The 288,358-nt window shown below is 45.4% G+C and overlaps 1 protein-coding gene across 1 annotated transcript; it reads left to right on the plus strand.

Moving 5' to 3' along the window:
- Nucleotides 1-16,749: 16,749 nt before the first annotated feature.
- CRY2 (cryptochrome circadian regulator 2) lies at nucleotides 16,750-228,336 on the plus strand. The gene is made up of 12 exons (XM_086959640.1): nucleotides 16,750-17,214; nucleotides 50,114-50,222; nucleotides 79,180-79,322; nucleotides 99,645-99,829; nucleotides 108,764-108,852; nucleotides 122,213-122,353; nucleotides 134,836-135,147; nucleotides 159,055-159,206; nucleotides 178,552-178,754; nucleotides 190,742-190,825; nucleotides 205,111-205,253; nucleotides 226,502-228,336. Exons 1-11 carry the CDS (start codon nucleotides 17,039-17,041, stop codon nucleotides 205,248-205,250), a joined length of 1,734 nt encoding a protein of 577 aa, XP_086815766.1. The 5' UTR covers nucleotides 16,750-17,038; the 3' UTR covers nucleotides 205,251-205,253; nucleotides 226,502-228,336.
- The last annotated feature ends 60,022 nt before the right edge of the window (nucleotides 228,337-288,358 follow it).

The following is a 288,358-nucleotide window of genomic DNA, read 5'->3' on the forward strand; positions in this document are numbered from 1 at the left end:
ACACTCAAAAAGTACCACAATTGCATGCCATCCATGCCCTCAATGATGTTTAAATTCAAGACACCCTAGAGAAAGACTAGGCCCATGCACCACTGAGTACCCCTGGGCATAATGGTTGAAAGCAAGGCAAAGTGGTTTAAGCCTGAGCACACTGCCTGGCTTCAAAATGGCCCCTTGACCCCCACCACATGGCCAGGCCCTGCCTGTACCAGGCCTCAAAATGGCCCCCACCCACATGGCCAGGCCCCAACACCACCCCAAAAAGTCGAAAAACACTCAAAAATAATCACAATCCCATGCCATCCATGCCCTCAATGATGTTTAAATTCAAGACACCCCACAGAAAGACTAGGCCCATGCACCACTGAGTACCCCTGGGCATATTAGTTGAAAGCAAGGCAAACTGGGTGCAGGCCTGAGCACCATGCCTGGCTTAAAAATGGCCCCTTGACCCCCACCACAAGGCCAGGCCCTGCCTATCCGAGGCCTCAAAATGGCCCCCACCCACATGGCCAGGCCCCAACAACACCCCGAAAAGTCAAAAAACACTCACACATCACCACAATCCCATGCCATCCATGCCCTCAATGATGTTTAAATTCAAGACACCCCACAGAAAGACTAGGCCCATGCACCACTGAGTACCCCTGGGCATAATGGTTGAAAGCAAGGCAAAGTGGTTTAAGCCTGAGCACACTGCCTGGCTTCAAAATGGCCCCTTGACTCCCACCACATGGCCAGGCCCTGCCTGTACCAGGCCTCCAGATGGCCCCCACTGACACATGGCCAGGCCCCAACAACACCCCAAAAAGTCGAAAAACACTCAAGAATTACCACAATCCCATGCCATCCATGCCCTCAATGATGTTTAAATTCAAGACACCCTAGAGAAAGACTAGGCCCATGCACCACTGAGTACCCCTGGGCATAATGGTTGAAAGCAAGGCAAACTGGGTGCAGGCCTGAGCACACTGCCTGGCTTCAAAATGGCCCCTTGACCCCCACCACATGGCCAGGCCCTGCCTGTACCAGGCCTCCAGATGGCCCCCACCCACATGGCCAGGCCCCAACAACACCCCAAAAAGTCGAAAAACACTCAAAAATAATCACAATCCCATGCCATCCATGCTCTCAATGATGTTTAAATTCAAGACACCCCACAGAAAGACTAGGCCCATGCACCCCTGAGTACCCCTGGGCATAATGGTTGAAAGCAAGGCAAACTGGGTGCAGGCCTGAGCACACTGCCTGGCTTAAAAATGGCCCCTTGACCCCCACCACATGGCCAGGCCCTGCCTATCCGAGGCCTCAAAATGGCCCCCACCCACATGGCCAGGCCCCAACAACAACCCAAAAAGTCGAAAAACACTCAAAAATCGCCACAATCCCATGCCATCCATGCCCTCAATGGTGTTTAAATTCAAGACACCCCACAGAAAGACTAGGCCCATGCACCACTGAGTACCCCTGGGCATAGTGGTTGCAAGCAAGGCAAACTGGGTGCAGGCCTGAGCACACTGCCTGGCTTCAAAATGGCCCCTTGACCCCCACCACATGGCCAGGCCCTGCCTGTACCAGGCCTCCAGATGGCCCCACCCACATGGCCAGGCCCCAACAACACCCCAAAAAGTCGAAAAACACTCACAAATCATCACAAACCCATGCCATCCATGTCCTCAATGATGTTTAAATTCAAGACACCCCACAGAAAGACTAGGCCCATGCACCACTGAGTACCCCTGGGCATAATGGTTGAAAGCAAGGCAAACTGGGTGCAGGCCTGAGCACACTGCCTGGCTTAAAAATGGCCCCTTGACCCTCACCACATGGCCAGGCCCTGCCTGTACCAGACCTCAAAATGGCCCCCACCCACATGGCCAGGCCCCAACAACAACCCAAAAAGTCGAAAAACACTCAAAAATCACCACAATCCCATGCCATCCATGCCCTCAATGGTGTTTAAATTCAAGACACCCCACAGAAAGACTAGGCCCATGCACCACTGAGTACCCCTGGGCATAGTGGTTGAAAGCAAGGCAAACTGGGTGCAGGCCTGAGCACACTGCCTGGCTTCAAAATGGCCCCTTGACCCCCACCACATGGCCAGGCCCTGCCTGTACCAGGCCTCCAGATGGCCCCACCCACATGGCCAGGCCCCAACAACACCCCCAAAAGTCGAAAAACACTCACAAATCATCACAAACCCATGCCATCCATGCCCTCAATGATGTTTAAATTCAAGACACCCCACAGAAAGACTAGGCCCATGCACCACTGAGTACCCCTGGGCATAATGGTTGAAAGCAAGGCAAACTGGGTGCAGGCCTGAGCACACTGCCTGGCTTAAAAATGGCCCCTTGACCCTCACCACATGGCCAGCCCCTGCCTGTACCAGGCCTCAAGATGGCCCCCACCCACATGGCTGGGCCCCAACAACACCCCAAAAAGTCGAAAAACACTCAAAAATCACCACAATCCGATGCCATCCATGCCCTCAATGATATTTAAATTCAAGACACCCCAGAGAAAGACCAGGCCCATGCACCACTGAGTACCCCTGGGCATAGTGGTTGAAAGCAAGGCAAACTGGGTGCAGGCCTGAGCACACTTCATGGCTTAAAAATGGGCCCTTGACCCCCACCACATGGCCAGTCCCTGCCTGGACCAGGCCTCACAATGGCCCCCACCCACATGGCCAGGCCCCAACACCACCCCAAAAAGTCGAAAATCACTCAAAAATCACCACAATCCCATGCCATCCATGCCCTCAATGATGTTTAAATTCAAGAAACCCTAAATGAAGACTAGGCCCAAGCACCACTCACTACACCGGGGCCTACTGGCTAGTGAGGCTTCACAGGCACCCCAAAATTAAAAAAAAAAAATCAACATATAACAGTGAGCTAAAATTCCATGACATAAATGTGAATTAAATTAAAAAACAAATCACAGAAACAGTTGTATCATGCACCCATGACTAACCCTGGGCCTACTGGATACTGTGGCTACCCACCACAATATATATATTTTGTTAAAATTGTGAAAAAAGTTTTAGAACTGTAGTTGCCTCAACTGCAATGCCCCAAACAAACAACACCAACTTACTTGTAAAATCTCAAGTCCAAAAGTGATCCAAACTCCAAAGTCCAAAAAGTCCTCAAATACAAATCCAGCAGCAGTCACAGAAAGTAATCCTTCCAGCTCAACAGCCAAATGGAAAGTGACCAATACATGCACAAAGCACTGGGAGGAGCCTGCTGGACAGGAACACGAAGTTGGAGACTTTGAGGCACTTCCTTCCTCCCACCCCACCCCAAAAAATGGACTCCTGCACCAAAAAGTGCAGTCAAATGTCAATCTGAGGAGTTATTCTGATCAAAATCATCATTTTCACAAGGTTCACGCTTCCTGCGTTGGATTTCTTGTGCAGAATTGCAATTTTTGCAATTTCGCGAACGCGAGCTGTTCGAATTTCCCGCCGGAAGTCAGCTGCGCGCCGTCGCGGGCTTTTATGAAGTACTTGCGTTGACAAACTCTCGTTGTGCAAGATCGCGAGCCGCGATAACGTAATTGCGTTCGAAAAACTCTCGCGCGATCACGCAGCTAGATCGAAAATGGCGCCGCACACGCAAAACCTGAAAAATACAACTTGGCGGACTCAGAATCACGTAAGACAACGCCGCGCGCCCAATATTGTATTTTTCAAGCGCGACCAAGCAAAATAATTCGCAGATTAGGAATTTGCGGATTATTGGGTAAATTCGCGCGATTCGCGGATTGCGAAATCATAAAAAATCCACAAATTTGCCCCGAAACTGATTTTATGCCCACGCTTACTATATAGGATAACAAGATAGAAGCTCATTTGAAATGCATTCAAGTGTGCAATAATCCTATGACTTTGGTGGGCATCAAGGTATGCAAAAAAGAAATTGCAATTAATTAAGTATAATTAGCACACGTTTCGGCACCTAGGTGGATTTGCTTTCTCATGGAATATAAGCAATCATTAAGGCATACATGTATATGAATTTATGTTCTCATTCTTCAATAGTTTGTCAGGGATAGTAAGCGTTATATAAATCCAATTACAAAACAAAAGTGCACTAGTTAAGAAAAAGAGCAGATAATGTGCATTACAGTAAGATGCTAAATACAGATGGCAACGCCGAGGGTGTTTCACTCGCTTTCATAACTGTCTGGAAATCTTTTCTGGGGGCTTCATAATTAAGGGGAAACGATTTACAGGCACTCTGACACCCTAAACACCTGTGTTCTTCTTTCAATTCCGCCCTACCGCCCCTTAGCTGATACTCGGTGGCGGTGGGCGCCATCTTGAGTGAGGCAGTCGGGGAGAGCGCTCTAGTCGCGCACTACTCCCGCCCTCCCTGTGTATTTTAATCGACTTGCTGCAGAGCTCTGCGCCCTTCAGAAGCTCTCCCTAGCGAGGGTACTGGGGCTGCGAGCGACTGTTGTATTTGCAAAACGTGTTCCTTGATTTTACATTTTTAAAACAGCATTTTTAATCTACTTTGTCAGCGTTTTCACTCGCTTTCATAACTGTCTGGAAATCTTTTCTGGGGGCTTCATAATTAAGGGGAAACGATTTACAGGCACTCTGACACCCTAAACACCTGTGTTCTTCTTTCAATTCCGCCCTACCGCCCCTTAGCTGATACTCGGTGGCGGTGGGCGCCATCTTGAGTGAGGCAGTCGGGGAGAGCGCTCTAGTCGCGCACTACTCCCGCCCTCCCTGTGTATTTTAATCGACTTGCTGCAGAGCTCTGCGCCCTTCAGAAGCTCTCCCTAGCGAGGGTACTGGGGCTGCGAGCGACTGTTGTATTTGCAAAACGTGTTCCTTGATTTTACATTTTTAAAACAGCATTTTTAATCTACTTTGTCAGCGTTTTCACTCGCTTTCATAACTGTCTGGAAATCTTTTCTGGGGGCTTCATAATTAAGGGGAAACGATTTACAGGCACTCTGACACCCTAAACACCTGTGTTCTTCTTTCAATTCCGCCCTACCGCCCCTTAGCTGATACTCGGTGGCGGTGGGCGCCATCTTGAGTGAGGCAGTCGGGGAGAGCGCTCTAGTCGCGCACTACTCCCGCCCTCCCTGTGTATTTTAATCGACTTGCTGCAGAGCTCTGCGCCCTTCAGAAGCTCTCCCTAGCGAGGGTACTGGGGCTGCGAGCGACTGTTGTATTTGCAAAACGTGTTCCTTGATTTTACATTTTTAAAACAGCATTTTTAATCTACTTTGTCAGCGTTTTCACTCGCTTTCATAACTGTCTGGAAATCTTTTCTGGGGGCTTCATAATTAAGGGGAAACGATTTACAGGCACTCTGACACCCTAAACACCTGTGTTCTTCTTTCAATTCCGCCCTACCGCCCCTTAGCTGATACTCGGTGGCGGTGGGCGCCATCTTGAGTGAGGCAGTCGGGGAGAGCGCTCTAGTCGCGCACTACTCCCGCCCTCCTACCTTCCTACATAATGTGCATAGCAACCAGACGGCGCAGCGGGCTGGCGCAGCGGGCGCGCCGGATACGCGCCAAAGCCAAGCCCGTCCGCGCCAAGACCGCGCCAGGCGCAGGACACGCTGCCTCTACTTCCCCTGTTCTCAGGTACAACTTTATTGAGCTGCTGTCCATGCGCACTTCCTTACACAGTCCTTCCTGCTGTGTCCATTCCTTTTCCGACCACCTGTGTGGCCCTTACACATGTCCATCGTGTGGGTGGTCATCTTCCAGTCTTGCCAGCCCTATTACCCCCCCTCCCCCCCTTCCCGGGCATAAGACTACCTCCTTCAATGGCGGCCTTATCAATGCCAGATCCTTAGCCCGACATGGACAAGACATCCACGATCTCATTATAACAGCTAATTTTGACGCCTTGTTCATTACTGAATCTTGGTTGCACGATGCTTCAAATCCTGACCTTGCCACCGCTCTCCCCCCTGATTATTCCATCTTCAGGCGAGACAGACCCATCGGTCGGGGAGGTGGATTGGCCATCATCGTAAAAAATGCTCTCAAGTGCCACACATTTGATCTGGCTTACCTTAAGGACTGTGAATCCTTGGGATTTGTTATCCAAACTAGTTCCTCCTCCGCCTTTTCTGGAGCACTTGTCTACCGCCCCCCCGGAAATGCTATTACTTTCCTGGACTCTCTTGATGAAACCCTGGCAGCCTTCCTCACCCATTACCCTTCCTTCACTCTCCTTGGAGATTTTAACCTTCATCTGGAATCTGTTACTGATCCCCACACTCTTAATTTTCGCCACTCTCTTGAGATCTTTGGTCTCTCCCAATTAGTTTCCCTTCCTACTCATTGTGCCGGACACACCTTGGACGGCATTTGCACAAACTTGACCTCTCTAGTTGCTTCCACCCCCGTGCCACAAATTTGGACAGACCACTGTCTCATTCCTTTCTCCATCAACAACAAAGTCCCGCCCCCCCCCCCTACTAAACTTCCCCATACCCCATTTCCTATTAATTGGAAAAAGGTAGCTGAGTCCATCAAACTCAATCCCATACCAGAGGTACCTCCCCCGTTCATCACGGGTGACGTATCTCTAGACTCCACAAACTTCCATCTGTGGATTGAGAAAGTAATCTCTGCCAATTCAAAACCCGCCAACCAAAAACCCGCCCGAGGGAAAAAGAAACCTAATGCCCCCTGGTATACTCCGGCCCTCGCTGACTGCCACCGTATGTGTAGGCGTTTGGAAAGAGAATGGAGAAAAACTTACGATCCAACGTCTAGATCCATCTACATTCTCCAGAGAAAGCTATATCTCTCAAATATAAAAAAAGCAAAAAAGGTATTCTTCACTCAAGCTATAGACTCTGCCAAACAAAAACAACAAACAATCTTCAATATCGTTAAATCTTTTACCCACCCCAAAGCACTGGCACTTGAAATCCCCCCCTCACAAGCCCTCTGTGATCAAATTGCTGATTTCTTTGAGGAGAAAATTAATAATATCCACAAGGACTTCCCCCCGGCACCCATTCCTGCCCAAGAGCCTGATACAACTACTCCTTCATTAAACAAATTTAAAGTAGTTTCCCTAATGCAAACGCATAAAGCCATATTAGCCTGCAAATCAGGTTCACCCACTGATTCCTGCCCCCCAGTTATTCTGCACCACCTTGTTGAGGCCGTTAACCCCCTAATCAATGCAATTGTGAACGAGTCCCTTGACTCTGGTATAGTTCCCCCTGAGTGGAAGAAGGCCACAGTCAAGCCCCTCATGAAAAAGCAAAATAAATCCCCCACTGACTTGTCTAATATGCGCCCAATCTCACTCCTTCCTGCGCTAGGCAAAATCACTGAGCAGCTAGTTCATGAGGAACTAAAGAATTTTGTGGAAAATCACTGTATCTTACACCCACAGCAATCTGGCTTCCGCTCTGGCCACTCCACAGAGACCGCTTTGATTGAGTTGTCAGACACCATCAAGTTCTTGCAGGATGAGGGCAGGCAGGCCGTCCTCATCCTGCTCGACCTAACCGCGGCCTTCGACACCATCTCACACGTGGTTCTAATTAATAGGATGCGTGAGATTGGTGTCTCGGGCTCTGCACTTGCCTGGATAACCTCATTCCTGTCCAATCGCTCTCAAACGGTCTCCCTGGGCCCCTTTCTTTCCGATGAACGTTCCATCATCTCGGGGGTTCCCCAGGGTTCCATCCTGAGCCCCCTCTTTTTCAATGTATATATGGCCCCCCTTCTCACGTTGATCGAGTCACATGGGATCCTCGTGACATCCTACGCTGACGACACCCAGCTTGTCGTCACCATCGATAAAAAACTTCCGGATGTTGCCATCAGATTCCAAAACTGTCTGTCAGAAGTCTTTTCTTGGCTTAATCTGCATCATTTAAAATGCAACAGTGCCAAAACAGAAATAATTCCCCTAGGCAAAGGCACATTCTTCTCCCCCAAAGACTGGTGGCCTCATAACTCTGAAGCTCCTCCTAGCGCGGTAGCTTCAGCCCGCAACTTGGGAGTTCAATTTGACGCCTCCCTCAGTTTCGATGAACATGTACGCATTACCGCTGGGCGTTGTTTCAGCCTGATCAGGCAATTAAAGAAATTTTTCAATTTTCTGCCCATTACAGCCAGGAAATCAGTTGCGGTGGCGCTTATCCTTTCCCGGCTGGACTATTGTAACGGCCTCCTAGCAGGCATTAAGAAGTCCTCTCTGAAAAAGCTGCAGAGTGTCCAACATGCAGCAGCCAGGCTTGTTTTGAAACTCCCCCGCAGGTCCTCAGCCTCTGCAGCCCTCAACACCCTTCATTGGCTGCCCCTCCATAAGAGAATCTTATTCAAGCTCCTAGTCACTGTATTTAAAGCTAATAGGGGCTTGGGTCCATCTTACCTGACCAAGCGCTTCCAGCACTACATCCCTATCCGCTGCTTGAGGTCATCTGGCGCCAACTTCATTGTGGAACCCCGCATAAAACTAAAATCCAAGGGTGGAAAGACCTTCTCCCTTCTGGCGGCTAAGGCATGGAACCGTCTCCCCCCCAACCTTAGGCACGCTCCCTCAGAAGGCCTATTCAGGAAATTCCTGAAAACCTGGATTTATTCTCAGTCTGACTCCTCAGTCCTCGCAGCTATTTAATCCATGCGCCCCTAGACGACCTTCTGTGTGCTCAGCGCCAAGATGCTCCCTCCGGAGCGATAGTTAGCGCTCTACAAATGCTAATAAATATCAAATAAATATCAAATATCAAATATCGGAACTCTGTGCTACCAGGCAGGATATAATGTATGATGTTTTGTATAGCATGGGCGGTGCTGCAACAACTTTTAGAGTGGGGGTGCTGCCATTAATGTACATCACTGAAATCATATGGATATTGAAAATTCCAAGCCTCACATAATAAACAAGTGCAGCAAACGTGCCACACCCATTTAACAGGAGAGTTGAAAGGGTGTTGTATGTAGATGTTGATGCATTTTGCAGCACTCTTTCACAAATACATTACTAACGCATAGTGAGATAGCACATAATCATTTACAGACAGCACATATTCCATTGAAATGGCCACTAAATTTACACAGACACGCTGTGTTATTGGTAAAACCATATATCGCTGAAATGATAATGTGTGGATCTCAGGTTTCAGTGAATATTTATTATTTGCGCATCTTTTAGTGCCTTGATTTGTTTTGATTCTATTAAAATCTTTGTTCTCATCACACTTCAGAATTACAAATGTGCTTCATCTGCGCAGATATATTTTGAAATAGGAGCAATCACCTTGGCCGAATTGTTGTTTTCTCCAGCCATGAGGGTAACGGCTTTCTTCTTGCCTGCTTGAACCGGAGCAGAGGGGGCAGACCACAGAGCGGGATGTGAGGCATCCCGACGCCGTGAGGGGAACGGCTTTTCAAAACTACAGCCCCCAGAGTCCCCTGCTCGGTGCAGGTCTGCCGACGCCATAGCAGCGACGCCCTTACAGCACTAAAGCGCACCCGCCCCATGCAACACGGGATGCACTCACCTTGGCCGAATTGTTGTCTTCTCCAGCCGTGAGGGGAACGGCTTTCTTCTTGTCTGCTTGAACCGGAGCGGAAGGGGGCAGACCGCAGAGCGGGGTGTGAGTCCCCTGCTCCGCGCAGGTCTGCCGACGCCATAGCAGCGACGCCCTTACAGCACTAAAGCGCTCCTGCCCCACACAGCGTGGGACGCGCGCGGCGGCGCCCGAGCGAAGCCCGGGCCAAGGGCGGGCCTGTTGTAGCCCGGAGGAGACTGGATCGGGCCACCCCTCTAACGCCTTGCAGCTAGTACATTGAAGGACTCTACATCATCCCGTAAGTACCTGCTGTGTCAACCTAATTTTTCTTGGGAAAATGGCTGGGCGTGATTGCCGGAGTAAGAAATTGACGACGGGGAGCTATGTAGCTGGGACACTAGACAAATGTATTACTAGGGCTACCTCAGTCTTGGAACAAGAAATAATTTTGACTGAGAGTAAGCTCTCCCAAGACCTAGCTTTCGCAAAAAGATCGTCGTTTGGGTAACTGGCGAATGCCCGTACACCGGAGCACATACTTCAAATGACCTTCACTGCAGGGTCTGAGAGCGGATTGAGCAATGAGATAGCCCAGGAAATGGGTAAATTACCTCCAATTGGTGAGCTGCCACAACTGTCAGCTTTGACTGATAACTCACCGATAACTCCCAAAATTAATTCAGTGGTATGTGGTTCTGAAGGCCCTAATATTCGGCAGCTACGCGGGCGTCATGAAGGGGCCATACCCAAAAGGAAGCGAGGTGGCGTAGCAACGCATGGTAGAAAGCCTAAGCTTCCAAAGCTTAGTAACAATAATAACTCTACTACCCCGGCCCCTAAGGTTACAGATAGTGGGCAATTGATTCCACCAACAATAATGATTTCTGCAGGGGTAAATAATCCTACTATACCACCTCCAGCGGAGGATTCATTTTTGATTAAATTGGGTGCTCTCTTACAGTCATCACTGCAGACCCTTGAGGGGAGACTATCACTTATAGAGCAGAGGTTGTCTAAAATTGAAGAAGCATCTATGGCGAATAAGGACTACATAAAGACTATTAAGGCCACTCCCGGCCAAACCCGAGGAAGAAATGCCCAAGGGGGGTCTTTGTCTACAATCCCTACATTGCCATCAAACTGTCCCCTTGCACTTGTGAATAGTTCAACCCATATACTCCTCGCTGACCCCTCAGACGGTCTTCTGACAACAGTCAGCAAGGGGAAAACCAAAGTTGCACAACATTTGGGAGGAGAAAAGAGGAGTACAACAGGTGGATCGCCAATTGCGAAACCTACCACTGTTGAAACCAAGTCGAACTTGCCACACATTGACTTACCCCTGGGAAGCGCACCATATGTAGTCGTCTTGAATGGGGTTCCTAAATTGGATCCCAATGGATTTGAATCATATATTGAATTAAAAAATAAATCAATCCATTGGTTGAACAATAATAGACCTTTTCCCAGAAATGTACAATGCCAAATTTTATTTGCGAGAAGAGTAGGTTGGGTGGGTCTTAGACCAAAAGATGTGGAGGGGGATTGTATTGCCATCAACTTTAAGGACACAAGGGTGGTTGAACATGTTTGTATGGGTTTTCCAAAAAATGCCCAAACAACAATTCACCCAATGAACTTAAGTTATTTCTATCCCCCCCCCCCCATTAGTAGTTTGAACCATCATCATTATGGTCTTAATCGAGGACGGGTAGCTCACCTTGACACCCAGAGCTATAGATAAGAAATGGGAGGCAACCAGCATTTGTTGGGGTTTCCAGTAAGTAATAAATGTAGCATACTTGGCCAGGAATATTGACTGCCATTTACTCCCTTATCTCCAATTGAAACACACAAAGTGCAGATGGTCTTAACTAAAGGAAGGTCCTTATGGGGGAATAAACAAGACCCTGTAAAAATTAAGGTAACGGGGCCTAGTGAACCCAGAAGAATACCTATAGTTGATCCTGAGGTAGAGGTGGGAACCAGGTGTTAACCTACGAAATGCCAATTCCGCCAAGTGAAGTTATATTATCCCCTGAAGTTGCATCCAGTTTACGTATTGTGGATCTAGATTCGCTGGTCCCAGACTTATTGGAGAATGTAGTGCCAGCGGTTAAAGTCGGGAGTGATCCAAAGGGTTTAAGCAGAGGCCTGACAATGCTGTCATGGAAAATTGATGGCCTTATGGCTAAAATGGTTTTGCCAAACTGGGGAGACTTCATTGACTCTCACGGGATTTGCCTCTTTCAAGAGACTTGGCCCATAAGACCTATCCATAGGGTGGGTTTTGTGACATATTTTGAGCCAGCTGTGAAGGGCCCTAGAGGTAGACCATCAATGGGTTTGTGCACATGGGTGGGGACTCACCTTGGATGTGTGGTAAAAAGAGTTAACACCCATTCCCCAGATATAACCTGTATCCTCTTGACTATTAAAAATGTAAAAAAAACTGGCACTTATTCATATCTATTCACGGCCAGCTCAGTACGGTGGTATTTCTCTGACCTTGTATTCTTTGGGAAATCTCTTGAATTCATTCATGGGTGAAGTGGCTTTTTTGATTGGAGGGGATTTCAATTGCCACTACGAACCCCTCAACGGACCTATGAAATCCTTAACTGCGGATGAGGACGCAATTTGGTCAATTCCACACCCTAACACTTATGAGGTACAAAGGTGGACTCCATTAGTGCTTCAAATTACGTCCCTTACACTAACCTCTTCTATAAGGGCCTGTAATGGGCGATTCCCGAGCGACAATCCTGGGCTCCCAACATTTGAAAGATTGGGACAGGAATCAGTAATTGATTACTTTTTAATTAGTGTAGAAATATGGTACAAAGTGGTAGATTTTAAGGTTGTGCAGCGCATTGAAAGCAACCATAACCCACTGACCATTAAGTTAGATCTACAAGTAAACGACACAGACCAAGGCTTTTTAACCCCCCGCTTCTAGTGATCTTAGAATAATAAAAGGTGGGAGGTGTATTCGCTGGGCTACAATTATACAATCCCTGACACAATGGCAAGAATGTATAATAGTATTATTCCCCTAATAGAAAAGGCAGCTATTGTTGCTGAAAACACTTCTGATAGTAGTTTTGGGAATGATCTGGGAAAAATCCACCAGGAAATGGTGGTATTGCTGGGGGATTTTTCTATTGCACTCGGCCAACTAAATGCAAACCCAGTGGGGATAAAAACCTGTGGTTCAGCAGGGGTTGTAGGGAAGCTAAGCGAACTCTCATATCATCCTTTAAGGGGGGTGATTCATTATGTATTAAGGCAGCAAGGGCTGATTTAAAAAAATTATTTTTATTGCAAAATCTGAATGGGAAACAGATAGATGGCAGGCCATTAAGTCTGCTCTCGACGGAAAAAACGCAAGGGCTTTCTGGAATTTGGTTCATACAGGGAAGATAGAGGGTAAGACCACTACAGAACCAAACATCTGTGTGGAAGCCTGGTGTATATATTTTTAAAATCCCCAGGATTAGATAGGATCCCCAGAGACCTGTACAGAAGTGAAGAGGTAGTGTGGGTTCCCTATTTACAACTTTTATTCAATGCTATTCTTCTGGGACTCCAAACCCCCTGTACCTGAGCCGGGGCCGAGATAATACCCATTTTTAAAAAAGGTTCACCCATGGACCCGGCCAACTATAGGCCAATCAGCCTCATCGACGTATCCCAAAAAATGTATGCAAGGGTACTATTACAACGATTACAGGAATGGATTAGCGACCATAATATTTTGACCCCGTTACAAGCAGGATTTAGGGCCAAAACTTCCACTATAGACCAGTTATTCAGGCTCCAGTTAATTCACTGTAAGCATGTTGTTTTGGAAGGAGGGAGCCTATACCTAACCTTCGTCGACTTAAAATCAGCATTTGATATGGTGGACCGTAGCCAGCTGTGGAGTATTTTGCTGGCTATGGGGGTTCCACCATACTTAAGCTTTCATCTTAAACGGCTTCACAAAGGTATCTTTGCTAGAGTTAGGTATGGCAGGAACGGACAATTGACGGCCCTGTTTCCTGTTTGGAAGGGGGTTAGGCAGGGTTGCGTGTTGGCGCCGACCCTCTTTTCCCTCTTCCTAAACGGGTTGATAGATGATTTACTTGCCACCAAGGATATAGACTCCCCGAAATTGGCCCATACTAGGTTTCCCGCATTAATGTTTGCGGATAATACCCCACTGCTTTCAAAGTCAGCTATGAGTATGCAGCGTGTTTTAAATAAATATGCCCAGTTTTTGTAAAAAAAGGAATCTTGTGGTCAATATTAATAAAACTAAATACATGGTTTTTAATGCTAACTCCATCAATTGCCCGCACCCAATGATGTAGGATGGTCCCCTGGAAAGGGTGCCTATTTTTGATTATCTGGGTCTGTCACTGACTGAAAAAATGGAGTGGGGCCCTCAGATGGACAAGGCTAACTTAAAACTGACCCAGGCAGTTGGGGGAATTTTAAAAGTCCAAAAAAGCTGTGTTTTAAAAAACATAAGCCCAGCATTGGAAATGTATAGGGTTCAAGCTAGGTCAGCCTCCCTCTATTGCGCGGAATTGTGGGGGCATAAGGCCCATAATGTCCTCACAGTAACTGAAAACAACTTCCTCAGACAAATTCTGACCCTGCCAAAAACACCCCGCTAGTTCCGCTCAGGATGGATTTAAATATCCTTCCTGTTGCGGACCTTATATTGACACGTCCGCTGCTTTATTGGTGGCGGTTGTGGAGTACCCCGGAGCTGTCTAGCTTTAGGGAAGAATTAAAAGTGGTGTTGACCTCTCTAGGGGCGGGTAGTATACCTTGGCTTTCTTATGTAAAGCACTCTTTCGGGGCAATTGGCATGGAAAACCTTTGGATAGACCCTGAAGTATCCTGCCTAGCCATTTCCAAGAAATTCTTGGCAAATGCCCTGAAAGAGTATAATCTGACAAAAATCTTGCAGTTAGCAAATCCGACAAACCTTACGTACAGGTTTCTTGATTTTAAGAGCCACTATGAATTTGAAGGGGTCCTGGACTCCATACAACCTACTTTAGCAAAGAAGTTGTTCCTTCAATTCAGATTTGGAACCCTGCCGCTACATGGGATCACCAACAAATGGGCGGGAGCTCCTAATCAGCTGTGTCCTGGGTGCCACACAGAGGAAGAATCTTTAATTCATGTTATGTTCTTCTGCGTGGTATATAAACAACCTAGGTCTAAATGTATCATTCAACTTTGTAGGAACCTAGTCATCAGGAACTATCTAGTTTTTTTTAGGATCTCCAAAACTGATACTGATCCTGTTTATGTGGTCGCGGTATCAAAATTCTTGTTTGCTATGTGGTCAATCCGTAGGAATTTGCTAAAATTGGAACAGTCTAAAAGTAACAAATAGTAATTCCCCTTCTGTCATATCTAGCCCCTTGATTTAATTACGTAGAATTTGATCAAGAGGGAGTCTCGTTGGTATGCATATAGGGTTTGAGTGATGTGGGAGGTTAGTTTTAGAGTTTTTAGAGTTTTATGTACTTGTACAGCTAAATTATTCTTTTAAAGTGTTATTTACCAACTATGAAATCCCATAATGATGATTGTAAATGAATGGTATTAATTTATTTGCCCATCTGCCAGTGTTCATATGAATTTTTTGAATTTACCTTAGATTTGTACTAATAATTGTCGAAAAATGAATGTGCTTTTATGGCTATATCTAGCCGCAATAAAGTTTTGAAATGAATGAAATAGGAGCTTAGTTAATTTATAGGGTATTTCAGTGTTGTGTGTAGGGAAAAAAACAGATAGCCTACTGTCTTTCATTTCACTTCCTCTACCCCAGCAAACTGTAGGATAGGTCACTTTACAAAAACCTCTCACTTTGCAGTCACAGAAATAATCGTAAGCACAAGCTTCCTAATGTGGCAGCAAATGTGCCAAGATAAATGTAAATGTAAATGTTAAAGTCCACTTTATTGCTCATTCACCTTATGAGATCCAGCATGGTTCTTTTGGGGGGTGCTGCGAGCATCCCCCGCACCCCTACTTCCAGTGCCTATGTATGAAAGATATATATATATATATGCTTCTTTTCAGGAGTAGAATATGAACACCTTCGCTTTTAGACCAAAACAAACCCCGAGTCCGCGGCTCCTTTGTCCTTCTTTTATTCTTTTAACGCAGTGAGAATCTGGAACTCGTTTCCGCCTGAGCTCCGGACCACCGCCTCCTCCCAGGCCTTCAAAAGGGACCTCAAAGTTCTCCTCCTCCAGAGACACCTCCAAAAGTAATGCACGTCCTCTTGCTATTTGGAGGAAGACTCCCCACTACTGATATTTTCTACTTTCTATGACCATGGGAGTGCCTTCCCAGTGTTTTCCTGTGGTGGGAGTGTCTGCCTTTTTGCAGTATTCTCCATGTACTTGTGTTCGGTGCCCTTTTGTAACATGCACACTACACTTTGCCCATGTAACACACGGTTGCTACCTCTCACATGTTTTTACCTTTGATACTTGCACAAGGGCCACCTTGCCTACGTAACGCCTGTTCTTGTGCCAGCACTTATTGCAGTATTATACCTCAAATTATACTCTGTTTTCTCTTATAACTGCACACTTGTCACTTTTCCTCTTGTGCACTTTTGACTACCTCATGTATTTTTGGTTGTTCACAATTTTTACTACCTCAAGTATTTTGTTTGCTCACAATTGTCACTATTACCTTTACTACCTCATGTATTTTTGGTTGCTCACAATTTTTACTACCTCATGTTTTTTTGTTTGCTCACAATTGTCACTATTACCTTATGTAAGTAACGTATGTTTTAGTAATCTGCTCTTTTGAATGTTTCTCATTATGTTTCATTTCTGTTCCTAATGTGAAGCGCTCTGACGCCTTCGGGTAAAGTCCGCGCTATATAAAAATGCATAAATAAAAATAAAAAATAAAAATAAAAAATTCTCATGATCCTCTCCCTCTGGCAAGGAGCGTGCTCGTCACCATGGCGACCGAGCAGTCACTCTGACGTCTAAGCGTGGGCAGCCAGCCGCTGGCAGAGCATAACAACAACACATGGAAGAAACGTGACCGTGGAGGCAGGACTCAGGGTGGCCAATCAACGTTCGCGGTTCTGACAGCCTATGGCGTTTCCTGAACGCTCACCTGGCGGTGGCAACGTTAGCCAATGAGAGAAGGCATCGGTTGACAGCTGGGAGGGGTGCTGTGGTGGGGCGGGGTCAGGGTCTGACACCTGTGTGCGGAGAGTCCGACGGGGAGTGTTGTGACTGCGCGAGGACAGGGAGGCGGTAGACCGAGCTGCGCGAGGACAGTCAGCTGAACGGCGCGAGGACAGCCAGTAGATCTGCGCGAGGACAGTGACAGTCACTTGAACGGCGCGAGGACAGCGTCCGTTGCCAGGCGCGAGGAGCTTGTGGCGCAGCCCGGACTCCGTGAGGCGCCGGTGGGACACCCCGTTCCTCCACACCCCCTCGCTCTCCGAGCCGATGCCCTCTCACGGTGCCCCCGCCGGCTCGGCGCTGCACTGGTTCCGGAAGGGGCTGCGGCTGCACGACAACCCGGCCCTGCAGGCTGCGCTCGGCGGGGCCGGCCCCGTCCGCTGCCTCTACATCCTGGACCCCTGGTTCGCTGCCTCCTCCGCCCTGGGCCTGAACCGCTGGAGGTGAGGGGGGGTCGGGGTCAAGTGGGAGGCCTAGGGGGGAGGGGTGGAAGGAAGTGGTGGAGGTGTGGGGGAGTGGGGTCTGAGGTTTACACCCGGCCAATGCACTGCTGGCTCTTCCAGTAGGCGGCTGGAAGATAACCCCCCCCGCCCCCCTCCGTCAGGATCCCCCACCCCATCAGGGTACCCCCAAACTCTGTCAGGATAGCCCCACCCCATCAGGATACCCCCCACCCCGTCATGATACCCCCACCCTGTCAGGAAACCCACCTCCCCATCAGGATACCTCCCACCCCGTCATGATACCCCCCACTTCGTCAGGATACCCCCACTCCGTCAACATACCCCCATACCAACCCCTTCCCATCCTTGTGATATGCGCGCCATACAAATAAGGTCTCTCGCCCCTCAAATCCGTCCTCCATTCAGCAGCTCCCTTTATTTCAGGGTCCAAACGAAGTGACCACATCACTCCTATCCTGCCTTCTCTTCGACGGCTTCCCATCGAGGAGATATCTATTTATAAAACTGCCCGCATCACCCACAAAGCCTTGCACATTTCCGCCCCTCGTTACCTGGAGAATAAACTGAAAATGTCTGGAGGCTCAAGACCTTCTCGGAATGCAGAAAAGTTTCTGCTTGAGCCCCTCTCCCTCAAAAGGGAAAGATCGATGGCTCAATCGTTCTCAGGTAATGCAGTGAGAATCTGGAACTGGCTTCCTCCATTGCTCCGTGCCACCACCACTACTCAGATCTTCAAAGCTAACCTCAAATATCTTCTCTTCCAAAGACATTTTCAGAACTAATGCCTTCATTCTGAGACCCCTCTAGGAAGTTTGTTCATCATTGTAAATTTGAAATATTTTCTTGTACATTCCCCACCCTTGCTTGCTGTACTTGATATTGTGTTCTTGCCTTCTATGGTTTTACCCACCTCTTCTAGTCTCCTGTTTATTTTTGTAACATTCTATTTTGTAACATTTCTCTCATGTAATGTAACTGGTTCTATTGTACAGCGCTCAGACACCTTCGGGTAAAGTCCGCTCTATATAAACATGAATTAGATAAATAAAGAAATAATAAACACCCATCAGAACAGCCCCCGATCATGATTACCCTCTATCAGGATACAGCCATGCCAGTAAACCCCCGCCCCCTTCACCATACCCCACCCATCTGCATTGTTACTCCCTCCCTCTTGTTAGCATACCTCCCCCTTAAAAATACCCCCATCTAGACATCTGGAACCCCCTCCCCATCCCCCCCTTGATGTCCATGCCTTACAAATAGCATAACATGGCACATACTGCAGGGGCTGCACTAATCCAAAGTGGCACTCTGGAGGTGGGTGTACCAGGGCGTCGTACTACAGGTGAGGTTAGCTCTTTGTGCCCAGGTGGAGAATCCTATAGGTGGGTGGAAGAGAATATATCTGCAGTGGAATACTAGAGGTGGGGGAAGTGGGGATGTCTGAGTAAAGTACTCGATGTGGATGGGAGTTGGGGTGTCTGAGTAAAGTACAGGAGGTGGGGGTGTCTGTGTAAAGTACAGGAAGTGGTGGTGTCTGAGTAAAGTACAGGAAGTGGGGAAAGTGGGGATGTCTGAGTTAAAGTACAGGAGGTGGGGTAAGTGGGGGTGTCTGAGTAAAGTACCGGATGTGGATGGGAGTTGGGGTGTCTGAGTAAAGTACAGGAGGTGGGGGTGTCTGTGTAAAGTACAGGAAGTGGGGGTGTCTGAGTAAAGTACAGGAGGTGGGCAAAGTGGGGGTGTCTGAGTAAAGTACGTGAGGTGGAGGGAGTGGGAGTGTCTGAGTAAAGTACTGGATGTGGTGGGAGTGAGGGTGCGCGAGAAAAGTACTGGAGGTGGAGGGAGTGTGGGTGTCTGAGTAAAGTACTGGAGGTGGGTTTCAGCAAGTGCACCCGTATGTGGAATCCTGCATGTGGGTGCAAACGGGTTTTTCTGCATTATTATTCTGGAGTTGGGGTGTGAAGCGCGGGTGTCTGAGTAAAGTGCTGGAGATGGGGGTCAGCAAGTGCACCCGTATGTGGAATCCTGCAGGTTGGTGAAATGGGTTTATCTGCATTAGTGTACTTGAGGTAAGGGGAGTCATGGTACCTGGGTGAACTAGAAGTGGGGGTCAGCAGGTGCACCCGTATGTGGAATCCTGCAGGTGGGGGGCCTTGGGTTTACCTGCCATGGCATACTGGAGGTGGGGAGTTAGGAAACATGCCCAGAGATTGAGAAAATAAGTGCTTAACTTGAGCCGGTGGGGGCCACAGGCACTCTTTTTTAGGACCGGTACTTACTTTTCCTCATCGGTATTTAGATGGCGAAGGGGCGTAGGGGTACCTGCTATTTAGCAAAAAGAGAAAGGGTGGGTGCAAGGAATCCACCGGGTCTGCCTTGACTGCAGACTCCAGTTACCTCTTTTTAGGGGGCCGGCCCTATCACCCCATGATTCTAGGCCTCGGCTTTCGGTAGACAACGCCTTATACCTTGATGGTTCAATCGAGGTCAGCCTTCCTGGTGCTTATAACCTTGCATCCAGGACGTTCCTCGATTTTCAAGTCTGCGTGTCACATCCTGGATGAGTGTGGTGGTGAACGGGTCATTTGGGGCCGCTGGCCAAAAGTTGGTTCCGTTCCTACATGTGTGGGATGACTGGCCGTGATTCAGGACAGGGTTCCCTTGAACAGAGCCAGTGCATACCCTGAGACTTTAGACCATGATCTGGTCACTCTGGGGGGCTTCACCTAGGATGGTGTACCCCCAGCCGCATCCCTGCATCCCGTCCCTGATGTAATGCGCTTAGCTTGCCAGGACTTTCTTGGGAAGGGCGCCTCCGGGGCTCCTCCACCCTTTGGATCGCAGGAACGCAATGTTCCCGCCTGGAACAGGGCGTACCCGGCCTGCTCTGACCCTAGTGGGATGAGAGGGTGCCAGGTACCCGTCTGTGAGTCAGTGAGTGCCAGGCGGGGCGAGCCGTGCCAGGCCTGAGGCAGGGAGAGAGCATCTGAGGTCTGCTCCAGGTCCATAGACACTTAACCTGCTTGTCCAAGGAAACCTTGTCACCTAAGAATACCTCTGAAGATCGGAGGATGTGTTCCGGTGTGTTCCATTTTTTTGGGACACTACTTCTGTTAGTCATCAAACAGAGTCGCGCTGGTGTTAACCAGCGCGTCTCTGTTTGATGACTAACAGAAGTAGTGTCCCAGAAAAATGAAGGTGCAAGTCAAAGTGCTGTACAGATGCACCCAAAATAAAAGAACCTTTGTGTATTGTTTTTTCAAGGTAACGGAAAATGTAGTTCGGTAATTAGGGGGTCATTAGGATGGCGGACGGAAGAGGGACCGTCCGCATGTGCAGCGGCGGTCCCTCCATGCAAATTAGGATGTGACCGCCACCCTGGCGGTCACATCCTATTCCTTTAACCTTGCGGCGGGTGCGGCTTCAAGCAGCACCCGCCGCAAGTTTAAAAATGCATGTTTCACATTTACATGCACAAAGCGGCAGGCACAAAGCGGTGCCTGCCACTTTGTGCATGTAAATGTTGGGGGTACCATAGGTGCACCCCCCACCCCCGACACCCTGGGGGCCCGCAACGGGCCCCCAAACACCGAAGACCACATGCTTTTCCACGGCGGAAAACCCGCCGTGGAAAAGCATGTTTCCGCATGAATCCTAATATGGCTGGCAGTGTCTGATAGCCACCGTGGATGTCCCACTCTGCCCTCAAGCTAAATGGGGAGAAAACTGAGCTTATGCTCCTGGGAAAATCCAGTCCCTCCATCATCGCTAGCTGCTGGTCTCGGTCTCTGGGTGACCCTCCGTCCCCCAAGAAGGAGATCAAGACCTTGGGAGTATGGTTGGAGGAAGATCTGTCCTTTAGGACCCACGCCAGGAAGACCGCAGGGGTGTGCTTCGGTTTGCCTCGGTCAGCTCGCAAGGTTTTACCACTGCTTCCTGATTCAGCGAGGAAGCTTCTGATTCGTGGTCTAATCTTGTCGAGGCTTGACTACGGGAACGCGGTGTTCCTCGGTGCTCCCGAAGCGACTCTGAAAACCCTCCAACAGGTACAAAATGCAGCCGCTAGAGTGTTGATGGATGTTCCCAGAAGACATTCAGCTGCCCCGGCCCTGAAAACGCTTCACTGGCTCCCCGTTAGGGAACGGGTGAAATTTAAGGCGCTGTGCACGGCCCTTAAGATTCTGTATGGTAAGGGCCCACTGATCCTTGCCCCCATGGCACGCCCCTATAAGCCCACACGCCTACTGCGTTCAGACCAAAGACATCTCCTGCAGTCAACTAGAGTAAAGAGAGCTCGCTCTGGGGGCAGGCGTTTCTCAGTGCAAGTGGCGGCACTTTGGAACTCCCTTCCCTTTAAGATCCGTTCAGAGCCTAAGATCCTACTCTTTAGGAAACTTCTGAAGACCCATCTGTTTCCAGTGTAGTGATTGATCGGTGCTTCTTTCTTGTTCTGTACTGCGCCGGGATGCCCCTGGGTAACTGAGCGCATTATAAATTTTATATAATAATAATAATAATAATAATTAGAGCTCTTCCGCTGCAGGACCGCGGCGGAAAAGCGGCGGACGGTCTTCACGTCCGCAGATGACCCCCCTGCCATCCTAATCTGGCGAGGGTCTTTGCAATCACCGCAGCGGTGAATCCGCATCCTCCGGGCCGGCGGTAGCTTCTGCCGGCCCGGAGGATGCGGATTTACCGCAATCCTAATTGGCCTCTTAGTTAGGAAAGAACGCGGCTCTACCCAAACAAGTCCCCGGAATGCAAGCTCAAATGCTCTCAGAATGTCTCGCTGTTGCACATCCGAAGGTGTTTATCAAAGACTGTATTAATAAACCCTGAATTAGGACATGGGTCACTTCTGCTTCTGCACCAATGCCATTGGATCAGTATGCCCTGGAGTGTTTGGGGCGTCTTTAAACTTACTGTGTTTATTTATTTTTTCAATTTTATATAGCGAGGACATGGCCCAAAGGCATCAGAGCGCTTTAGAACAGTTGCATGATGCAAGGGTACAGCAAGTTACAATTGCAATAATTGCGTTCAGACATTGCATCGGTAACTGCGACCAGGATAAAAGCAGCCGTTGGACAGGGACGTACATGGTTCAAGCATTGATTAGGATGGTGGGGACACACAATGAAGGTAGTTTGCCTCCTGGATAGAGTACTTCGGTATAGCTCAGGGTGATTAACCCAGGTGTCTGTCAAATAGGAGGAGCTTGAGGTCCTATTTTGAAAGTGGCTATGCAGGTTGTTAGGCGAAGGAGGGGAGGTAAGGTTAGAAGTTCCAGATTCTTGTCGCACTACAAGAGAATGACTGGCTCGTGTAATGTTCTCGACTGAAGATTGGGGGGTTCCAGGTATATGATCAAAGTCACACTTTTGTCAAAAACAAGACTGCAGCACCCAAGACTCAATTTCGCATAAACATGTGGGTCAGCGGGATCAAGCCCACGGCGTTTGGATCCAATACACATGTGGGATCATCATCAGGACAATACAATCTGTGTCTGGTTTCATACACCAATAAAGAATCGAGTGCATTCAAAATAAGACCTTATTGGATAACTCATCATAATTGTCACTGCTTTTGTACCGCCCTAAGTGGCAAAGGCAAGGCTGATATCAATAGGAGACATATAAAATGTAAGTTAAGACCTGATGTGGCAGACCTTGCATTATGGTGGTAAGATCAAGGGGAAAGAGTGGAGAGAAATGGAAGAAATGCCACAAAGTGCTTGACATAGAGGAGAAAAGCATGAACGTGCAAAGTGGAATCCAGGATAAAGTGGGGAAAGAATGATACATAAAGAAGACAGATTTGACAGGTTTAGTGGTGGAAACGGAGTTTATTAAACAATCAGTTAAAATTAAACGTGAAAGAACTACCAAAAATCACTCAATGTCATGATATAACTTGACAAATTTAAGTGCCTAAGTATATATTCTGATGTTAAGATTGCAAACCTTAAAATTAAATAGTTCAGATGCCTTGTCGGTCTGACTTTTGTCTATTTTGTCTAATTTCTCTATTTGCATTCAGTACAGTGCCCATTTTCTTTTCTTCATTGTATCTATTTGTTTTCTTTTTGCTTAAGCGAACTTTCGAGAATGTAAGATCACATTGTGTACGAGCTAATTTTGTTGATATCGCACATCAACAGAGAGTCACATAAAGTATAAGTGTCTTACTAAATACTGTAGAGACAATCTTAGATTTGTTGCTGGCTCTCAGCATCTCAGTACCAAGTCAACAAGGGCATAGACCTGGAGCACCTCCCCTGGACTCCATGTACGTGACAGTTTCAGACACTAGGGATCGTATTACAGGCAGTGCCCCGGGGCCACAACAGTCGTGTGCACCTTTTTTTCTGCACCCTCGTGGCACTGATGTATTACCGAAACGGCCACAGGCTTTTGTGGGCCCCTTCTGTAATCCTAATATTACGAGGGTGTCCCCTCATTTGACAGGGGCTTGCCCCCATATAAATGAGGGAAACATTTTGACTCTGCACCTGTGTTAAATTATGGATGCGGGCAAAGAGTCACAGAGTCTGTCTCGTGTGTACTGACTATGCGCCACAAATAGGTGGTGCACAGTCAGGGCACCCCTGAGGGCAGCTTTCTCCGCGACTTGACCCAAGAACAGTAGAGGGACTGTCACCTGTTATTGGAACATTTTGTCTCTCTGTTTTCCCTCACTCCTGGGCTTACTCATCTGTGAACCCTCTGGTGGTGGTAAAGGGGCATTCACATGCAAGTGAGTGCAGTCACTCAATCACTCAACTCACCCACCTGCTGTGGGATCTCTACCCCCCACCCCTTTAAGTGCACGCCGGTCCTAATTACACAGTGAAAGATGGAACAGGTGCTTCAAGCAGCTGCTCTGTGTTTAAGTACCACTGCCCCCTGGGCAGGCACACGTTTGTGGCTACTCTGGTGGCAGCACATTGATGGTAATAGAGTGCACTTACCTTGTTCAAATTCAAATGTCAAAGATTTATTCGGTTTAAAAACAAAACCCATAAAAGCATACTAAGATCATAAGCATATCACAAATCCATAAAATTCATTTAAAAATGACAAATCTAATCAAGAAACCCACAAGTACCATCAACAGCCCATGCCCCTTACATAATATATACAGTTTTCTAATTTTAGTACAGTACTATAACAGAGGGGTTTCTTCTTTTTACAATATATACAGGAGACTATATTGAAACTGACTAAACAATTTTTAGCAATCCCAGGGATCAAGAGATGTAAAGTGCTGTTGTGCAAAAACCACCATTCAGACAGGGATTTAACTCCATTCATGATTATATTATCTTAAAAAATACGATCCTAAATAAAATACACAGGTTACATTTTCCATCAATAATTCTTATTTCTAAAGATACAGTACAGAAATAAAAAGTGTAGAGACACAGAAACACAGAACATGTTCTTGGGGCAACAACATTTCGTGGTCGGATTACTAATATTTTCTCACACAATGCCAGTCTAAAAAACATTTGATCAAACTATCTGCAATATTTCCATAAGCCCTTATACATCATTTTGCGACCCAAATTCCTCATATAAAAGGGCCTCCAAATGGGAATTGTTATGTCTTATTTTAATTGCCTTCTGGATAAAAACCACCACTGCATTACAAAGGTTTAGATTTGCTAGGCCACATATATATTCGAAGGTAGGTTTATATAAAAATATCCCCTCACTAGGGAACAGTGGGCGTAAATATTGTTTCCTTATCCTTCTATAAAAATCACAAAATAGGATAAAATGCAACGTTGTCTTGTTTGATGTACTGTCACATGGACACTTTGACAAATTTCAATTCCTCTTACCCATTTTTTTAAAAGCTTTTAAAAAATGGGCCAATCCCATGCGTAATCTTGTAAAGTAGAATCTGTGTTATTTTTGTGACCTGCCCACTTGACGCCTGGTTAGGAGCCAAACACGCAACTGAGATAAAAATTCATAAAGGCAATAACACCACCAGGATTACATATGGAAAAATAACAACTGCAGAGATAAAAAATATAAAGCGAGAAATAAAAAAGACTCTTAAACAACTCCGAAAATACCCGAACACCGAGGACACCCAAAAGAATCTCCGCATGTTAAAAGCACTGCTAAAAAAGAAGACCTGGGAAAGAAAAAGGCAACTGAACGAGGATCTCTGGGTAAAAATCCTTCACAACTCCAAACAGAAGAACAGCTCCGGCTTCTGGAAGATCATTCATAGCCTCCAACATCCAGGTGAGAAAGGCATCAACTCCAACATATCCGAATCTGACTGGGCCACCTATCTATCAGCTCACTTCAATTCAGCTGACCCAGCAACGGTCGAGTCAACAGGGGGAGACAGGTCAGATGAAGCGTGCCAGAGCTCCGACAATTTTGGTACACTTAACCGCAAAGAGAACCAAGTCTGCAGGTAGAAACCAACCCAGGACCAAACCTCAACCGAGGCTAAATGCCTATTACCAATACTCGACCATTCCGAAATTCAAGAAGAAAATTTATTCCTGGACGCACCAGATAGACTAAGAAAACTAATCCAAAAGGGCAAACTTGAGGGGGCCCCCGGTCCCAACGGGATCCCGCGATACTATACAAGCAAGACCCTGCCTTCTGGAGCAACATCCTGACACCAGTATTCCACGCAATAAGGGAAACAGTAAATACACCAACATCTTGGAGAGGCTCGATAATAAGCCCGATTTACAAAAAGGGAGCCAGGAATGACCCAAGTAGCTACCGCCTTATAGCCTTAATTGATACAGAGGCAAAATACTACGCGGGCCTCATTTTGGAGGAAGTAACATCTTGGGCAACAGTAAATAACATCATCCCAGCAACCCAAACCCGGATTCCGTAGCGGCCAGGGCACCTTGACAAATATCATGGCGCTAACCCTTTTGTCCGACGCAGCAAAAGCTTCCAAGAGTTCTCTCTTTATGTGCTTCATTGACTACAGCGCTGCGTTCGACCACGTAGATCGGCACAAACTCTGGCGGTAGTTGGACAGATGGGGAATTCCAGGCCCACTCTTACAGCAGCTGGTAATGCTACACACCGACACCTGGGTCAGGATTAAACTGGGACCTGGCACGCACCTCTCGAGACAAATCAAGACCAGCAAAGGTCTGAAACAGGGCTGCGTCCTAGCCCCCATGTTGTTCAACCTCTTTCTCGCAGACCTCCCTGGCGAACTGGAGACAGCTAAATCTCATGCCCCAAGACTAGGCAACATCACGCTCTCAAACCTCCTCTACGCAGATGATCTAGTTCTCATCAGCCGGTCGCCCGTCGGTCTCCAACACCTTCTTGACAAAACCAACGCATTTTCAAAAACCAATTCATTAACAATTAACTTAAACAAAACAAAAGTAATGACAACAAACTACCACAAAAAACGGAAACCTGCTTGGTTCCTGGACGGACTGAGGCTAGACCAGGTAGCCTCCTATAAATATCTAGGCGTCACAATAGACGGCAATGGCTCCTTCAAACAACAACTAGAGGCCATACGTCGAAAGGGCACGACATCCCACCTATCGATAAAGCCTCTGCAGAAAGCACTCCCCGACCGGTCACTGGGCCCTCTTCTAGAGGTATTAAGAGCTCGCTTACAGCCCATGCTTACCTACGGTAGCGAGTCCATGCGAGGCAAAGACGCTACAATACTAGACAAAACCATCAGCCGAGCATACAGGGCAATATTTCTACTCCCCACTAACTCATCACCCGCACAAATCCGCCTCGAATTCGGCCTGCAGAAACAAGTGGTGGAGAGAAGAGGCGCATATTTAAAAAGCGGGCAGAAAATCAGAGATGCCGACCACGGATCCCTAAACTCTCACCTCTGGACTGAACTAACCATCAGAGATAACTCACCTGCAAGGACCTATTTAATGGAATCACTGAAGATCTTAGGACTAGCAGACCTATGGGAGTCGTCAACTGACCAAGGCACCTTCAAAAAAGTGGTGCCAAAAGTCACCAAGATGGTCTCATTTATTGAGGATAAGCCACCCTAGCCAAGAGAGCGCACGGACGGGTCGTGCTGAAAGGTTACAGCGCTCTAAAACCACAAGAGTACCTAACGACGGGCCTCACACAGAAGACAAAAAATAAGTTCCTTAACATGCGCATGGGCAATATTCCTATAGCCCCGCACCTGGCACCATGGTCAAGAGAAAACCAATGCCGCCTCTGTCTTTCTGGGAAAGAGGATCTTATCACATTATCTGCATCTGCACAAATCTCCGGGACATAAGGCGCTCTTTGTTTCGAGCTCTATGGAACCAGAAGGGCATAACGAGCTGCAGGCAGTCCGTTATGCTCTGTTTTAATCCTGAAGAAACTCAGCTAAATTGCAGAACAACAAAATACTTTGATATAGTGGCCATAAGACTAAATGAAAAATCCAGAGGGTTTACTCAAGCATCAAACCAATAACAAAGTAAACACCCCTGGCTTCCACTGTTCTCGAAATTTGGAAGCAACAAGACCACGCAAACCCCACTTACTCTTATGCAACCCAAGCTGAGACTTTAACACTCTTAAATACTTGAGCCACTGCTCTTTATTTGTTTTAAAGAAGTAACTGACTTTTAACATTTGTACGTTTTAAAATTGTGAGTTTTTATTAACTATACAATAAACAAACCTTAAACCTTGTGACCTGTAATAAATAATTTTATATCCCTGTCCCAAAGGTTCTATCATAATACTCCTTTGTCAGGGGTTTCATATTAGCATCAACTTCCCTCAACCATGTACGCGAGTCAATCAAATTAGTCTTCAGCAGTTTTTTTTATCATATTCATGTATTTGGGAGGGGTTTTCCAGATCAATGTTTACTGTACATTCATTTAAAAGATTTTGAATATATATCAACCATGGGATTTTCTTCCTGTAGTCTAGTGCAAAGGAGTATTTAATAACATTGAGTGTGAATTTTGAGCCCTCTTTACTCAACATCCTGTAACAAGTGTTTAACCTTATAGTACTCATAAAATCACAAATATACGGAGCCCCTAATTCTCTGTGGATGCTATAAGTAGGGGGTGAGTTAGGTACTGCTAACAACCTTTGCAAAAAAGCATTTTCTTGTGTTTGAAGGCTTGTGCAATTAGCCACCCGCATAGTGCTGCACCCTAACGGGTACCACTAATACACTTACTCTTGTATAGTGTCATATAATTTCTCTGATTGGTTTATTGCCCATCGTTTTGGAAAATCTAAAAAATGCTTTGATCGTCCTAACAAATTTCTGTTTACAATGTTTAATGTGGGCTCTCCAGCATCCACTTACTGTAAAAACAAGACCTAGGTGTTATGTGGGAACCTAGGACCCTAGTGTAACTTTTCCCGATTCATGCCCATATATAGGTATAAACCATCCAGTCCTTATATAGGCATAAAGAATTATTGCCTTATTTAGTTATAGCCGGCGCAGCCCTAATACGGCACGGCTACTTCCACTAAACTCCGAGAATCCACATTGATTTCGTGGTAAAACCAGCCCTCAGCAGTCAGGAACCTCCCCCTGCTTGAATACTGATTTCCTCGAAGCCAACAAATCCCTCGACTCCTCACAATCTGGCTTCCGAGCAAAACACAGCACTGAGACCGCCCTCATCGCAGCAACAGACGACATTCGTACTTTGCTGGACAATGGAGACACAGTCGCCCTCATCCTGCTCGACCTCTCTGCAGCATTCGACACAGTCTGCCACAGCACCCTTCTACAACGCCTCAGCAACATCGGAATACATGGAAAAGCACTTGAATGGATCACCTCGTTCCTCACCGGAAGAACCCAGAGAGTCCGCCTTCCACCATTCAAGTCCGAGGCCACCGAAGTCATCTGTGGCGTACCACAAGGTTCCTCTCTCAGCCCCACCCTCTTCAACGTATACATGAGCCCCCTCGCGACCATCGCCCGCCAACACAACCTCAACATCATCTCTTACGCGGATGACACTCAACTGATCCTTTCTCTCACCAAGGACCCCTGCACCGCCAAAACTAACCTACACGAAGGAATGAAAGAAGTTGCTGAATGGATGAAAACAATCGTCTGAAACTGAACTCAGATAAAACAGAAGTCCTCATCCTAGGTACATCCCCCTCTGCATGGGACGACTCTTGGTGGCCGGAAGCCCTTGGAAAAGCACCCATCCCGACAGACCACGCACGGAACCTAGGCGTTATCCTGGATTCTTCACTTTCAATGAACAGACAAGTCAGCGCCGTATCCTCATCCTGCTTCAACATTCTTCGCATGCTCAAAAAAACATTTCGCTGGATCCCCACCGAAACCAGGAAAACAGTCACCCATGCTCTGGTCACGAGCCGACTGGACTACGGAAACACCCTCTACGCAGGCACTACCGCTAAACTCCAAAAGAAACTCCAACGAATCCAAAACGCCTCAGCCAGAATCATATTAGACATCCCACGCAACGAACACATCTCTGGTCACCTGAAAGACCTCCACTGGCTACCCGTCAATAAGAGAATCACTTTCCGACTGCTAACCCACGCACACAAATCACTCTACGACATCGGACCAGAATGCCTCAACTCAAGACTGTCCTTCTACACCCCCTCCCGCCAGCTACGCTCCTCCAGCCAAGCCCTCGCCACTGTACCTCGCATCAACAAGACCACAATGGGAGGTAGATCCTTCTCTTACCTGGCTGCTAAAACTTGGAACTCACTCCCCACTCACCTTCGCCTTACCCAGAACCACCTAGCTTTCAGAAAGCAACTTAAAACGTGGATATTTGACAAGTAACCCTCCTCCCCCTCCTTAGCGCCTTGAGACCCTCTGGGTATGTAGTGCGCTATATAAATTCTCTGACTTGACTTGACTTGACTTGATTTATCCAGAAGTGTGGCTCAATGGTTAGAGCGGCAGACCCTGATGCAGAGGTCTAGCCCGGGACCAGGGTTCAATTCCCCGCCTTGGCGGGTCTTGGGCTCAAAATTCCACGGATCTGATAATTCTCGCCTCGGTGCCTATTCCAATCATGGAGTCCCACTCTGCAACTCTGGGCAATAGCTTGCTTAATCTCCACAACGGCCCCCACAACGCTAAGGATGCCTGGCCTCCACCTTGGGGGTGCCTCACAGGGAAAGCCAGGATGGGTTCCACAGCGGTATTCGTACAAGCGCCTTGAGACTCTTGCAGGTGAGTAGTGCGCTATACAAGTATCAATTTACATTTACATCCAAGAAATACGGGAGTTGTCAAGGAACTAAGGCACTAGTGACGATATTATGTCAATCTTATGTCAGACTCGGCACCTTCAGGGGTATAAATATGCCTACATTTGCCCAGTCAAACACACAGTGGTTCCGGAGCAGATCGACTAACTACTTGCCCGACGCCCTGCTGATGCAAGTGCTGAAGGAAGCCGACCCTCCAATTGATGCACTGAAAAGACGCTGTCTTTTCTCCTGCCGAGAAATCCAGCTCCAGTGTTTCCAGGCTAACCTTGCGGGTTGCTGGGAGATCGAGTCCCGAGAGAGCGATACAAGACCTCTATCATTCTATAACCAAGGTACGGAGCTGATTAGATCCCTAGAGAATTCTTGAACAGATTCTTGGCAGAGAAATACTAAAACTTAAACTACTCCTTACTTACTCCTCCCTCGTACTAGGCTTAGGTTAGGTACACTGGGGTAGGCGTACGTTAGAAGCACCAGTTGAGTACTTTTAGCCATCATTTTATCACTGTATGTATTTTATGCATTTTATGTATTCTATGGTTATGACTTAGAAACCATATCATGCTTTTACAGTACTATTTTATAATACTATTCGTATTATATGCCTCGTACTTCTTAACTAGCATTTCAATTGTAGCTGTGCATTTCTTATGCTTAAGAAATAAGACTGTTCGATAAATACTTTTATTGAAAACGCCGTCTCTCTTTTTTTAAAGCAACTCTGGTGAAATGAAGCATGCACGATTGACTGAGTGAAATAGCCGTCTATTGTTTCCGCGACTCTAGAGATACGTTTCATTCTGGGGAAACAAAGTTGTCATGTTATACGGTTGTCAGAAGCGAATCCCTTCTTGTTTATTCGAGAAAGTTTCTAGTGAACTCTGAGCTAGCTGGCACTCACAATTAAGTCTAATATATTCGGCAGAGAAATGTAAATGTAAATGTAGTTCATTTATATAGCGCTGTATCACCGACCGGTTTCTAAGCGCTTGCTTAGGGAACCCGTCCTGGTATTCCCCTGTTAGATAACCCGTTACTGGGCATCCCCAAGGTGAAAGCCAGGCATCCCGATGCGAGGGGCCTTCGTGGAGATTAAGCAAGCTATTGCCCAGAGTTGCAGAGTTGGACTCCATGATTGGAATAGGCACCGAGGCGAGAATTGTCAGGTCCGGGGAAATTTGAGCCCAAGACCCGCCGAGGCGGGGAATGGAACCCTGGTCCAGGCCAGACCTTTGCATCAGGGTCTGCCACTCCAACCACTTGAGCCACACTTCTCCACTACGTCTAAGCTGCAGGGTATAGTATTCCAATGCGCAGAGCCTATTGGGAATATAGGAACTACACTACATGGCGCCCAACGTTTGGTAAGGCGATAATTTAACGCTAGATACTAGAGTAACTCAGTCGTGCTTTTCACACAGACCCCTTTTTTCCCCGTAAAAAACTCCAAAAGATGTCTGGAGTGGGTAAAAAGGATAATATCAGCCCAAAAACTGAGTAGGACGAGAAATCCTATGTATTAGTTTTTGGTTTGTTCAACGTTGAAGGATACAGTGTTCCAAAATATTGTGCACCTAATCTTTGTTTCCTTGAAACTTTACTCTGCAAAACCTTTCAGTCGACAAAATGTCGGAGAGTGACGAAGAAAGGGAGAGAGCTAGGGCAGCAGCTCAAGCAGTCTTAGATGACACAAATCTCCAACAAAATGACGCGGATGCTATAATCATCCCGGTAAAAGTAAGAAAAACCATAACTATAAAACTTATAGAAAATGGGGTATCATCGAGAGGTGGTAAAGTAATCTTTGTTATAGAGGCACATGAATATCGGCAGACAGAGGTATTCTATTCATAGATTCTATTTCCTGCAGCAAATGCAGTAAAACACAAGTTCCACTTCTACAAAGTAGAGGAACCTCCAGCGGAATACGTTCCTTTCAAGGACGTTTAAATTCCATTAACTTACCAGGAGCATCAGCTCTGGTTTAAAGGCGCCCTAAAACATGAAAATCACACTACCAGGCTCGGTCCACTAGGTAGACCAGGAGCTACATGGCCGGTACTAGCCAGCTATACACCTCAACCAGACATTGAAAGGATGTCAGATGTAGAATTATTAGCTCAGCTAAAACAATTAAATAAAATACATAGACAATTGGTTCAATATGTTATGCTGACATTAACAGTCGCAACCAGCTGTAAGAATTCCACAGCGCACCCCTCACCAAGGGAACACAAATAAAATCACAACACAGACTATACAGTCAGTCATTGGTAAACTACCAGCGAAACGAGAACAGATTCCGTTCTGGTTAGCACAACAAATTACTCAAATAGAGGCAGTATTTCCTGATAGTACACCTCATGAAAAACACAGGATTCTGACAATTTGTTTACCCTAATGGATTGCACCACACGTAGAGGATTGTGACACTTGGGGTACAGTCTTTGCTTCAATTTACACTAAAACACATGGTGTTCCGTCCATGGCGGTAATACCAGATGTTCTAAGACAGATTCAAAATGAATACGGTCCTGAACCGGCCTTAAATCTAGGTATGAAATTACTGAAAGATTTCAAACAGGTCTCGGCTATACTATTAGCCAACATTAGAGGAGAAGCAGTATCAGTGGCAATCCGCCAGAAATTAAAAGAAACGGACATTACTGAGCAACCTTATGAGCTTGCCAGAATTATTGAAAAATCCTATGAAGAATTAGGAAGACATAGTTTGGGTGTTAAACCAGTAAAACCTGAATTAACAGAAAATCCTGAAAAGGTGTTTATTAAAAATAATCTCACTACTCCCAAAAAAGAAGTGGGAAAATACCAAACAGACACTTCCTAGAGAGAAAAGATCTCAGTCCAGAGGAAAATCTCCCCAAAGGGGAGGTAGGTCTCCCCAACGGGAACCCTCTGAAAAAAGATACAACCTTAGAAATCGGGATACTTTAAGAAAACCTGATAGATATCAAGATAATGACACACGTCCCTCTTGATCTTTTCAGACTTCCTTGCAGAAATCGGAAAGAAGAGGACAATCAGAACACAAAGAAGAACGCGTCAAGTCCAAAGACAAAGAACCCGTTCACCAAAGTAAAAAAGCTCAACTTTCGAAAATGAAGGTAGCAAGCATAAAGGCCAGACATGCCGATGATCTTGAGGACACAACTCAAGAACGGGGAATGGGCTCAGACAATGCTAGACAGCGCAGCAGAAGTAACCACAGTTCACAGGATCCTGAAGGATCATCTGGAGACAGTGAACTTGAATAAAAATATTCAGGTTGAAACTGCAGACACCAGGGTTAGTGTACCCCACAAGTTATATGAAGTAACACTCCGGATTGAGGGGGTCATAACTAGAAAAATAAAAGCTCTCTTCTGGGACAAGCTTTCCAAGGATTATGACATACTTCTAGCTGAAAAAGACTGGCCACCTACAGTTGTTAGGGAGTGCCCACACTGCAAAGAGATAATTATGCCAGCCTTCTCAAATCAAATCCCAATTCATAAAAAATATACATATGCCAGGAAATGGGCAGTGGCCCAAGCCCCAGCCTTATATAAAAATCATGTAGGATGGGATGAGGACTCACCTCATCACAAAATCCAGTTAAAAAATCAACCTACTGCTCAAAGACAGTATCCAGTCAAGCAAGAAGCTAAAAAACAAGTCAGGGAGATCTTAGATCAACTTGAATATGAAGGGGTGATTGAAACATGCACCTCAGCTATGAACAATCCTTTGTTTCCTGTCTCCAAACCAGACAATACATATCGTCTAGTTTTGGATTACAGACACCCGAACTCTTGTTGCAAAACTTTTGCAGTAAAAATTCACATAGTACGGCACTGATGAATAACATTGTGCGCAAAAAATATAAAACCACATTAGATATTTCAAATGGGTTTTTCTGTCAAAACATTGCACCAGAAAGCAGGCATTTGACCGCTTTCTCAATCTTGGCGTCACAGCGGCAATTTTGCCGTCTCCCCCAGGGATTTAAGAATAGTCCGGGTTATTTTCAGCTACTACAAGTGTATGATGATGAGGCATTGTCATATGTCGATGACATCTATCTTACAGATGACGATTTGGACAGGCACTTGAAAAGAGTAAACACCATAATACTTGGGTTTGCTTCTGAAGGGTATAAATTCAATTTTAAGAAATCACAAATTGCCCACGTCAATGTCCTATTCTTAGGATACGAGTTATCAAGTGAAGGCAAAAGCCTGGCAGCAAACTTCCTAGAGAAATGTGCGCTGCTCCAACCACCAAAAACGCTGAAAAACGTAGTCAATTCTAGGTTTCCTGAATTTTGGAAGAACTTATGTTCTAAACTACGCAGAAAGGGTTAAACCTCTCTACGAACTAATCAAACCTGATTTCAAACAAACTAATTGGACTCAAACACATACAGAAATTTTACGTTCAGTACAAACAGACATGTTAACTAAAATAAAATTAGATACACGCAATAATGTGCACAACCTTGTGATCCGAGTCATCCTTTAAAGATGCGGATTCATGTACCTGACCTTTAATGAAGGAGAAAAAGTACCAATTGCATTCAAATCACACTTGTACACACAAGCAGAAATGAAGTTCACTTCCACAGAAAAAATTCTGACAGCAGTTCAAACTGCAGTAGCAAAAGAAAGAACTCTCGCGCAGGGTAAACGCATATTGATCGTTACACCTGTACATGCCTTAGAGGCAGTAACAAAGGCTAGCACAGCCTATGCTAAGGCTTTACATCCAAGATGGATACAATGGGTTGATTCTCTTGCTGCGACAGATGTTGAATATGTCTTTGACCCTAATCTAAAGACACAAGAATTCCTACAATACGAATACGAATGTCCTATGCCGACCAAAATTCTGCCTCTAGAACATTACGGATGTATAATATATACAGACGGATCAGCACAACTCACAATTGGGGGTAAACAAGCCTATAGTGCTACGTGCGCGATCATTAAAGGTCGTTGGCACAAAGGTAAATTCAGACCTATGGTCACTAAAACCCAATCACTCGGAGACTGTACAGCTCAGCGAGCTGAACTACAGGCTTTCAAGATGGCGCTTGAAAATACTGATCGCGACTTCCCCACACTAATAGTGTGCGACTCGTATTACTGCGTTCAATCTTACATTGAGTATCTACAGAACTGGGTTCAAAATGGTTTAAAAAACGCGAAAGGTTGCACAATTAAGCATAAAACGCTTTGGGAACAAGTAGTTGTTTTACAGAAAGAACTACAAAAGACTCACGTGATTCATACACTGAGTCATCAGCCTGATGGCGTTCACGTTGCAGGGAATTAATTGGTGATGAAGCCGCAAAGTCAGCTGTGCAAATGGCTTCCATAGCTGCGATTACTCGGTCAAAAACAAAAATAGACAGCGAAATAATGCAAGCTGTCACTGCTTCAGTTAAAGACAGTGGTAAGACACTCCCGAAAGGCTTTCCATTAAAGTACTCATATATAACTGATGCGAATAATGTTCCTTTTGCTCGAATCCCTGGAGTGGGAATTCCAAACATGGAACATAGGTTAGGACTGATCTTAGCAGCACATGAGGGACTGGCATCTTCACACGCAGGTATTTCCGCCACAGTGTCATTATTAGATCAAAGACATTGGTGGCCACGCATGAGGAAATAAACTAGAAATTATGTTCTAGAATGTGAAATCTACCAGAAAATAAAAGTGTCAACAGTGAAACGTCCTGCACAGACGCCCCTCCTGATTTCAGATAAACCACTAGCGTGTGTTTACCTGGACCACTGCGGTCCCTTACAAAGGGATGGTAACTATAAATATATCATGATCGCAGTGGACTCCTGCACAAGATTTATTTGGATGTGGCCCCAGCGCTTGACACCAGAACTGTTATAAAGGATTTGCGAGTCTTTATCGGCACATACACAATTGGCACGCTACATTCTGACCAGGGTCCTGCGTTTAGCTCTCGAGCTTACAAGGAGGCCATGGCTAGCTTGGGCATTGCATTGCGGTATTCTAGTCCCTTCCATCCTGAGGGTAATGCGGTAGTGGAAAGAAAAAAACAGTGACATAAAGCAATCCATAACAGCCATGGTATTAGGTTTGGGTGATGGGTGGGTCAAACATCTAACAAGTGTCCAACATAGTCTTAATAATCTGCCAAGAAATTCTCTGGGAGGAGTCACTCCGTATGAATTAATGTTTGGTCCTAGAATGATAATCGAAGACCTCGATAATCTGACTTCTGTGGTGAAACAAAAACCTTTTGATGTCAAAGACCGTTTGACTGTTTTACAGGACTTAAATGAAACAAGAAGAAGTCTGAGTAATACCATACAGAAGCAAACGCCCACTGAAGAAAAACCACCTGTCCCAGCAAGGCCTGTCTGGATTCCAAAGATTGGGGATCTGGTCAGGGAGAAAATTGCGGTGTAGAAGTAATTTGGGCCTTCTTACAGAAAAGCAGGCCGTCCAACGAACAAGATCAGTAGTACTACCGCCCCTTGCTGGTAAAAGGGAGAACAGAGTTGTATCTATCGACCTGGTCAAACCACAATCATGTGGCCAATAATAAGTAGTAGGCCCAGTGGTCTCCCGAGAGGTAGCAGATGACCAAACCTTGCTACAATACAAGAGGTTCAAACTGAAAGACTTATCACCTTTGATAAACCAACAGTAAAAAATTAAGGACTATGCAACAAAGCCATGGAACTTGCACCTCTGGAAACCCAAATAACAGTTTGTCAAGAAACACCTGTCTACAATGATGTACCGTCTGAGTATACAAATATGACAAAGAAAGAGTCAGCTCCAGTGACTTCAAGTAATCCTGATGCAATCTGCTTCTGGCTACTTTATAAACTTCGACAACTTTTCTGAGGATCCCAGTGAACCTGAAGATGAGCCAGCGAACTAAAATATCAAGGAAAAAGTAACAGAACTCATTCATCTACTAGAAAAAACATATCTGGTTTCACCATGGGTGGAATTTTGGATTGGATTGGGTGTACGTTTCCTCCTGCTCTGGTTTGTGCTAGTATTGAGCTTGGGAAGGATGATTGATGGAAAATACAGTACTATGGGCACAGCAAGTAAGAAAATCAACTTGGTCCTGAAGCCTTACAAATCATCTCATCGTGAAAAAAGGGGACTGTCAGCAGTGAACATCACAGCTGTTCCTATACCTGGTGGTATAGCATGGGACAGAACTGATTATGACATCTATGGTCCGGTTGAGCTTCTGAAGCTTCCACACCAATTTAAAGGTTTCTTTGAGTGACTTTGTCGCACCCAGTGAATTTTCTGATGACTGGGACTTTGAGACTATTAACAACATTAACAACATGATGAAAAATTTAGAAATATCAGCTATATTTACAGAACATGATTACTTAGAAGGGTCATCGGATTATGAACAAATGTATTGTTTTAATCATTATGGTCATGTATTGTTATAATCATAATGGTCATAATTATTTGCATAGATCTGCAAACCCTAGAAATGTTTTATATTACAATCAATGGGAACATTGTCTAACACCGCCAAAAGGCAGTTCAAGAAAATTCTTGGAAAAATTTCCATACTTCACGGGGTTTAATGTTACAAATCCAGAAATGTTGTATTTTAAAAATATAAATAACACAGGTATGAAAATAATGTTGACCAATACTAAACAAATTTATTCTGCAAACTTTTATGCTCAGCTGTCTACTTTAGGGTTTGACTACTGGAAAGACAACATAGAGACAAAAACTGTCTGGGGCACGAAAGATTGACAGGTACAAGGTTTAGAAGCACTATTCAGAGCCTGCATTATACCAGAACAAATTTTGTTTTTGAATGACACTGTTCAACAAACCTCTTGTCTTGGCTTAGCTAAGATAAAAGATTTAAATAAACCGTCTTTACCAAAACCTGCACCTGACATTAATAACGATTCCGATGAGGAGGTAGACGTAACTTATATATTAAAACAGAACAGAACTGATCCTAACTGGAAAAAGTGGCTAATCTGGCAAACAGACACTAATAACTGTCATGAAAGATTCCTGAACAAATCACAAGGATTCAGATGGAATAGGCCAGATCCAAGATATTCCCAGAGACAACATCCAGGGATGGTAACTACTTATAGTGTAGGGAAGCTTTGCCTTGAATGGCTTCAGAAATCTACACTTCCAGAAATAAAACAACACTTGTCTTTAATTAAAGAAAGCAATGATTTGCGAGATTTCTTAATAGGAGCTCACAAGCCAAGCCAAAAACGTTTCATATACGCAGGTATATATGCGGCTTACAACGAAGCTTGGAAAGTGACGCAAATAGAAACTGCAGAAAAAATACGGGAAATTGATCGTATTAATTTGGAGAAAGCACTTTCTGTAGTGGACAATGGGTTAACGACTCTGTCCTCCAGAATATATTCTATGGACAGCATCGTGTCATCTGCTATAAACATCATAGAACAAGACTTACTAAAGTTACAACATGGTCAGTCTCAATTGCGTTCTATCATGCTGTTAGGCTGGTAGTTGCAAAATCTGCGTTCTGGCTATGTGCCATGGCATCTAATCAATACAACGTCATTGTTTGCTGTATTTAACCTTACAGATAAACAAATCTCTCTGGCACAAAGAGGAGCAGACTATACAGTGCTGAGCATTGAAAAACTCGAAAGAGTACAATTAACAGTTTCTGAGAAGCCTGTGATTGAGTGGATAATTCATAGCTCCATTTCAATTCCAAAGCGATACGAGAGTCAGACTGATTTGCATATGGCCATGTTTGAACTGGGGTGGCAGAGTGGGCTAAAGATCGGTTGACTGGGTGTGAGTGTTTGATTGGTTCTGATGCTCCGTCCATCACCACCCCCATAAGTTGGCAGGGTATGCTCAGACGTGAGTCCCTTGCTCACTTTGCCACTGGATTCAAGCTAGCCTGGCTGAAGATGGCTGGAATGCCAGAAACCGGTCCTAGGAAGCTTGTTTCCTGTCTAGGGAATGCATGGCTTGGCAGTTCGGACTGGACTGTTCCCATGAGGCACAGGATCAGACTGAATTGCATATGGCCATGTCTGAACTGGGGTGGCAGAGTGGGCTAAAGAACGGTGATGGATTAAACCCAGATCTGTTGACTGGGTGTGAGTGTTTGATTGGTTCAGATGATCCGTTCATCACCACCCCCTTTTGTACCGCTTTGTTTGCCATTAGTTGGCAGGGTATGCTCAGACGTGAGTCCCTTGCTCACTATGCCACTGGATTCAACCTAGCCTGGCTGAAGACGGCTGGAATGCCAGAAACCGGTCCTAGGAAGCTTGTTTCCAGTCCTGGGAAGGCATGGTTTGGCAGTTTGGGCTGGACTGTTCCCATGAGGCACAGGGTCAGACTGATTTGCATATGGCCATGTCTGAACTGGGGTGGCAGAGTGGGCTAAACAACGGTGATGGATTATACCCAGATCTGTTGACTGGGTCTGAGTGTTTGATTGGTTCAGATGCTCTGTCCATCACCACCCCCTTTTGTACCGCTTTGTTTGTCATAAGTTGGCAGGGTATGCTCAGACGTGAGTCCCTTGCTCACTTTGCCACTGGATTCAAGCTAGCCTGGCTGAAGACAGCTGGAATGCCAGAAACCGGTCCTAGGTAACTTGTTTCTGGTCCAGGGAAGGCATGGCTTGGCAGTTCGGGCTGGACTGTTCCCATGAGGCACAGGGTCAGACTGATTTGCATATGGCCATGTCTGAACTGGGGTGGCAGAGTGGGCTAAAGAACGGTGATGGATTAAACCCAGATCTGTTGACTGGGTGTGAGTGTTTGATTGGTTTAGATGCTCCGTCCATCACCACCCCCTTTTGTACCGCTTTGTTTGCCATAAGTTGGCAGGGTATGCTCAGACGTGAGTCCCTTGCTCACTTTGCCACTGGATTCAAGCTAGCCTGGCTGAAGACGGCTGGAATGCCAGAAACCGGTCCTAGGAAGCTTGTTTCCGGTCCAGGGAAGGCATGGCTTGGCAGTTCGGGCTGGACTGTTCCCATGAGGCACAGGGTCAGAATGATTTGCATATGAAAAACTCGAAAGATTACAATTAACAGTTTCTGAGAAGCCTGTGATTGAGTGGATAATTCATGGCTTCATTTCAATTCCAAAGCGATACAAGGGTCAGACTAATTTGCATATGGCCATGTCTGAACTGGGGTGGCAGAGTGGTCTAAAGAACGGTGATGGATTAAACCCAGATCTGTTGACTGGGTGTGAGTGTTTGATTGGTTCAGATGCTCCGTCCATCACCACCCTCTTTTGTACCGCTCCAATAAAATTCCAGTCACGACATTCCAGTTTCAGTATTGTCTAGAGCATTTACCAGCGTGCCTGTATGAAAGGTTGGGTAAAGAATACATTAAGTCGACTTGGGTTTTACCATATACACACAAGTGTTGGAATGGGGGACATGAAGTTGTCCTTAGTGGCAATAATTGCAAAAAGTTAGTAAGTGGTACACTTCTGTGCAATGAAGTTATTTTACACGGGGCCTGTGACGGTTCTGCAAATAACCTTTCATGCCACCTGCACGCTTTACCCTCTCCTACGATAATACCAGTTTTCAGGCAGCTATCCAATGGCAGTTACGTTATGTTGAATGATCACAGCAGTGCAAAAAAACAATGGATTTGGGCCCAGATCTTTGGACTGGGGTGAATGTGTGACATTGGTCCACATTCGGTCCATCACCTGTTTTGTTTGCAAATTCCGCCATAAGTGCGCTGGGGATGCTCAGACGTGGGTCCCAGGCACTCCACACCACTGGAGTCAAGCTAGCCGGGCTGATGAGAGGTGTTACCTCGAAACCGGTCCGGTCCTCGGATGCTTGATTCCGTTCTGGGAAGGACATGGCTTTTGTAGTTCGGACTGGACTGTTCCCATGGGGCACAGGGTCAGAGCTGATTTGCATATCGCCATTGTCTAACCCAGGGTGGTGTGGAGTGCAAAAAAACGATGGATTTGGGCCCAGATCTTTGGACTGGGGTGAATGTGTGACATTGATCCACATTCGGTCCATCACCTGTTTTGTTCACAGCTGTTGTGGCATGTTGCCAGGAAAAAGTTCTTGTAACTGTGTCGTCCACGGTCACTTGTTGTATGTAAGTATTGTATCCAAAAACAGAGACAGAAATGAGTGACGGCTATATGGCCTTCACTGAATATCTCTTCTATACGAATTGATACTTTAAGCAGAATGAAAGCCATTCTTTTACAAAAACATGTGCAACTGACCTCGTCTGAAGAAACGTATGATCTGCAAGTAGCAAGGTCTTCGGCAGAGATACATGCATTATTATCAACAAACTGCCCAGTGCATTTCGCAGAAATGTTAAGCCAAATCTTAAACATGTCTGATACCAACGGCATCGCACATGTATTTAAGACAATTTTTTCTGGACTGTTAACACCATTTGAAGCAGTCCTCTGCATTTTTCCTAATTTTGTGCACTCTGTGTTCGGCGGCCTACCTCTCATCTTGGGACTAGTAGCAGGAATCCTATTTTTATTCCTTCTGCTCCGATAAGGCAAGTCCGGTCACCAGCAACACCGAAACTACCATGGAACAATGCCTCCTTGCAATGAGATATCGTGAAAGGATTTCACAGATTCTTGGCTTGGCTTGTTTAAGAGATCTGAACACAACCTTGTTTCTTTCGTTCAGACCAATCTGGCAAGATTGCATCTTACCTGTTCTTCGATGCCTGCTTGCGAAAAATAAGGAATCGCAAATAAGGAATAGCAAATGGCAATGCATCATTTATTTCGCAATTTTATTGAGAATCGGTAAAAATCGCAATTTTTACCGAATCGCAATAAAATTGCGAGTTTCAAATAGCGAATTCGCAATTCCCATTCATTCCTATGGGCTGAAATGCCCATAGGAATGAATGGGAATTGCGAATTCGCTATTTGAAACTCGCAATTCAACAAAGCATTTCAAGGGTGGAGAGGGGGGTCCAAATGACCCCCCCCTGCACCCATGAAATGCACTTTTACCTGTAAGTTACATAACACATGTCCTAAGGACATGTGTGTCTGTAAGTTAACAGTTTAAAAAATGCTTTTTTGTGCGTTTTTAAACAGTTTTGCAAATTACCACGAAGTTCAACTTCGTGGTAATTTGCACTTGCAATTTGTAAAATCGCAAATGTTTTGAGAATGATGCATTGCATTTAAGGAATCGCAAATTTGCGATTCCTTAAAAGCAATCGCATTTTTGGAATTCGCTAAAAATAGCGATTTTCCAAAAATGCTTGATGCATCCCAGAAACCAATTTAGGAAGTGCAAACGGCCGATTTTTGCGATTCGCACCGTTTGCACTTCCTAAAAAGGTTGATGCATCTAGGCATAGGACCCTAGTGTAACTTTTCCCGATTCATGCCCATATATAGGTATAAACCATCCAGTCCTTATATAGGCATAAAGAATCATTGCCTTATTTAGGTATAACCGGCGCAGCCCTAATACGGCATAGCTACTTCCAATAAACTCCGAGAATCCACATTGATTTCGTGGTAAAACCAGCCCTCAGCAGTCAGGAACCTCCCCCTGCTTGAAAACTGATTTATCCAAGAAATCTGGGAGTTTTCAAGGAACTAAGGCACTAGTGACGATATTATGTCCAATCTTACGTCAGACTCAGCACCTTCAGGGGTATAAATATGCCTACATTTGCCCAGTCAAACACACGGTGGTTCCGGAGCAGATCGGCTAACTACTTGCCCGACGCCCTGCTGATGCAAGTGCTGAAAGAAGCCGACCCTCCAACTGACGCACTGAAAAGATGCTGTCTTTTCTCCTGCCGAGAAATCCAGCTCCAGTGTTTCCAGGCTACCCTTGCGGGTTGCTGGGAGATCGAGTCCCGAGAGAGAGATACAAGACCTCTATCATTCTGAAACCAAGGTACGGAGCTGATTAGATACCTAGAGAATTCTTGAACAGATTCTTGGCAGAGAAATACTAAAACTTAATCCACTCCTTCCTCATACTAGGCTTAGGTTAGGTACACTGGGGTAGGCGCACGTTAGAAGCACCAGTTGGGTACTTTTAGCCATCATTTTATCACTGTATGTATTTTATGCATTTTATGTATTCTATGGTTATGGCTTAGAAACCATATCAAGCTTTTACAGTACTATTTTATAATACTATTCGTATTATATGCCTTGTACTTCTTAACTAGCATTTCAATTGTAGCAGTGGATTTCTTATGCTTAAGAAATAAGACTGTTCAATAAATACTTTTATTGAAAACGCCTGTCTCTCTATTTCTAAAGCAACTCTGGTGAAACGAAGTATGCACGATTGACTGAGTGAAATAGCCGTCTATTGTTACACGACTCTAGAGATACATTTAATTCTGGGGAAACAAAGTTGTCATGTTATATGGTTGTCAGAAGCGAATCCCTTCTTGTTTATTCGAGAAAGTTTCTAGTGACCTCTGAGCTAGCTGGCACTCACAATTAAGTCTAATATATTTGGCAGAGACCTAGTCGACTTCAGTCCTACGTCTAAGCTGCAGGGTATATTATTCAAATGTGCAAAGCCTATGGGGAATATAGGAACTACACTACATAGGTATATAAATGAATGTGCTACTTCAATAGAGGCATTATTTACATGATGAACCTTTGTTTCTGCTCTTCCTTGCCCACACGCCATTCTGAATGTTTTTTTTCATATTTAGCACCAAATCTTTTTCAGACATAAAATCTGAACATTTGTTTATGAGGAGCTGAAGCCCATTCGCAGTTCTAGATAAAAGAACTGCGTCATCTGCATAAAGTAGGATTGGAACACAACATTTACCAGCTTTTGGTGCGTTGGCATTTAATTTTTGTAACTCCTCGTCAACTCCGTTTATATACAATGAAAAAAGAAGAGGGGCAAGCACGCACCCCTGTCTAATTCCCTGTGTTACCCTAAAACTTGTTGAACACTCTCCATCTAACCCATAGCGAACTCTGGCGCTCAAGCGACTATACATTTGTGAGAGATATACAATAATGTCATTTCGTGTGCCCATATGAATCAATGTTTGCCACAGCTTGGAATGATGTACGAAATCAAAAGCACTGGTGAGGTCAAGAAAGCAAAGATGTAAGTGGCCCTTTTTTGCAATCGTGTATTTACCAATCAATACTTGCAAATTAATACATTGTTCTATTGTCCCTATTTCCCTACCAAAGCCATATTGTGTTTCAGTAAGAATATTTTGTTCCCCTACCCACAATTCCAGCCTTTCTAACAATATCCTGCCCATCAATTTGGAAGTTGTATCGAGGAGAGAGATCGGGCGATAACATTTAGCGTCACTTCTGTTACCCTTCTTAAATATCGGGATGATAATACTTTCAGTCCAAGTTCTCAGTATCAGACCCTCAGCAATATTTTTTGTAGTATAGGGGCCCAAAAACGTAATTTGGATTTGAAAATATCTATGGGGACCCCATTGACACCGGGTGCTTTTCTGTTTGCAATTTTTTCCAGGGCCAATGTAATTTCCTCAAGAATAATAGGATCCATATTTGGGGTGTCAATACTTATAACATTCTCATTTTTATCTGTTAATTCAGAAGTACCATTGGGATCACAATTTATTGTCTGAATTAAAAACCTTTATAAAGTGACTTATCCAATCTTGAGGCTGTACCAAACATTCAATTTTTACAGCACCACTATCTTTAAAGTATGGGTGCTTTATCTTTTTCCAAAAAAGAGATGAGTCCCTTGTATCTGCGGCCTACGTACGTTTTCCCATGCCTCATTTTGGATCTCCCTCTTTCTATTATCCATGGTCTGTTTATATATCATCCTACGGTTTTTGACCTGTTCTCTATTTCTAGGTTTGATTTTCAGAGCATTTCTTAATTTTCTGGTTTGCTTCCGTACATTCCGAGTCTAACCAGCTAACTAGTTACTTCCTTTTCTTATTGCTCTTTTTTTTAATCCCTGGGAAATTACAGAAGTAATGTTACAGAAAGCCCCAATGATCTGTTTATTGGTTGAATCCCCCTTATGACATATTTCTATATCATTATTACAATCAATCAGCAAGCTCTCCACGAATACATTTGGATTTATACCAGACCATTTTATCGAAATGCCGTTTTCTCCCTGCGTTATTATGGTCAGTGCTAGGCGTCGTCCTGTCTGGGGTATTTCATGTAATCTAACTGTTAAAAATAAGGGATGGTGGTCGCTTAAACAACTCTTTTTAACCTCTATTTTCACTATTTGATTTTGACCATGTGCCGAGATTAATATGTGATCAATAATTGAGCATTGACCATGCCCTATGAAGGTTGGTAGCTCTAAAATTCCCTCCGATAGCGACTGGTCCACCACTTCTAGGTTGTATTCATACATTGCCCTATTAATTGTTTCACCATAAGCATTATGTGAAAAATGTGTATCCCTATTCCCATATCCACATAATTTCCCATCCACGACACCACATCTCCTGATGTTAAAATCTCCAACCCAAATCAAAAAATAATCGCTCTCAACTTGGTTCAAGAAAATATCGAGCTCCTTCTCTAATGATAAGATTACTTGGTCTCGTGTTTTGTCGAAAACATTGTTATAAAAAGTAATTACCACAAAACACTGGGAATCATTAGAGTGTAACAACAACATTTGGAAATAGGGTGAGTTGATATAAGCTTTCTGTAAGGTTAACAGGCATGTAACAGAAAGTAAAACTGCTAAGCCACCCTTTGCCCTTCCTTTTCGTGAGGAGGTTGCTTGTGTATTAATTATTGAGAAACCATCAATATGGAAGGGTTTCTTGTGCCAGGTTTCCTGTATACAGATAATTTGTGAGTTTTTTAAAAAATTCCGGCCATAAATTAATATTTAATTTCTTATTTACGCCTGCAATGTTCCAAGATACTAAGGTCAAATTATATGATGTCACTCGGTTCGATGAGGCAGGCCTAGGGCTAGGTCAGTCACAAGGATCTAAAGTTAGCTAGCTCAAGAGTAGAGGCAAGGGATATGAGTGGGCCCTGCGAGCCATATTCAGAATTATTCCAATGTTTTATGTCTGGATCCCGGGTTATTGCCAGGTTCCTTGAAGATTGATCTAATGGCATAGTGATATTATTTGGGCCATTGGGATCGTTTGCCAGAATGTTACGGCCAATAGGATAGGGTTTGTAAAAGAAGCCTAGGGATAGAGCCATAATTTACGACTTTTGGCCATAGTGTGAATTATTAGTAGTGGAAAACAAAATCCTTTCTGCAAGGTGGGGTTGATTAAAATTAACGATTACACAGTCACCATAGAAAGGCTTGCGAGAGCTACCCGCCCAGTTAACCCTTCGCACCATATTTATGTATCTCTCGGCTCTTTTTCCCAGTGCCTTATTACATGTTAACCAATGTAGTACCTTGGTTTTCAATTGGGTAAAATCCTCCTTCATACCCTGGGGGAGAGTCGGCACATTCCCCAATACTACCAATAATGAGGTTGACTCTATGCATAAAATTCTTCAAGGCATCCTTTAGTACTTTTGTATTATGCTTCTCATGTCTATTGCTCCCTTGCTGACTTCGTGCACCCGAACTTTCTTCTAAACCTAAAGTTGTACCTGGGTCAATAGCAGTATGCAATGTAGATGGGGGCGAGGCCGGTCGGGAGTGTACTTTATTACTCGGTGGACTTGATGTGGGGTGTGGATTATCCTTAAAGATTGTATGTAAGGCTCCTGGGTTTGAACTATCCCGTAGTAAAGGAGCCGTCAAAGGATTTTTCTCTGCCCCCCCTTAGCGTTCTATTAGTAAATTTAAAAATACTTCTTTCGATCGAGGTCAACCGCTGAATAATTGGGTCTAACTTAGGGTGGCGGGCGGGCAAAGCCCGCCCGCCATCCTAATGAGGCCCTATCGGAAAACGGGACCGCCCGCCTTAAGGGCGGGGGTCCTGGGGGTGCCATTCGGATGCGCCCGCCACAGTGGCGGGCACATTCTGTATTCTCAGCATTGTGGCGAGCGGGGCTCTCTGCACCGCCCGCCACAATGCTGACAATACATCAAAGCATTTTCATTTGCAAAGCGGCAGGTACCGCGTGGTGCCTGCCGCTTTGGAAACGAAAATGAAGGGGGGTACCACAGGTACCCCCCGTGTGCACTCCCCATTCACCTTCACTCTGGGGGCCCGCAGGTGGCCCCCAGAGTGAAGACCGCCTGCCTTTCCGTGGCGGAAAGGCATGGCACTCTTGCCATCGTAATATGGCTGGTGGTGTCTAATAGACACCGCTACCATATTAAACATTTTCCGCCCCGGCCGCAAGGCGGAAAAGTGGAGGGCGGTGTTTTCTACCGCAGTGGTCCCCCCGCCATACTAATATGGCGGGGGGGTACAGGGAAGAATGGCGGGCGGATTGCCCCCGCCAGGCTGGTGGTGGCTACCGCCAGCCTGGCTGGGCAATCCGCCCGCCATCCTAATGGTCCCCTTAGTGTTCATGATGTATTTAAGCATTTTCTGCATAGATTCAAGAAATAACTTTATATCTTCATTTGTCAGTCCCTGGATTATCGATATATTCTTAGGAATGTAATCCGCCCTTGGCCTTTTTGCCGTCCCTCCAGGTTGTTAACCTTTTCTTTTAACACCCGGCCCTTGGTTAACACACTCCACCCCTCCTGGCCTCCCACGAGTAAGTGGTCGATTAATAGATGAATTTGAAAGGAGACCAGTATTTTCAGCCCCCACAGAACTATTAGATACAATTGCATTTGAACCCCCCCCCCCCCCCCCCCCCCCCGCAATAGTTATGATGGTGGGACTAAGGGGTATCTGTTAAAGACTGGGCGCACTGTCTGGTGATTCTAGGTCTAGTAGTCCCGAATTATTAAGTAAGTCAACGCTATTGTCCACACAGGAGGAATTGTGGCTGAAGGTTGTGAAAGATGGTAGGATACAATTTCTTAACCCGCAACAGGAGCAAAAGGTGCTGCGTGCAACGTTTCTCAGCAGAGAGGAGAATGATTTTTGCAGCTGTTCTTTTGCATACACGTAAACATAAATGTAAACAGAAGCTAGCGGCTTGAATGTTATGGCAATTCGTTGGATTCTCCACATTTCTGTATAGGTGTATAGTACAGTGCTTATAAACTGTAGATTATGTGTCACAATCAAGTCTGATGTTCGGTATGGAAGTCCAACCCCCCCACCTTATGGTCAGAAAAGGGGAATTTCCCAACACAAAATATCCGCAGGCCAAAAAAGTAAGCCCATTCCGGCCTCCTTCGGGCTCTTCAGACGGGCCCGCCCTTGGCCCGCGAGCGTCCCGCTCCGCGGAGGTAGAGGCAGTGCTTTATGTGGGATGTTGATTCAAGCGACTCGGTACGTACCTGAGTAGGAAGCGTTGCACCCTGGGGCTAGTAGTCCCCTAGCAGGATGTTGAAGGCAGGACAAGTGCAGACGCGTGGGTTCCCTGGGACTCCTGTCCCACCAGGGATTACGGCAAGGTAGCAATTATACCAGGCCCAGGGTAACAAGAAAAGCAGCAAAACGGACAGAGCAGGATCCTTACCGTGTTCAAGGTGCGCTGCAGTGCAGGTCGGGAAAGTTAGCCCCTACTATAATACGGCTGCAGAGGCCATTCTAGGTACAGTGCCCGGGAGAAGCAAAGGGCATGTGCGCCCATATGGTCCAACCCCCTCCCATGCACTTTACTTTGCAGAAGGAGCCTCAGACACTTGTGTGGCTCTTTCCATAATACACGGGCATTATCTTTAGGGGACATTCCCTCTTTAGCATGGGCGCGTGGCCCCATGCTAATTAGGTAAACACTTTGTCTCTCTGGTTGTGTCATATTATAAATGTGGGCGCAGAGGCAAAGAAATCGTCAAGTGGCGCACTCACTGTGTTCCAGAAAGAGGAAGTGCACCATCAGCGCACCCATGAGGAGGCCCTCTGAAAGGGGATATACCCTGAAGGTATGTTCACTAACGAACTGCACCCACCTGTAGGACTTTCTCTGTCCCACTTGAAAGTGCAGGCTGGTTGCCTCCTGCGCTGTGAAAGGTGAGCTGGCTTCTTCCATCTGCTCTAGTGAGCTGCCCCAGACAATGCGAGTTCGCTGCTGCCCTGCTGACAGCGACATGTATGTAATAGGGGGCTTCCTTCCTATTTGCACCCGGCGCACCTATTTAAAGGTGTGCCATGGACCAAAAAGGGGCACTGCACCTATTTTGTAATACGGCCCCAGGGGTTTGGAATATTTGCAACCCACTCTAGTGAATCATTCACAATTGGGCTGGACTGGACAGATGACTATTGACGCTGTCTTCTGCTGTGTGAAAAATCAATGTTCATGCGCACCATTCAGGCCTCTTTAATGCTGAGCCTAAAACTGCCTTATGATTTACTGTGTTGAAACTGCAATGTATGTGTAAAAGATTCATTGTATTATACCTCCATGTGGGTCGGTCATCTTCTCTCTTGTCAGTTGTCTCTATTCAGTCTTTAATCTTTATTTGGTAATTAAGCTTCTGTTCCTGTGCCGGATGAGCTATTTCTTTCTTTGCTGATAGCTTTTGTTTTCTGCTTGACAGGTTTCTTCTCCAGTCCCTGGAAGACTTGGACAACAGCTTAAGAAAGGTGGATTCCCGTCTATTTGTTGTGCGGGGTCAGCCAGCAGATGTCTTTCCCCGACTTTTTAAGGTAAGAAAAATTCTCCTCCTGCTTCTTCTCGTTTTTTAGTCGGCATCCCTTGCTTTCACTGGTGAGTGACTGGCTCGTTTTAGATTTTGGTATTGCAAAGCTTAAACTTCTGGGGTGATGTGACCTTGCTTACCTGATCAATCAATCAATCAATCAATCAATCACAGACATTTATATAGCGCACTACATACCCGGAAGGTCTCAAGGCGCTAGGGGGGGGGGGGGGGGAGTGCTGCTACTGCTCGAAAAGCCAGGTCTTGAGCTTCTTCCTGAAGGAGAGGTGGTCTTGGGTCAGGCGCAGGTCGGTCGGGAGGGAGTTCCAGGTCTTGGCGGCCAGGTAGGAGAAGGACCTTCCTCCTGTTGTCGTTCTTCGGATGCGGGAGACGGTGGCGAGGGCGTGGCTGGCTGATCGGAGATGTCGTTTGGGAGCGTAGAAGTTGATGCAGTTGTTGAGGTAGCTCGGTCCTTGGTCGTGTAGGGCTTTGTGTGCGTGGGTGAGGAGGCGGAAGGTGATTCTTTTGTTGACGGGGAGCCAATGGAGGTCTCTCAGATGTCCGGAGATGTGGCTGTGTCGTGGGATGTTGAGGATGAGTCTGGCTGAGGCGTTCTGGATCCGCTGAAGTCTCTTCTGGAGCTTGGCGGTGGTTCCGGCATAGAGGGCGTTGCCGTAGTCCAGTCGGCTGGTGACGAGGGCCTGGGTGACCGTCTTCCTGGTCTCGGTGGGGATCCACCGGAAGATCTTCCGCAGCATGCGCAGGATGTTGAAGCATGACGAGGAGACGGCGTTGACTTGTCTGGTCCAAGATGAAGCCCAGGTTGCGTGCGTGGTCTGTCGGTTTGGGTGCGCTGCCTAGGGCGGGGGGCCACCAGGAGTCGTCCCAAGCGGAGGGCGAGGAACCCAGGATGAGGACTTCCGTCTTGTCTGAGTTCAGTTTCAGGCGGTTGGTCGTCATCCACTCGGCTACGTCTTTCATCCCTTCGTGAAGGTTGGCTCTGGCGGCGGCGGGGTCGTTGGTCAGGGAGAGGATCAGCTGGGTGTCGTCAGCGTAGGAGATGATGTTGAGGTTGTGTTGGCGTGCGATGGCCGCGAGGGGGCTCATGTAGACGTTGAAGAGGGTGGGGCTCAGCGAGGATCCTTGAGGGACGCCGCAGATGACTTCGGTGGCCTCTGACTTGTACGGTGGTAGACGGACTCTCTGTGTTCTTCCGTCGAGGAAGGAGATGATCCACTCTAGTGCCTTCTCCTGGATTCCTACGTTGCTAAGGCGCTGCACTAGGGTGCGGTGGCAGACAGTGTCGAATGCCGCGGAGAGGTCTAGGAGGATAAGGGCCGCTGTTTCACCGTTGTCCAGCAGGGCTCGGATGTCATCGGTGGCAGCGATGAGGGCGGTCTCGGTGCTGTGGTTGGCTCGGAAACCAGACTATGAGGGGTCGAGGGATCCATTCGTCTCGAGGAAGGCGGCCAGCTGCTTGTTGACGGTCTTCTCGATGACTTTGGCTGGGAACGGGAGGAGCGAGATGGGGCGGTAATTCTTGAGTTCGGTGGGATCCGCTGTAGGTTTCTTTAGTAGGGCGCTGAGTTTGGCGTGCTTCCAGCTCTCCGGGAAGGTGGCGGTGTCGAAGTCGAATCCATATTTATTGCATGGCTCAGCCGTTTAATTAGTTGGTCACCAGATGTCAGGCAGTTAGTTGTTTGTGACAGTTGAGGGCCTAATTTCTGAATCTCTGTTTATCCTTTAAAAAGATACCTGTTCATAAACCTAAACTCAGGGGATCCATGTGGAGGCCAAGGGCCCAGCTTAACAAACTGCTGCTGGAAACATCACAATTTACATATGTCCTGTGCTGACAGAGGTAATGCGCTGTCCCTACTGACACCTTGCATAAAACTTTGCAAACCTTGCATAACTAGGGACTATGGAGTCACTCATCACACCCGGTATATTTCTTTTGGTCCCCAGGTAGTGAAGGAATACCTTCCTGTCATGCAGAGGAGGGAAACCTGCTTGATATCTTACATGAAAAGGGGTATGCTGACAGGCAGTCACAGCAGCCAATCAAAGGAGGCAGGATCGCCCACTGCCTGGCATACCACCACAGATTTGTCCCAGGTGCATTTTTAGAAAGGCAGTACAAAATAAAAGTCAATTTAAGGTACTTTAAAGTATAGAGGTGATTCCTCATTAGAGCTCCCGGCTAAGCATGGGCGAATTTTGCGAATCTCGCGTTCGCGAATTTTGCGGATTTGCGAACTCGCAATCCGCAAAATCCGCGAATTCTCGCGAATTTGCGGATTTTTTTTTTTTTTTGTGTTTGCGCAGGTTTCTGCCAGTTCGCGAGGGTTTTGTACAATGTCGCAAATTGCGAACTTACCTGTCGGGTCGCAAGTTTCGCGAACTTGTTGTTTCTACGTGTTCAGCCTGTTTGGGACACTCTTCTTCATCACTGCCACTCTCTGTCACCACTGCCACTCTCTGACTACTCATGCCACCCTCTGGCCCACCCATGCCACCCTCTGTTTCATCACAGCACCCTCTGGTTGTCCAGTCAGTGTACATTATTGTGGCAACGCAAGCACACCTTCCCTGCCTCAAGTGACCTGAATTAATTTGGGGCTGATTAATGTGTCACAGAATATTTTTTTAGCTGGCACCTGCTTCCTTAGTGCTTCCTGATTAGTGAACTTTTGCACTTGCTAAGTGCTTTCATTGTTGCAAAATTAGTTACAACACCTGCCCTGCCCCAACTGACAATAATGAATTAGGGGCTGATTAATGGATTTGAACTGCCAGCCTGGCTCCTGCTTGTCTCCCTTAGCTGTAATTCAGGACCTTTGTGGCATATGTGTAACTATTCTGAGGTTCAGAGCAGGGTCACATAATAGTTGCAACTGGCAACTGAACTCTGGAGGGGCCCCTCAGCAAGCACTACAGGAAATGGCTACTAATGATGAGCCTGAACTTTTGAACCTGGTAAGTAGTTACTTTCAGTTTGCTAAAATCGTATTTCTGCAATTTTGCACTTATTCGCGGGGCGCGAACTCACGCGAACAGTGCGAGCAGTGCGAGCAAAATCCGCTGCTCGCGGATTTGCGGATTTTGCGGGAGATTCGCGAATCTCGCGGATTGCGGATTTCCCGAAAATCCGCAAAATCCGCGAGCGAAACGGATTTTCCGCCCATGCTTACTCCCGGCCTGACAGGCCCCTGTGGATGCCCCTGTGGATGCCCCTGCGCTCTGGGCGTGGTATTTACCTTTAAAGATTGTGAGCAGAGCAGCATTTCCAAACACCACCAGACCGCTGTGTTACTTTCTGTTGGTGAAGGACAGCAATCTAGAGGCACTTGCACAGAGATACACAGGCACCGACAACAGTGACAAACACTGCAGGACTGGTTAGTAAAGCTTATGTGGTTTCTGTGTTGAAATAATGCAAATTTGTTCGGTGTCTTTAGTTTTCCTTCTTTAAATACGATGATCCAAATCAAACTACAGGAAAGATTGGTTGCAAACCTGTCTTACTGAGATGGGAGCTACTGTGCGTGGGATGGCAGAGATTCTCGGGTGAAAGGAGAGCCATTTTGCAGAAGGTTCCCAGTCTCTCAGTAGGTTACCCAAGGCAGCTTGCAGGATCGGTGCTAAACCTTCAGGTGGGACTTTTTCCAGCATTCAGTCTTAACTGCATGTTCTGCTATCACCTTCGCTGGAAATGTTGAATTCGAGCATTAGGATGTCTGGCGAAAGCACTGAGTACTTGACGCTAATGAGGTCATTTCCTCTAGTATAATAATGAGACGCAGAGTGCGCTCAGCTCTGATAATTTCGGAATGTAAGAGTTGGATTGGACAATATCTTTATCTTTTTCTTTTAGCTTAGGGACCCCATGTGAGTGCTTTTTTTGAAGTTGTTTCTCCATAGTGTGCTTCTCTCCCTCCGTTTATGTTGCTTTCTCATGTGTATTCTTTTCTCGCCCTGCGCTTCATGTTGCTCTCACAAGTGTGTGCCTCCCTTTGTCCTGGTGTTGCTCTCTCCCCGTGCGCATCTCCTCCACCCTCCTGATTGATCCTTCCCTCATGCTCTTCTATTCCCTTACTTACCCCCTCACGTGCTACCCCAGCCCGCTCCTCCGCTGCCTCCCTCCACTTCTCCCGGGTCCTATTTTTTTTCCTTCATTTATTTTTTTCTTAGAAGGGATGGGCAGCAATTTGCTGCTGGCTCTTCCGCTCTATAACTTGAAGTGCTTTCGCGGTTTTTCATTTTCATGTTTTTTTATTTACCGATCCATATGAGATTAGTGAATAAAAAAATGGTGCTCCCATCAGCTGCATGTGTTAGGACAGGTGCGTGCAGCATACCTCCTGATGCATCTGTGTGCATACAAAATGTATATTCAATTCAATTTAATAATCTGTATTTCGATTTTAAAAACCATAAAAGATTACATGCTATGTAAAGTATTCATACAACAATACTTCAAGGCGTAACCCGCCCGACCGAACGCAATTTGATTAGTAATCAATGTCCCAAAATAAGAACTTTCTTGAGATTTAAAAAGACAATAAATATAGATATAAATAATATAAAATCCCCTCAACAAGACCATTTTACAATAAATTCACAATGTTAATATTACTTCAAATCACAAGTTGTAAGGGGAGTTATTTCCTTTATAAAATGCATTTAATAGCTCTATCAAAAATATGTACAAGGTTCCATGGTAATCAACTAAAGATTTACATCTAGGTGTGTATCTATTACTTAATTGACATGCACTTGATTAAAGAAATGCCTAGGATTTCAGTCCCATTCTCTTTCTTATTAGGTCGACTCAAAAAGGTATCTGCTTACACTAAACACAATTGATTGTGTAGCGTCTGTTTGCAATTTTCTTTCCGCCGCTTTACAAAATGTATATACAATTGTAATGGTGGGATGCACACCTCTGTTTTAACGTGTAATCCATGTTTCTCCAATGATTGTCCTAGAATGCGTGCGCATCGGTTGGGTGCCAAGCCCAAACAGCATCTCGGTTTAACGCAACACTGAGTGGGGCAACATTTTGCCCCAAACCGATCTCACAGCGAAGTTGTGCCTCAATGGCAAAAAATGATATTCGCTATTAAGCTCCAAATTTCCTCCATTTGAACCATATTCTCCTCCATCCTTTTTATTCTTCTGTTATTCATCCGCATTAAGTTTCAATCCACACATGGGATATTCTGCCATTTTTCACGTTTCCAATGCTGAAGCTTTGCCCAACCGGACCTCTTGCTAAAGCACGACAAATGCAGCAGTTCATTCAAAGCAGCGTTTATTTAAAAAAGACCCAATGCATTTTTGGCTACAAGCGCACTTCGTCAGGGGACTCTCTTTAAGTCATTGCTCACTTTTTTCTTCTGCAAATGTTGATGCTGTACAACATGTACACAAGGCAGTGGTAGAGCCAATATGTCTCAAAAGCGAGACATGTTGGCTTTGCCAATGCTTGTATTGGGTTTTTGGTGCCTAAAATAAGACTGATTTGTAAAGTTGATCCACCTTTTCTCCTAAAACGGTTGACTAGTCCTGCTATGCCTTTGTGACCATCTGCAGCAGATCTCATGCTTGAGAAAGGAGCAAACATAACCCTGTTTCTGTTAAGAGTGCTTTTACATTTCTAAATGAGCCTGGTTGTGTCTCCGCCAGTCTGTGTATCTGTCAACTCTCTTCTCAAGTCTAACAGTGTGGCGGAAGAGGGTTGAGGCTTTAACTTTGTGTTGGAGATTAAGCGCCACATACCTCTTGTCACTAAGGAGGCAGTCTGTGTCGCGCTGGCGTGGTTACTTCCCTGCCAGTGCCGGCCTTTGTGTGGAGTCCTCTGAGGTGAATCCGCATGTCTTTGGTGGCAATCTGTAAAGCTGCCATGTGGGCTCCTGTGCACACCTCAAGAATAGCCTGCTGGGTGCTCCTTAACGAGGAGATACTTCATTCCACCACCTCTCGCCGGGTCTAGTAGTGGATTCTGTTGGCAATGAATATTCCTTCAGTCAGGGCAGTGGCAGCTGGGCTCAGCAGGACGGGAGAAGTCCTTCAGCTGGTCTAAGGGGACAGCCTTATTAATCTATTTCCATGTTTACCTTTTCTGAAGTGGGTCGACTTCATTTACATCAAACTAGAGCTAATAAACATCAGAGTGTACTGTCAAGGAGGGATTTCAAACATTGTAACTTATGAATGTTTATGCATGGATCCGGTAAGTAACAGAATCTCAGATCTTCTGTTGACTGCATCTGTGTACTGTCAAAAGTGGCGCTGTGTTCATTTCTTCATGGCGCTAATTGGTCGCAATAAACCTACATGCTCAGAAGGTGTGAGTACATTGCTTGATTGGTGGCTTGTCCTGCTTGCTCTTTATTCTTGTAGGGCTGAGTGTCAAAGCTGATAGAAATGCTGTTTTTTTTTTATAAGATCCTACTTTGAAAGGCCTGCACCTGAGAATTAAAAGCAGAGCCATTTGTTCGGCAAACCTCTCTGTAAACCTCCGTCTGCCAGTTTCCGTGGAGTGTATTTGAAGGAGCTCGCCGGGGTACCGATGATTCTTGCTGGGAGTGTGCTGCTGACCTCTTAGAGAAGGGTGTTACTATGGAGACCACTGGTTTGAGCGCAGCTCGCTGCTCTCGCAAAAGTAGGCCACGAAATCAGAGAACAGAACAGCCCCGGGGCAGTGTGGGGGCGTCATGGAGTGTGCATGTGACCGGAGGGGTCTCACGGAGTGCATGTGGCAAAGCCGTCCCACGTTCAGTTATTATAGCACCGGTGTCCCTCCCAGCTGCTTCTGGCACAAACTGATCATCTTCTAGAATGATTGGCTGCAGGCAGTGCCACCGAGAAATTAAACACACTGCTCTCTTCAGCTTAGTACTACTGTTCATTTCCTTACTCCCGGTGCCAACTCAAAGGGTACAGAAGGCCACGAATCTGGAGCTAGCTTTCTTTCTAAACAAAACATATCTTCTAGACTCCTCTCAGTTTGGATTCAGTTGCAATCACGGTACCGAATCAGCACAGATTGTGGCCACTGAGGAACTCAGGGCGTTTCTGGATAACGGCAGTAAAGCAGTACTCATACGGTTTGACCTAGCGGCCATGTGCGAGGCCGCGTTTGACGCTGTCAATCAAAATGTGCTCCTCGATTCTCTTCATTTATTTTTATTTTATTTTATACGTTTTATATAGCGCTAGCTAGAGAGGGGGTATCAGAGCGCTTCACATACATAAGTGCATAACATATCATGACAGAGGGATGCATACAGATAAAAGCCAAACATTATAAGTAGTCGTACATTGCATAGCAGGACATAACAGTGCATGAGGATATTAGCAACACATTATAATTTTGCATGCAGTGAAGGATAGAGGGGGAGCCCACGAGGTTGAAAGCAGTCCAATCTCTACTTATTCATGATGGACAAATAAGCAGGGAGGCAACTAGGTGTTAGAATTGGGGTCTCTAGTTGGCACAGGTAGGTACTTGTGGCAAATAGGGACCCTCTCCTCTAGTCAGGATAAGAGGGTACTCTCCCAAAATAACCCCTGCTCACCTCTAGGTAGCTTGGCGTGAGCAGTCAAGGCTTATTTCAGAGGCGTTTTAGGTTAAGCATTTGTGAACCCATACAGTAATCAAGTGACAACACCACAAATGGACACCACACTGGTAGTATATCAAAAATAGTTAGCTTTTATATAAAGACTTAGCACAAGACCAAATAACGACAAAATATTCCACAATACTATTAGCACTAAAGAGTTCTTGTTAAAATGCGTATGTTTAGGGTTTTGTGCGATTCGTACTCTTTGTCCGGCTCTCACGGCAATGAAAAATAGCACAAAGAGTCTAATGAGCGCAGCGGACTCTTCAGTCCGGTGCGTTCAGGATGGGGTTCGAGTCGTACACAGTACACAGTGTGAGGCGTCCAGCACGGACGATGCGTTGCAAAAAGAAAGCGATGCACGATGCGTTGGTCGGCCAGTCACGGTGCGAGCTCCGGCTCGTTGAGGTCGTCTGTCCGAGTCGTAGAGCGTAGAGCCGCGTTGATTGAGGCGGACGGTGCTTTCAGCTTACGTTGCGGCGTACGAGACGTATTGCGGGAGCTGCATTGTTTAGTCCTTGATGCGGTGCGAGGCAGTGCGACGCGGACGTGCGAAGGGTACCCCTCTCCAGGTGAGATCGGCAGACTCGAACTCAGCGGCAGTGTACGGGTCGTTCCTACCAGGATGACTCGATGGGGCGAAGCGTTGTACGTTGCGTTGTCGGCCAGTCACGGTGCGAGCTAAGGCTCGTTGATGTCGTGGTTACGAGTCGTTTTGGGCACAAAGTCACGTTCATTGAGGCGGACGGGCGGAGTACGGTGCTTTGCAGGACACGGGTCGATTGTACGAGGCGTACACAGCTCCCGGCCTCGCCAGCTACGGAAAACAGCGTTTCCCACAGCTTTTCATCAAGGCAGGTGAAGTCCACTGGTCCTGGGACTTCGTTCAGGGGGCAAGCTCGCTTCCAAGCCCTTGGTGATCTTTTGGCACAAGTTGAAAATAAAGTCTTTCAGTCTCTCTCCTCTCCTTTATCAGCAAGGCAACCAATGCAGGCCAATCCCCCAGGTCAGGGACAGTATTCCTCCGTTAGCTTTCCCAGTTCCTTCTCTTCAGGCAGAGGTTTCTTCTTGTCAAATCTGGATCTAATTTCTTGGGAGCAGGGTCCCAATACTTATAACCCGAAATCCTTCGTTCCTCTGGGGTAGAGGGGCCTTTGCTCAGCCAAAACCAGGGCTTGAGCACTTTGTTGATAGGACTCTGACTTCCTGTTCAGGGAGCAGGCTAGAGACATCAGACTGCTCTGGAGGTGAAGCCAGCATTGTGGTGCAGAGGCACAGTCCTATTCAGAGCCCAGGTGCACTCCTCCCACCCATCTGGATGTAAATCTCTCTATTCGCCACCAGGCTACCCAGCCCTGCCCTCTGGAATTCCCCAGCCCTGTCACTCACAGAAACCAGACAGCAGATACACATCCTAGCAGAGGCGGGCTGAAATGGTTCGGCAAGCGAATACCTACTTTCTAAAAGTGGTATTTGCAAACACAGAATATTAAAATAAACTTTACAAAAAGATGTATTTTATTATTCTGAGTTCAGACATACTAAACTCGAATTTCTACCATGTTCCCTGAGTCTGTTAGGATATAGAATGTAGCAAGTCTAACAGCCCATTCTGGCATATGGAGAACAGGTAAATGCAAAAACCAAAGTTGATGGACAGAATGCAGAACAATGTCATACATTCACCCCAGTACAGAGATCTGGGCCTAAATCCATCATTTTTTTGCACTCCACACCACCCCAGTTCAGACATGGCCATATGCAAATCAGTCTGACCCTGTGCCTCATGGGAACAGTCCACCCCGAACTGCCAAGCCATGCCTTCCCTGGACCGGAAACAAGCTTCTGAGGACCGGTTTCTGGCATTCCAGCCGTCTTCAGCCCGGCTTGCTTGAATCCAGTGGTGTGGAGAGCATGGGACTCGTGTCTGAGCATACCCATCCCACTCAGGGTGACAAATGCAAAAACCACAGTTGATGGACAGAATGCCGACAATGTCATACATTCACCCCAGTACAGAGATCTGGGCCTAAATCCATCGTTTTTTTGCACTCCACACCACCCCAGTTCAGACATTGCCATATGCAAATCAGTCTGACCCTGTGCCTCATGGGAACAGTCTGGCCCGAACTGCCAAGCCATGCCTTCCCTGGACCGGAAACAAGCTTCCGAGGACCGGTTTCTGGCATTCCAGCCGTCTTCAGCCAGCTTGCTTGAATCCAGTGGTGTGGAGAGCCTATGGAGAACAGGTAGCCTTGCAATAGTGAAAAACGAAAATGGCTGTAATTCACTATTAGGACATGCCTCACACATCAGGGCTTGTCCTACCTTATACTTACAATGCACCCTGCCCTTGGGCCTACCATAGGGGTGACTAACATGAAGGTAAGGGAAGGTTTAGGGACTGGCAAGTGGGTGCACTTGTCCAGTCAGCATGACAGTACCAGACTGCACACAGGTTCTGCAATGGCAGACCTAAGACATATTTTACAAGGCCACTTCTGTGAGTGGCACAACCAGTGCTGCAAGCAAACTAGCAGCATTTGGAGTTACAAGCCCCGGGCACTCCTGGTGCACTGTGCTAGGGTCTGACAGTAAACCAAATAAGCCAATCATGGAATCCAATCAATACACCAATTTACACAGGGAGCACTTGCACTGTGGCACTGGTTGGCAGTGGCACAGTGCTCTGAGCAGCTAACATCATGGAAAACATATAAGGGCAAAGCAACAAAAAAGTGGAAGGGAGACCCACGCCAAGGTTCCAGGTCTAACACGTGTCCCCTCCAGCTGAAATGTGGGGAGAACTACCCTACCCCAGGGAGTTTTCATCGCTTATGCGGAAAAATCTGGACAGACCGTCAGCATTGGCGTGGTCTGAACTAGGGCGATGTTCCACTGTGAAATCAATACCCTGTAGGGAAATGGACCACCTCAACAGCTTTGGATTCTCACCCCTCATCTGCATCAGCCATCTGAGGGGCCTGTGGTCTGTCTGACCTGGAAGTGAGTCCCAAACAGGTATGGTCTCAGCTTCTTCAGTGCCCAGACCACAGCAAATGCCTCACGCTCAATTGCACTCCACCTCTGTTCCCGGGGAAGTAACCTCCTACTGATGAAGGCTACAGGTTGATCAAAGCCCTCAGTAATCTGTGAGAGAACAGCCCCTACACCATGCTCTGAAGCGTCTGTCTGAACAATGAACTCTTTGGAGAAGTTGGGTCCCAGGAGAACGGGCGCCGTGCACATGGCAGTTTTCACGGCCTCAAAAGCTTTCTGACAGGTTTCAGTCCAAATCACTTTCTTGGGTTGCTTCCTGGAAGTCAGCACTGTCAAGGGTGCAACAATGTTGCCATACTCCTAGACAAACCTCCTGTAGTACCCGGTGAGTCCTAAGAAGGCCCTCACCTCTGTCTGGGTTTTGGGGGGTTCCCAAGCCAGGATGGTTTCAATCTTGGGTTGTAGGGGCGCCACCTGGCCGCTCCCCACTTGGTGTCCCAAGTACACCACGGAACCCTGCGCGATCTGGCACTTACTAGCCTTGATGGTGAGGCCTGCTTTCCGCAGCGCCATCAACACTTCCCAGAGGTGGCGCAAGTGTTCTTCCCAAGTGACACTGAACACTGCGATGTCATCTAGGTAGGCGGCACTGAACCCATCCAGCCCAACCAACACCTGGTAGACCACCCTCTGAGAGGTTGCAGGGGCATTCTTCATCCCAAAGGGCATAACCCGGAGCTGGAAATACCCATCTGGTGTGGAGAATGCTGACCTCTCTTTTGCCCCGTCAGTCAAGGCGATCTGCCAGTACCCAGACGTCTAGTCAATCGTGCTGCGGTACCGTGCAGCCCCTAACCGATCAATGAGCTCATCAGCTCTGGGGATGGGGTGCGCGTCGGTCTTTGTGACAGAATTGAGCCCTCAGTAATCCACACAGAACCGGAGTTCGGGTGTGGCACCCGGCGCTGCAGCCTTCGGGACCAAGACCACTGGGATGGCCAAAAGACTGCTGGAGGACTCAATCACCCCAAGGGCAAGCATCTTTGAGACCTCCTCTTTGATGCAAGCCCTGACCCTGTCAGTTACCCTGTAGGCCTTGTACTTCACAGGTAAGCTGTCTCCTGTATCCACATCATGGGCGCACCAATCTGTGATACTAGAAACCAGGGAGAACAGATCAGAAAACTGTCCCAGCAGCTGGCAGCAGTTATTCTGTTACTCAATGGTCAGGGTGGGAGAGAGGTTAACTCCATCCACTGACCCATCTTTCTCTGTGGCTGACAGGAGGTCAGGAAGAGGCTCAGTCTCCTCCTCCATTCCAGCATCTGTTGCCAAGAGCATGCCCACTTCAGACCTCTCCAAGTGGGGCTTAAGGCGGTTGACATGCAGGACCCTCAAGGGGTTCCTGGGAGACCGCAAGTCCACTAGATAGGTAACAGGACTCTTGCGCTCCACAACCTCAAAGGGGCCGGTCCACTTATCCTGGAGCACACAAGGCTCCACTGGGGTCAAGACACACACCTTCTGAATAGGCTGAAGCTCTACCAGAGTGGCATTCTGGTTGTACCACCACTTCATCTCCTCCTGGCTGGCTTCCAGATTTGCCTCAGCAAGTGCTCTGAAACACCTAGTCTAGTTCCTGAAGGCCAGCATGTAGCTATACACATTCTGGGGAGGTTTTCTGGGAGATTGCTCCCAGCCTTCATGACCAGACTTAGAGGTCCTCTCACTGGGTGGCCATACAGAAGCTCAAATGGGCTGAACCCTAGAGACTTCTGTGGCACCTCACGGTAAGCAAAGAGTAGGCATGGTAAGAGGACATCCCACTTACGTCTCATGGGTTCCTCAAGACCCATTATCATGCCTTTTAGGGTGCGGTTGAATCTCTCAACCAACCCATTTCCTTGGGGGTGGTAAGGTGTGGTAAACTGGTAGGTTACACCACACGCTTGCCAAAGGGACTTCATATACTTGGATATGAAATTGGTACCCCGTCAGACACCACCTCTAGAGGGAAGAAAATTCCCATCAGTGCCCGTCCCACCACGGGGGCCGTCACTGTCCTCAGAGGGATGGCTTCCGGGTACCGGGTGACATGGTCCACCAGGACCAGGATAAACCTGTTGCCCATGGCTGTCCTGGGGTCCAGCGGCCTCATAATGTCAATCCCCACTCGCTCAAAAGGGGTACTGACCACAGGGAATGGCTGGAGAGGAGCCTTCTCCTTCCTCCCACTCTTTCTACTTGCCTGGCAAGTCTGACAGGTCCTGCAGTGAGTGTCTGAACTCCTGCGCATTTGAGGCCAGTAAAAGAGGGGTGACAAGCCTTTCAAGGGTCTTGTCCTGCCCCAAATGCCCTGCCAATGGCACATCGTGAGCCGGCCCCAGTAGGAAGGCTCTGAAGCTCTGGGGTGCCACCAGCACACGGGCTGACCCAGGCTTAGCACCCTTAGGCTCTGAATACAGAAGGTCGTTCTCCCAGTAAATGAAATGTGTTCCAGACTGATCACCATTGGCCTGGTCTGCAGCCTGCTGCCGCAGACCCACGAGAGAAGGACATTTTTTCTGCCCTCTGCAGACTTCCTCCCTGGAGGGGCCACCTTCCTGCTGCCAATGGGTCAGCTCAGGCAGGTCCCCCAGTTCTGCTATCTGTTCCCCTGTAGGCTCCAGGGCATCCCCCTCAAGGTCTGCCTCCTCCTGGACCGTGGGAAAGACAGGGGCCGGTTTCCCGCGCCCCCCTGCCTCTTCTCCCTAAGGCCGGTCCCTGGGCCTCCCTCTCAGGCTCCAGGACCTCTTGAGCACCCCTACTGGCTGCCATTGACCGTGTGGTCACGCACGCCCAGTCAGGCAGACCCACAATCCTCAGGTGAGTACTCTTTTCCACCTTTTCCCAAGGTGAGATCTCCAAATCGTTCTCCAACAAACAGTCAACAGGCATGGCAGTTCTCACAGCTACTTGAAGAGTACCAGAGACCCCCCCACTCAAAGGGAACCTGAGCCATTGGACACTGACTCTCAGTGTTGTCGGCGTTAACAACTCAGCAGAATGCATGTGGGACAACCTGCTCTCGAGACACCAGGTGACACTGGCTCCTGTATCTCTAAGAGCCCCCACCTTTTGGCCATTGATGGTCACCCACTGCCCATATTTCTTAGTGTTCCTGGGCATTTGGTTTTCTTGGACCACCTCACAGTCTCCTAATGAGACAAGGGACATCTCTGCGGGACCTCCCCCTCCTTGGACAACCCATTCCTCACCCAGGGCTACACTAGCCATCTGCCGGGGGGGCTGCACCAGGGGGTGCTGGTCTACTAAACAGACAACACTTTTGATCAGAGTCAAAATGACCCAGTTCACCACACTTGTAACACCTTGGGGGCCCTCTTTGAACAGGGGAACCTGTCGGGGCCCCGGTTGGTTTCTGGGGTGGGGGAGGCTGAGAACCTTTTCCTTGGTTCCCTTGGGGATTACTTTGGGGCCTTATTTGGAACGCCCTCTGTTTTCCCTTGTCCCCCCCCCACTCTTCTGCTGGGGACCCTGCCCTCCCTTGGCGGAGTCTCCCCGTGACCCTTGTGGACCCTGGTACTGACACAGCGGTCCGCCTCCTCAGCAAGCTGCCTAGGGTTAGTCAGCTTACTATCAATAAGGTGCTGGCGTAGCTCAGGAAAACAGTTACTGGACAAGTGCTCCCATGCAACTAAATCAAGAAGCCCTTGAAAATCATCAACTTTGCTACCCTTCACTCAACCATCCAATGCTCTGCAGAAAAAATTACATACTCAACATACGTACTGTTAGGAATCTTTGTGCAACCCCTGAACCTTTGTCTATACAACTCATGAGTTAATCCATATCTGGCCATCAAAGCATCCATCATGTGTGGATAAGAATTATGAACATCTGAGGGCAATTCCAATAGTGTGACCCGCCCCTCACTCAGGAACGGTCCTCACAACCCCGCTCCCCAATCTTTCTCAAGGACCCGGTGGAAAGACATGGCTACCTCGTAGGCCTTGAACCACTGCCCTATGTCATCATTTAAAAAAAATTCTTTAACCACCTCCTTTGGTATGTACACTCTTGATTCTACCTGCACTGGCGGTGTGCTGCCACCAGAGGGAGTAAGCTCTAAACTCTTAGCTTTTAGCTCCAATTCCCTCAAAGCCATCTCTTTTAAAAAAAATATATATATATTTATTGATTTTTTCCATTTATCCCGTGGTGGTGGGAGACAGGTTAAACCAAACAGACATAAATCATACATCATTTATACATAATAAATGATACAATAATAATTGAAGAACATTATTAATTTGCCAACCATTTTTCGAATGGTGCCCAGTTCTTAGAAGCAGTTAAACGTCTTTTCTTTCCTCTGAAAGCCTGAACAGAGGTCTCTAGTTTGAACAAGGCCAACATCCTGGCCTTCCAATGACAGAAAGTAGGGGGTTCAGGATTTATCCAGAGTGACGTAATACAAAGTCTGACCATGGCCATAGCAATAAATAGAAAAGCTTGCAAATGTCTTGTTTTTTCAGGGGCCGTAGAATATTCGTAGCCAGTAATTACCATTTCCGCTGAAATTTTAACTGAAGTTTGAGTTATCTGGGTAAGAAAAGTTTCAATTTGATTGATAAAGAAAAATAGCTCCGGACAATTATAAAACATATGAACAGAGTCTGCAGACGGAAATTTACATCTTGCACAGAACGACCCTTTACCCCCACTTACAACCCCCCCATCTAACAAGTTTTGCAGGCGTATAATAAAGATTAAACATAGCCATATAACTTTGCGAGCGAAGAGTACCTGAAACCAAAACGGACCTGGCTAAAACTAATGGAAATTTTAAATCAATAGAATGTACTCCAAATTTGATCGCCCACTTATTGTTCTGGTCATCTAAATCATCTGGAAGTTGAGATAGAAAAGACTGATATAAACTGCCAATTTTTACTTTCTTTCTTATAGATTCAACTATAATAATTTTTTGAAACATTGTTAAATTTTGAGGGAGCTTTTTATCCAGAAAACTTCTCAGTTGCAGATATTTAAAAAAGTAATTGGACTGCAGATGGAATTTCTCCTTCAAAAAAACAAAAGATGCCATTTGCCCGAGATCAGCTAGATCGCCAATCTCCTTCAAACCGAGAGCTGTCCAGAAAATTGCCACCCCCTCTTGAAATATCATTGGAAGTAATCCAGAGGCATTTAGTGGTGTGTAATAATTAAGCTTAGGAATATGAAAATGGCGACGTACTTTTTGCCAATACCTTGAATTTAGTTTTTTTTAAATAACTCGGTTCAAGAATACGAGTTAATACACCTTTTGTAGTATCTCCTAATGATATTGAATATATTGATGGTGGGAGATGTACCGGAAGCTCAACAGCATCACATAATAGAGGAGAGGCGAAGTGTTGGACCATAGCTGCCCAATAATAATACGTTACGAGCAAGATGGCGGCCGTGCTCTCGGCCGAGTGGGGTGGCGTTCTGCTCTCCTGAGCTACAGTGGACCCCTGAAATGACCGCTCTGCCCGATTTCTACAATATTACCTAAAAACTTTTCCGTCCATCTAGCAGTGAAAGCGGCGATTCTGTCTATGGCACTAACTTTTCGTCTTGCCTCCATTAGACCTGGAATCCCCTGGAAGCTCTGGTGGCTCTGGCGGGCTCTGCGCCGTTCTAGCCGCTGCTCACCTGGGTAGACGTTCCGTGACGTATCTTTGCCTTCAAAGTTCGGCGGCTGCTCACCTGGATATCACCTCATGCCGCCGCTTCTCAAAAACAGGATGCCGCCGAAAGTACTTTCCAAAGCGGCGGCTGCCGCTCTCAAATCCCGCGGTTCGACCCGCGGTCAGCAGGAGGCGGACTCGAAGGGCTCTTCGGCTGGGGCTCAGAAGACGCGCCTCGCAGGCACTGACAAGCCTTCACCTGCGATCCCTGCGGCAACCACTGCCGTTCCTCTGATCACTGTCAAGGGTCAGACACTGCCGGAGATGTTTGATAGGCTTGGAGCTAAGGGAAAGCCTCCGCTACAAATGCCGGCTCTCCTGATACAGTGCAAGGAAAAGATTCAAAGATGTCTGGAGACCCTGTTGGAAGGGGGGGGGGTGAGTCTTTCTTCAGCAGTACCTATTATCACGCTGTCTAACTCTGGGAGCCCCCCCCCCCCCTCATATTGACCTTCTTGAATTCCCTGCACTAACTAATCATAGCAGTTTATCAAAAGAGGCAGTTCTGACTCCAGTTTCAGCTCCAGACCCCTCTGTTCCTCTACCCTCTCCAGCCCAATGCATGCTGGGTAATGTAGTCCAGTCTTCCAATAGCCTCATATCTGCTTCTCTGGAGCTGCCTACAGAGTGCTCTCACGACACTAGGGGGTCTCTGCTTAGCGAGTCTACTGATAACTTTTATTCTGTCTCTGATCACTTTCTATCCGGGGAGGATGATGTTGATCGCCCAGAGCTCCAGTGGTCGGACTATGATAGTGATTCTGCTGATTGGCGTCTCAGTGTGGCGTCAAAAGATCTGAACATCGATACAGTCCGCAAAGTCCCTGGCACTAAGGTACCATCCCAATCTACTCAGCAAAATTTGCAGAAGGATTTATCCATGGAACAGTTTCAATTAAATATGCGGGATGTATGTAGAGGCACTAGCGAGACCATGTCAGGTACCCCCGAAGAGGGTACCTGACATGAGGGTCTCATTAGTAACGATCTATCAAACTATAATGATGCACAGAGAATCAACCAGACAAGAAAATATGCGCACACAGAGGGCTTGCCGCAAAATGCAGAACTCTCTTCGACGTGTTATTAAAACCTGCACTGAGACCACCACCAGGATTGTCGAAGCTGAAGAAAGGATTTCAGCTCTTGAAGATGCCGCAGCTACTCAGAAAGATCCAGTTACAGAGGTCAAAGAACAACGCAAGGACATCTTATGGAAGCTCTCAGATCTTGAAAACCTGGCGAGAAGGAATAATCTTCGGGTTTGGGAATAGAGGAAAATAAAGAGGGTGACGACGTCCGGCAGTTTATAGTGGAGCTCTTTTCCGATGCTTTCACAGAGGTCACCCAGTGGGATTGGAATCTCGAAATACAGAGAGCGCTTCGTTTTCCACTTAATAAAAAAAGCAATCCTCTGCCGCTGCGAATAATCCCTACCCCGTGCTATCCTGGTATGCTTTAACAATTTCCTTGCCCGTGAACGCATATTTGACCTCGCTAGACCCAATAAGAAGCAATCTGCTAAGGATCGTCAATTCTTTGTTCGTCCGGACTTTTGTTCAGAGACGGTCACCAGCCGCTGGCATCTCCGGCAACAGATTCCTCTATTCCAGGCTAAGGGAGCCCAGGCATTTCTGCTTTTTCCGGCAAAACTAAAAGTCATTTTTAAGGGTCAGACAAAGTTTTTTCTGTCGGAGATACCTGCTAAGGAATTTTTGGACTCAATATAGCCTGAGTTAGGCAATGTATTCTCTTGTTAGTTAAACGCAGGGCAGTAGTCATTTCTTTTCATGTCCTCTTTTTTTTTCTTTTTCTGATGACCTGAGGGGTATAGATAAAATTCTGAATTCTCTTTTCTAGCTGATGTTGTAGGGTCATCTGCTATCTTCTTGGAAAGGGGGAAACTGTGGGTTCAGTGGAGTGTGAGGATACGCTTACTCAACCATCACAAGGACCATAGTCCTGATGCTCAATATGGGGGGTGAGGGGCGTGGGGGTCCACTGGGTGGGTGGGTGGGTCAATCGGGGTGGGTTGTTGGGTGGTGTGGTGGTGGTGGACGGAGGTGACCAGATTTAAGGTTATTGACAGTTGTTTGTGTTTCTCAAATGTCTTTAATGTGATGCCAACTCTCTCATTTTTCTTTAAAAACCAGTTTGATTGCAATCATATGTGCTTTCAAATGTTTTCCAGTTTTCCAGTGCTGTCTGTCTTTGATCAAACTTTATGGCTGCTCCTAGATTGACATGTGCAACCTGGAATATTTGCGGATTGAATGACCCTAAAAAACGTAGGATTTTTCATAAGATGCTGCAGGTGATGCAGGTGGATATAATCTGCCTGCAGGAAACCCATATTCCTTGGGGTAACCGGGCCTATCTCAGATTTTTGGGTTATGAATTAGTGGCCTGTACCCGACAAACCTCTACAATTAGGGGTGTTGCTATCATCTTAAAAACCGGGGTAGGGCGTGTTAAAAGAGTAAAGCAAGACAATTTCGGTAGATGGTTAATAGCAGAGTTATTGGTTAACGGTCGCTCGTTCTCTGTCTGCTCGATATATGCTTCTAATCTCGACGACCCGCAGGTTTTGAAGAATCTAAACCTAGAGTTAGCTACCTGGCCCCATCCAATGTTTTTCTGTGGGGACTTTAATATTAACATCCCTAGTCACCTAGATATAACAAAACATAGCGCATATGTTGGACGAAAGCCCCAAGTTTATAAGGCGCTCCGGATTCTTCTAATTGAACACGGGATGACAGATCTATGGCATTATCACCATTCAAATCAAGAGGGCTATACTTTTTATTCAATACCCCATAATAAAATGGTCCGCATTGACTTTGTCTTTTCCTCTCTTCAAATTGTAGGGTCTGTCGAGATCGAAATTAATCCAAGGACTATATCTGACCATAATCCTATTATTTTTAGCTGTCCCTGGGATCGTCCTGTTAATCAAATTAGACCATGGACTTTTGATAGTAAACTCCTATTAGATAAATTGTATCAGGAACAACTCACTCTTTGGATCTCAGAGTTCTTTGAAATTAATAGCAGCACCACCTCGGTTGGTATTGTCTGGGACACATTCAAAGCCGCATTGCGCGGTGAAATTAAGAGATTCGCCTCTTATCGCTGGAAAACAGAGCAGCAAACTGTTAAAACCAGACTCGCAGCCCTTCAACAAGCCGAATTGGATTTAAGTCTTAATATCCGTATGGGGGAAGACCTAGCAGCAAGTTTGAAATCGGTTGCTATAGCAAAGTCTAACCTATTAGAACCTTTTTATAAAGATATAGCAACCAAATATTTTCAATTTCGAGCCTCAATGTCTGAGTTGGGCGAAAATTCTGGTAAGGTTTTAGCAAAACGTTTACAACAAAGGGCTGTAGCTAGTCAGATTATTAAAGTCAAAGATCAGTTTGGTATTATTCAAGACAAAACTAGTGGTGTTGTAAATGCCTTTGTTGATTTTTATTGAACCTTATATACAGAAGATATGAATATAACTCTACGACAACAAACTAGTTTGCAGCAATTTTTTCATTCTATGGACACTCAGAAGGTCACAGATGATCTGAATCAAATTCTGGCTTAGCCTATTAGCTGGGAGGAAGTTGTAATTGCTATGAAATCTCTTTCTAATGGTAAAGCCGCAGGGCCGGATCTTATTCATTTGGAATTTTACAAAACTTTTTCATACTTATTTAGGCAGCAAATGTTAGAAGTTTTCCGTCTTGCCCAGACTGGGTATGTCCCTGATTCTTGGCGACAATCGACCATCGTTCTTTTTAAAAAGAAAGGCAAGGACGAATTAAACCCTGCATCATATCGGCCGATAGCGCTAATCAACACAGATAGCAAAATCTACTCAAGGATATTGGCTTTCCGTTTAACTCAAACAATTCTCCCCTTGGTCTCTATCCGCCAGCATGGGTTCATTCCCGGCCGGGATACGACCAACCACATCAGGCGTGTTGTAGCCCTCCTAGATTGGGCAAAGGTCACAAACTCCGCCCTCGGGGTGATCCTGTTGGACGCCGAGAAGGCGTTCAACAGGGTCTCCTGGGGGTATTTATGGGGTGTCTTACGCTGGAAGGGCTACACACCAGAGTTTATTCAGGCTTTACAAGCTTTGTACATATCTCCAACTGCTAAAATCCGTATTTCTAGTAGTGAATCACATTATTTTCCTATTAGCAGGGGCACCAGACAAGGATGCCCCTGCTCTCCCCTTCTTTTTGCTTTATTCATTGACCCTTTTTTATGTTTGATAGAAAAATCTCAGACTATTACTCCTATCACTGTTCATGGAATTGAATACAAGGTATTGGCATATGCTGATGATATTATAGTTTTAACTGATAATGTCGCCCGATCTTTTCCCACATTGGAGACTCTAGCAGCTCAATTCGGCCTAATTTTGGGCTATAAATTAAATATTGCAAAGACGCAAATTTTACAATCTATGGCTATGCCAATCTCTCATGTTCCTACAACTACGGAGGCAACATATATCGGTATTCAAATTTCGCCTGATGTAGATCAGATCCTGGATCTGAATTATTCTCCCACTATTGATTCACTTCATAATAAGTTAGAGCGGTTGGATCATTTACATCTTTCGTTATTTGGCCGATCTAATATCCTTAAAATGTTTGTCCTCCCTAAATTTTTATATCTTTTCAGATCCATCCCACTTTTAATTCCTAGTTTAATTTTAACAAAAGCAGAAAGGATATGCCACCGATTTCTATGGTCATATCGTAAACCAAGGAGGGCGGCTAAGCGGACCTGTCTTCCACAGGACCGTGGGGGGTGGACAGTCCCTCAAAGCCTTCTCATGCTCCATTTGGATTCTTCTCTCTTCTAGAGCCAGCTTTTTGCTTTCCAGCTCCAGTTGCCCATTCAATTTGAGCTTTGCCATCTCCATTTCATGCATCCTAGTTTCCTTCCTATACGCCAACTCCTCTGGCGACAGGCCTCTGCTAGAACCATTGTTGCCCTCTGGGGAAGCTGCTTTCCTTCCCCCTGGGCCCAATAGCCCTTCCAGCTGCTCTTCTGTGTTCTCATTTTCCACCAAATCTTCAGGGTCTTTCCTTCATCACTCGCCATGACGGCCGATAGCAGCGCTTTGCAGTATCACATCAGGAAGAAACTTGCTACCCTTCATTGCCGACGCACGGGTTCCCCTTTCGGCCTCTTCCTATCTGGCTGACCTGTCCCCCCACTATTTACCACGCATATCGAGGGCATTATAGCGACTTTTATGCATTATAGACAGCATCATATCACGCATTGCTCCCTAGTAGTTAATTTTCTCCCCCGGGAACATTATATCTCTATTATACATATTACCGATATTATTACGATTTTGGGCAAGATGTATGTATTATTGTTCACATGCCCAATCTCATACTTCTTTTATGTTTGCATCCCCCAGCACCCTATTTCCTGTAGAGACTTGCCATTTGGGCAGGTTAAGTAACATTAATTAACATTGCTTAGTCTTATTACACAGGCATGATCCCAATATTACCATCCATGCGCAAGATTGTCATGCTTTATTCCTATTTGGCCACTACATCTTATAGTTAACCTTTACACCACCTACGACATGTTTTAATTGAGAATACATGTTTCATTAATCCACAGGACACCCATCCCTGTCTTTTAGAAGTTATGTTTTGACGTTTGGATTCGCCACTGTCATTCATGACATATTTGCTGCTAGAACAGCCGACCATACAAACTAAGGTAATACCTATCTTTTTATGCACTTTTACATTCCCCTAGCCACACCTCCAATAACTTATGTCACTTTATCAAATAATACCTAGTATTTTTATCATCTGTCCTATAGACTACAGCCTATTTACATCTTTTATCCATACATCACTAAAAGTCCACCAGCTCCATCACAGGAATTGCTGTATCCTCATCTCTATGAACCTTTCAGGACCGTGATATTCATATCAAGGTATATTGTTTTATAAGGTTTGTTATCATTACTTTATCCTTATGATCTCATCACCTGTATCACTCTAGACTAGATTCATCAACTCATATGTATATGTTTTACCAGCCTTAGATTTATCTCTGGTACCTGTAAAGGAGGACAAGTTATCACCCCTCGACTGTTAAGGTTCCCTGGCTTCTAATACCCAGGTACTATGCAGTATAGATCATCCTTCATCTAGTAATTGCTGTTTTATATCACTCGCCTTGGGCTATTAGGGACTTTCCATCCGATTATACCCATTATTCCCACTCAACTCATCTTTCACCCTTGGGATGATTATCTCTATACTTTCCTTCTTATATATCTAATCCTCCGAAAGATCTATATACATTCTATTCTATCCTACTTTAAAGCTTCATACATACTTATTACATTTCTTTCCTCTCAAAATTACTCAAGTTTTCCAACTATCTATACTTGCCTCATTTTCTAAGGACGGAATACATGTGACCATTCAGACTAACATATTTTCTGTTATAAGTTACATCCCTTTAAACTCAGAATTATATGGTCTATGATCCTTTCTTTACTCTCTTCCCTTAAATTACTTGTCTGAAGGTAGTACATATATTCATTTTTTGTCGAATGTGTATTTCATTTCTGTAATGAGTATCATGTAACCACTGCTTTGGCTTTCTTTCACATGTATTATTGTGTCAAACACATATAGGACAACTGATATAGATTATGTTTTTGTGATTTTTAGGAATTTGTGGCCTAAGTTTACTGACAAAGGCATTCTCACACGCTGAAACGCGTGTTGAATGACAAACAAGTTCTGCCGCAATATTAACCAATGGATTATATAAACCCTTTTTAACCTATTATTATATTCATGTATTGTATATTCCCCCCTTTTTTGTGAATAGTATATTGTCTCATATTGTTTTTTTAATTTGTACTCTCCACCTTTTAAGTATTGAATAAAACAAATGATTCTTGTACTGTCCCTGTTTGTTTGACACTTTTTATATATACCTTCCTTCTGACATACACATTCTTTATTTGTCCATTATGATCTATACTGTCTAGGATGATACCCACATTGTGCTTTCCTTGACTCAATCCAGGCCCTGAGCGCCTTGTGTAGATCTGACTTGATCTTGCATCCAACATGGGGAACTTTGAACTTTTTGCAGAAGCCCTTCAGCTGGGCCTTGGTGTAGCTCTCTAGTCTCTCCTCTTCCCATTCTACTTCTTCGCTTTCAGAGACTACAGATGCTACCCTTTCTAAAATGAGTGAACCAGGCATGACTTTCAAAAATGGAGATCTCTAGCAAAACAAAAATCAAACAGTACGTGGTTGCATTATGGTCTGCACTCACTAAGTAGTGTTCACCAATCACAGTACATGAATCACAAATGCAAATCCAGAATCCTCACCGCTGACCACCAATGTTAGAATTGGGGGTCTCTAGTTGCCACAGGTAAGTACTTGTGGCAAATAGGGACCCTCTCCTCTAGTCAGGAAAAGAGGGTACTCTCCCAAAATAACCCCTGCTCACCCTCTCGGTAGCCTGGCGCAAGCAGTCAGGGCTTATTTCAGAGGCGTTGTAGGTTATGCATTTGTGAACCCATACAGTAATCAAGTGACAACACCACAAATGGAAACCACACTGGTAGTATATCAAAAATAGTTAGCTTTTATATAAAGACTTAGCACAAGACCAAATTACGACAAAATATTCCACAATACTGTTAGCAAAAAAGAGTTCTTGTTAAAATGCATATGTTTAGGGTTCTGTGCGATTCGTACTGTTTGTCCGGCTCTCACGGCAAGGAAAAATAACACAAAGAGTGTAATGAGCTCAGCGGACGCTTCGGTCCGGTGCGTTCAGGATGGGGGTTCGAGTCGTACACAGTACCTTTATGTGAGGCGTCCGGCACGGACAATGCGTTGAAAAAAAAAGCGATGCATGATACGTTGGTCGGCCAGTAATGGTGCGAGCTCCGGCTTGTTGAGGTCGTCTGTCTGAGTCGTAGAGTGTAGAGCCGCGTTGATTGAGGTGGACAATGCTTTCAGCTTACGTTGCGGCATACGAGCCGTATTGCGGGAGCTGCATTGTTTAGTCCTGGATGCGGTGCGAGGCAGTGCGACGCGACCGTGCGAAGCGTACCCCTCTCCAGGTGAGATCGACAGACTCGAACTCAGCGGCAGTGTACGGGTCGTTCCGACCAGGATGACTAGATGGGGCGAAGCGTTGTACGTTGCGTTGTCGGCCAGTCACAAAACGAGCTACGGTGTGGTTACGAGTCGTTTTGAGCACGAAGTCGGGTTGATTGAGGCAGACAGGCGAAGTACAGTGCTTTGCAGGACATGGGTCATTCGTACGAGGTGTACACAGTTCCCGGTCTCGTCATCTATGGAAAACAGCATTTCCCACAGCTTTTTTTCAAGGCAGGTGAATTCCACTGGTCCTGGGACTTCGTACAGGGGCAGGCTCACTTCCAAGCCCTTGGAGATCTTTTGGCACAAGTTGAAAATAAAGTCTTTCAGTCTCTCTCCTCTCCTTTAGCAGCAAGGCAACCACTGCAGGCCAATCCCCCAGGTCAGGGACAATATTCCTCCTTCAGCTTTCCCAGTTCCTTCTCTTCAGGCAGAGGTTTCTCCTTGTCAAATCTGGATTTAATTTCTTGGGAGCAGGATCCCAATAATTATACCCCTAAATCCTTTGTTCCTCTGGGGTAGAGGGGTCTTTTCCCAGCCAAAACCAGTTCTTGAGCACTTTGTTGATAGCACTCTGACTTTCTATTCAGGGAGCAGGCTAGAGACATCAGACACTCCACAGGAGGTGGAGCCAGCATTGTGGTGAAAAGGCACAGTGCTATTCAGAGCCCAGGTGCACTCCTCCCACCCATCTGGATGTAAATCTCTCTATTCGCCACCAGGCTACCCAGCCCTGCCCTCTGGAATTCCCCAGCCCTGTCACTCACAGAAACCAGACAGCAGATATACATCCTAGCAGAGGCGGGCTGAAATGGGTAGGCAAGCAAATACCTACTTTCTAAAAGTAGTATTTGCAAACACATAAAAATAAAATACACTTTACTAAAAGATGTATTTTATTATTCTGAATTCAGGCATACTAAACTCGAATTTCTACCATGTTCCCTGAGTCTGTTAGGATTATAGAATGTAACAAGTCTAACAGCCTATTCTGGCCTATGGAGAACAGGTAGCCTTGCTATAGTGAAAAGCGAAAATGGCTGTAATTCACTATTAGGACATGCCACACACATCAGCGCTTGTCCTACCTTATACTTACAATGCACCCTGCCCTTGGGCCTACCATAGGGGTGATTAACATGAAGGTATGGGAAGGTTTAGGGACTGGCAAGTGGGTGCACTTGTCCAGCCAGCATGACAGTACCAGACTGCACACAGGTTCTGCAATGGCAGACCTTAGACACATTTTACAAGGCCGCTTCTGTGGGTGGCACAACCAGTGCTGCAAGCCCGCTAGCAGCATTTGGAGTTACAAGCCCCGGGCACTCCTGGTGCACTCTGCTAGGGTCTGACAGTAAACCAAATAAGCCAATCATGGAATCCAATCAATACACCAATTTACACAGGGAGCACTTGCACTGTGGCACTGGTTGGCAGTGGCACAGTGCTCTGAGCAGCTAACACCAGCGAAAACATATGAGGCACAGCAACAAAAAAGTGGAAGGGAGACCCGCGCCATGGTGCCAGGTCTAACACTAGGTTATTGGATTCTTGTTCGTTGACTAGGACGGTTAGGTATTTCTTGAGGAGAATGAGTTTCAGGTCTCTTTTGAAGCACGGTAAGGAGGGGTTGCATCTGAGGTGAATCAGGACTGAGTGGTTGTCTTTTTGAATTTCGGAGGGATGAGAAGAAGTGAGTTGTTTAGATGTGAATTTAATTATAGGAGTGGATAAGGTCTGCGGTTTGTGTGAAAAGGAGAGGTATTCCTTGAAGGAAAATGGATATAGAAAAAGAAGTTCAATTGTCGTCCACAGGGGAAAGTCTTCTGTAGAGTCACGCAACCAAAGAAAGGCCTGACGTAAATGGAAAGCTTTTTGATACGTCAGGATGTCTGGGAAATTCACTCCACCCTCCGTTTTGGGGGAGTTAGTTTGGAAAGTGACATTCGGGCTTTTTTGTGATTCCAAAGGAAGGAGGAAAGGATATAATTAATCTGTTTAAAACATTTTCTGGGAATAGGAACTGGGATATTAGAGATAGTGTATACAATTATTGGAGAAATCATCATCATTATAGTGTCTAAGCGACCCCACCATGATAAATAAAGAGGGTGCCACTTGGTGGTTAGGTCTGAGATCTTTTGTATACATTTATTCATACAGAGAACTACTGTATCCGAAATAGAAGAAGTAACATGTAGCCCTAAGTATTTAATATGATGAGGACTCCATGTAAAGTTAGAGGCAGTGAAATCTGATTTGAAAGTATACTTTGTTAAGGGTAGGATCTCACATTTATCGATATTTAATTTGTAGCCAGAGATGCTAGAATAGGCTTGTACCTTGTACCGCCAGAAAAGCAGGGATTGATTCATTTGGTTTGAACATAAAAAGTAGGATATCACATGCGTATGCTGCCAATTTAATATGAGAGTGCGGTGTTTGAAAGCCATGTAACTTTGAGTACTGGTGTAAGTTAGAAAGAAAGGGTTCCAAAGCTAAGTTAAAAAGGAAAGGGGAAAGAGGACATCCTTGCTGCACGCCTCTTCCTAAATTGAAAAATGGGGATAACAGACCATTGGCAAGAACTGCTGCGCGAGAATTGGAATAAAGAAAAGAGATTAAAGATATGAATGTAGGGCCTAGACCAAACCATTTGAGAGTGTAAAACAAGTCCATTCAACTCTATCAAATGTCTTTTCAGCATCTAGGGCAATTGCTGCAATAGGTTGTTAAAGATACGAAGATTTGGACAAGACATTGAAAAGAAGTCTTGTGTTGTCAGTTATAAAACGACCTTTACCAAAACCAGATTGTTCTTTCCCCAAAAGATCTGGTAGGTGGGAGTCAAATCTTGTGGCTAATGCTTTAGAGAAAATTTTATAATCAATGTTATTCAAAGATATGGGTCTGTAATTGTTGCAATATTTAGGATCTTTACCTTCTTTGGGGATAAGGCAGATATGTGCTTCTGAGAAAGAACCTGAAGAACCGCCCAACACATTAAAGGAAGTAATTAGAGAATGCAATTTGGGCAGCAAAAGTTTGGAAACATGTAAATAAAATTCCACTGTGAAGCCATCAGGTCCTGGTGCTTTATCTTTCTTGAGATGATGAAGGGCATCAGCAATTCTTGTTGTGTCATGACTAGTTCCAATGAGGGCACATCTGGGATGGTATTTGGGGTTTTTTGAATGTTGGAAAAAAAGTGTAACAGAGACTGGTCAGTGGGCTGTGTTTCAGAAGCATATAATGACTGATAAAAACTAGCAACTTCATCCAAAATGTCAACATCCTTAAACTTTAAATCCGAATGTGCATCATATATAGATTCAATATTCAGCTTATTCTGTTTAACTTTCAAGTAATTGGACAAGATTTTCCCGGCTTTGTTTTTGCCCCCATAAAATTTAGCACTGGATTTTAACAAATACAGTGAGGCATCTTCCGTGGATTTCTTATTGAATTGCATCTTGGCATTAATGAGGGCTGTCAAACATTCCTTTGAGTGCGAGGTATAATAAGAGTGCTCCAATCTCTTAATATCTTGAAGAAGTGTCTTAGTAAATTTAGGGGCAGTATTTCGTTTCTTTGCAACAAATCCAATTAGGCTCCGTAGTCTTAATCCTACTTCATGCCTCTTTCATCCTACATGCAGACACTCCCTGTCTCTATCTTACTCTTGCAGATTCTGTTCCATCCCTCCTTCTTTCATTTTGTCACTGTTGTTCTGTCTCTTTCTTCCTCCTTCTCCTTTTGTTTTCTCTCTATTGCTGTGGGTCAAAGTTTTATGTGGAAAAATAAGTGCCAGTCCTCAGAAACGAATGCCGGTGGGCTTCACCTGAACCTAGCAGCTCAAATTAAGCAATGGTTGACATAGTTTTTCTGCTGTTGTTACAGTCTTGCTGCATCAGATTAACCTATAATTAATGTGTTGCACACTAACATGCATTTATTAGGCCATCCACTACAGCTATATGTCGGTCATGTATTTAAAAAAATGTCAGTTGAATGTATACTGAATGTTAGCTTAGTCTATTTGTACTTCAGGCTCCTGTGGATACAGGGCGACCTCAACAATGACAGTGCATTCAAACCACAAATGCTGCACTTATACTGCTACGGCAACAGAGGGCACTATAAATGGAGCAACAATCTGTGCTTTTAGGTTTCTACTGCAAAAGAGGAATTTCCGTTCTGTGGGTTTTAACCAGGTTTAATTATGTTAAACCGAAAACCAGAAATACTGGATGCTTAGAAGTTCCAGCATTTGATCATAGAAGGGCTGATATTTGACTTTAAGTTTACATGCTTCACATGTGTACCAGACCACTAAATGGAAGTGCGGGGTTGAGTGTACTGCTACATTTCACTGTTAATTAAAATATATTTTACTTTCATAGGAATGGGGCGTAACCAGGCTCACCTTCGAGTATGACTCTGAGCCTTTCGGAAAAGAAAGAGATGCAGCCATCATGAAGCTAGCAAAGGAATCTGGAGTGGAAGTAATCATTGAGAACTCGCACACACTCTACGATCTTGACAGGTGAGCTGAAGCAGGCAATGAACCGGCACACTCTACTACTCTGATATGGGAGAAAATACAGTCTAGTGAACTCACACTTACTACTGACTCGATGTGTGCCCGTAATTCAGTTAGAGAAGACACACTTTCTCCCACATTATATCTTTTATATATTCACATACTTGAATTATTCCCTGTTGTTTTGCTGGAAATCCCTGGTACATTGAAATAGCAGTAATATACAATAAAGAGGATATATTGTAAAATAATATGTTTAGTAACACATACACCACATTTGAAAGAACCCAAACTTCAGCCAATCAGGTGGAAGCTTAAGCACTCTACTCCTCCTAGTGACCAGCATAGCTCAGATTTCTACTGCACATCATGTGTTAGCTAGTTCCCTGTCTGAGCTCTACTTTAACATTTCAGTGAACCTCAAATTGTGTCCATTTTGCTCTGCCCTGGATTTGAACCAGTCTTATCTTCAGTACTGCTATACTGTTACTGTGAGATGTCATTAGGGAAGATTGTTACAATTTCTGGACCAGGGAGATCTTTTTGGTCTGACGAGCAACTGTCACAAACAGTCACCAAGGCTGACAAAGAGAAGAGATCTCTTTTTAAAACCCGTCCCAGGATGCTTGTTTCGAGTCCAGGGAAGACATGGCTTGGCAGTTCGAGCCGTGGACTGTTCCTATGAGGCACAGGGTCAAGACTGATTTGCATATTGCTGTGTCTGAACTGGGATGGCGAAGTCCTGCACTGACTGGTCTTTACCAACCAGCCACCATAGACTTGTTGCTGATCCTCTGAGGTGAGAGCCTTCGCTGGAACAAAGCCTGCTTTGGGAAGAGGTGTTTACAACTCCTCTATGCAGGATCTGCCTTCCAGGATGGAAAGCTTCAAAGGCTTTGCCGCCATTGTTATGCAACCCTGGCCATTCCAGGTTATGGAGATGCCCGCCTCCCTATCCTGACCCCACATTTTGGCAGCTGGACAATTAGTAAGATAGGAGGTGTGCCTAACACCTATCTAGTGCCACCTCCAAGTTAGACTAGCGGATGTGGGCACCACCTTTTCAGATTTCTCCCTCTTGTTTTGGACAGAAGTAGCATTCTAGGGCCAGAGTTATGCCCACTTCCCACAGGAAGGATATAGAGGGTGTGGACACCCTAAAGGTAGGCAGCCCATTGGCTACTACCTGTCACTCCCCATAATACCACTAAATTGAGTATTTAGGTTGCACCCCGAGCCCAATAAATCAGGTTTTATGGATCAAAAGAAGAAGGATGAAGAAGAGTCGCTGCCTGGGGAGAACTGTAGAACTGAGAATGTTTGGCACAAAACCCTGCCTGTGTGTAACTCTCTCTCTGCATTCACAACAGAGTGAATTGTCCTGCAAGCTGGAGTACTACGAAAGCCTTGGGTAGCCTGCCAGCACAACAAAACTTGCCTCCAGTCTCCCTTGGAGTAGAGGAGCTACTCCCCTGCAGTCCGCAGGCACCAAAGAGAAGAGTCTTGTCAACTATCTTACAGCTCCCCGGGCTGCCTGCCACCACAGACAACCAGGAAGAGGCACCAATGCTCCGGCAGGACAGATCTGTCTCCCCAGCAAGTGTTAAGAAACCTGGAGCAACTGGAGCCATTCTGCACCATTACCTGGGGTCCCAATGCCCTGTACCCAGTAGCAACAGTGAGAGTCCAATCCCTCTTCTCACTGAATAACAACCGAGCAGCTGTCAACTCGTCCTCAAGTCCCCCTGTGCAGCCTGTTTCCAGGTGGCCCCCCCTTCTGCGTAGCGCACAGCTACCAACCTCTCCAGCTCTCTGCTTCCGGCTGAATCTGGGCAGTTCCTGAAGAATTGCTGGTAGTACTTTGGACCTTGGCCCACTACAGTCTGAAACCCAGATGGTGAACCCCTGAAACTGACTGTACTTACTGTATGCACATATGACTTTTATCTCCATAGGATTGTGCAGTGTGTAAAGGGTCACACGTTTAAAACTTTTTCTCACCTATTAAAATTGCTTAAAAAACAGTACTTACTTTTGAAGGAAGTTGTTGGTTTTACAAAATATGTAAAAAGAAGTGTTATTTTTCTTTGGTCTTCGATTTATTCTTTGAGTGTGTCTCAGTTATTGCCTCTGTGAGTACAACAAATGCTTAGCACTACCCTCCGATAAGCCTAACTGCTCGCCCAACCTATCGCAGAAGAGAACATTAGTAATATCTACATTAGCCTCTGTAAACCAATTGGGCACCCACTGGACCCTCTACACATTGTACTTCTTTTTAGTGCACTATATCGAGAGCCAGCTTCCTGCATGCCCTTATTACCCTCAAAGACAGCCTGGATACGACCAAGGATACTCCTTTTATCAAAACAAAGGCAAATTTACAGGAGGTCAGCAGGAATGAAGAGAGGCTAGTCACAAGTCCCACCTAATGATAATCAGAAGAGAACCTGATTCCCAGCTCGTTCCCCTTTCTCCGTCTGGTCCTCAGAAGTGGGGAGGGGCGTGGGAGAATATCCCTTTTTGCTCCTGATTGAAGAATATAACATCAGAAAATGTGTCTGACCATAAGTTGGAGTTCCTTCAGAGATTCCCAGTTTATTCATTAAGAAAGGAATATCGTCTTCCTTTAGAGGAGCTGAAAACGGAAATTCTCATGCTTCCTTCCAAGCCGCAAAGGAATCAAGGCTTCTATTCCAAGTTTGTTCTAATAAAAAAGAAGACGGGTCATGGAGGCCGATACTGGAACACAGAGAACTGAACAAGTTTATAAAGAAACAGTCAGTTTGGATCCATATTCTGCAAGAAGTTCTCCTGATGATGTAGGACGGGGATTATTTTACCTCCTGCGACCCCCGGGATACTTACTTCCACATACCCATTCACTGAAAACACAGGAAGTATCTTTGATTCTCAGTAGTGGGTTAGCACCACCAGTTCAAGGCACCCCTTTTGAGCTAAAATCAATGTCGAGAATATTCACCAAATGCATTGCTCAAGTTGCCTCTTTTCTCAGGAGAGAAGGCCACCAGGTGTTCTCATACCTGGACGACTGGTTAGTGAAAGCGCCATCCAGATAAACAGCAAAAACTTCCACTAATGCTTGCATCAATCTCTTATGGAGAACAGGACTCATTTCAACAGGTAGAAATCTTCATTGGTGCTCCACAAAAAGATCCAATTTCTGGGAGAAATACTCAACACTCGGTTGGGAAAAGCCTTTCCATCGGCAGATGGAATAAGAAAGTTACAGACCCTGTCAAAGGCTATTACTGGAAAGCAGTCAATCAAAGTCATGCAATACAAGTCCCTAATAGGTATGATGACATTATGTATAGGTCTCATTTCATTCTGCAGGCATTGTATGAGATCTGTTCAGAAAGAGCTGGATTCATAATGGAAACAGGTGGAAGGCTAAAGGGAAGGTAGGGTCGTGTCACAAGGCGCTTGAACAAGCTCTGATCTGGTGGAGAATTCCAGAAGACCTAACTGCAGATCTCTCTTTCCTAATAGTGACAAAAAAGTTATTACTCACCACAAATGCGACCATGAACAGATGGGGAGACCACCTGCAAGATCTTTCAATAAAAGGCCTTTGGTCAGATGCCGAGAAGAAGCTTTGGATCAATGTGTTGAAACTCTGTGCTTAAGACTGGGTTTACAAGCTTTTCTTCCCTGATTGGCAGGTCAGTCAGTCCTAGTCAGAACAAACAACACAACCATGTTTTGGATAGCCAAGGAAGGAGCAATGTGGTCCAGGACCCTTTCAGAAGAAGCTTAGCTGCTGTGGAACTGAGCCATTTCTCACAGGATAGACATTGCTGTGGAACATCTGCCAAAATGATCAGGCGGCTGTGCTCAGCCAGCAAATGACTGACTGCCACGAGTGGGAACTAGAGAAGAAGCAGGTGGATTATATTTTCAGACAGTGGGGCCACCCCACAATTGATCTGTGCCACTCGGAACAACAGGAAATGCACATGTTTCGCAAGCAGGTTCTGGCATCAAAGGATGATGAGCAGTACTCTTTCGATCATTTGGTTTAAAGATATTCGCCTGTGCCTTTCCTCATTTTCCCGTGATGCCCAGGGTGTGGAAGAAAGCAAAAGTAGAACATTGTACTTTGATCCTGATTGCTTTGGCATGGTTTCGCCAGTTCTGCTAAAGCGAGCTGCTGCAGTTGGCAGTACACCCAGTCATTCCTTTGAAGGTGCATCCCAGGATGTTCTCCAGCCACAGGGAGAGATTCTCCACCACAATCCCAAGTTGCTGAACTTGACAGCATGGTACTCGACCACCTAGAATTTGGCCATTTGGATCTGTCGTAAAAGTGTAAACAGATCCTTGTGCAGGCTTGTGCTCCAGCAACCAATACGACTTACAACGTCAAATGGAAATGTTTCTGTGTCTGTTACAAGAATAATGGTCATCATCCACTTCAAATAAAGCCTTCTCCAATCCTGCCATATTTAAGCTTAGCCAAACGTAGTCCCTAATATTCTTCAGTCAGGGTCCATCTTTCTGCAGTATCAAGATTCAAAAGAACGTACAGTTCGATGTTTACTTTGTTTTTCTGAAGGATCATTAAACAGTTCATGAAAGGGCTTTTTAGATCATTACCACCTCTTCGACATTCTCTGATTCCATGGAAACTAATAGGGTCCTCACGCAGCTGATATCTTATAGAGACTTCTAGCTGAAGATTCCTTACCTTGGAATTATCTAGATGTGAGGCTGGTTCAGGAAACTTTTGCTTGAGAAATACCCCTTGCGCACGCCATCGGGTGGCTCAATTAGGTTCTGCATGAATTTGGCGTCGTTGGCGTTGGTTATGACGTCCCGGTCACCTACATCAGTTCTATTCTTTCACCGGAGAAGAGCTACCCATCTGTCGCTTTTCGACAGGCCTTTTTCAACTATTGCCGACCTAGTCACTTTTCTCTACAGTGTGCGAGAATGTTTTAGAAGAAGCCAGGGTCTAAACCATGCGTTACTTGTCACCGCTTGATGTCGGTAACCAACCCCCAACTCATCTGTATCTAGAGTCTCAAGCGCCATCATGACTCAAAGTTGTGCTCGGACTGTCAGGCCACGGCTCTGAAGGCCCTGCGGGAGCGGGCAATAAGGTTCCATGCAGCCCGGCAGTCGACACCATCCAGCGCTGCGGTCACAAGACTGCTCCGGATGCCCCCAGTCCTCTTCGTCCCACTCAAGGTCATCGGGACACTCGGGGAAGCAGCACAAGAAGAAGAAGAAGTCCATTTGGACTTCGTCTTTACCTCGATTGTCGTCCGTCGACAAATGAGGTAAAGAGCACTGATGCTCTAGGCACGGTCCTGCGGAGCCGGGGTTGACTTCGGGCCTCTCTCCCTTTCCGGGAGCCGGAGCCACATCCGCTGAAATTAAAGAATTTTATGAGGCCATGCAGCACATATTTGAGTGGGCCGACCCCTCGGGTGAGCCCTTGGGCCCCGTGGGGTCAGAAGGGGCCCCATCGGATCTGATGCCATCGTCTCCGGCCATTGTGCCGGTCGGGCCTAAGGGATCCGATCCTGGATCCAAAACAGCGCGGTCGTGCCAAACCAACCTTCGCTGGCATCGGTCCCAAAGTTGGTGCCTCAGGGCTGCCAGTGCCCACTGGGTGTACCAGCCCCATCCCTTTCCCAGATGACACGGAACATTTTGATGATGTTTTGAACTATGGAGAGGATTGGGAGAGGTCTATGGACCCTTTAGAACACCAGGATTTTTCTGCAGAGAAGACAGACTGGTATGGGGAACTTGGGGAGGCCAGTGAACTGGACACTTCTCCAGATACTGACATGCTCTCTCCGCCGACTGTGGCTATGGAGGATGGGGCAACTTATGCCATGATGGTCAAGAGAGCAGTCAAGGTCCTCGGACTGGAGTTGCTCTCTGTGCAGGTCAAAACTAATCTCCTGACCGAAGTGATCCTCGATCCCCACTCTCTCAATTTCTTCTAGAAGAAGGAGATCCTAACTCTTGCTCAGGTCCTGTCCGCCGTGGACCCTAGAGAGTGGTTGGTGGCGTTTGACTTGCAGAGCGCATACTTCCACATTTCTAGCCTGCCTGCTCACAGGCTTTGCCTGCGGTTCACGGTGGGCCACGAACATTTTCAGTTTGGTGTGCTCCCTTTTGGCCTCACCAGCTCCCCTCGGGTACTCAACAGAGTGATGGCAGTGGTTGCAGCTCATCTGCAGAAATCAGGGTAGCCAGTCTTCACCTTTCTTTCTCAAAAACTATAGATTACCTCAGGCTCACGAGAATAAATGTCTCTAACTAATCCGCATGGGCTAACATGATTGGCCCACAACTACACCAAATAAGGTTTATTCACAACCTCGATTAAAACACTATTTGTTGAACCTTATTATCCCAAACATTCTTCCGTATTGCGAGTAACAGCACCAGAACTAAGCATTCAAAAACATTAAAAATAATTACATTTTACAATAACTCCTTGTACCACTCACAACCCCTTCAAAAATTATTGCACTCTGTCCCGTATTAATATCACTTCACACACACATAATGCATGACAGATAAATCACTTTCAAAACTCAATCCCTGAGGCTAAACACTTGGTGGAGGTAACAACTCACCCCTGACTGGAAAGCACCTGGTGGAGGATATGCATTACTATTACTGGAGGAACACCAACTGTCTTGTTTATTTTGCTTTCAGTCCTGAGAAAGCCCTGGTCCGAATGACAGTGAAAGGGGGAAACAAGTGTTGGCTGTATTAAAAAGCTGTTTCTGTTTCAATATGCAATTAATATTGGAAAATACACATATGTGAAACCACAACCAGGATTCAGTAAGCATTTTTTTTACCCAGAATGAACTGAGAAAAGGAGGAGGAGGTACTAACCTACCCCCCACTGAGGTACAAAAAGGTTCAATACTTCGAGATTCACCTCCTCCAACATAAAATACAAGGCTAAAACGTCCAGGAGGGTGACCTTTTAAGCTTCTTTTATTACCTTCACCTTTCTTGATGACTGCAGTGGGACCTGAACTTCCAGCGGGCAAAGCATCAGGGGAATCTTTCTGACATGTCCCAGTTCCCAGAGGGAGCTGCAAAGCACCTGCAGTGGTGGCTTACGAGTGGCGATTGGGTCAGCGGCAGACCTCTCTTCCTTCCCCAACAAGATCTTACAGTGGTGACTGATGCGTCACACCTGGGATGAGGCGTCCATCTGGGAGAGGTTGAGATCAGAGGACTCTGGTCTCCGGTGGAATCATGACTTCACATCATCCTTTTGGCGCTCCAAGCAATTCGATTGGTGGCATTGAAAGCCTTTCTGTCCTCCATCTAGAGTAGGCTAGTGCAAGTGTTCACAGAAAACACCACTGCCATGCACTGCCATGTGGTCCTGCCACAAGCAGGTCGCGTTGGGGTGGACCCGTGAACCCTTTGTCGAAAGGCCCTGCTTCTCTATATATGAACCCCGGTGGTTCAACATCTGGCGAATTGTCTGAGCCAGAGAGCGGACAAACTCAGCCGAAGATGCCTAGCGGATCACAATGGGCACCTCCATTCACATATAGTGCAATGTCTCTTTCAACAGTGGGGAGTACCTTGGTTAGATCTGTTCGCCACCACGAGAATGTGCAATGTCAGCAGTGCGTGCCGGAGTTTGCAAGGCGACTCTCGATCAGAGATGCTTTTTGTCTCGAGTGGAGTGCAGGCCTCCTGTACACCTTTCTGATCATACCACTCCTGCCCAGAGTTCTCAAGAAGATCAGAAACGACGGACCCAAGTCATGCTTGTGACTCTGGACTGGACACGAAGAGCCTAGTATCCCGAGCTGTTGAGCATGGCCATCGGTCCTCCGGCCAGGCTGCCCCTTTGGGAAGGGTTCTCCACCCGAACCTATCAATTCTCCTTCTTGTGTGGAAATTGAGCGGCAGCAGTTAACAGCTTTCAACTTTCCTTCCAAAGTCTGTTATGTTATTCTGGCATCCAGATGACTCTCCACCAAGACGGTACATGCCTGCCAATAAAAAACGTTTGTATCATATTGTACAGAAAAGTCTATTGACCCTCTTTCTGCTTCTTTCTGCATTGAGACGCTGCGTGAGCTGTTGCGTGTGCCAGAGCTGTAGCTAGAGGACTGAGGATCAAGGATCGTGCTTTGGAGGACGCTCGTGTTTTACCATCGACAGCCCGACTGCACCAGTAATCAGCAACCCCAGCAATCCTGGCAGTTTAAACTGTCAAGACCCACAGCTCTGTCTCCCTCCTCCCAGAGTAGAGCGTCAGAGGGACTTAGGGAAGTTTGGGAGCACAGGAACCCTGAATAAGAAGGAGGCAAGTGCAGCCTTTCGCATGTTCCTCAAAAAAAAATCTTGAAAGTCGCCGCCCTGCCTGGTTATCGCCTTTCCCCCTCATGGCAAAAAATAAATTGGCACGGGCGCTACAGCAGTAGCTGGCTGCAGGGAGTGTGAGCCCTGCAACCCCTGAGGAAGCGGCCCGCTAATGCTGGGTGCGGCTTGCGGGTTGTTTCAGTTGGCCCCGCTCGTGCCAGAGTCTGGAGTGTACACCCCTCCCCCCGGAGTCTTCAATAATCTGTCCATAAAAGCAGCAAATTATTGGATGGAAGCAGTTTATGGGCTTTAAGCATACAGAGGAGACAATGATGACGAGGTGAGCTACATTTCTGCCATTAATGCCCCTCAATTTATTTTTATAATGCTGTAGGCATCTGATGTTTGTGGTGGTGCTTACAGCGAGACTGACTACATTCTGGATGATCAAATATGTATTTTTGAGTGAATATTGATGCTATTTGTGCTCTCTTGGCCCACGTTGTGTATTTTAATGCTATTTCTTCTCTTGTGGCGGCGTTGTGGCATCCCAAAGAGACTGCTACTATAACTGCACCTGTGCCCACGTTGTTAATTTCCCAGAGGCAACCGGCTAGTAATATGTGATACCGCTAATGGCAACCAGTTTGAGTGTTTCCGTCTGGTGCGTCGCAGGAGGAGGGCGACTTCAACTGGTGACCACTGGTGCATCAAAAGTAAATGTTCTTTGAGGCCTGTAGATCTCAAATCAAATCAAAGCGACCCTAATGGCATTTAAAAATCTGATAAATCACACATTGTATATGAAAGGAATAGGCACTGCTCAATCATTGCAAAAGAGTAAAAGAAGGCCGCCGCATATCGGCGTCCTTTCAGCGATAACTTCTATAACTGAATTTTTCCCAGACAACCATTGCCCTGAAAAACTCTCTGTACCATGTTGGATAATACAGCTGTACAAAAAGAGAGAATGAATACAAACAGTAAGTCAGATGCCCAAAAACAAGACGGCAAGGACAAATTAAATCCTTCAACAGATCAGCAACGGTCAATATTATAAGCCCCAATAAAGGATATTGCAAATATGGACTTTACACTACCCGACATAAGTCTGAGTCAGCTGTCACACTTAGCTGTGCCCAAGTTACCGAAGGAGTATTTGCAGTTATTTAAAAACATTCCTAGTCATTCTCAAGGCTCAAAAGATAATCTATCTCCTTCACCAGACTTCCCTCTGCTCTTATCTTCACAGTCTATAACCCATCAACATATCTTCTCTGAGTCGCTCTTTTCACTATAGAAAGTGCTCGAATCGATTTTCTCACTACAGTAAAAAACCATATCAAACTCCTATCATTTATTGAAACAGTAACTCGAATCATACAAAAATCTGGTTACTCATAAAAATAAAACAATCCCTATTGTCCACACAATTCTGTAAAGGAGAACAAAATGGAAGGTTGGGAAAAAAATCTGAACATAGAAATTAACTGGAGGGGGCCAGATTCTTACAAATTCAAAGTAGTACAAGAGCAACGCAAGCTTGTAGTCAGATTAGAAAGGAAGTAGAAAAAAACAAAGGGAAATTGAGACAACTTTTATTCGCTCCAAAATCTTTTCCAGGACAATGAAGGAGAGCATGATTTAAACCCATCCCTCTCAAACTATCTTGTATTCACCCAAACAGAGGTACCACAACAACCAATTTCCTCTGCCTCAACATCAACAAATAAAGTATCCAAGTCAATAGAGAATACAACATCTCAAAAAAACTCTGAAGTAAAAAAAAAAGCTCAAACAAAGTTACACGTAAAGAAAGGAACCAAAAAGAAATAAAGGTTCCCACAACTGAAATTCCTGAAAATAAAGTTCCCACAATTAGATCCAATGGTAATCGATCAGCAAGAAGGGAAAAAAACAAAAAAACGGGAAAATCCTTAAACATAAACACTACCAAAGAAAAATGATCATTACAAAAATCCTCTCTGGTTGATTCATCTCAACATCTGAATCCTCATGCCGAACATTTCATAGGCCAAAATTCTCCAAATGCTTATTTTCCACCTATTCAACAAACTTCACATCATAATATAATTGATTTACCTATGGAAAACAAATCTCATCAGAACATTGTTTGCACTCTGGAGATTTTGGATCTTTTCACGACAGGCAATGATCCCCTAAATTGCCAACGGATCCTGAATCTCCTACGGACTCTTCCCACTCTTCATTTTTTTTCATCTCCAGAAATAAACATAGTGGCCTTTCCAGAGAAATCTAATGTGGCAACAGCAAGAGTGGAATTTTGGTAAAATATGCTTCCATCAATAGTATTAAAAGAAAGCGGAATGCTACATAAAAAAGGATTTTATTTTATCGGAGTCAACCCTAAAATAACCTCCTCAAGAACCATAGTCCTAACTTGGGAGAAGTTATTTCAATCGCAAAGCAATAATCAAAAGACTTTTTCACGCTCCGCATCAGTAGAAAACTTGACAATATATCTGGAAGACAGAGACAGGAAGATCAGGTATAATAGTCAATCTCAGTGCGAGGATTCATCAAGTAAAAACTCCAGGTCCTGGATCGCGAGTTTCTTAAACGGCAGTAGCAAGGATTTTACACCACCCTTTTACCATGTCCATTAACATTGTTTCCTGGAATATGGCAGCGCTTGAACCCTCAATATGATCCTACTTATTAGAAACATCACCATTAATTGCCTGCTTTCACAAGTCCTCGGCCTTTAAAGAGTTTAATCAAACAGACTATTTTGTCTTTGAGTTACAAGCAGTGAGAGTGAGACGAGGACACGCAAAGGGAGGTCTAGCTGTTCTGTTATCTGAGAAAGTCAAGTGGGATTTTGAAATGTTCATTTACCTACCAAAAATGTGCAGTGTCTTAAGCTAAAAGTACCTAAGGAGGGTCCTACCGCTGTAGACACACTACTTCTGTTTAATATTTACTTTCCTCCGGGCATAGAACATAACCCACTGTTACTGTTACCATACTTTTGAGTTAATCAAAACCACCTTAGACTCAGAAATCAACTCGCAAACCCTTCTATTGGGAGAGTTTAATGCAAAAATGTCCAACAGCATGGTGACAGCATTTAGGAGTACTGATTTAGACGGACATTGGTGCCTCCCAAATCCTATTTTTTTTAGTCTCTAATAGGTAATGAGCGAGGGAAATTGTTTCCTCAACTGTTCTCTGGAATTAATGGAGTAATCTTGAACGGTAGGACAGAAGGTGATGTTCCTGCGCAATTTACAAGAACAAGAGTCACTGGTCAGTGTATTCTAAATCACATCATTTGTAGCCACGGTCTCTTTCAGAGATCACAGCAGCTAAGCATACAATTTACACAAAGCAGCGATCATGCAATACTGAAATTAAAAATTGAACTGAACTTCCTTTCTCCCTCCTCCTGGTCCTTGTCTCAAATGAATGTAGAGTCACATGGGAGACCTCCAGTCTGAATAAACTGAATATTTTGATCGCTGCTCAACAGCTGCTTCATTCTAAAAAGGCAAACAATCCATTTTCAAACTTTGAACACACTCTCTTTGTGGTAGCTCAAGCAATTCTGAAACCAGCTGCTCTTGATCATCCAAAACCGCCAAGAAATGTAAGTAATCGCATAGATGGTATCTCAGGCGATTAAACAGTCTAATCAGACAGCAATTCATAAGTTTCTCCACTCTTAGGAAAAAAGAAATTTCCAACTTACAAAAATACCCGGAAGAAAATTAAATAGATCAGAAAAAGAGAACCAATGGATAAAAACTGGGTTGACTTACAGACGTAATCTGTAAAAAAAAAATATGCAACAGTTTTGATGGATTATAGCAAAAGCAACCAGAGCCTGACAATCTTCCATGGTATATCCAGTCTCTCAAAAGAACTGGGAAAAGTATCTGCTAGTACTCTATTAAGCAGACTTAGATAAATTCAGCCAAAGTGCTTTTTGCAGAATGACTGATGGTCTAGAAGTAGACCAAGGGATAAATGCCACGACTGAGATACAAATAAAATAATACAGCTGTAGATTCAGAACCTCCACATCAATGGGTCCTGACAAGATCCCAGTTATAGTCCTCAAAAGCACCCCCAAAGGATGGAGCAAGCTTCTCGAACGACTGTTTAGATACATTCATAAAACTGGTCAAATCCCAAAATCTTGGACCGGGAGTATTGTTATCCCACTATTGAAGAAGGGCTCAAGACTTTCTCCTACCAATTATAGATAGTGTTCTTTTGGATGCATCTGGGAAGATCTTTGTGGCAAGCATACTGGACCATCTGAAGGACTAGGCTTTTTCAAGGGGTGTCATTCCAAAGGCCCTGGCAGGGTTCTGTCCAAAGTAGTCTGTCATCAACAATATCGGACTCTTACAAACATTAATCAACAGATATGTTACAAGAAAATCACAGATAATTTATAGCTTGTTCGTAGACTTTTCAACAGCTTTTGGTTGGGTAAATAGTCTCTGCTTTTGGAGGAAATTGGTGAAAATGGGGATCCCTGACAATATATTAAGACTAATTGTGGCCCTACACACAGCAGCGTGGAGTGCAGATGGGAGGAGAAGGGCTAAACTCATAGGATACCTACTTTGAACGGTCTCAAGCAAGGCTGCTTGTTTGCCCCCCTACTCTTTTTCCCTGTTTGTAAGTGACTTACCGGAGAGTCTAGTAGGAATAAAAAACTTCTCATCAAAAATAGCTTCTCATGAAATCCACACTTTAATGTATGCCAACGATATTGTCATACTTGACCTAACAGCATTCGGCCTACAACGCAATTTAGATGCTTTTTTTATTTACTTTTTATTTTAATTTTAATATTTTTATTGAGAAATAGGTCATAAGTACATATCAAACACAAAACTTCTCATCTTGCAGTTGTGGGGTTGCAAGAACAGTGTACAATACGATACATTGTAAGATTGAAGCAAAACAGGAATCAAATCAGAGCTAAAATGCAGGGGTGTTCCGCTGACTCACAGATTGCAACATTATATAGGCAAAAATACAGCATAGTAGTAATAGAAAAGAAAGAATGTGTTTCAAGGTGCCGTGAAAATCTGAGATGATCAGAAATAATCAGTCTTCTTCATCCATATAAGTTCTAACCGGTCCCCAGATTAGTTGCCCCAATGCTCTTTTCCGCCTTCCTTTCAGTGCATACAAACTATATTCAATATTATAAATAAAAAGAAACCGGGTCCGCCATACTGCGAATGAAGGGGGGTCGCTTTGTAACCAGCACGAAGCGATGCATAGCCTTAGAGCCGCTGTAGCTACAAATATCAAATAGCCATTATTGTCAGTAGGCACGTCTTGTGCATAACCCATATCTATACCCAATAATATCTGTGAAAGTGTGAGCTGAAAGGGTATGCCAAGAATCTCAGATAGGAACTTATTTACATGCATAAACAATTCCCTCAATTTAGCACAAGTGCCAAAGATATGCATCACATCCGCCTGGTGAGCACTGCACCTAAAACATTTCCCATCCGGGTCCCCGCCCCACTTTGAAATTTTGTCTGGAGTACGATACAAGGAGAATAAAGTTTTATAATGTTGCGTGACAAGGTTGGCAGACATATGTACTCGTCCTGCAAGCCCAATTGACCTTTCGAGCAGGATCCCTTGGCCCTTGGAAGCCAAGGAATGCTTTTTTTATTTACACTGAAAAAAACTTCTTGAAAGTAAATATTTCAAAGACGAAAGCGGTTCCCTTCTGGGAAAAGAAGCATCATATCCATTTTAATTGGAAGCTGGGAAGAAAACCAGTAGAGGTGGTAAAGGAGTATGTTTACTTAGGGAGAATATTTTCACAGACCCTTGATAATAACTCTTTTCCTATGCATTTAGAATGGAAAGCTACCTCCCATGTAAATGTTTAAAATATTTTTAGAAATTATTCTGGAAAGAGGCATTTTCATACACTCCTGTAAATATATCGAATAAAGATCCTGTCTACCCTGACGTATGCCCTAGAATATTTTCCAATAAATAAATAGCATTACCTTCACAAATGTGTAGGAAAACCTTTTACGGAAAATAACTAATACGGGTCAGGCTACCCCAGTTCAGACTTTTAGATTAGAACTGTCATTGACTAGTGCTTATACAGTTGTCCTGGCAAACACAATTAGATGGGCATATAATATGCCTAATGCAGATAAAAATACAGAAAGAGCTTTATTAAAGCTCGAAAACTTTGAAGTTGGTTCAAGCAACCTTTTAATTAACAAAAATCTTGAAGTAGCTCTATCTTACTTCTAGTGCACAATCACACTCTTACAGTCCTGGACACAATCTCATCTAAAACTCTTCTTAAAAAATATGACACTGCATTTTAGTTTTGATAAGGATTCATTTTACTGCTCATGTCTATCTCATTATAGGTCTTATTGTGGTGCTCTCGAATATAAGATCTATCATCTGTATTATCATGCTTCGCAAGGGGATCTTGCCTCTGAATACCGGAACTAAACATTGGAATAACTTTATTGAGGATACAAGAATATGTAAGCTTTGTAGCGGAGGGGAATATGATCTAGTTCACATGATATATATCTGTCCAAATAAAAAGGTAGTAGAAGCTCGGCTTCGATTTTTAAATCCCATATGTTTTAGATTTAATGTATCAACTGGGAATGATCTGATCGCTCTTATTTATTCTCATCCGAAAGAATTTGTTATAATCTACAGACATTTCTCAAGTCTTTTTTAACATTGTTTTAGATTAATTGTATTTATTGTCATCATGTAAATATACTTATGTATTTCTATTGGTATTTTTATTGTTGACCTGAGTAGAATTCTAATACAATTAATAAATATATTATTACTATGGCCTTCCTTTCTAATATTTTACTTTTTGTTTTGACCCTTGCTCAGCAGGGCTCTGCTCTGTGCACTCTGAAATATATCTTTCTGCCTTGTCTGCCCTCTTTATTTACAATCAGAGATTTAAATAGATTTCTAATAGGTCTTGAACATATATTCCAACCTTCCCCTTGCATTATGCTGCAGTGGGATTTTAATTTGGTTCTTGCATTACTGATTTGTGCTCCCTTCAAGCCTTTACACAATTGTCCGCACAGGCTGCTAACCCTATAAACGGCACTTTTCTTGTGGCAATTACAGTTGCTCAAAGGCTGGAGAGTGGCCACTTTATGCTTCTATATAGAAGACAAAATGGAACTGAGATTACATTAATAGAATATGAACCTGCTACTAATCAGTATTTTTTCATGCATTCATGCAGGTATCATTAATCCTGCTCTCTGTTACACTGCACAGTGTGGGTGGAAGTGCATTTTGAGCCTAAGGTGCTATTTCATTTATTTTTTTATATTCTTTTTATTTAACCAAAACTCAAGCTAGCACAATACAAGCAGTTATCCACTAAGCATAATCAAGTACAGTACAATTACATGTCCCCCACCTATCCCGCCAGTGATGTTGGATCTCCGATTCCCCATTTTTGTGCAATGTTGTGTTTCGCCAGGGCCCACCTCAATGATATCCACGATTGTTGCGTTTGGGTTAAGTCTGTTGCTTCCCACTTCCCATATATTTAGCAGGCAGAGTTTCGGGGAGGGGAGCAACTCCCTTCAACCCATATCTTCTATCCGCTTTGTGACCGCTGACCAGTATTTTGAAATGATAGGGCATGCCCATAATATGTGAAAAAAGGTCCCCTCCATGTTACACCGACAAGCGCACAGGCCATCGGCTCTCCTATCCATCTTTACCAGGATGTTGGCTGCTAGATAAGTTTGATGCAAAGTCTTAAGTTGGATCAGTCTCAGTCTCATAGGAATGGCAGTTTCCCTAGTGAAGGCCAAGGCATCTCGCCAATCATCCTCATCTAAGTCCCCAACATCCGTTGCCCATTTTTGCCTAAGTTTTTTCAAGGGATCAGGTTGAATATTTATTAGTTATTTGTATGTTAGAGAAATGGCCTTTTTGGGCATCAGGTCTAATAGCAGTATATCTTCGAGCAGAGAGGAGTCCGGTATCTGGCCATCCCTTGGTCTCACTGTCTTTAAGGCATGGCTAATTTGCAAATATGAATGAATGAATGAATATTAAACTTATAGAGCGCTAACTTAACCCAAGAGTGTCAAATATCTATATGTTTCAGATTTTGCCAGTTGATATTCTTTCTGAAATGTCAGAAAATGCGATCAAACCTTTCTTGGTCCGAATATCCCTCACAGTCGAGATACCGATCAGGTCCCATTTATCAAACCCTGGACAGGAAATCAGGCGGCCCAACTACTCCGGCTCCCAGAGAGGGGTTGCAAGTGTGACTCTACTATCCCACCCCATTCTCTTATTATCGGCATGCCAGGTTTCCACCGTTCTGGCCGTAGGTCCTGTCAGTCCTAACCTTTTGGGGTTTATGTATAAAGCTCTTAGATACCTCCCCGTCCCATCAACCATATGTCACTAAGGGTACTTGGCTCATCCAGGGCGTTGTGAACCCAACGATTAATTACTATGAGTTGTGTTGCCAAATAGTACAGCCGGAGATCAGGTAATGCAATCCCACCATCGTACCACCCAGCTGTTAGCTTCTGCAATGCAATGTTTGGCGCCCACCCCTGCCACAACAAAGTTTGAACCTCATTATCAATGTCTGTGAAATAGGAGTCTGGGATCCAAAACTGAGTATTTTGTAGTGCATATAAAAATGAGGCAGCGCTAGCATCTTGAATAGTGCTGCACGACCCAGCAAGGTCAGCGGCAAACCACGCCAATGTTTGATGTCAAGTCTCAGGCTAGCCAGGGGGCTTTTCATGTTGGCATCATAGAATTTGACAGGGTCTGTAGTAATGTATATCCTAAGGTAGCGGAACCCATCCTCCGCAATAGGGATTTGGGTTTCGGACCCTGTACCGGAAACAGCTGTGATTTGGACCAGTTGATCGTGTATCCTGAGTACGCACCAAATATGGATAATATATGTAGGATACAGTGGATTGAGAATGCAGGGGATGCCACGTACAGTAAAATGTCATCTGCATGGAGGGATAGCTTGTCTTAATGTTGGTCTGTCCATTTTAGTGCCCTTATCAAAGGATCCCCTCTGATCCACACCGCCAAGGGATCCAGTATGAGCGCGAAATTCAGCAGCGGGAGAGGGCATCCCTGCTTCGTTCCTCTGCCCAATCAAAACCATTGTCATATGTGTCGATTGCCTACAACTTGTGCCATAGGCTCAGTTTACAGCAGCTTAATCCAACGTATAAACGTCAGAACAAATCGCACTTTCTCCAACACCGCAAAGAGATATGGCCACTCAATCATATCAAAGGCCATTTTAGCATCTAATGATAATAAGGCAACCTCTTCTCATACTGTATTTTTCCGACCAAGTGCGCCATGGAGGCGCCGCAGGTTTGCAGCCGTGTTTCGGCCGGGCATAAAGTCTGATTGATACGAGTGCACCAAGTTACTGATCAATGGAAGAAGCCTGTTTGCCAACACCTTCGCAAGTATCTTGGCTTCTGCTTTCAGGAGGGATATAGGCCTGTATGCCTCCCATGTGTTTGCAGGTTTGCCCTGTTTATGTATTACCACTATCGATGCAAACCGGATATCTGATGGCAAAAAATCTTTTGCATAGCTGTCTAGGTACATTTGCCGTAGGTGGGGCGCTAGTTTAGTATTCACCAATGTGAAAAACCCAATCGGTAAACCGTTCGGTCCCATTGCCCTACCGGAGCGTGTATCTCAGATTGCTATCTGTAGTTCTTCAATTGTGAGATCACCTTCGAGGGGGACTCGATCATCGGGCAGGAAAGTGGGTATCCGAATAGTAGCCAGGAGGTACCGCTGTCAGCCTCAGATACAGTAATTCCCGAGGTGTATATTGCCTCAAAATGGGAAGCGAATCTCTCAGCTACCTTTTGCGGTTAGACTATGCCCTCTCCTGTAGAACCCTGGAGTTGGTAAACCCATCTACTCGCCTGCTCTCTCTTATCCAACCATGCAAGTAGTTTCCCAGTTCTTTCACTGTGTTCATAGATTCTATGATGTATAGCCTTCTGTTTGGCTCTAGCCGTCTCTGTTATCCAGTCTGCTAGCGTTGAGTGCTTGCTGGGCCATTTCGTCTGTAATGTGTATGAGGTTAGCCTCGTCTCTCAGGATTTCCCATTCCAATTGCTCCTTCCTCTTTGTCAGTTCTTTTCTGTTTCCCACCATTACAGCCAGCGCCTGTCCTTTTAACACTGCCCCAAATACGCCCTAAAGGATCCGTTGGGACGCCACCGAGCCTACGTTTTTTTGAAAGTATAGGTCTATATTTTGCAATATTTCTACCTTAATATGTGGGATTCGAAGTGCCCAGGGGTTGATTGTGAGGGTGGATCGTGGTGGGCGCAGTCCCCCATGCATCTCAATCAATATTGGGGAATGGCCTGGGATGCCCCTAGCCAAACAGCGGGCTTCCGAAAAGTCATGGCAATCTGCCGCGTGTGTAAGCATGTAAATGTAAATGTAAATTGATACTTGTATAGCGCACTACTCACCCGCAAGGGTCTCAAGGCGCTTGTACGAATACCGCTGTGGAACCCATCCTGGCTTTCCCTGTGAGGCGTCCACTCCTGGGCACCCCCAAGGTGGAGGCCAGGCATCCTCAGGTTCGTGGGGGCCGTTGTGGAGATTAAGCAAGCTATTACCCAGAGTTGAGAGTGGGACTCCATGATTGGAATAGGCACCGAGGCGAGAATTATCAGGTCCGTGGAATTTTGAGCCCAAGACCCGCCGAGGCGGGGAATTGAAACCTGGTCCCGGGCTAGACTTCTGCATCAGGGTCTGCCGCTCTAACCATTGAGCCACACTTCTCCTCCTGTTGACGACCTGGGCCTGGGCGTTGTGGGCACCGGAGTGAAACGGGAATTGTGAGGTGGTAGGATTGAGTTGCCGCCAAACGTCGAACAGGCCCAGAGACGACAGAAAAGCCGCCAGGCTTGGATCACTATGCAGTGACATCGGGTCCCTCATCCCATCGAGTGCCATGTTGAAATTTCCCCCAATCACTAAGGTGCCATTTGGCAAGTCAGCTACGAACCCACTAAGATCCTGAAGTGTGGTTTGTTGCAGTGCTGGTGGAATGTAGACAGATAATACGGTTAGTGTTCTCCCTTCCCACGTTCCGGTGGCTGCTGCAAATCTGCCCTCTTCGTCTACCCGAGTTTCTTTAACCATGTATGGGCAATTCTTAAGGAGCAGTATACCCGTCCCACGGGAACTAGTTGTAAACTTGGTATGCATCACCAGTCAGTAACCCCCTCTATGTAATACCTTGCATGTATTGCCCACCAAAGTGTTTCCTGTAGAAGAACGATGTCTAGTGTTTGTCTCTTCTGGTACTGTAGGACAATCCCTCTTTTAATGTTATCCCCCATGCCATTCACGTTCCATGGGAGAAACCTCAAGGCCCTAGCGGTATTTCATTTTTGAGTGTTTATTACAAATACGTGAAATCTTTAAACTTGTTTACTAGTCGGCTGCTTAGGTGCCTGCTAAGGCATAAAGAGCTCTGTTGCTTCACTCTGCTTCCAAAATGCCTGAATGATGGGGCGGAAGGCTGTGGAATACACCTCTTTCGAAGTGGTCCATGTGGAATCAATTATATTCTTCAAATGGCATTTTTTTCTTCCATGGAATCTAAACTTGTTGTTTAGGCCTTTTCTCAAATTCTTTTACCCCACTGTTTTTAAGTTGTTTAATTCGTAGATGAAAGTGCTTCACAAAGAGGCAGTAAATACTTGCTTGCTAAAAAGCATTTAAAAGCAAAGGCAAATCTCATTTCATTGTCTAATGAAAGGAATTAAGCATTGTTTACAAAGACTGATGTAATGGTGTGGATTTTTTGTTTTCGATGCATCTGCACATATCTTGAATTTCATTTTTCTTCTGTAATGTAGATTTTGAAACGTTTCTGGTTTTATTTGGCAGAATAATCGAACTGAATGGCCACAAGCCCCCTTTGACATACAAGCGATTTCAAGCCATTATTAGTCGGATGGAGCTTCCCAAAAAGCCTATCTGTAGTGTGACCCTGCAACAAATGGAGAAGTGCAAGGCAGAAATCCTGGATAATCACGATGAGCGGTATGGTGTGCCATCTTTGGAGGAGCTTGGTAAGTCTGTGGGTGTGAGGAGAGTGCGATGGATGTCGGTGTGACGATATGTACCCAGAATCATCGTAGAATGAGATTGCGTTATAGGCAAGACAAGGGCTGATTCAGCACTTTCTCACTTTCTCCATATCACGAGATGTCCCTGTATTGTGGCAGGCCTTGCCCACTGTGCTTCTCCTGCGTTGAGTAGTACTCAAACAATGAGGAATCTCAGCTATCCATGAAGTTGAAATCAATGCTACTGTAATGTCTGATTTCTCTGAATATCATACTTGTACTGCACCAGCATTATGATCTAGTCCCACAAAGGTTAACTTGTTCCCACAAAGTATCCTTTTGCCAGTGTTTCTTGGAAACCAAGATGTATAAGGAGGGGGCTTTTGTGAAGTGCACTTCGCTATTTTCAAAGCGAGATATTGAAAAGATGGAGCTTCGGGCCTAAACAAATGTATAAAAGAGGTCCAGCGTTAGTAAACCTTTCATAATTGTTTTTTATCATAACTAGCTCAGAAGATTGAGTGTTTTTTTTTTCTTTTTTTTTCCGTCCTCATTTGCCACTTTGGTTTTATTTCCATGATGAAGTCCAGAGGTATACAAGCGGGAAGCTGTCTCAGTTAATTAATAACTGGTAGGGCACAACTTGAGACTCGATACTCGTCCCACAGCTCCTCCAGCCTCAACCATCTGTAATCACCAGACAAAAACCAAAAAAGGTGGAGAATTTTTCCACTATGATGTCTCGCCCTGGGTTAGGTCTTGGTGGCTTAATCATTGGACCCGGGGGAAAAAAAAAAACCAAAAAACCCCCGGACACTCAATGAGCCCAATTTAATAGTTGCCAGAACGCCCTTTTGTTTGAATTACCAGACCTACCCAGGTCTAATCTGGAGACCGTCAATGCGGAAGTGTACCAGTCTTCGATTGTAGGAGACAAAGAGTCTTTCCATTTTCTACATATCTCCCTTCTGGCAAGCAAAATCGAGTAGAAAACTAGCTTCTTCTCTAAACTTTGGACACCATCCAAAATACCAAAGATGACCATAGGAAGATCAAAGACTATATTCAAGTTCAAGGATGATGACAAAGTTCTTCTTACAGCCTCCCAAAACGTTGACAAAATGGGGCATTCAAAGAACATGTGACAGTCTGAAGCAGCCACCAAACCACACTTAGGGCATGCCACCACGCTTCCCTGAGTAAACTTCAAAAGCCTTAGTGGGGAATAATAGGCTCTATGGATGGTAAAAATATAATTTCTACGGAGCCAAGATGGTTGGCTCATTCCATTCCAACATTCCACAGGATAGGCTCCAAAGCTCTTGCATATTACAATCCATTATAGAGGACGACCAAACCTCATCCGGTAGTGAAAAAACACCATCCCTTTCTTCCATAATCAACTTGTACCATGTTGAAATTTCCTTTTTGGCAGAAGGTTTATCAACCAAAGAAGATATTAGCTGACTGTGCCCATCTAGGGGAAGTTTATTTCCACAAGTTGGCGTGAGATATATGCACGGGACCAGCTAGATATTTGCATATGCTTAAACCTAGCAAAGTTAGAGCCAATGATGTTTCTCAGGCATTCCCACGGAAGCAATTCCCCCTCCATGAATAAATCGCCCCATACAGCCAACCCAGCATCCTTGATCGGAGCCGCAAGACTGTCACTCAGCCAAGCCGGACTCTCGGGGAGATCCCATAACGGGGTCCTACTACTGTAGTACCCTACTTTAATAGTTTTGGTTAGCTGTGCCCACATTTTAGCCATTCCCTGCAGAATCTTCAGCTTAATTTTTTTTTTTAATTTAGGGTCCCCAAATTTAAACAGAAACCCTGATTGGCTGACACCTTCTCCTGTAAGAAGAGTGGAATACAAAGACCCTGCCCCATACTCAGATGGATTTTTTAAAGCATTCTGGCATGAGACAGTTGGAATGCCCATGCATATGTCTGAAAATCTGGGGCAGCTATTCCCCCTTTTCTCTACACCTCCTCAGCTTCTTCTTAGAAATCCTCGAAAGGCGCTTACTCCAAATGAAAGAACTAATATCAGACTGTAATTTATTTATTAATGAAGAATCAAAATATAAAGGGATTGTGTTAAAAAGAAAAGAAATTTTAGGTAAAATAGACATCTTAATTAAGTTGACCCTTCCTAAAAATGATAAAGGAAGTTGTGCCCATGACTGTAACAATTTACGGCATTCCTTAGCTACAGCAACAAAATTTATATTGGCGATCAGATTGATATCCTTAACAATATTAACACCCAGATATCTCATCTTATTACCAGGACGTAATGTAATATATGTTGGAATCTGATCTACATTTCATATCATCATCTCCGTCTTATCAGCATTGATCTCGTACCCAGAGATTTCGCCAAACTCAGAAGCCACCTTAAGAACTGCAGGAAGTGCAGTGTGTACCTCTGATGTATACACCAAAATATCATCGGCGTATCTGGCCACTTTTCTCTCCCACCCCTTATACATGAACGATCTGATGTTGACATTATCTCTTAAGCACTGGGAAAATGGTTCAATGTATAGATCGAACAGGAGCGGGGAGAGAGGGCAGCCCTGCCTTGTTCCTCTCGAGATGTTCAGTGGCTCAGTTAGAGCACCGTTTACCAGAATACGGGCTTTGGGGTTCTGGTATAAAAGATCAATTGCCCGCTGCGTTTTTCCACCCACGTTGAACTTAGCCAAGGCCTCCGACAGGTAATCCCAGTTCACCCTGTTGAAGGCCTTGGTTGTGTCCAACGTGAGGACCGCCAAGGAAAGGGACTCCAATAAGGCCATATCGATCGCCCCTATTAAGTCATAAGTTAACTCATATAACTGTCGTCCCTTCACGAACCCCTTCTGAACTGAATGAAGGATTTTTGGAGCCACCAAAGCGAATCTATTAGCAAGTATTGTGGTAAAGATTTTATAATCCACATTTAAAATCGAAATGGGTCTATACGAACCACATGATGTAGGTGGCTTTCCGGGCTTTAATATCAGAGTTATAGAGGCGCTATCCCAGGATAGTGGAGGGCGAATACCATCCTGTAAAATTTGGTTAAATAAAACTGTCAAGAAGGAGACTAGCTCCTGTGATGTGATTTGGTACTTGTATAGCGCGCTACCACTCCGAGGAGCATCTTGGCGCTGAGACTCCCTATATCTAGCAGATGACCATAGCTAGACCGTCCGAAAAGCTGGCCTAGCTATGCTCTAATTCTCTATAAATTTCAGCTGGCAGACCATCAGGCCCAGCCGCCTTCCCCTTTTTTGCATTTTGGACGGCCTTTCTAACTTCTCCCTCTGAAATTATACTATCTAAGAACTCACTCTGTTCTCTTGATAGAGCCGGAAGGACGATTTGATTCAGCCATTCCCTGATTTGATCAGGGTCGGCAGTTTTATCCTCATGATATTTATCCTGGAAGAACTCTCTAAAAGCTTGTCTTATGTCCGAATCTGAGGACCGTGGAACATTATTGACCATGATCGAGTCTATATTATTACGAACTTGATCCGTTTTAGCTTTCCAGGCCAATAACTTCCCTGCGCCTTCGCCGTATTCTAAATGGCCGATCTTACTAGCATCCCATCTTTCTTGAATACGCTGGTTTAAAACTGAACTTAATTGGCCCTTTAAAGAAAGTAGCTTATTGTGGAGGCCTGACAAGAGGGTTGCAGAGGAAGCCAAGTTGGTATCAATGTCGTGCTGGACTTTAACTATATCAGCTTCGACTGAGGCCACCGCCTCCCTATACTCCCTCCTTCTGTAGGACACCTTAGAAGTAATAGGGCCTCGTAAAAATGCTTTTAGGGAGTCCCAGACGATTCCATTATCAGCTGACCCAACATTTTCCTTAAGAAAGTGCTGGACTTCTGTTTTGAGGAACAAAACATCATCGGCATGGGAAAGCAAGGAGCGATCAAATGTCCAGCTCCTGGTTGAAGCATTGAAAGCCACCAAGAGCTCCAATACTACGGCCGCATGATTGGATAAATGTTTGGGAAGGTAATGAATATTCTTTCCTCCTTCAACTAGACTATGACTTATCAATACAAAATCAATCCGATATTGATGGTGGTACTTGTAGTTTCTAAACAAAATTCCCTGCTGGGTTCCTGACTTTTCCCTCCAAATGTCCACGTACCCGAACTGCTTCATTGCATTAAGCAAAAAAGTCCTGGATTTTGAGGGGAAGCGGGAGCGATTGTTTTGTGACTTATCTAAAATTGGGTCAAGTACAATGTTGAAATCTCCCGCAAATATAACTGGATCGGGAAAAGACAGAAGATGAAAGAAGATTGTCTCTAATACCGAGGGGTCATCTTGATTCGGGCCGAAGTTACCCACAAGTGTGAATTGGAACCCCAAAATATTTAATAAGGCTATAACCCATCTGCCACCTGGGTCCGCCATAGAAGTTATCAATCTGGCCTTTAGTTGTTTTTTAAGGATCAAAGACACTCCCCTAGTATTCATGGATTGGGAAGTGGAGACCGCAAAGTCAATCCACCTATTTTTCTTTACCACTATCTCTATTTCAGACTGAGTCAAGTGAGTTTCCTGGAGCAAGATGACCTGTGCATCTATATCTCGAAGATACTGAAACAATTTTCTAGCCCTGGATTTGGTCCGCAGGCCATTTATGTTCCAGGAAAATATTTTTAATTTAGCCATAGCCATAGCAAAAAGAGACCGACCAGAGTTTTACCCAGTAATGACACTGGTAACAAGGAATGCAGTTATGCCGTTCTAACCAAGACAAGCTCAGCTGCAAGTCATGAGGCACCAACTGAACTTCACAGTAAAAAACAGAATGTAATGACAAATGAGGAACTTTTTTGCTTTTAACCCCCCCTCTCCTCACTCTACCACCCCCTTCCCGTGGAGAACCCTTGATGTATCTAACCGGATCAGATCCAGTAGATGGCACCCCCCTACGGACCCCGGCTGACCCGCCCGGACCCAACCCGAACCCGAAACCCAAAACCAAATTTTAAATACCCTTATGACTTACTATGTGTGCAAACATATTATGTGCAACTAGATACTACATTTTTATGTTGATTTTTATATTGAATTTTTTCATTTAGGTATATTTTTTTTTATAAGTGTATTTTCTTTTTCTCATCAAGCATCTTATTTATATCTAGGTGCTGTGATTAAATGGGAAAGAGAGCCCTGCTTACTCCATTTCCTGGAGACACCACCTTCCCCTATACCGAGGAAGCCTTATTGCCCAACTCCAACAAAAGCTCATCCGCTGCCTGCACTGTCCTGATGTTAAACATTTTAATATTGTGCATCACTTTTAATGCAGTGGGAAATGTCATCGGAGCTGTTGCACCCAACTTCCTGAAGGCGTCTAAGGGCCTACCGAACTCCCACTGCCTCTCGAGTGTGACCCTGGCCAAATCCGATCTTATAAGAAAGGAAAACCCCTTCCCTGATAGAGATTTCTGTTTCAATGCTAGGTTGAGAATTTGATCTTTAAGAGCATATGTATGGAAATTGACCAAGATTTTACGTGCTTTAGACCTTTGTGGATTACGTCTAAATGGTTCTCTATGTACCCTTTGAATGTCTGTGGCCAACTCCTCCACTGAGCAATCAAGGCTTAACAAGTCTTTCAGAAGCCGAGTAACAAACTGTTTGATCTCTGAACCTTCTGTCCCTTCGGGCTCATTGAGGACACGGATGTTACCGCTTCTGGAGTTGTTTTCCAACACTTCCATCCTGTCCAGAAGGGCCTGATCCTCTCTCTTCAGCTTAACAATGTCCTCCTCGACTTCATCCACGTGAAGTGACAACACCCCCATGTTCTCTTCCAGTGCCCCTGTTCTTGATGCCAGGCCATCTAATTTAGTATCTAGAGATTCATAGTAGCTCCTTATCTCTGCGTGGTTAGCTGAAGACTCCTCAAACCCCCTCTTTATATCCTGGGAAAGAGTGGAGAACATTGCCATCAAAGATGCAGCCGAAATGCCAACTGTAGGGTCCCCTGGTATCAAACTAGCAGAGGCAGGCACATCACACTGCGGCTGTATATTACCCAAGAGCAAACTCTCTTTTTTACCTTCTTTTTCTGTGAGATCTTCCTCCCTTCCTCCGGTTATCGACCCCCCATTAGAATCATCTAAAGTCGCAGAGATTGCAACAGCACTGACAGAAGGTCCTGACTCTACCTGCTCCCCCTCCTCCAAACCCATACCCCCCACCAAGCTGCAGGGGCTACTCATAACCTGCCTCTCTTCATCTAGCACTAGTGATGAGCTGGTTGTTGTTAAGGAGACAGCTATAGACCCTGGGGACACTAGGTTATCAGCAGGATTTCCAATAGTAGATACTGTAGGTGCCAACCCTTTGTCAGTGGGGGCAGAGGCAATACCCGGGGCCAAATCCTGGACCGAGGCCGGGGTCAAAGCCATAGTAGGGACGGCGTTAGAGGCTATAACTGGAGCTATATCGTCTGAGATATCTATACTATCTATACTAACCGTATTGTCTGCACATACCCCGTCGTTGAGGGCAGCCATATCCTGATTTTTTTGAAAGGTGCAACACTTGTGGTAAAACCTTGAAATAGGAACGTAAAGATGGCGTAATTTTAGAGCCTGTTTCTGTTGCAGTGTTAATACTTTTAATACTTTTAGCGTTCGCCCTTGTTTTAACGCTATTTGAGCATGTGCACTTAGACTTGACCTTTGCTGATAGAAAGGAAGAGGGTCCCTTATCCGTTAAAGGGGCAGCCTGTGTCTTAGATGGCGTCTTAGCTAGAGTCGTCCCCCTTTTCCGAACACTGCGTCCCTTAAATCTATGTTTAGCTTGGCGGGGGTAAGAGTTTGATTCTGGGCTACCCACTTCTCGAACACTCTCCTTACCGTTTCTGGGACCCCCTTCAGCCTCCTCAAAGCCACTGTCACGATGGGGACCAACTCCCCACAGCCCCTCGTAGAAACACCGCTCGACACGCGCACTAGATTGCCTGCTCTCCTACCCCTCCTCAGCTCCAGGGCGGCTGAAGACCACTGCCGCAAAACCAACGGAAAATTCTTGCAGCTCGACGGGTTGTTCACCACCTCCTCTCTGTAACCAGGATCGAGACCAGAAATGCAGAGAAACGCTGCTGAAACGCGATCACAACATCCAGGCATGGATATGGTGGAAAGACTCTCCGCCCGGAGAGATGCACGGGAAATCAAAATGTATGCGCGAATGCCTCAAATCACTATAAAAGTCAGGTTTTTTTAGGAGCGCAAAGCATACTCTGGTATTCTGGCTTCAGTTTCATCCATTTTCCGTCGGGTCGGATCGGGTCAGGTCGTCGGGTGGAACACCACGGCAGCTCAGCCGCCTGCCGCCATGTTCTCCGACCCTCCAATGTTAGATCCTACATTCCAGAAGATTTAGTGTTATTAATCCTTAGAAAACAGTCCCATCTAGTGAAGCGTTTTTTTTTTAATCTGGGCATTTGGATAAAAAGCTACAGTGTTGCCTCCCATCTTTAGTGAACCTGCATTTGATTCTGCATTTATAAGGAGCAAGCCATGCTTGTTCTAGTTGAGTAAGAGTCAACTCTACTGTCTTCTTCGCACCATATCACATACAATAGGACAGCATTAATTAGGCTACCATCCTTTCTACAGTTAACTTGCATGCTTGAGTTATAGGTATTGGTACCTTTCAGAGCCTACTACTTTGCCTCATAAAATCTGCTAGGCAAGGCTTGTGTTAAATGAGCTGCATTGAGAAGCAAATGACAGTGGTGCACACATCTGTGAGACTTGGCCACCAGGCACACACGCACCAGAGCTGAAGAGGTCAGGTACCCAAAGTAAGTAAAAAATATAGATTCAAGGTAGGATAGATTCCGCTCTGTACTACTTTCAACTGTGGATATCTCAGATAGAAATTTCTTCTTAGAACGCTTCTATATCATTAAATAATTTCACCTTTTATTTATAATATTTTTATTTGTTTTCTGTATCATTGATGATAACACGCAATACATTTTTGAGTTGGTTTGCAGTAAGTCAAAGGAACCTGTAATAACTTAGGGAAAGCGAAAATGACTAGACTAATGAATATCACAATGAAGGAATTAGTTATTTCTCCCTGGCCCCTCCTTTATCACTATGTACATACTTTAAAAACTATATTAATAAAAAGGAAAACCTTTGAAAATAACTCACAATGCACCATTTTCCCAATACACAATTCTGAATGGTATGCAATCGCAATGTTTCATTTTTTTAAAGTTTGCCTCGCTGATACATGCTGTGGAACATTGGTGTGGCCATAACTCTTGCTACAGATTTTTTCACTTTTCAAAAAACAATAAATATCCAAAACAGACCTAATCCTACAAATGTGTTTTTATCAGTTTATAATATACTTTTTTGATACTTTGTTCTATCTCTCTGTGTGATTAAGGAGGATTTAAGTAAATACAATTATAGTTCTAGGCAATAAACCTTCCCTTCCTCAGACCACTTTGGAGCATCTGCATTGTCCCATAATATGTTTTTAACATTCCAGAGGCATTGTGGGTAAGATACAGCGGGGAAATGCATGTCTGTTATAGTTTAAATTTTTGAAAGTTATATTCTTTGAAGAAGGACAATGTGCTCTGAATATGCAGTGTATCGATCTCGGATTGGCAACAACGTTTTGCTTTTTTGCCTTTATTTTATTACTGCTTTTGCACATTGCTCAACCCCAAATTGTCAGACAAATTTGAATTGATTTTTATTACTTCAGTGCTATGTTTTCTTCCCTTCTAGTGCTGTGGTGCTTGGGTTGGGGGGCAAGTGTTAATTTAACTTAGTTCTTTGGCATGTAAGATGTACATATTTAATGTTACACATTCATTTGTGTGTGTTATAATGATTTACATGCCGCTTATCCTTCACATTACAGGGTTTCAGACCGATGGTCTGGGAGCTGCTGTGTGGCTGGGTGGGGAAACCGAGGCCCTATCACGGCTGGATAAGCACTTAGAAAGAAAGGTAATACTATTATTATTATTATTATTTAAGATTTATAATGCGCATGGCTGCCTCAGCGACGAGGCGTCCCAGCGCAACCAGAGACCCAGAGGAAAGAGCAGGAGAACACAGCCTAAGAACCTAAACATCAGTAGGTGGAAACAACCAAGTTTTTATGGCTTTACGAAATGCCAAGAGATTGGGAATAGCTCTAATATGTGCTGGGAGCGAGTTCCAAAGTTTAGCCACTAAAAAGCAGAAGGAACGGCCCCCTGCCCTTGCACTCCAAACGCGAGGAGCACAGACAAGCGCAAGGTCGGCAGATCTCAATGCTCGCCCCGGCACGTAAGGTGTCAGCAGGCAAGAGAGCCCACCCGGGGCTTGGTGCATCAGAATCTTGAGATACACAAGACCTTAAACTGAACGCGATCCTCAATAGGTAACCAATGAAGCTTTGGGAGCACATGTGCCACTGTGCAGATTTTAGGTAAGGCCACCAGAAGGCGTGCTGCAGCGTTCTGATAGATACATCTGCCAGTGGATTCCTCACCTTGTGAATATCCCCCTGCGTCAGCAACGTTCAGAAAATTCTTTTGTAGCACACCGGCGTGGACTACGTCATAGGAGCACGGAATCGCGCACGACTCCGACTGACGTCACCGACTCCTTATTAGGCCTAAGTCGGCGTGATGCCATCAGTTCCCTTTTTTCCGCGTCGCCGACGCTAACGGTTTCTTGGGATCTTCTGTTGTGCGGATTGTAACTCTGTTACTGTTGTGATTTCCTGTATCTGTTGGAGTGCTATCTTCCGTCGAGATGTCATCAAAGAAGACAGGATTTAAGCCATGCGATTCGTGTGCCAGGATGATGTCCATTACTGATCCTCATGGTGACTGTTTGTGGTGTTTGGGCTCGGATCACGAGTCCGACGTCAAGGGTTGTCGTTCCTGTTCGAAGATGAACCCAAAGGCTCTTCGAGAACGAGAGGCGAAACTCCTTCTTGCCAAAATTAAGGGTAAGGATACCAGGATGACTTCGAGGTCAAGATCAAGATGCTCGAGGTCGAAGTCGAAGTCGCGGTCGAGGTCGAGGTCGGAGTCGGCTTCGGGGCATGCTTCGGGTTCCTCGAAGAAGAAGCATAAGAGGAAGAAGCACAGTTCGAGACACCATTCCGGCAGGAAGTCGGACTCGAAGAAGAAGCCATCTTCTCGAATACATTATAAGGGCTTGATATCTCCCTCTCCAGCTCATAAGCCTGAAGGTGAGGCCTCGCGTTTACAGTCTAGGGAGCCAACACCGAATCCGGAATCGAATCCGTCTCCGTCTTCAGTGCATGATGAAGAGGAAGTTGAGCTCCTCTGATTTCGGCGACTCCGGTACACCAACCCGAGGAACAGGAGGAGTCGAATCCGGTACAGCCTCCTTAGGGGCAGCCAGTGGGTTTGTACCCTCAGTTTCCTGGTCCAGATCAGGACCCTTCGCATTTTCTAAACGCCATGTATGGCTTATATGTGAGAGCAATGTACCCCTCTGGTGCACCGGCTGGTCCCATGGGTCCATTGTCATATAATCTGGGTGTGCCTCAAGCTTATGCTCCCGCGCCTTTCTTGCCGTTTATGCCGACGCCGATTCCACCATGGCATAGCTCGGCGCCACGGAGGTAATCGACTCCGTACACAGCGTCACCGGCTCCGGAGTGATCTCGGGATCAAAATCGAGGTTCGACGCCGGTTCCAGCTTCTCATTCAAAGGCGGCTCCAGCTCCTCATTCCAAGCCGGCCCGACTCCGTCGGAGTCGTTACCAGATCCGGCGACGTCGATTCGGATGGAGTTGTCGAGGCGTAGAACGCAGCGCCTTATGGAGGAAAGAAATTATGAGGAACCGGAGGTTGAAGAAGGCGACTTCAGGATCAGGAGGATTACTTTGAAGAGTTGCAGGATGCAAGTGGTCTGGAACTTTCACCGTAATGGGAGTTGCCCACTGTATCTAATACTCCTTCTAAGGATGTGGCTCCTTACCATGTGGTGATTAAGAAAGCTGCAGAACTCTTAAATTTGACTTTACCATCTGTGGAGTACAAGTCTAACATCCTTACTGAGGTTCTCCATTCTCCGTCCTCTGTGATTGAGCCAACTCTTCCATTTACTGAGGCTCTAACTGAACCTATATTGGAAGTCTGGAATAGGCCTCTTACTGCTCCTGCGGTGTCAAAATCAGTTGCAAGACGCTATAGAGTGGCACCTGGAGATCCTGAATTCTTGTCCACTCATCCTTTATCAGAGAGTTTGGTTGTTCAGGCTGCTTGCTCAAAGAGATCGGCAGGTGCTTTTCCCCTGGTTCCTGGAGATAAAGACTCTAAAAAGCAAGATCAAAATGCGAAAAAGGTGTTTTCGTCAAGTAGTATGGCCCTAAAATCGACGACTTGTCTGCTAGGCAGATATGTTCATGCTTTGATGGACACAGTGAAGCAGCTATCATCTAAGCTTCCTGAGGAGAATAGAAAGAACTTTAGTGAAGTGGTATCTGACACGCAGGCTGCAGCTCGTCAGGTCATACAAAGTGGTATGGACACGGCGGATTCAGTGGCTAGGATCATGGGGTCTTCGATTGCCACTAGAAGAGCTGCTTGGTTAAAGACTTCTGAGTTGTCAGCTGATGTTCAGGCTGCTTTGATGGATTTGCCTTTTGATGGCACAGGCCTTTTCGGAAAGAAAGCTGATGCTGCTTTGGAAAGGTTTAAAGATAGCAGAGCGACAGCAAGATCTTTGGGTCTGCAGACTAAAGGTTCTTTCACCAAGAAGTACAAGGGTTTCAGAAGGCCTACTTTTCGTACCTATAAGCAGAACCAACAGCAGCAGCAGCAACAAAATCCTTTGTACAAGTCCTACAGGGGTAGACAAAGGGGTCGTCCTTGTGGACGTCAAGCCTCCTCCTCCTCTACTTCCTCCTCTAATACCCACCCCCCACCTACAACAGCAAAGCAGCCCTAGATCCGCCATTCAGGATCATGTGGGTCCTGTAGGGGGTCGGCTTACTTATTTTCTACGGGATTGGGAATCGGTTACATCAGATCTTTGGGTTCTCAATCTCGTAGAGAATGGGCATGCTCTTCCCTTTCTGGAATTCCCTCCCAATTACCCTCCTTGCCAAGGTTTTTGCTCGGAGGACCACCTGATGCTCCTTCAGGAAGCTGTGCAAGTACTGTTCAAAAAGGGTGCGATAGAGGTGGTTCCAGGGCAGGAAAGGGTCAGGGGTGCTACTCCCGGTATTTCCTGATCCCCAAGAAGGATGGCAGGCTTCGTCCAATCCTGGATCTCAGGATCTTGAACCTTTATCTGAAGCAGGAGAAGTTCAAGATGCTCACCCTTGCACAGGTTCTTCAGGCGCTGCTGGAAGAGGACTGGATGGTGTTGATCGACTTACAGGATGCATATTTTCACATCCCAATCCTGAAGTCGCACAGGAAGTATCTCCGTTTTACGGTAGGTTCGCAACACTACCAGTTTGCGGTCCTTCCGTTTGGTTTTACTACTGCGCCTCGAGTCTTCACCAAGGTGATGGCTGTGGTGGCTGCACATCTCAGAAGGTCAGAGATTCCGGTATTCCCTTATCTGGACGACTGGCTGATCAAAGCAGAGTCTCCAGAGATAGTGCTCCATCATCTTCAAGAGACAACTCAGTTGTTACACAGGTTGGGTTTTTCGATAAATGTACCCAAATCTCACCTGGTGCCCTCCCAGCGCAACCTGTTCATAGGTGCGGTACTGGACACAACTGTATGTCGTGCAGTTCCTCCACCTCAAAGGATTCTCGACATACAGGAAATGATTCCTTTATTTTACAATGGAGCAATTGTTCCAGTCCTGAAGGTCCTTCGTCTGCTCGGTCTGATGGCTTCTTGCATTCTGTTGGTCAACCATGCACGCTGGCACATGAGGGCGCTCCAGTGGTGCCTCCCTAGGCAGTGGTATCAACACCAAGGAGATCACAGGGAGTCAGTGAGGATCTCCAGAGAAGCTGCGGCGGATCTATCTTGGTGGAGTGTGGAGGGCAATCTGTCTCAAGGAAAGCCTTTTCAGACTCCTCCATCGGTGGCCACAGTGATATTGGATGCATCCACTCCAGGGTGGGGTGCTCATCTGGGGATCTGGAGGTCAAGGGTCTTTGGTCTCCAGAGGAAAGGTTGCTTGACATCAACTTTCTAGAGTTGCGGGGAATTCGTCTAGCACTCAAGGCTTTCCTCCTTTCCCTTCGCGGTCGGTCGGTTCAGGTCCTGACGGACAACACCAACGCGATGTGGTATATCAACAAACAGGGAGGTGTAGGGTCGCAGTGTCTCTGCAGAGAGGCGCTGCGTCTCTGGCCCTGGGTTCAGGACCATCAGATTTGTCTGATGGCAAATCACCTGGCCGGAGTTCTGAACATACGTGCAGACAGTCTCAGTCGGCGGTTCTCGGCCGACCACGAGTGGAGGCTTCACCTAGAGGTGGTTCGTCACATCTTCCTCCTCGACCAGACCGCTGACAACATGGCCGCCCTCAAACACGCCACCCGCAAGCACCACCAGCTCATCCGCACCACCAAGAAGAAATCACTGAAGGAGCGACTGGTCAACAACGCCCACGACAGCAAGGAACTCTTCAGCATCGTCAAGGAGTTCTCCAACCCCAGCACCGGCAACAACGACATCACCCCTTCACAAGATCTCTGCGACTCCCTCGCCTCGTTCTTCCACCGCAAGATTGCCGACATCCACAACAGTTTCGGCGCACCATCCACGCACCCAACCACCGAACCAATGAACCCCACCGCCACCCTCCGCACCTGTACCACGGTGACCACCGAAGACACAGCCCGCACGATGAACACCATCCACTCCGGCTCTCCAACCAACCCCTGCCCCCACCACGTCTTCAACAAGGCCGACTCCACCATCGCACCCCAACTCCGGGACGTCATCAACACCTCCTTCAACACTGCCACCTTCCCTGAGAGCTGGAAGATTGCCGAGCTCAGCACCCTACTGAAGAAACCAACAGGGAACCCCACCGACCTCAAAAACTTCTGCCCCATCTCGCTCCTCCCTTTTCCTGCCAAAGTCATCGAGAAGATCGTCAACAAACAGCTTGCCGCCTTCCTCGAGACGAACGGATCCCTCAACCCCTCTCAGTCCGGTTTCAGAGCCAACCACAGCACCGAGACCGCCCTCATCGCAGCCACCGACGACATCCGAGCCCTGCTCGACAACGGGGAAACAGCGGCACTCATCCTCCTGGACCTCTCCGCAGCATTCAACACTGTCTGCCACCACACCCTAGTCCAACGCCTCGGCAACATCGGCATCCAAGAGAAGGCACTGAAGTGGATCATCTCATTCCTCGCCGGAAGAACACAGAGAGTCCGCCTCCCCCTGTTTCGATCCGAGGCCACCGAAGTCATCTGTGGCGTCCCGCAAGGATCATCACTCAGCCCCACCCTCTTCAACATCTACATGAGACCTCTTGCTGCCATCACACGCCAACACAACCTCAACATCATCTCCTACGCCGACGACACCCAGCTGATCCTCTCCCTCACCAGAGACCCCGACACCGCCAGAACCAGCCTACACGAAGGGATGAAAGACGTCGCCGAGTGGATGAAGAACAGCCGCCTGAAACTGAACTCAGACAAGACAGAAGTCCTCATCCTGGGACCATCACCCTCCGCCTGGGATGACTCCTGGTGGCCCCCAGCCCTGGGCACCGCCCCCAAGCCAACAGACCACGCACGCAACCTGGGCTTCATCCTGAACTCCTCCCTCTCGATGACCAGACAAGTCAACGCCGTATCCTCATCATGCTTTCACACCCTTCGCATGCTTCGCAAGATCTTCCGAGGGATCCCGACCGAAACCAGGAAGATGGTCACCCAGGCCCTCGTCACCACCCGACTGGACTACGGAAACACCCTCTACGCCGGAACCACAGCCAAGCTACAGAAAAGACTCCAACGCATCCAGAACGTCTCCGCCCGACTCATTCTGGACATCCCCAAAGGCAGTCACATCTCTGGCCACCTGAGGGACCTGGACTGGCTCCCCGTCGACAAGAGGATCACGTTCAGGCTCCTCACCCACGCACACAAGTCTCTCCACGACCTGGGCCCCAAGTACCTCAACGACCGCCTGACCTACTACACGCCCACCCGCCAGCTACGGTCTACCAGCCTCGCCCTCTCTACCGTACCACGCATCCGAAGAGCCACCGCCGGAGGCAGATCCTTCTCCTACCTCGCGGCCAAGACATGGAACTCCCTCCCCATCCACCTTCGGCTGACCTAGGACCACCTCGCCTTCAGGAGACAACTCAAGACCTGGCTGTTCGAGCAGTAGCGGACCCCTTCCCCCAAGCGCCTTGAGACCCTTCCGGGTGAGTAGCGCGCTATGCAAATGTTGTGATTGATTGATTGATTGATTGATTGATTGACGTGGGGAACTCCTCAGGTGGACCTGTTCGCCACTCACGAGAATGCTCACTGCCCGTCATTCTGCAGCCTCCAGTTTCCGATGCAGGGAGCCTTGGGGGACGCGTTTCAGTTGAGTTGGGACTCACGGCTCATTTACTTGTTTCCTCCCATACCCTTGATTCCTCGGTTTCTGAGGAAGATTCGCCAAGACCGGGCCCAAGTTATATTGATCGCCCCGGATTGGCCAAGAAGGGTGTGGTACACAGTTATTCTCCACCTCTCCTCTGGCCCGCCGCTCTGTCTCCCTCACAGGGCAGATCTCCTCTGTCAGATGGAGGGGCAGGTTCTACACCCTCACCTCCAGACCTTACACCTTCATGCCTGGAGATTGAATGGTGCAACCTGAATTCCTTTTCACTCCCGCACGATGTGGTGGATGTCATCTTATCGGCCAGGCGTGACTCCACTAAATCCATTTATTCTTATAGATGGTCCAAATTTGTTGTTTGGTGTGGAGAGAAGTCCATCGATCCTTTGAGGGCTCGTTTGTCAGATATACTTCTTTTTGCACTTTCTTTAGCTCAGCAAGGGATTGCTGTGCCAACAGTTAAGGGCTATTGTTTTGAGATTTCTGAAGGGGCTTACAAATAAGTTTCCGCCTACTCCCTTTATTGTGCCTCAATGGGACTTGAATCTGGTGCTTACTTATCTAATGGGTTCTCCTTTCGAACCTCTGCATAATTGTCCTTTGGGGTTGTTGTCTTTTAAGACGGTTTTCCTAGTTGCAATTACCTCAGCAAGGAGGGTAAGTGAGCTTCAAGCTCTTAGTTCAAAGCCCCCATTCTTGACCATTCATGCTGAACGAATGGTTCTTAGGACCAGGGCTGCTTTTCTGCCTAAGGTGGTGACTCCCTTCCATCTAGGACAGTCTATTACCCTTCCTACCTTCTATCCCCCCCCTCACCCTTCCAAGGAAGAGGAGCGGCTTCACTGTTTGGACCCTAAAAGGGCGGTGAGTTTCTATCTTGATAGGACAAGGGACTATCGAGTGGATGACCAGCTGTTTGTTGGATTTGCTGACTGCATGAAGGGGAAGGCGGCGCACAAGCGTACACTTTCGAGATGGATAATACTATAAATCAAGATCTGCTACGCCCTGGCTGGTAAGGAACCTCCTGAGGGTATAAGAGCCCATTCTACTAGAGCAAAGTCTTCCACATCTGCTTTGTCTAGAGGTGTACCTGAGGTGAGGAGGGACGGCTACTTTGCGCGCTCTGTCCTCCAGCATTTTCTGGTATTGGAGAGTGGACACCCTCCTCCGGGAGTGGGGACTGATGTGGGACTCTATTCACAAGGTGAGAAATCCACTGGCAGATGTATCTATCAGAAGAACAAGTTACTTACCTTCGGTAACGCTTTTTCTGGTAGATACAGTATCTGCCTGTGGATTCCTCCCTGACCCACCCGCCTCCCCGTTGTCCACTCTTCTATACCTGTGTTTATGTATATTTATATTTGTATACATATTGGGTTTTTCATACCTTGGCTACGCACTATGTGTGTATTTTTGAATTGTATGTACTATGTGCACTGTATATGTGTATATCTACTGTCATTGGTCTGTTCGGGTGCCTCGAAGGCACGGAAAAAAGGGCGGAACTGATGTCATCACGCCGACGAAGGCCTAAAAAGGAGTCGGTGACGTCAGTCGGAGTCGCGCGCGATGCCGTGCTCCTATGACGTCGTCCACGCCGGCGTGCTACAAAAGAATTTTCCTAACGTTGCTGACTCAGGGGGATATTCACAAGGTGGGGAATCCACAGGCAGATACTGTATCTACCAGAGAAAGCGTTACCGAAGGTAAGTAACTTGTTCTTCTGGACCCTCTGCAATCGTTTGATGCTGGCCTTGTTAGCGCCCAAATACAGAGAGTTGCCGTAGTCCAGCCTAGAGAGAATGGACGCCTGAACAATGGTTTGACAAACTCTAGGGGGAAAAAAACAAGCAAGGGTCTCAACCCTCGCAAGAGCCCGAAACAGACAGCGGCTACAGTGTTAACACTGGCATAGCATTTGATTTAAAAGTAATCGGGCAATGCAGTTAGCAAATATGTACTAACAACTGTGCAATACTGGATTTTAGTTTAGTACCCTACCCTCCTTCCACAGTCCTGATTTTTCCTATATCAGTATTCACTTTCTAACTTGTGTGCATCATTTTATTAATGGAGATATGTCAATGAATCCATGATTTGTCTTCAGTAGCCACTTTTTAATGAATTTTAATGAATTTCAACAGGAGTAGAAAGTGTACCTCTTTGAGCAAATTTTTCAACCTGATAGATACTTCTAGCTGCAGATTCCGTAGCTTTGAATTTCCGTGGTGCCAGGCTGGATCCGGAAACTTTTGCTGAGTAATACAATGTACGTGCACCGTCAGGAGTCTCTATTTGGCTCCTTGTGATGTCATCGGTGTCAGTTATGACGTACCTATATAGGTGCAACCCAGGCGTGTGGACTTCAGTTCTTTACTTTCTACGGCATTTAAGCGCCGATCTGGGGAGAGCTACCCCTCTGACGCTTTTTGACAGGCTTTTTCTTGACTTTCTGTCAACTTCCAAGACTTTTTCCATTGTGTGCGATGGATGTCATTGAGGAAGATAGGATTTAAGCCGTGGGGAGCATAATAACAAAGGATTTAGGACCAGATCTCTGTACTGGGGTGAATGTACGACATTGTTCTGCATTCTGTCAATAAATTGTTTTTTGCATGGTAGTTAAGAACGCAGCTGAGGTCCTTGGACTGAAGCTGTCCTCAGTGGAGGTCAGGAAAAATCTCCTGACTGAAGTGTTTGGCCTGAGGCTTCTACCTCAGAAACCCCTTTGCCCTTTAATGAAGTGCTTACTGATGTCCTTCAAGGCATGTTGTCCAAGCCTAGTATAGGGGCTCTTGTGAATAGGTCAATCTCCCACCGCCATCGCCCTGCTGCGGGCGACCCAAAGTGCCTAAGCCAACACCCCCCACAGAAAGCTTTGTAGTGCATGCATCCACATCACAGGGCGCGTTACCTCCGGTTCCTCCAGATAGGTAATCCATGCCTTTGGATTCATTTTGGAAGAAAATGTTAAGCAAGTGCTGCTACAAGTCCCGGAGGAGGCCCGGGCTGTGCTCTCTCAGGCAGTTAAGGATGGGAGAGAGGCAGCAAATTCCCCATAATGTATGAACTTGATAAGACGGATTCACTGGGCAGAACCATTTCTTTGACAGTGGTCTTGAGATGCCAGTCCGGGCTTAGCAGAACTGGCTTCTCAGGTGATGTCCAGGCAAATCTGATGGGCATGCCCTTTAATGGAACCCACCTTTTTGGGGAGAAAGCAGATTTGGCCCTAGTGAGGTTCAAGACCTCTTGAGCTACGGCCAGATCCTTGGGCCTCTCTTCTACTTCTCATATCAAGTCTACCTTTTGCCCCTTTTGTGGCAACTGAAGGGGGTTTCCAGCCGTATCGGCCCTGTCCCATCCTGGACGGGGATGTGGACGCGGTTCATTTCGGCCTATGAATGGAAGCCAGGAGTCGTCTGCCACCCTGCCCTCGGCATCTGCAGCCTCCAACCACTCCTAGTCTGACTCTGCAAAATCACCCCACTCCAGTTGGCGGGAGAATCAATCATCATCTTTCCCACTGGAGGTCCATAACATTGGACAAGTTGGTCATGCACATCATTCAGGAGGGCTATTCTCTTCCTTGCTTTTCTTTTTCTCCTCCCATTCTGCCAAATCAATTCTCTCGACCAAGGGAGATACAGAAAGAGCCCCGGTTTAAGAAGTAGGCAGTGGCTTTTATTCCCGCTACTTTCTGATTCCGAAGGGTTGCGGCTCATTTTTAGATTTTCGCACTGTCAATCTTTTCCTCAAGTATGAGAAATTCAAGATGCTAACTCTAGCTCAGGTCTTGTATGCTCTAGACCTAGATGACTGGATGGTAGCACTGGACCTGGAGGATCCCCATCTTGTCGTGCCACAGGCATTACCTACGGTTCAAGGTAAGCCACAAGCACTTTCAGTTTATTGTGCTCCCTTTTGGCCTTACCAGTGCCCCTCAGGTGTTCACCAAGGTGATGGCGGTGGTCACAGCTCATCTGCGCAGGTTAGGGGTGTCAGTCTTCCCCTACCTCAAAGACTAGCTGTTGAAGGAGTCCTCGCCCCAGGCTGTCGTCTCCCACCTTCAGACTATGCGAAAAACTCCTGCATTCGCTGGAGTTCTCTATAAACATTCCAAAGTCACACCTGACTCCTTCACAGACATTCCCGTTCATCGGAGCAGTTCTGTACACAGTGCAGTTTCGGTCCTATCCTCAAGACCAGCGAGTCCAGGATATTCAGGCTATGATTCCCATGTTTCAGCCGCTATCCTGGCTTTTGGTGAGACTGACTCTGAGGCTGTTGGATCTCATGGCCTCCTGCGTTCTATTTGTAAAACATGTAAGGCGGCGTATGCGGGCTCTGCAGTGGGCCTTGAAGTTCCATTGGGCACAGCATTGGGGAAATCTCACTGATGGGGTCCAGATCTCGGAAGGAACTACAAAAGATCTTCAGTGGTGGTTGACAAACCACAATTGGGTCACCGCCAGACCCTCTCCCTTCTCCAACCAGATCTCACAGTCGTCACAGATGTGTCACTTCTGGGATGAGGCAGCCATGGTGGACGAGGTGGAATTCAGAGGACACTGGTCTCCAATGGAGTCGGGGCTCCACATAAATTTATTGGCGCTCCGAGCGATTGGCATTGAAAGCATTCCTTCCTTCTGTTAAGGGGAAGTTAGTGCAGGCTTTCATGGACAACACCACTGCCATGTGGTACTGCAACAAGCAAGGTGGGATGGGGTCTTGGACCCTTTGTCGGGAGGCCCTGCGTCTCTGGAGATGGGTGGAACAGCAGTGCATAACCCTGGTGGTTCAACACCAGGCAGGTTCTCTGAACACCAGGGCAGACAAACTCAGCCATTGATGCCTAGCAGATTACGAATGGCGTCTCCAGTCAGAGGTGGCGCAAGGTCTCTTTCAGCTGTGGGGAGTTCCTAAGTTAGATTTGTTCACCTCCGAAGAGAACGCGCAGTGTCAGCAGTACTGCGCGCTGGAGTTTCCAAGGGGGCTATTGTTCGGCAATGCCTTTCATCGCGAGTGGAGCTCAGACCTGCTGTACACCTTTTTGCCCAAACCACTCCTGCCCAGGGTTCTGAAGAAGATCAGGAGCGACCTGGCCCAAGTCATCCTTGTGGCTCCAGCCTGGGCTAGAAGAGTCTGGTATCCAGAGCTTCTGAAGATGAGCATCGATCCTCCAATCAGGCTGCCCCATCTGGAGAGTATTCTGTTGCAGCAGCTGGGGAGGGTACTCCACCGAACCTGTCATTGCACCTCCATGCGTGGAGATTGAGCGGCAGCCGTTGATCATTTTTGACCTTCCTCCCAAAGTATGTAACAATGTTTTGGCAGCCAGGCGGCCCTCTTCTAAGTCGGTATACACCTGCCATTGACAAAAATGTGTATTATACTGTACAGAAAGGTCTATTGACCCTCTTTCTGCTTCTCTTTTATTCATTCTAACCCTTGCCCAGCAGGATTCTGCCTTGGAACTCTCAAGGGTTACCTTTCTGCTCTGTCCGATTTTTTGCGGCTGCCAGACCAGCCTTCTCTCTTTAAGTCTCCAATTGTGCATTGGTCTTTAAAAGGGCTGGCTTACTTGTTTACACCCACACCCTTTGTTATGGCGCAGTGGGACCTTAATTTGGTCTTCACCTACCTAATGTGTGCTCCCTTTGACCCTTTACATAACTGACCCCTCCGGCTGTTGACCATCAAACCACCCTTTTTGATGGCGATTACATCTGCTCAGAGGATGAGCGAGTTGCAGGTGTTATCCTGCGTGCCTCCCTATCTGATGTGTTTTCAGGACAAAGTGGTGATTTGCACCAGGGCTTCTTTGTTAGCAAAGGTTGTGACCCCATTCCATCTGGGTTAATCCATCACGTTGCCTGCCTTCTTTTCTCTCTGGCATTACTCTAAAGCACCTCATCTTAATAAATCTGTACTGATGCCAGTACTAGATTTATTATGAAATGCATCTATAGGGCACCGTAGAGGTGCCCTCTGTACCCTACTTGTCCTCTAGACGAGTTTCTGACCCCTGCAGGTGAGAGTCTGCGCTCAGAGGACAGGAACAATGCCCGCTCCGGAGGAAGGTGAGCACAACTCCTCCAGCAGGATGGCTAGTGAATTAACATGTCTAGGCCAGAGGATTCAAATCCACTGCCGCCTTTGATATGGGACAAGAGTTTCATCCCAGACCTGGGGAACACAACCCCCTGCCCTGGGGCCTATTTGTCACCAGAGCAGGCAGTTAATTAGATAGTCAGAAGGTGTCACACTTACATATAGGGAATATAGTCACCCCAGGGGTAAGTAGCATATTGGCTACTGCCTTACACTCCCCTTAACTCCCCTAAACGCAGTATTTATAAGGCTCCTTTACACCAGGAACTCAGATTCATCTACCTGGGAACAAAGGAAGGCCAAAGAAGAGCCAGCAACTCAAGAACTGTGAAATTGATGGCACACCCTCTGTAGCAGTCCCCAAATCCTACATTGACTTTATGAATATCTCTTCCTTCTTTATAATCTTTCAGTTGTAAATGCCTTCCAACTAAGTCAACATTCGTTGAAAACACTGTGAAAATAATTAACTCAAATTCTAATGACATAATTCAGTTTATTGTATAGTGCAGTTATTGGGTAGGAATCTTCCAAACCCTCTGTTTAATTTTACCATAATCTGCATGTTTCATAATGTTGCTGACTATTATGCTATTGATTTTCAAAACTGTTATTTCTTGCGTTGGTCTACTTTTTCACTCCATATCCTATTTTTATTATTTCAGGCATGGGTTGCCAACTATGAGAGGCCAAGAATGAACGCAAACTCTCTCCTGGCTAGTCCTACAGGTCTCAGCCCATACCTTAGGTTCGGTTGTTTGTCGTGCCGCTTGTTTTATTACAGGCTTCGTGACCTTTATAAAAAGGTAAGGAATAACTGAAATGCAATTGCTTGATAACAGTAATGATCTGCAGCTGTGCTCAATATTATTTACAAGTCACTTTGTTGTATTGCCCACGTCATTGGGGCCTTTTTAACTCTGTTTTTAATTTGGTTTCAAGTCACCAACAGTAAGCTGAAAACTTGCTTCTCTTCCAGGGGATCCTCATCAATAGTCATGAGCACATGAATATTCCCGCCCATGCGCGGGACCCCGGAAACATATGACATATACGTGAAAACCATATATGCAGCTCTATATGGTGGCAGCTACTCCCCGCTTGGCGCTGAGCTTGCACTCTTGAACAGCCACTCTGGGCTAATTCAGATTCTCCTAGAGGCATCTCGAGTTTTGTTTTAAAAATATTTTCACCGTGTCACTAATTTCGTAGTTCCGTTTTTAATATTGCTTCTGTGCTTTAAACTGTGTTTTTAGATGCACGCTGTTCAATTATAACCACTTACCTGCACTCATTAAGGGATCCTAGACTTTACTGGGCTGTTCTCTGTTTCCTGACTCAAACCGGTACTGCAGCCAATCGCGGTGTGTGGAGGGCGGGGCAGAGGCGGTGCCACGCGGAGAGTCGAGCGGTTAGCGCTCTAGACCTCCGCTTCTGCAGGGCTATTTAGCTCCTCGTCGGCCCCAGCGTGCAGCATTGGCGCGCAGGGTGGCGCCAATCCTGCGCCAAAGACGAGCTTAAGACCAGCCCGTCTGGGCCCGTCCGGGCCAGGCCGGGTCTCGGGGCAAGGTCCTCTGCTCATTTCAGTCCAAGACACTGCAGGTATGATATCTGCTGACCAGTTAAGGGCTCTGCGCCCCAGCAAACATAGGAACTGCTCTATTTTAAGCCCATCCCACCCAGATCTGCTATCTTGCCCTCACTGCGCTTTTACTCTGACAAATCTACAGCCATACCCTGGAGTTAGGCATAATATCAGTAAGACAGCCCACCCCCCTGAGAAGAACCCAAAGGAATTTAGGTTCTACACCGTCAATTGCAGATCATTACCGCAGCACAAACTTGATATCTTTCACCTCTTATCAGATGAAAAGCCGAGTGCTGTATTCCTGACAGAGACTTGGCTACATGACAGTGCAGGACCTGATGTGGCTACCTCCCTTCCCCCGAATTATGCCATCGTCAGAAGGGATCGAGTGGGACAAGTGGGAGGGGGCATCGCAATTATCTATAGTAGAGAGCTTACGTGCAACATTGAAACAGTCGATATACCCGACTGTGAAGCGGCATTCTTCAAAATTGTTCTTAGTCCCAACTTCACGTTTTCCGGTGTGTTGATTTATCGGCCACCTGGGACTGGTACCTAATGGGCCGCAAATCATGCTAACCATATCTCACCTTACCACCTTAATGCTCAAAACCTTACTGTATTGGGGGACCTCAACCTCCATTTGGAGGATGTAACCAATACTGCCTGTACGAATCTTTTAGAGGATTTTGCAGCATTAAATATGACTTTGCTTAATAAGGGCCCCACACACAAAGCTGGTCACCTATTAGACCCTATTATCTCTAATATGCAGGAACTGAAATGGCTAACGACTGACCCTATTTTTTGGTCCGACCATTATCTTACACTCTTCAGTATTACATTAAAGGAGCCCACACGCCCTTCCTCGGTTCGCCCAGGGATCCTCATGAGGAACTGGAAAACATTAAACATGACCGAGCTGCATACTGCACTGAGGAAAAATCCCCCTGTCCACGACCAAGACATGGAAAGCACTGCACTCGCTACACATAAGTGGCTTGAGGATGCAGTTGACGCTTGCCTTCCCACATCCCGCTGTAGAGGGAAGGCGCATCGCCCTCCTGCCCCATGGTACTCCGAGTCTTTGAAGTTAGAAAAATCAAAATGCAAAGCACTTGAAAGGCAATGGCGCAAAAAGTATGACCCGAGCAAAAAGGAGGCCTATCGCAAGGCTAAGAACATCTATCATTCGGCCTGTATGAAAGCCAAAGCCTGCTATGTTACAGATACCATCAATGTGGCCACCAATAGAGCTCGTCCGCTTTTTGACACTGTGAAGGAATTGGCCGGGGAAAAATCTATGGCAGCGGCCTGTCCTCTTAGTACTCAAAAATTCCAAGATTTGGCCTCTTTTTTTGTTGATAAGATTGACATTATTATCTCCAATATCATTAAAAACAATACAGTTATGGATGGTCAGGAAGACACTACTCTAGCTAATACAGGAGGACATTGTTTAGAATCTTGGCCCCTCATCACCTTGGACACTCTGAAACCACTACTGAAATCCATCAAATCAGGCTCCCACGTGACCCAATTCCAATGAGTGTCATAAATCAGATGGATGATTATTCTTTATCAATCATCACAGAGACACTCAATGCATCCATTCAACTTGCTACAGTCCCAGCGGCATGGAAACATGCCATGGTGAGTCCATTGTTAAAAAAGCCCACTGCCGACCCGGAGGTCTTGGCCAATTATCGCCCTATTTCCCTGCTTCCCGCTTTCTCTAAAATCCTCGAGAAACACATTCATGGTGCTCTCACAACATTCACAGAAAACAACTGTTTACTCCACTCCTCTCAGTCTGGATTTAGGGCAGGGTACTCCACAGAAACTGCCCTTCTTGGAGTAACAGAGAAGATCAGGGAACTCTTAGACGATGGCCAAACTGTTGCACTTATCTTGCTGGACTTAAGTGCGGCCTTCGATACCATTTCTCACTCCAGACTGCTAGCCAGGCTGGGGGAAAATGGTATCGGTGGTGCAGCGCTGGAATGGATAAGGTCATATCTGTCCCATCGCACCTTCCAGATTTCTTCCTCCCAGGCCTGTTCTGACACATTTAACTCCCCCCATGGTGTGCCACAGGGCTCAATTTTGAGTCCGCTGTTTTTTAATCTTTATCTCCGTCCACTTGCCGATCTAGCGGAGAGATCCGGTCTTGCCTTGATGACCTATGCAGATAATTCACAGATTATTTTTTCACTTTCAAAGTCTGACCCTCTAGCTCCATCTGTGTTCAATCAAGGTCTTCAGGAAATCTTTAGCTGGATGTCAAACAACCAGCTGAAGCTTAATGGGGAGAAAACGGAGATCCTCCTACTAGGAAAGAATAAGGACCTCTGGAGTGCCCTCCACTGGCCACCGTCTTTGGGCACTCTTCCTACACCAGCTACCCAGGTCAGAAACCTTGGGGTCTCCATTGACAACTCACTATCCATGAAGCAGCAGGCCAATAAAGTGGCGGGCATTTGTTTTACCATCCTTAAATGGTTGCGTAAAATCCTATGGATGCTGCCTCCTGCCACCCAGAAGACCGTAGTCAATGCTCTTATTACATCTCGGCTTGACTACGGTAACATCCTCTACCTGGGCTCAAACCAAGCAGTGTTAAGACGACTCCAACTCGTCCGAAATTCCGCTGCTAGGTTGCTGTGCAAAAACCCCAGAACAGCAAGGATCTCAAAGCACCTCAGGGACCTGCATTGGCTCAGGGTGGAGAAACGAGTTAGGTTCAAAGCCCTGAGCTACATGTTTAAAATTAAAGCCGGCACTGCTCCCAAATATTTACAAGATCTTGCCAGTCCCTACCTTCCTAAACGCAGCCTGCGATCTTTAACTGCAGCGAATTTTCAGTGCCCATGTTCAAATTGGCTAGAATTGGAGGAAGATCCTTTTCTTATTTGGGGCCTACCCTTTGGAATTCTTCCATATCCGCAAGGAAGAAAGGTTCTCCAGCTTCAGGAAAAGCATTAAGACCTGGCTTTTTGACAAATAACTGTCAGTTTGTCCTCCACTCTTCAAAGGTGCAGCTCAGTATCACAGTCTCGGCGCCGGGAAACCCTTTGTGGGTATCTGTGCGCCTTACAAATGTAAAAAATAAATAAAATAAATAATATATCTATATCTATATACATAGAGATTCCTAGCCAGGGGTTACTCCAATAAAACTATAAATCAGGCTATAGCAAAAACTAACTTAACTGAGAGAAACACATTATTGGCTGGTAAAACTGCTAAAAAGTCTGACCAAATAAAAACAGGTTCACAGGCAAGCCAAGGAGATCTGGAAGTGGATAATTTTCGTTTAGTTGTGGGATATAGCAGACAACATAAAACCATACAAAAAATTATTCAAGATGCATGGCCCACAGTTCTAAGCGATCCAGTATTAGGACCCCTGCTACCGCAGAGGGTGTCCATTACGTACAGTAGAGGTCCCTCAATGAGGGATGCACTAGTGGTGTCAGATCCAGAAATCATTGGCAAACCCACTTGGTATTAGAACCTGAAGGGCTTTAAACGATGTCCAACCTGCAAAGCCTGCACACATGGTGTAAATACAAAAACTTATTTGAGCCCCTTTAGAACTAAACCCTATGTGATCAATAAAATGCTAAACTGTAAAACGGAGTATACAGTATATGTACTAACCTGTCCATGTGGGTTGAACTATGTAGGGTCCAGTAAACTACAGGCCCATGTACGTATACTGCAACATCTAAGAGCCATAACTAATATGGATAATACGTATCCAGTGGCTCGCCACTTCAGAAAGCATCATGCATCGAATAATAAAGGGTTAACATTCTATCTCATTGATGCAATATCCCCCAATAGGAGGGGTGGGGACCGAGAAAATAAGTTACGAAGACTAGAGACGCGGTATATCCTTCTGTTAGATTCAAAACACCCCAATGGACTGAATCTTACAGAGGATATGTATACGTGTTTATCTTAGAAAAACCATGTAAATAAACCAATAAGTGTATGTTCCCAAAAAAAAGATAAAGAAAAGGATTAGATCTACTGCTCCAACAAGACGAATGAAAAGTACATTAACACAGACACAATACCCCTGATCAACACTAATTTTTGTATATTGTAAATATGGTGTATATATATGAATTATATAGGATGATGTAAATATTTTATGAATATTTTATGAAATGCTTTTATCAACGAATAGCATTGAAATCAAGGGGTATCATATATAGTGTTCTACGTTGGAGGAGGGGGACAAAGATAAAAACAAAACATAACGAATACACATGATGGTAAACCAGGAAAACATGACAAATGAGAAGGGAAAAACGAGCATGAAAAGTACACATATATAGAAAAAGATTGATTGATAAAATATCTGCAACAGGACGTAAGGACTGGTATAAAAGATGTAAATATATATGAAATGGTACATGAAACTAAAAACGGTAAAGTGAATGAACACATGAAAAGTAGAAATGATGGTTAAGATATGAGAATCTTTTTTAATCAGGTGGAAGCACTTATCACTGAGCACTTTAAAAACTTTTCTTTGTCAATTATCATGGAAAAAGAAATTACATTTGATAGGAATTTAGTTTGTGACGCAATGGGTCAATGGATTATTGTATTTTACATAAATTTAATATAATCCTACAAACAATATTTTACTTGTTGATGAAATCTTAGATGTATGATAAACTTGCTATGTACAAATGTATTTTACATGTATTAAGTACTAAGATTTGAACCAGCGCCACACACAAGAAATGTATTTTACAAGGATTACAGCGGAAAGATATGTATTTCTTCCATGTCTATGACTTTAGCAAATCACGTGGTCATTGAATCACAACAGCACTGTCACTTTAAGTAAGCCTTCGCGCTCAAACATAATTGTCGAGTGAACAAGCGGCGTTCGCGCTGCGAAACGCGTCTCAGACATCTGGCTGAAATAAACATTTGAGGCACAAAAGAGAATTGGGTCCGTGTCCTGTTTTTGGATTCTGCGTGGAGTGAACTAAGCTTCTAAATACAGGATTTGGAATCTATATATATATATATATATATATATATATATATATATATATATATATATATATATATATATATTTTATTTTTTTTATATATATATATATATATGTATATATATATATATATATATATATACATATATATATATATACATATATATATATATATATATATATATATATATATATATTAAAAAAACATACAATGCAGCCTTCCTTAGACATGCTGAACAATGCTGCAAGAGAAGTCTTTGCACATAAATACATTACAATAAAGCAGGGAAAAAGAAAGCCTTTGAAAACTGCTTTATTATACAGCAGAAAAGGTAATCCTGCAAGGAAAGTGAAAACATTGTCAGCACATAGCCTACATTGTAGAGAAAACATCAGTGTAGAAAGCTGAAAAGCTAACCCACAAACAGTAACAATAAAACTGGCGCCGTGCCTTTAAGGCAGCCATGACTCCTAGCTTCCATCATGCCTCAGGGTGACAGTTAGGTCAGTTGTTCTTTCCGGCTCCCTCTGACAGGACCCTGGTCTCCACAACTCTACTCTTTTCTGATTTTTGTCAGAAATCACTCTCATTTTTTAGGTTAAACCTTTGGACGGAGCTGATTAATGTGTATATGCTCAAAATTTACATAACTAAGGATTGATTACTGATTGATTCAGTTTACCTAACTATAGAGGTCTTGGACCACTGTTGTTTAATACCGATTGATACCCAGGTCCAGCACCTTATGGGTTACCCCATTACTTTAATGGACCAGGAGGTCAGGCGACTGGTGCGGGTGGAGGTCGCAGGGGTGGTGGTCTCGGCGGTGGGTGCGCTCCACTGCTCTGTGTTGCACAGAGGTGGTACAGGCCGTGCCCTTTTTTACACCTCTCTGCAAAGCAGCTCTGTGGTGCTTACTGGAGTTACCTAGTGGGCTACTTGGAACCTAGGGACCCACAGGATTCAAGGGAACTTAATTTCCCAAATTAAAACGGCTACATGCCGCATTTACACAGTGGTGATGGGAGGGGATGGGGCCTGAGGTGACGTGTGCAAACATGCCCTGTGGTGCGCTTTAAGATGGGGAGATAATTTGCTTTCAATCCTGAGGGCCCTGGGGGCCAACTAGTCCACCAGGTGCTTCCAGTATGCGCCACTGTGCTGCATTGCTGAGAGGTGGTTCAGGCCGTGCCACTTTTTTCACCTCTCTGAAACGCAATTCTGTGGCGCTAACTGGAGGTACCTGGTGGGCTATTTGAACCTAAGGGACACTCAGGATTCAAGGGGACTTTATCCCCCAAATTAAAACGCCCACAGGGTCTGTTTGCACACGTCAGTTTAGCCCCGCTCCCTTCACCAGTGTGCAAATGGGCCCTGTGGCGCATTTTAATGGGTAGTTTTAATCCCCCTGCCCTATATACTAGGGACTTACAGAGGAGGTCATTCTAATCACAGGGATCCCCAACGCATAGTGTTCCCTAGTGTATGTAGGTGTTTTAACTGTATTCTAAATATCTTTTGGCATAGCACTGGCTCTAGGACTGGTTAGTCAGAGTCAGTTATCACCAGTACCCATCTGAAAAAATTGTACAGACTGCACCAAAACCCAACCACTTATAAATTCCCTAGGCACTCTCCTTGCAGTACTCTAATCATTCAGTCAGTACCCAAGTACTCATGCAGTGAGCCAGGCCTTAGCACATGGACTGCTTCAAACCCCTATCCACTATGCATGCAGTCCTCTAACCACCTATACGCTTGTCTTTCACACCTTCAATTCCGCAGTCGGTATCCATACACTTCCAGCAAACAACTTATCACTTCCCTTGCACTCCTCTAGTGACCCATTCAGCACCATGTACTAATCCATTCACCGCGCCCAAACCCAAACACTTATAAATTCACCCAGGCACTCTCCTTGCAGTACTCGAAATCCCTCAGTCAGTACCCAGGTACTCATCCAGTGACCCTGACAAAAAAGAAATCAGTTTCAATATTTTAAAAAACATTTTTATTTCCATTTATATTAAAATTATATAATGTAATTTAAAAAATAAAATATGTAAAAATAAACAGTTAAAAACTGTAGAAAATCAGTATAAAAAATACATATAACTATTATGACATTTAAAATTTATCATTTAAAAACCATTTGAAATTCACTGAAAAAAACGTAGGTTTCAAACATGTTATAGTTAGGAATTAGCATTTACAAAACCTTAGAAATTCACTGAATTACATATTACATCATTAATGTCATGAATGATGTAATATGTGCCATCATCAGTAGTGGATTGCGGGTGCGGGAGTTATAGTTAGCAGAACTAACTATAACAGAGGAATTTCAATGGTTTTTTTGCACGAGTGAAAAGTCCAGCTAACTATAACAGCCCTGAAACCGATGGTTTTTTCAGTGAATTTCTAAGGTTTTTTTAAATGCTAATTCCTAACTATAACATGTCTGAAACCTATGGTTTTTTTCAGTGAAAAAAAAAAAATATATATATATATACTACAGATGTAGTGAGCAAGGCGGACTTGTCCGCCGAAACGCGTCTGATCGTTTTTCTTGTTAATAAAGACCCTTGATTTGGAATCCCACTGAGTTGGTGCCTGTTTTTCGAAGGATTGTGAACACAGGATTGAGTTCATTAAAAAAAAAAAAATATATATATATATATATATATATATATATATATATATATATATATATATACGGCTCCAGTCGCCGAGTCACAACCACCGCGGCTCCAAACCGAAGAGTGCGTCGTCGTCAAGGACTGACTCGACCAAGTCCTTATGTATAAATCAATCCTCTACACACTGGCACAGGAAGACAACGCCATGTTCTGCTTTTATCAAAAAGGCGAAACGCGTCCCAGCAGCCGACTTGTAAAATAAACTTTTTGGTAAAAGCAGAACATGGCGTCGTCTTCCTGTGCCAGTGTGTAGAGGATTGATTTATATATATGTATATATATATATGTATGTGTGTGTGTATATATATATATATATATATATATATATATATATATATATATATATATATATATAGCCCTCCAATGCCTGGAAAAGGCAGTAGAGTGCTTTCTGTGAGCACTGGTTCAATTACACAAGGTCAGATTTGTTTATTAGACACAGATGTCTACAGGATGTTGAACTGACCCAGGTTCAAACCTGGTTCCCCAGTTTCTGAGTGGGCAACCCTGTTTTAACACCATGTCCTGAAGTCACTGCTCTTCTTTTAAAGCTTAGCCAGATCAATCTAATGTCTCTTTAGTGGTTATGCAAGATTCACTCCTTATACATCATATCGTGCCATACGATAACATATAACATAACTAAAGAAAATTGACAAAAATCAGTAGACCTCTCATATTCGAGACCTATTGGCTTTGCCAAGGCGCTTTTGGATCTGGTTTTAGCCATGATCTTTTGATTTTCTAAAACACTACATATAATAACCTCACCTATATGAGCTTTTAGCCAGTTCTCTGCATTCATTGTTCAGTTGTGTCATTCAAATGTTTCTTCCTCTGACTTGTATGGAGCAATGGGTCAGCCCAATTCATCCATTGTCTACTTTACTGTAAGTGATGGCATTGTGACCTTTCACAAGCAGCACATCTGCATACAAAGTAGTTCCCTTCAGTGCAGAGGTCTATTGTGGTGATAACTGCTTTTTGGAGAAAAAAACTTTTAACCAAAATGTCTTTGTATCGGCAAGGGAAGCTTCCCCAACAATGAAGTTTAACAAAACCCATGATAAAACAAAACAAGCATTGACAAAGTTAACATTTTGGTAGCAAACTCTGAATCTATTGGTGTTGCCAATGCTTGCATTAAATAGTTGTTTACAATGACAATACATTTATGTTTTAAGTTTTCACTTATGTCAAAATTGTCTGCTAAATGTTTTCTCAAAGAAAAATTAAAGCTAGGCATTCTTCAATACATTTTGAAAATAGATTTCTGTTTGTCTAATGCATTGCAAGATTCTGCAGTATACAGAATAGAGAATGTGTTTTGTTTTCAGAAAACATATTGACTCCAGCTCTCCTCTGGACTGACCACAGCTGCGTTCACTTTACCTACAACAAGCCCACATCCAACAACCACCCCAACCCACTCTGCAAAGAAACTGGAACAAAATCACCATCGACCAGATCTCCTCATCGCTTCTTCTAAACCCCCCAGCCCACTCCTCAAACCCCGACCAAGCAGCCACCAACCTCACCCAATGGTTATCCAACAGCGCCGACATCCTAGCACCACCGAAAAAACGACAAATCAAACTAGGCAGCAAGAAGGCCTCCTGGTTCAACGATGATCTTAAGAAATCCAAGAAACTCTGTCGCTCCCTTGAGAAGGCCTGGAAAAAAGACCCAACCACCAGCACCAAGGACGCCTTCAAAAACGCCACCCGCATGCACCACCAACTGATCCGGAACGCCAAGAAAGCCGCTTTCAAGGACCGACTAGATAACAATGCCCACAACAGCAAGGAATTATTCAACATCGTCAAGGAATTTACCAACCCCTCAGCCAACTCCAACAACATCACCCCCTCTCAAGCCCTCTGCGACTCCCTAGCCTCATTCTTCCACACCAAAATTGCAGACATCCACAACAGCTTCGACAACCGACCCGAAGACCAACCCACCCAACCGCCTGCAGGACCCCCACCCCCCTTGAACATCCTTAATGACTGGAACCCAATCTCCACTGAGGACACCATCCGTCTGATGAACTCTATCCACTCAGGATCCCCCACAGACCCATGCCCTCACCACATCTTTAACAAAGCAGACTCCATTATAGCACCGCACCTCCGAGACGTCATCAACTGCTCCCTCAACTCCGCAACCTTCCCGGAAAGCTGGAAACATGCCGAACTCAGCGCCCTCCTGAAGAAACCCACAGCTGACCCCACCGAACTCAAAAACTACCGCCCTATCTCACTCCTTCCATTCCCGGCCAAAGTCATCGAGAAAGCGGTCAACAACCAGCTCGCCGCATTCCTCGAAACCAACAAATCCCTCGACTCCTCACAATCCGGCTTCCGAGCCAAGCACAGCACTGAAACCGCCCTCATCGCAGCAACAGACGACATTCGAACTCTACTGGACAATGGAGACACAGTCGCCCTCATTCTCCTCGACCTCTCCGCAGCCTTCGACACGGTCTGTCATAGCACCCTTTTACAACGCCTCAGAAACGTCGGAATCCAAGGAAAAGCACTGGAATGGATCACCTCGTTCCTCACAGGAAGAACCCAGAGAGTCCACCTTCCACCATTCAAGTCAGAGGCCTCCGAAGTCATCTGCGGCGTACCACAAGGATCTTCACTCAGCCCCACCCTCTTCAACGTATACATGAGCCCCCTCGCGGTCATCGCACGCCAACACAACCTCAACATCATCTCCTACGCCGATGACACTCAACTGATCCTATCTCTCACCAGAGACCCTAACACTGCCAAAACCAACCTGCATGAAGGAATGAAAGAAGTAGCCGACTGGATGAAGCACAGCCGTCTGAAACTGAACTCAGACAAAACAGAAGTCCTCATCCTAGGCACCTCCCCCTCCGCCTGGGATGACTCTTGGTGGCCAGAGGCCCTTGGAAAAGCACCTATCCCGACGGACCACGCACGGAACCTGGGCGTCATCCTGGATTCCTCACTCTCGATGAACAGACAAGTCAACGCCGTTTCTTCATCTTGCTTCAACATTCTTCGCATGCTCAAAAAAACATTTCATTGGATCCCCACCGAAACTAGAAAAACGGTCACCCACACTCTGGTCACGAGCCGACTGGACTACGGAAACACCCTCCACGCCGGTACCACCGCAAAACTCCAGAAAAAACTCCAACGCATCCAGAACGCCTCAGCCAGGCTCATATTAGACATCCCGCGTAAAGAACACATCTCTGGTCACCTGAAAAACCTCCACTGGCTCCCCGTCAATAAGAGGATTACTTTCCGGCTCCTAACCCACGCACACAAAGCACTCTACGAAATCGGACCCGAATGCCTCAACACACGACTGTCCTTCTACACGCCCTCCCGCCAGCTACGATCCTCCAACCAAGCCCTTGCCACTGTACCTCGCATCAACAAAACCTCCATGGGAGGTAGATCCTTCTCCTACCTGGCAGCTAAAACCTGGAACTCACTTCCCACTCACCTTCGCCTTACTCAGAACCACCTAGCAATCAGAAAGCAACTTAAAACGTGGATATTTGACAAGTAATTCCCCACCCTTCTTCAAGCGCCTTGAGACCCTCTGGGTATGTAGCGCGCTATATAAATTTATTGACTTTGACTTTGACTTTGTGTGTGCGAGCCAGTGTGGGTGTGTGTTCTGTGTATATGTGTGTATACAGACCTGTACCTGCCAGTATCCATGCTCTGGGTGTTTGTGTATTTTGGAAGTTGGTGCTGCTGATCTCTGTATCGGTACTATGTTTTACATACTGTGAGAGAGTGCCTCCTAGGTACTTGTGTATTTTCTTAATCACAAGTGCCTTGGAGGTAATAGATCAATTAGGCTCTCAGTTTATAAAACAATTATCTTGATGTAAGGACATATGGTGACTATTTTATAAATTATGCATTTTCGACTTAAAATATTACTGTCTTTGATTCATTCATTATGGTCTATCCTTCTTTAGGTGAAGAGGAACAGCATGCCACCACTTTCGCTATATGGCCAGCTCCTTTGGCGAGAATTTTTCTACACAGCTGCCACAAACAACCCAAAATTTGATCGTATGGAAGGAAACCCAATCTGTATCCAGATTCCCTGGGACAGGAATCCAGATGCCTTAGCTAAGTGGGCAGAAGGGAAAACTGGGTTTCCGTGGATTGATGCCATCATGACTCAACTACGACAAGAAGGTTGGATCCACCACCTTGCCAGGCACGCTGTGGCCTGCTTTCTGACCAGAGGAGACCTTTGGAACAGTTGGGAGAATGGTGTTCGAGTAAGTCTTCCTCTTATTTAGTTCATTGACTCTCCTGGCATTAATTCAGGGCAACCTCCTGAAAATGTCTTTGTTAATGGTTTGTATCAGTAGAATCTGGAAAATGTGAAGGCCCACTTTTTCTATGCTTCTATCTTCAGTATGTCCCAGACAAAAATCATACTGCAACCCTAAGCAAAATCACTTCTACTTGATAAGTTCACACATCCCACTGTTTGGTTATTTTAGGATACAAACACCATTGTGTTTAGCTCTTTTCTTAATGCTTTCATAACTGCACTTGATTTTGTTTACTTCTTTAAAGGAACACATTCAATTCCAGAGGCATCTCAACACGTATTAAGTGAGCTAATTTCTATTTAGAACAGAGTCTCCTAAGAAAGTGTTGTGAGGGATTAACAGGATGAAAAAGTTAGCTCTTTCCTAAAAGCAAGGTGTGGGAGCGTGTGGTTCTGAGATCCAATACCAGATTGTTAAGTAGCTGAGTAGACCAGGTATGGTTAAGGAGTATGCTTAATGATGCTTATGTGGCAAGACCTTTCCCTAAACGTTTTAGGCCTTGTTACGAGTTGTGTTTTTTTTACCTGGAATGGCAATTCAGGCTGAAATTACTCAGGCCGAGGTTACCAGTGTTTCAGGGCCCAAAATTACCAGGTTTGAAATCTCTGGAACGGATTATTTAGTGCCTGGAGACACAGACCTCTCCAAAAGACTGCGGGGCCGGCGTTGCGGTAAGCACCTTTATGCAGCCCCCACTGTGCCCTGCTGTAGACCCGGGAAACAGGTAATAGTCCCGGACAGGCACAGGTGTGCCAGTTATCCAGTATTGGGGTATCTTCCATAGATTCACATTCTTGAATCATTCCCCGTCGAAGTGGGCGTTCCACAGTCATATAGATAAAGCAGTAATTGAAGAACTTCCATAGGCTATCATTGAGGCAACCATGCATTTAATAGCCTATCCACCTCCTTTTCTAAAAAAGGACCAAACTTAAATACAACCATTCAGTAACCAGCACCCTCTAGAACCTTCCCAAGAGAAGCTGAATCCTCACTGCACGTCGTGTGTGAAGGGAGTCTCCCTGAGCTCTGCTCAGACATGGAAGATGCATATTTCCATATCCCAATCCATTTGAAACACCGGAAATTCCTAAGATTTACAGTGGCTGGTACCCACTATCAGTTCAAAGTGCTCCCGTTTGGTCTCATATCAAAACCACGGATCTTCACCAAGTGCCTGGCGCCAGTAGCGGTGACCCTGCGGTCTCAGGAGTTTCAAGTATTTCCATATCTCGTCAATTGGATGCTCAAAGCTGCAACAGCGCAGGAGGCAGATCGGGCAACAAAATCTTGCCTCCATTTGTCCAATATGTTTGGACTTACACTAAACAAGGAAAAATCAGTTTTGCATGCAACTCAAATAATAATAATATCTTTCCTGGGAGCATCCATAGACACCATTCAATGCAAAGAGTTCTTGTCCCAGGAAAGACGGATACCTCTGCAAAGACCATATAAAAAAAAGGGTCAGTTTCTGTGTGAATGCACACATCGCTCCTGGGGATGTGCTCTTCAGCGATAAACCTGTTTCCTCTAGCCAGACTGAAGTTGAGACCTCTAGAGGAGGAACTGCAGAAACAGGGACAACAAGCTTTGTCATCCTTTGAAGATGTAATTCGAATCACTGCACGGATGGTGAATACGCTGCAGTGGGGATTTCAGGCAACAAATCTTGTTCAGGGCCTAACTTTCCTACAGAGCACCCCAGATTTCATTCTAACAATGGAAGCCTCCATGGAGAGCTTGGGAGGTCATCTACAGGACTTGCAAATTCAGGGCAAATGGTCTTCGGCACAGAGAAAGCAGCACATCAACAGCTAAGAGCTCAAAGCCATATTCCTATCTCTCCTAGCTTTCCTGCCAAGAATAGCAGGCTCCTCCGTATTGGTTCTTACAGGCAATATGAACAGAATGTACTATGTCAGCAAGCAAGGAGGAACAAGATCCATTACGCTATCTCAAGAAGCGCAAGAATTATGGGAATGGACAACACACCATGGGCTCTTGTTAAAGGCCGAGCATGTCAGAGGTCTGCACAATACCCTAGCAGACACATTAAGCAGGTCTCGGCCCAGTTGTCATGAGTGGGAGCTAGAAAAATTCCAGCTTGACAAGGTATTTTGAAAATGATGCAATCCAGCACTGGACCTCTTTGCAACGGAGGAGAACACCAAATGCAGTACTATGCCAGCAGTTTCCCTTTACCAGGATCAAGAAGGAATGCCCTTTTAATGCAATTGCCAGGGATATATGTCTACACTTTTCCCTCATTCCATTAATTTCCAGGGTAATAACCAAGATGAAATAGGAAGGCTGTCATCTGATCCTGATAGCTCCACGTTGGCCCATGCAATACTGGTTCCTAGAACTGCTCTTGCTGTCAGAGTCGAAGCCCATTCGCCTACAGCCATGCTCAACGATGTTGTCGAGGAACAAGGGCCAAGAGAAACATCCGGACCCACACTTTCTTCATTAGCACGCATGGCTCCTCAACAATGGTATCGAGGAACAACGACCAAGTGAGTCATCTGGACCCATACTCTTCATTTGCATGCATGGCTCCTGAATTCCTAGAATTTAGGGTCCTAAATATACAGCAAGAATGTAGAGAAATCATTGCTAAATCATATACTGAAAGCACCATCAAAACATATAATTTGAAATGGAGACAATTCTATTTCTGGTGCGAAAGAAATAATGTTCACAAATTGCAAGCTCCTGCTAAGGAATTTTGCAGTGCCTCCTCTCTCTGGCTAAATCAGGTCTCAATTTCTCATCAGTGAAGATTCAACGGAAGCCAGGAGCTGTGTTGCTTTTTGTACCTATGTACTTTTAAAACTTAAAATATAATTTGGCAATTTGCTAACCTTTTAACTTCATCGCCGGAATCACCCCTCTCACTCAGCCGAGTAGGCGCTGAGCTGCTACATGCCCACGGAGGCTGCCGGCCAAATTGAGCGGCCATCTTGGGGAGGTACGCAGGGTGGCGGACAAGTCTTTGTGACGCGTTCTGCGCCAGCATAAAAGAAGACGGGCATGCTCCGGGCAGCGACGCGCCGGTGACGCACCGAAGGAGCGCCAAAGGAAAGCTCGTCTGCGCCCGTCCAAGCCCACACGAGCCGAGGCCACGGACCCTGCTCAAAACCACGTAATACCTACTACCCCCACTCATTTATCATATTCATCTGATTTTCTACTCAACATTAGAGAGGTAGAACTTGCCAACCAACGCTCAACCATTAGCTGCTTAAAGACGTTCCCTGACCTACTGGAAGGTCCGGCGGCTTGCAGACATTGCTCTTTCCAGAGCAACCTGCATATATCTCATGTGTTGCCAGCTCGACTTCAAAGATCCTTCTCCTCGGAGGACACATCTTATGTTTTATGCAATATACGCTCTCTAGCCAAACACCCTTTTGAAATCTGGGATATGATCACCTCTCATTCCCCAGAGATCTGCTTCCTCACGGAAACATGGCTAAATCCCGCAAACTATTCCATCATAATCATTACCATTCCAGAGAACTATAAATTCATCCATCTTGATCGGGTGGGGAAAATAGGAGGGGGAATAGCCATCGCTTTTAAAAACCATCTTAGCATATCCTGGATATCCACTCTAATAGACGAGAGCCTAGAAATAGGCATCTTTAAAGTTATTATATCCCCCGTGGAAAGTTGGCTAGGAGCCTTAGTCTATCGGCCTCCTGGCCCAAGAGCGGATTTTGTGGACACACTAGTTGACTACATAGCGATTCATGTCCTTGCGTCTAATACATTTCTGATGTTGGGGGATTTTAACCTCCATTGCGAATCTCATACAACACAGGAGGTCAATAAACTCCTCGCAGATCTGGAGCAGCTAGGCCTCTCCTAAAGAGTAAATGGTCCAACTCATCAGGCGGGCCACACCTTGGATTTAATTTTTTCCAATACTGACCAGCTAGTATGTGATCCCTGTGGCCCCTCACCTGGACCGACCACTCCATGATCAAGATCTCTACCCCCAACACTGGCCTTAAATCCACCACACAAATAGCGGCCAGAAAACAATCTTCTTGCAGGCCCTGGCATAAGTTAACACCAGAGGCCTTCAACAAAGTATTTCATGCTGAGCCACTAACACACGACCAAGATGCATCCATCATGCTGGCCTCCTTTAATAAGGCTTTTGTAAAATCCTTAGACATGACTATCCCGATAAGTAACTATTCTAGACCAGTCCCCAAGCAGGAAAAATCTTCCTGCAAACAACTAGAGAGATGTTGGCGAGCGAGTAAGTCCTCTCAAAACAGACGAATATACAAACTAGCCCTAGCTGGCTACCACCGGAACCTAAAGTCGGCGAGACGCCTTTATATTTTGAGTCAAATTGAGAATGCTAGTAACTCCTCTAAGGCCCTCTTCGATATCGTTCGGGACTTTGTCTCACCTGAAGTATGCAAACAAACGCCTGTAGAATCCCAGGAACTTTGTGATTCCCTAGCCTCTTTTTTTCAGGAGAAAATTCCAATCATGTACTCCAACTTCCCCTTGATACGACACATCCGCGAGCCCTGCCCTGCCCTGAAAGATCTACAAACAGGATTACCTGCTCACTTGATAGTTTTGATAGTTTTGCCCCTGCCACACTTGAAGAAATAACCAAAGCACTAAATGTGGCTGAGTCAGGTTCCCCTATAGACCCTTGTCCTCCTAAAATTATGACTCTCCTGTCCCACAGCTGTGCCCCGGCTATTCAAAAAATATTCAAGCAGTCCATCCAATTGGGAATAATCCCTACTTCTTGGAAGGAAGCGTTTGTCCGTTCTATTTAAAAAAAAACCCTGGCAAACCAACAAGAGCTCGGCAATTACCGCCCTGTTTCTTTGCTCCCACTGTTGGCCAAAACGCTGGAAAGCATTGTTAATAGACATATAAGTAGCTATCTTGGACCCCTCTCAATCAGGGTTCTGCCCGGGCTTCAGCACGGAGACGGCCCTGCTAGCCATAACAGACTCCCTGAGGATGACTGTAGATGCTGGGGGATCAGCCATACTGGTTCTTCTTGACCTCTCTGCGGCCTTTGATACCATCTCTCACAGGAGGCTTGCGGAGAGGTTAACATCCTATGGCATACAGGGCTTAGCCCTCAAATGGCTTCAAAACTCTGATGGACAGGTCCCAAACAGTCATCATGGACCCTTTCCATTCGGACAAAATATCTCTGAATAAGGGTGTCCCACAAAGCTCCTGCCTCAGCCCAACCCTCTTTAATATTTATATGGCTCCATTGGCTGAGGCAGTAGAAGCACTGGGTTTTGAAACTATCTCCTACGCTGATGACACCCAGTTACTGTTTAACATCGGCCCAAATCCAGAGGCAGATAGGCTCCGTTTTGCCAAAGGCATACTAGCAATATCCAACTGGATGACAAATAACTGCCTCCAAGTGAATCCTGGTAAAACGGAAATAATGTTACTGGGAAAGATCTCTGCTGTTTTGTCCAACGAATGGTGGCCTTTTCAGTTGGGCGTCCGCCCCCCGTCCCAAAACAGTGTGTCAAAAACCTGGGCGTAAAATTATATCGCTCACTATCAATGCAGGATAACGTAGAAACCACCACAGGTTCTTGCTATTATAGCCTCTGATTACTCCGGAAAATCATCCCATACATACCAACAGACCATCGCAGAACGTTGGTCCAAGCGATGGTGATCAGTCGTTTGAACTACGGGAACGCCCTACTGGCTGAGGTGGGGGTAACACTTCTAAACAAACTGCAGGTCATTCAAAACACCGCCGCCAGAATGATCTTAAATATGCCTGCAGGCTCTCCATCACTGCCTCTGTTAAAAGCCCTACACTGGCTACTGATAAAAAAAAGATCCATCTTTAAAATATGCGGTCTGTCCTTTAATGCTTTAAACGTCTGTGGCCCTCAATATTTACAAAAGAAATTGAACACATACATCCCTGGACGTCTGTTGCGATCCGGCTCGGCGAGGTTGCTCCATATACCCCGCATCCGTCTCAAACGCACAGGAGGGATGGCCTTTTCATATCTAGCCCCCAAGTACTGGAACAGTCTGCCTAAATCTCTGAGGGATACCCCGGTATACGCAACCTTCAGAAAACAATTTAAAGCTTTCCTTTACTAATATTTCACTTCAGCTCAGTTTTCGTTATCAGTGATGTTTCTCTAGGCAGCACGGAGATGCTCCAGGGTGATTTGTGCTCTATATAAGAGCAGATAACATAACATAACATAACCTGGCAGCAATTTACCGTTATAGGAAATCTCCTGAAGCTCCTTCTCTCTGTGCATCTAGTCTTATGAAGCAGTTCATGAGAGGTCTTTTCCACGCATTTCCCCCCTGCGTGTGCCTCCTCCAGAATGGAAGCTCAATGTGGTACTGGCACAGTTGATGAGACAAGCGTTTGAACCAATTCACAAGGCGGAACGTAAATTTCTCACATGGAAGTTATTCCTCTTGCTAGCTCTAATTCTACAAAGAGGGTGAGCAAAATACAAGCCTTTACAGTCTAGGAACCATTTCTACATTTCACTGAAAACTGTGTAACTCTACGGACGAACCCAACATTTATTCCAAAGGTACCTACACAGTTTCACCTCAACGAGCTGGTGATATCACAATCTTTCTTTCCAAACCCATCTAGTCCAGCAGAACGGGCATTGCAAACGTTTGCTATCAAGAGATGCTTGAAATTCTACCAACACAAGACTAAGGAGTTCAGGAAACAGATCAGCTCCTCGTGTCTTATGGAAAGAAAAACAAGGAACAGGTGTAACGAAGGCTGCAGTCGCCAGATAGGTCACATCCGCGATCCAGTTCTGTCACGAAAAGGCTAACAAGCCTCCGACAACAAGAACTAAAGCGCACTCTACAAGAACAGTGAAGGTTTTAAGGCACTGCTTGAATATTTTACCGTCGGACACCCATCTTGACTAAAGGGAATGATTCAGGCATGTGAATCTATTAAAGATACCAATACTGGATAACCGTAGTTGTAGGTAAGTAATTTTGTTCTTCTTCAGCAATGCCGATGACTACTCTCTCGTCATAGATGCCTATGACATTATTGGTGAGCATCAACGCCCCAATACCGTCAACACTACCCTTACCATCGCCGAAGACGTCAGCGACGAGGTTGCCATTGTCGACGCCTGCTGCGACGACGACACCATCACCATTGACGACGGCTCACACGTCGACGAGCCCACCGTCGACGACATCGGAGACCATTTTGCCGTTGACAAGAAAATCAGGGTCACCAACAGTCCATCGTCGATGGGCTCGTCGATGCCGCTCCCGTCGACGAAGTCACTGCAAATGCAGTCCATACCATACAGATTGTCCAGAACATCGCTGTGACCTGGATTCCAATCGCCAGGCAAGATTTTGCCTTTACTCCCAAGTTACCTTCTAGACACAGGGGAAACGAATGATGATGGTCCCTTTGCGACATCATAGTCCTTCTGAACTTCAGGAGGAGGATGATGACTATTATAATGAGGAGCAATACTACCAACACTTTCCAGTTCCTCCTCTACAATATCAGCATTATAGATATTATGTCGAACCACCAAGACAAGAACCTGCTCGCTTACCTAATTCTTTAATTCAAGCCTTACAGGCCATGCTCACGACTACAGAAAAAGGTTCTCTCCCCAAAGGGAACATATTACTGTGCCGCCGCCTCCAGCAGCACCATCTGTAGCACCGCTTACACCAATACTGCTTCCTCCTGCTACTCCTAGGATGATGCCACGTCCCATCATCCCTGTTCCTCTTTGAGTAGATCAATCCTCTTCTGAAGAAGAGCCTGAAGAGGGTGAAATTCACAATCCTCCTCTACCCACTGATAAATAGGGTAACTATAATATACCTACACCATCCCTCCTCCATGCCGTCCTTTTGACTCCGCTTTAGGGGACATTGGAGATTTTCATAATCTGATGGACAGGGCTACATCCAGATTTCATCTGCCCACTTTAGTCAATCAATGAGATTGTTTCCTTAATGACTTTAAAGAACCGTCGAGGGAATCTGTAAGGTTTATACCCATTATAGACCATATGTGGTAGGAAGCACTTTAAGTAATGAAATCACGGTCCACTGTAGTGCTGGTACTGCCAAGATTAGATAAAAAATACAGGACACCCGAGGATTCCCCTGCAAACCTTACTGGTCATGCCAAACCAAACTCTGTGATTTTCCAAGCAGCTCAGAGACGATCATGAAATGCTTCCACCCTATCACATCTCTACCGGACAAGGACGGACGATGTTTGGATTCTATTGGGCAGAGAATCTCATAGATGTCAACAATCTCTGTAAGGGCTGCTAATGCACTAGCCATTTTGGGCCGCTACAATCGGCAAATGTGATACGATATCGGAGCCATGCTGGAGTTTATACTGGAGGAAAATAACCAGGATTGGGTAAGGTCCTGTCTGAGGGTAAGCGCACAGCGGCTGAAATTATAGACTGTGCCATGGACATCGCCACAACTAGCTAGCGCAGCTGTTTTAAGACGTTAAGGATGGCTTAGGGTAATGTCCTACCATCCAGAAGTGCAATCAAAGATGCTGGGTATGGCGTATGATGGAGATAGTCTATTAAGAAAACATATTAACGTAGCTCAACTAGGCATCAAAACGGATACAGACACGTCCAAAGATTAGGTACCCTACAGTATTCTAAAGTGCCCTTTCAGGGTGCACGAGGATGTGGATTTTCAGGCTATAGAGGTACTTTCCAGTGCACCCAAAACTATTAATTATTTCAGCCGCAATATCATCAAGTTTAACAGCAGCAATCCTTTCGACAGCCAACAACCGCTTGTTTCTCAAGGCAAGGCTCACGCAGGAAACCAGCAGTACAAGCACGCAACTCAGGTCGCAAGCAGTGATCATATCAGGGTACCAGCTACTACTCCCCTCCAACTGGTATGAACATTTCCAGTCATATCTATCAATGGCGCAATATTACAACGGACAGATGGGTCTTGAATCTCATATCTTATGGCCTCACTCTAGAATTCATCTAGCGCCCACTAAACACTCCACCCAGGAGATCGCACCCCCCTTGTTTTCTTTTACTCAACCAGGAAGCTGAAAGTATGCTATTGAAAGGGGAAATAGAGAGAGGTCCCAGTGTCACAAAGAAGAAAAGGCTTTTTCTCCCGCTTCTTCCTGATTTGCAAGAAATCAGGAGAGTGGAGACCTATTTTAGACCTCAGACAGCTGAAAAAATTCCTCAAAAACCATACCTTCAGAATAGTTACACTCTCTGACATCCTTCGGCACCTCAACAACAAGGACTACATGACATCACCAGATGTAGAGGATGCTTATTTCCATGTTCCTATACAAACGCAGAAAGTTCCTCCAATTTACAGTGGCTGGTACCCACTATCAGTTCCAAGTCCTACACTTGAACTCTCTTTTTAATGAGTAAACCTCATGAGTAAACTGCAAAAGAAAAGCAGGCATTGTTAGCCTACAGGCTGCATTGTAAACCAACATAGAAAATTAACCCCTTCGCTGCAGGGGGGTAATTCCCCCACAGTGCGGGGGGGGGGCATGGGGGTGAGCGCGGCACCACGATGCTCGTGACAAGACCAGTTCGTCATGAGTCACGGTAGAGCTGTGCTCATTATAAGCTGGTCTCGTCATGACCCCGCCCACTGATTAACTCGGCCGTACAGGCGGGGAATTAATCGCGTGTGGGCGGCGCGAAGCCGTTATGATGAGACCAGCTTGTCATGAGCACAGCTCCAAAGTGACTCATGACGAGCTGGTATCGTCACGGGCATCAAAGGTGTTAATGCAATTTTCCATAAAACTGGCACCGTGCCTTTAAGGCAGCCATGACCCCTAGCTTTCCATCATGCCTCAGGGGTGACAGTTAGGTCATTTGTTTTCTCCGACTCCTTCTGTCAGGACCCTGGATTCACAGCTCTCTTTTTTGACTTTTCTGTCAAAAATACCTTGTTTTTTTGTGGGTTTTTTGCCTTCACTCGACGTCTTTTGATATTAGAGTGAGGTTTAAACCATTTTTTTGTGGCAGAAAGAGTTTTTTCTGTCAAAAATGCCTTCTTTTTCAGATTCTTGCCCAGCCTGTGGCAAAAAGAAGGCCAAGTCAGACACACGTGAAGTGTGCATTCTCTGCCTCCCTGAGTCTCACTCTCCTGTCAACACTGCAGGAAGCTATCTAGAAGAACCATCAAAGACAGGTAGAGAATCCGTCTTTATGATCTCTCAGAAAGAGATAGGTCTATCAGGAGAAAGAAGAGAACGCGTTTGACGTCGAGGAGCAAGGTCCCGATATGTTCTCCTTCAGCGTCGGGCTCGACGTCGAAGGTACCAACGGTGAAGTCATCGTCGAGGACTTTGGCGCAGGAGCATCGTTCTCAACTTCGAGGGCCAAGTCTCCAATGATGTTTTAAAAGCGTCCGGCGTCGAGACAAGATCCTCTGCCATCGACTCTTCAGCGACAAACGACGTTGAGACAGAGATCATCAACATCAAGACGTAAGTCACCATCTTGGACCACGAGACACAAGTCCCCGTCGGGGTCTCAACGCAGATCATTTTTGAAGCACAGGTCGTCGTATTTTTACTCGTCAACGTCGAGGCAGAAGCTTCCGTCAACGTCAGCAAGACACTCAACATCGAGGCAGGGGTCTGTCAGTTTCCCAGCCGACGTCGAGGCAAAGTCCTCTGTCGAAGGAAAGGCGTCCAACGTCGAGGCAGAGCCCTCCATCGGAGAAAAGAAGATCGACATTGAGACAGGAGTCTCCGTCAAAAAGGATGTTCTCGACGTCGAGACAGGAGTCTCCATCGATGCAACGCTTGGCGTCAAGGCAGAGTCCTCCGTCGAAGCGAAGGTGATCGACGTCGAGACGTTAATATCCATCGAGGCAGTCGCCTGCGAGGCGCAGGTCTCCACCGAGAAGGTCAAAGTAGAGACAAAGATCTCCTTCTCGGACGACGTCGAGGCAGAGGTCGGTGTTGGTCCCTGTAAGCTTCTCTCCGACTCCTTCATCGATGTCGAGAGCAGGCTGGCACCGTTCCATCGCCAGGTCCGGTTCTCCAGAGGTGGTTATTTCGTCATCAAGCAGCCAGGACTCTCCCTCTGGACATCAACGTTCAGTAGAAAAGGCTCATCAGGAAGGACGGAAATCTCCCTCCACACATCATTCTCCTGTTACAGCGGAAAGGAATCCATCCATTCACCTCTCTCCCTGATGGATAGGACCACTGGGGTGATCCTTTGCAGTCGGTAGACATTAGGTGGGGTCCGAGTCCTGTTCACAGGTCCCGTCTGGCTCACCTAGCACAAGATGCAGATCTTTATCCGCCAAGAGGTAGAGCTCGCTCTCCTGCACCACCTTCCAGGAGGAGATAAAGATCGCACAGCAGAAGGAGGAGGCGCTGATCTCCAATGCCTTCCACCTCCTCAACATACTCCTCAAAAAGAAACTACTCACCCACCCTTACCGACAGTCCACCGTCGAGGATCTCTCCTGTGGACGATGTGGGCACATTCAAGGACCTGCTTTCCAGGGGGGGCTAGCAAGCTGAACAATCCTATGCCAATTCAGCAGTGTACTTCTTCGGTTATTTTCGAAACCTTGCACCAGAAGACGTCTTCTGGACCGTTACTTCCATTGGTATCGGAGCTCCTTAAACCGGTTATGGACATCTTCCTCACGCCGGCCACTCTCAAGACCGCACCGGCGAGAATTCTAAAGAATCATCGTCCACCAGAAGGGGACCCCTCCTTCCTGAAGTCCGATCCACCACCGGACTCTAAGATTGTGGCTGCGGCTAGAGATACCACTCAGTGGGCTCCTCGTCTACAGTACAACCAGACAAGGAGAGCAAGACACAAGATTCATGGGGGAGAAAGGTATGTGGCACTTCTGCATCCATGCTTAAAGTCTCCAGTGCATGAGCTCTATTGGGGCGCTTCGATAGAGCTTTGTGGGACTCTCTCCAGCGTTTTACGGAAAAACTACCCAAGTAAGACCATAAGGACTTAGAGGAGGTTTTACAGGAGGGCTGTTGGTGGTGAACCAACTGATTAGTGCTGCCGCGGATGGAGCTACACTTTCAGCCCACTCCTATGCCCACGGAATTTGTGCCAGAAGATCTTCCTGGCTTTGCCTTACGCACTGAAGCCAGAAGCGCAGTCCCAGATTCTCAACCTTCCATTCTCCGTTTCATCTTTATTCGGCTCGCACACCAATGAAGAGATGGCACGGATGAAGACCAAGCTAGATACCCTGAAAGCAGTGGGACTGGAAAAGAAAAAAAGAGTTTTGTCGCCGTTACCGCAATACTGATCACCGCTCCTTCCAACAGAGGGTTCAAACCCCTCATTGGCAAAAGAACCAAAACCAACAAGGTCAGCAGAAATCACAGTATCAAGGCTGTCGATCCAACAGGGTTAGAGAAGCAAACCGTCAGTCCTCTACCTCTACGAAGCTCCAGCCAAAGAATGAGTGCCTCCATCACCGTTCACCACTCCAGTAGGAGGAAGTGTTGCGAATCATCTGCAAGAGTGGCGAGCTATCACAAAGGACCAGTGGGTGTTAGCTATCCTGCAGAATGGGTACTCTCCATGTTTTCGATGTCGTCCTCCCTCGATCCCTCCAGTACAGTCATCATGCTACCAGGTCAATATGCTGCAAAGGGAAGTGGGCATCCTTCTCCTAAAATCAGCCATAGAGAAGGTTCCACGGTCCCAAAGAGGTTGAGGAGTTTATTCCAGATATTTCCTGGTAAAGAAAAAAGGTAAAAAATCAGAATACCGGCCCATTCTGGATCTACGAGCACTCAACAAGTCCAAGATGCCTACTTTCATGTACCGATAAGTCAGCATCACCCGCAATACCTACGATTCTTAGTCGCATCATCCCACTATCAATTCAAAGTGCTGCCCTTCGGGCTGAAGTCAGCTCCCCGGGTGTTCACGAAGTGCATGGCGGTGGTGGCAGCTGCTTATCTGGACGATTGGTTTCTGAAAGTCCCCTCTCCCAAGAGCGTGAGGAATCATTTCCAGCAGTATCTAGGGCTTTGTCAAAAACTGGGCCTCCATTTGAACTTTGAGAAGTCAACCAAGTTGCACCACTGCAATTGCAGTGTGTCACTCTGGGCACTGGGTTAGTTTTTGCTGCGTACAGCTAGTATAAAAAATAATAGCAAAAAATAATCTTCTCAAACTCTAAGTTGTTTTTCAATGAGTCTCAAGCGAGTTCCCCCCTGCTTGTTCAGATAGTACATCCGTCTGTAGTAGGGTGGAACTTGCCTGAATTGAAGGGAGGAAAGCCTTGAGAGAAAGATGAACAGCCCTTAGCTCCAGCATGTTTATGTGGTACAACTGCTCTTTTGAGGACTATAGGCCTTGCGTCTGGAGAGACCCCATGTGGGCAACCCATCCCTGCAGGCATGTGTCTGTGATCAGAGTCTGAGAGGGGGGAGTTTGATGGAATGGAACTCCTACTCTCAGGTTGTCCTTCCTCATCCACTTCGGAATGGATGCTCAGCCTGCATGTGATAGACAGATTCTGTCTTCCCAGCGAGAAGACCATTGATCCCATTTGTCCTCCAGATCTTGCTGTAGAGGACGCAATTTTAACCTGGCATTGGGAACCAGAAAAATGCAGGATGCCATTGATCCTACCTGGGAGGCGATCTGACGCACCGAAGACATGTTGCTCTTTAAAATCTTTCTGCCTTTCTGAATGATGGATAATTGTCTCTCCTCCGAAGGAAACACTTTTCCTCGCTCTGCGTCTATCAACGCCCCCAGGTAGTGGATTCTTTGTGTGGGCTGCTATGTCGACTTCCCAAAGTTAAATATGGGATGTTGGTCGTGCACTGCTAAATTCTAATGTGGTTTAGCCGGTTGCCCGTGCTCCAAAGTATTGTCTCCCGCTCGGAGGCGTAAAAGAAATGAACCAAGTTGCACCACTGCGATTGCAGTGTGTCACTCTGGGCACTGGGTTAGTGTTTGCTGCGTACAGCTAGTATCAAAAAATAATATCAAAAAATAATCTTCTCAAACTCTGAGTTGTTTTTCAATGATCATATATTTCACGTGATTCCAAATCGCTGCGTTTACAATCCGTTCCTTTCACATGGAGTCATTTTTTACAAGTGAAACTTCATTTCCCACAATGCATTCGTTTGGTGTGCACATATTACATTCTCCCTATGTATTTCTGCGTGTCATGCCTTCATCAGGGGAATATCTGAAAACGTTAAAAACGTTTAACATATAAGTTCATGTACTTCACTACGGGTACAACCACCACCGTAATTGTGACTGTGCGACTTCTTTAGAAAAACAAACAAAAGAGAGCAAGTAGTGTTGTGAAACCTAATTTTACTTAATTTGTGTTTACTATCTTAGACACCGTGATTACTGGGCCTTCTGTTTACCCTTGTCTCCCCCACTCTTCTGCTGGGGACCCTGCTCACCTTTGGCTGAGTCTCCCATGTGACCCTTTTGGAACCGGGTGCTCACCCAGCGGTCCACCTCCTCAGCAAGCTTCCTAGGGTCAATCAGCTTGCTATCAATCATGTGCTGGCGCAGCTCAGGAAAACAATTTTTAGACAAGTGCTCCCATGCAATCAAATCAAGGAGACCTTGAAAATCATTAACTTTGCTGCCATTTACCCAACCATCCAGAGCTCTGCAAAAGAAAGTGACATTCAACCCAGGTACTGTTCTCTATCTTCTTACAAGACCTGAACCTCTGCCTATAGAGTTCAGGGGTCAAACCATACCTGTGGCTGTATGAATTGTGGACTTCAGAAGGCAAATCTAACAGTGTGTCCCGCCGCTCACTAAGGAACCTTCCCCACAACCCCGTTCCCCAATCTCTCTCAGGGACCCGGTGGCAAGACATGGCTACCTCATGGGCTCTGAACCACTGCCCAATATCATTATTCTTGCAAAACTATTTCACCACATCTTTGGGAATATAAACCCTAGCTTCCACAAGCACTGACGGTGGTTGCCACCAGAGGAAGTAATCTCTAAGCTCTTGCCCTTCAATTCCAACTCCCTCAAAACTTTTTCATGTTCAAATTGCAATTTCTTCTCCTTTATTGCTAACTTTCTAGTTTGCATTTCAAATTCCAATTGCCCATTCAACTTGAGCTTGGTCAGCTCCATTTCATGCATCCTGCTCTTTCCTGTCCTCCTGCTTTTCTGGAGACAGTCCTCTAGCAGAAACACTGCTACCTGCTGGGGAGACAACTTTCTTCCCCCTGGACCCAATAGCCCTTGCAACTGCTCATCTGCATTCTCAGCCACTTCCTCAGGGGTATTCCTTGCTTCAAACCAAGCCCTCAGCGCCCTTTGCAGGTCCTCCTTTCTGGAGGTACCAGTGGTAGAAACTTTAAATCTTCTGCAGAAATGCTTGAGCTGTTTTAAGGTGTAGCATTCTAATCTCTCTTCTTCCCATTCCAGATCAACAGAGGCTATGGATGCTGCTTTCTCTATTGAATTTGTCATTTTTCAAAAATTGAAAGTCCCAAAAAGGAATCTACCAAAGTATGTGGTTGCGTTTTGGTCTGCACTCACTAAGTAGTGTTCACCAATCACTGTACATGAGTCACAAATGCAAGTACAGAATCCTCACCGCTGACCACCAATGTTAGATTTGGGGGTCTCTAGTTGGCACAGGTAGGTACTTGTGACAAAAAGGGACCCTTGCCTCATGTGGGCAACCCATCCCTGCAGGCATGTGTCTGTGATCAGAGTCTGAGAGGGGGGAGTTTGATGGAACGGAACTCCTACTCTCAGGTTGTCCTTCCTCATCCACTTCGGAATGGATGCTCAGCCTGCATGTGATAGACAGATTCTGTCTTCCCAGCGAGAAGACCGTTGATCCCAATTGTCCTCCAGATCTTGCTGTAGAGGACGCAATTTTAACCTGGCATTGGGAACCAGAAAAATGCAGGATGCCATTGATCCTACCTGGGAGGCGATCTGACGCACCGAAGACATGTTGCTCTTTAAAATCTGTCTGCCTTTCTGAATGATGGATAATTGTCTCTCCTCCGAAGGAAACACTTTTCCTCGCTCTGCGTCTATCAACGCCCCCAGGTAGTGGATTCTTTGTGTGGGCTGCTATGTCGACTTCTCAAAGTTAAATATGGGATGTTGGTCGTGCACTGCTAAATTCTAATGTGGTTTAGCCGGTTGCCCGTGCTCCAAAGTATTGTCTCCCGCTCGGAGGCGTAAAAGAAATGAACCAAGTTGCACCACTGCGATTGCAGTGTGTCACTCTGGGCACTGGGTTAGTGTTTGCTGCGTACAGCTAGTATCAAAAAATAATATCAAAAAATAATCTTCTCAAACTCTGAGTTGTTTTTCAATGATCATATATTTCACGTGATTCCAAATCGCTGCGTTTACAATCCGTTCCTTTCACATGGAGTCATTTTTTACAAGTGAAACTTCATTTCCCACAATGCATTCGTTTGGTGTGCACACATTACATTCTCCCTATGTATTTCTGCGTGTCATGCCTTCATCAGGGGAATATCTGAAAACGTTAAAAACGTTTAACATATAAGTTCATGTACTTCACTACGGGTACAACCACCACCGTAATTGTGACTGTGCGACTTCTTTAGAAAAACAAACAAAAGAGAGCAAGTAGTGTTGTGAAACCTAATTTTACTTAATTTGTGTTTACTATCTTAGACACCGTGATTACTGGGCCTTCTGTTTACCCTTGTCTCCCCCACTCTTCTGCTGGGGACCCTGCCCACCTTTGGCTGAGTCTCCCATGTGACCCTTTTGGAACCGGGTGCTCACCCAGCGGTCCACCTCCTCAGCAAGCTTCCTAGGGTCAATCAGCTTGCTATCAATCATGTGCTGGCGCAGCTCAGGAAAACAATTTTTAGACAAGTGCTCCCATGCAATCAAATCAAGGAGACCTTGAAAATCATTAACTTTGCTGCCATTTACCCAACCATCCAGAGCTCTGCAAAAGAAAGTGACATTCAACCCAGGTACTGTTCTCTATCTTCTTACAAGACCTGAACCTCTGCCTATAGAGTTCAGGGGTCAAACCATACCTGTGGCTGTATGAATTGTGGACTTCAGAAGGCAAATCTAACAGTGTGTCCCGCCGCTCACTAAGGAACCTTCCCCACAACCCCGTTCCCCAATCTCTCTCAGGGACCCGGTGGCAAGACATGGCTACCTCATGGGCTCTGAACCACTGCCCAATATCATTATTCTTGCAAAACTATTTCACCACATCTTTGGGAATATAAACCCTAGCTTCCACAAGCACTGACGGTGGTTGCCACCAGAGGAAGTAATCTCTAAGCTCTTGGCCTTCAATTCCAACTCCCTCAAAACTTTTTCATGTTCAAATTGCAATTTCTTCTCCTTTATTGCTAACTTTCTAGTTTGCATTTCAAATTCCAATTGCCCATTCAACTTGAGCTTGGTCAGCTCCATTTCATGCATCCTGCTCTTTCCTGTCCTCCTGCTTTTCTGGAGACAGTCCTCTAGCAGAAACACTGCTACCTGCTGGGGAGACAACTTTCTTCCCCCTGGACCCAATAGCCCTTGCAACTGCTCATCTGCATTCTCAGCCACTTCCTCAGGGGTATTCCTTGCTTCAAACCAAGCCCTCAGCGCCCTTTGCAGGTCCTCCTTTCTGGAGGTACCAGTGGTAGAAACTTTAAATCTTCTGCAGAAATGCTTGAGCTGTTTTAAGGTGTAGCATTCTAATCTCTCTTCTTCCCATTCCAGATCAACAGAGGCTATGGATGCTGCTTTCTCTATTGAATTTGTCATTTTTCAAAAATTGAAAGTCCCAAAAAGGAATCTACCAAAGTATGTGGTTGCGTTTTGGTCTGCACTCACTAAGTAGTGTTCACCAATCACTGTACATGAGTCACAAATGCAAGTACAGAATCCTCACCCCTGACCACCAATGTTAGATTTGGTGGTCTCTAGTTGGCACAGGTAGGTACTTGTGACAAAAAGGGACCCTTGCCTCATGTGGGCAACCCATCCCTGCAGGCATGTGTCTGTGATCAGAGTCTGAGAGGGGGGAGTTTGATGGAACGGAACTCCTACTCTCAGGTTGTCCTTCCTCATCCACTTCGGAATGGATGCTCAGCCTGCATGTGATAGACAGATTCTGTCTTCCCAGCGAGAAGACCGTTGATCCCATTTGTCCTCCAGATCTTGCTGTAGAGGACGCAATTTTAACCTGGCATTGGGAACCAGAAAAATGCAGGATGCCATTGATCCTACCTGGGAGGCGATCTGACGCACCGAAGACATGTTGCTCTTTAAAATCTGTCTGCCTTTCTGAATGATGGATAATTGTCTCTCCTCCGAAGGAAACACTTTTCCTCGCTCTGCGTCTATCAACGCCCCCAGGTAGTGGATTCTTTGTGTGGGCTGCTATGTCGACTTCTCAAAGTTAAATATGGGATGTTGGTCGTGCACTGCTAAATTCTAATGTGGTTTAGCCGGTTGCCCGTGCTCCAAAGTATTGTCTCCCGCTCGGAGGCGTAAAAGAAATGAACCAAGTTGCACCACTGCGATTGCAGTGTGTCACTCTGGGCACTGGGTTAGTGTTTGCTGCGTACAGCTAGTATCAAAAAATAATATCAAAAAATAATCTTCTCAAACTCTGAGTTGTTTTTCAATGATCATATATTTCACGTGATTCCAAATCGCTGCGTTTACAATCCGTTCCTTTCACATGGAGTCATTTTTTACAAGTGAAACTTCATTTCCCACAATGCATTCGTTTGGTGTGCACATATTACATTCTCCCTATGCATTTCTAAGTGTCATGCCTTCATCAGGGGATATCTGAAAACGTTAAAAACGTTTAACATATAAGTTCATGTACTTCACTACGGGTACAACCACCACCGTAATTGTGACTGTGTGACTTCTTTAGAAAAACAAACAAAAGAGAGCAAGTAGTGATGTGAAACCTAATTTTACTTAATTTGTGTTTACTATCTTAGACACCGTGATTACTGGGCCTTCTGTTTACCCTTGTCTCCCCCACTCTTCTGCTGGGGACCCTGCCCACCTTTGGCTGAGTCTCCCATGTGACCCTTTTGGAACCGGGTGCTCACCCAGCGGTCCACCTCCTCAGCAAGCTTCCTAGGGTCAATCAGCTTGCTATCAATCATGTGCTGGCGCAGCTCAGGAAAACAATTATTAGACAAGTGCTCCCATGCAATCAAATCAAGGAGACCTTGAAAATCATTAACTTTGCTGCCATTTACCCAACCATCCAGAGCTCTGCAAAAGAAAGTGACATTCAACCCAGGTACTGTTCTCTATCTTCTTACAAGACCTGAACCTCTGCCTATAGAGTTCAGGGGTCAAACCATACCTAGACATTAAGGTATCCTTCATGTGGCTGTATGAATTGTGGACTTCAGAAGGCAAATCTAACAGTGTGTCCCGCCGCTCACTAAGGAACCTTCCCCACAACCCTGTTCCCCAATCTCTCTCAGGGACCCGGTGGCAAGACATGGCTACCTCATGGGCTCTGAACCACTGCCCAATATCATTATTCTTGCAAAACTATTTCACCACATCTTTGGGAATATAAACCCTAGCTTCCACAAGCACTGACGGTGGTTGCCACCAGAGGAAGTAATCTCTAAGCTCTTGGCCTTCAATTCCAACTCCCTCAAAACTTTTTCATGTTCAAATTGCAATTTCTTCTCCTTTATTGCTAACTTTCTAGTTTGCATTTCAAATTCCAATTGCCCATTCAACTTGAGCTTGGTCAGCTCCATTTCATGCATCCTGCTCTTTCCTGTCCTCCTGCTTTTCTGGAGACAGTCCTCTAGCAGAAACACTGCTACCTGCTGGGGAGACAACTTTCTTCCCCCTGGACCCAATAGCCCTTGCAACTGCTCATCTGCATTCTCAGCCACTTCCTCAGGGGTATTCCTTGCTTCAAACCAAGCCCTCAGCGCCCTTTGCAGGTCCTCCTTTCTGGAGGTACCAGTGGTAGAAACTTTAAATCTTCTGCAGAAATGCTTGAGCTGTTTTAAGGTGTAGCATTCTAATCTCTCTTCTTCCCATTCCAGATCAACAGAGGCTATGGATGCTGCTTTCTCTATTGAATTTGTCATTTTTCAAAAATTGAAAGTCCCAAAAAGGAATCTACCAAAGTATGTGGTTGCGTTTTGGTCTGCACTCACTAAGTAGTGTTCACCAATCACTGTACATGAGTCACAAATGCAAGTACAGAATCCTCACCGCTGACCACCAATGTTAGATTTGGGGGTCTCTAGTTGGCACAGGTAGGTACTTGTGACAAAAAGGGACCCTTGCCTCTAGTCAGGAAAAGGTGATTATACTCCTAAAATAACCCCTGCTCACCCCCTTCGTAGCTTGGCACGAGCAGACAGGCTTATCTCAGAGGCAGTGTGTAAAGCATTTGTGACCACATAAAGTAACCCAGTGACAACACTACAGATGGACACCACACAGGTTTTATATCAAAAATAAGTATACTTTATATAGAGTTACCACAAGACCATAAACAACAAAAATACACAATACGGTTACTTTAAGTTGGAAGATTTTGCTTAGTTTAGTTCTTAAGATGTGTCACTTTGCGTCAATGTACCTTACGATGTGTTGCGCTTCCACAACAAGCAATGTTGCAGCGATGGAAATGCAGTGAAATTCGGGTGCAAAGAAATAAAGATGATGCTCTTTCCTTGGTGCGACACGCTTCCCGGTGATGCGGCGCCATCTGCGGCGAAGTCAGTCCTCTTCTCCAGTGATGCGAGATACTTTACAAGATGCGAGCCGCGACTGGCCCTGCGACAAGCTTCCCAGCAAAATGGCGGCATCTGCGGCGACGTCGATCCTCTCTACCGGAGATGCGAGTTGCTTCCACAACAAAGCGAGCCACGACAGGCCCTGCAACACTCTTCCAAGTGATGCGGCGACGTCGATCCTCTTCTCTGGCGATGAGCCGCGACAAGCCCTGCAACACGCTTCTCAGAAAAGCGACGGCGTCTGCGGCGACGTCAGTCCTTCTCTCCTGTGACACGCTTCCCGGTGATGCGTCGGCGTCTGTGGCGACATCGATTCTCTCCTCTGGTAATGCAGGGCGATTTGTGTTGTGAAGCGGCTGCGGCGGTTCTGCAACACTTCTTGATCTTGAGTCGTACTACCAGCTTCTTGCGACGCGCACATCTCCCACAAAGTCCAGCACAGCTGTAGGCACTTCAGGAAGACTTTTGGGACGCTGGTTGGTTAAGTTTGTTGTCTATGAGACTCCAGCAGGAGGCAAGCTCTGTTCCAAGCCCTTGGAGATCCTTCTCAAGTTGAAAGTGAAGCACACAAAGTTCTTTCTCCTTTCTTTGGCAGTCGGACAACCATTGCAGGCCAATCCCCCAAGCAGTCCAAAAACACAGAGAACCTCGCCTAGAACATTATAAATCTATAGGTAATATATCTATTAATTTATATATATCATCATAGTCCCACACAAACAAGGTTGTTTAGAAAGACAAAGTTTTATTCTTTAGAATCCATCAATAATAACTGTTTCATAAAAGATATATATATATATATATATGTACAATGCAATTCAATCAAAGAAACACATCATATAGCCCTCTCATACATCCAGGTATCCTCTCAAGCAACCACAACGCCAGACACAAAAACAATACAAATAAAGCAAGACAAGGTACAAGGAAAAGGAACAAAATAATACCAGAACAAAAAGCGCAGACGCGCGTTTCAGAAAGGACAAATATCCACAGTTCCTTCGTCAGCGCGCAAGAAAAACCATATCATATATACAATTTCTTCAAGGCGTGGATTTCTTCAATTTTCATTTAATCAGTCCTAAATAGGAGATCCCAAAATCACAAGGGCTATTTCTTGAGGCTGGTAATAGCGAGAATATACAGTGTCAAGAGGTCTAGATCGAAACCGCCTCTAATCCCAATAGCAGGAGGCCAACTGAAATCCAGGGAAACGTGCCCTCAAAAACTCTCTCAAAGGGGACGTCGATTTCAATAAGGTGCTAGTCAGTAAGGACTGCAAGGGAAGCTAACAAAGACCGTGGTGCTGATCAAATAAATAACAGAGGGCCAGAAGGAATACGTAGACGATCCGATGTACCTAACAGGTCCCAGACGGTCGAGGAAAGGAGAGTTCCCTCCAAAACAACGGGGCTGTAGTCGGAATACAAAGTTATGAGGTTGCAACATGTCTTTCCGAGATTAACCGTCGCAATCCCCCAAGCAGCACTTCAGCTTGGGAATAGTCTCTCCTCAGTTTCTTCAGATTCCTCTCCTCAGCAAAGGTTTCTTCTTGTAGTCCAATAGTGATCTAATTTCATGGGATCAGGGTCCCAATATTTATACCCCAAAATCCTTTGTTCTCTGAGGGGAAAGGGGCCTTTGCCCAGTCCACACCAATTCGGAAGCACTCTGTTTACCAGACTTCTCATTTCCTTTCATAGTGCAGGGCAGAAACATCAGGCGCCCAACAGGAGGTGGAGCCAGCATTGTGGAAGGCAAGTACAGCCCTGGAGCACTTTGACAGGACTCCTTCTCTTCTTTCAGTGTGCAGGGCAGAGACATCAGCCGCACCCCAGGATGTGGAGCCAGCATTGTGGAAGGCAGGCACAGCCCTATTTAAGGTTCAGGTGCAACTCCTACCTCCCATCTAGATGCAGATCTCTCTATTCACCACTGGGCTGACTCATCCTGTCTCTTGGAATTCCCCAGCCCTGTCACTCACAAAACCAGACAAAGGAATACACAACCTAGCAGAGGCAGGCTTTGGATAGTTAGACAAGAAAATACTTACTTTCTAAAAGTGGTATTTTTAAACACAGAATGTTAAAACCAACTTCACTAAAAGATGTATGTTATCATTCTGAGTCCAGGCATACTAAACTCGAATTTCTACCATGTTCTGAGTCCGTTAGGATTATAAAATGTAATAATCTAACAGCCCTTTCTGGCCTATGGAGAACAGGTAGCCTTGCATTAGTGAAAAACGAAAATGGCTGTAATTCACTATTAGGACATGCCACACACATCAGGGCTTGTCCTACCTTATACTTTCAATGCACCCTGCCCTTGGGCCTACCATAGGGGTGTCTGATATGAAGTAAAGGGAAGGTGAGCCTTACCCAGTCAGCATGACCTTACCAGACTGCACGCAGGCTCTGCAATGGCAGACCTTAGACACATTTTACAAGGCTGCTTCTGTGGGTGGCACAACCAGTGCTGCAGGCCCACCAGTAGCCTTTGGATTACACACCCTGGGCACCCTCAGTGCACTGTACTAGGGCCTGACAAGTAAACCAAACATCCAATCATGGAATCACTAATCCTTACATCAATTTACAACAGGGAGCACTCGCACTGTGGCACTGGACAGCAGTGGCACAGTGCCCAAAGCATATACACCAGCAAAAATACATGAGGCAACAGCAAAAATGGAAGGGAGACCCTCGCCAATGGTGCAAGGTCTAACAGTTGGTGACTTAGTAGATTGGTTCATAGAAAATTCTATTCACTATAGAAAGGAATTAATGCGTGAGCTGTAAAAGCACCTTCTCTTTTGGGAGCACCTTTTAAGACAAATGTGTACATTCATCCCAATGCTTTCGAAATCTTGATTCCAGGGTGTGAAAAAGGGAAATGGAGGGGGTGTGGTGCAGCTGTGCTCCTTATGTATTTTTGCAAAAGTTTTGCTACACTGTAGATTTTACTTTGAAATAGCTTCCTTCATCTTCCTCTTCCCATCTTTTTCTGCTGCTCAGGTGTTTGATGAACTCTTGCTCGATGCAGACTTCAGCGTTAATGCAGGTAGCTGGATGTGGCTGTCCTGCAGTGCTTTCTTTCAGCAGTTCTTCCACTGCTACTGTCCTGTAGGATTTGGGCGACGGACAGACCCCAGCGGAGATTTCATCAGGTAAGAGGATTCCAGAGTGTGCTTCCGAGCACAGGAAGTGAGATTCCAACACTAGCAATTATTGGCAGCAAAACATACATTGATAACATTGAGGACACTTTTCTAATGACATTGGATGGGACATACTCGACAAGCCATGTTTTTGTGAGTCTGTATCTTGAATTCTCATTTATTTTATAGTTGTTACTGGCTTGCATCTCACAGCAAAACGACTTGTATAATAATCTAAGACTTGTATTTGGAATGAGGCTGTACACATGAATAGATGTGTAAATACATATGTAAGTAAGCCTCTTTAGTCCTTGGTACTGGATAACCAAGGCACCAGACGTTACATAAAAGTCGTATTAACACATCCAGAGTTTAGATGGCAGCCCCTGAAGTGGGAGGCTTCTCTGTTCCTAAGGTCCATCTCTTCTTTCTTAATACATTTACCTTAAGGGCCTGTGATGGAGCATGTGCACCTAGCCCCTATTAAAAATCCAGGTGAATCATGGTTCACACAGACTAACTTTTTTTCTTCAGTTTAGAAAGCTTTATTGAATCAAACATAATTACAAAAACACAAGCAAGGAGTAACAGCAATATGAGATACATAACTGTAAGGTACAATCAAGCATAAAAAGGGATTCATAATTAAATATTCTAAGAGAAAATGCATTTTTAAAAGTTTTGTGAAGAAAGAGAGAAGGGGCAGAAAAGAAGAGAAGGAGAGAGAGAGGGAGGGAAAAGAGTAGAAAAGAAAAGTGCAAACAGATCAAAAAGTATATATGAACAATATATGAACAAAAACTAAGTCATACATCTGGAAAGAAAATCAGTTAAAGGTAACCATAACATATCCCTTTTAATTAAAAGGCGAGTAGTAGTAGCATAGGCACGATCAAGTCTATGATGGTGACATAACAAATTCCACCAATTGGTGTAAGAAATCTGTGAAGTATCCTTCCCGTTCGTAGTGATCACCTGCAAGGAAATAGCTATAAACAAGTCTATAAATTTACGAACATTGCTTGAAACATTCCAAATAGGGGAAGAATCACCAAGGAAAATATGAAATTTTTCAAAAGTGTACTTATAATCTAAAATATCATTCAATTTGGACCAAATTTGTTGCCAGAGGGATTTGACTAATGGACAGTGGAAGAACATGTGAAAAATATCGCTATCTGCGTGAGGGCAGGACCAACATGGACTGGATTCCAGGGATTTGAATTTAAATAAATCTGAAGGGGTAAGGAAAAGACGATTATAAAAAAAATATAATGTCTGTGTAGTGCTAGCGGAGCGGGAGGCAGTGTGAATTTTAGACCATATAGAATCCTAGACAGAGAGAGAGAATTCCTGCGACAAATCTTTTTCCCATGCAAGCTCTGGTTTGGATTTGGGACGGTCTGAGGCAGAACGAGAAAGTATCTTATAAATGGCAGCAGCCTTGAGAGGGGTATTAAAGTCTAGTGGAGAGGAGTCTGACGGGACGGAGTCAGGTAGGGACTTTTGATGTGATATGAGGGTGGTAAGGGCTGATGTGAGAGCGGGGTAATGGGAGGAGTAAGTATTTAATAAGTTGAAAGACCTACGGAGAACAGAGGAATACAACAAAGAATCATCAACAAAAAGCTTGTCCGCATAAATAATGCCTTTGTCAATCCATTCCTTCCAAAAGAGAGCTTTGTTATTGATCTTAAGAGAGTTATTATACCATAGCGGGACGAAAGATTGGAGACGTAATGGAGAAAAGGAGGAACGAAATAAAGAGAGTGTTTGAAGATGGGTGAAAGAAATCTTTTGGGGGGCTGAGACAAGCGAATAGCAACGAGAAAAGAAAAAGGCGAAAGCTGCGCCCTTTCTATAGCACTCCAAGCTGTGACAGCAAGAGAGGAGGAATCTGCTAAAAAGGGCCACATTTGTTTTAAAGTAAAGGAGGAATGAAAACGGATAAGAAAAGTTAACCTTACCCAAATTTTTAGGTTGCTGAAGGCGAGAAAGAGAGATCCTAGACTTGTGATTATTTCATAAGAACCTGATAATTGATGAGCGTGAAGAATTAGGCGGGAAGGGAGATGGGAAGTATTGAGAGATAGAAATTGACAATAGGGAGAAGCATAATTTTAATGGTTGCCAAACTTCCCCACCAAGATAAGAATAATGGAGACCAGCGATCTATGAGGGCAGAAAGCTTAGAGAGAATATCTTTGTGGTTAAGTTTGATGGTTTCTTTAATATTATTAGCGTACCATGAAACATATGGGGGAGACAAAATTTATTAAGGGGCAATACTTCAGATTTGTCGATATTCAGCTTATATCCAGAGACCGAGGAATATTTGTGTAATAAGAAGAAAAGAGCAGGAAGAGAAGTATGAGGTTTAGAGATGTAAAGTAAAATGTCATCAGCATAAGCAGTGAATTTAATGTCAATATTTTTGTGTACGAAACCAGAATATGATGTGGAACGACGTATTTTTTCAAGAAAGGGTTCTAAAGCCAAAATAAAGAGGAGAGGGGATAAGGGACAGCCTTGTCTGGTGCCTCTATGTAGAGGATTGAACACCATTCATCCAAATTGAGGTATAAGGAGCTGAGTACAATAAATGGATACATTTAATAATGTGGGGACTAAAACCATGCCAACGGAGAGCACCAAACATAAAATCTCAATTAACCCTATCAAAAGCTTTTTCAGCATCAAGGGTGATGGCGGCAAGTGGAGAAGTCAATTTAGAAGCGAGGTGGATAATGTTAAGAAGGGTACTAGAATTATCTGTGATGGATCTGCCCTTGACAAAACCGGATTGATAAATGTTGACAAGATCAGGAATAATAACATTTAATCGGGAGGCTAAAATTTTGGTGTAAATTTTGCAATCGGTATTGATCAGGGAGATGGGCCGATAATTTTTACAAAGTGATGGATCTTTATCTTTCTTTTGAAGTAAACATAACATAGCTTGTGAAAAGGAACCATGAGTTCCCCCCAAGGAAAGGAAATTAGTGATCAAGGGAAGGGAGATGTGGTATTAAGACATTCTTGAAATGAAAATAAAAACGAACAGTGAAGCCATCAGGGCCCAGGGACTTGTCTTTAGGTAAAAGAGTAATAGCCTGAAGAATCTCCTTTTCGGAGATGGCCGCATCAAGGGAAGAGAAATCAAGATCCGGGTTCGAGGATTTTGGAATAGACTGGAAAAATGAATCAATTTGAGCAGAAGGGGTAGATTCGGGTGTATATAAGGAGGAGTAATACTGAACAAAACAGTCAAGAATCTTGTCATCAGAAGAGTGACGGTTCCCATGAATATCAGTAATGACGACGATTTAGGATTTTTGTTTCATAATTTTGAGATAATTAGCAAGAGATTTGCCTGCTTTGTAGTGTCCGCCATAAATCTTGGAATTAAATTTAAGGAGGTTGTTACAAGCAGCGTCCCAAGAATATTTATTAAATTGAATTTTAGCCTTGACAAGGGCGGAAAGAGCGTCTGCAGAGTTGGAGGTATAAAAACGATGCTCTAACTTCTTTTTTCTGTTTGAGGATAAGGGAAGATTTTCAAAGGGCTTGTTTCTTCTTACGAGAGACAAAATCGATAATATACCCTCTAGCCGCTGCTTTAAAGGCATCCCAAATACAATGAAATTGGGAGGCCGAATTGAGATTATTATGGAAAAATTCCTCCATGAAAAGATGAAATTGTTCGGTGAATTGGGAGTCCAAAAGAAGGGAGTTATTGAAACGCTAACGGCGGGACCTGGGTGTGGGGGAGGGTAAGTCAATATCCAGAATAATGGGAGCGTGATCTGAAATAAGGATAGAGCCAATTTCTGCATGAGTCATAAATTTTAAGGTGTGTTGAGTGAGAAAAATGTAATCTATGCGAGAGTGTGATGCGTGTACAGGAGAAAAAAAGGAAAATTCTAAAGTTTCAGGGTGGCACAACCGCCAAGAATCAATTAAGCCTCTAGAGGATATGGCTTTGTAAAAGGACTTTAGCATCTCGTTGAGAATAAATCTAGATTGGGACTTGCGATCCAGGAAAGGATCCATCACTTGATCACAGTCGCCACCTACAATTAAATCAGCAGTGGCATGTGATGAGAGGAGTGTTGAGAAATCATTCCAAAAAGTTAAATCTACACCTGTAGGACCATAAACATTACAGAAGGATAAATCCGTATTAATAACTTGTACATCCAAGTATAACCATCTACCATTAGTATCTGAGTACTCATTTTTTAACTGAATAGCTAACAATTTGTGAAACAAAATGGTAACACCATTTTTGTTCTTAACTGAAGGGGAACAAAAAATTTCACCCACCCATTGTTTGCATAGAGAAGACAAATCTTTAAGGGAGAGGTGGGTTTCTTGCGACAAAGCAACTTGACATTTCAATCTAGCTAAGTGAGATAGGACTCGCTGTTTCTTAACCGGGTTGCGGAGTCCTTTAACATTCCAGGAAATGACATGAAGACTGCTCATCTCCAGATATCACAGAAAAATAGGCCATAAGATAGAAAGGAAGGAGTATAGCATAGTAGGGATAAGCAAGAGAAAAAAGATAGAAAGGAACAAAGTAAGAAGGTTGGAAGGAAAATAGCAAATGAGACATTGGATTCCGTAACCGTCATAGAGAAAAAAAAGAAGAGTGAATAATTTGTAGAGATGTTGGAAGGACAAAGAAAGATCAGAGTATGAATAAATAAGAGAGAAGGGGTGAAAGGAACAAGGTAAAATAGAGAGTGCCTCAAAATAAGGGAAGAACGAAGAAAGTGAAAAGGAAAAGGGCGACCAGAAAGAGAAAGGGAGGGAGGAGAACAGGAAGGGAGAAGAGGTGAAATATAGGAGAGAGGATAGGATGGGAGAATAAAGTTCCCCTAAAACAGAAGGCAAAAAAAGATGACAAGAAGCCAAATGACTTTAGTCATAAAGGACACTTTACCAAAAAACATTAGAATGGGAGAGGGGGCGGCGAGAAACCAGACAACCGCACGAGCAGGAGACACAAAAGAGAGTAAGGTCACGTGAACAGTAATTAGGAATGAACGAAAAAATTAGAAATCCGAAGATTAACTGTAACCAAGTAAGATAAATGAAGGGAACTTACCAAATAAATAAGAAGGGAATCAGCTAGGTGGGTTGCACAATACAGACATCAGGATAACACGATAAGAAATACGTACAACAAAAACAGCAGGAAGGGAAACCAGTGAACAAAAAGAAGAGATCAGCACACTTATTATGACAACAAATAAAATGAGAAGGAAAACATTTTATCAATGCAAAACATCAAACAAGAAAACAGAAGAGAGAAACATTAAGGTTTGCTGAATTCCATGAGTTGTTCTGTATTTTGTGAATGAACTTACGAAGGTCAGCAGGATCATCAAAGCTGAAGGTCCGTTCGTTATAAGTTACTTTGAAGAAACAAGGATGTATCAGACCATAACGGGCATTCATTGATCGAAGTGCAGGCCTCAAGTCCAAAAATTCCTTCCGTCGAGCTGCAGTTGGTTTAGAAACATCTTGAGTAAGAAATATCTTATGACCAGACCAAAGCATCTGCTTATGTTGTTTGGCAGATTGAAGAATCATCATGAGGTCAGAATAAAGGAGGAAATAGGCGATAACACCTCTTGGTTTAGAAGTAGAAGATGAGTTCTTTGGACCAAGGCGATGGGCCCTTTGAATATTAACATCCACATTCTTGGAAAGACCAGTAATTGGAAGGACTTGAGTCTTCAAAAATAGAATAATGTCTGACCCTTCAGAATTCTCCGGAATACCATAAATGCGCAGGTTAGTGCGCCTATTGCGATTTTCCAAATCCTCTGAGGTTTTCTTGAGTTGATTGATCTCCTTGGAAAGGCTGGCAACCTTAGCAACAACATCTTGAGCATCACTAACTTTCTGCTCCACATCTGTCAGTCTCATATCCATACTCGACCACTTATCATCCAACCTTTGAAGAGTTATTGCAGTATCAGTCATGAATGGGCGAATGAGGCGCAATTCCTCCATAATATCGTCCAAAATGACAGGAAGCGGAGACTTAGACGGTGACGGAGGGTCTTTTTTGAGACGTTTGCCAGTTGCAGGATCCTTACGATTGCTGGAAGTGGAACCATGAGCCTTGGATCCATTTTGAGTAGTACAACCGGAGAAGCGGAAGAAAAAAAAAAGGCAATATAAAGAACAATGATAAGCAGCGCCGAGCAGTTATGACATGGAATGGATTTATGTGGAGCAGCAAACAACCAGACAAAATTCTGACATTAAGTTGAAGCAAAAGATGTCATATGCGGAAGCCAGGCAGATTAAACCAAAAATATGAGATCAGTGAAATGAAGAACCAAGCTGAGAAGTCTGTTTGCAAAAATATCACAAAATGAGCTGGAGCCTCTGCAACAAAAACATGCCTGAGGGAAATTGTGAGCGCCGAAGCAAAGGCACAGTCAGCAGTTAAGAACTCAGCATAGCATGACCAATAAAAGGAATAAGACCTCTAATCCAGATACCAGCAAGGAAAACTGAGGCCATGAAGCGCAAAATCGGCAGCAAGAAGAGAAGAGGAAAAAGGAAACTGCTGCGTAGAAAAGAAAAAAACCCACAAAATGGCCGTAATTTGAAGAGAGATGTTTTAGCTCATAACTCACTCAAAAAGCCGTAATTTGAACCAGAAGCATGTCCATGTGTGATGGGAAGCATTCCGATGACAAATTCTGTCGTTTGTCTTGGGAAAAGCCACCGCGAAAGCAGTCCTTCGGAAACGAGCTCAGCTCGTCGTAGCGGAGCTCCTCAAGTCGTGGCCATCTTGGAACGACGCGCGCCGCTCTCTCCACACAGACTAACTTGATGTGCTCATAAACTACCATGCAGCTTCCTGTTAACTTGGCGCTTAGTGGATGAGGGTGCGGAAGCACCTTGCTTAGGAAAGCTGGCCCTCTGCTTTGTAAGTGGTTTCTGGCACAGTAGGGCTAGAGATGGTGTTGATTCATACTTGTGATGAATTTGTGTGCATAACGTAGAAACATAGCTTAAAGCATGCTTTCTTCAATTTGATGGAAAGAGCTGGTGAGCGCCAGCATCTCTACTGTTGGAGGAAGAGCTGTGTATCTAAACTAGGAGAGATGAGTCACAACTTTTATCTTGAAGCAAGGCTATATTTGTTTGAGGGGTTCATATAAATGAGCAAAAACAGGCTGTTTTGGAAAGCAGTGTTTTAGGGGCTTCCTTTCTCTTGCTTTGTTTAAGGCTAAACTGACAGTGCATGTTACAGACTGCTTCAACAATGTTCTTTGTGTGAAAGAGTTGGCAATGACTTGTATCATTTATAGATGTGTTTGTAAGACAGGAACAAGCCTGTCCCACTTGAGAAATGTGAACGAGTTAAAATGTTTTTATCCTCATGGGAAGCTTAGGAGTTTAACCCCACAGGCTATTTAATCACTGCCTGATGAGGAGATTAAGGGCTTTATTTAGAGTTCAGAGTTGCTGGAAGGTCCTGATAATGAACCTGTGGAGTTTCCTACACAATATCATGGTGGTGGGAAATCAGCCAGTGTATTATCATCCGGTTTTAGCCCTTCTCCACAAATTAAAGATTTTTTTCATTACCAATACACTCTAAATCAGGCACCAAACTAGTTACTAACTGAGTCCTTGAAATACATGAAGAGGCCTGAGGGACAACCAACTTTTCCAAGAGAGAAGCTAGGGATTCTTTATTGTTAATCAGAACTCTTGAGCATTTTGACCCCACTCGTAACGTTTTTTGTAAAAATGATTGCCTGCACTTGGATTGCATAATGTTTAGCCAACTCTGTCCTCAATGAGAGTGCAGAGCTATCCTTCTACTCTTTTGTGATGCATGAATTAAGTGTGCAGAGAGGGCTTGCAACAGGTATACTTTTTTGCTGAATCTTTGGCAAGCCCCATGTTGGAGGGCCAGAGTGAAGAAAAACACTATATCTCCTGTCGGGAAGGAACGTTGAGTTAATTTGATACTACTTGAACTGAGCTATGGGTGAGCAATATTGCTGGCAGTGATGGAATTGTGCGAGTGGTGTGACGCCCTGGTCCATGACATTCCCATTGAGACCCATGGACAAGCCTCGACTGTGACAGAGACCTTAGTTGTTGGCAACCCTGTTGACGACCAAGCCCTTGTCAACTAAGACAGCTCCATCAGCAACCAGACCATTGTTGATGACAACACCATCAACCACCACCTCAAGGAGGTCTATGAATGTGACTGTAAGTCTCTGAATTTGAGGAAGAGGACTTAGATTAAGAGAAAGTCCACCAGGATTATGAATATCGCCACAGACCTTTGATGCTGACATCTCTCCTCAGTCTTGTCGATGTTACCATTGTTATACGTAACCAGAGGTCATGCAGACGCATGTTGCATTTATAACAGTTTTTCAGTAGATGATCGATGCCTTTTAAAGGTTACTTCCTCAACAGGCTGCCCGGCACCTACATCTTTTGTGTACTCAGCTCCAACCATACATACTCCACCGCTGCCTCCACTTCTACCACCTATGCCTCCTCTATATCCGCCATCTCCGTTATACCTTATGCTATCAGAGACACCTCCAAGAGTGGTCTACCACTCTCACTGCTGCTGCCCACATAGGCAATATTGAATTGGACGGCTATATCTTACCCATTGAGGGTAATAAATCACCTGTTCAACCAGAATTACTTCCAAACGACATAGATCACTTTCATACTTTAATGGGGTCGGTGGCTTAGAGATTCAATCTCTCGATGGCTTTGGGGGAGCAACAATGCTTCTTTTTATGAAAATACTAGATTTTGTTTGATCACAAGACATCATCAATCCAATCAAGGCTGCAAATGCCATGGCAATCGTGGGCTGTTGGGCCGTTATGACTGCCAGATGAGACATAGTAAGTTGCCACTGATCAACCTCCTTCCTAAAGACAAAAGAGAGAGTACCAAGGCATTTGGCAAGTAAGGAGCACAAACATCTGCAGCCATCATCGATGCTTCAGTAGAAGTATCCAATGTAGGTTTCCACCAGCTGGCAGAAGCAACTGCTTTAAGAAGGCAAGGACTGGTGAGGTCTATAGCTTTCCATCCAGCGGAGCAAGCAAAAATCCTGGATATGCTATTTGATGGACTTACTCTAATTTAGAAACACGTGGACAATGACCTATAAAACATTAAAACAGGCACTGGCACTGCAGAATTCAACGGCATTCTGCTGTATTATCGCTGTTCCGGCTCGGCCACTTTTTGTGACTCATGAAGATCCTAAGCATACAGAGGAGGTTTCAGTCAATATAGAGGTGAAGGCCAATCATATTATACCCCACAGCAATTGAGATATGACTGGGATATGCATCCAGCAGGAACCAAAGACAAGAACATGGCAGATCTTCTGATGGAATATGAGTGTGACTCATTTGCTTTTCCAAGACAAATAAAAGAGCGCTTGACTCTTCACACCTGCCCAGTCTCCAGCTGCCCTCACACCCACAAGTCATCATTTCAGCAGGTCGGCAGAGAATTTACCTTTTTTTCTCCGCCAAGGAGTCCATAACATTGGATCAGTGGCTGTGGCAGATTGTATACTAGGACATACACTGGAGTTTGTACAGAAACCACCTGTCTGCCAACCTAAGAGGAGCATCATCCTCTCTTGAGGGAGATGCAGCTGAAAATTCTCCTCCTTTAGTGATAGGACCATGTGGAGATCCCAGAGAACCATGTTAATTAACCCAGATTCTTTGTGAGCAAAAGGAAAATAGGACAGTGGAGGCCAATTCTAGACCTCATTGAGTTGAACGGGTTCCTGGAAAAAACAGTTTTTCACATGGTAATACTCCAAGAAGTTTGTCTACTCCAGGAAGGAAATTACATGGCTTCCCTGGATCTTTTCAGTGAGGACAGAATTATCAATTCAAGGCACTTCCATTCGGCCTCAAATCAGCACCACACATTTTCACCAAGTGCCTATTTCCAGTTTTTTCTTTCCTCAGACAACAGAGTATACCCATATTTATGTGACTGGCTCATCATGGCACGATTTGGTGGAGAGGCATAGGCTTCTTCAGTTGCATCAATCTGTTTTGTAGATGGGTACTAACACTAAACATCAACAAGTCCTCTATGTAACCAGTGGCAACACTTCGATTCTTGAGAGCGATACTGGACAAAGAAAGGTGTTTTCCTCAGTGGACGAAGTGATGAAGCTCCAAGCCATGGTGAAGAACTACTCTGCAAGCAATCAGTCATGGTCAGGCAGTACAAATCTCTGCTGGGCCTGATGTCATTCTGCATAAGCCTCATACCCTTTTGCAGGCTACGGATGGGACCCATTCAACAACAAGAACTGGACAAAAAATGAAAACATATAGGCAGCTCATGGGACAACATTGTCCAAGTCACCAGATAGCAGAAACAGGTGATTCCATGCTGGAGGTTCCCCAGAAACCTCAACGCAGCCCTCCTTCTATCCTTGACCTAATAGTGCTAAGAACGGATGCACCCCTGAAGGGCTGGGAAACTCTCATGCAGGAACTATCAACAAGAGGCCTGGCCAGGCACAGAAAAAATTATTAATATCCTAGAGTTCCGTGCATAAGACTAAGCCTACAATCTTTTCTCCAGAGACCAGCAGTGAGGAGGGAGGTGTTGTCTTGTTTCTTAAGAGGCTCAGCTCAGGGAACATTGGGCCATCTCTGTCAATGTCGACCTTATAGTGTAGCACCTAAAAGCATGCAACAAGTACATATATTTAATCACACTTGTGCTACGAAATATGAGCCACATTAGCTTCTATTTGGAGTAGGAGAGCTTAGCATTTCCACCTTTTTGGCTGAAGATTGGGTTGCTTAAAACAAAGTGGGCGTGTTACTAAACAAATATTATTATGTGAAAGAGACTATTAGTTTTAGATTCCTTACCTTAGAATTACCCCGAGGCATTAGATTGGATCCGAAGAATTTTTCTTCAGCAGTACCCCTGCACATCAGTAGGTTGTGTCGGTTGGCTCCATGTTCGTCGTTGGCGTCGTGATTGCCCGAATGACGTTGTGGTATCTACTTAGACACCGCCCCTGCAAGCTGACGTCAGTTCTTTCTTTTTCTGCGCTAGCCAGCGCAGATCCTTAGAGAGCGGTACCTATAGTCATTTTTTGACTAGTGTTTTTTTAATTTTTGTCGACATCTTTTTCGAGTTGTTAGACTCCTGGTACACTCTGGGATGTCACATCGGCAGACTGGCTTCAAGCCTTGTGACTCTAATTACACGCTGATGTCAGTCACAGCTCCTCACCTTGTGTGCCTTGGTGCCTGGAGCGCCACCACAACCTGAAGTTGTGCTCCGACTGTCGGACCATGAACCTGAAGTCTTTGCGGGAGCAGTCCTGAAAGCTTCTGGAGGCCTAGCAGTCAGCTCCGCGCGGCTCAAGGTCCTGATCGAGAGGGCGGTCGCAGGACCCGTTGCGGAATCACCACCATCACTCCTCATCGAAGTCCTCATCTTCAGATAAGTCAAAGCACAAGAAGAAGGCGAAGAAGCACCGTCACTCTTCGCCTTCTCCCCGTCCGTCAGCCAACACAGGGCGTAAAGTCGTCGTCCTTTGGCTCCACCCTCAGAGCCTACTGGGACCGCTACAAGCTTCCCTCCCTTCCCCGGAGCTAGATCATCTCCTGCCCAGCTTCATGCTTTTTACGAAGCCCTCCACTCCATCTTTGGGCATCTCGGCACCACCGGCGTGCCTTCGGGCCCGCAGACTCGGCTGGGGGCTCTAGGCCTTCGATGCCGGCGGCTTCGGCCTCAACGTCGCAGGACCCCTAGAGATCCAGGCCTGAATCCGGAATGGTGCTGGTCGACCTCACAACACCTCCTCTGGCACCGATTCCTCTGACGACGCCTCCGCCACCTCCAACGCCGTTGTGTTACCGGCCGGCGTCGCCTCGGCCTCCCCCTCGTCTTGGACACGGTGTAGAACCGGCGTCCACCGATGTGGTACCGGCATCGACTGATGGCGGTACCAGCGCCCACTGGTACTTTTCTACCACTTTTCTCCCTTGGCGTTCCCTATTGCCCTGAGTGGCAGCCAGAGGAAGGTGAGGAGGCCTGAGAGGGGTCTGTTGACCAGCTGGAGGAGCCAGACTGGAGAAAGGAGTTAGGGGAAGCCAGTGGTCTGGATACCGTCCAGACCTTGGCATGCTTTCTCCCGCTACTGTAGCCACGGAGGAGGGAACCTCCTATTCTGTAGCGTTGCGTAGGGCAGCTGAGGCCTCGGGCCTTGAGATTCTTATGGTGGCAGTCAGGACGAATCTCCTGACTGAGGTGCTTCAGCTGGCAGCGGCCTCTTCGAAGCCCCTGCTGCCGTTCAATGAGGCCCTCACGGACATCCTTCTAGGCACTTGGTCCAGGACTAGCACAGGGGCTCCTGTGGATAGGATGATTGCCCGACGCCACCGCCCGGCCCAGGGCGACCCCATTTTCCTCTCCCAACACTCTACCCCCAAGAGCTTGGTGGTCCAATCCTCAACATCCAAAGGTGCATTGCCTTCTGCTTCCCCAGACAGGGAATCCAAGAAGCTAGCCCATCTTGGGAAGAAGATGTTTTCTTCCGCCAGATTAGAACTGCGGTCAGTGAACACTGCATGTCTCTTGGGCTAGTTCCCCCACTCTGTGTTGGATACAGTTGCGCAAGGTGTTGCTGCAGTGCCCAGAGGAGGCTCAGGTTACACTCTCCCGTGCAGTTGCAGAGGGGAGAGATGCAGCAAAGTTCGCCATCCACTGTGGGCTGGACACCGCCAACTCACTGGGTAGAGTGATTTCTAGGTCAGTAGCTCTGAGACGCTACACCTAGCTGAGATCCACGGTCTTTTCTAGGGATGTCCAATCGATTCTTTTGGACATGCCCTTTGATGGCCGTCGTCTGTTTGGTGACAAGGCAGACCATGGCCTTGAGCGCTTCAAGGATTCTAGAGCTACGACCAGATCCTTGGGCTTCACTGCCACCTCATCCTTTGCAGTCTGCCTTTTGCCCCTTTTGTGGCTACCGAAGGGGTGCACTCACCATGTTCCACCTAGGGCCACAAGCTACCCAGCCTCTGTGGGGTTTGGGACGTGGGACCCATGGCCGTGGGTGTGGGGCACATCGGGCTGGGCAGTCCACAACTCCCTCTGCAGCAGCCTCAAAGTCCTCCTAGTCTGACATTTCAGGGCCACCAGTTGCCAGTAGGTGAAAGGATCTGCCATCATCTCCCCCACTGGCACACCATCAACTCAGACAGGTGGGTTTTACAGATAGTCCAAAGAGGCTATTCCCTCCCCTTCGAGACTACCCTTCCCTCCATGCCATCAACACTCCATCACATGTCGAGGATCACTTGGCCCTTCTCTGTCAAGAAGGTATGGCTCTCTTGGCCAATGGAGCTATGGAGTGAGTCCCTGTCTCAGAAGTGGGTTGTGGTTGTTACTCCCACTACTTCCTGGTGCCCAAGAAGGACAAGGCCTGTGTCCTATCTTGGATCTCACGGACGTCAACCGCTTCCTCCGGAAGGAGAAGTTCAAATTGTTGACGTTAGCTCCGGTCCTGTCTGCCCTCGACCCTGGAGACTGAGTGGTAGGGTTAGACTTGCAGGATGCTTATTTCCACATCCCCGTCCTACCAGCCCACACGCGTTACCTTCGGTTCATTGTAGGTCATGAGGTTTCTGTTTACCGTGCTCCCTTTCGGCCTTATCAGTGCCCCTCGGTGTTCACGAAAGTGATGGCGGTGGTCGTAGCTCATCTGCGCAAATCAGGGGTTCCAGTCTTCCCCTATCTCGACGACAGGCTGTTGAAGGCGGGCTCTCCCCAGGCTGTCGTCTTCCACCTCCAGACTACAGCGGACCTCCTGTATTCTCAGAGGTTCACTATCAATGTGCTGAAGTCACACCTGATTCCCTCTCAGAAGATTATTTTCATCAGAGCAGTTCTGGATACAGCACAGTTTCTGGCTTATCTGCCCGGGCAGCGAGTCTGGGATATTCGGGCTATAATACAGATCTTTCAGCCTCTATCTCGGATTTTGGTGAGAATGACTGAGATTGCTGGGCATCATGGCCTCCTGCATTCTGCTTGTGGATCATGCCAGGTAGGATACACGGACTCTGCAGTGGGACCTGAAGTTCTAGGGGGTGAGGCATCAGGGGAATCTTTCCGATGTCGTCCAGATCTCGGAGGGCACTGCACACCAATTGCAGTGGTGGTTAAGGAACCAGAATTGGGTTAACGGCAGATCCCTCTCCTTTCCTCAACCGGACTTCATCGTGGTGACAGATGCATCACTTCTGGGATGGGGCGGCCACTTGGGAGAGGCGGCGATAAGAGCCTCTGGTCTCCGGCGGAGTCCAGGCTCCACATCAACCTTCTGGAGCTCTGGGCAATCCGTCTTGCACTGAAAGCATTCCTTCCTTCTGCAAAGGACGAGTAGTGCATGTATTCATTGACAACACCACCGCCACGTGGTACTGTGACAAACAGGGTGGGGTGGGGTTGTGGACCCTATGTCAAGAGATTCTCCGCCTCTGGATGTGGCTTGAAAATCAGGGCATGTCCCTCGTGGTTCAACACCTGGCAGGTTCCCTGAACCCCAGGGCGGACGAACTCAGCCACCAGTGCATGATGGATCACGAATGGAGTCTTCACTCGGAGGTGGTGCAAGGTCTCTTCCAGCAGTGGGGAAAGCCTTGGTTAGATCTGATTGCCACAGAAGAGGACGCGCTTGTCAGCAGTTCTGCGCAATGGAATTTCCAAGGTGGCACTTCTTCGTGATGCTTTTTGTCACGGGTGGAATTACAGTCTTGTATTCGTTTTCCCGCCTATACCACTTCTACCCAGAGGGCTATAGAAGATCAAGCGTGACTAGGCCAAAATCATCCTTATGGCTTCGAACTGGGCACGAAGAGTCTGGTATCCCGAGCTCTTGAACATGGCCATCGATCCTCCGATCAGACTGCCTCTTTGGGAGGATCTTCTGTTGCATCTGCAGGAGAAGGTCCTGCACCCGAACATGCCCAGCCTCCACCTCCTTGTGTTGAGATTGGGTGGCAAAAGTTGACAGCTTTTGACCTTCCTCCCGAAGTCAGTAATGTCATCTTGGCAGCCAGGCATCCCCCCACATAACGGTATACGCCTGTAGATGGAACACATTTGTGGCATGGTGCACAGCAAAGGCTGTGGATCACCTCTCTGCCCTTCTTTCACAGGTTCTCCTCTTCATTCTTTCTTTGGCCCAGCAGGGCTCTGCTCTGGTGGAGAACCGCAGCCTTAAGGCCCAGCAGCGCAGTGTACGCCTGAAATCCCCAGGATTCACCTGCCTTGTCAAAAACAGAGACACAGACTCTTCGTCTGGCGTAGAAGATGGTATTTATTAGCTGCAGCTAGTACAGTGGTCTTAGAAGTCGTCAGTAAAACGAGGTTCAAAAGAGACTGCCACTTAACTCCGTGGCGCACAGGTTTATATACGATACAATACAATGCAAAATGCAATCACACAAGAGCATGAGCTATAGGCAAACGTTATAGACAATGTTTTAAGACCAAAGCAACTCAAGTTCCTGGTTCTGTTTGTCACTCGACCCCTTAAGTAAATCACAAATGAATCCACACAATTCGATTTACAAGCAGAGAAAACACAGCTGTGTGTTGTAGAAGAACAGTCGTGAAACAGGAGAATGCATGAGACATGTAGCAAAGGACAGCAGATAAGATAACTTAAAGGAAACAATGGTGTGAAACGACATGTAGTCCGGACGGGGATTAATCAGCTCAGACAGGAATTAGTGTACTCGGCCAGACCCTGACACTCGTTAGTAAACATAGGCGAGGAAGCCACCTGACATGCAAAGGCAGAAACGACAAAAACATAGCGTTCGCCGAGCTGCCTGAGTGAGGGCAACATAAAATGGCGGCAATCACAAAATGGAGGCTGAGCACAAACGAATTCGTAATTTACAGAACCTAAGACCCTCCTTTTGCCATTACTCGGGCAAAAACAAACCAACTCATGCTAATCTGAGTCAGAATCAACACTGATGTTCATGAGATCTTCAAGCTGTTGCTGCACCATCATTCTAATATTCTCTGTCCCCTATTGTAAATGGATTTCTTAGTGGAATTTTTTACCTCTTTCCTCCTATTCCTTTCGTAATGCCCTATTGAGACTTGAAACTGGTCTTAACTCACCTTACGCGTGCTCCTTTCGAGCCACTACATAATTGTCCTCTCAGACTGTTGACCTTAAAGACTGCTTATCTGGTTGCCATCATATTTGCTTGCAGAGTGAGTGAGCTTCAGGCTCTTTCTTCTAAACCTCTGTTCCTTGCAGTTCATCCGTACAAGGTTGTCCTTCAAACTAGACCTTTTCTTTGCAAAGTGGTTACCTCTTTCCACATAGGACAAATCATTACTTTGCCCACCTTCTTCTCACCCGCATCCTGCTAAAGAGGAGGAGAGGCTCCACCGTCTGGATCCAAAACTTGCGCTATCATTTTATCTGGATAGCACACAACAATTACGGGTGGATGATCAGCTCTTTGTTGGCTATGTGGGCACCAAGAAAGGTTGGTTGTTCTTTACATTAAAATCTGTTATTCTTTGGCGAAAAAGGAGCCTCCAGTAGGGTTGTGCGCCCATTCCACCAGGGCATGGCAGCCACTACTGCATTGGGACGTGTAGCTCCCTGAAGTGACATCTGCCAGGCAGCCTCGTGGTCATCATTGCACATATTCAATAAACATTACTGCCTGATAGCCAAGTCCGGTGAGACAGCTTCTCTGGCCGTTCAGTTCTCCAGGATTTTCTGGTGTGAACTTGGTTGGCAGACCCACCTCTGGGATTGGTATTACTGGGGTATCTATTCTAAAGTAAGGAATCTATAACTAATAGTCTCTTTCAGATGAACAAGTTACTTAGCTTCGGTAACGCTATATCTGTAAGAGACATATATTAGTTATAGATTCCTTACCGCCCCACCCATCCTCCCCGTTCTGCAGACTGCCTTCTAGAGCAAGGGACTCCCTTTCAGGGCCCTAGTTTTGTGCACCAGTGGTCAGTGTCTTGCATGGCTCTGCGCTTCGGGTGTGGAATGTTGTGTAAAGAACTGATGTCATTGCGCAGGGTTGGCGTCTAAGTAGATACCACAATGCTATTCTGGCAAACACGATGCCAACGACGAACGTCGTGGAGTCGACCGGCGCCACCTACCGACGCGCAGGGGTACTGCTGAAGAAAAATTCTGCGGATCCAGTCTGACGCCTGGGGATCATTCACAGGTAACGAATCTATAACTAACATATGTCGCTTACAGATAAATTGTTACCGGTGGTAAGTAACTTGTTCCTTGAGGCCACTCCAACTGTTTATTGTTATTTATAGTTGTTGGGGATTCCCAGCCTGATGACTGGGAATGATTCAAGCATGTGGATATGTGAACAGTACCAAAGATGGCAAACTAGAGTTACAGGTTACTAATTTCATGTGCATAAATCAAGTGTAGAACACTTGATTTATGGAATGCCATAGAGTAGAAATGCCCTACCCACGGTAATGAGAGTCTTCACTATATTGTTTCACTTGTGTGTATGAAAGTTGTACTAGCATGTGTGTCAATTACTGTGAAGTGATGTGTTACCCCATGTCAAAGAGTTTATGTTCATAGCAGAGAACTATAATGTAAATTATTGCTGTGACTGGTGCGGCTGTTTAACATAAAAGACGTATGACAGTATGGCAACACGCTGTGCAGGTTACCACCAAACCCAGTTATGAAGCTTAAGTTGGAATAGTATTTCTAATGGTAGGAAACCAATGCTACAAGAGTTTTCATGGACAGTTCATCTGTAAACCTACACCTGTGTAAAAATGCATAAGGTCTGAAGCACAATGAGGTCATGGTTGCAAACATATACTGTAAAATACATATATTCATAGGCCTGTGAATAATCTTCACTGTCACCAATTCTTATTTATGTAGGCTGGCTAAAGTCTACATATAGTGTTCCAATGACATAGTCTTCCAAACCATAATGCACACTGTTCACAAAACTGTCGTTCAAATAATGGCGTGCATTGATATTAAGTGTCAGTAAAGGTGATGGGACTTGAAAGAAAGATGGGTTGTGTGACCATTATTATCAAGAATGTTCCTTCACATGAGCTCCTTCCAAGAGCTACAACCCCCCTTTCAGCTCTCCCAGATCCAATTCCCTCAGTATCTTCAGCTCTGGCACGCCCAAGCATTGTAGCATTTAAAATTGGAAAATCTCCTAGGTTTCAACCCTCTCGAAGCTAAACTCCTTATGAGTTTGATCAGGAGAGGGCGGGGCGGGGGATATCTCACATTTATCACACGTTGGTGCACAACGCCCTGGAGCCACTAAGACAACTTAAACAGAAACAAGAAATCAGAATGTCGATCATTGACGATACCGACTGGTGTGAGGTGGGTATGGCAACCCAGGAGTTATCTACATAACCTCCTGACTCCGGCTGATCCAGCTCCACTACCTTCATGCCACCGATCTAACGCCAGATGCCTATGGCACGCGGACCACATCGCAAACCCAACTAGTACACAATGTGTTTGGCCTAATGCCGACTTCTTCCGTATGGTTTTGAAATGTCTGTGATAGTACATTAATGAAGCTGTATCGAGAGCACCCTCTATGAGTCTGAGGGCACCCAGTAGAGCGGACACCTAAGTCTGCTATACTGGGGTTCCTGGAGGATGTGGGGAACACTCAGGTTGCGGGGGGAGAAAAGATTAGTGTAGATGACCACCTTGGACAACGTAAGTGGAAGAGCCCCCAAATCTCACTCTGGTCGCCTGGTGAAAGGGGGTGACCTGGTGCGCAAACAATAACAGGCAATCTATGAGGCAAGGGGCTGTACACAAACACACTTTAAAATATGGAGCAAATAGTTGGAATATTATAGGTTGGGGCTCCCGGTGTATGATTGATTGAGGCTGTGTCACTGATTTTTCTGCTGTTGTTCCATTATTTTATGTCTGGGACTTGGGGCTGCTGCAACAAATTATATTATGTCTATATTACATGTATAAACATTCAACACAATTGGTTATCCCCCAAAAAAAGAATATTCCATCACACAGTCAGGCCGCCATGTGGACAAGGGACCAATGAAGCTTACTGGTCTAGACAAATCAGAGTAAACAAAGTTATCAATGTTCTAGCTATGAAGTCATACAAAAACAAAAAACTGTTCGCTTGCCTGTAATTAAAGTATAAGTATTTTAACGAAGAGTTTCAGTAAGTGTAATGTGAATGCTTTCTGTTCTGTTAAGGCGATACCTGCCAAAACTGAAGGCATATCCTGCAAGATACATTTATGAACCCTGGAACGCACCAGAGTCTGTGCAGAAAGCGGCCAAGTGCATCATTGGAGTGGACTACCCAAAGCCCATTGTCAACCATGCGGAGGCCAGCCGGCTTAACATCGAGCGCATGAAGCAGATCTACCAGCAGCTCTCGCGATATCGGGGCCTCTGTAAGTGAAAACACTTCTGATGGGATTACATGTATGCCATAATCTGTCTCAGGCTTGAGGGCCGCTAGTAAACTGTACTGTCTTTAGGTCACCATATGGAATATATTTGGCAAACGATATTATGGGGTCAAAAACTGGCTGATTGAAGTGATCTAAAACTAGAATACCTACGTAACAAGTTTAGATATTGGTTCATCTGCCTGTTGTTGGGCCTGTGGTGACGCATCCACGCCACAGTTAGTGGAACGTGTGTTTTATTTAATTTTTGATCCCAATGGCTGTGAGGAGTGTTAACCTAAAATGGCTTACCATAGTTTATTGCACATCTCTTTCAGTTATAGACCAGTCATGTGCTCCTCTCTCTGACCTTTCCATAGCTTATCCCTCATAGTCTCTCCTATACCTCCTTAGGGTATTGACCAGAGTATCTCATCTCCTCATTTTGTATCACAGCCTTTTTACATGTCCCTCTCAATCTCTTATACCTCTCTATAGGCTAATGACCTCAGTCTCTTTCACCTCTCATACGGTTTTCTTTTCTGTCTCATCAGGCTATTCATCAGGGTCTCTTTCACCCCTTGAAAGTGTGTTCAGCAGAGTATTCCACAACTCTCCATTGGCCGTTTCATGCATCTCACTTTCATTCACCTGTCTCCTCATCTCTCCATATATTACCATAGTGGTCTCTGCCATCTTGTCAGAGGTTATTCTCAAGTCTCATGCACATCAGAATATGCAGTGTCTCTCTTTAGGCTCCTACTCGCAGTCTTTCACACCACTCAATAGCCTATTAGTCAGAATCTTGCAACTCTTCTGTAGCTGTATACCCCAGTCTCCTACAGTTATTTATCAAAGATTCCAGCACCATCTGAAGTTATTCCTCTGGGCCCTTCTCAGAGTAAGGATCAAAGGACCAAAAAGGATATTTTCTCTAATGCCGTTTTAATAACACTAGCACAGCTATCTGGGGGATATTCAAATGAATACAACGGCCTAGGCCTGTCTCATATGGGTTTTAGGTGGTGCTTTTGGGCTGTCTTTGCTTCAGAATCTTCACTGTCAGGTAGGAACCCCTTCAGTCTCCATACAACCAGCCAGAGACAGAATACCCTCAAAAGGAAACCCCAAATTACCTGGTTGCTTGGAGTACTTCGTCCATACAATAGGTGCTACCACCACCAAAAGTGTGTATTTCCACCATTCACCAATTATGCCTTGTGCACTATTTCCCAGTGGTGCATGGTGTGGTACGACTACAAGCCCCCCCCACCCTTGCCTCTGGCCACAACCCACCTCCTGGGGTCTTGGCGGTTGGACCCAGGTGTCTTCTCCGCTTCCTAGACTGCTGGTGTGGGAGCAGTATGTCAGAGCTCTGCGGCTCCCGCTTTTTCCGCAGCCTCTCCCTCAAGGATGAAGCGTATGTCTTCCCTCATTTCTCCGCTCCCTCGAGCATCTCTCGCACCTTCGTAAGCCAGCTGCCTTGCTCTCTCTGGGTTACATCTTAGCATTCCTCTCTGGTGTCTCCTACAAAGCCAGCTGCTTCTGCTGTTCTTGTTGCTTCTTCACGTTCCCCTCCTGCCTACTCGAACTGCTCTCCAAAAAAATCCCCTTGTCACGCCCTACAAGCTATGCAGTGCTTTTTTTTTTTTTTAACAGGATGGAGGGCTGTTAATTCCGTTGGCTACGCCTCCAAAAGCACAGATGAGTGGAAGGTCACACTATTATGACTCACTTCGTTGGTCATGTTGGATTTTGATACAGAATCCTGCTTCTCGTCATATAGCTCTCCTCCTCGGAAGGGCCGTAGGGCCCATTCGGTAACAGAAAGTTGGGATAAATAATCAGTCCTGGTTTGCATCTTTCCTGGTATGTGGAGTGTCTGAAATGTGAACGGTGGTAGGTAGAGTCAGGAACCAGCAGAGTATCCAGGGATTAGAATCTTTATTCTGTGCCAATCATGGTTTCAAACTGGAGTGGCGTGGTGAGCAAAAGAACAATGGATTTGTGACTTGCGGTGAATATTTGCATTGTTCAGCATTCCGTTCATCATTTGTTCCTTTTGCTTTTGTCACCCTAAATGGGAAGGGTATGCCTAGACATGGGTCCCTTGCTCACTGCACCACTGGATTCAAGCTAGCCTGGCTGATGAGGGCTGATGCCCCAAAACCGGTTCCAGGATGCTTGTTTCCGGTCCAGGGAGGATCCGGCTTGGCATTTCGGGTTGGACTGTTCTCATGAGGAACAGGGTCAAGACAGATTTGCATATGGCTGGGTCCAAACTGGGTTGGTGTGGTGAGCAAAAGAACGATGGATTAAACCCAGATCTTTGTGACTGGGGGTGAATGTTTGCATTGTTCAACATTCCGTCCATCATTTGTTGCTTTAACCATGTTAGAGGGGCATGGTCTGTGAGGTCTAAGAAGGAATACCCCAGAAGGTAATACTGAAGGGCTTATATTGCCAGGCATTCCTTCTGTATGGTCCAATAGTGGACCTCTCTTGGATACAGTTTCCCACTAAGATATAAAAGGGGCTTTAGATCACATGCACATCTGGTTGTAATAGAACTGCTCCTAGGCCCTGTACGGAAGCATCTATTTGCAACACAAAGGTTTTATGACAGTCTGGACAATGAAAAACAGGACTATTACAGAGGATATCTCTAAGTGTCCTGAAGCTGTTCTTGCGGCTGTCATTCCAATGAAGAATGCGAGAGGGGTATTTGTTGGTAAGGAGGTGTGTGAGAAGATGTGGTGTAGACAAAAACAGGGAGCCACCCCACTAGTCAAGAGACAGGGTACCACTAGTACATTTAAATAAGGGATTTCTCTTGGACGTACACCAAAATCAATTTATGACCAGATATGCAATCAACCACACTCGTCACCCAATGTACAACATTATCTCACCCATGCTGGTGCATCCACACAAAGAGAGCCACACCTATGGACCCAGAAAGCAACTATATATTACACAAGGATAGCGAGCTCAAATAACAGTCAGTTTTTATTAAAAACTATTTAAAATAATGACAGGGTCATTCTTTGCATATGTTTACACATACAGAACATTAAAAACATCATGAGAGACAAAGAAAAAATTGTGAAATATTTAAATTCATCAAGTAAAGGTTACTCCCAACAGGAATCACATGCATAAACACCATCAATCTATTCTCTCATTTCTTATATTAGAAGTGAGGCTATTCCTGGATGTAACTTAATGTAAAAGTAAAGTCGTTGACGCGTTTCCGTGGTAATGAATTATTGAATTACCACCTTCCTTAGGACATGTGTAATACTTGTCTCTCGTTCAACAATTTAAGATTAAAATACACCTAGTTGAAATAAAAATATACATTAAATTCTACAAAAACTTTGTTTCAATTTATCAATGAAGTAATTAAGAACCCCCTCCCACGTCCTGAAGGCAATTAATAGACCACAATATGCATTGTAAAACTGAGGAGACTCTGGCATACAATCTCTTGATTCTACTTTTAATTTTTAAACTAGACATCCCGCCTGCTTTCTGAAACTATTTTATAGAGCACAGTGTACAATATGAATATACAAATGACACCTATCTAAAAGACATATACACGACCTACATCATACTAGTCACGAGGTCTAATATCAGTGTGTCCACACAGTCCACACAGTTGCTAAGTGGGTTCAAATAGATCATGCACTCTCTTACAGCCCCAATTTTCCTCATGGAGTAAATACAGCAAGAAAGAGCTCCATGAACAAAGAGATCTGGTCACCGAGTTTGATTCACGCATTCTTAAACTCATATTCCTGAATTATGTGCATATCTGCATTCATTTAAACCATCATATAAATAGTCAATCTTTCACATCAATTACCTACCGCTAAGTGTGTTTGAAAAGGGGACGATGGTTTTGTAGCCAATCCTTCTGTGATCTTTAAAACCTGTATATGATCTGTTTAAGATCCACCGTTTCTCCACCCAATCGGTGAATGTGATCCTACTTGAAAAAAGATGGGATTCTGTTCAAGGGGGGCCCCTGTTTGACCTACGGCCTATTAACATCGCAACCTCCAAACACTCCGATTGCTCACTGACCTATGTTAGTTCGTGTATACTATACACATATATATTGCTGAGATCTGATCTTCAAATGGCAATCCAAATAAAGGAACTGGGTATACAACATCCGATATTGAATTCCACTAGTACACACGGGATTCACCTGCAATTATCAAAATATTGCCTGTATTAAAATCATCCTGTTGCTCAATCCTACCACTGCTCTTTTATATTGCAGTCTCATCGTTTTTGTCCGATAAGTATCTGATAAGTGCATTATGTCACTATGTTGCCCTCTATTTATGAATTATTACACGGCTGATAAGTAAATTTCCCCAATATGTTACCCTATATATAATATTTATTGTCAGCTAATGATCACTTTGGGTAGCTGTGGTATTATTCCCACAGAAGAAGCAAAAACAAAAGCACGCAAGCCGACATGGGGCACCGATGCCATCGCGCGCCTTCATCTGCTGCATTTCTACGTTGCTCCGCAGTGCGGAACTGAGTCCCGTTCAAAGGACCTTCCATGGAATCCTTATTCCTAAAAAGGTACCGGGCCGGTAGAGTCCCGCACCGTCATCTCATTTCACGACTGCTTTCCGTCCATTATACAACATTCCTGCTAATGGGTAATACTAGAAATATATACAGAGTGCTGAGCCGTCAAACTCCCGCCCCTGTGTCTTCCCCGTTTCTCCACTGCTTCCGCTATTCTGAACATAGAGTGTTTATTTATGATAAAAACGAATCGCAACATACTGAGCCAATTAAATGCAATGTTGTCACAGCGCCGCGGTCATGCCTAGCTTTAGTTCGGGTAAGATTCGATAGCCGCGTGTCTAATGGCTGGAACCAACTAACGGGCACTATTTCTCTCTCCCTTTTATACCAAAAGTAAAATTGAATCGCTCTCACCTGCATCTATTATGTCACTGGTGCGCGTTCCTTTTTTCCACATTCCTATTAGAAAGGGGTCATCGCTTCCTTTAAGTGCTGGGCGGACCCACCTTGATATTAACAACACGCTCTAAAGCCAGTAAACTAACGGCATGAAGCGATGTGAACAACATTCAGTGTCTCCATTCTTTAAATCGTGTATGAAACACAATTATAATTGGGATTCAGAAGGAACTCATTTTTCTTCCTCATGAATAGATCTTTTTGATTTAATACAATTGAATGTGCCTCAAAGTAAAATACGTATAGGGGCTCACTGAAGTATGGTCGATGTACTTGCACAGTTCACCTTAAAATGAACTATGCAGTTAATGTTAATGTTAATGTTAATGTTAGTTGGGATTTGTTAAGCGCTCGTACGCCCGAAGGCTTCATGGCGCTACAGGAGGAACCAGGCAAGGCAGTCAAAGAATGAAGCTGTGCTATCAGTAATAAGCTTGAGAAAACAGCCAAGTTTTCAGGGATTGTCTGAAGCTGAGGATGTTATCATTCAGCTTTATATGGAGGGGAAGAGAATTCCAAAGAACAGCAGCATGGTGGTCGAAACAGCTACCTCCGAGGCGCTTCCTTTTGAATGGAGGTACGATCAGGAGTGATTTATAGGTGGATCGAAGGTGACGGGAAGGGCAGTATTTTTTGAATAAATCTCTGATAAATGAAGGGCCAGAATCATTCAGAGACCTGAACAGAATACACCCGGCCTTAAAGGCCACACGTTGCTCGATTGGCAACCAGTGTAGCTGCTTGAGGCCAGATCTGATGGATTGCCTCCTGGGTATATTCAGAAGGAGCCTGGCGGCTTGGTTCTGAACAAGCTGGAGACGTTTGAGCTCTCCAGTTTGGAGGCCAAGATAAAGGCTGTTAGAAAAATCCAGCCTGGACAGAACCAAGGAGAGGACAATCTGTGTGAGGGCTGCTGAAGAAAAGAAGCGAGCAATTTTTTTTATTTTCTTCAATTGGAAAATACTGGAAGATACCACCGCTCCAACCTGTCTTTTTAGCGAGAGATCCTCGCTGATGAAGATACCTAGGCTTTTAACCACGGAAGACTTAGATGGAGGCGCTCCCATATTAGTAGGCCAAAAGTTGGAATTCCAACTAAGTGAGCTCTGTCCGGGCAGGACCAACTCGGTCTTGCCCGGGTTGAGCTTCAGATGATTGCAGCTCATCCAACTCAATATGTGGGACATAGTTCTTTGGAATTCGCCCACTGAGTCCATGGTGTTAAGAGGGAAGATGAGCTGCAAATCATCCGCATAGTTAAAGATAGTTACTTTTGCATTCCAAAGGGAGTGCAAGAGAGGGCGTAGGTATACATTAAAAAGAAGGGGAGATAACGAGGAACCTTGTGGTACCCCGCAGGTGGTTGGTATAGTGGGAGCAGAGAAGGAGCCCAATCTGACCGATTGTGTACGGCCCGTAATGAAAGAACGGATCCAGCTCAATGCAGGGCCCCTGAGACCTGCCTGCTCGACACGGTCGACCAAGATGGTGTGGTCGACCGTGTCGAACGCAGCAGAGAGGTCCAGTAGCACAAGCGCCTGATGGATTCCTGCATCTGCATTCCGTCTCAAAGTATTTAGCACCGAAAGGATGACCGCCTCGGTGGAGTGGCAAGGACGGAGCCCTGCTTGATTCGGTGCCAAATACTCAGATTTTTCCAAAAAGCTGGAGATAATTTCACAAACATGTGACTCCAGCAGTTTGGCACAGTATGGCAGCAACGATATGGGTCTATAATTGATGGGATCTAGCGGGTTAGCTCCTGCCTTTTTTATGAGGGGAACGAGAAGAGCTTTTTTCAGGTTGCATGGAACTTTGCCCTGTACAAGTGACCCATTCAATAAAGAAAGTAAGCACCCAGGAAGATTGGTGCCCACTTCTTTCAAGATGTGAGGGGGGCAAATGTCATCAGGGGAGCCAGTTTTAACTTTGGTTAATAGTTTGAGTAACTTGATATTATCTATGAGGGGATAGGAGTCTAAGGTGGCAGGGTTGTACAAGGTGTCAGCAAACAAAAGAGGGGGCTGAGTAATGGGAATACTTTGCTTGATAGTACAAATTTTATCAAAGAAAAAAGAGTTAAGTGTGTTACAAAGCTCTTGGGTAGGAACCATCGGAAGAGAAGTTCTGTCGCTAGAGCTGAGATTTTCCACAATATTGAACAGCTCTTTTGACTTGTTTTGGGCCTTGAGAATTTTATTTGAAAAATAGTTAGTTTTGCATTTTAGAATGAGATTTTGGTAATCCCTGCGGGCCTTACGAAAGTTGGCTCTGTCATGTTCTAAATAGGATACGCGCCACTTGCGCTCCATTTGACGAACCTTAAGTTTGAGGGTTTTAAGGTGAGGTGTAAACCACCTGTGAGCATCATTGGGGCGAGAGCGGGAGAAGTTAACACAGGGAGCATGAACTTCAGCTGCCTGAAGTAGCCATTCGGAAAAGACCTCTTCTAATTTCTCTATGTCCAGATCAAGTGAAGGACAGGTAGAGGTTAGCGATTGGAGAAAGGCCGGGATGTCAACATTCTTCCACATTCAATGCCTCAAGTTAAATTTATAGAGGGGCTCCTTAGGGCATATTGTTAGACTTACATCATTCTCCCTAAAAATAACTATGTGATTAAAGGATGCCTTATTCTCGAGTTAACGAAAAGTAGTATCGTATCCAGTGGCTACTTATAATATCCTCCCCTATCTGGGAATTATGTTGTGGGTACAGAGTGTGTCAACAAACAGCGGGTACACAAGGACCCATCAATACTTGTCCACAAACCTAATCTCAACACCACTTTTACTCTTTTGATCTCATCCAGCCCTCCTTTCTGTTCAAACCTGTGCGAATGGTGTCTAAGATTGAAATATACCATTGTTCGCGGCTCTTGCGGTTTAGTGTCAGATCCCCTAATCTCTTATTGCCTTGTATTTTTTCTATGATAAACCACCTGAACTCCACAAGGGTATGGCTTTCCTTCAAGAAGTGATTGACCAATGGGGCACTTTCTTTCTGATTTTTAATGGCAGATTTATGCTCCCCTAGCCGTGTGCGTAGTTCTCTGGATGTCTCACCAACTTATCCCAGGTTACATGGGCAAAGGAGCAGATATACTACGTTCTTGCTTCTACAATTATTTAATGTTTTCGAGGTCAAGGTGCGTTTATTATAAGTCCACTCCTTCCTCTCTCTTATACACCGAGCGCACATGCTGCAGTTGCTGCACTTGTAGTTACCCATGGCTTGAGTGCCCATCACGTTTTGTTGATACAGTTTTGGGCCCTCTCTGTACATTTGTACGAGTTCTCTCACTAACTATTCGATTGAACCACTGTAATTGATTTAATACTCTTTTTAATCTAAACGTTATTTATACTTGTTGGATTGTATAGATATATTTTTTGTATGAATTGCTTTTATGATTTTTAACATGTGAAAATCGAATAAAGCGTTGAAATTGAATTGATAGTTCTCTCATCAGGTTATTATTGCGCTTAAAAGCAAAAAGGGGTCTGTCCCTAGGGCATGGAATGGGATGCCAAAGGAGCTAAGGCTACTTGATCAGGAAGCGCCTTTTCGCAACCAACTTAAAACCCGGCTTTTTAATCTGTCAGATGCTTATGTGCTTGCTGCCAAATAGATCTCACTTCTGTTGACCTCCCCTCTCTATAGCGCCAGGATGCTCCTTTCGGAGCGATAGTTTGCGCTTTATAAATACCAAAATAACATTAACATTAACATTAACCTCAAGAAACAGTGTCATTCAGAATGCTCCAGTTAGAGTTTATTATGTTTTTAATTTTATTACTCACGCAGGAGTATTGACTTACAATACTAGTTTTTGTTTCTCATCCTACCTTGGTTTATTCATAGCTCTGTCTGTTAACATACTTTCCCGATTATAAAAATAGGCGCTTAAAAGAATGTGAGATGAGTTTCCTAGAGTAGCCGCTATCCTTAAGTTTTGATTTTAAAAGCTCAGAATGTTTGTGAAAATCATTAAGAGAGGAACAGTTCCTCCTCAACCGGAGACACTGCCCAAAGGGGATGTTGTCCTTTTATGCTTTAGGGTGAAAGCTTGAGTAGTACCACAGAGTGTTCTTGTCTGTGGGTTTGGAGAACAATTCAACCTCCAATTTCCCACTCATCTCTTTGGTTTTTAAATCTATAAAATTCACACTCTGATTGCTATACTCTGATGAAAATTTAAGGTTAGCATCCCCAAGGTTTAACCACTGCAAAAATCCCTCCAAACGGTCAGTAGTGCCTTCCCAAATAAATAGAATGTCATCAAGGAATCTGCTCCACTTTACCGCAGAGGTACCCATGCCGATTTTATTCTGGCATGTACTGAGTTGGGCCTGAAACACAATTTGTTCCTCTTTAAAGAGGATATTTATCTCCAGCGTAAGGGGACCAGCATGGGATCCACTTGTGCCCCTAGTCTGGCATGCCTTTATGTGGGACAATTTAAGGAGACCCATATCTTCAATGATTCTGCTCAGTTTTTTGAGAATGTGATAAAGTGAAACAGATTTATTGATGACATTCTATTTATTTGGGACGGCTCAGTGCACAACTCTTGGATTAATGGACAGATTGTGGGGTTATGCTCTGACTACGGCGGAGCTCAACTACGGTGCAGATATTTTTGTTCGCAGCCATGCCATGCCATTCCTTCAATCTGGAATAATTTTAAGGATATGAATCCGTATTCAAAATATTACTGGATTTCTTATTGCAGTTATAGATAAGTAGTACTAAACAGAGTCGGGCTTTAATATGTTGCACCTTTCTTGACTTCTTACTATGTAATGTAGAAATAATGCAATACTCGTCCTTGTTTCCCTAAACAAAAATGAAGGGAATCACGTGAAGGGAATGGCTCTTCTCTTTCTGCCCCTCTTTTCGACCACCATTGAAGAAGCAAATTACAATGAAAACTGGTAAACCTTTGGCACAGCGTTGAGAATGAGCAAATTCCTTCCCTGTTTATATGTTGAAAACTAACGGGGTTTATTTGCCACCCGCAGAGATAGGTTAGGACTGGTAGGAGAACGACTAAAGGTGAACCCTTACATGAGGTCATAAAAACTCATATGACAAGCCTGTTGACCTATTTTCTCCGACCTGATACAACGAGTCATAAGCATACTGATGCAAACGTCTGTCATTCCTTTGCCTTTCTATTATACTACAGTTCCCTGTGGAAGAATATTTTATTAGTGGCTTTGGGATAGTGGGATCTGCTTTCATGGTTACCACCACTTGTTGCTGGTGTTATTCTGTTTTCTCACTAGTCTGACTGGGATCCTGCTGATAAGGACCCCAGCCATTGTGCTTCCTCCCTAAGTTTGTTATGGTAAGTAATTTGGTACCTTCACAATTGCCTACCGGTGTACCCTACTAAATCCCTAGTATATGGTACTGAAGTACCCAGGGCATAGATACACCAGGGGTCACCCATGGGCTGCAGCATGTATTATGCCACCCATGAGAGACCACTCAATATGTGACTGCAGACCCACTATTGCAGCTTGTGTAAGTTGATGCCAGCACCACTTACAACAGATATAAGTTTCCTTATATCTGAGGTCACTGCACTGATAGCCTATAAGTCACCCCTAAGGCAGGCCTTACAATCCTGAAGGCAGGGTGCTAGGGTATAAGTGTGAGGGTGCCCTGCATGGGCATGGCACCCCCTACCCAGGAGTCGATTCTAAAGGCTTGTAGGTGCTGTCAGCCATTTAATACATAGGTATTCTGGTTCCTGGGGTTTTTGCGGGTGGGGTGACACTCCAACCTTCCATCTTCCACTGGGTTTTTTCAGGGTCAAGTGGGAAGGGTCCTTCTTCTAAACAACTGCAACTGCAACTTTCCCATTGACTTGCATTTAGTACACAGCTGTGTTTCCACTCTGCACACAGCCTCTGTGGGATTCCTGGGTACATACATACCCTGGGTCACTACTTCTGTCCCCAGCTCTTCTGAGTCTTATGGTCCAAGTCATGACTTTGGTCGCAGTTTGCATTCCACTTCTTTAGCACATGGTTTGGTCTCCCTCTTGAGACTACTGTGTATTTGTACTAACTTACCTGTTTTACATTTTAAATATTATGTGTATTGTGTTGATATCTCTGGGTAGGAGCTATTCCAATGTGTCAGTGAGTGTGTTTGATAAATATAACAATTTTTATAATTACAATGTGTGGTTATTTTTTATTTTACCTACACTACATGATTAATTCTGGTAAAACACGCTGCTTAACACTCCGTCTGGACTAAGCCTGAAGGCTGCTCTCCACACTACCACTTAGAGAGCTTTCTATGGTTGTCTAAGACCACAAAACTCAACATAAGGGTTGTCTGGCTTAGTTCAAGGTTCTTCACTTAAATACGTGTTCACCATATACTAAGCTTGCCTCCTCCAGTGGCTATAACTTCAGCCATGTGCATAAGCAAGCTGCCCTCTGTATGCATTTCAGAACCATATAATGTGTTCCAGAAGACATGATGCTGCTAAGGGTTCATTCCATCTTTGTCCCAAATAATCTGTCAGTACTCAATGTGAATGAGTAAATTGGTGCCCCAGTATTCTACATCCAACTTTTAAGAATCTCTATAGAACGGTAATGCAGGCAACCAATCAACTATTTGTGCTTTCTGGAGACAACATGACCTGCTGCATGTGTGACCATTGCCAGATGGATTACTGTTTGTTTAAAATATTTCACTGTTTCACTCTACGTGTTCCTTAATTGCATTGATTGTCTGAGCATAATCCACAAGGACTAAGGGAGCATCTGGTATTCACAAGGTATGTACCTGTCACATAGATATGCTGGGCTCATACAAAGATAACACATAGATTCAGCAAGCTCACCTTTCAATGTTTCTTCTAAGAGCTATGATATTTTTTTCATAGAGAATTATTTGTTTGCAGCATTTCTAATCCTCATCTTCGCCATTTCTGTCAGGCATATTGGCTTCAGTCCCCTCCTGTGTTGAAGATCTCAGCTCCCCTATCTCAGACATTGGTCAAGGGAACACTTTAAACGCAAGTAGGTATCATCCTTCTTTGTTGAATGGTGTGCATTTAGAGGGATTCTCATTGTATATGTTTGTATTCCTAAAATAAAGTCCTGAGACTGTTCAAGCTATAAATCTGTTCCTTCCCTCTCAGAGGATCTCCATTGATAATCATGAGTACTGAATAGTTCTCTCTCTCTCGCTCTCTCTCTCTCTCTGTCTGTCTCTCTCTCTCTCTCTCTCTCTCTCTCTCTCTCTCTCTCTCTCTCCCCCTCCCTCCCACCCTCGGGTCTTGCAGGGACGACATCTGTTGGGATCATGTGAATTTGGCAAACAAAGTACACAATTCTTGTGCATGTCTCTTTTTACCATGTTTCTGCTATTTTGGGCAAGGGCTTGGTATTTTGAAGTAAAATAAAAAAAAATCCAGTCAGAAAATATTTAGAAAATACTCTACACCCTAAAGGATGTCGAGTGAACCACTTTAGAAAGGGTATCTGATAGAGACATCTAGCAGCAGATTAATTAACTTGTGAATTCTCCCAAGGCGTTAGACTGGCTCTGGAAAATTTTCAGCAATCCCTCTGTGTGCTGGGGTAAGCGCCTATCAACTTTGTTGACGTAGACTCCGGTTGTGACGTCAGTGGAATCATATAAGACCCCTCCAGCATGCAGATGTTAGTATCTTCTTTTCTGCACTGCAACGTGGATCTGGAGAAGTGGTTCCTCAGGCCATTTTTTCTGGCCTACTTCAATCGTTTTGTCAGTGAGAACAGTGTGCCTTTCCCTAAGGTCGTCAGGCTTTAAGCCTTGTGGATCCTGTACTCGACAAATGTCAGTTACAGACCCGCATACCGTTTGTTTGTGGTGTTTGGGTGAATACCACAACTCTGATGATTACGGCTCTAGCCAGAGACTGAAGCCAAAGGTTCCCAAGAAACAGCGTGTGAAGTTACTGGTGGCATGTCTACCACGGTCCTCAGAGACTTTATTGCCTTGGTTTTCATCTCATGCTGATGTCCGTTTGTGGGGCCGTTCCAGGACGTCGTACATCACAAACGTCCTAGAGTAAGCACGGGCATTTGAAGTCACAACCCCCACCGACTTCACCACGTGGAAATTCTGTCTCCCTCGACTCCTCCAGCTCCCCAGTTAAGGAGGCCATTGGTGACTCTACCTCGTGTTGCCCCGTCTGTCCGATAGCTGTGGCATCGCTGGCCCAGATGAGGGAATAATATAACTCTCAAGGTGGTGAGGGGAGCCACACCAGTGAGTTTGTCTTCAGTGTTGGTTTTGTCATTTGAGTCTATGGGTCAGCGCCGGTGCACAACCCTTCGGATACTCCACCTTCGGCGTCCATTATCGATCAGCTGACTCCGACATTGATGTTGGTGGTGCCGATCGAAGTCTCTCCTCCTCCTCCTATCGAAGTCGAAGCAATGCCTTCTCGATGTCGATCAGTGCCGGGTGAAAAATCAGTAGAGTAAATTGTAGGGAATGTGGCATTTTTACTTCCTTCTCAGAGTGAGATTTCTGGGAGCCGCCTTGTGTCAGGTGATGCAAGGGAGTCTGGTTCTATTTAGCCCATATCTGAAAGTATTCCATGGCAAGTGGAAGATAATTTGATATCTGCCCATGGTTAGGCTTGTGGGCTGGAGTTTTCTCTAGCCTGTGCTACTTTCACCTCCTAGTCTCTCTACTGAGGAAAGTTCCTCCTACTAAGATGTGTTGACGAGAGTGGATGCAGTTTTGGACTGCCTACGGTGAAGAAGTCGACCAACCTTCTGATTGATGTCCCTGTTCGACATATTGTGGAGTACTTGGGATACAGGGGGTCTCAGTGAACCGCACTATATCTTGCAGGCATCTGCCTGCTCCAGGAGATCCAGTTTGTCTCCTCAGACATCCTACAACTCATAGCCTGGTGGTTCAGATAGCTGTATCCTTTCAAGATATGGATTCTTCACCTAAAATTCCATTAAACAGGCACTCTAGGAGTCAAGTTGCATGTGGCAAGTACTCTTTGTTTCTGCTAGTTCTGTTTTAAGGTCTACCAATACGTCTTGTGTTCTGGGACGCTTTTCCCAAGCTCTCTGTGACACCTTGCAGACTATGCTGCCATCGCTTCCGAATAGCCTTCGTCCGGATGTCAAAACTTGATTAGAGATGGTGGCCTCTTCGATGATGCTCTGGGGTCATGCATGGTTAAGAACTTCAGGCTTTTCAAAGGTTGTGCAGGCTTAGGCCGATTCAGCATTGAGATGCTTCAGTGATCAGAGAAGTGATCCAGAGTCTTAATTACTCTTTCTCTGTTATATGATCTTTAATTTTGACCCTGTACTTGGGTTGCATAGGTGTTATTGGTTGTTTATTTCTCAAAAGTATTAACTTTATTGGGGCATTGACCTGTCCATCTTTTAAATACACCTGACTCTCTACGGCCACCCTCCCTATGGAATGGAAAAAAGCTATTGTGCTGCCGATAAAGAAAAAACCCAACATCAGTCAGGACACTCTGGAAAACCTTCGGCCCATCTCGCTGCTACCTTACTTAGCGAAGGTGGCTGAGAAAATAGCTAATAACCAACTTATGGCCCATCTCGAATCAAATGGTGCTTTTCACAGCTCCCAATCAGGATTCAGGACAGGTTATTCTACCGAAACCGCCCTACTGAGAGCGACAGAAACCCTACGGGCAGGTGTAGATGCAGGACAGACCATGGCACTTATAATGCTGGACCTGAGTGCGGCGTTCGACACTGTAGCACACTCCATCTTGCTACAGTGTCTGAACAAAGCCGGGGTCACCCAGGAAGCATTGGGCTGGCTAAAGGCTTTTCTCACCAGCCGCTGCTTTCAGGTTCAGAGAGGTGCTTTTCTCTCTGACAGCATTGCCTTGGAACAGGGGGTGCCTCAGGGCTCTGCCCTGAGCCCCACCCTGTTCAACCTGTATATGGCCCCTCTGGCTGAAGTGGTTCAATCGTTCGGCATTGAATTAGTCTCATATGCCGACGATACCCAACTTCTCATCTCCCTATCCCAAGCCCCTCTGTCTCTCCAGACAACTTTAAATCCTGCATGCAAGCTCTGGCAGGTTGGATGACCCAACACTGCCTGAAGCTTAATGGCTCGAAAACAGAGGTTCTTGTTATGGGAGGTAGGGATTCGAGCTGGACCAAGGAGTGGTGGCCTTCATGTCTGGGGCCGCTACCCACCCCCTGTGAAGCAGCCAAAAATCTGGGGATATGGGTTGACCCTAAACTCTCCTACGACTGCCACGTGAACAGGGTGGTCGGTAAATGCTATGGGGTCTTGAAGACCCTTAACCGTACCCTGGATCTCCTCCCTCTTGAAGCAAGGCGCACTATGACACAGGCGCTCGTGACTTCTAGAATAGACTATGGGAATGTGCTTCTGCTCGGAACATCGCAAAATAACATCAGGAGACTTCAAGTCCTGCAGAACACAGCAGCACGTCTAGTCCTTAGACTTCCCAAGAGAGCTCCATCCAAACCTGCTCTAGATACCCTCCACTGGCTACCCATAAAAAAGAGAATTCTCTTCAAAGCACTACTAATGTGCCATAGGATCATCTCCCAAAAAGCTCCTTCCTATATGAATGACTTAGCCACTCCCTATGAGCCCAATAGAACTCTTCGCTCCAGGGGAACTGGCTTGCTCACAGTACCTCGTATTAGGAAGGCCAGAATGGGTGGCGCTCTTTTCGGGTTATGGCCGCCAGGGAATGGAATGCTCTCCCTATGGAGATCAGACTAGCGGACTCAGAGACTGCCTTCAGGAAAAGCTTAAAAACTCACCTGTTTTCCCTGTAACTCCCTACTATGCACCTGACTTCTTTCCACAGCGCGGGGACACGCCGTGATGGCGTCACCAGGCGCTTTATAAACTCCTTTGTTGTTGTTGTTATTGGTGTTACTGCCGAGTGCAGATGTTATTATTTCAGTACTTAACAGTTTAAGTGGTATAAGGATACCAGAGGTATCTTCTTTTTCTTTTTTCCTCTGATAATGGCTTCTTGATCAAGAGTTGATTTACAGGTGATGTTTCTGGTTGGGACGTTTACCTTTTCACATGCTCCTTTTGAAGCATTTAGCTATGCATGTATGCCTTACTGTTGACTTGCAGTATTTCTTATGGAGACATTTTACTTATGCAAATGTGAGGCCTTGTATATGGAGTGTTTACTTGTTTTTTTGATAATACTCTGAATTTCCATTTCAGTGTAATTTTGGTCTGTGGTTTGCCCAACACATTTCTTTTTGCTACTTTAGCAGAATGCACTTTTCATTGCTTTCAGGTAGTGGACGGTTTGCTTTTGTGTTGGATACGTTTTTGGTTATGTTCCATGGTGAGGAGATTATGACATGTGTTGAGTTCCTTACCTGCACATGGCCATTGTTCCATGAGTGTGTGCTCCTCTTTGCTGAAGTCATTATGTGTGGCAAGCTCAAGTTGTCTGTGTATTCTTCTGAATACTTATAGTCTTTGTTTCCTCAATTGTTAGAGGTGATGTTTATTCTGATGGAACATCATTGTCTCTGCTCCGAGCAATATCTGAGATGAAGTGTCTGATTAGTTACCTTAAGGTGTTTACAGCCATGTCTTACATGGTTGGAAAGATTTATGTTTTTCAGAGGAGAAGGTTCGTTTTTGGATGTTTCTTCATTTTTATATATTTTTTTATTTTTACCCATATTCCTTAGCATTGTACTATTAATAGCCATACATTCCTGTCTGGAGGTTGGGTGTTCTCCGTCTCCCTGGGGATATTTCCTTTCTCTATGAAATATTTGTCATGTCCGGTTCCTTATAACATTTTAGGGGGTGATAATGTGAGGTTATGATCTGGTGTTTCATTTTTCTTAGAGAACTAATTATTTTTATATGGCCCTTTAAGGCCAGATTAGATCACGGCTCATATGTCTTGTGGACAGTAATTCCAACTGAGTTCCCATTTTGGGAAATTTTCAGGGACTTGGCATATTTTATTCATCTTGACTCTCTAGGCCAATTGTTGTTGTAAGTGCTTGCTAATGACAAGGTGACAGTTTCATGGAGAGTTTAATTGGGTAATACTACCCTGTTAGGGTACTTTTGGAAGGCAACATTATCTTGATGCCAAGTCACCCACGTTGTTTCGTTGAGGGTGCCATCTCTCTTGATACTATATTGTATGGTATTCTAGATGGCTGATTTTTCAGTTCTGTGTATCCATGTGTGTATACAGAGTATATATAAGGATGTTGCACATAGGTTTACATATGTGGAGTTATGATTCTGCTATGTAATAAAAAGTATTACATAAAAAAATGTATTGTGAGAAGTGATTTCATCTCTCTTCTCTGTAAGTTTGGATTAGGGTCTATATGCATGTGTGGAACACAGAGATATAGATCTGGACATAATTGTTCGATTTTATGACAGATTCATATCTGTTAATTGTCATCTTTCTGTTTCTACAGGCACTATACATTATTTGTACCTTCGGGTGGTCAATTTGGCTAAAACATGTTCCTGTTGCAAAGGTGGACTATTATGTTTATCTACCTTGCTACTTGGATTGTTTGCCCTACCTTGCAGTGAATGAATTATTCTTCTTGGTTTCAACGGAAATGTTCCCTGAAGCCCTTCCTTTCTGGAGTTCTTAGGTTAGGGTTTCTTGAGATATTTGTTTACTTATGTAGAGAATGCAGGTTACATGGCATTATGTTAGTCCTTGTCATTCTTGTTCAAGGGCTCACTTAACTTTGGGGGTTAAAATGCTATTGTCCTGAAAGTTCTCCTTTCTGGATTTCTTAGGACAGGTTTTTTTTAAGACTTCCTTACTGATGTAGGGAACAGTGATCTACAGGATATTTGTTATCGCCAGCTCATTTCACCCTTGAGGGATCATGTACTTCTGTCCTACAGTTGACTGTTGTCTTCGGACTCAATGTTATTCAGCTGCCTTTGGGGCATAGCTTCCATGCATGTAGGGTTGTTGTAATTTTATTTACTCCAGCATTGATACTTTCATGTATTCCCAAGCTTGTATCATTCCCCGTCGTCAGAATGGGAGTCCCCGGTATACATAAAATAGCAATGGAAACTATTACCAAAACAGAAACTAGGCCTAGGCCCATTCTTGTTTTGCAACCTATCCAGCTCTTTTTGTAAAAAAGACCAAACAAAGTGAACAACCAATCAGATTAGCCTCACCCCTTAGAAGCCCCTGAGAGAAGCTCAGAACCTCAGATTTTCTACCGCACGTTGTGCAAGGGATCTCTACTGAGCTCTGCTCATTTTTTTCCTGTAAACGTTAATTCTACAGTTTTTTCACCTGCTTTTCTTCAAAAACTGCTTCAGGATGTCTGAGAAGGAGAAAAAGGCCCTCTTTAAAGCCTGTGCTACTTGTGCTTAAAAGAGGTTATATGTGAAGGACAAGCACAAGGATTGTATTTACTGTCTGTACCCATACCATAAGGCAGCAGACTGTAAAATATGCGCACTTTTTCAACGAAGACTCTGCGAGACTGTGAGGGGCATCTTTTGACCTGGCCCCAGAAGCTCAAGTCAAGGAAGGAACCAGTCTCCAGTGATAGTGATGAGGCATCCTCTGCTACAACTTTCAGAAGTTGTAAAAAGGGGTAGAGTTTCTCCTTCACCTTCTGAAAAACTTCCTGGTAAGGCCTTAAAAAAGACCTCTCATAGGTCTGAAGGCGTAGTCCTGGCGAATCTCCTCACTGAGGTGTAAAGGAGAGGGAAGGACTGTCAAAAGGAGTACTATCTGAGAGGAAATCCAGCTCTGTTCCTCCAGCTTCTCCTCCAGCGGCTCCAAAACTTTCAAAAAGCCCTCCTCACTCTCTTCTGAGGTAAAATCTGTGAAGAAGGTTCAATCGTCGATGACGCTATCAATGACTCCGTCGACGAAATCATCAAAGGTACAGTCTTCTCCTTCATCTCTGGCTCCGTCAACGGGCTCTTCGACTGTGATTTTATCATCTCCGGCGCTGACACTTAATAGTTCCGCGTCGACGACTTCGACGCCGGTGGTGGCTGTGTCGTCGTCGATGGTGTCGACAATGTCGACGTCGACGAGCATGTTGATGACGAGGGTGGCGACGGCTACCACTGATGGAGTGACAACGGTCTCAGCAACGGCTGCGACACCGGCGTCCATTTCTTCGTCAACGACTCTCTCATCGTCGTCGACGGTCCACGCTGGAAAAAATTACTATTTCCCTCAGAAAGTGCCAAATTACGCCTGAGATGACTTCCCCCAGGAGGGTGACTCCTCTACCTCCTGCACTCCTCCTCGAAGAAGAGGGATCTGAAGAGGATGATGGACCGTTTTCCTATGCTAATAGCTCTTCTTAATTACACGTCAATTGTCAGGACACAGATTCTGAGGGGGAATACGTGGAGGAACAACCATATGATCCTTCCTCCGATTATCAAGAGGACTATCTGCAGGAGATGGTCTCTATGCCTTCCTCCTTACCAGCGGACTTGCAAACTATGCTTTAGTACTATAGGGTACTATAGTACTCAGGTACTATGAAATTGATGTGAGTAGTGTCTACCGGCCCACCATTCTAGGCTACGGACTACAGCGCCAAGATGCTCCTTGGAGCGATAGTATGCGCTCTATAAAAACTATCTTACAATTACAATTACATAGGAGGAGATTCGCAACACAACTTCCAGTTCTAGTTGTGGTGCCAATTACTGCTGTTCCTCCTGCTCGACCTCAATTGCCACCACCTCAGCCAATGCTTGTGGCTCAGGATGCACCATCTATTGTGCCTCCCGTTCAGGATGACACCTCTGATGACGACCAGGGCACCATCACAATTCCAGATCCAGACACAGAGTGGGATGACTATGCCTTGCAGAGTCCATGGGATGTCAGAAGCAGCAAACCGGTCAGCTTCACTGCAGTGCCTTCAGTGACTCCTTTACTCCCAGGGAGATTTGTTAGGGTGTATTTGATGCATACAGGCCTAGAGAGGAACTTGGATAAAGCACAGGCACAGAGGATGAAGAAGACTTGCAAAACAGTGAGACTAGGAGCAGCGGGAGTCTTCCTTGGTGCAGTCTCGGTTCCAGGCGATGTCTAAGGTGCCCACAAGGATGAAGTTGAAGTGGTTTCGAGTTTGAATCATGTCCCACAACAAATCTGATGAGCCACCCACAGGTAAGTCCTTAAGTACTTTAGGGAACGGGTGGGGACGATTCAAGGGTTCCTCACGGAGAAGGGGCTGGACAGAGGGGAGTATACTCCTATGTCCTTTGTCCAGTTTTCACACTAGAGCAGGAGCCAAGGGTTCCCTGAACTGGCTCAAACTGACATATGCCAGGAGGGCATCAAATGTGTCCTTAAACCAGTCTGGTGGCGCTAGCAAGTGCCCCCACCCCAGTCCAATACACTAAGTCCTGTCTGGCAGATTGTCACACCTCCCTGTGACAGGAAACCTATTTTCCTGCCTTCCCTTGCTCGAGCTCAGCTCAGCAACAGGAGGGCAGAATCTTGGCCGAGGTTGGCAGCAGCACTAGCTTGCTGGTATTTCCTGGAAAGCTGTTACCCAGAGCACCAAGGGCTTCCCGGAGGAGCCCCCTGGTGCATGGCATCATACCTCCAACACCGATAACGCCGTTGGATTATGATTACAACATGTCTGACCCCAAACAATCCCAGTTTAGGCACAGCCAATCTATAGTTTGCTGTCACATAGTGACGCATGTCCACTATATGTATCAAAATGGTTGGCCGTACTCACAAAGCCTGAGGATTGACTCTGGGGTTTGTAGGGGGTGTCTTCTAATGCAGGGCCCCCTCACACTTATAACCTAGCACCCTGCCTTCAGAATTGAAAGGCCTGCCTTAGGTGTGACTTATAGGTTTTAAGTGCAGTGATCTCGGATATAAGGAAACTAGCTTACACAGGTTGCAATGGTGGCCTCTAGTCACAGTTGGATTGGTCTCTCATGGGTGGCATAATATATGCTTCAGCCTATGGGAGACCCCTGCTGTACCTATGCCCTGGGTACCTTAATACCATATACTAGAGACTTACATGCGTTCACCAATAGCCAATTGGGTAGGTACCAAGGGACTTACTACTGTCAAATTAAGGGAGGAAGCACAGGTCCAGAAAACAGAATATTGCCAGCAAAAAGTGGGGGTAACCGTGAAAGCCGATCCTATTTTCCTACACTTCTGATGCCTGGAACTCAGCCACGTTACGAAGACCTGCCCCAATTGCTGCGCCATGATCCCCAAGACCTTGAAGGAGCTTTCCTTTAAGCTCTTAGCCGCCCGACGAGCTATGCTGGGATGGTCTTGATCCCGGTCGAGAGGAAGGTCCCAGGATCAATCACAGAGCCTGAAATCTTCATCACCCTCAAAGACCTCAGGTCACTCAGGTAAGTCCCATCGTAATAAGAAGAGTAAGAATCAAAGAGGTCTTCAACTTCGCCTCGTCTGTCGGCCGACTAGACGGGGGAGTGTCTCCATTCGAGTCCTGGCTCCACGTTTGAGCCTGCGCCTCGGTCGGCTTCGCTTTTCCCTGGGTTTCTGGGAGCTTGAGCAGCTCCCGCTCAACTCCACAAGTTTTATGAGACCATGCGTCTTATATTTGAACGGCCTGTTACCTCCAACACGACTTCTGGCCCGAGGGTTCCGGTGGGGGCCATACTTGTTCAACGCGGCGGCTCTGACCCCAGTGCCAATATGAATCCTCAGATGGATCCAGACCGATACTGATCATACAACCTCGATCTTCCCTGGCACCAATCCCAGCGTCATTGTTTCTGGAACTGCCCCCACACTGATCTCGACTTCGGCACTGACTGGAGCCATGCCGTTTAGACCAGCGCCTCAGCCCTATTCCAATTAGTTAGGACTTGAGGAGGATTGGGAGGGGTCGCGGACTCTGAGGAATACCAGCTCTTATATACCAAAATGGACTGATGTGAGGACTCGTTGGAGGCCAATGGACTGGACATTTCTTCAGATACTAGCATACTTACTTATCACTCCATGGCTATTGAGGAGGTAGTGCCCCTTTGCCATGGTGGTGGGGAGGTTGGCTGAGGCCCTGGACCTTAACCTACCCTCAGCAGGCAAAACAAATGTCTTGACCAGGGTGTTTCAGCCGAGAGTGTCCCCCTCAGAACTGCTACTCCCATTTAATGAGGCCTTCACTGAAGTCCTGTTTGGGACTTGGTCCAAACATAGCACAGTTGCTCTTGTAAACAGGATGATTGCCCGTTGCCGCCGCCCTGCCCCACGGGACCCCAACTTCCTCACATAACACACTAGCCCAGAGATTTTAGTGGTCCAGGCCTATACTTCGGATTTAAAACCTGGCTCATTCCCTACCACCCCCACTGGATAGGAAATCCAATAATTTGTACAACTTGAGGAAGAAGATATTTTCTACCACCAGCCTGGCACTTTTGGGCCGTAACCACCATGCTCTATGGAATTCTGTTGCACAGTTGCTCCCCATGGTCCCATAGATTCTCATGCTTGAATCCTTTCCAATCAGACTTGGAAGCCCTGGTATACTTTACCAACAGCAATACATACTTAAGTCTCACTCTATCATAATCTCACAACTATCTTTTCCAACGTATTCTCATCTTTTTTATGATCCAATCTTCCGCCAATCAGAATGCTTTACATTTAGCTAGCTGTTCACCCACTGATGCTTTCAACTGTCTGATTTTCTACCACATGTTCAGTTGTGAGGATCCCTAACTGACAGCTCCTGGAGAGAAGATTCTAAAGTATGTAGTGGTTAAAAAGTCAATATTTAAAACATGTATATCATATGAGAAAACGGAAATGTAGAGGATCCTCATATAAAGTGTCTTTACTGTCTGCATCCTGAACACAAGCCATTAAAATGAATATGTGTCAGACTTTTTCCATGAAGACATCAGAAGATCAGTAGCGGCTCCTGGCTCTTACAATTTTAGAAAAAGAAATGGAAAAAGGAAAATCAATAGAGAAGTGAGAGAAAAGACCCTGTGACCCTGTGGTTAAGAGTCGGACATCTGGTCCAGAACAATCAGGTGACAAGTTTAAAATTCACACGTCAAAGGGGGAGGAGGCTTTAGACGAGATACCTTAAAAGAAATCTAGGATGGACTATGTGATAGATGCCTAAGCATCACTACAGAAGAGTGATGTAGGTAAATCAAAAAGGCAAAAATTATCGACAAAAGAATACAGTCGAAAACACTGACGACTAGAGCATTATCATCAACAAACGAGAGATGGCTGATGGGAGTCTCATCTTCAACTAGTAAAGTAATGAAGGTGGAACAAGGTTAGGTTCATCGTCTATGGATGGTTCGTCGACAAGAGCATTATCTTCAGCAAACGAGGGAAAGACATCATCGACGCAGAATGTATCATCGCCAAAGGGAATACGGACGATGAGAAAAATACCATCGACAAAATAGAAGGCAGAAAAGACAAGGCTACAGGCAGAGTCAAGGAAGAGCCAGTCTTCAAGATGAAGTTTTTAGAGAAAGGCGCCCCTAATATTCAGCTGCCGGTTGGAGGGAGAATGCAGTTTTACTACAAAAATTGGCAGCAAGTAACAACAGACCGATTGGAGTAAAATATTGCAAAATAAGGGCATGTTTTAGAATTTGTGTAGGAACTCTCATCATGCCAGTGAGAGAAAGGCACAGACATTTAAGAGAATTGCGGAAAGAAACATCAATATTAATAAAGAAAAAGTGATTGAAAGGGTGCCAACGAAAGAAATCTATGATAGGTTCTATTCAAAGTTTTTTCTCATTTAAAAATAATCTGGCAATATACTGGATTTGAGAGAACTAAACAAGAATACAAAACAAAAGAGTTTCTGCATGGTCACAATTCAGGAAATTCTACCCTTTATAACGAAAGGAGATTTTCTAAGCTCAATATACCTGGAAGAAGCATTTTCAATAAACCAATTCACAAGAGGCTCAGAAAATGTCTCTATTTTATGGTGGAAGGACAACACTAACAGTTCAAGGCCAGACCCTTAGGGCTGCGATCAGCTCCTCACATCTTTGCAAAATGTACAGCACCAGTAGCAACATTTGGAAGAAGAAAAAAGGGGTATGGTAAATCCATACCTAGACGATAGGCTCATAAAGGCAATATATGAAGACGGAACAGAGAGATATCGAAGTTGACCCAAAAGGGGTTTTCACATTTAGGACTTGCAATACATATGAAGCAGTCTATTTTAAAACTAAGTCAGCATTTGGTGTTTATAGGAGTAAACATGTGAACAGTGAAGGGGATGGTATTTCTTTCACAGGAGAGAGGCAGAAAGCTGATAAAGCAGGTGACAACCCTGACGGAAAAGGGAAAGGTAACTGTAAGACTGATGAAGGCGATATAGGGGACAATGTTGTCATGTATTTTTTGACTTCGAATGAGAGTAATTCAGAAAGAATTGTCCAGGCAAGGGCAGCAGAAGAATGAATATTGGGACAAAATTATCAAAATTACTCCAAAAATAAAGGAAGTGTTTCACTGGTGGAAGAAAAGAGAGAATATTTTCATAGGACAAAGTCTACAAATGAAAAAAATCTCAGAGATATCTGACTATAGATGCTTCAAAGACAGGTTGAGGAGCACATCTAAGTAACAAAGTAGTTCATGGTGTTTGGTCAGAAATGGAAAAGGGATTATACATAAACATATTGGAGCTCTGGGACATGCGGCTGATGTTAAAAGCCTTTCAGCGAATAGTGAGGAAGTGTCATGTGATGATGATGGACAATACAATAACAATGTACTATATACAGAAACAAGGAGGCGCAAGGTCACTGTTTCTATCGAAAGAGGCCAGAAGATTGGAAATGGCCCTTTGCCAACAAAATGTAATTGATGGCACAGCATGTTCCAGGAGTAGACAACAAACGGGCAGACCATTTAATAGAATTTCTCTATATTTAGAAAGAATAATTAAGGAATGTAGGAGAGTTCTATTAGAGAATTTCCACCCATACAGAGAGTGGCGCCAGAATGGGAACTGAACACAGTGTTAGCAGGTTTGATAAAGGCACCATTTGAGTCAATCCACAGAACAACATTAAAGCATTTGAAGTGGAAGACTGCTTTTTTATTGGCCATAAAATCTACAAGGAGGAAAGAACCGTATTTAAAATGTACAAATACAAAGTAACACTAATGACAAATCCAAAATGTACCCCGAAAGTGCTAATCATTTTTCACTTAAGACAGATGATAACATTGCCAACTTGTTTTGCTAAGCTAGTAACAGCAGGCGAAAGGGCATTGCATTCATTAGACATTAAAAGATGCCTGAAGTTCTATTTACAGACTACTAAAGATATCAGAGAAACAGATCAGTTATTTGTTGCATATGGCTTGGGAAGGAGAGGAAAGGCAGTGCCCACGCAGACGAATGCACAATGGATTGGGGCATGTATTGCTACAGCCCATACATTGACGAATAGGCCACTGACGTTAAAAGTCATGGTATATTCAACAAGAGCCATGGCAATGTCAACTGCTTATTTTTCAGGAATATCACTGGAAGATCTTTGCATAGTGGCAACTTGGAAGACAACACATGCCTTTGTGAAGCATTATTGTGTGTACTTGCAAGTGAGCAAGGAGGCAGAGATGGGACAAGCAGATTTAACGAATTTGTTTGCATAAAGTTAGCCTCATTTCCCACCTTCAACAATTGTGAATTTTAAACTGCTATGTTAATCTGGTATTAAAGCATGTGAATCTATGAAGGATCCTATGCTGGAGAAGGAAATAAGTTACTGATCTGAAACTCCGATTCTTCAGCATTGGTCTCTTTCATAGATTCACATGCGGCCCGCCTCTACTTAAATGAGGCTTCCAAAGGAAATAAGAGAGTAATAGGAACTAGCGGTTCCGAAAATCCTATAGTTAGAAGCCTCAGTGGGCAAGCAGCTAGGTGTAGGGCATTCTGATTGGCTGATGTCTGGATCGGAAAAAAGATGAGGATATATTGGAAACGATGGCTCTGGGATTTTGATAGAGTGAGAATTAAGAATGTAGTGCTGTTGGTAGAGTATACTAGGGGTTCCAAGTCTGACGACAGGAAATGATTCAGGCATATGAATCTATGAAAGATACCAATGCTGGAGAACCAGCGTTACAGGTAAGTCATTTGTTTCCTTACATGAGAGTTTACAATAAACTCATTTGAATACCAATGATAATGCGTCTGAGAGTGCTGAAATCTGTGATAAAATAATGTTTTGTGCTCTTGTCTCCTGTTTGATGTTCTTTTAGTTACAAAATTGCTGAACTCTGGGCATACGTCCCCTAAGAGGAAACATGAGGTAACTGAAGAAGTGTCAAAAGAAGAGCTGTTTAAAAGAACAAAAGTTACCAGTTGGCATCCTCCAGATGTTCTCACCAAAAACCTCTGAAAGGTATGAGAAGTTAGGAAGCAGTCCTTATTCTGTTCTTTTCCATCTTGTTTCCTGTTGTGTATCCCTTTGTCACGCTAGACATTTCTTTGGACATTATCTCTTTCTCAATCCCTTGTACTTTATTGTTTTCATAGTTCTTACCTTGCCGGTACACCCAAGCACCTTCTTCCAGACAAATGAGATGTCCTAGACATCCAGCCTTTCAACCTATAGGGGGAGAGAGGTAGCTACTGTTCGATGGCAATATAAGGATGACTGTATCACGGCTAAGTAACCTAACCAATTATACTTAATCACTTCCTCCTCAGCTATGCGTAACACCATCTCTTCATTTCCCTTCAAATTAATTTCTCCCATGCTTCGTGATTGGACTCCTTTCTTTAACCATCCAATTTTCTGTAATCTAAAACTGTTTCCTCTCTCATCATTTGCCTCTGGTGCTCTTCATTTTTACATACAATGTAATCATGTGCCCTAGTATTTTTCCCCCTTTATCTTCCCTTTTAATCTCTCTATTAGAAACTCACTCTTTCCCATTTACAGTCTGGGGGTATCCTGCAAGTTAAACTCCTTCTGTAGCCTTGTGCGTAGATACTGAGCACAGATATTCGCAGCATGTGTAACACATACCCATTCCTGCATTTGTGGACACCCTTCCCTTTTCCATTTTTTCCTTCAAATGCGGTGGCTTGTAACCCGCTTCTGTCATGCTCAATATTTCCACACACTTGGTTTTTCTACAATACTAATGGGTCGGCAGGTAGTTCATTTAACAACACTGGCTTTAAGACATTTGTATCCTGCTAACCCATTTTCAAGAGCTAACTGCTTCTGCGACGGACCCATCTACGTTGGTGATACAAGGTCCCGGTTAGGCGCAAACCCGCCATTTTGACTGAGACAAACTGCTGCCTTCCCGAGCAGAGTCTAGGTCCAGGCGAACAACACAGCGGCACCACAACATAAGGGAGCGCCTGCTCACAAACGCCAAGACCTGGGGGCCCGCCAGCGCTCATCGTGCCACCAACATCCTCCCGGGGGACTCTGAAAAAATCGGCCCGCCTGACCCCAAGATGGCGCCCGTGGAGCGCCGCGAGTGAAGAAGCGGATGCTGCAGCCCCCAGTGAGCACTAACGAAACGGCTGTCTGAAGGTGAGCCGGGCCCGTCAATATCCCCTCTGCAGTGCTTCCTTGGTTGGGCGGCCCTGGCGAGACCTCACTAATGAACTGCATACCCCCTCCTCTGAATGCAACAGGAATTGCCAGACCTTAACATGGAGGGGTGACAGCTCTCCCTGCTTCATATATCGGACTACCCTCACCACTGGGACACAGAGCCGGGCCCCTGCACTGCCTACAAGCTACACGTTACTTGGGGGCCCTGGTTCCCCCCCCCCCTCCATCCAGGGCACGCTACTTCGGAGGACCTGGGTGCTGCGGCGAACTTACCCTGAGCAGCGTGCTGACAACCCGAGCCACAAGATAGACTGGTGTGCACCATTCAGCCCCTCACTACATCTACCTCAAAAGGAAACCCGCTGGGTGGCACATTCCTCACTGCATCTGACGCCGCGCAGTATCCCCCGTGATTGTCACCATGGGGAAACCGAAGGTGACACAGACACCCACTGTGCCGGAAACTGCTCCAGAAAATATGCCCCACACGCGGGCATAGTCGCAAACTAATGTGTCGCAGGCTGACCCAACTGTATTGGCCAAACTGGACTAAGCCACGCCCACTGCGACGCCACGCCCACCCCAAGGACTACCAAAACGCTAGAAACGAAGCGTTCGCCATTATTTGTATTCATCCTCTGAGGCGGGAGCCGGAGGACTGTGCTGACCAAATTGAATTTTAAAAACCTGTACTAGTGCCTAATTTGTGTATTTTAAAACTAGGAGCTCACCTGTTTAAGCGCTCACACCACGCGCTGACACAGCCCTCCTCCCTCTTCCCTGAGACAGCGGTCCGCGCTGAGACAGGGAACGCCCAAGGCCTAAGCCACGCCCACTGCGAGGCCACGCCCACCCCAAGGACTACAAATGTGCCGGCCATACCAGCGCAGCGGACGAGCGCAGCGGGAGCGCCGTTTGCGCGCTGAAGGCACGCCTAAGGCAAGCCCGTCTGCGCCCGTCCGCGCACGGCCGGGCCCAGGGCCAGAACCCCTGCCTAAAGCAGCCAACCCAAAGGTAAGCTACTCACGTAGAGAGCTACTAAGCCTTAGACCCCCCACCTCTTCCTGTGATTACATCCATGATCTAAATGGACCTTTCACTAGCTGCTCTCTATGTAAGCCAGCCCAGCTCACTCTCCCTATAAAACCTAACAAACCCGCCTCCCTCAAACTTGCCTCACTGAACTGTCGCTCACTTCCTAAACACGCGACACAGATTAACCATCTCATAGAAGACCTGGAGATAGATATCCTTTTCCTCACAGAAACGTGGCTCGGCCCACATTCCCAATCAGACATTGCACTAGCAACCCTCCGGGCTACTGTATTCAGTCCCTACCCCGTCCCTTAGGCAGAGGTGGTGGTGTCGCCATTATTCACCGAGAGCATCTCCACTGTAAAACCTGCGATGCGCAGATTACCGACTCAGAAAGTCTTCATTTCACCATCAAACTAAACCCAACCAATTCACTAACAGGATTACTTGTGTACCGTCCCCCCGGCCTCCCAGGTCCCTTCGCTAGTTCCCTTCTAGACTCAGTCACAACCCAGGCTCATTCCCTATCAAACTATATGATAGTAGGTGCCCTGAACATCCATCTGGAAGACCCGGTAGACTCGGTATCGAATTACCTGATCTTAGATCTAGCGGCACTCGACATCCGCCTACTTAACTCCGGTGCCACCCACATCAAGGGTCATCTATTGGACCCGGTGTTCACTAGCTCTTCCTCGATGCAAGCGAAGGAGGCCCTTCCCCTTCCCTGGACAGACCACTTCCTAGTCCCCTTCCAACTACCTGGAACTTTCAGGAAACACCAAAAACCTCCCACCTACAGCAAGGACAGGACCTGGTCCAGACTCCCCACGGAAGAATGGGCTAAGACCCTTGAAAGAACCACTCCTGCACACGCAGAAGACCCGGCTACCGCAGACAAAAAATTCAGAGACTGGATCACCTCCTCCCTGGACTTAGTACTCCCACTTAGAACTAGGGAAGACAAAAACGGCAAACCTGGCTCAGCTCCATGGTACACCGCGGACCTCCGAATACTTCGCAAAAATTGCAAACAATCCGAATGACTCTGGAGGAAAAACTGGCAACATGCCAACAAAGAAGCTTACCAGACCACAGTTAAACTCTATAAAGAGGCCATCAGACAAGCTAAAGCCTCATACTATGATACGCGGATACAAGAATCATCCAACTCAGCCAGAGAATCCTTCTTAATCGTAAAGGAGCTGCTCAAAGTCCCCATCACTCCCCCCTCCACCACCCCTAAAGTTGACAGAAGTAATGAGCTAGCGAATTACTTTAATGACAAAATCACCCGCATCCTGACCTCTCTCCCACCCCCCGGTCCCCCCAGCCACACGGAAAGCCATTTATCCCCCGACCAGGCCGAAAGTAACTTTCGCCCCATACTACCGACATTCCGGCCAGTAACCTGCCTAGAGGTCGAACGAACCTTAACGAAAATGAAAAGTGGGTCACCTTTGGATCCAGCACCAATCAGGTTCCTCAAAACCGTAGCCTCAGTCATCGTACCCACTGTCACGGATCTTATCAACAGCTCGCTCGCCCACGGATCTGTCCCCGACAGCTGGAAGAGTGCGGTGGTGAAAGCACTTCAAAAAAAACCTCAGCTAGACCCAGCAGACTTGTCTAACTACAGACCAATATCTCTACTTCCTGGTATCAGCAAAGTAACTGAGAAATTGGTAAACACACAATTGTCACAGTTCCTTGAAGCCAACAACTTGCTTAGACAATCCCAAACTGGATTCCGCCCAGGCCATGGAACAGACACCGCACTTCTTGCAGTCATTGAGGAAGCAAGGCGCATACTGGATTCAGGAGGATCAGTGGCAGTGATCCTCCTGGATCTAAGCGCAGCCTTCGACACAGTCAACCACCGTGTCCTTCTGCATAGACTGGCGGATGCAGGACTTACCGGGACAGCAATCAACTGGATTGAATCCTTCCTTACAGGGCGCACTTTCCAAGTGTGGGACGACAATCATCACTCATTCACTCTCCCACTCACAAGCGGCGTCCCTCAGGGCTCCTCCCTGAGTCCGACGCTTTTTAATGTCTACATGGCCCCTCTTGAGGACGTGGTAACACCATTTAACATAAAAATGGTAAGCTATGCTGACGATACTCAGTTGGTCGTCTCCCTGTCCCAGTTGATCGACCATCCAGAAAACCTGACCAACTGCCTTACAGGAATTCACAACTGGATGAATAACTCATCATTAAAACTAAATGGGACAAAGACGGAGGTGATGCTCCTAGGAAAACAATGGACGACCATCCCTCCAGCACTCTGGCCCGATGTGTTCGGGGAAATCCCCCCCCCCGAAACGTGAAATTAAGACACTCGGTGTGTGCCTCGAACCAGAGCTTACTATGAAAACACAAGCAACCAAAACCTCGGGCACCTGCTTCGGGCTCATGCGCACGACCCGCAAGATCCTGCCCTTACTGCCACCTACTTCTAGGAAACTACTCATTCAGGGACTAGTACTGTCCCGCCTGGACTACAGCAATCTGGTTTATCTGGGAGCCCCTGAGGCCACCCTAACGAAACTCCAGCGGACACAAAATGCGGCGGCACGCCTGCTCACTAACATCCCCTCCAGAATGTCCGCCAAGCCGGCCCTCAAAGCTCTGCACTGGCTCCCTGTGCGCCAAAGGGTGCAATTCAAAGCGATGTGTACGACACATAAGCTGATCAACGGATCTGGCCCGGCGATCCTCAGCAAAATGATCACCCCCTACACAGCAACCAGATCCCTACGATCCCAGAATGAGAACCTAGCTAGCATTCCTAGATTCGAAAGAACCCGCACAGGAGGACGACAATTCTCCGTTCAAGCAGCTACGGGATGGAACGCTCTTCCCCGCTCCCTCAGACTTGAACCTAACTACCTAGCATTCCGCAAGAAATTAAAGACTCATCTGTTTCCTAAATGAAGTCCCCTTGACTGTCTCCCCTCCCTCTCCTCCCCCTCAACAGGATCACAAATCTTATAGCGCGGGGATGCCCTTGGGTCACCAGGCGCTTTAGAAATCGTTATTAAATTAAATTAAATTAAAAACCAACAAACCCTCAACATCTCCTATTTGGGAAACACTCATCAGTACCCCCTTGTGTTCTGTATGCTGCTATCAGTACATGGCCCAACCAAAGGGTACTTTTTGGATGGGACTCAATACCATGCATATGAGCCATTCACCCTCACCACCTTTCCTGTCAGTCCAGTTCCAAAGTAGCAAGATTTGGCACCAATATACTCATTGCAGACACATGGTTTTTCATAGACTCTTCTTCTGTATTCCTTCATGGGTTTTGAATTCTTCGGACCAGCGCCCATGTCTTACTGAACCATTCCCAACATTCTGTTGCATCTGGGTTGTATCTCAGTTCTCCTTAATAAAAAAACAGATGTCTTCCCGGATGTTCTGAGCACTCTATGGTGTCTTTGATACAGCTCCCACTATCCTCATTGCCAATGCAGCTGCTTTGGAGTATACAGGGGGTGCAAAGTCAACCTTTTCCAACCATCACCACCAGCCTGGGGCCATTTCTTGCAGATATGTTTGCTGCTTGCATTCACCACCTACCAACACTTCAAAATATGGGATTGGTGGCTCAATGCGAGGATGTATCCATCGGTGCCTGGTGGCACAACTCACATTGATCCCTTCACATTTATGTGTCGGAGCTGACATAAATCTTCTTAGCACTGATAGGTTTCCTAACAGTGATGTAATCCAGAGTGGTGATGATCTACACAAAACCCCCTACTGTCCATGTGAGTAATCCAGGTCTGGTGGTTTAGTGGACTAATGCGTCCCTTGTAGGGACCTGTGTTTGACCTCATGGTCACAAGTTCAAAGCCCGGCGAGTCCACTCAGCCTTACATCATTCTCAGGTTCTTAGAGATTGGTTGTACCTCGGCATTCTACAGGTCTCCGTTTTCACTATAGGACCGCCCGAATGCTTGATCGCAGCGACTCTCTAATAGGGACATACCAAAGCCCTGTTTTGCAGCGTATACACTTGCTTTTCATACATATAAGCGGCCACTTTACGGAATGATAGGAAGTCAATTTTTCGAGATTTAGAGAGTGGACTCTATACGAAACTACATTAGAGGGCCCATATCATACTAATAGGGAATCACCCACTGACTGGTTGGGGATTCCGACGCGGCGACCTTCTCTTTATCTACTTTGCAAGAGGGTTCACGTTATAATATTTGGGAACCACCCTCTGACAGGTTGGGGATTCCAACGGGGCGAGCATCTACCAATCTACGTTTTCAGGTCTTGTCAACAAAGCTTCCCCAGATATTGCCTTCTTTCTACGCCAACCCCTAACACACTTGAGGGGAGCCACACGCCAAACCTTTTTCAGATTTAATACATCATATCAAGCATCACCTCCAGAGAATTGCTTTAAATTGCCTATTATCATACCAGCTTTCCAATATACAGAGAGTAAGCCTTGAAAAAATTACATTCATGTAACAAAACACGTGTCTGCTGCCAACGGCTGTTTGTCTACCACCACGACCGAGAAGGCCCTAGGATTTGGACCTCCAGTTGGCTTGTAGTGCTCAAATAATTTGTGATACATGTATATAATGTACATGGAAATCAAATTTGAAGTGTGGGAAACGCACTCGTTGAGTGTTCAAAAGTCGTATGTTCTCGATGTCGGTGGTGCTGCTGTAGTTAACCCCCTGGGCCCGGGGAAAAATATGTGAATAACGCGTCTCTACCCTCGAGAGAGACGTCCCTCCGACGCACTCAATAGGATGTGTTCATTGGATTCATTCAAAAAAACTATTTCCTTCGAGTTTTATCCATATGTGGTTTATTTTCTGTAGTACATTTGTCTGTACATTATTTCTTCATAATGCTTCGAAAACGTATGTTTGATTCCGCCCAATGCATTTCGGGCATTCGCCCTTATTCAGAGGACTAGTTCCTACAAAGTAACCATTTGTAATACACATTTAATTGAAGTGTCAAGAATTTAAGACATTCAAACAACTATATCATCATGTCAGAGCAAGACACGCGGTGGACGTAAGTGGGGCAGGTGGGTGGGTTTAAGATGAGGTCTACGGATAGGTGAAGGCGGGTGAAGGATAGTGGTTGTGCCTTGGGACACTGTGATGTGACGGATCTCTAGTGTAAGTTGTTGAACGAAACTGTATCAAGTGAAGAAATCATAAGAGGTGCGGAGCTTAAAAAACGTGAACATGCCTTTAACTGACATTAGGTGGCGGAAGGTCCTGATAGTGGAGCTAATTGTGCGGGATGTGCGCGACATGCAGGATAGTGATCAAGGTATTGCCACATGAGGGTGCCGTTTCAAGGCACTACAAAGTTAAGTGCCATACCGTGTGTTCGGATGACCTGTGATCAATGCGTCACTTTCCCTGACGATCCGTATAACGGTCATGTCGACTTTCTGAAAAAAAGTGGACCTTTTGTAAGTTCCAAGCTGCCTACGCGTGTTAAACTCTTTAGCTTTGTAAAGAAGGTCTCAAGACTATGCTTACTGAGTGTGGGTTTAAGGTGAGCCGGATAAAGGTGCTTCCCCTCGCTTCGTTATGCGACTGTGGTCCGAGGATACCTGCGGTGATGTATTGAGTGCGTTAATAGGGTGAATGAGGTCATGTGACACCTCGCGGGGTTAGACCCTCTACGGTAGGCAGTTGCTAAGTTACTCCTAGGTGCAGGCGGCGTCTCTTTTTTTGCCAAGAAAAAAAGAACTTTATGTGGTGTTGTGCGGCCAGGGTGACACGAGCGCTTAGCGCGTGGAGGGGGAGAGAGTAAGAATGCATCAAAATACGAGTAAAACCTGTGCTCGAATAGAAGGTGTGTCAGGGGACAATATACATAATATAATATACCGTTCATAATTTTTAAGTTTTGTGGAAATTGTAAAAATCATAAAGAATCATAAAGAATCAACTTGTGTGAAAAAAACAATCATCATTGATGTTCAAGTAAAAGTGTTCATCAATGTTTACAATTAATAGGTAACAACTAAATTCCAAGCGTTCATTCAGCCCCTTGGGCTGTACAGAGGACAAACAGTGTATCCAATGTAATTCTCGTCTGAGTAGGTATTGTGTATTGTCTCTTCCAGGCAAAATAGGTACTATTTCTAGAATACAGTATCTTAATTGGCTGGGATTGTGGTTGCGCTCTTGGAAGTGGGTGGCCACTGTAGATTTGATTGATTTTAGAAAAATGTTACTTTTATGTTCCACTAGACGTGTCTTTATTTTTCTGATCGTTTTACCAACGTAAATTAGGCCACAAGGGCATTTTAACATGTAAACTAAGTTTGTGCTGTCACATGTTCCGTTGAAATTTAATTTGATTTTAGTCCCGTGTAGTGGATGAGTGATTTCGTTGCCTCGTATGATGGAATTGCAGTTTCCTCAATTGTGACAAGGTAATGTTCCTTTAAATTCTTTCACTGGAATATTAGTTTTCCGATTGAGTAGTTCTTTGATATTTTTTGTTCATTCATAGGCAAAAATAGGATGGTTTGCAAATATCCCTTTAAAATCTTCTTCCAGGGTTAGTAACGGCCAGTGTTTAAGGATCACTTCTTTAATGTTTTGGCTTCTGGTTGAATATTTGGATACGAAAACTGCCCTGCTTTCGTCTTTGGCGTGTGATGGTAACAGTAGTTTCTCTCTGTTCAAATCCTGTACTCTGGTTGCGGCCTGTATCAACGCAGTCTCAGGATACCCGCGGTCCTTGAATTTTTCGATCATGTTGATTTTGTGTTGTTCGTACAGCTGTGAGGAGGAGGCGATCCATTTGATTCTGAGTAGTTGTGAAAAAGGAAGGTGTTTTTTCAGAGATGGTTGATGAAAACTGTGAAAATGAAGCAAATTGTTCCTGTCAGTGGGTTTTTGGTATACTGTGGTTTGTATGACGCCCTGGTGATATATGACCAAGACATCCAAGAATGGTAATTGAGTTTCACTAATGCTGGACGTGAATTGAATGCGGTCATTGATCTCGTTCACGTTCTGAATTGCTGTTTGTAGTTGTGGTATTGATCCCTTCCATAGGATAGAAATGTTGTCTATGTACCGTTTGTACAAAATGACATTTTCTTGCCATTCTTGTTTGGTCAGTATATGATTGGTCTCGAATTGATTCATGAAAATGTTCGCATACGACTGTGCCGCACAATTCCCCATGGATGTTCCTGAACATTGGGCGTAAAATTGATTTTCATATTGGAAATAACTGTGGAACAAGGTGAAGTGCATTAACTCCATTATGAGTATCTTCAAGTTCTCTTCTTTGTCACTATTGAGTAAAGCGGTTTCGATGGCAGTTAGCCCCAGGTTGTGGGGAATGGAGGTGTACAATGCTTTCACATCAATTGTGACTAGGACCATGTTGGGAGTGAATGCAGATTTGTGTTCTTCTAGAATGTTCAAAAAATGTGTGGTGTCTTTGATATAAGTCGGTATCTTCTGGACCAATGGTTTTAAGTGTTTGTCAATAAATTTGCCCACCGGTGCATGGATAGAGTTCATGGTGGAAACAATTGGGCGGAAAGGTGGAATGGTAGGGTGTTTATGGATCTTCGGGATCATATAGATGTATGGGATTGTTGGATTTTGCTTCACGAGGTATACTTTGTCTTTGGTGGTAATGATGCCTGTGTCAATCGCTGCGTCAATTATTCTGGTCAAGATTTGGATGAATTCCTTGGTGGGGTCATTCTCCAATTTCATATATGTCTCCTTATCACTGATGTGTTCAGTCACGTTTTTTTCATAGAATTCAGTATCCATGATCACTATCCTGCATGTCGGGCACATCCCGCACAATTAGCTCCACTATCAGGACCTTCCGCCACCTAATGTCAGTTAAAGGCATGTTCATGTATTTTAAGCTCCGAACCTCTTATGATTTCTTTACTCGATAACGTTTTGTTCACCAACTTACACTAGATATCCGTCACATCGTGGTGTCCCAGGGCACAACCACTATCCTTCACCCGCCTTCACCTGTTCCGTAGACCTCATCTTAGACCCACCCACCTGCCCCACTTACGTCCACCGAGTGTCTTGCTCCGACATGATGATATAGTTGTTTGAATGTCTTAAATTCTTCACACTTTAATTAAATGTGTGTTACAACTGGTTACTTTGTAGGAACTAGTCCCCTGAAGAAGGGCGAATGCCAGAAATGCATTGGGCGGAATCAAACATACGTTTTCGAAGCATTATGAAGAAATAATGTACAGACAAATGTACTACAGAAAATAAACCACATATGGATAAAACTCGAAGGAAATTGTTTTTTTGAATGAATCCAATGAACACATCCTATTGAGTGCATCGGAGGGACGTCTCTCTCGAGGGTAGAGACGCGTTATTCATATAATATGAACATGACATGTACTGACAACATTAAATTGGATAAGACAAATATTTGATTCTTTTGATGTTCTCTTTTCTGTTTGTTTGACAAATGTATAATGTTCTCCCAGTGATGAAGTAATTACTGTTGCAAGATTCATAATATTAGCCATCAAGTTAAATCTAAACAGCATACTGCTGTAGTAACTTTGTAGAGTGCTGTTGTCTCATCAGCACCATTATCACCTCTGTCAACATTGAATCCGAATCCACCATCTCCGGCCTCAGGTACGGATGCTTTGACAGCGATAGTATGCCTCATATTGCACTGCCATTACTAAAGCACAGCCCTGCGTTAAAGATGATTCTCCTGTATTGAATCTTTCATAGATTCACATGATTTAATCATTACCCATCATTGAAGTGGGACTCCCATGGTACATATAAAGCAGTAGCAAAAAAATAAAAATTGAAGTTAATGCAAAATACATTCACTTTAATAGCTCATCACAGTCATTAAAAATGGCCCAAAGTCTAACGAACCCTTTAAAACCTCAGAGACTCAAGACTCTCATATTTTCTACTGCATGGAAGTCTTCCTGAGCTCTGCTTAGTATTTCTGATTTCTGGCCTTTCTGACATATTTTTTTTTCCCAGAAACTGTGCTTTTGGTTTTCCTCAACCATCTTTTCATCACTGGAATATGTCTACCACCTCCAAGAGAGCTTTATTTTGACACTGTGATTCCTGTGGTAAAACGTGGCTTCATCTGATAACCCTCATAATAAATGCATAAGAAACACATTTACTGCATTTACTGCCTTCACCCAGAGACTGTAAAAATTTACTGCATGTTTTTTTTTCTAAAAACCTTGAGGGATAGAGAGGCTAGACTTCTGCTGTGGCTACAGAAGTTTAAGACCAGTTAATGCCCTCTATCGGATGAGGACAGTGATACTTCTCTAAAAACTGTTGCCTCAAAAAAAGAGGGAAAGATCTGCCTAGCTCCTGTCTCCAAAGGCAAGTAAGGCAATTAAAAAACAACACCTCTCTTCTTCTTCTAAGGCAGAACTAAAATACACAAGCCGACAATGGACCCTCAGTTGACGGTTCTACTGTCAATGACACATCCATCGAAGGTAGCTCCACAGCAGCTTGCAGATCTGTCGATGAGGCCATTATCTTCACTGTCAATTTTTTTTTTTTTAAGATAGGTATTTCTATAAATTCAAGTATATTACAAGTAAAACGCAACTCTTCTTAGGAGATGCTCTTAGCTGAACATACTTCACCTGGCAAGGTGTCGCCTGATCTTCCAGAGTACCTATTTGATATATGAGGACCATGATGAGGAATAGTCAGTGGATGAGGGAATGTTTGGAGTGGCACACAGCCCATTCGGATCTTCATATTAAATCTCAGGAGGATGGACATGACCACCATTATTATCTTCAACAGGATACACCCCACCAGTTTATGCTGCAACAAGAACCTTCAATTCAAAAGCCTGCATCATTAGTCTTCAACTTGCAATGTATGTTTCAGGACCGTTACTGCAGATTTGCACTTTCAGAATCTGCGGCTTCTGTTCCACAAACACCTATTCAGAGACCACCTCCTCCCTCTGCTAACCTCACCCAGACATCCCTCTCAAATGTCTGTGCCTTCTCCGGCGCCACCGGTTTCTCATCCCCAATGAAAGACCTTCCTTCCACGGATGAAGGCAGAGAAGAAGGGGAACTTGATGACATTTCGCTTCCAAGTGAATATCATTAGTACCAAATTCAGACAACATTTCCTACTACTCCAGCACCAGTAGATTCCCCCCCAGAGGACATGGGGGAGTTTCATACAGTCTTGAAAAGAGCAGCTAAAATGTTTTAGCTTCCCATGGTCACTAAGCAATCTGATTGTTTTTTATATAATTTAAAGGCGAAAATTAAGAAACAAGTCCGTGCAATACCTATCATCGATTTCATATGAGAAGAACGGATAAAGGTCATAAAGACTCCAGCTTATATACCAGCTGTGCTCCCTAAATTGGAAAAGAAATAAAAGGCACCTGATAATTCTCTGGCCTCCCTCATTGGACAACCAAAGCCAGACTCAGTTATATCGCAGGTGGCCCAGCATCGTTCAATCAATCCCTCCTCGCCCCTAACCACTCCCACAGATAGAGAAGGAAGACTTATCAATTCCATAGGTAAAAAATAAACTGCCATGGAGGCTACAACAGTCCAAGCTGCAAACTCTCTCACAATCCTATGAAGGTACGACCGCCAAATGTTGTCAGATATATCACCATTTATTGACCTCTTACAGAGGATTCTAAATCATAGGAAAGAAAGATTCTGCAGGAGGGAGAAAGGATTTCCAAACCACCAGCTTCTACGACTCTCATTCAGATCACACCTAAGATGAAGCAAGCAATGCGACGGTGGTCACACATACCCAACATTTGAAAATGGTCTCTCCTTCCTGACAGACATTCCAGAAAATGTGATAACTACAGATGCCTCTCTCGCGGGTTAGGAGGCTTATCTTCAGGACTTGACAGTCAGAGGCAGATGGAATGTCCACCAAGCACCTTTCCATATCTACCTTATAGCGCTAAAAGCCATTACGCTCTCCCTAAAATGTTTCCTGTCAAAAATCACATGAGCATCAGTTCTTATCCGAACCAACAGCACTGCTTAAACAAACATGGCAAATCAACTTCACTATCCCTCCAAGCACAACAAATATGAACCTTGGCCATTCAACACAAAATATTTCTAAGAGCAGAACATGTACCCGGCATATCCAACATGCTTGCAGACTCGCAAAGTAGGAACAGCTTAGCCAACCACAATTGGGAGTTACATCAACCAACTCTGGACAACCTTTTTCATCTCTGGGGCAAACCAAATTTGGATCTCTTTGAAACGAGCAAGATCTTCAAATTCAAGTAGTTCACCACTTGGCAACCCCAAAAAGCAGGGCAGGACTGCCGTAGCGGGCACGGGGCATTTCCCTGGTGGACCGCCAGAGTGGGGGCCTGGTTTGGGCCCCAGGGGGCTGTTTTTGTTACCGGGGTCAGCAATAACAGCCCCTTGTAAGAAAACTGAACAGTTTGCCAGGGCTGGTTTCGGTTCCCAGTCTGGCCCTGCCAAAAACGGTCATGGGGGAATGGATTTTTGATCACATGCTCAAGAATTTATGCATATGCTTTTTCCCCGATTCCACTGATACCAAGAGTGCTTAGAAAGATGATGAAAGAGCCCTGTTGAATTCTTCTCATAGCTCCTAGATGGGCCTGCCAGTTCTGGTTTACAGAACTACTCCTACTCTCGGACCAGAAACCCATTTAGGTGCAACCAATACCGACCCTAATAACATTGAAGTAAGGTCAGGGCCGTCATCCCAACCCGACATCTCTTCAATCGTTGACCTCGCTCCAGAGTTCAATGAGTTTGCCAACCTCGATATCTCATCTGACTGTTGAGAGGTCCTTGCCAATCCCAGAGCACAGACCACAAACAACACTTACAATCCTAAGAGGAAGAGGCTTTTTATCTGGTGTACCAACTCAGAATTTCATCCTTTCAATTCATTACCAGAACAAATACTGCTGTATCTACATCACCTAGCAAATTCCGGTCTTTCTCTCTCTTCCATCAAGGTCCACCTGGCCGCAATCTCCTGGTTTCGTTGAATCAGTAACTTTCCATCTTTCAGATCCTCAAGACTAATAAAAATGTTTACTAAAGGATTGTTCCAATTGTTTCCTCCACTCCCTGCTCACCGTTGGCATCTCATTATTGTACTGTTGCAATTAATGAGACACCTGTTTGAGACAATTCATAAGGCAGAACTAAAATATATTTCTTGAAAAACAGCACTTCTCCTATCGCTTACTTTCGCTAAACCTGTAAGTGAATAATAGGCATTCACAAATGGACAACCTTTCCTACAGTTCAAGATTGACTGTGTAATTAATTATCTGGGCTAAACAAGAATGTATCCCTAAAGTACCATCTGACTTTCATTTTAACGATTTTCTTTACCAATCCTCAAACACCAGAGGAAAAAGCTTTACATTCATTAGATGTCAAGAGATGTCTCAAATTCCATATGCACAGAACTAGCAGCAGAGGCAAAGTAGATCAGCTATTTGTAGCCTATGAAGACCTCAAAAAAGGGTTTTCTGTTTCGAAGCAGACTATAGTAGTGTGGATTGCTTCAGCCATAATATTTGCCACTGACAATCAGGAAAACTGTTATCTGCTAGTTATTTTCCACTCTTCCAGAGCTGTCTCCACATCAACAGCTCTCTCTGCTGGTGTGACGATTCAACAGATTTGCCGAGCACAAACTGGTCCAACAGGCATGCTTTTAATCTCCATTATTGCCTTGATGTTGTAACAAACTCGGATGCAGCTGTAGGGCAAGCAGTTCTACGTCATCTCTTCCAATAAGATGCACCTCTTTCTCTTCCTACCTTCCATTATACTGTGATTATGTATATGGGGACATTCATGTATTTGTACTATACTGTTAACTGTTTACTATTCTGTTTCAAGCATTAGAATCTATGAAAGATCCAATACTTGAGAAGAAAATAAGTTCTCCAGTATTGGATCTTTCATAGAGTCACATGCTTGAATCATCACCGTCTTCGTCATAGGCTACCATGCAATGAGAAATTCCTTCATTGCTTTTCCACATTCTTTTATAAAAAAAGAACCAAAGTTGATACTATAACCAATCAAATGTGAGCACCCTTTAGAACAGTCCGGAGAGAGGCTGAGTCCTTTAGATTTTCTACCCCACGTTGTCTGAGAGAGAGTCCTCCTGAGTTCTGCTCAGTTTTCCTTCACAATTTTGCCATTTCTTCAAACCCTGTTACCAGAATGTCGGAATCCTCTAAAAAAGGACTCTTAAGATCATGAGGATGTTGTGGTAAGAAGCGATTGCAAGCTGAAGACCCACATAAGACTGCATTTATTGCTTGCATCCTCATCACAAAGTTTAAGGAATACAAGATTTGTAGAACCTTTCCACTAAAACTTAGAAGGATAGAGAAGGAAGGTTATTAATCTGGCTACAGAGATTTAACATTACATCTGATACCTACCGATGACGAAGACTACTACAAGAACGACAATCAATGTCTCTGATACTTCTAGTAATACGACCACTGCTTCGCCAACGACCACCACATCGTCAACGGTCACGCCACCGGCACCAGTGTCGACAAAGAGCTTGTTGATTACTCCGTTAAAGAGGCGTTCATCTTTACTGCTCACACCAGTCTTTCCCTCTTCGATGTTCTCATCAAGGAGACGATTTTTCATAATCCCTCCCTGGTTTCACCATTACCAGCAAATGAGGATTAGCGCTCCTCTGGAGGGGTAGGATGAACGACCTGATCCACAAGTGATTTCACTTTTTCGTCGAAGAATATAGCGAAATCCGCTGCTCTCTTTGCAGAATTCTCCAACTTGGAGGATGGGGGAGAGCAGTCAGGAATCTTGATGAGATCGAATAGTTATTTGGGTCTATTTTTGGCTGAATCAAGGAGGGTTTTGAAGTGCGCGCTTTCCCAAGGAAGATGAGCTTGTGGTACTTGGATCTTGCGGAGCGAAGGGTGGACAAGTTATCGGTGGAGGGCACTTGCCTCCATTGTTTCTCCAGGAATCTTAGCTGCTTCCTTTCTTCATAGATGGATTTGTTGAACCAAGGTGCTTAGGGGGTGTGCCTTTACCTTTTGCTTTTGAGTGGAGCGACGATTTGATTTCATCTGCAAGAACTGGGAGGCATTGGGAGGGATGATGAGGGATTGTATTATGCCCAGGATTATCATCATCAGCGCTACGTACAACAACCATACATGGACATTGACATGAGCCCATGGTTCACGCCCAGTGGCATTAATGCAGGATCTGTAGGCAATGCTTCAAGATTATCGCACATACTTTCCTTCACCTAGAGCTGTAGTGTCAATCCTCCTACACCATTCATACCAGCGTCTCTGCCTCATACACCACCTCCTACCCCTTTAATGACACTGGTTCCAAATGTAGCCTTGCCACAGAGACAGGATGATTATGAGTATGATAATCAGGACAGCGTTCATGAGGAAGGTAAACTTCCGAACACTCATTTGCCAATCAATGAATGGGATGATTATTTAATTCCAACACCTTCTCTCCCATTCCTCAATCAACAGACTCACCACCGGAGGACATAGGTGGTGTTCATGCCTTGATGGAGAGAGCAGCTTCCAGGTTCCAAATTCCTATGCAAGTTTTATTCATGATTTTAAGGACCAGACTAGGAAGTCTGTTTGATCAATTCCTATAGTTGATTATATATATGGGAGGAGGGTGTGAAGATTATGAAAACACCAGCTTCAGTGTTTGCAGTCCTTTTCAGGATGGACAAAAAGTACAAAGCTCCAGATGACCCTCCAGCATGTCTGGTTAGATAACCAATACCAGATTCAGTAATTTCCCAGGCTGCACAGCGCAGATTCAAAAATCCTTCTACGCCAGTCACGGCTCCACCTGACAAGGAAGGCATGCGTCTTGATTTTATTGCAAAAAAGTTTACCACAACTTCTTGCATGACAGTTCGATTTGCCAATTCTTTACCGATTATGGGAAAATACGATTGTTTGCCAAATGTGGTTGGATAGCTTGCCGTATTTAGATCACCTGAAGATAAAAAGCAGGAGGCACGAAAGATACTAATGGAGGGAGAAAGACTGGCTTCTAAAAATATGGATGAACACAAGCGCTTAAGGAGGGCTAGATTCAGAATGCTTGGCCTGCTCAAATTCAATAACTTCGAACCAGTCAGTCCTATAAATTGGCCAAGGTTCCTATGCCCTACCCTTTCTGGACACTCCTCCCTAAATTCTCCTTGTTTTCATGCCATTTTTGATGGGACATGCTCAAATTCTCTCCGGGGGAGGTGTTGATGTTACTTCTCAATGCCATCTTTGGGTATTATTCCTGTTACTTACTGGCCCCAAAAAAAGTATGAAGGCCTGCATCTTACTCTAGATCTCAGAAGACTCTTCTTCTTTCTCTGGAAGGAAAACATTTAAATGATAACCCTCGTGCAAGTTCTTCTGGCCTTGGACAGAGATAACTGGATGGTGTCCTTGGACCTGCAGAATGTGTACTTTCATGTGCCAGTCCTGCAGTGTCACAAGAAATCCCTGCATTTTGCTGTGGGCTTTTCTCTCTTTCAATTTATGGACCTCTTACTCTTAGACCACCTTCAGAGCACAGTTTTCTACTGTTCAGTTTGAAGTTCTTTATCATCAAGTCCAAACCCCACCTCCAACGCATGCAGAGGATACCATTCATCAGAGCTATCTTGAATGCTGTCACTTAGAGGGCTATCCTGCCCACTCTACATATCTTGGACATTCAGGCTAGTAGTCTGATGATTCAGCCGTGACTGTTTTGTAGGTGCCAGGCATGTTATTCTCATGCATTCTGGCAATGCACGAAGTAGCACATGCTGACCAGACAGTAGAACTTAAGCTTGCAGTTCACTCAGCAGTGGAGGGTGACTGAGGTACTAAACCTACATTTCATAGGAGACCTCTGAGACTTACATTGGTAGCTATTGGACATCATTCTGATCTACTGTAGGCCATTCTGGTCCCTCCCAACAGTTACCACAGTGTCAACAGATGTGTTGTCCTTCTGTTGGGGGTAATTTGGACAAAGTTGAAATCCGGAGTTTCTACTACCTGTCGGAGCAACTCCGCCACAGAAACCTGCCGTGCATGTCATTCAGAAACCATTAAAGGTGTTTCTGCTATGAATCATAGGCAGGTTGTTCTCTGTACTCACATAGAAAGTAATCACTGTGTGGTAATGCAGCAAGCAGGGTGGCATGGGGTCACACTCTGTCTGGATGTATTCAGGTTGTGGTGCCAGGTAGCACGTTACTTGAAATTATTGCCTTTAGTTAGGGGCCCTCAACTACAGGGTGAACGAGCTCAGCATACACCATCTTGCTGACCAAGAAGGAAATCTGCAACCACAGGTGGATTGAGAAATCCAACAAGTGTGGTAGGCCTTAGGTGGACTTTTTCATCACACCCAGAAATACTCAGTAACTACTGTTTTGGCAAAATACAGTTTCTTTCTCAAGGATGTCTAAATCACACCTCACCCATGTTAGTTCCAACGTCTGCAGAATGGTGTGAGAAACTTTCAACCTATTTTATAGACAAGATCCAAAAAATTCAGGCGAGTCTCAAATCCCCTGATATGAATGATACTTTTGTATCTCAGGGCACTCTGAACTCCCACCCACCCCTCCCTTTTTTTAAAATGCCCTGTAGCACTGAGAGGACCGCTGTGATGTCAAGTTTTTCTATCATAGAGGGATTGGACGTGTTGGCTATTTTAAAAGCATTGAAGTCAGGATCTCCAGTGGATCCGTGCCCCGCAAGGGTCTTGAGTGGCGTGGCGGAGGTTGTAGCTCCGATGGTGACTGACTTAGTCAATGAGTCCTTACAATCAGGCTTGGTCCCCCGACAGTGGAAGGAAGCTAAACTTCTCCCGCTGATCAAGAAACCTTCGGCAGACCCGCTACTTCCCTCAAACTATCGTCCTATCTCCTTACTCCCTGCCTTAGCCAAGGTCTGTGAGAAGGCTGCTTTTCAGCAGCTGGAGAGGTTCGTGGAATCATCTGAGGCTCTCCATTCTGCCCAGTCTGGTTTCCGCTCCTCTTTTAGCACCGAGACCGCGCTCGTGGAGGTCACCGAAGCCATTAGGGAATGTCTGGACGGAGGCGGCAGAGCGGCTCTAATTTTATTGGACCTCTCTACCGCGTTCAACACAGTTCCCCATGTCCAGCTTCTCTCTAGGCTAGAGGAGATTGGCATAACGGGCGTGGCTCTCAGATGGTTAAGATCATTCCTCACAGACAGATGCCAACAAGTCTGGCTTCCCCCCTACCACTCCTCAAACAGCAGGGTTGAGACAGGCATGCCTCAGGGGTCGACTTTAAGTTCTCTCCTATTTAATGTCTATTTGACCCCCTTAATCCATCTGGCAGAAAGGTTGGGTGCAAAAATAATGGCCTACGCCGACGACACCCAGCTTCTCTTCACATGGAATAAGGATAACCTTAGTCCAGTGGGTGTTCACCAATGTTTGTCCTCTATATTTGCCTGGCTTGCTCAGGCAGGCCTCAAATGCAATGAGGACAAATCTGAAATTCTATTGTATGGCCAATTCCCAGCAGACTTTAGGGAATCCATCTGGCCCATTGGATCATCGTGCCCTAGTGGTGACTGTGGGGTGGCAAAGAACTTGGGTGTTTGGTTCGGAGCAGACTTGTGCTTCCGCGATCAAATCTCGAGACTGGCGGGTACTTATTTTGGCACCCTATCCATTCTACGGAAGTTCTTCCCCTTTCTTCCCCAAGTGGCTAAGGAAGCGTTAGCCAGAGCACTTGTGCTCTCTCGACTGTACTACGCAAATGCCCTCTACACCGGCATTCCGGATTTTTTGACCCGGAAATTACAGGTAGTCCAGAACGCGACGGTGAGGCTCCTGTTTAATATCCCCAGGAGACTCAGCGTTCGCAAACAACTTAGAGAGCTCCACTGGCTACCAGTGGCCCAAAGAGAGCGCTTTAAGGCCCTGGTCCTTGTGTTTAAAGCCCTGCATGGCCCTTGCCCCTCCTATCTTAAGCACAGATTTGCTTTCTACCAGCCGACCCGCTAGCTGCGATCTGCCTCCCTCAGACATGTGGTTATTCCCAGATTGAAGAAAGTTCGACTGGGGGGGCAGTCTCTGACGGTTCATGCAGCTCAGCTGTGGAACAACCTACCTGAGGCCTTAAGACACTCGTCAAATCTTGCTAGCTTTAAAAAATTGCTAAAAACTCACTTATTTATGCAGACTATGTAAGCTTTCCCTTGCTCTTGCTGACACCATGACCTTTTCATCGTGCCAGGACAGTTTCGACTAACAGCGCGCGCTACAAATAAACATATAACATAACATAACACCTCTTGAGAAGGAGTGTTGCAAGAGTGCGTATATGCACAAGGATGTGGAGACAGCACCAGTATGCCCGTCTCAAAGGGTAGCTATCAGTCCTGATCTGGTTGGCAGTATACCTACAGGATTATGATGAGGTAGAGTTTATGAGCTGAAAGTAACAGGGTCACCATAAAGGTTGTTTTTTCATTATTTACAACCTATAAGTTACCTTGAAGGGTGGCAAGAAATACCTTGCATCATCGTTGTGACTGCTCAGGATCTCTCTGTTTTGAAACATAGCTATACAGTACAATATATTTGTTCTCGTGATTGTGACCAGTTGCTCTTATTGACATGAGTTTGGTGTAAAACAGTTTCTCTACTTTGTAAAGTATTTCTTCCACAGCCATACAAACTGCAGATAAATCAAATTTTTCTTATTTTCATGTCCTTCGTTTAATTTTATGCCACTCAGGCCGAATTCTCATGTATGTATTAGGATATACTTTGAGGCAGTATTTCTGTGCATGAAATATTTCATAAAAAGGTCCACTCATTCCCTCCACACATCTAATCTTTGAGATATTTAAATGCTGATGTTTTTGAATGATTCTTATGTGTTGCTTTTCTTTCCTGCCTGCAGATTGTCGAACTTTACTCAACATGACATTGGATAAACAGGAAGAGAGCAGTTGGTTGTGGAGGTATCAGAAAGACCACCGACTCTGTGAAGACTGCGGCTTGCACCAACGTGTATTTATGTGCCTGGTTGTGTGTAAACCAAACATGTCTTTGCTTAGAGTTCTTAAAGTTCTTTTGTGGTTAATTGTCAAGTTTAGCCTGTAGCATTAATTGGAAGTTGCCTCAACAAAGAGGCAATCTTCTGATCCCACCAAAACTACAATAACGCAAGTACTGCTATCCGCTGCAAGCAAATCCAAGGACAAAGTGCTCAGAGAAATATTTCAGTGTTTTACTCATTCCCAAAGAGTTCGTGTGATAGAAAACGAAAACTGAATACACAAAGAGCCCCCCTCCAAGTATGGATGCCTTTTTACCCTCTCCTGTGGCATAGCTGAATTGTTGAAGCCTCGGAGTTATCATCTGTGGGATCATTCTCTCTCTCCTTCACCCAACGGTTGTCTGTTGTTCTTATCCCTTGCTGCTTCCTCCCAAAGTTAGTACCGGACAGTGCTGTCCAGGCATGAGAAGTTTTGTTTCTAGAATGTGCCTGAGATTTGTATTTCCGAAATGCTGCAGGTGTGTGTTGAGCATAAACGATAGATGTGAAGGTCCTTTAATTTCAGGTTATCTTTTTCAAAGTTACTTAGCTGAAAACATATAGTTTATTTACGTAGGGTGGAAAAGCTGCAGAGTGGTGCACTGGATATGGGAAAAGTAACCGCGTTTCATTCAACCTTTATTGGTTTATCATAATTATTGTTAAGTATCCAACAGTGTCATATCTTTCTCTGCATTGTTTATAGTCTAATAGTTATAGACAATGGCCATATCCATACTGGAATGAAAATAGCTATGAGTTGGTATTGTGTCAGTCGCTGGAGGGAAGGTCTATATAAAAAGATCTTTGGTGCTTTTGAAGGTCACTGCCGGGAGATCTTCTGCACCGAAAATTTTATTCTTGCTGTATTAAGGAGAAATATGTGTCCACAGCCACAAGTTCAGTACCTTGATGGAAGCATATTTAGGTATGTGTCTTAGCAACATATGGAGGGTCCAATTTCTGTGTAAGTAACTATTTTGATTTGTAGCCTCCTGCAGTTGAAAGAGAAAGTCTTCCTCTGGTCAAAGGCCACCCTTTGCATGTTTAGGGTAGATAACCATTTAATCTGTATCAAGTTCAGGTTATTTGTATCTGCTTTGTAATGTAAAATGCTAACTGAGAAGGCATCAAGCAGTACATTATAGAGAAACCTGGTCAAAATCTTTCACAGGCAGTTATCTATTCTGGCTGACAGCATTTCCCCGATTTGTGCTGTTCTATGTCATTTGGGAAATATGTCTATGTTTAAGAACTTCTTGTGTGTGCACATATGGGAAAGGTTGGCTATGGGTTCAGTTAATTAAATAACCTCCTGTCCTTTCTCAAAGACCAAGGATCACTTGTGTTTTCTTATCAGGTAAAAACCACGTAAGAGCTCATTGCCATCACCTTACAGTGCAGGATTTGGTTTGCCTAGCAGTGACTGTGAGAGAGGTTATCCCTAGTATCGGTATGTTTTTTTCATCCATGATTGGTGAATACCCTAGTCCAGCAAGAAAAGAGCAGGCTTGCATTTATGTATATGGCATTTCTATAGCGCAACCTTACCCAAAAGGTAGCTGAGCACTGAACGTGGTCAGAGCCGTATTTGAGTATGAAAAACTTAAGATGGGACAAATGATGAGAATATGAATGTACTTTGTGGTTCTATGTAAATATTGTGCAATTGTTTCATAAATTTATTTTAAATACCCTTTCTTGTGTATTGAGTTTTGTTATTATTATGTGATTATTAGTGTATAAAGTATATCTACAAATTGTTATATTGTGTGAGCTAGTGCATCCTTCACATACTAAACAGCCAAATGTCTGTTCATGATCTCGAGGCACACATCTATTCTCCATCATTGGTTCTTTCATAGATCCACATCCTTAAATCATACGCCTAAGACGAGCAGGAAGCCCCATGGTTACATACCATTAGCAGTAAGGTTAAATTTCCATAGAAATACATTAAACACAAATTTATTTAGTATCCTATTCACCTCTTTCAAAAGACTTAGTAGATTCACACATATATCTGTGTAACCTGTAAAAAGGCTATATGTTCACAAATGTAATTTTGTTTTTATTTAAAAAAAAGGAAAGGCGTTCAAGAGCTATGTTAGCAATTAGACTGCAATTCAAATATTGAAGTATTGGTACTGTCCCTCCAAGGCCCGCTCATTTACCCTGTATGTATATGTATATGTATGTATAGGCATTTATATAGCGCACTACTTACCCGTAGGGTCCCAAGGCGCTTCGACCGCTGCGAAACCCTTCCTGGCTTCCCTGAGAGATGGTCCCTTAATGGGTATCTCCAGGGTGAGACCAGGCATCCCCGGCGGTCTGGTGGGGCCGTTAGTGAAGATGAGGCAAGCTAATGCCCAGAGTTGCCGAGTGTGATCGCTGATCAGAGTGGGCACCGAGGCGAGAGAATTATCGAGTCCGCTGACCCTGGTCCAGAAACCTGCCGCGCCGGGAATCGAACCCTGGTCCCGGGCCGTCCTCTGCTCTCCGGTCTGCCGCCTCTAACCAGTGAGCCCATCATGTCCTACAGGTGACGTTTAGGTTAGTTCTTTTTTCCAGCTCCATTGAAACTGGATGCTGGGGGATTAATTTCAAACTTTTTGACTTTATTTCCATTGGAAATCTTTCCAAACAGATATTTTTCTTTATACACTTGACAAGACAATAGAGAACATTTAGACATTTCCAAGACTGAAAATACTCTTTTTTCCATCAGGATGAGTTCACTATTTGTCAAGTCTCCTGTAAGCATGGGCGAATTTTGCGAATCTCGCGTTCGCGAATTTTGCGGATTTGCGAACTCGCAATCCGCAAAATCCGCGAATTCTCGCGAATTTGCGGATTTTTTTTTTGTGTTTGCGCGGGTTTCTGCCAGTTCGCGAGGGTTTTGTACAATTTCGCAAATTGCGAACTTACCTGTCGGGTCGCAAGTTTTGCGAACTTGTTGTTTCTACGTGTCCAGCCTGTTTGGGACACTCTTCTTCATCACTGCCACTCTCTGTCACCACTGCCACTCTCTGACTACTCATGCCACCCTCTGGCCCACCCATGCCACCCTCTGTTTCATCACAGCACCCTCTGGTTGTCCAGTCAGTGTACATTATTGTGGCAACGCAAGCACACCTTCCCTGCCTCAAGTGACCTGAATTAATTTGGGGCTGATTAATGTGTCACAGAATATTTTTTTAGCTGGCACCTGCTTCCTTAGTGCTTCCTGATTAGTGATCTTTTGCACTTGCTAAGTGCTTTCATTGTTGCAAAATTAGTTACAACACCTGCCCTGCCCCAACTGACAATAATGAAATAGGGGCTGATTAATGGATTTGAACTTCCAGCCTGGCTCCTGCTTGTCTCCCTTAGCTGTAATTCAGGACCTTTGTGGCATATGTGTAACTATTCTGAGGTTCAGAGCAGGGTCACATAATAGTTTCAACTGGCAACTGAACTCTGGAGGGGCCCCTCAGGAAGCACTACAGGAAATGGCTACTAATGATGAGCCTGAACTTTTGAACCTGGTAAGTAGTTTCAGTTTTGCTAAGATCGTATTTCTGCAATTTTGCACTTATTCGCGGGGCGCGAACTCACGCGAACAGTGCGAACAGTGCGAGCAAAATCCGCTGCTCGCGGATTTGCGGATTTTGCGGGAGATTCGCAAATCTCGCGGATTGCGAATTTACCGAAAATCCGCAAAATCCGCGAGCGAAACGGATTTTCCGCCCATGCTTAGTCTCCTGCCTATGGGAGGAAATGGCCCAATCACACCCACACAGAGTCTGTATTGTTTCTCTTCCTGAGGACCATCTTTTGGAAACCTTGCCCCACTGCCAAAACTTCTCCAGGGGAACTCCTGGCCTACAGGAAAGATGACGGAAGCAGCTGCTGATTCATTCAAGGACTTGCAAGTTAGTAGATCCCATGAGAAGCCCATCAGAGAAATGGCACCCTAGCTACCCATGTGCCTTTGGTCTCTTCTCAGCTTCCTCCGCCACCTCCTCTCCCTGCTTCCATAATACCTGAAAGGGATAGGAGTCATCTTACTCTGAGTTCTCCTACAGGGACGCCAAGACAATCCAATACTCCCAGTAGAAAGCAGAGATGACGCTCAAGATTACAATGATCATCTAGAGGGAGATCAACATCTCATTCCCAGGTGAATCAGTCCAGCAGTAGATCTCGTTCGCACTATAGGAGATGATCTACATCTTGGAATTTTACTTCAGGGTGCTCTATTAGAGACTGCTTCCCTACTCTCTCTGATTCACTTTCAGCAAGATTCTCAGCAGTACCACATTCAACAGTACCTACCACATTCAACGAGGTACTGGTTAGAGGAGCTGTAAAATTAAATATTGCAATGCCGACTCCAACCACGTCAACCTCTGTGTTATTGGAAGTCCTCAGAAGACTGAATCCAAACCTCTTTTACCACTGTGTCCCATGGTTACTTGAATCTGCTACACAGCTATTTTCCAATTCCAATTCCAAAAATTCTTTATTTCGGCCACATAGGCCATAAAAGATGCAATAAAATACAGTACATATATTTAACACAGTATTTACATATACAAGATCTAGTGGGTCTGCATGGGGTAAGGAATACATGGTAGTACCAGTTCAGGGGGACATTTTCTTCCTTATTATCCATGCTGCCATTAGGAATTTTGAAACAGCAAAGACAATATGGCCCAGGGTGTTAGTTTTCATGACCCTGTATGCCTGTAAGTAATTCCTGAAGCCCAGGTTCCGACACAACGGTGCTATCCAACGCTTCCTGGGACTCTGGTAGGCGTGGCAAACAAAAATTATGTGTAGGTCATCTTCATCCTGAGTTTTACAACAGGGGCAAAGTTTGTCACCCCCTATGGACCATTTATGAGTGAATACTTTGGTGGGGAGTGTACCAAACCTCCATTGCAGGAACAGTTTCCTCGCCAAAAGAGGAAAAATAAAATCCATAAAAGGTTCAAAAACATAAGAATTTTTGGATTCCATAAAACGTCCCGTCAAGGTGCCGCTATTATGAGCATTATCCATGTCGGCAAGATTTTTGTTTTTATAGAGTTGGGCGAGAGTTTTGCGCGTAATCCTTTGGCAGCCCTGAGCTGGATCATCCCATAAGTCTGGCAAGTTCAAACTAAACAATTCCGACTTGATAAAAGCCAGCCAGGGAATTTTGTTGCTAACATTCAGCCTCAATACATGAATAAGGTCCTGTCTGTAATGATACAGTTCCTCGGTGGTCTATATCCGGTGCCAAAACTTCACGGGTTTCGACAGGAGATCTTCAGCAATGGAGTGAAAACCCAAGTCTAGTCTTAAGGGGAGGAGTGGCGTACCTTGCGGGAGAGCAAGTAAGCTTCTCAAAAAACTATTTTCCACAACTGCCAGTACCTTCCCTGCTTTGTGTCCCCACAACTCACTACCATACATGGCTGCTGCCTTCGCTTGGGATCTATATGTTTCCAGGGCCGGGCTTACAGGCTTAAAGGTGGACTTATTTGCCACCTTCAGGAGTGCGCCCGATAGCTGAGATAGTTTCAGCCTGGATCTCGCTATCTGGCAGTCCCAAGCTAAGTTTTCTTGTAGTGTTACCCCCAGATATATAAAGGTCGAGACCCTCTCAAGACTAACTTCCCCCAGTTTAGGATTGGGTCTGGTTTTGGTAGGGGGGTTGAAGATCATGAACTTAGTTTTTTCCGTGTTCACCTCCAGCCCATGTTGACGACAGAAAAGGCCAAAACCATTCACAATCCTCTGGATCCCCATGGGGGATTTGGAAAGCAGGAGGGTATCGTCAGCAAACATAATTGCCGGGACCCTCCTGCCTGCCAAAAGCGGGGCATCATTGTCCTTAACAGTGTCAAGGTGTTGAATGACACTGTTAATGAAAAGACAGAACAGGGTCGGCGCCAAGACACAGCCCTGTCTGACTCCTCGACGAACCGGGAATTTGCCCGAGAGCTTACCATCCCTCCCACACCTCACTTGTGCATAGTTGTTCTCATGCAACCTGATGATAATACTAAGGAGGTGGGGGGGTACTCCTAGCTTCTGCAGAACTTCCCATAATTTCCCTCTAGGGACTAGGTCAAAGGCTGACCTCAGATCCACGAAGACCATGTACAGTCTTCCTCCCTCTAATGTTACCGTCTTCCAATATAGAAGAAGAAGGCGGAAGATCTGGTCCATGGTCGACGTGTTCTTTCTGAAGCCAGCCTGGAGGGGGCTCATGATGTCATTGTCCTCCACCCAGTCCAGGAGGTGGTTAAGGATAAGGCGCGCAAAAAGCTTTTGGGGTACATCTATTAGGCTAATAGGCCTGTAGTTGGCGGGGAGCAGAGTGGATCCCTTCTTGTGGATCGGAACAATCTCTGCCCCCAGCCACGACCCGGGGATTGACATACCTCCTAGAATGGCATTGAAAAGAATGAGAAGGTATGGACCCCAGATGTCCGGATGATGCCTGAACAGATCCCCAGGTAGCCTATCCAGACCTGGCGCCTTCCCCAATGATAAATGCTTCAGGGCTGTCTCCACTTCCCCCAGGGATAGTTCCATGTCATGGTCCTGTGCGTCAAAGGGCGCTAACAGGGCTATATCAGGGCAGGAGTTAGTATCTTGGTAAAGTGCCCCAAAGTGGGCCTCCCAAACCTCGGGGGCAATGTTGGGTTCAACTGCTTTTTTAAGTTCCCCTATCCCATTATTAACAAGGGCCCAGAATTTGCGGGAGTCCCTAACTTTTAGGGCATCATGAAGATCTTGCCAGTGGTTCCAGTCCCACTCGGTCCTAGCAGTCGCCATCACTGATTTATAATGTTTCCTAAGGTCACATACCTTGGCCTTATTTGACCCCTCTTTTATTGCAGCAATAAGCTCAGATTTTGCTGCCCTACAAGAGGAGGTATACCAGGTGGGAACATGGGTCTTTTTCTTTCGGATTGGCACCACCGGGTGAAATACCTCAGCCAAATCCCTCACAAGATCCTGGTGTATGTCACCCAGTTTCTCATTATATTCTGAGGTTCTTGGTACATTTAGAAGTACGTCCACCTCCATAAACCTTGGGAGTGCCAACTCGTATAGCTTATTGATGGCCTCTTCTGAACTCACAAGCTTTCCCCACTTAACCCGGCGCCTGTTAGTTGTAAGGAACAATTCCCCCGTGTCTCCCCCTCCATTTTCTACCGATGTGCCCGCTAGATGCAGGGGCCACTGGATGTTTAAGCAAAGGGCATTATGGTCACTATCTGACCTGTTTATTACCCTAAAGTCGAGGACTTTGGGCCAAAGTGTAATATCTAACATGATATAATCTAGCCTCGACTCATGGCCCCTTCTATTGAAAGTACACACTGAGGGGGTATCGGAAGGGGTACGACCATTACAAGCCCTCAGTGCGTAGTTCAGGGTAAGGGACATAAGTTGTATTGCTAGGGGGGACCAGGCTTTGGGATGAGGGGAAGACGAGGGTGGGACCCCCCAGTAGTCATCCTCGGCCGTGAGGGCACCCTCCAATAGGCCTTCCAGAGGTTCAAAGTGGCAGTTGAAGTCTCCTCCAAGCACCACCTTGAAATCCCCCGGGAGTTGACCCAGGAAGGAGGACAGATCGTTTAGGGTCGGTGATTCATTTGTCGCGGCAACTGGTCGCGAGTAGACATTCACAATAGCCCATGATGGTTTACCAGGCCATGTGAACCGAACACACTGGATGTCCTGCGAGAACGTATGCACCTGTTCCGCCTGGCACCCAGTGTGACTCGCAATCCAGATTGCCAAGCCACCTGACGGCCTCCCCCTCCCACTCCATTTGGCAGGGATTTCGAATATTTCAAACCCTCTCCTAGTTTGGGTGTCCCTCGCCCATGTTTCCTGAAAAAGGAGGATGTCGCTGCTACCTACTAGATGATCCCACTCCGGTGTGCCTTCCTTATTTGCAATTCCTGCCACATTCCATGAGACAATTCTCAAGCCCTGATCTGGTGGTAGAGAGCCTTGACCTACAATAGGAGGTTGCGCAATGACTGTGGGTGGGTGAGTGCCTGGCAAAGTAGTAATGCAATCCGCGATGGCGGATGGACCAGCCATCTCCGCCACCCCGGGTTGCAGGATATGGTCAGTCCCGATGTTAGGTGGAGGCCCCTGTTGACCCAGACTATCACCCGTGATAAGTGATCGATCTTTAGCAGTATCCTGCGGACCATGTTCAGTTACAGGGGCTGTACTCACTCCCACCCGACTTTGCACCTCATCCACCATCTTCCCAGGGCTGAAAGAAGTCTCCCCGGTTTGTGGTCAGTCGACCTGATCTAGACAGGAAAATCTATTATGATGTATGAAATTTGCCTGGGCAGGTGGTAAGTAATGCCTTGGTCTATAACGTGAGCCATCTACAGCAAAGCCTACTCTGGTCCACCCCTTCTCCCCCCCTACCTCTGTATTGCTCACATTTGGGTAGAAGTGTGAAAGGGGTACTAATTCAATATTGGACTTGTCAGGCCTTACAAGCCAGTTGCAGATGTAGTTGGCAACGTGGGGGCTTTTGAAACTTATAATAATACAATCCCCTGCCCTATTCTTTGGAGTAAGACCAATCCATGGGATCCTCCTAACCATCAGGACCTCGCCTTTCAGGTTAGGGGGCAGCGGCCTATTAATACTAAGCCAGCTTATCACCTTATTGCGTAAAGAGTCTTGAGGCTCCCTCATATCACCAGTTAACTCAGGTACTCCCACCATGATTACCGTATATGGGACTGCTTCTGGGGGCAGATTGACCACCCTGCGCCTGTCAAAAGGGGGAGTGATACCATCAGTGGGGCCATTGGTAGAGTTCACTACTCCCCCTGGTTGTGGTGCAAGAAGTTGCTTAGATCTCCTTGGGGCCGGGACAGGAGGCCTAGGTGCTGAAGGTGGCAAAGGGTGCGTCTGGGGAACAGGCGCACCGTCTGTACTCAGCAGTACCATATTGGAGCCCTGGGACGGTGCAGAGGACAACGGTCTATTCCCAGATGGAGCCCTTGGGGCTGGAGGAGCATTTATCGCATTTGTGGCTGACCCAGGACTTTTCCTTATGTGACTGTTTTCCAAGGCCTTCAGTCTAGTCTCTATGGCGTCCAATTTAGCTGAGATGGGGATTAGCAAATTCTTCATAATATCTGTGAGTGAATTGATTATTGTGTCAGTGCTATTAGAAGTTGCCCCGCCAAAGATAAAAGGGCCCGAGTGCAAAGGTAGGGCAGCGGGAGCTGGAGAGCCCATGTGATCCGACCTAGACCCTGACAAAATGAGATCAGGGGAGGCGGAAATGTCTGTACTATCAACCTGATTTGGCTCTATTGTATCAACTTTGGCCCTCTTTGCCTTCTTTGGTTTCCTGGACCTTTTCCTTTTTGGAGGCTGTTCCACTCCACTGCCTGCAGGGTCTGTAAGCAGGGCGGCCTGGCCTGCTTCTTGCAAGTCTATTCCCATAATTTCCGGAATGGCAGGATGGTCAGAGATCCCAGATACCCGGGAGGAGTTCCTATCCCTCTGCGTTAAGGGAGTTCTTAACTGCTGAAGGACCGACTCAATGGTCTGATCAATACTGTCCATTAATGACATATGGGTGGCATCCAGTGGGATGGGTGTGCTAGCATCTGTAGAAAAAGTATCCCCCTGGTCCAGAAACACGCTTTCCGGACCCATCTCGAGGTGCGCTTCTGTGACTGACTGACATTTGCTAGCTTGATTACTCGCCTTTGGGAAGAATTTTTCCAAAGTGCTTAGACCTTGTTGGGCAGACTTACTCCGTGAAGTTCTAGTCGCCATTATGGAGTATGTAGAGAGGGGCTACGGGGCAGAGAGCGTCAGAGGGGTGGCCCGGTCCGGTCTCTGCCGGCCTCTAACGGCCTAGAACGGCCCGCTCTTTGCCCGGTCTTCGCCCCGGGGATCGCCCCGCGCGCGTCCCGCGATGCGCGTACTCAACTGCTCTTAGTATAGCTGGGGGGCGTGGCACTGGGAGGGGGCGCGGCGCGGCGGGAAGAGGAACCAGCTGGCGGTGATGTTAGGAATGCTGGTCCTCGCAGTCCCGCTCGCCGCGCCTCTCACCTCCACTGCGGCCGGGTTCAGGTGATGAATTGCCCCACTAGCGCGTTGGCTCCCAGCTACTCCTGTAGCGAGCGTGACTTGACACTGGACAGGCTTTCAGACTCGAGCGGCTCCCGCGGAGCGGGGGCCGCGAGAGGTAATGAGCGTTTCCCAGGCAGGGGGGCGTGGCACTGGGAGGGGGCGCGGCGCGGCGGGAAGAGGAACCAGCTGGCGGTGATGTTAGGAATGCTGGTCCTCGCAGTCCCGCTCGCCGCGCCTCTCACCTCCACTGCGGCCGGGTTCAGGTGATGAATTGCCCCACTAGCGCGTTGGCTCCCAGCTACTCCTGTTGCGAGCGTGACTTGACACTGGACAGGCTTTCAGACTCGAGCGGCTATTTTAACAACTGCATCAATAAATCCTGTACCATGCAAACTTTTAAATAAGTGCAGTCAACAGGATCAGGACCCTTTCTTCGCAAGAACAGACCCTCTTCAAGACTCTGTCATTGCTGCTGCAGCAAAGAAATTTCATGCAGTCGCTCCTTCCTCTTCTGTTCCACTGGAAGGAGTAAGAAGATGGATTCAAACGGAAGAAAAATGCGCCCGACATCAGCAACAACAATGAAAACTGCCAGTGCCATTTCATTTTTTAGAAGATATGACAGATTTCTCTGGGACTCTCTAAAAAGATTGCGAAACTATCAAAGGAAGACATGTAGGGCTTTCAAGAAGCCCTTTGTAGGGCATGTTTCATTCCAATAAGATACTCACATCTAGCGCCCCACACATATTGCTACAGCATCTGTCTGAAAAGGAGTTCATGGCCGAGGCTAACTGGCCTGAAATCTGAGGTCCAGCTACAAATCTTGAACTTACTATTCTCAGAAAACTCTCTCTTTGGTACCCATGCGAATGACAAAATAAGGTGCATGGAGTCAGAAATTGAGGCAGTAAAAGCTGTGGGTCTGAAAAAGAAAAATCGAGGAGATAAAACAGACACTTCTTTTCCAGAGGGTTCAAACCCTTCAATAAACACACCAACAACTACATCAGAGACCACCTTACCACCATCGTAAGCCAGGCATAAGAGGGGATGCAGCTTTTTTCATCCTTTCACTCAGGATCCTGTTATTTCAAAGAAAAATTATCTGATCTAACTGCCTCCTGTGGGGTTTGATGGGATACAGTATGTACTGTAGGGCCCTTTAAGACTCAAGGCCAGTATCGCTATGCTCTGCATGGCAGCGTATTTGATAACATTGCCCTAGACTACATTTCCTTTTAAAAAGTTTTGTGAAAGATTTTGGGGCCAGATGTAGGTAATCCTATTTTACCGATTTTAAAATACCGAATTTTACCGATTTGGTATTTTAGAATCGGTAAATGGGATGTAGCTAATTATTCGGTAAATGATACAGAATCGGTAGGATTCGGTAATTAAGAATCGGTTTAATTCCCATTCATTCCTATGGGCCTAGAGGCCCATAGGAATGAATGAGAAACCATTCAGTATTACCGATTCTGTAAATACAGAATCGGTAATAGGGGGTACATGTTCAAGGGTGACAGGGTGTCACATTGAAACCCTGTTGCACCCCTGAATAGTGCTTGTGTGCACTTGTTGCACACATACATGCCCTAAGGGCATGTATGTCTGCCACATGGCACTGTTGAAAATACACAGAATTGCATTTTCAAAGGTTTTCGGTATTTACCACCAACCTATGGTTGGTGGTAAATAACGAATCCTTAAAGCGCATAAGCACTCTTAAAAGTGCTTCCTACATGCCATTTACCGATTCGGTAAATAATGATTCGGTAAATACAGATTCGGTATTTACCTAATCATCCCCTACATAAGAAATGGCTCAATATCGGTCGGTAAGCCTGAAATTTACAGAATTTCGGGTTTACCGACCGGTAATGGGCCACCTACATCGGGCCCTTGGTATTTAGTGACTTCTAGTTTTTATTCAAATGGCTTTTAAAGAACAGTTAAATGCAATGTGGTTATCTGTAGCCTTTTTTATTGGCTGCAAGTATTTGTGTGTGAATGTGTAAAGGTATACATGTACAAAGATGTCGCAGAAAAACGAAAATACGGTGGCCCGCTTTTTATTTTAAAATATTTGGGGAGGGAGCGTGAGTGGGACCCCCTCCCCAATTTGAGCTGCGGGCATCCCATGGCCTATAGCTAACTTTAAAAGAAAAGGAGAGGGGGGCCACACGGCGCCTATCCCCGAGACGATTGCAGCCCCGGTACCCCCATTCCAGGCCTGCTACATTTGTTAAGGGGAGGGGTTGCATGGCCCCATCCCTGAGCCTCTAAATGCCCCAGGGACCCCAATCTCTGGGACCAAGCTTTAACTAGAATGGGACGACCCCCTGTCCTCAAGCCACTTTAGGCACCTAAGACCCAATTACCAAGGGCCCAGCTCCACAAACAGTGTTCCGGGGAGCCCACTTTCGAAGCAGAGTTGCCCTACTTGCAGTAGCACGGGCAGGCACTTGTCTGTTCCAACCCAGTGGAAGCAGCAAAATGCTCCCACTGGGTGGGAGCAGATATATGTTTCAGGGAAACATAGATTACTCCAACCCTTCATCCATAAGTAATTCCTGGGAACATACAGGAAGCCTGCCTGCCATTAGTGAATTATTTGACAAGCAAGGATGGCCAATAATAAAGCATGACACCTAAGGGGGTGCGAGGTCATACTGTTACATTTTTTAATTCACTCTCAAAAGTTGAGAAAAGCTCATAAGTAGCGTGGTACTATTTTGACTATAACCCAGAAAGGGACTTTAGGGTTACCAGAATTAGGAAATTCCCCCAGTGTGGACCCTTTCTTTGTATGTGTCATTGCTTGTTGTGGTGTATATCATATATGGGATGATACAAAACTAGAAAGCCCAGCTTTTCCTCTCATTTCCTCGACCCTCGGTAAGTGAGATGGCATAGGTAGTACTATGATGTAGATTCTCCTGGAAGATAACTAGGTTTACAGGTAACCTTATCCAAAAAGTTACAACCAATGAGGTGAAGGAATGTTGAACTCTACTTACACGGAGGCCACCATAAAGCAGAATTTCTACCACCCATCATGCATTCACAGCTCTGCTCACATTTTTTTCTTTTCCTTTCCTTTGCAAATAAGACTTTTTGAAATAAATAAAAGGATATCGTCAGCATATGCAGACAATTTAAGATGGTGTTTACCATACGGGAAGCCAGAGATGGATGGATTATTTCGTATGGAAGTAAGGAAGGGTTCAAGCGCCAAAATAAATAAAAGAGGTGATAAAGGACAGCCCTGACGAACTCCACGTTGGAGTGTGAATGGGGAAGTGAGTTGACCATTAACGAGAACAGAGGCTTTGGGCATAGAATATATCAAAGAAATATAAGATATAAATTTGGGATTGAAGCCGTGCCATTTTAAGGAGGCTATGAGGAAGGACCAGTCAACCCGGTCAAAGGCTTTCTCAGCGTCAACTGAAATGGCTGCAAGGGGAAGTGATAGTGAAGGGGCTTTACTTAAAACATTAAGGAAGAGTCTAGAGTTGTCTGATGTTAAACGGCCTTTAACAAAGCCACATTGTTCTTTCCCTATAAGATGTGGTAGGAGCGGGTCAAGGCGAAGAGCTAGTAATTTCGCAAAAATTTTATAGTCAACATTAACTAGAGATATAGGTCGGTAATTTTTACAAAACTTAGGATCTCTACCATCTTTAGGGATAAGGCATATGGTAGCGTCTTGAAAGGAGCCTTGGGCTGATCCAGTAGAACAAAAAGACTGAAAGAGAGATAGAAGTTTAGGTAAGAGGAGGTCTGAAAAGTGTAGGTAAAATTCAACTGGGAAGCCGTCAGGTCCTGGAGTTTTGCCTTTAGTGAGGGAGGATAGGGCAGAGGATAGTTCCGAAATAGTGAGATCAGAATCAACGGCCGAAAGATTAAGGTGGGAAGTATCTGGTTGGGGTATGTTGTCAAAGTAAGATTGAATAAGCTCTGGGGTGGGAGGGTTTTCCGGAGTATATAAAGTCTCATAAAAAGAGTGGAATTGTTCTAAAATTTCTGCGTCGGTATGAAGAAGAGTATTAGAGGGGGAATAAATAGAATCAATATTAGTTCGTTCTTTACGGGATTTTAAATAGTTAGCTAATAGTTTACCTGATTTATTGCGACCTCCATAATATCGCGCGCTGCTTCGGAGGAGAAAAGAGGAAGCAGAGTCTGTGGTAAGCTTGTTAAAGGCAATCTTAGCTTTAAGTAATTCAGGAGACATAATCTTAGTAGAGGAAGTATAGAATTGATGTTCCAGCGATTTAATATGTGCAAGGGTAACTTTACGTTTTTGAAGGAATTTTTTCTTCTTTTTAGAGACAAAATCAATAATAAAACCTCGGGCTGTGGCCTTAAAAGAATCCCAAAGAATATGAGGGGGGGTATCAGGTGTAGAGTTGAGGTGAAAAAATTCAGAGGCGAAAGAGCGAAAAGAGGAAGAAAAAAAAGGATCAACAAGAAGAGAAGGATTAAAACGCCAGCGAGAAGATTTAGGAGTTAGAGGAAGAAGGTCAAAAACAGTGATAATAGGAGCATGGTCAGAGATAACAATCGGTTCAATAGAAGAGGATATAAGGTGTTGAGAAAGAGATGAAGATAGAAAAATATAGTCTAAGCGGGAGAAAGAAGCATGAGGAGGAGAGAAAAAGGAGAAATCCATAACATCTGGGTGGGTGAGTCTCCATGAGTCTACAAGATGAGTTTGAGTGATAGTGTCAAGGAATTGCTTATGTGGTTTGTGAGGAGAAAAACGAACAGAGGATCTACGGTCTAAAAATGGGTCAACGATCTGGTTACAATCTCCACCTAATAGAAAAGAATCATCTTTATATTGAATACATTTTGCTGTAATGGAGGGCCAAAAAGAGGAGTCAAAACATGTAGGGCCATAAACATTGAATATCGTAATTGGGATATTGTTAATTATTAGTTTAGCTAAAACCCAGCGCCCCTCATCATCCTTTTCTTCTAGAACTACTTTACACTGGAGTCGTTTATGAATCAAAATAGCCACCCCATTCTTTTTTTGAGAAGCAGGAGAAAATAAAACAGTTCCAACCCACAATCGCTTTAGCTTTAAAGATTCAATATCAGATAGGTGGGTTTCTTGAATAAGGACAATATCTGGATTGTAAGATGAAAGGTGGGAGAGTACTCTTTGCCTTTTGATAGGATGGTTAAATCCTTTCACATTCCATGAAACAACTTTGAAGGTGAAAGCTTATTAAACTGATCTAAACCGAGAATTGCAAAAACATACTGTACATGTAGTAATTCAAACTGTAGAAAAATAGTAACCATAAAACTCTTCAAAAAGGAAGAAGGAAGAACAGGTAGAAAAGGAAGAAGAAAAAGGAAAAGGGAGGGGGAGAGGGGCGGGAACAGGGAAAGAAGATCAGTGGGGGAGGAAGAAGGAAGGAAAGAGAGAAGGCATAGAAGACAGTACAAATCCAAAAGGATGACTGTATTAAACATACTTGAAAGGGGAAGTATACACATAGGGAAGGTGGGGAGGTGGTGATGCGTTACAAGACGTACGGACCAGGATCAGGAGGAAAACCACATCGAGACCGCACAAAAGGAACATGGGATGGGACAAAATGTTGAAAGGAGTATCCGATACATATCCGTCTGGGGAAGAAAAAGGAAAAAATTGTTAACATACAGAACATGTGACGTAAAGGTACAGGTCCAGAAAGTAGAAAAAGAAAGTAGAGATATATAGGAGACGCAAGAAAAAGATAAAAGAGAAAAGATACGCAAAAAGAGAATGTGAGAACTGAGATGAGGAGCATGGAGAAGTACATGAAGTCAAAGACAAGCCATTAGAAGAACAAACATGTAGACAATAAAAGTCCAATTTCAGCCACTGTTCGAAGCAGAAGAGGAGGCATCCATCCCTTCCTCACTGTGTAGAAGAAGAAAGTTCCTTAATTCTCCAGGTTCCTGAAATGACCATGTCTTGTCTCGATAGGTGACTCTGAGAGTACAAGGGTGAAACAAGCCATATCTTGCTCCCAGGGAGCGCAGAGAAGGACGCATAGCCAGAAATTCTTTACGTCTGGAGGCAGTGACATTAGAAACATCCTGAGATAGATATACTCGTTGACCTTGCCAAGACACTTGTTTTTTACTCCTCGCAGCTGAGAGAATCAATAGGAGATCTGTGTATTTCAGAAATAAGATGATGACTCCACGAGGTTTTGAGGAGGAGCCCGTTCTGGCACCTAGTCTATGGGCTCTTTGTATACTAATGGAGGTGGAGGGTGGTAGGTCCAGAAGTTTCGGCAAGAAAGTGGTGAAGAAAGACACTGGATTGTCCCCCTCAAGATTTTCCGGCAAATTGTAAATACGGAGGTTATTCCTCCTATTGCGATTTTCCAAATCTTCTGTATGCTTTTGCAGTGAGAGGACAGTTTTTTCTAAAGTGTCTATACGTTGTGTGTTGGACTGAACTTCAGGAAGGTGCTGTTCAACAGTAGAAAGACGGGCATCCATATTTTCCCATTCATCTTTTAAAAGCTGCATATCTGTACTCGTTTTTTCAATAAATGGGCGCAGCGCTCGCAGCTCCTCTAGAATTTGGTCAGTAGAAGAAGTTGAAGGATTGTCTTCTGGCGTAGGAGAATTTTGTTTAAGGCGTTTGCCCGCTGGAGCAGGTGGGGAGGACTTACTGGTATTGGTATGAGCCAGTGATGATTTTTGAGAAGTCATTTTCGTAGATGAATTGGCTCTATTTGTACCAGAGGAAGAAGCCCCTGAAGCACTCCCCGATGGTGTGAAGACAAATTGAGGTTTGCGTAATCTGACCATAGAAATGAGTGATCGTGCCACTATGTAATCTCAATTCCCTGAGAGACAACTGAAGGTGCGATTGAAATGTTCAGAAATATCTCCAAAGAGAGGGCGAAGCACCAAGACGTAACTAATTTGAGAGAGCGTCAGGGAATTAGAGTGAAATAGGTAGTGAGTACAAAAAAGAGGATGACTAGAATGGGAGCATATGGAAGGGCATCCTGAAGTAGCTGAGGCGCAGGATAAATGAGCAGAAAGTCTCAGAGAAAGTTGTTATTATAGCGCCATGAGGAAGAACATTTAGGAGAAAAAGTATTTCAGGGCGTTGAACATGTTAGGATATGAAAAACACAGCTGTCAGGGGGTGAAGCGCCGTAAAAACTGCGTATTGGTCGTGTCCTCCAATGTGGAAGAGGAGAGAAAAAATGCAGTAAAAGAGTCTTGCACAATACATGTAATTCTCACCCCTGAAATGAAGTCAGCGTCTTAAAGGTCGTTGGTGTCCAGTGACACGTCGTGTAGTGGCAGCGACTGGCAGCAGAGGCTCCGAGACTCGGAAGAGCCTCAAAATGGCGGCTCCGTGAGGGGCTGGGAAATCATTGCGGAGAGGAGCGAAAACGGCACCACAAGCGCTGGAAAGCCGCTCCGCCGACTCCGCTGACGTTCCGCAAGCCAAATCCGGCGACGGTGCTCAGTAGCGGTCCCGTTTATATCGGGAGAACACGCTGTGAGGTGATCGATGCGGCGGAGCTCCGTACCTAGCCGGCCGTCTTGCGCGGCATCCAAGCCACGCCCCCCTGTAATTGTAATTATAAATGTAAGCATACTTATAGAGCGCAGCTGTCGCCCAAAGGGTATCCTGGCGCTTCGACCATAAACATTACCTACAGATGTTAACACTACGCTGCTCTCGGGAAGAGGTCGCTTTTGAGATCCTATTTAAAAGACAAGAGATCCTGCTTGCTCCTTAGAGACATCGGTAAGGAATTCCATAGTTTGGCGGCCGTAAAGCTGAAGGAGCGGCCGCCCATCCTCACCCTTTTTATCCTGGGAACTGTAACCAGGAATGCCGAGGAAGATCTCAAAGGTCTGGCGGTAGAGTACCAGGAGAATAGATCTTGCAACATCACTGGGCCCAACCCGTGCAGGGCTCTGAAAACCAGACAAGAAGATTTAAAGCAGATCCGTTTTTGGACGGGGAGCCAATGAAGATCCGAGAGCGCAAGAGAGGAAGAGGCAGACCGTGCTCGTGAAAGGGCCAGTTTAACTGCCATATTCTGCACCCGTTGCAACTTCGCGACCAGGGTGTTGGGGGCCCCCAGAAGCAATGCGTTGCAGTAGTCTAATCTACTGAGGATAATACTACGCACTGTTTCCGTCCTTGCCGAGGGGGGGAGTACCGGAAGAATTTTCTGTAACATACGGAGCAGTAGCATGCAAGTCGCCGTGGTTTTATTAATGGAGGCATCCAGCTGGAGGCTAGGCCCGAACAGGATGCCTAGGTTGCGGGGGGATTCTGCTGCCGCTACGGTGCCTAGAGTAGAGAAAGGCCAGAACCCCTCGGGTAAAGGACGGGGCATTCGGTCCAGTGAGCAATGGAGAACTTTGGTCTTTGCTCCATTGAACTGGAGCGAGTTCTGACCCAACCAGTCCGCCGTTACAGTCATGCAGCGGTGAAAGGATTCCATGGAAACCGCTTCCCTGCCCTCAAAGGAAAAAATAAGTTGAGCGTCATCGGCAAAGTTGATGACAGAAATGCCAAATGACTTAATCAAACTTATTAGAGGGCGAAGATATAAGTTAAAAAGAATCGGGCTGATTGCAGAGCCCTGCGGCATCATCTCCTAAAGTGGCTTCAGAAGAAGGAGGCATCTGAAATGATCACCAGAAAGGAAAATGTGTTTTAAGCAGGCCTAAAACATGACATCTTGTTCATCGTCGAACAGGAGAAAGACATAAAAAGTAGTCAAAGGAGTCTGGCAGGCAGATGGGCAGACCTAGGTAAAGTGTCTGTTGAGGCATCTCTTTATCTTATAGACTTCTAGCCGCAGATTCCTTACCTTTGAATTTCCCCAGGTGTCAGAGTGGATTTTTGAGATTTTTCAAGAGCAGTATCCCTGCGCGGCATTATGTGGCAACGATTGGCTCCACATGCATAGTCTATGCAGGGAGTGATGTCTGCTGCACCTATTTAGGCACCACCTAGGCGCGCCAACCACTGCTGATCTGGAGAAGAACTACCGCCCAGTCACTGTTTGACTGGATTTGTTTCAACGTTTTGTCAAGTGTTTTTGAGGATTTTCCTTCTCGTGTGTTAGGCGATGTCTTCTAGAAAGACAGGATTGAAGTCCTACAGCGCCTGTTACTGGCCAATGCCAGTGACAGACCCGCAACTTGTCTGTCTGTGGTGTTTGGAGTGCAAGTACAACCCAAAGTCTTGCTCCGATTGCTGCGCCATGAAACCAAAGACTTTGAGGTCGCAGTCCCTAATGCTCATGGTGGCCTGCCATGCAACTCAGCGTAAATTTAGGTTCCGGGCGAGAGGAAGGTCCTGGGAGGACTTGTGGAGTCCGACGTTGTCATCCCATTCCAAGTCCTCAGAGCACTTAGCTAAGTTGAGCCACAAGAAAAAGACGTAGAAGAGATAAGGAACTGGAGCAACACCCATCCAACCAAAACAGTTCCATAAGGCCACGTGCCTCCTTTTTGGGTAGCCCGACCCACTCAGGCATGCCTTCAGGCTCTGCGGGTCGTGAGGGGGCCCATCTAGTTGCGCGGCTCTGGCGGGCCTGTAAGGACTCAATGCTGGATCCAGACCAGTTGCAGTCATGCTATCTTGGCCGTCTCCGATGCCTGTCCTGATGCAGGCATCTGCACCGTCCCTATTCTAATTCGACCCTTCAACACAGAGCCAGAGGGGCATCGCTTGTCGCCGTATCCAACACTGGCTGGAACTTTGCTCCCTGGATCAGAGCCTGACCCTATTTCCTTGAGTTCAGACTCTGGGGGGAATGGGAGGGGTTTCTGGACCCTACAGAATACCAGCCCTATGAGGAAGACCCTAACATGGACCAATGTGAGGAACTGGGTGAAGCAAGTGGACTGTATACTTCTCCAGTTCCTGTTATGCTTTCTTCCCCTCCCGTAGCTATGGAGGAGGGAGCTTCATATGCAATGGTGGTGTGGAGGGTGGCTGAGGTCCTTGACCATCAGTTGCCCTTGGTGGCAGTCGGGACTAACATCTTGACAGAGGTGCTACAATTGTGAGTCTCCACATCCAAACCGCTACTCACGTTCATCGAGGCCCTCACTGACATTCTTTTGGGGACCTGGTCTAAACCCAGCACAGGGGCTCCTATAAATAGAGCGATCGTCCACTGCCAGCTCCAGGGGACCTTAACTTCCTCTCCCAACATCCTACCCGTAAAGCATTGTGGTCCAAACCTCAACATCCCAAGACACATTCCCTGCCGCTCCCTCGGATAGGCAATCCAAGAGGCTAGACTCTTTGGGGAAGAAGATGTTTTCTTCCGCCAGCCTGGCATTGTCTTCTGAGAAAACCACATGCATTTTAGTGGTCTGTTACTCTCACAGTCTGAGGGACACGGTTTCGCAAGTGCTCCCACAGGTGCTGGAGTAGGCCCAGGCCTTCTTCTCTCACGCTATTGCCGACAGGGTAGATACAGCAAAGTTCAGAATATGATGTGGACTCGACACAACCGACTTACTAGGCAGAGCTGTTTCGACAGTGGCCGAGGCGACAGGACTGGTTGATGACTGGCTTTTCAGGGGAATTTCCAAGCTTCCGTCACAGAAATGCCCTTTAATGGCACCCATCTCTTCAGAGACACATAGAATTCGGCATGTTTCAAGGACAGTTGGGCTATGGCCAATTCCTTGCGTCTTTCTACTGTCCTATGTCACCCCCAATCCACCTTTTTCTCCTTTCATGGCTACCGAGTGCCACTTTCCACCCAGCCACAGAGCTGTGCATGCTCCCCAGCCTCTGGACAAGGGTGCTATATTCACAGACCTTGTGGGTCAGGTAGCCAGCGGTCTGATCACTCTACTTGGAAGAGGTGTGGCGCAGTGGCCAGGGCGACTGACGCTGGAATCGGGGCCTCACAGTTTGATCCCCGGCACCGGCGGCAGGTCAGCCCAGCACCATGTGACTCTGGGAAATAGCTCGCATAATCTTCCCGAGGGCCCCCAGCGCAGGGACACCACTTTGGAGGTAGCTGTGCGCTTTACAAATACTGGTATCTCATTTCATCCCTCTGGCAGCAGCAGCCTCCAAACCATCCTAATCTGCCTCTTTATCACCATGGGCATTCAGTTGGTGACAGGAATCACCATCACCTGCCTCACTGGCAGTCCATAACATCGGACAGATAGGATAGATTTTGCACATTTGCTGAAGGCTCTATGGCCTCCGCTTCGAGCCTACTACTCCCATCATGCCGCCATCTCATGACCGACTGACTGAGGATCATCTTTGCCATCTCCATGAGGAAGTCACGACTCTCTTGGCCAACGGAACCATAGAGAGGGTTCCAGGGCCAGAAGTAGGCTGTGGTTGCTCTACGCAATACCTTCTGATCCCCAAAAAGGTCTACGGCCTTCATCCTATTCTGAATCTGCAAACCCTCAACTTCTTCCTCAAGAAGGAGAAATTCTAAATTCTCATGTTGGCTCAGGTCTTGTCTGCCCTGGACCCAGGCGACTGGATGGTAGTGTTGGACTTGCAGGGTGCCTACTTCCATATTCTAGTCCTTCATGCTCATCGGTGCAACCTGTGGTTTACGGTAGGCCATGAGCATTTCCAGTTTATCGTGCTCCCCTTTGGCCTACCAGCGTTCCGCGGGTGTTCACCAAGGAGATGGTGGTGATTACAGCTCATCTGTGGTGATCAGGGGTGCTGTCTTCCACTATCTGACTCCACCTACCAATGCTCAGGGATACTGCTCACGAAAAATCTTCCAGATCCAGTCTGACGCCTGAGGAAATTCAAAGGTAAGTAATCTGAGGCTAGATATAGTCTCTACCAGTTAAGGTGTTACCAAAGGTAAGTAATTTGTTCCCCATGACCCGCTTAGGAGTTGTGGGCGAGGAGGCAATTCTTATGCTCGTCCACGAATCTTCACAAAGTCAGAACACTAAGCAGAGGAATGGGAATCTCCAACCTACTACCATTAAGAAGGAAAATTGTGGTTTGGAACGAGAGAGCAAAACGCAGTGTATTAAAGGTCACATATCTCAGGCATTTGAAATGACCTGGGCTGTCACACTCTGTATGGAAGGTCTTTAAAGGAACATTTCACACTATCGGTGCAGCAAGTCTAAATATAACAACAAAGGCAGGTGATAAGTAATGGTAATGTTACCAGTATATAAATATGTACCAGTCCTGAACCATCTTGTTCTTACCTGATGCTCCATAAGAGAAGGCCTAGAACGAACCCAAGAGGTGCTAGGTTAAATTCCCTGGGTTCTGAAGCACCAGAAGATGCTGAGAAGCGGTGGTTGTGTTCAGCTTCACCCAGCAAGTAAAAGTCGATAAAGGACAGCTTTTCGAAGGCATATGAAGGAAGAGCAAAAGGGAAGCACGAGGGAAAGGCCAGAACAAAATAAAGGTGCAGGAGATGCCAAAAATTGTGAACAAACTAACCAAGCTGGAATCATACAACTAAGTAGTTGAGAGGTAATTTGCTAATACTGCCTGACTGCTTAAATTACACTCAATGTAATTCTACTGCATTCTGAGTGAATTAACTTTTCATTCTGCCCTGTAAGACGGAAATCTTGTCCCTCTATCTAAGTCTCCTCAGTTGAAGCGGGCTCAACAATTTCCATTCTCGTGGCATTCTGCCTCTGTCTTTTTCAGATCTTTTGCCTTTGTGTAAGAAAACTTTGCCTGCTCTGTCCCTCAGTTCATGACACTCATTCATCTAAGACAAAGACAAAATTACAGTTGACAATGATGTTTATGACTGTTCCACCTACGAAAGCCTCACCTGTCACTGGCACTTCGCGTCACTAACAGGTATGTGGCTGCTTACCAAGTAGGTGGCTGCTTACCAGGTATATGGCCGCTGCGTCCTTGTTGAAGGCGTATTCATCAATGACACATGTACTGTTGAATGCTCCTCTAATTAATGAGCCATCTTTAACGACTCTGTCCAAGGTGCTTCCTTCAGAAACCCCTGTTGTAACAATACTGTGGACAACCCCACAGTCGACAAATACATCAATGACACTACCGTTGACGACTTCACCGATCTTCAAACCTACAGAAAGGTCTGCCACTATACCTTCCTCATATTTTTCAGAGCAACGTTTTGCCTTTCCCTCCTAGGAAACTCTAAGATCCCAAAGGGCAGTAGTGGCTGCTACCGGACAGGGCTGGACAGGGGTGGGCAGGTGGAGGGGGTAAAAAAATAGAAAAAAACACTAAACTGGAATGGCCGGCCGCCGCCTCTCCTTCGTCCTCTACCACCTGCCCCTCACCAGTCCCGGCCGGCAGCAGAAAGCACCTGGACACAGAGGCTCTCCTGAGCCAATCACAATGCTGCAATGTAGCGTTGTGATTGGTCTGAGCGCCATGGTTCAGAGCTCAGACAGGAACTGGAATCCTGCCCATGTTCCTCACCAGGCTGTACAATGCAGCCTGGTAGAGAGCATGCAAAGTGATCATGACTGTTTGGCTGGCCCAGGAGCCGGCCAAACAGTCATGCACACTGAGGGAGAGCAAACCACTCCGCCTCCTGCTCTGGCCAGCCTCGCCCGCAACTGACTGCAATAGGAAAAAGAAAATTATACTAACGATACGTTAGTATAATTTTTTTTCCCTTTTGAGCAGTGGGGTGGCGCCCCTCTGCCTTACCGGAGGAGCTGCCACTGCCGAAGGTGAATCTCAGGATTTGCCAATGACACTACTGCTGAACAATTTCACTTGAAAATAAAAAGAGCTTAATGGAACAAGCCAATGAATGTGACCAAATGTGGATCAACGTCATTACCCCTGTTGTGATTACACAGGAATCACGCTGGGGATTTGGTCGTTCTCACCATGATAGGTCTTATGATGAATGTTGGATCAGTCATCAAATGTTGAGAGTCCCACTGGACCTCATGAATAAATTGCAAAGCATTGGTGATCATCAGACTGTGGGGTACCCCCTACCCCCCCCCCCCCCACCCCTGGGGGTGTGGAAGCCTCAGAAGGGGGGTGCCAGCCCACACACCACTCAAGGGCACATGGTTCTCACAGCAACGTAACTCATTTACATTTTGTTTGTGGATTTTGTTTAATGTATTATCGTTGTGTGTTTTTCTGCTTCTTTTAAAGGTGGTAGAGCTTGTACTGTAGTTCGCTCGTTTTCAATGTGGACTGTGCCTATTGGAAAACAAAAGCGAAGAGGGGTCGAGGCATTGCGCTGAAAAAGCACTTTCCCGTCCTTTTTAAAGGTGTCTGCAGACTTTTTTTTATCTGACTTGCAGTAAATGTCAGTGGCAGCCGGTAACTTTAGGAGAGAAATGGGTGGACAGGACTCACACGCACACATACACACTCACAGCCATGCATTCACACACACGCACACACACATACATACACACATACACACAGGCACCTGCACAGTGAACAAGGATACAGATCATACAAGCCAAGAAACCCTCAGGAGGAGCTGCAAGGCTGGTCTGCCAGACATTCTTCCATGATTGATTTGAAAGTTCCGCACCTGTAGAAATTATGCCCACCAAGAAAAAATGAAAACACTAAATGCCCTTGAAAAATATGGCGCACTTACACATATGTGTGTTTTACCAAATACATTATAGCTACTATTAGCTTCAAGAACATACAGCAGGCATTTGTGAGCAATGTTGAAATATCATAATTTACAATTGTTGTGAATTACAAAACTTTGATACCAAGAAGAAAGCACATAAACATTTTCAATTCACTTATTGTAGCCCTTTTTCTGTCTTTCAAAATGTCCAGCATGTACGGGTCTAGGATGGCGTATATTCGGATGGTGGTGGGGGGGGGGGACATCCCATCAAGCTTATACACTGTAACCTCGGAGCAAGAAGACCTAGGCTCAAATCTGGACAAATATTGTGATCTTGGACAAGTTATTGTCTGCATTTTTCTCAGTTCACCTACCAGCCACAAGAGTATGGACCTAAAGCTATTAGTTTCAAGTATATGTTATCCAAGAAAAAAGTATTATTTCATATTGAAGCAATGTCAGCTCCCTACACTGATCTCCAGTGGTCAGATTCTAAAAAAGTCACTCCACAAACTGCAACTTCTTAGCACCACATAATCAAGTGTTCCAGTTACTGAATGTAATGATGCTTTGTTTACCAACCTCGAAAGGATGGAAGAAGGAGCTGACCCTGCTGGGATTGGAGCTTGAAACCAGCAGGTACCTCCATGCTTATGAAGCTTTTACTACAAATGTAATAAAATTGCATTTTTCTTTTTAAGAATTACAAATATCTGATTGTCAAGCTATTTTTACCTTCTATTATTACCACAATGTTTTCACAAATTGCCTGGGACTGGGAATCATCATGGCCAGGCTTGTATGGCAGGCAATGAAATTAATGGGATATTTCACAAAAATGCCCTTTCGCAACCTATGGCTTTTTATGAGAATTACGTGAAAACAGTTGTGTGAATGGCCCTGTTTGGCACTGTGTTATTATCACACGTTCCAAATGTTCCTTTTCACAAAAAATTGTATTCCGGCCCGTTGATTACACTTCATCTGGCCTTTGCCGGAGAGTAAGGCCCCAGCTGGAGATTATGGCCCGGGTGCTAGGCGTTTGGCCCGGGTGCGGAGATTCCTGCTCAACTGTGGACGTTAAGATACGACTCGTAAATGACCTTTGTGAATACATAAAGTGGTAAAGTTAGACTTTTGTCTCAGATTGACTTTGTGAATCTGACCCACTGTATTTCACTAAATACGCCACAACGTGTATTTGCAAAAGTACACCACTACATGTGTTAAATACACTACGCCCTGCCCATGGGACTACCTTGGGCCTACTTTAGGGGTGACTTAGATGTAAGAAAAGGGAAGAGCCTAGCAAGTGGGTGCGTTTGCCAGGTCTTCATGACAGTTAAAAACTGGGCGCATACACTGCTCTGGTGTAACGAAACTTGTGGGGGTCCCCCTGCAAGGCACGTGGAAGGGCCCCCTCTAGACTCAATCAGGAGCTCCCCAGCCAGAGTACAGTGCTGAGAGGGCCCCCTGGATCTGGGGCTGGGGGGGCCTGTATTACGCCACTGTCCAGGTGCAGGTCTGAGCACCTTTGAAAAGCTACTTCTGTGGGTGGCACAACCAGTGCTGCAGGTCCACAAGAAGCATTTATTTACAGGCCCAGTGCACACACAGTGCACAGTACTAGGGACTTAGTAGTAAATCAAGTAAGCCAATGATGGAAACACCAATTCATGAATACAATTTGCATGGAGAGCATCTGCACTTTAACACCAAATAGCAGTGGTAAAGTGACCAGAGTCCTAAAACCCCCCAAAAACAGGAGGCCAAAAATCGGGGGGTGAACCCGCTGAAAAAGCCAATTCTAGCAAGTCCCTAGAGCGAGTAAGTCTTCGACAGATCGCTGTTGTAAGCGGGTATGGATTAACATTTTCTGCCTCAACTGCTGTGTGCCGCAGATATATTGTGGGGTAAAATAAGTGAAACGCGTATTAGGCTTGTGCGCAATTGTAGTGAAGTTCCATGTCTGGAGCATTTAATCCTCCTGGGAAGAAGGGCAGGGTCTGCGTCCCCCAAGCCGGTCGTTGCTGCCAGCCAGCCTGGATCAAGCAACAGCAAGGATGGAGTCAGGTGAAGAACGCCCCGGTGAGCACTATAGCCAGATTGAGGAGTACATATAGAAATCTGGACAGAACTGCCATCTTGATGATGGGCAACCTGCCACAGAGGGAGAGTGGCAAGCTCACCCACACTCTCAAGAAAGGTAATTGGGCCCTTGCGGAGAACTATAGACTCATCACCCTACAAGCCACGGATGCTAAACTGTTTGCTGGAATTTTACTGATCAAATTAAATGAATAGGCATCAGAAAAAAAGATCTTGCCATTCAATCAAACTGGTTTTATTAAGGGGCTTGGAACAATGACAAACATCATGGCACTATCACTAATAATTGAAAAGTCAACCCCTGTATCTATGCTTTGTAGATTTTAAATCTGCTTTTGATTGTGTGCAAAGGAACTTATTGTGGAAAAAGCTTTTTGAAAAAAACATTCCAAATGAACTATTGAAACTGATTCAATTACTACACAGTAAAACTTGGGTAAGAGAAAGAATGGGGGACGGCCGATCACTAACAAAGGAGATTCCAGCAATAGACGGGCTAAAGCAGGGATGTGTGTTGGCCCCTCTCCTCTTTAATTTATTCCTTGGAGATCTATCAGGGAACTTGGATGAGCTCAACGCACATCCTCCGAAGCTAGGGGACAAACATATCTCTAACTTAATGTATGCAGATGACGCCATCCTTTTAAGTCATACTAAAATCGGTCTTCAATGCCTAATTAACAGAATAGCTTTGTATGCTCAAGAAAATGGAAATGATAATAAATGAAACCAAAACAAAAATCATGGTGGTCACTAGGAACATAAAACTAAGACAAAAAATAAATGGTATATGGAAAACACCCAACTGGAACAAATAGAAGTATACAAGTATTTGGGTGTACTATTTTACCAAAAAGGAAATTTTCAATCACAAAAACTGGATATACAAAGAAAAGCTAATTCACTTACTGCAGCATTTAAGATAGCACAGAAATCACTCGGAAATCTGACCCATCAACCGCTTTTGAAAATTATAGGGGCTAAATTGTTCCTAATAATATCATATGGTAGCGAAGCATTAATGGGGATGGATGCGGAAACGATAAACAAAGTTCTTTCTAAAACGTATAAAACGCTTTTCTATCTCCCAAATAACGCTTCACCGGCACAAATTAGACTGGAGTTCGGTTTAAACAATCAAGAATTTTCAAGAAAAGGCCAATTTATTAAAACTTGGTATAGGATTAAAAATGACCATGATAATCATTTATCCCAATTACTTTGGCAAGAAATAAATAAGAACACAAAATCGGTTGCATGGAAATACCTCAATGAGGCAATAGAAGAGTTTGCACTAATGCCAATCTGGATAAATATGATAAGCAATGGATCATTTAAAAAAAATAGTAAATCGAACAACAAACCACCTATCACTAGTAAAGGACAAAGATACGTTGGCAAAAAGAAAGCATTCGTGGTCAGTAATAAATGGATACGAAAAAAAAAAAGTACAAGAATATCTGGAGATACCTTGGTCTGAAAAAAGCAAACAATGTCTCATAAGAGCAAGATTTGGAATACTACCAGGCCTCAGTCATGCCCCGCCGTGGAAAAAGACCAACAGCAACACATGGTGTAGACTATGTAACGGTGGAGAAGATAATATTGTCCACCTTCTATGTATCTTCCCTGGACTCCGAAATGAAAGGTGTGCACTACTGAAACCTCATTTTAATATGCGTGGAACAAGGACATGTAGGCAGGCTTTAAAAATCTGTCTTCATTCAAATGATATAGTCATTAACGCTGCCTTTGTAAAGTTCCTAAAGATAGCATCTACAAAACTGGGAGAATGATTTAGAAAAATTGTTTTTAAAATAACTTTTTATAGAAATCTTTTTAGGATATAATTGTTTTTTTACTGTATTTTAAAAACTATGTTTTTGTATTGGAAATATTGTAAGATTTTAAATAATCAAACAATAAAGAATTATCTATCACACTGGGATCCAATCCTCCAAAGGTCCAAAGAGAGACTCAAATGTTTTGTAGCAACTGAAAAAGACAAGAACAGCCAGGAGCTGTAAGGAGTGAAGCAAGGCAAAGAGAGTCCACAGGTTGTGCGCAGAAGAGCGTCCTGGGGCGACGCCCCTCTGATCTGGCCTGATCATTAGAGGGAGACCTCGACCCCGCTGAGAGAGTCCACGTGACAAGGGAAGCACACATAACTGAGGACTGAGAATGATCCCTACACAACGGGGAGCCGTCTCCCACCCAGCCGGATATCACACACAGTTACTTCCCCGTCGCCACGCTGTGTCCACTAACCCTGCACCTCCCTTCCCTCCTTCGTTCTTTGGCCACCTCCCCTTTTCCTTTCCTCTCTCCCCTGAATTCCTCTCCACCTGCCTGCTTTGTCTATCCTTGTGCCTATTCTCCGCTTAATCTCCCCCGTCGCCCTTTTACAGTACCCCATTACTCCTCTCCACGCCATGAACCAACGGATGTAAGTTGTAACTGTTTTACTTTCTGTGACAATGTGTAATTTGTATCCTATGCAACTCTCCTCTTGTAAAGCGCTCTGATACCTCTGGGTCTAGCCAGCGCTATATAAAACTCATTAAATAAATAAATGACATCCGGATCCTTTGCTTGGTGCAATTCGGAGCTGGAATTTGTAGTCCAACTTTCAGAGACCAACTTTTTGTTATTTTATGTGATTTTTTTTGCCACTTATTGGTGTGAATGAATGAATTAATAAATGAATGAATGACTAAATGAATGAAGGTGTTTTGTAGAGCAAGCAGTCACTCAAAAGAGTGGCCCGTGCTAAAGAATATGAAGTTCAATCATCCTCTACCACAGCTTTAGCACAGTGAGTAAAGCCATGTCTTGAGCTTTTTCTGGAATAACAATTTGGACCCAAGGAACAGAGGTTCCAGAGGTAGCTGATTCCGAGCCTTTGTTGCCAAAAAAAGAGATAGAGCGGTCCCCTTTCCTGACCGCCTAGCCCATGGCCCTACTGCCAGGGCAGCCAGGGCTGACTGAAGTGTTCTGACAAGGCGATACAACTCAAATCTTGCAGAGAGTTAGAGCATGACAGAAGGAAAAGGGCCAGATCAACCAGTACCAAAGACTTGAAAATAATCCCCTTCTAAATTGGGAGCCAGTGGAGAGATCTGGGATAATCAGACTCTGAAGCCCACCAAGGACCTTTTCATAATGAGGCGAGCTGCGGTGTTCTGGACTACGTGCAACCTGCCGATGAAGACGTCCAGAAGTCCAAGATAAAGAGCATTGGCCTGGTCCAACCTAGACTGCATGAACCACTGCTTCCGAGAATGCAGTGGAAGAAGAAAAATAATCTTCTTAAGGGCCCGGAGCAACACATTTGTTTGCCATTAGTATTACATTGTGACAGTGTTGTCCAATTAACGGTATGAAAGAGAAAAAGTGGACAATATACTAAACCATCAGTCAGTGTCAGCAAATGAACTCACTACCTAAAAAAATTAAGTCATTCAGGTGTGGCAGCAATGACTCTAGAGAATAAATGAGATAGTGTCATAAATATTGTGCAACACATACCAGTTTATCTTTACTACACACGTTGTTACTTAGCAAGGGATAGTGTTCTTTGGTTAAAAGTGAGTGGCGCTTTGGGGGTCGGGGGAGGTGGAAGGTAGAGGATGAAAGCAACCACCAGATTCATTTTGTCCGGGATACCCACATAGACCGATGTCCTTCCTGCAGATGGTTTGCAGTCTCTATGAAGTCTAGAGGGATTGTTTTTATGGTAAGTGATGCAGGGTGAGATCAAGTACTTCTCGGCACTGTTTAGGACAGACATATCATATATTTCCATGCTGCGCAGCATGACTCCACAGTGCCACCAGTACAGCATGGAGTCTAAAATGGCTAGAGGGAGGCATAGTTAGGCAACAGACCAAATGCATGGCCAGGCCACAGAACCGCAAAGACTCTCATCTTGCAGTCTGGCACATACCTTTGTAGACAGGCATTTAGAGTTGGGAGACGTGCGATGACTCTCCCAATTGTGTGCCAGCAGCCGGGAATTAGATGAAACCACCTTAAGACGTCAGGGCTATGGTTTGGTACCGACGTGCTGACGGAAGAGGTTAATAAAAATGCCCGGGCACAAGGCGGGGCAAATTTAAACAGCATGCTGAAGTGATAGTATTTTGTTTGCGCACCGCCGCCCAGGCCATGTTCTACGAGGTGGGTTCATTCCTGGGACCAAGAGAAGCTGCCTACACTGATGTCCACCGAATTAAGATGGAATGAGAGCAGCAGCCAGACAAGCCCAGATACAGAGAGCTGTTTGTGATGCCAGGATTTGTCGCTGCCCTTGCACCAGTCTGCCCTGGTCTAAAAGCCACCCTGGTGGACCATCACAGAAGTGCACCACAAAATGAGGCCTGTACAGGCACAGAGATTCTGTCCTCCACAGCTTCGAGTGTCTGAACCAATGTGACAGAAACAGCAGCCACATAGAGTATGCAACATAGCTTACAACTCTTCACAGCACCTTGGTGGATAGAAACAAAACTGACTCTGTTGACAAGGATTACAGCAGTGAGAGCTTCATCCAGCTGTGCCGTCATATTACTAAGGGGCTTCATCAGTGTCCCAGCAGTGCCTTCTCAGCACTTCAGGACTCTTCAAAAGTCAAATTTTTCCGGAAATGCTTTCTCATTTTTAAGGAATCCAATTCACAAATCTTCATTTGTAAAGGCCTTGTCAGTGATTTGGTGACCCAAGGTGGGGCCACTTTCCTTCAGCAGTGTCTTCTTGGCACTAGAGGGCTTGTGAGCTCTCTGACTTTATCATCGCATCTTGTAGGTGTGACCATCCTTCAGTAGTGCCTTCTTCATACCTTAGGATCCGAGATAGTATCAACGTTTGCCAACAGTGCCTCCCTAGTGACAGATGACATATTTGTAGACAATGACAATGTTTTGCAAACTATTACTATTTTACAGAGATTTCCTTGCTCACTTCACTATTCTACTATATATCTATGTATTTATATGAACACTTACATGTTTCAGTAGCATAGCCACTGGCAATTAGGGATATGTTTGTACTAATGTCTCAATACTGCCCCCGGAGGCATTTAAAGGGTACTAAAGAAGGAAAATGGACCCCAAAAATTCTGGTTAAGTAGTGTGAACACACCATTACTGGGTGCAATGCACCACTCTCACCTAGGCCCCAGTGTCACTGCACCAACTGCAGCACATCACTGACAGCTTTGTCCCTGCCTGTCCTCCACTGAATGTTATTGTCTTCTTGCCCATGTGTCAGGGGTAGCTTTTAGGCTTGGATGGGCAGCCATGAGCAAACCCAAAAGGAGTCCATGGCCCTATTCTAGCCACAACCCCTTGGTAATGACCCAGCTCGACTAAACAACTTGTAGGCTTGCACTCTCCCCTGGAGAAATGGCACCCATCACATGTACTGAACACAATTTACAAAGTCATAAGTCTCCGGAGTAGCATGCTACTATTGTAAAGTGTTTCAATGCTTTGTCAGAGGTATATAATTCCAATTACTATGCAATCTCCAATACGTCCATCAATCCCACTATCATCAATGCCAATACTACCACCACCACACTTCACCAAGAGTATAACAATATGACCAAAACCACCACCAAGAAAACCAAAGCCAATAACACCTCCACCACATTTCAGCAAGATCATAACAATATGACTAAAACCACCACCAAGAAAACCACAGTGAATAACACCACCACCACACCTCACCGAGATCATAACAATATGACTAAAACCACCACCAAGAAAATCACAGCCAATAACACCACCACCACACTCCACCGGGATCATAACAATATGACTAAAACAACCACCAAGAAAACCACGGCCAATAACACCACCACCACACTCCAGCAAGGTCATAACAATATGACTAAAACCAATATGACTAAAACCACAGCCAATAACCCCACCGCCGCACCTGACCGAGATCATAACAATATGACTAAAAACACCACCAAGAAAACCACAGCCAATAACAACACCACACTCCAGCAAGATCATAACAATATGACTAAAACCACCAACAAGAAAACCACAGCCAATAACACCAACGCCACACTCCAGCGAGATCATAACAATATGACTAAAACCACCACCAAGAAAATCACAGCCAATAAATCCACCACCACACTCCAGCGAGATCATCACAATATGACTAAAACCACCACCAAGAAAACCACAGCCAATAACACCACAGAGATCATAACAATATGACTAAACCCACCACCAAGAAAACCACAGCCAATAACACCACCACCACACCTTACCAAGATCATAACAATATGACTAAAATCACCACCAAGAAAACCACAGCCAATAACACCACCACAACACTCAAGCAAGATCATAACAATATGACTAAAACCACCACCAATAAGAGGCCAGGCACCAGACTCACCCATACCCCTCACATCCACATATCCCCGGCAATTGGCCAAATAGTACATCATTTCTGCTATTTACTGGATTGCTGGAAAATAGTGCATACTCTCTGCCGTTTCGCCGGTCATAGGATAAATGTTAGAGATGATGCATATTTTAACTGGTTGTCGGATAAATAGTGTGAAGGAAGTCTTTATTTAGCCATCCGTGAAGTAAAAAGGGACAACAATCAATGGTAGGGTGGTGGCCGTCTTGCAACCGGGATGCAACATGTGTGACACATTGAAATGTAAGTGCAAATACAAAAACATAATCGTCTGCACAAATGTAAGTGCATGAATTAAGCTAAGTCGATGAAAACAACAGTAAAATCAATTTGAATAAAAACATTTATGTCATTTGAATATTCAAATAAGAAATGTAGGAATTCAACTTCTATTTAAGGACTGTCAGGATGTGGCATTCAGAGGTTTTCACTGCAGTCTGAGGTTCCGTGATTCCGAACCTGTTCAATAAAGGTCGTTGTATCAAGACGCTTTTGGTATCAGCGGACCGCAAATGACGAGTGCGGTATGTCCGAGTGTTTTCGTCATGTTCGATTGATGGATACACTGTGTATTTAGGGATTTCGTTCAAACCTTCTGGTTCCATTTTGTGTGCAGCAGTCATTTTGTGGGTTTCCCTCACATAGGCCGATGACTACGGCCGAGCGAGTCTTTGGGACACGTATACCTTTAGCTGACTTTTGTGTGACCTGAACAAACTGACTCCATTGCCCGAAGCTGACCTTGTTGAGCCAGTTCCTTGTTAGGCAGCTGGTCAGATAGAGATCAAAGAGCAGGACATTGCTGAGTTTATGGTACATGCACACACCCTTCTGTCTTGTTTCTCATCTGTTTCTGTTCCTTCTTTTATGGCCTATTTATGGTTTGGGTTGAGGTCCTTTTATTATGGGTTTTGTCCGGCCTGTCCGAGCAAGAATTTTGGATTTTGCCTTGTCATTTATGGTGGGCTGGACAACTGAAAGTGGGCTTGTCGTTATGCGATATCTTTTGAAATGTCACTGTGTGATTGGACAGTTCGTAAATAATTGATGCTAGTCAGGAATGTGATTTTTGGCATAAAAGACGATGTCTCGCAATGCTACAATTGTACAGTCTCTGACGAACCACCTGTGTTGTGCTTCGTAGACCTCTGTTCCTGGTTGCAGCCAATAAACTTGGTGTTTGACGTCACCGAGAAGTATCCCGTTTCTCTGTATTCTAAGACAGGTGAACCCGAAGACTTTGGGCATGCCCTTGGCGCCGCTGGGTTCTAAAACCCGGTTCTTCAGTTGGCGCCCAACGTTGGGCGACTTCAGTGGTACCGGTCCAAGCCTGAAGATCGTGAGGAGCTTTGTGTGAAAATTCTGGAGGAAGGCCTGCCACTTCATCGACCCCTGTATGTCGTCGTGGTCTGAAAGTCTTTGCTGCGAGGTTCCCCGCTTTCCGACGGCTACGAAGGACTGCTGCCCTGACTGTCACCCTGTCTTGGAGACTTTTGATGATTTGTAGAGCGAGACAATAGACGGGTCTTCTGGCGACGTCATCGATATTTCAGTTAAGTATGAGTGGAGCGTCTCCTAGTCCTTAGTTTTGTTTTGGGTATCCCCTTGGGATCTTTGATATGGGACTTGCAAGCTCCAAAGCCGAGGGACTTGTGTATTCACGAGGCTATTGTATTCGATATTCCCTTGAAGTTTGAAGCTAGACTAGTGAGCGAAGATGCCTGGTCTTAGCAGACTTGGAAAGATATTTTGTTGTGGTTGTAATAGGGATTCCCGATTGGAGGACTCGTGTCCAGTGCCTCCGATTGGAACTCCGACCTATGAGCTCTATTTAAAACATGGCGTGGGCCCTATCACGTATAATGAAGTATGGATTAGATATACTTGGAAGGATGGTGTTCTAAAGTGGCCCCAATATGGTAGTTATGACACGGAGATTTTAGATAATTTAGAAGTTAAACTCTTCAAGAAAAAAAGCCCGGCCGGCGATGTTTGACTCTTTCCGCCTCTGGCGAAAGGAAGTCAAACAGAGAGAAATTAAGTTAGCGAAAAGAAATAAAAGAGAGAAAGGTATTTCGATAATGCAAGCTGCTATACAGTTTAAAGATAATGAAGAAGAACAAGCGAGTGAGCAGTTGCACAGGCAACGTAAAATGGCGATTGATAAGTGTTATCCAGCTTTGCCACCTCAACAGCAAGGTGCAGTGAAGGACCCTGAGAAAGATCCTTTGATGTCACATTTGTTGAGTTCGCCACCCCCTTATGTGCAGAGTGCTACAGCACCTCTGCAACCTTTAGTTGCGCAACCTCCGGTTGCTTTGCTTCCTGCTATTGTACAACCGCCAGCTCCTCTTCAGTTGGCTCCTATTCCTTTGGTGCAGCCTTCTCCAGGGCCGCCGACTTTGCTACCTGCTCTATCTCCAACTCCTATGACTTTGTCTCCTGTACTTGCTACTACGTCTGCTATTGTTCCTACGTTGGTTTCCTCCCAGTCTACTTTGTCTCCTGTTCTTATGTCAACTTCTCCTTCTGTTCGACAGAGAATGACTGATACTGTTACTGGTCTCTTTTCTCCTCTCTTTGGGTCATTGGGTATGACCCCTGTTTCGGCGCGTACACAGTTGCGTAGCCAACTGCCTGGTCCCGATGAGCGGGAAGTATTGGATCATTTAGCGCGTAAATGGGTGACTCATTCTTTAAGATATAATTTAGAGTCTGTTATGCATGTCTTCCGTCAATGGGAAGCACCGAAGCAGAGATATGTTTTCGAAAAGATGTGTACTTTCCTTCATGAAGAATGGGAAGATGGTGATTTGGGACAGACTCCGTCTGAGTTGCTCCACGTACAGTCCGAGTTTGCGAAGGGAACTATAGTGGGTCTCGACGTTGAAAGGGCAGTTGCGACATTGTTGTCTATTAGGAGTGAGTCTCCTTCTCAGCCGTTGTTTGAGCCTGATTCTTCTGTTAGGAGGACAGTGCGTCAATATCCGATGAGAAAGGTTCCCCCAGTTTGGAGAACGGGAGATGTAGCTGCTAATCCACCTATTCCGCCACATTTTCAGCGTGTTTGGGTACATGTTCCATGGAAGCGAGCTGAAGTTTTGGCCCTTAAGCAGACTTTGCCTGATCCACGTAAAAATCCTGCAGGGTACTATAAGGAATTATCACAGACTGCAGATTCATGTATTATGAATTTAGCCGACATAGACATGTTGTTTGGGAATGTAGTTCCATAGCCTTTATGGGGACTGATTCGTCATACGGATCATGCGCAAGAGTTAGGTGACACATGGGCTAATATTGGTGCCGCAGATGGCCGACAAGTTGCTGGTGCTAAACCTGAGCCTTTAGTTGCAGAACTCCCTGGTAGGATTATTAACTACATGAAGACGTTGATGCCTGCTATGCGAGTAAACTGGGACAAATTGTCTGCATGTAAGCAGAAGAAAGACGAAGGTGTGTCCGATTTCTTCACTAGGTTTGAAGAGAAGTTTATCGACCATAGTGGTCAGGACATGAGTACGGAAGGTGGTCAACGATTGTTTGTTGATAAGTTCGTGCATAATTTGCTTCCAGATTTGTGCACTAAGTTGAAGGATTCTGAGAGTTCTTGGGCTGTTTCGTCGTCAGCACAGATATTGGCTACTGCACAATACTACGAGAATAGGGATAAGGATGAGAAAGATAGAGCCGACAAGAAGACTAAAGAGTTAAAGACAAAGTTTCTTTTGCAGCAAGCATATCCGCCTCGTAACAATCAGCGCGATTATCAGCAACCTCAGCAGTATCAGAGAAACTCGCAAAGGTTCGAGTCTTCTCAACAGCGTTTTCCTGTAGGCCCTAATCAGTGTGCGTATTGTAAAGAAGAGGGTCATTTCAAGAATAGTTGTCCGGTTCTGTTACAGCACACGAATGGTGCATTCTGGTGAGAGAGGTCGAGGTGTTCAGCAAGCTCCAAGAGGTAGAGGACGTGGTGTGTTTCCTCAGAATGTGCGTTCCTTGCCTCCACAGAATTCTATGAATAGTTTTGATCAGCAGAATGGTGCGTCTGGTAGGACGGCTCAGTGCTATGCGGACGACTATTATGTAGAAGGTGAGAATATGGATGGTAATGATTGTTAGGACAGCCATAGACAAAGAGAGGGAGTTGTTTCAGTTCCAGTAGATCAGAGTGGACCTTATGTTGAGGTGATTGCACCAGGTGTGTCAGAGCCTTTTCTGTTGGATACTGGTGCTGCGAAGAGTTCTATTATGCACTCTAAACTCCCTGGCGCACCTTTGTCTGGCTTAACGAATGTTTTGGTAGGTTTTTCTGGTGCCCCAGTTAGTAATCCGATTTCTAGTCCTTTGTCTCTTTCTGTTGGACCCTGTGAATTCGAAGCACCCCTTATTCTGATGACAGGTTGTGGCGAGAACTTGTTGGGATTAAACTTGTTGAAGAGATTGAAGAGATTGTATGCGACGCTACATTGCTCTCCTTTAGGAGTACAGCTTACATTGGGTAGGAGAGTGATCTCTCTGATGTATTTGTCTAAAGATCAACTTCCAGCTGAATTGTTTTCTCTTCCTGATACTCTTTGGGCTACTGGTCCTAATAATGTGGGTCTTTTGGAGATCCCGCCATACGTTGTGACGCTGAAAGCGAATGCTAGATTGCCACGTATTCCCCAATATCGGATTTCTAGTGATGGTGAAAGAGCGCTTTTAGCGATTATCTATGATCTGATTGAGAAAGGTGTGATTGAAGAAACAAGAGGTAATGTGTGCAATAGTCCGGTTTTGCCTGTTCTGAAATGGACTGATTCTTCACAACCGCCTGTATATAGGTTTGTGATCGATCTTTGCGAGGTGAATAAGATCGTAGTTCCGCAATTTTCTGTTGTGCCAGATATCACTGCTTTACTAACTCTGTTTCCAGCTTCTGCTACCTGGTTTTCGGTGATTGACTTGAAGAATGCTTTCTTCAGCATCCCGATTGCCGAGGAGAGTAGGGATATTTTTGGCTTCTCTTTAGGAGGCCGAAGTTTCCGGTTCAAGCGCGCTCCTCAAGGCTATTGTGAGAGTCCATCGATCTATAGTCAGGCTTTGAAAACACAGCTTGATACGTTTGTTTTACCTGATGGTGCTGCCCTTATTCAGTTTGTTGACAACTTGTTAGTTGCTGCTGACAATGAAGAGATTTGTAAAGAAGCTACTTTGTCATTGTTGCGTCATTTGTCTGATTTCCATCATAAGGTGTCTCTTTCGAAATTGCAGTATTGTCGACAAGAAGTGACCTACTTAGGTCATCTCTTATCGAAGGAGGGAAGAAGATTGACTCCAGAAAGAATTCAAGCAATTGCGAAAATGCGTGCTTTCCTGGGTATTACATTGTATTGTAGACAGTGGATTCCAAATTTTTCTCTTCTTGCGAAACCTTTGATAGCCCTTACTGTTAAGGATACTCCGAATCCTATTCCTTGGACTGACGAATGTCAGAAGAGTTTTTCAGAATTAAGTGATGCATTGTGTTTGGCTACTGTGTTGAGTACTCCCGACTACAGCAAGCCTTTTACACTCTATGTTCACGAGAGAGAGGGATGTGCATTGTCAGTTTTGACACAGCAGTTCGGCGATAAGCAATGTCCATGTGCGTATTTTTCGTCGACTTTGGATCCGGTAGCTAGAGCGTTGCCGAGTTGTTTGAGAGCTACAGCAGCAGCGGCTGTCTCTATTCGACAGTCTGCTGGCTTGGTGATGGATAATGCGTTGATTGTGATGGTTCCACATGCAGTGGATACCTTGTTGAATAGGACTAAGACACAGCACTTAACTAGTGCTCGGTTGTCAGGTTACGAGTTAACACTCTTAGAGAGTCATGTGCACATAAAGAGATGTAATACGTTGAATCCAGCTACGTTGTTGCCGATTTCAGTTGAGACAGATGTTTCTGAACAGCATGATTGCTTTCTTAGGACAGAGGAAGAAACAAAAGGGAGAATAGACCTTAGGAACACTCCTCTTCCAAAGTGTGATGGTACCTTATGGGTTGATGGTTCGTGTTTCAAGCTTCCGAATGGTGATACGACTGCGGCATATGCTGTTACGACTTTGCATACGATTGTTGAAGCTGCACGTATCCCACATAATTCAGCACAAGCAGCGGAGTTGATTGCATTGACAAGAGCGTGTGTGTTGTCGAAAGGGAAATGAGTGACTGTGTACACAGATAGCCAGTATGCGTTTGGTGTGGCTCATAGTTTTGGACGTTTGTGGAAAGAGCGTGGGTTCCTGACTTCGCATGGAACTAAGATTCAGCATGGTCCGTTGGTGAATGAACTTCTTGAGTCACTTACGTTGCCGTTGCAAGCTGCGATCGTGAAATGCAGTGCGCATGAGAAAATTACTGATGATGTTGGTCGTGGTAATGCGTTTGCAGATGAAGTTGCGAAAGAAATGGCGAGAGATGTGATGAGTCGAATGTATGTTGCGGGTCCGGCGAGATGGGTTCCGGATAGAAGTATGTGTGAAGATACGATAGAGAGTGTGAAGTCCATTCAAGCTGAAGCTACAGAGAAAGAGTTGAATGAATAGAGAGAAAGTAAGGGTAAATTGGATTTGAATGGTTGTTGGGTTGAGTTGTCAGAGCATCAGCGATAGTTGTTACCCGATGCGTATGTGCTTCCAGTCGTTACGATGGTGCATGAAATGGCTCATATCAGTGTGAAAGGGATTTGTAAGTTGTTAGCTCCAGTATGGCAAAATGCAGGAATTCCTAAGTGTGCAGAGAACTGGGTTAAGAATTGTATGGTTTGTCTGATGTACAATCCTGGTAAGGGAACTCCAACTCCAGCTGGTCATTTTGCACCTCCGACGTATCCGTCTGAGGTTTTGCAGCTAGATTTTATCCACATGGAGAGGTGCAACTACTTAAAATATGTGCTCGTGGTTGTTTGTGCCTTTTCTAGATGGGTAGAAGCATATCCCCTGAAAGATAACACTGCCTTGTCCACAGCTAAAGCCCTTGTTAAGGAATTCTTCCCTAGATTCGGTTTGCCGAGAATGGTCTGGAGTGACAATGGGAGTGAATTTGTGGGTCAAGTGATGAAGAGAGTGTGTGATGGTTTAGGAATCCGCCAAAAATTTCAAGCTGCAAATCACCCCCAATCAGCTGGTTTAGTAAAATGCTATAATGGCACCCTTAAGCTGAAACTGGCCAAGATTCAGGCAAGCTCCGGTCTACAATGGCCCGATGCCTTGCCGTTAGCACTTCTGTCAACAAGAATGACTGTACATTCGCGAATGGGACTTAGTCCCTATGAAGTCGTTTTTGGTCGCCCGGCAAATATATGAGGAGTGCCGCGGCCGACCAAATTTAGTGAAATAGAGCACCCTATATTCCTTGATTACCTTTACGAATTGACGGCTAAATTGCGTGTTTTGCACCAACAGGTTCATGATACATTGCCACAAGCATCTGAAGATCCAGGACATGTTATCGAACCTGGTTCCTGGGTTTTGATAAAGAACTTCCAGCGGACCAAGAACGATCAGCCCCGCTGGTTTGGACCCTACTTGGTGCTACTGCCCACGCGATCAGCAGTGCGAGTGCACGGTAAAAAGAACTGGATCCACGGCGTACATTGTAAGAGGGCCCCTTTGCCTCTGCCGTACGACCAGTGGGTCCAGAATGGTATTCCTGACTCTGAAACTGAAACTGTGCCTCGTTTTCTGCCTTGTGTCTAGCTAGATATAAAATCAATGAAATATATTTAAAATATATAAATTCACATTAAGAGTGACTGGAATCAAGAACCAAACGTTCCGTTGTCCTATCATTTTAGTTTTTGTCTTTAAAAACGCCGGCGCTGTGTCTAGCTAGACACAGCGCCGGCGTTTGCTGTACATCCTCCACACTCCAGCGGACCAGTCATCAATCTGGCCGCCTCCTCAACACGGCACCACTGATCACGTTGCATGACGGATCTCCGTCTGACAAGAAACCACTCCGAGATTGCGCACATTGCAGCTCGCTTTCTATACATCGTGATTACCACGTCGGCATACGGACATCATTACCTCACGCGGTCCCAGCAGGCATCCTTGTACCTAGGAGCCCATAACTAAAAACAATCAGCCATCCCTGCCAAGGACGCATACCTACCACACATTGGCATGCAACGCAATTTACGCGTGCAGTAAATCTTGGCCCCGGCATAATTCACGAAAAGCCACGACACCGGTGTATCAGATACTAACTCTAAAGCAATCCACACGTGGCGCCTTGACGGAACCACAAACCCGGGCACCTATACAGAGCTCTTAAGCAGCATTGCCCCAAAGGAGAAGGAAACCTCAGCGATGGGTAATGCACGGTGGTCTTATTAATCTGGCCACACCATCTGAAGAAAATCCCTATCCCAGACACCTACTCGGTGTTTAAAAAGCTTTATTCAGGCAAAATTATTTTCATGTCCTGAAGATGATCCCTGTATAACCGAGCTTGGGATCGAAACGTCGACTCCTTTTAGAGTAATGCATACATGTGACTCCACTGCATTATTGTTTGTATGAGTAACTCCAGGATACACTGTCAATGTAAATTCATATCAGTGACCTGCAAGCTCACTCTGTTTGCCTGTTATTTACTTTCACCTCCTCCCCACGTACCGCACAGGACTGTGCCCTACTATAACCCCACTGTTTCCGGTTATGTGTTGTATTTTTAGATCAAACAAACTATTAAACCAATAAATATTCCTTGCCCGGCTGGACAAGGAATTTTGAACTATATAGGAGCCCATTGTGGTCTATATATAATATCATTGTTTTATCTTATTCCTGTATGCTCAGGACCACTTGTTAATTTGATAAATGTTTAGTTTAATGATGTTTTTGATGGGATATATAATATTCTCTTTTCAAGTGACGTTTGCACCCACTACACAACCTATGCCTCCTCCTACTGTTTCCTCGCATTCTTTTCACCCTCTGCCTGAACATGAGTCCATTAGGAGACTGGACTTCGTTAATAACTCCTTTGTTCAGCTTCTGCACCAACACCAGCTAGTAGTGAACACGACTAATTGTTGGGTGTGTGGTCTTATGCCTCATACTACTGATAGAGGTATTCCTTACCTGGTCCTGCCATTTGGTTATAATGGTTCTGTGTGGGCATACAGAACGATGTTCATCTATGCTCGTGAAGTTTACCCCCTACGTTCTGTGAAGGATAGTCCAAAGAATAGTGCTCTAGTTAAGGGTATAGTCGATATGATTAAAGGAATTAGTTCCTATGAGACTATCCCGAGAGATGAGACACTAGCGTGTATTGGATGGAACGTTACTGGATATGGAGTTAGTCTGAGTGAGAACCAGCGAGCGAAAAGATCCTCTCCGATTTGGATTGTACCCCATCAGGGTCATTACTGTCTGCAAGGTAATGGCAAGAATCCGAGAGCTCAGTTAGGGAAGAGTGTTTGCACTGAGACGTATGTTTTTGCGTCCCAGACTTACCCATCGTTTCTAGCAGCTAAGGGTACCTATTTTGTTTGCTATGATAGAGCGTACACATGGTTGCCCCCTGATTTCTCGTGCACCTGTTTTGTTTCGTTCCTGTTGCCTCCTACGTATACAGCTGCGGCAGATTACCACAAGACGAGAGTTGTTAGAGGTGTCTTCAGTAAGGAAGATACTGCAGGACAAGAATTAGGAGATTTCTTGAAGGGTTTTCTGCTGTTTTGGGGACCTATGGCTTACAGCAGGAACATTCGACAGCTGACGAGAGTGGTTGAGTCCACCATAGTTGAGACTGCCGGTGCCCTTAGTAACTTGACTGCTGAGCTCCAGTCGGATCGCCTTATGACTCCTCAGAACAGAGTTGCGTTAGAATCATACTTGCAGATAGAGGAGGGGTATGCAAATTGATTCAATCGAGCTGCTGCATTTTCATTCCAGACAACGCTCCGACAGTCTACCAAGCCATTTCCAGGCTACATAAGATCTCCGAGTCTGTACATGTGGACGAAGGAGATTGGTCGTTAATGGGATGGTTTTGGGGATTGTTATCCACCTGGGGATGGAAGATTCTGATGGTTATTAGGATGATCTTAGCTATCCTTTTCCTGTTCTGTTTTTGCGTACAGTGTGCTCCTGCTATAGGTGGCCTTTGTGCTACTTCGTGTGCGAGGATACCTGTCCAGAGAGAGCTGCTAAGTAATAGGTTGATGCTACAGCAACATCTTGATGATCTGATGAATATAGACCTGGATTCAGATTGACATGAGTTTGGGTTTATTGCCTATGTAAGGGCAAAAGGAGGGTTTGAGAATCCGTGATTCCGAACCAGTTCAATAAAGGTCGTCGTATCAAGACGATTTTGGTATCAGCAGACCGCAAATGACGAGTGCGGTATGTATGAGTGTTTTCGTCATGTTCGATTGATGGATACACTGTGTATTTAGGGATTTCGTTCGAACCTTCGGGTTCCATTTTGTGTGCGGCAGCCATTTTGTGGGTTGCCCTCACATAGGCCGATGACTACGGCCGAGCGAGTCTTTGGGACACGTATACCTTTAGCTGACTTTTGTGTGATCTGAACGAACTGACTCCATTGCCCGAAGCTGACCTTGTTGAGCCAGTTCCTTGTTAGGCAGCTGGTCAGATAAAGATCAAAGAGCAGGACATTGCTGAGTTTATGGTACATACACACACCCTTCTATCTTGTTTCTCATCTGTTTCTGTTCCTTCTTTTATGGCCTATTTATGGTTTGGGTTGAGGTCCTTTTATTATGGGTTTTGTCCGGCCTGTCCGAGCAAGAATGTTGGATTTTGCCTTGTCATTTATGGTGGGCTGGACAACTGAAAGTGGGCTTGTCGTTATGCGATATCTTTTTAAATGTCACTGTGTGATTGGACAGTTCGTAAATAATTGATACTAGTCAGGAATGTGATTTTTGGCATAAAAGACGATGTCTCGCAATGCTACAATTGTACAGTCTCTGACGAACCACTCGTGTTGTGCTTCGTAGACCTCTGTTCCTAGTTGCAGCCAATAAACTTGGTGTTTGACGTCACCGAGAAGTATCCCGTGTCTCTGTATTCTAAGACAGGTGAACCCGAAGACTTTGGGCGTGCCCCTGGCGCCGCTGGGTTCTAAAACCCGGTTCTTCAAGTCTAGCCCTTTTTTCACTCATAGGCGTTAGTTTTTGTTACTTTTTAGTAAAGTGCCAATGCTGGGAGAGTGAGCAGGTTGGCGAGAACCTGCCAATCGCTCCTGGTCTGTTGCTAATGCGAGGCACTTCCTACACACACATTTTTCACTTACTTTTCAACACATGTGAGAAGCACCTTTTGAGCATAGGGCCTTTGTTTTTACAGATACATATGGGAGGGTTCGTAAGTAGATATTAGACCCTTCCCCAATAGAATAGAAGAAGTGGAGCCCGCGACATATTGACATAATGTGTAGTGTGCAATAGGGCTTTTTTGTATACGGCAGCTTGGATTGAACCCAGGTTTTCGTATTCCACATTGTATTGTTTACCACTAGATGGGTATATTTTTCTGTCGCCCATTTTACATGAAAGGTTAAAGGTTTGTCTTTAATTCTTGGGGCTTTAGGGAAGCCTGGATGTTTTCGGGCTGAAGGGTGAAAAATACTTCGAGGTGGGTCAAACGTTCAATGCATATTCCACCCCTACTCAGTGGCTGGAGAGTTCTAACATTAGAGTCCTTTTACTTTGGGCTGTGCCGGTCCTTAAAGGCTTTCTCCTTTGTCAAAAGCCCTCGTATAACACATAGGCCTATAACCAAGGTTCGGAACTATTGACCAACCTATATAGTACTTACCAACGGGATATAATGCTATATTGCTTATCACAAGTGCCAGGTCTTTTTTGGTCAGTCACCTACTATGGCCTTTCTCTAACACCACGTTACAAAAGAGGGGGTTGAACCCATGCAGTCGCGGGGACCTGGGCGCTAAATGGTACATATACAAGGGTGTCCCCGCAAGGGAAGCGTATTGTAAACTACATACACTTAAGATATTCTGGACTTACAAAGATCAAAATAAATAATGAAGGTTATTTAGGGTATTGTCATTTATTAATCAACACCGAATACTTGTCAATTTACAATCACATAAAATTACAAGCCCCAAGGTGGGATGGGAGAAATAGGGGGGGGGGGGGTAGTGCTCGAGGGAGTGTAAGATCGAGGAAAGTAAACACAGTCCCAAGTAAAAACTAATTACAATGTTGCAAATAAAGTCGTAACAATTATGATACAAAAGCCAAAATAAAGGCGTACATTGGAACTTATTAAACAAATGACATTCAACGGTCACATACAACATTCAGAATTATCGGGGGCATGTGCCGGAAGTCCAAAGGAAGATAACAACCGTCGACGTTTTGACCCCTATCTATAGGCTATGTTGAGTCCTTTGTCGGGGTCTTCATCAGGACATCTACAACGGGAAGGGGAGGAGTGGGGCGATTCTTTCTGAAAAAATTTAAAAACAGGGATTTGCACTTTAGTACATAATGAGACTGAAATTGAAAAATTAACCATCCTTAGTGGTAATATGGGAATTTATTAGATTAATTACCATGGAGTAAAGGCCCAGCTGGGCTCTGAACAAGGAAAGGAGAATAAGCCACGCAGATAGTCGTGGTCGATCTCGGCGGTACAAATTCGTAACTACAGAGGAGACAACAGATAAGGAATAAGGATAAATTCACAGTACTCATAACATCAGACAGGCGTACTGTCATTTGCCACTGACAGTTTAGATTAGAAGCAAAACTGGACTTACACAAGTTTCAAAGGTTGAGACGAGTGGTCGGTCAATAGTTAAACCAAAATCGTCATCAATCAAGTCAGGCTAAAAGCATGGACTATGGGTGAAGAAAATTACAATTCTAAAGAGTAATACCCAGTGACGCTGGGTTGGTATCTCATCACTGGGGACCTCGCTGTACTGAGTCAGGCAACAGAGACTACTTACATGGAAAGGCGTTGAAGGGCAACAAACGTGAATTATGTTGAAAACAATGGGCAGTTGGATTGCGATAAAAGTCACTGCAAAATACAATATAAGACTAAGTTTCAGTAGTGTGCTATATCATCACCGTTTTCTATAAACACCAACCAAAGTGTAGAACATACCTCCGAGTTGGCAGTAGGATGTTGCAGTTGGGTTGCAAGAAAAGTCACTGTGAAATACAATACAAGACTCAGTTTCAGTAGTGTGCTATGTCATCACCGTTTCTTATAAACCACTATCCAAAAGCTAGAACATACCTCCGAGTTGGCAGTGGGAGGGTGAGAAATTCGATTGTAGAACTAATGTCAAGCCCGAGTGTTGTCAAAAGAAAGCCGTAATTCGGTCCGCTGCTCAGGACAGGCAAGTACATTCGTTGCGTCAGCCTTAGTTAGAATTAATCCTGCGATAAACAGGAGGATAGTCAATTGATATCCGAGCCTATCTGGGATTACCGAAAAATTAAGGGAGGCTGTCTTTTACTTACAATTGCCCAGACGGACGAGGCCGTCTACGCCGGTCGTGCAAGAACTCCGCAAGAACCGCTATGCAGAGTTAGAGGCGGAGTTCGTAGATGTTTGGAAACAATGGAAAGCGAAGAGTTACTAATAAGTAATACTATGCTCACTAGTTGTGGCACAACGGGGGAGCATTGGTAAAATACAATTGTGTTTGATACAGTAAATATTCAGCTTTACCGGTGATCAGTGAAACGGACGCAATTGCGTTGGTTGACACTATTACGTGCCATTTAAGAATTACACTTGTGCAACTAACTCGCTTGTAAGCGGGTGGTCTAAGGTAAACATGAGCGCGTTCCATGTATGGCCAGTGAAGAGTTACTAATAGGGAATATTATGCTAACTGGTTGTGGCACTACGGAGGAGCATTGGTAACTTACAAATGAGGTCAAAGTGAATTTGATACAATAAATATTCAACTTAAACGGTGGTCAGTGAACCAACCGCATTTACGTTAGTTAACACTATTACGTACTATTTAGGAGATACACTCGTGCAACTCACTCGCAGGAGGTTGTAAACGAGTGGTCCAGGGTAAACATGAGCATGTTCAATGGATGGCCAGAAATGTATAAAATACATTAGACAAGTGAAAAAACAATTCAGACATTTTGTTCATTAAAAATACTCGCGCAACTCTCCAAGACGAGGTTGTAGGCGAGAAACATGAAGTATACTTGTTTAGTGGAGAAATCACTGGGAAAACGGCCTTGTGCACTTCTCCATCATGAGAGTGTAAACGAGTCGGTTTGTTTCAAAATAATGAAGCATTCTTAGATCTGAATCATATTAGTTAGCCAAGTGATGCCAATTGTGCTAGACTACTGTCCTGCTCATTAAGACCATTCTTAATCGAGTCCAAAAGGGACATCCGTTTAGATTCGCGTGTATTCAATACTGTTAGGAGGTTACCCCCTCTTCTACCCAGGGATACCTTTTCAATTACTAGCCATCTCAGATCTGAAAACCGCATGTCCTGCTGTCTGCCAATGTTCTTCCAGTGGCGCGCCCACCACTTTACATCGCAATCTGCTGCAGTGAGAAGAAATCTGTGATTTGATTTTTTGTTGAGTTTGTCCCACATATACCTGGCTACATGGGCGCTGGACGATGTAAATCACGCCAGTCGAGTTACAGTCCCGACGGATTTCATAATTGAGTTATTGAAGATTGCCATGATGCAGAACTTCTTTATTTTTCAGGAGGGGTTCTATTTGCAGACAAAGGGGGTAGCCATGGGGGCCACTTTCGCTCCAAATTTGGCCATAATTTATATGGACCATTTCGAACAACAATACATCTTCTCACCCCACAATCCTTTCCAGGCCAGGCTGACCTTATGGGTCAGATATATTGACGATGTCCTGTGCATCTGGGAAGGCAACAAAGATCAACTGAAAGCATTTCATGACTGGCTCAATTCTAGAAACCCCCACATCCAATTCACAATGGAATCCAGCAACGTAACCATACCTTTCCTAGATATCTCCATCTATGTAGACGGAGATCGCTTACAAACTACCCTATTCAGGAAACCGACTGAGTGCAACTCATTGCTGCAATATGGGAGTCATCACCCCAGAGGCCTTAAAGACAATTTGCCCGTCGGGCAATTCCTGAGAATCAGAAGAAATTGTTCCACCAGAGCAAACTACCTCATGGAATCTGAGGTTCTAAGTGAGCGTCTTATTTCACGTGGATACCCAGCCCGGATGGTGAAATGAGCCAGGAAACGTGCGTGGTACAACCCACGCGATTCTTTGCTCAACCCAGAAGCTACTGACCACACCATGGCAGACCGCATCATCTGTGTCACGACCTTTTCGACACGGAGCAATGAAATCAAGAAAATTATCAATAAGAATTGGTCTCTGGTGGCAGATGTGATTAAGCAAACTGAACTCCCCCTTCACTCCTTCAAGAGAGCCAAAAACATACGGGACATGGTGGTCCACTCTTACTTGGAACCAGTGAGTCAACCGACTCTCACAACCTTATGGAACCTGCCCCCTTTGGTTGGACATCATAGATGTGGTACATGCACCGCATGTGACACCACGATTCAGACTAAAACTTTCGATTATGGTGGTCGGATCTACACCTTAAAACACTACACGAACTGTAACTCGACTGGCGTGATTTACAGCGTCCAGTGCCCATGTAGCCAGGTATATGTGGGACAAACTCAACAAAAAATCAAATCACGGATTTCTTCTCACTGCAGCAGATTGCGATGTAAAGTGGTGGGCGCGCCACTGGTAGAACATTGGCAGACAGCAGGACATGCGGTATCAGATCTGAGATGGCTAGTAATTGAAAAGGTATCCCTGGGTAGAAGAGGGGGTAACCTCCTAACAGTATTGAATACACGCAAATCTAAATGGATGTCCCTTTTGGACTCGATTAAGAATGGTCTTAATGAGCAGGACTGTAGTCTAGCACAATTGGCATCACTTGGCTAACTAATATGATTCAGATCTAAGAATGCTTCATTATTTTGAAACAAACCGACTCGTTTACACTCTCATGATGGAGAAGTGCACGAGGCCGTTTTCCCAGTGATTTCTCCACTAAACAAGTATACTTCATGTTTCTCGCCTACAACCTCGTGTTGGAGAGTTGCGCGAGTATTTTTACTGAACAAAATATCTGAATTGTTTTTTCACTTGTCTAATGTATTTTATACATTTCTGGCCATCCATTGAACATGCTCATGTTTACCCTGGACCACTCGTTTACAGTCTCCTAAATAGTACGTAATAGTGTTAACTAACGTAAATGCGGTTGGTTCACTGACCAACGTTTAAGTTGAATATTTATTGTATCAAATTCACTTTGACCTCATTTGTAAGTTACCAATGCTCCTCCGTAGTGCCACAACCAGTGAGCATAATATTCCCTATTAGTAACTCTTCACTGGCCATACATGGAACGCGCTCATGTTTACCTTTGACCACCCGCTTACAAGCGAGTTAGTTGCACGAGTGTAATTCTTAAATGGCACGTAATAGTGTCAACCAACGCAAACGCGTCCGTTTCACTGATCACCGGTAAAGCTGAATATTTACTGTATCAAACACAATTGTATTTTACCAATGCTCCCCCGTTGTGCCACAACTAGTGAACATAGTATTACTTATTAGTAACTCTTCACTTTCCATTGTTTCCAAACATCTACGAACTCCGCCCCTAACTCCGCATAGCGGTTCTTGTTGAGTTCTTGCACGACCGGCGTAGACGGCCTCGTCCGTCTGGGCATTTGTAAGTAAAAGACCGCCTCCCTTAATTTTTCGGTAATCCCAGATAGGCTCGGATATCAATTGACTATCCTCCTGTTTATCGCAGGATTAATTCTAACTAAGGCTGACGCATCGAATGTACGTGCCTGTCCTGAGCAGCGGACCGAATTACGGCTTTCTTTTGACGACACTCGGGCTTGACATTAGTTCTACAATCGAATTTCTCACCCTCCCACTGCCAACTCGGAGGTATGTTCTAGCTTTTGGATAGTGGTTTATAAGAAACGGTGATGCCATAGCACACTACTGAAACTGAGTCTTGTATTGTATTTCACAGTGACTTTTCTTGCAACCCAACTGCAACATCCTACTGCCAACTCAGAGGTATGTTCTACACTTTGGTTGGTGTTTATAGAAAACGGTGATGATATAGCACCCTACTGAAACTTAGTCTTATATTGTATTTCGCAGTGACTTTTATCGCAATCCAACTGCCCATTGTTTTCAACATAATTCACGTTTGTTGCCCTTCAACGCCTTTCCATGTAAGTAGTCGCTTTTGCCTGACTCAGTACAGCGAGGTCCCCAGTGATGAGATACCAACCCAGCGTCACTGGGTATTACTCTTTAGAATTGTAATTTTCTTCACCCATAGTCCATGCTTTTAGCCTGACTTGATTGATGACGATTTTGGTTTAACTATTGACCGACCACTCGTCTCAACCTTTGAAACTTGTGTAAGTCCAGTTTTGCTTCTAATCTAAGCTGTCAGTGGCAAATGACAGTACGCCTGTCTGACGTTATGAGTACTGTGAATTTATCCTTATTCCTTATCTGTTGTCTCCTCTGTAGTTACGAATTTGTACCGCCGAGATCGACCACGACTATCTGCGTGGCTTATTCTCCTTTCCTTGTTCAGAGCCCACCTGGGCCTTTACTCCATGGTAATTAATCTAATGAATTCCCATATTACCACTAAGGATGGTTAATTTTTCAATTTCAGTCTCATTATGTGCTAAAGTGCAAATCCCTGTTTTTTGATTTTTTCAGAAAGAATCCCCCCACTCCTCCCCTTCCCCTTGTAGATGTCCTGATGAAGACCCCGACAAAGGACTCAACATAGCCTATAGATAGGGGTCGAAACGTCGACGGTTGTTATCTTCCTTTGGACTTCCGGCACATGCCCCCGATAATTCTGAATGTTGTATGTGACCGTTGAATGTCATTTGTTTAATAAGTTCCAATGTACGCCTTTATTTTGGCTTTTGTATCATAATTGTTACGACTTTATTTGCAACATTGTAATTAGTTTTTACTTGGGACTGTGTTTACTTTCCTCGATCTTACACTCCCTCGAGCACTACCCCCCCTTTTTCTCCCATCCCACCTTGGGGCTTGTAATTTTATGTGATTGTAAATTGACAAGTATTCGGTGTTGATTAATAAATGACAATACCCTAAATAACCTTCATTATTTATTTTGATCTTTGTAAGTCCAGAATATCTTAAGTGTATGTAGTTTACAATACGCTTCCCTTGCGGGGACACCCTTGTATATATACCATTTCTCTAACACCAGGCTCCCGTTTTTCCATTTTTAGTCCCTTTTCAGTGTCTCTCAAATTGGGCGTTACTCTCAGTACTCACGCTCTAGTGTTTTGTCATAGCAGGTGCTTAACGTTACACGTCATCTGTGATGGCCTATAACAGGCGTATTCTTTGTACACACGTTGTTTCCCGCATCCGGAGAACCGACGACCCAGAGCAATCGCGCTCCTCGTGGCTACAAGCCCTTTGGTGAGTGCTAGCATACCCTGCTGCCTCATGTGCCTACTGCTGACCCGCATTAGGTGACTGCCCATCGCACGCATTGGTGCTTGATTGAATACTTATCATCCACCCATACCCGATTAGGACCGGGTTGGAAATATCACCGGTCCCCCGATACCGTGATCACGCTGCATACGACAGGTACCTCATCGGCCTGACAGGCTAAGAGAGTTCACTATCCATCTAGACTTTATTCATGGTTATGCTCTCATGTCATACTGTTTTCACCTCCAATGACGATACACTCACTCACTCCACTTATCACCACTTTTGTCCCCCATTAGGTTTCCTGTTCAGTTTTTCCTTCTTCCTTACAGGTTGCGATTTCCATTCGTGTGGTACTGATGTATATGCACTTTTACGTATGCTCTTACCTTATTTACTTCACATGACACACACCATGTGAACCTTGCGTCGCTGCGTTCATAATCTTGTAATTTGTGCATTATCGTTCTTCTGAACAGCTCACCACCACACCAACAGCACTCACCTGTGTATTTTTTGTTCACCTTGGTGCCCTGTCTCTCCGACAGGAACACTCCTGCGTCGCCGTTGCACATACCCTTAGGTTTCCACGTTCCCACCTGGTTGTTTGTCTCTCCACAACCTCCTAGCTTCCCCACTGGTCCCCACTTAGTGTTCCTTACTCTCACCATTGTATCTTCCCTTGATCACGCCATTACACCTTTTTTGTCCCCAGCCCTGAAGAGTCACGGGTTTACCCCCGAATTGACGAAACACGTGTTGGCTGGTTTCTTGTTCGAAAAAAGTCTTCCTTATAATCAGGAGAATCACTCACCAAACTTTTAAAAACACATTCAAAAAAATATTCGTTGCAATTTTATCCATTACGACTAATATGTTCACTACAAATCAACAAACACAGGTTGTGTGCGCTTGACTTTGCTTCATTGCACCAACTAACTGCCTGTCTGCACGTATATCTCACAAACAAGTTTGTCAATACTTTTATTTGAATATCTTTTGAATATTGCAACCATGTTAGCAAGTTTCAAGTGCACCCTGGTCTGATTAGTGACCACGCGATGTTGACCTGCTCGCTCTGCTTGATCACGCCCGGGTGAACCCGAATAGAAACAGTTGGCAACCACGAGGGTGCAAGTGGTCTGTACAGAATAAAATGGTCTACTGCGATGCCCGCACAAAAGACAGTGAAACTCAAGTAAATCCATCAAAAATGGACAAATAACTGGGCACCAACCCCGCAGCAATGGTGAAATATTATTAGTTATTATACCAATTTTCGAGAAAACTGTGTTCCAGAATCTGTAATAGGGAGTATCCTTTTAAATTTTCATCCAAACTTCGAACTCACAAGCAAAACTTGAATGGCCTTCTGAGAAGGGGCCGCAATAATAGAAACTATTGCTCAATAATCAAAGACATCCGTAACGTGGGAAAGGCTTATAGGGGCATATGTAGGTAGCCGTTTGCGATTCGCAAACGCCGAAATTCGGCGAATTTCGGCGTTTGCGAATCGCGAACGGCATTTTGATAAGTAGGTGCCACTTAGCAAAATAAGGAATCGCAAACATTGCGATTCCTTATTTTGCTTATAGCATTTAAAGAATCGCAATTTTGCGATTCCTTAAATGCTATGTAGGGTTGCTCTTAAAATTGCGATTTTTGCATAAGGAATCGCAAAATACCACCTACTTCAAGTAGATGATATTATGCGATTTCCTTCAAAAATGCTTTTTTTTTTTATTCAAAGTACCATGTGGCGCACAGACATACCCTTAGGGCATGTATGTGCGCCACATGTACTTACAGGCGCATTCCAGGGGTGCAACAGGTGTCCTTTGGACACCCTGGCACCCTCGGAATTGCGATTCTCAAATTGCGATTTTCACACAGAAAATTGCAATCTGAGAATGTATCCCCATTCATTCCTATGGTCCTTTTGGCCCATAGGAATGAATGGGACACTCATTCCTTAATTGCGATTCGCAATTTTCTAATCCCAAATAAGTAATGTTAGAGATTTGCAAAAAAATTGTGAATTTTTACCTACAATCCATTTTGCTATTCTCAAGTAGCGATTCCTTAAAAATCGCTATTTGGGAATCGCAACTTTGGAAATAACGTACATATGGCCCAAAGATCCAAGATCTGGGAAATTCGCAGACAAATTGAGTGAATAGAACTTTTTGAAGCCACGAAACTTAAAACAATTCAAATGCGTTTTGGTAGCTGGTGCAGAAACGATCAAATGGAAATGCACAGGGCCGACACTCAACATTTCTGCAACAAAATGTGCAGACTATGTAACAAACCTGTACATTATAAGGGATGAATTGAGGAGCCTTCAGGAGCTACAGGTGCCGAGCAATGTACGGCAATGTTTAAGGAATGGAATGACAGCTACAATGCAAACAGAATATGTTCATTAATTGCTTCATTTTGCTTGGCTGGTGCCCCGAACAAACTTGTCTGCCAGGCAATATATTTACAACAGCGAAAGAAGGATGGGAAATTCTATTAATCCGCTGTTTAAGCACTGCACTCGAGAATTGACGTCCCAGACAACTGGAGAGGCGCAATATTAACTCCTATACATAACAAGCATTGGCATAGCCAATAGGTCTCGCTTCTGGGACCTTATAAGTATTTATTTGTGCAGCACAACATCCTTTGTGCAACAACATCAACCGTTGCATGCATGGGCGTCCGCAGGGGGGGCAATGAAGGGCGCTTGCCCCCCCTGGAGCACCACTCCTTGCCCCCCTAAGGACGCTCATGACCATCACCACTCAGCGTCTTCAATCCCTCGTTCACCCCTCTCTTAAACCTCACTTCAACTCATCTCCCTCCTACTGTGAGTGTCCAGCAGAGCATTGAAGTATGTCTGGGAGAGTGTCGGAGCGGGGTCAATTATGACTTAATGGGGCAATTATTCAGCTTGGTACAGGTGCACAGACCGAGGAGTCATTGTCCTTGGAAGCAAGGGTCAGATTGGGAGATCGGGCCAGACCTGAGGCCGCCCAGCTGTTAGGCAGTGTGTTTTACCCCCAGTGCCTCGTCTGTAGTAAACCCAGCTGCCAGGAACACCTCACACAAACCACTGTTTGTAGCCATGGGAAGGTGAGTAGGCAAAAAGTCCAGAGCACATAATAAGCATAGATAGACTGGTTTGTCTTAGAGTAGTAATAGTAGGGATAGACCGGACAAAGCTTATAGTTTTCAAAGGTTTTATTCACCTACAGTGTTCCCCACCTGGGAATCACTGTAAATACAAATCAAGCTGACACGTGTTTCGTCACAACATATGGCTGTGACTCTTCAGGGCTGATATAAATAATCATGGGCGTGGTCGGTGAACCGGTGATAATTCCAACCCGGTCCTAATCGGGTGGTTTAAGGGTTAGAACGGGCGGCACCAATCGGGTTGCCGGTGCTGATCTGTTGGTTACAGAACTTGTTATATCTACAACTTCTGGGGAGCTGAGGCCGTATTATGCCTGAGTAGTGGCGTCGAGGTCAATCGGTTGTCCTTGGAAGCAAGGGTCGGATTGGGAGATCTGGCCAGTACTGAGGCCGCCCAGCTGTTAGGCAGTGTGTTTTACCCCCAGTGCCTCGTCTGTAGTAAACCCAGCTGCCAGGAACACCACATACAAACCACTGTTTGTAGCCATGGAAAGGTGAGTATTCCACCCAGCCTGCTCGGCCCACTCTCACGCACAGAACGTGTGAGTCCTTTGCCCTCTCCGAACTGATCACGTGCTTGGGCCTGAGCATCCTGTAGAAGTGTGGGGGATAGGGGTCGAGGTGGAATAAAGCAGTTGTGTAGCCCCGGTCGTTATGGTTTATTGGGCATTTATCAGCCCCAGTGGCATCAATGCCTTTGAGGTGGCCTCTCGGGGGGGGGGTGAGGGGGGTGTTTCAAGCAGCCCACGGCATTTGAAGACTGAGGCCAGAGGTTGATGTGGGACGGCCCAGGAGAGAACAGTTTTTCAACAGAATGTACAAGAACCCTAAAGGTGATACAAGCCAGCGGTGCAGTCTTATGTACATTTTACTCGTTTGACCTCACCTGGTGTAGAACACGCAGGCCTGTTTCCTAAGAGTATTTACCTTTCCTAGATGCAGCGCATAACACGAGCTGAGTGGCTTGTAAGGGTTCGGGGAGCTCAGATGGTGGAAGGGGTTCTGGTGGCAGAATTGAGCTCTCCAAAGTGTGAAAGCAGTGTCAGTTTCATTCTCATCCAAACTTTGGCCTCTCTGCAGAGCACAGTTTAGGTGCCGCAGGTCAAAACTGACTCAGGTGCCGTATCAGTTTTTAGTGGAGTGCCCTGGCACAGCTGTGATTAAGCGGCAGCTGCTGAGGTTGGTTCAGCACTGGTTTATAGGCAGGTCCCAAACAAGGCAGAAACTCTGCCTGTTTACGAGTCGAACATAGTGCACCAGTTGATGTCCAGATGCTTTACACAACCGAGCTAGAGCCAAAAACAAAAAAAAGTGAAAAACTCAAAAAAGGAACACGGATTAAAAATCACCACTCCTGGCCTACATTGGTTTCACACAGTGTGTGCAGTCCAGCGTGTTATGTTATGTTATGTTAAGGCCGTACTTTTAGAGCGCACGGCTACCCCAAGGGGTGTCCCGGCGCTTTGGCAAAGAGACCTGAAACCTAAAAACACAGAGGCAGCAGCACTACAGTCACAGTGATTACGCGGAAAAGAGCATGGTCTTCAGCTCTTTCCTGAAAGCTAGGAGACTCTTAGCTTTGCGGAGGGAGAGAGGGAGCTCGTTCCAAAGGCGAGCTGTCACATGTTGGAAGGACCGCCCTCCCATCCGAACTCGTTTGGCGATAGGCACCTCCATTTTAGCCAAATCGGCTGACCGCAATGTCCTCCGCGGCACATAGAAAGCGGTACGCTTCCTGATATAGTTAGGACCGACAGAGTGAAGGGCTTTGAAGGCCAGCGTAAGGATTTTAAATCCGATTCTTTTGGAAACAGGTAGCCAGTGCAGTCTGGTTATAAGCAGTTGGGCGCTGGCTCTCCTAGGCAGGCCAAATATGGCTCTGGCCGCCGAATTTTGGACAATTTGCAGTCTAGCCAGGAGGTACTTGGGCAGACCAGCAAAAAGCGCATTAGCGTAATCTAACCGAGACCCTACTAGCGCCTGGACTACCGTCTTCCGATACTGTAGGGAGAGCAAAGGAAGAAACGTCCTCAGCATCTTAAGGATGCCGAAGCATTTCCCTGATATCCCCATAATATGGGGGCGGAAGGAGAGGTCATCATCAAATACCACTCCAAGATTTTTCACTTGGGAAGATGATTTCTTAGGGGGGGAACATGTCCTGGGGCCACCAGGACTTCCAGCCCGGATCAGGGGCACAGCCAAAGAAAAGCAACTCAGACTTATCCGAGTTGCATTTTAGGCTGTGCCGCTGAAAGCACGCAACTGTCGCCGTCAAAAGCCTGTCCTTTGCTGCATGTGTGGCGTGTCACACTGAGTGGGGCTAGACATGCGCCGCATACGGGCTCTTTGATTATGGCTCCTGCCTTTGGGTGCAGCACAGTTCCACCGACGTCAGGGGGCATCACCCCTTTATGGGGTGGGTGCCTTAAGTGCAGGTCTGCATTTGGGGGTGTCCCAGAAGGATGGCCCTGTCAGTCTGGGGGAGGCAGGAAGGGGTCTCTTGTCACTGCCGGACACAGCAAGAAGCACAGGCAGGTCAGGAGCTGCAGAAAGAAACCCGTCTACCCTGTGCCAGTGGGTAGAAAGGGCATGAGGGTGGAGAAGGCACCGCCCTGCTCTGAGGACACATAGCTGTGCCTTGGTACAAACAAGCACGCTTTCCGCTTTTCACTTACTGTACCAGAAAACATTACCCGAGCGATAAAGTGATAAGCAAGGTGTCATGGTAGGTCACGGTCCTACACACTGGGCGCTTTTTAGGGTGTCAGGGCCTATTTTGCAATTTCCGTCTGTTCTTTCACAGGATGTATGTAAAGCGCTCTGATACCTACGGGTCTAGCTAGCGCTATATAAAACTTTTAAAATACAATGATAAATAACTCTACTTTAAACAGAGGCGCAACTAGAAGTGTCAAATTTCGGAGGTGGGGGGGGGGAGGGGTGCTGGGCCTAATTCATCCAGCCATATGCAGAGTGGAGCTGCAGGGGCTCTAAGAAGTGGTGAAAACACAACAAAAGCCTCAATTACAAGTGAATTGTCTTTTAAAGACCTGTGTGAAATACTAGGGTGCCGCTGTGTGTGCCGGGGAAGCTGTCTCAGCCGGGTTGACACAAACGACAGGGGTGGGGTGGGGAGAGTGGGGGGGAGAGGGGCAGGGGCTGAAGCTCTTTGAGCGCAATGGGCGTTGCGCGCCTTCCTTTAAACACTATGCTGTGCCCTCCAAGTTCTATCCCTTCTGTCATACACCGCTCCTAAAACCTGTGCCGCAGCGACTGAGACGCCAAGGAATGAGAGAAATTCAGATTGTGATGTAAGTATGTTTGGTAAGTACTGTGTCCTCGCACAAGCACATAGTGTCACAAACTCGCTTCTGGCTAGGGTAGGTATGGGTTTGGAGGTGCCAGGGGTAATTTTGTGGTTCAGGGTGTGTATGGGTTTTGGGGTGCCAGGGGGTAATTTCAGAGTTCAGGGCGGTAAATGGTTTTCCGGTGCCAGGGGGTTATTTTAGAGTTCAGTGTTGTAGCGTTCTATTTTACGCACGTCACTCTGACGTGACGTGCGGCGGCCATGTTGGCGCCGGATGCGCGTGCACCCATTAGCGCACTGATAACTGCACGGAGCAGAGCGCCGGCCGGCGCTCCTCGGACTTGATAATCTGTTACTTAAATAAACAGGAGTTCCATAACATATACCTGCTGTATGTCATTATTGAGCAACATTACAGTGGCGACGAGGTCGGGAGGCACAGCCAGACGACCACAAAGAAGAAAAAAAAAATCGTCGGCCCCACGTGGCAGCCACAAGGTACAGAAGGACCCAGACACAGCCACCTGGCCCACCCAGACACGGGCAAGACCTACCTGGCACAGCCCAGCCGACGAGACGAAGCACCAAGACACGGCAGGACACACCAGAGGTACGGGGAATCCGAGGAGCGTGGCAGTGCCACAGCTAATCACAGAAGCGGCGAATAGGCCAGAGTAGCGGCGCAACCACCCCACAGGCAATAGGACACACGCACCACATTCCTGAGAGCCCACGCCAGGGAGGTGTAGCGCTGGCTACCAAAGAGGAGGAGGTGGGGACCAGCATCAAGAGTCCCCAGGAAGATACTAGCACAGGGTTCAAGGACAGCACCCCAGGCAGCCCCACCGGCAAAGGCACCGACATATCAGTCACCAGGGAAGTGAAGATGAGCACACCGGCGGGGTATGCAATAGCACCAGTGCAATTCCTGCCGAAACCCGGAGAACCACTGATGAAGTGGGAGGACTGGAAAGAATACATAGATAATTTCATAGGGGTCCTGGAGGATGAAAATGAAGAAAAGTTCACCCCCCAAAGAAAGAAACGTATTCTGTTGCTGAATCTGGGTCCGTAGGGACTCAGAATCTACAAGAGCCTGGTGCCGAAAAAGAGAGAAGACACCGACGACGACGTGTATGCACATGCAGTGGAAGACCTAGATGAACGCTATCGCCCCACCATCTGCGTCTCAGTGGACAGATATAATTTCCAGCAAAGGAAACAAAAGGCGGGAGAAACTATTGAAGAATACGTAGCGGCCCTGAGGAAACTGGCGGCCACGTGCAAATACGCACTGTGGGAGGACGAGTTCATCAAAGACCAGATTGTCATGCACACCACGAGCGCAAATGTGCAAGACAAGCTGTGGGCGAGTGGCGACACCACACTCAAAGATGTGTTGGTCATTGTAAAGAGGGCGGAACTCGCACGGAGGTGGCAAACGACCATGGTAAACAGAATACAAGAGGAACACCGCAAAGACCAGAGAAACAAGCCACCAGGGACCAAAGGAACCAACAGATGGCAAGGGAAGCCGGCGAACAATGAGAGCAAGAAAACGTGCTACAGGTGCGGAAGTTGGTCCCATGAAGCACACGATAGAAGATGTTCGGCGTTCCGGGCCAAATGCCTACACTGCGGCATCATAGGCCACTACGAGAAGGTATGTCGGAAGAAACAACAAAAGGGAATGGTGAAATATGTCGATCAAGATGAAGAAGACCAGGAGGAAGTCGCAGAAGAAGAAGTGGTCACCGTCTTATGCATATACGACCAGGTACTGAGCGTGGATGGGAAGAGGTCAACCAAACCTATCCTAGACATGTCCATGGGCGGTATCACTATCACAGTGGTGGCAGACACCGGATCTCCATTTACCATTGTACAACGGGCAGTATGGGAAGTAGAGTTCCAACCCAAGTTGGGCCCAGAATTGGAGAAATTAGACATTCGGCCGGTCACCTACAACGGTGATCGCATTCCCATGTTGGCATTCCGACACCTGCTGTTTGAGTTTAGAGGCCGATCGGCGGGGTGCAAACTATACGTCGCGGAAAAAGGACCCTCCGTCCTAGGATGGCTAGACCAGGGCGACCTAGGAATAAAACTAGACCCAGGAGGGAAGGAACAAATACTACTTACAGAACAGGAGGAATGGCCGGATATGAACAAATGGAAGGAGAAATACCCGAAGGTGTTCGGAGGCACAGTGGGGAGAATGGAGAAATTCCAACACAAGATCGTGCTCAAGGAAGGAGCCATCCCAGTAGCTCACAAAGTGAGAAATGTACCCATTGCAGTGAGAGAAGCAGTCCAGACGGAACTCCAAGAATTGAAGAGGAAGGGAATAATAGAACCAATCACCTGCGCTGAATGGCTGGCGCCCTTAGTGGTCGTAATGAAGCCCAATGGGAAGGTCAGGCTATGTGTGGACCTAAGAGAACTGAATAAAAACATCGTAGTGGAGAAATTTCCCCTTCCCAGAATCGAGGAGATGTTGGCCAAGACCAGAGGAGTAAGGTGGTACTCCACTATCGACTTGACTTCGGCCTACCACCAAATAGCACTGCATCCGGACAGCAAAAGCCTCACATCCTTCATCACCCCATTCGGGTGCTACCGGTTCTGTCGCATGCCGTTCGGGCTGGCCTCGGCGGCTGCAGTCTTTCAGAAAATGATGCACCAACTATTCAGAGACTGTGAGGGTGTCCAGTATTTTCAGGATGACATCTTGGTGATGGAGTGTGACAGGCTGGATCATGATCGGAAATTAGAAAAAGTACTAAAAACTCTGGAAGTCAAGGGCCTTATAGCAGAATGGACAAAGTGTCGGTTGGGCCTGCAATCGGTGACGTACCTAGGCCATGAAATCGGACAACAAGGGGTCACCCCAAAGGCGGAGAACGTAAAGGCCATCGCCGAAGCACCGCCCCCCAAGAACAAGGAAGAAGTCAGGTCGTTCTTGGGAATGGCGGAGTACTATAGTAAATTTGTGGTACACTTTGCCTCAAAGACCTACAACATGAGGCTGCTGACCAGGGAGAGCACGGCGTTTTAGTGGACACCGGAAGCCCAAGCAGAGTTTGAAACCATCAAAAAGGATGTCACAGGAGCCATACCGCTCAAGGGTTATGACCCACAAGGCACCACCGTGCTCACAACCGACGCCAGTGACAAGGGTTTGGGCGCTGTGCTCATGCAAGACCGAGGAAGAGGGGACATGGAGACAATCAGCTTCGCATCCAGGGCATTGACGGATACCGAAAGCAAATACAGTGTGATCGAAAAGGAGATGCTGGCGGTGGTATGGGCCATGGCGAGGTTCCGGCAGTTC

The sequence above is a fragment of the Lissotriton vulgaris genome, chromosome 2_2, assembly GCF_964263255.1.
Source record: "Lissotriton vulgaris chromosome 2_2, aLisVul1.2, whole genome shotgun sequence".
Taxonomy (NCBI): domain Eukaryota; kingdom Metazoa; phylum Chordata; class Amphibia; order Caudata; family Salamandridae; genus Lissotriton; species Lissotriton vulgaris.

Coding starts and splice junctions, on each gene's coding strand:
- CRY2 (XM_086959640.1), top strand. CDS start 17,039: ATGCCCTCTCACGGTGCCCCCGCCGGCTCGGCGCTGCACTGGTTCCGG. Junction 122,354..134,835: donor TTCGTGACCTTTATAAAAAG/GTAAGGAATAAC, acceptor ATCCTTCTTTAG/GTGAAGAGGAACAGCATGCC. Junction 190,826..205,110: donor AGGGAACACTTTAAACGCAA/GTAGGTATCATC, acceptor ATGTTCTTTTAG/TTACAAAATTGCTGAACTCT.